Source organism: Callithrix jacchus, chromosome 5, assembly GCF_049354715.1.
Source record: "Callithrix jacchus isolate 240 chromosome 5, calJac240_pri, whole genome shotgun sequence".
Lineage (NCBI taxonomy): Eukaryota > Metazoa > Chordata > Mammalia > Primates > Cebidae > Callithrix > Callithrix jacchus.
The window spans coordinates 24608824-24848649 of record NC_133506.1 but is presented as its reverse complement, the minus strand read 5'-3'; the positions used below and the strand labels follow the sequence as shown (position 1 = coordinate 24848649).

At 47.8% G+C, this 239826-nt stretch overlaps 3 protein-coding genes and 2 long non-coding RNA genes across 14 annotated transcripts; 3 read left to right on the top strand and 2 right to left on the bottom strand.

The window, feature by feature from the left end:
* Positions 1-66342: 66342 nt before the first annotated feature.
* On the bottom strand, positions 66343-98975 carry BANF2 (BANF family member 2). Of its 2 annotated transcripts, XM_054255238.2 has the most exons (4): positions 98868-98975; positions 89862-90046; positions 78173-78301; positions 66343-66547 (listed from the first exon to the last, which is right to left on the bottom strand). In XM_054255238.2, exons 3-4 carry the CDS (start codon positions 78296-78298, stop codon positions 66401-66403), a joined length of 273 nt encoding a protein of 90 aa, XP_054111213.1. In that variant the 5' UTR covers positions 78299-78301; positions 89862-90046; positions 98868-98975; the 3' UTR covers positions 66343-66400. The 2 variants fall into 2 exon arrangements, with proteins under 2 accessions (XP_054111213.1, XP_008994046.1); XM_008995798.5 differs by lacking the exon at positions 89862-90046.
* Positions 98976-99054: 79 nt separating this feature from the next.
* On the top strand, positions 99055-103398 carry LOC118153576 (uncharacterized). Of its 2 annotated transcripts, none has more exons than XR_004742816.2 (3): positions 99055-99862; positions 100969-101096; positions 101747-103398. It is a non-coding gene; the product is annotated as an uncharacterized LOC118153576 (long non-coding RNA). The 2 variants fall into 2 exon arrangements; XR_004742815.3 differs by having other exon boundaries at positions 99055-99240; positions 101747-103395.
* Positions 103399-117761: 14363 nt separating this feature from the next.
* On the top strand, positions 117762-193424 carry RRBP1 (ribosome binding protein 1). 8 transcript variants are annotated; one of them, XM_054255236.2, is made up of 25 exons: positions 117762-117964; positions 119888-119964; positions 145405-147640; positions 163231-163379; positions 164508-164630; positions 169732-169884; positions 170852-170970; positions 173007-173160; positions 176715-176853; positions 178909-179087; positions 179210-179244; positions 180897-180987; positions 181861-181953; positions 185025-185117; positions 185198-185281; positions 185424-185513; positions 186170-186262; positions 186586-186657; positions 187233-187328; positions 188568-188651; positions 190370-190477; positions 191173-191256; positions 191666-191758; positions 192298-192447; positions 192894-193424. In XM_054255236.2, exons 3-25 carry the CDS (start codon positions 145426-145428, stop codon positions 192930-192932), a joined length of 4536 nt encoding a protein of 1511 aa, XP_054111211.2. In that variant the 5' UTR covers positions 117762-117964; positions 119888-119964; positions 145405-145425; the 3' UTR covers positions 192933-193424. The 8 variants fall into 8 exon arrangements, with proteins under 8 accessions (XP_054111211.2, XP_054111208.2, XP_078227545.1 ...); XM_054255233.2 differs by having other exon boundaries at positions 190370-190486; XM_078371419.1 differs by having other exon boundaries at positions 119888-119968.
* A 5651-nt stretch (positions 193425-199075) lies between these two features.
* Positions 199076-234011, bottom strand: DSTN (destrin, actin depolymerizing factor). Its single transcript, XM_078371421.1, has 4 exons — positions 233881-234011; positions 206532-206839; positions 202933-203009; positions 199076-200267 (listed from the first exon to the last, which is right to left on the bottom strand). Exons 1-4 carry the CDS (start codon positions 233881-233883, stop codon positions 200158-200160), a joined length of 498 nt encoding a protein of 165 aa, XP_078227547.1. The 5' UTR covers positions 233884-234011; the 3' UTR covers positions 199076-200157.
* Positions 234012-234105: 94 nt separating this feature from the next.
* Positions 234106-237912, top strand: LOC103792850 (uncharacterized). Its single transcript, XR_013535131.1, has 2 exons — positions 234106-234381; positions 235340-237912. It is a non-coding gene; the product is annotated as an uncharacterized LOC103792850 (long non-coding RNA).
* The last annotated feature ends 1914 nt before the right edge of the window (positions 237913-239826 follow it).

The window sequence follows — 239826 nt, the reverse complement described above, 5'->3', positions numbered from 1 at the left end:
GCCAGAATATCTATCAGAGCTTCCTCTTATCCCTGGACCAACCAAGGTCACTGTTGTGATGTATTTCTCAAGTCTTTAGAAGGATGCCAGGGAGGCCGGGAGTGGTGGTTCACGCCTATAATCCCAGCACTTTGGGAGGCTGAGTTGGGTGGATCACGAAGTCAAGAGATTGAGACCATCCTGGTCAACAAGGTGAAACCCCGTCTCTACTAAAAATACAAAAATTAGCTGGGCATGGTGGTGCGCACCTGTAGTCCCAGCTTCTCAGAAGGCTGAGGCAGGAGAATTGCTTGAACCCAGGAGGTGGAGGTTGAGATGAGCCGAGATCGTGCCATTGCACTCCAGTCTGGGTAACAACAGTGAAACTCCATCTCAAAAAAAAAAAAAAAAAGGATGCCAGGGAACAGAGGTGTGGTTATCAGAAACAGGTACAATGAACGACTTTGTCCCTCCAATAAATACTGGATACACATCCGCTCTGTGCCCGATGGACCATTTCCTCCTCAGAGGTAGGCATGGTGGCTGGAATCAAGGCCTAAGTTTAAAGCTGTGTCATGGAAAATAGGTTTCTGGTGTCCTGAGGGCTACTTGTACCATCAAATAGAACTTCCATTGGAATTTCAGAATAATCAATTATGTACACTTTATGAATTTAAAATTGTAGTTGGCTAAAATAGGGACCTGAAAAAGAGTTGCTTAAATCCCCAAGTATTTATTCTCTATTTGTTAAGAAGTTTGGAGGTCGGCAATGCAGGGCGGGACCCACGCTAGTCTTGTCTTTCTGCTCCATTGTCTGCAGATGTGGCTTCTACTCACCTCCAATACAGCTGCTGGACCTCCAGCCATTGGAGGAGATACAGGTTGGAAGAAGGAGGTAAGGCAAAATGGGTATTTTTCTCAATTAAGACAGGTATCTCTAAAGCAGGTGTCCTGGAAACCCCACACAACATTAAGGCTTTCAGCTCACTAGTCACATGCCCACACCAGCTCCAAGAGAGATTGGGAAATTTGGCTTTAGTTAGATGCATTGCTTCCCTGAGTAAAATCAATATTTGTTATCAAGTCTCAGAGGGAAAATAAATATTAAGGGGCAACCAGTAGTTTCTACCACATCTTCTAAGTGTGTGTGTGTGTGTGTGTTTGTGTGTGTGTGTTCCCTCAGAGGGCAGTGTCATTTGGCAGAAAGAATCCTGTATTAAACTCAAGACCCCTGAACTTATTTTCCTAGTTCTCTATTTTTGGCTACGTCAAGGGAGTGAAGTCATATAATCTCTTGGAGGCTTCAGGTTCCTCTTCTGCAACATGTACTATTGATCGTCTTTCCTTCCAGTGTTATCAAAATAACCAATAGGATCAAGAACTCTATGAATTATAATGTGATATTAAAAATTAATAATATACATAGCAAAATTAAAAATATAGTTAATACCTGTTTGGACTAAAAGGGCCCTTTGACCCATTGCTGTCCCCACCAAGCAGGCTGTGTGCTCTCACAGTGTATAACTGGAGGGCAAGACTGGGGTGGGACTAAGTATCCATGTGGATGGAGCTGGCCCTGTTGAGGTGGATAGTATCCTAGCTCCTTATGGACAGTAAGTACCTTAGGAGAATGTTTACTCATGGATGGTTAGTCTTGAGTCAGTGGTTTTCAACTGCTCCAGTTGACTATGATGTATAATAGACACTAACCCCAAAACCTACAGGCTTAAAACAATAATTTATCATGTTTCTGGTTGACTGGGCTCAGCAGGGCAGTTTTCAGTTAGAGTCTCTCATATGGTTACCATTGGATGTCACCTGAAGGCTCAATAGGGCTGGGTCTCCAGGAGGGCCTCCCAACATGGTCAGCCATCGATGCTGGGAGAGCAGCTGAGCTATCCACTCAACCCCTCTTTATGTGATCTCTGCACATGGCTTGGGCCTCATAGCATAACAGCTGGGGTCTGAGCAGGAATGTTCCCAGAGCAAATCTTTCAAGCAGAAGAGAGCAGAAACTGTCACTTCTCTTATAAGCGAGACTGGAACTGGCATGTGTCACTTCTGCCCAGATTCAAGAGGGTAAAAAACATACTCCCCTTCTTTATGGGGAAATAGCTTGCCTGTTGAGACAGATGGGAACTAATGACAACATCTTAGAGACTGGCTACCACATCTACCTTGGCTGCACATTGAAATCCCTTGAGTAGTTTCACCTGAGGGATAAAACAGAGGCCAGGTGCATTCCCAAACACTGTGGCAATTGGTGATCTGAGTGTGGTCTGGTTATTATGATATTTCAAAGCTCCAAAAATGATTCTAATGTGCAGTCAAGGTTTAGAACCATTGGCTTACTCCAACACACCCCCACCAAAAAAAGACCCAGACCCAGGAAGGGAAAGAACTAAGGCTTAGTCCATGAGACCCAGGAGGTTCATAATTAGACATTCAGTATGCTCTTCTCCACTCTGTCCCCTTGCTGGTTTGGTTCCATGGAGCTTTCTGCATCTAGTTAGCTCCTATGGTTGGGGACTAGACCAGTGTGGAAGCCAAGGAAGAAAGAGTTATTAAATGTGGTTGGGGCCAGTGGAGTTTATAAAACTGCCTGGATATCTCCTTAATTCCAGGTTTTTGATCTGGTAGTTTGACCAGTTTTTCCCAATGCCTTCACCAGGAATTTTGTGTCGGAACACAAGTTCTCACGAAAATGCCAGAAATCCCATTTTAAGAACATTTTGAGTCAATTAACCTACGAATAGTTAACATACCTTTCCCCCAAATGGGCAGTACCTAAAGGAAGGTTTCAAATACCTTTATTTCAGGAGCATGCTTCTGAATATTCATGTTCTGCCTTCTGGTGGTTTCACACATTAGAAAATGCCGTTTATTCCTAAGGCTAATGAGCTCTTAAATTTCATTTGTGCTGGGGAAAAAGGTTTTATTTTTCTGGGTAGTTTATTTTTGGTGTCTGTCCATTTTCTGGAAGGGCTCTTTCATTGAAAACTCTGGGCACATTGGACAAGCAGACTGGAATTGTAAGTAATTTTCCACACAGAGAAGCCCACCAGCCTGGCAATAACATTAACGAAGTCTGCACCAAGTGGCTGGGAGGCAAGAGGATGAGAAGTTAGCTGTGAGCCCAGTTCCCAGGGAGATTCAAGTCTAATGGGAACCACATAATCAACACCCCTGAGAAACGCGTAAAGCCATGCAACAGAAGACAGCTGCAGAAACATGAATGTGGACAGTACATACTTGGAATCTAACGCTCTCAGCATTAAAGAAGCCTTATAAGATATCTTGTCTAGTTACCTAGGATACATTGGAACGTCCCTGTTACACTTCTGCTGAAATGGCTCAGAGGAGGGAATGGTTTTCTCTTATCTTTGTCCGGTCTGGTGGTTTGATAGGCCTTCCTTACATTCATCCACATATTCTCTCTACACCTGCCACCATGCACCATGATCCACTCATTGGCTTTTGTCTCCATTCCTGTCCTCTGTGCTCTGCTCTCTGCCAAAAGGGCTGGAATCCTGCAGGTGGCATTTCCCAGGTTATCTTGCCAGCTGGCTTCTGCTTAGGCTTAGTCAATGGGAAGCACTGAAGAGATACTGGAAGTCAGAAGAAGGGGAAGGTAATCTTGTTCTCTCTGTTTCAGACTTACCCTCCAGCAGAAGCAGCGATGAATACAAGTCCCTGGGTTCCTGCTCTGGCAGCTCCAGCGGTCTAGTGAATGATGGCTCTGGGTAATCCATTTTCCCTGTTGCTCCTCTAGCCCCAGGTTGAATGTGGCTTTCTACAGTTATTAATCTTTGGGCATCGTTACCTTTCCAACTCTCTCAATACTTTCATAACCAGTTCCCTCTATTAAATTCCTTCTATTTGAGATATCTGAAGAGGTTTCTATTTCCCTGACTGGACATTGATTGACACACTGTTAGGGAATTACTAGAGTTGTATGAAGATTCATATCTCTTCCAGGTAACAGCAAATTGAGCACATGGCTATACTGTTCTCTTCCAGTTTTATCTTTAACATGTCAAATTTCCTCAGCCCTGCATCAAAATGTCTCTTCTCTTATCTTGTGGCTTCCAGGTCTGCCTGCATCCCAGCCACTCTCTTCTGAGCACATTTCATTTGGCTACTTCTTGTTTCAAGTGGCACCCACAGCTGGAGGGGCCCCAGCCAGGATCAATCCAAAACAAGGATGAGGGAACTTTCACCTTCTTCCACCTCCACACCAACCTTCATGGGACTAACCTATTGTCTTAGTTCATCTGGGACTCCATGCCATAGACTAGGTGGCTTAAACCACAGATATTTATTTTTCATGGTTCTGGAGGCTGGGAAGTCCCAGAGCAAGCTGCCAGTCAACTGGTTTGAGGGCTCCCTTAGTTTATAGAGGGAACATGTTGCTGTGTCCTCATACGGTGGAGAGAGAGCTCTCTAGTCTCCTCCTCTTTTTATAATAGTATTAATATTAATTCCACTGTGAGGGACTTACTCTCATGACCCAATCTAACCCAAATGACTTCCTAAAGGTCCCACCTCCAAGTATCATCACATTTGGGATTAGGGATCAACATATGAATTTGGGGGACACAGATATTTAGTTCACAGCACCTGTGATGCTGCTGGAGGTCAGCAGGCATACCACATTGCTGACACTTGGAACTACCTTGTATATGTTTGTCAGTGTGTTTTTGTTGGTGGTGGTGGTGGGTTTTTTTTTTGTTTTTTTTTTTTGAGACGGACTTTTGCTTTGTCACCCAGGTTGGAGTGCAGTGGCGCCATCTCGGCTCATGAGTAGTTAGGATTACGGGTGCCCGCCACCACACTTGGCTAATTTTTGTATTTTCAGCAGCATGGTTTTGCCATGTTGGCCAGACTGGTCTTGGACTCTTGACCTCAAGCCATCTGCCCACTCGGCTTTCCAAAGGACTGGGATTACAGGCATGAGCATGGGATTACCACCATGCTCAGCCCGTCAGTGTGTTCTTGATAAGCCTTCGCTTTTCCGTCTTATGCTTGTGTCTTTGTTTTTGTTTTCCTCTGGGCCTTAGCTCCAGGCTGTTGCACTAACCCGCACTGCCCTGCAGAGTTTATTGAGGCTCCTCATTCTGTCGCTCAGCACACTCGCTACTCCCCATGATTTCCAATCTACTGCACATTTGGCAAGAATGACCTTTACCTTATTATCTCAGCCACTGATTTATAACGATTGAACAGAACCTGGCATTCTGTAAGTTGCCCACTCAATGCCCATTTTGTTCACTTTGCTGACTAAACCCTGATTTGGGGGTGGGGGAGTGGTCAGTGATCTCAACTTCCGAAGACACAACCGCCCTGCTGCGCTTGGTAGGTGCTCACTGTCTCAACTCCTCCAGGGCAGCTGGAGGCAGGCGTGGGGCAGGTAACTCAGGTCTGCCCCTGGTCAAGGGGAAGTCTACTGCGGAATTTCAGGCAAGATTTTCCCTCCTTGATAAAAGGGCAAGCTGCCTTACTTTGTCCCCACCCTGAAGCCTACCACAGCATTCCCTGAAATAAGAATTACAGGGTAAGTAGTTTTCTGGGAACATAATCCCGGGAAACACTAGCAAGGGTATAGGGAAGTGAGACAGGGAAGGAAACGTATGTAACAGAGGGTGCATTATAGAGCAGGCTTTACTGTGGAGAACTAAGCTTAATCATGCAGGGACGTTTTTGGAAAAGGTATAAATCACATACCTTGGGGTTATTTCTTGGAGCAATGAGGGAACTAAGGTACTTATACAGCTACTCCCCCTCAATCATTGGTTAGGACTTTCTCTGGGGGGATATTAAGTTTTTGGCACTTCTGACCTGATACTCATGGGCAGAGCAGTCTTCTGAGGTTTTAGGGAAAAGCCTTCAGGTTAAGGCAGTTGGGAATGGACTGGAGCCTACTGAAATAATAAAATGCAGGAATAGGGGAGGCGCTCCAATAACATCTGCCATAATGCCCCTGCCCCACTACGCTTCCTGGCCTTGTATGGGGTTGTGACATCTGGGGCTGCAGCAGCCATCTTGTCACCAGAAGGTGATAGGCAAGAGGATGACAACACACTGAGGTCGGCAGAGGAGGGATGATGGAAAAACCCAGGGTCTTTTCTCGCTGGGCTTCTACTCCAAAATTTCCTTCCACGGCCTTCTGATGTTATGAAACAATTGTGTTTTCATTTTTTCAGCCACCTTTACTTGGGCATGCTGTGCTTTGTAGTTAAGTAAATTCCATCTGGAATAGCACTATGGGATGAGTGGACGAGAAGGTCCCGGGTAGAGTCTGTCTGAGCAGCTCACTGCTCTCATAATGGAATCTTTGCATCAGGGTTTGTTTTGAGGTAACACAAATCAAAACACGCGCTTCATAAGACCTTTAAAAAAGAAACGGATGGTTCACCAAACAGAAATATGGATGAGTAAAGCTTCAATCTTTCCATGCCAAGTAATTGATTAAATTCTTATCCCTTGTGGCTAATATCTATTTTGGGTTTTCCTAGATTCTCTTCTTTTACCTTCTGATTCCTCGTTAGAAAGCCACTTGACACTAATTGTTGACTTCTCAGCTCTATCGTCTGCTGTTCTGCAATTGTTCAAAGGTTGCTAATAAAGTCTGGGCTAATTTATTAATAGTTGAAGCTATTTTTGCTTTTACTAGCTGTTGCTTAGCTCTGTGCAGTGCTGGAAGTTAAATGACATTGTTTGCCTTTCATGCCAAGTCAGTAGAGAGCTGGTGCAGGAAGGAAGCAGTTATGCCAAACAGCTTGGCTTTTTCAGGAAAGGAAATAAATCCAGGTAGGCACAACTGAAATGTCTTTTTTGGTCAGGACGCTTTTGGTTGCAAGTGACAGAAATGCAACTCAAATAAACATAAAGGGAATGTGTTGACTCTAGTAACCACCACCAGATTCCAAAGTCATGGCTGGATTCTCTGGCTCTGATGATAAGGGCTCTCTCTCATCTCACCTTGCCTCTACTTACCTTTATTCTGCACAAAATCTCTGTTCACGTGGCAGACAAAACGCCAGGCATTCGCAGCCCCACCCTCCCGCTGTATAATCCAAGTGTACAAGCTTCCTTTTCGGTCTCTCCCATATCAACCTTAGAGTGTTTGATGTGGGTGGAGTTGAGTGTCATGATTTTCAAACCCACCGGGACTGCGGGTTTGAATGGATCATGAATGGGAGCTCCGCAGAGGAACCAACAGAAGAGGGATAGAAAAGCAGACTGGAAGGACAGATGCTTGAATGCCACTAGCTCTGTCAGCTTCCTGCTCATTGGCAGGGACAGTTCCTTTATTGAATTATCAGATGCCCCAGAGATGCTGGCAGCTTTAACCATCTCACCCTCTTCTATGGTGCTGGGATGGGGGGCACGCACATGTTCTCACTTCCTGTCTAGCGATTCCCTTTCCTAAATCTAAATGTATCTCTGAGCTAGATGCAGTGGTACATGCCTATGATCCCAGCAACTTGAGAGGCTGAGGCAAGATCACTGGAGGCTAGGAGTTCAAGACCAGACAGGGCAACATAGTGAGGCCCCATCTCTAAAAAATAAAAAATACAATTCAGTATATCTCAGGATGCCCCTGACACAAAGACTTGAACTCAGGTCATTTATTTGAGAGATGACCCCAGGATGCACTGGGAGGGAAGAAGTGAGGCAGGGAAGGAAAGAAAATCAAGAAAGGGGTGTGTTAGTGAGAGAAGGAAATAGGGCTCAGAAGGTCCCTCGGGACCTTCTAAGACACTGTATAAAGTTTCATCAAACCAAACTGTCCTTCAAAACTGTACACAAAGAGGCAAGGACACTAGAGTCCTTTTCACCACCTCCTAGAAGCCCTCCTTGCTTAGAGGCTGCCCTGAGATCAGTCTTGCTCTGGTTTCTCTACCCTATGCTGAGTGTCAGCTGAACACTCTGGAGTGGGAGGAACTGGGGTGGGGCATAGAGAGCACCTCAAAAGATAGATGCAGGTGCTGGAGAGAGCCCTTGGCATGTCCTGGATTGCCCACAGCAGCTGTAAGTGACCTCCAGAGTGGGCCTGGGCATGTGGACTGTCATCTGTTACTTAACTGAACGTTGCAACAGCACATGAGGTAAGCGTTATTCCATTTAAGAGCCAAGTAACTGATGCTCAAACAATTTCAAAGGTCTGCTACCAGACATGCTCTAACAGTAGACAGTCTGATTTTTAAAAATGACCTAGTTTACAGAGTCTAGGCTTTTAAAAGTTTCTTCCAAAACCTCAACCTGTATCCTGTTTTCAGAGTTGTTACTACAGTTGCTTATTAGTCAAGATTAATAAAGACCGTGGCAGTTATTATCTGATAGCACAACTGCTGAGAATCTTAGGAAATAGACACATGGGCAGGACATACCAGAGCTTAATACTTGATTGGCGTTAGCCCTGTGGGGCTCATGAGATAGCAACCTTGATGCTTGCAAACCATTTCTCGCTGAAAAGGGAAGCTACAGCTTACTACAGGGGCTACTTCACGCCTGACCATGACCAGGATCTGTCAGGCAGCGCTCTCGGGAAGCCAGCCTCCTAATTTTTCAGACATCACAAGTACATTTTTTTTTAATAATCATGAAAGCCCCCAAAACGTCAATTCTCACAAATCAAGGACTGACTGGGGTCCCGGCTTCTGGCCTTTTGCTCTCAAGGGACTGGGCCAAATTATTTGGCTTGGATGTGTGGAAATGAGGCCATGGAATAAATGCAGCTTTCCATTTTGCTGTAGAGTAACATGAAGAAGCCGGTTGACAAGCAAACTCCCTGGCCTGTTCTGTGGCCTTGGGCGAGTGGCTTAGCCTCTCTGGGACCCAGCTGTTTGTATGTAAAATGAGAATGTTTGGTTAATCAAGCAGCTAATCTGGGACACTGGTGCTGCCACTCCCCTCTCCCTGCCCAGGGCGTAGGGTGCTATTCTGGCAGTTACCCTCCAAGCCTAATGTTGGCTTCAGAATCCTCAACACAGCGCAAACCAGGGAATTATCACTGAGCACTCAGAGTTGGCAGGTGACTTTGAAACCTGTCTGCCGTCCCTGGCCTGGACGATCTCTTTGAATTCTAACTTGTTGGATTCTGGAAACATGTAAACCAGGGGTCTGCAAACTACACCCAAAGGTCAAAGCTGGCCCTCTGCCTGTTTGTGTAGACAAAGTTTTATTAGAACACTGCCATTCAAAGGCCCGTTCATTTGTGCATTGTCTTGGCTGCTTTCATGCTACAATGGGGGAGTTAGGTAATGGTGATAGAGACCATATGGCCTGCAAAGTCTAAAATATTTTCTGACAGGTCCTTAATTGAAAAAGTTTTGCCAACTTACATGTAAGCTTCCCTCCCTCCCTCCACTCTTGTCTGCTAGGTCACTAGGGAAGTTCCTCTTTGTCCCTGAGGGGCCTGTGTGGCTGAGCAATGCTCCAAGTGCTTGTGGGCCTTCTGCATCCCTAAGAGAAGAGCAGGAGAAAAGCCCGTAGGAAAATACAAGGAATGAAGACATTGTGGTAGTGGTAGAGGCTGGGGGAGGCAGATGGGTGCATAGCTGGAGTTCTCAAAAGAGAAGGTCAAGGTGCACCCAGAGGAGAGGATCGAGGCATCCTTCTGCGCTGTCACAGAATGGCCACGGTGGTACTTGGAGGCCTCGCCGGCCAGGCTAGCCTGGCATCCACTTGGTAGCAGAGCCACCTTGCTGGGTTCTGTGTTCCAAGAACCCTGGCATGCCTGGCTGCCCCCTGGCTTCCACCAGTAGTTTGGGATGAAAAGAGCTGGCTTGGGCCCTTAAATTTTTCATGAAAAAACTATTTCCTTTTCCTGGTCTGTGGGCAGCCACTGCTGCCTGCCTGGACGTTGGCAGAAATGTTGAATTACATCCCTCATGGCTGCCCTAGAAGCTGGGGTCTAGACGATGTCCCCACAGCTGTGTATGCTGAGCCACCATATCCATTTTTCTCTCTGTGTGGTCAAAACCTAGTGCCCCAGCCATGCATGCTGCAGTGTCCTATATGAATTCCTGGTGAATGTAATAAACTGTACACACTCATCTCATCTCCCACTTCCAGGTCTGCTGGGGTCTTTTTCCAAGATCTGTATGCTTTGCCATGAATGCCTCACCCCTGAGACCTGCAGGGACCTGCCGTTGGGCACTGGGGCTCCTAGGCAGCCCACAGCCATGACTGGTGGTCACGTGGACAAAAGCCCGACTCTTTTGTTGTTACCCCCACCTCCAGGGCTCCCTGCAGGGTCAGGCACTGGGACCTTGTCAAGCTCAGGTGCATAAATTCAGGGCAACACCGAGCCCTGACGGATTCAACTGACAATTCAACCAGCTGCTTTTAGAATAGATTCAGACTGTTTATTACATACACAGACAGTTAAGAGTAAGGCAAAGGTGCCAGCGCCCCAGTCCTCATTCTGCACACCAAAAACGAGGGCACTCAAACAAGAGAGGCCAGGTGACCGTCATGTGAGCTGGGGGGGTCCCCTTGGCTGAGGTGCCAATTCTAGACTGAGGCTGAGCCAAGGCGGCACAGGGAGCCCCATCACTCAGCAGAACCCAGGAGGGATGAGAAACAGACCCACAGAGGTTCTCCAGGGGCTCGGAGGCAATGGGAAGAAGGCCTGGAACTCTGCAGCCTCTTCCTCCCACCCACTTCTGTTCTAGGAGGACCACGAAGCATTCAGCCAGTGCTCGGCATGTTCAATTCCTGCTGCTGCTCCAACAAATCATCACAGAGAAGTGGCTTAACACAAAGTTATCTTACAGTGCTGAAGGTCGGAAGTCTAAAATGGGCTTCTCTGGGCTAAATCAAGGTATCAGCAAGGCTGGTTCCTTCTGAAGGCTTCAGGGGAGAATGCTTTTTCTTGCGTTTTCCAGTTTCTGGAGGGCGCCTGCATTCCTTGGCTCATGGCCCCAGCAAGCGCATCCCTCCAGCCTCTGCTTCTGTCCTCACATCTCCCTCTTGCTGCCCCTTGTGATTACTTTGGGCCCGTCTGGGTAATCCAGATAATCTTCCCATCTCAAGATCTTTAATTTACTCACATCCTTTTTTGCAAATAAAGTAACATAGTCTCAGATTCCATGGATTAAGACACGGATGTAGGAGTGCGGGGCGTTATTCCACCCACAGCACTCAGATTGGCCGTGGGTCAAGCCTTTGCCTATGTGGCCTATTGGGACACATGCAAGATCTCCAGGGCACCACTGAGGAGCCTTTCCCATGCAGACCTCAGCTGAAATGGATGCCTCTTCAACCCCTTTCCCTTTCCCTGTCCTGCTTCTCTCCTGTCTGAACTGGTTTTCCTTGAGGGCACTTCCTTCATAAATACCTGTACAGAGTCTTAGGGACCTGCCCTGAGACAGTGGGGCTCTGCATGTGCAGGGAAGGAGCACTTACTGAGCAGCGGTTGGTGCTTCCTCGGTGCTCCCTACCTAGGATCACAGGGTAGAGTCCAGCTCCTCCCTTAATTACGGAGAAGCCAGGATGGAATTTCTGAGAGTTTGGGTAGGGCTGACTCTGAGGGAGGGGAGGTTGAGTAGAAGCATCCCAGATCCCTGTGCAGTCAGCAGGGCTTTCGGGGAGCCCCATGTCTCTCCCAGAAGTGGGCCTGCCTCAGTATCCCCACCGTGTTCAGTCACTGGCAGGTACAGCCTGTGGCACAGCCTCTGTGCAAATGTGGTGTCCTTACTCTTCCTGAGATTGGAAGTCTCACGGCCCCTGCAATGGTGGGGTAACCAGGACATCGAATTTGAACGTCATTCCTGGTAGGCTGGGAAACTTGCAGGAGGATTTAAGCAGAGGGACGACATGACTCGGCTGGATTGACCATATTGAATGGTCGCTCTGGCTGCAGAGGGGAAAATGGAAGTGGTGGGGCCTGAGAGGGGCAGGGAGGCCAGAGGGGAGGTTAAGCTGTTGTCCAGGGGACAGGTGAAGCTAGTGGGCCTGCACCACTCGGGTTCTCAGGAGCCCAGAAGGAATGCTCTTGGTGAGCTGAGCAGAGACCTCAGCTCAGCTGCCTGCCTCACGTCCAGGTTCCGCCTACCTCCTTTCCCATGTCCTTCCCCCTTGACCATGCCCTTCATGCTTCACCTGAGGCACACTCTGCCCTGGCATCTCCCCACAACCCTCCACACTCTACATTTCTGCTTCCAGCTCTCCCCTCAAAGAGCAATTGCCCCTGTTTTCAGCAACTCTCCTGCATCACTTGTTAGAAGTGCAGATTCTGTTACCAGGCATGGTGGTGCGTACCTGTAGTTCCACCTACTCCAGAAGCTGAGGTGGGAGGATCGCTTAGCCCAGGAGTTGGAGGCTGCAGTGAGCTGTCATCATGCCACTACAATCCAGCCTGAGCGACAGAGTGGGACATTGTCTCTTAAAAAACACACAAAGAAACACAAAGCGTTGATTCTGGAGTCCCACCCGCAGACCTACTTTATCAGATACTCCTGGCAGAGGTGAGGAGCTGTAATTAACCAACTCCCCAGGGCCCAGGGGGTCCTGATGCAGCTCAAGTTTGAGAACTCCTGTTGTATACACCCTGCAACCATCCGGGTAATTCTTTTAAAAATCTCATGACCTGGGTTCCAACCCAGACCAGTCAAATCAGGATCTCTGGAATAGGACCCAGCTTCAGTGCCTTTTTGAGCTTCTCAGGAGATTCCGATGTGCAGCCAAGATTGAGAGCTGCTGTATCTGTTGTGAGTGACCTGTGTGTGTGGCCCACACACAATCCATTCCACAGACATTCATGAGCCCAGACAACACAGAGTCAGGTGGACCAGGTGAATGCAGACCTGTGTCTCCAGGGGTTTTGGCATGTGGACAAGGACTGCAGCTCGGTGCATGTTCCCATCTGTGTGAGGGGAGAAAGGGTGCAGGAGGAGAACAAGACCCAAGAGAGGCTTTTAAGTGAAGCTGTTAATGTTGAGGAAGGCTGGGCATGGTGGCTCACACCTGTAATCCCAGCACTTTGGGAGGCTGAGGCGGGCGAATCACAAGAGATCGAGACCATCCTGGTCAACATGGTGAAAACCCATCTCTACTAAAAATACAAAAATTAGCTAGGTGTGGTGGCGTGCACCTGTAGTTCCAGCTACTTGGGAGGCTGAGGCTGGAGAATTGCTTGAACCAGGGAGGCAGAGGTTGCAATGAGCTGAGATCGCACCACTGCACTCCAGCCTGGGTGACAGAGTGAGACTTCATCTCAAAAAAAGGTTGAGGAAGTTGCTGCTTCTGAGAGATTGGCATCCTCATATCCTGCCTCCCCACTGTCAGCCTGACCCTGAGCCCTTAGTATGGGTCCAGTAACTATCTGGATAACCCCAAATCATGAACCTGAATGTGGCTCTCTGGCTCATAACCTACAATCACACTGTTTCCTGACCCTTTGCAGACTGAGCACACTTCTAAGAGTTGGGGGTTAGGGCCTGGGAGATAGGTCAGGAATCTGCTGTCATGCCCACTAGAGGGGAAGCCCCTGTGCCCTGTCCCACTGAGCAGAGAGGGTGGGTGACCACTCACATCTCCAGGCTATCAGAAGGCTGCTTTGGGACCCTCCTGATTCCTGGAGACAGAGCTCAGAGTAGTCTCTTGGTGCAAGCCCCTCTATTAGGAAAGGTCATTTATATTTGGAAAAACTGTGGGGCAATGAAACTCTGGAACAAAGATTATGCAGGCCCTTGGACATTTGTCTTCTCACAGTTTCTTCCTAGAGGCTTCCTTCTCTCCAGGAGACCTTTCCAGGGAGGCTGCCTGGTGGAGGAATCTTGAGTGCTGAGAGCTGTGACTTCAAGGGGAAGCCCAGCTGTGCATGTGTCCTTGAAAAAAGAAGCGCCTTGAGGCAGAATTCTTGTTTGAGTTTTAGCAACATCAGCCTAAACATGATTGAACCCTTTCTTGTTAGATGACTCAGAGCTGTGGTAGAATTACTCCTTCTGGCCTCCAGGTCAGACATGGAATCAGCCAGGCCGAGGCTTGGAGTACTCTGATGGAAGGAGACTTGGCAAGGGTGGGAGACATCTTCTGCAAATTTGGGTGGGCACCTTAGTTAGATGCCTCAAAAACAGCTGAGCAAGGACTTAAGTGCAGGAGGTTTATTTGGGTGGGGATCCCAGCAGGCAAGGATGTGGTGTAGGGAAACTGAGAGAGGAGGATGCTTCACTGAGAGGCTTCATGAGGTGGGCACGGCAGCTCCATCCACAGAGGAAGCATGCAGAATTCTCCCCATGGAAGGGTGTCACTTCCCAGAATTGTGCCTGTGTGTGGATTTTGCTGCCTCTCGAGGCTTCAGGAAAACCCTCCCAGTGGGAGAGCAGAGAGATGCTGCGGCACAGCTGAGAAGGGATGTAGGCTGTACATGCGCACTGACCCCCATAGCCAGGCTGAAATCAGGGGCAAAAGGGCCAGGGCCAAGTGCCAGAGAATCAGTCCTAACGGTCAGATGTGCCAGCCCTTACTCAGGCCCAGAACCAAATCTCAGTGGTAACCATGTGCTATCTCTGTGGCTTTAGGTAGCTTTTTCACTTTGGAAAACCTCAGTTTCCCTATCTCTAAAATTGAGTTGATAACACTGCTTCTCTCATGAGGTTAATGTGGAAAGTCAAAGAGAATACTCAGACAATTGTATATCTACATGCAAAGGAACAAAGTTGCACCCCTACCTCACACCATGTGCCAAAAATTTACTCAAAATGAACCAACCATAAGACTCTTAGAAGAAAACATACGGGAAATCTCTAACCTTGGATTTAGCAATGGATTCTTAGATATGACACCAAAGCACATGTGACAAAACAAAAGCTAAACAAATTGAACTTCAAAATTAAACACTTTTGTGTATCAAAGGACATTTTCTAGAAAGTGAAAAGACAGGTTATAACATGAAAAGAGTATTTGCAAGTCTGGTACCCTTTTTGATAAGGGTCTGGTATCCAAAATATGTAAAGAACTCTTACAACTCAATAACAAAAGGACAAACAGCTTAATTTAGAAAAGGACTTGGGTAAACCAAGCAAAGAAACATTTCTCCAGAGGAGATATACAAATGGCCAGAAAGGATATGAAAAGATGCTCAAGATTATTCATTATTAGGGAAATACAAATCAAAACCACAGTAAGTTACCACCTCACACCCACTTGAATGATTTTTTTTTTTAATAACAAGTGTTGGCAAGGGTGTGGAGAAATTGGACTCTTTATATATTGCTGGGGGGAATACAGGTTAGGGCTGGCTGGAACCCAGCTTCATGGTTCATCCTCAGGGGAAAATGGTTTGATGGTTCCTCAAAAAGTTAAACATAGAATTATCATATGACCCTGAGATTCTACTGTTACTATATACTCAAAAGAATTGAAAACTGGTGCTCAAACAAATACACCCAGATGTATGCTTATAGCAGGACTGTTCACAATAGCGAAAAAGGTAGAAACACCCACATGTCCCTCAGCGGATGATTGGATAAACTCTTGGTGGTATATCTGGAACATTATTCTGCCATGAAAAAGAAATGAAGTTCTGATACATGCTAACGTGGATGAAACTTGCAAACATTATGCTCAGTGAAAGAAGCCAGTCACATAGCATACGACTTTATTTTTTAAAAAATATCCAGAATAGGCAAAATCCATAGAGACAGAAGGCAGATTGGTGGGTTCCAGGGGCTGGGAGAGACGGGATGGGGTACAGGGTTCCAACCAGCCCTAGCTTGCTGGGAAGGCACACAGAATTGCAAGTTTGCCAGCCCTTGTGAAAATGTGTGAGGTGGGAGGGGGCAGGTTGGTGGAGTTCTGGAGTCGGGGACCTTCGGAGGGCAATGTCCCAGCTGGATGGAGACCACCTGCCAGGTTGGAATTGCTGAGAGAAAAAGTGGCAGCTTGTACCATCCCAGAGCCCTGCGTTCTTCAGAAATCGGGGGAGAGTAGAAACCAGTAGGCAGCCTTCATGTGGGGTCCTAAGGGCAGTGAAAATGGTCTCCTAATGCCACCATGGATGGGCTTTTTACGGGGAAGAGAGAGGAGTGCACCTTCCTGAGCTCCTGCTTTGTGTCACACACGGCATTAGGTGACAGGCCGACAGAACATTACTTGCTCCTGCCAACAAGAAGTTTCCTAGAGGAGAAAAATGTAAAGAAATGTAAACACAGTGTGTTCTGTGCGGTGATGGAGAGAAGCCAAGGACATTGGGTGTGGCGGGACGCGGGCAGGTGTCAGTGTTGGCCCCACAAGCAGGAGCAGCCCAGGATCCTGCTGTCACAGAGGCCATGTCCAGAAGACAGGCTGGTGTCATCCTCAGGGCCACATTGGCCACAGCTGCGGTGTGGACAGTTCCTGTGCGTGCGGGTGGCTTCCCGCCTTTAGCACCCCCATGGCACCTGTTTTTCTGTCTCAGGAGTTAATATCCCTGGGAAGTGACCTTCAACTCATGGGGTCTAAACCAAAGCTCCTCCCTGGCAGCCTTGGGAGGGAAGGTTCTAGGTGCATTCAACACAGCCCCTCGGAGGGTCCCAGCAGGCTTCCAGCCCCCGGTGCCTGCAGCAGTACCCAGCCCAGTAACACACACTTTTTCCTGTGCCCGCTTTCCCGGCACCTCCCTGCTGCTTCCCGGGACCACCCCCTACATACACTGGCCGCAAGCAGGGTTTGCCTCGGGCCTCTGCTTTAGGCAAGTACACCAAAAATACAAATACACCACACGAACACACCACCAGAGTAGAGGGTTCTAAGCGAAAGGGAGTGAGCAGTTGTTTCATACGGGATGGAGCAGACAGTGAGATGAGTTCTGGAAAACGGCCATTGAATCAAATGGGGAAGAGGCCCTCTGTGGAAATTTGGTGGAGTGCTTGGGGAAGGGGGCAGCCCCAGAGGGCTGAGGTGCCAGTGCAGACCTAAGAGGTGTTTTGCGAAGCTTAGAGAAGGGGAGAGGGTCCCTTCAGCATCAGGCTGTCCTCTCCCCCATGTCCCCGTGCCAGTTCTCGCCACACTCTGCCTCTTCCTCGCCACAGAGCTCTCAAGTTGCCTTTGGGGGATGCTGCTGCTTTGTACTTTTTTCTGGGATTTTCCATGATGAGTGTTCAAGCGCCCCAGAGCCTGGCATCCTGGAAGAGGCTGGGTCTCTGCCCTTCTCACGGTGCTATGGAACCATGGGCCACGGGCCCAGCCCTGTGTTTGGAAATATTGGCCCCTTTTCGAGGCCGTCTCAGACATCCACTCAGCCATCCCCAGCAGTGAAGTTTGCAGCAGCTGATGGTGGAAAAAGAGGTACAGAAAAAAACAGAACTGTTTGTCCAAGGTCAGCCAGGAAGTCTGTGGTGGCCTCGAGTCTGGGATGCAGAAAACAGATCTCCCCAGCTAAGCCCCAGTGCGATGATCTAAGCCCACTCGTTTTCAGACAAGGAGGAGGAAAAGGAAACTCTCATTCCTTTCTGTCTGCAGAGAACTCGCCTGTGGGTGCTGGCAGGGCCACCGGAGACACCCTCGAGGAGCCAGCAGCCACTCTGTCACGAGAAGGTGGGAAGTGTCTCTGACCACGCCTGGGCTCACTGTCAAGAGCAGACCCTGAGGTCTGATTTCTTCTCACCCAATGCCCATTTCAATTCCAAGTCAGGGCGGGCCATGGGTTTGAAAGGAGACAGGGAAAGGGTAAAAGAGAGTTGGGAGAGGAGGAAGCCTTCCATCTGGAGGACCAACACCAGCCCTGACACAGGGCCATACCGACCCGAGAGGGGATGTGTGTGTGTGAGTGTGACGTAAAAATCCCCCAGAAACAACAAGATACGTCTTCCAGAAGTCACGAAAGTAAAATTTTATATTTTGAGTGTATGAGGAAGGAAGACACACAGACACATTAAGGTGTAGAAGGTTAAATTAACTGTAAATTTAAAAACTACAATAGGAGATTCTTTTTTTTTTTTGAGACAGAGTCTCGCTCTGTCGACCAGTCTGGAGTGCAGTGACCCACTCTTGGCCCACTGCAACGTCTGCCTCCCTGGTTCAGGGGATTCTCGTACGTTAGCCTCCTGAGTAGCTGAGACTACCAAGGTGCGCCACCACATCTGACTAATTTTTGTATTTTTTGTAGAGATGGGATTTCACCATGTTGGCCAGGCTGCTCTCGAACTCCTGACCTCAAGTGATCCACCTGTCTCTACTGGGATAAGAGGGGTGAATCACTGCACCTGGCCTACAATGGGAGATTCTAAGGAAAATCCTAAAATGCTAAGATCTCAGGCCTCTGGGGTTATGTATCAGCTGTCCTCTGCCACTAGGAAATACTAGCAAAAGAGTTTGAGAAGCATCCATCTAGTCCAGTGATGTGCTGGTGAATATTTAGCAACTAACTCTCAAAAAAAAAAAAAAAAAAAAAAAAATCCTGATTGGTGTAAGTGCTTCCACTTGGCCAGTTTCCACCCTCCGAGGTGACATTGCCGAATGTGGAGCTGGGAGGAGACACACACAGTCTGCTGTCACAGGCGAGTGTTTGCCAGTCCAGCCTGACATCGATTCCACTCAACCTCTTCATCCTATAGCAAGAAACACAGAGGCCCAGGGAGAGGAAACAGCCACTCCAAGGTCACTTGGGGAGCTGGCGGTAAAGTTGAGCTCCTGACTGATGTCCTGCTCTTTATTCCATGTTCTCATGTCGTTTATTTGCTCTGCTCTAGAATATGAATAGGTGCTCATGTGTGTTTGGGCCTATTAGCTTTTCATTTGGTCACCCCTCTGTCAGGAGGACTCCTTCTCAACTGCCCAAAGCTGGCATCTTTCTGTCTTTCAGGTCTCATTCACACATTCCCATGTCACCTCCTAAAGAAGACTTCCTTGGCCTCCCTATACACACCCACTTCCCATCACAGAGCCCTGTTTATACGGGCACTTAGAGTCTCAAGTCATCCGAATTGCTTGCTGATTGCTTTCTCCTCCCTAAAGAGCAATTTCCTCCCCGCCCCTCCCCACCCAACCCCACCACGAACCACCACGAACAGGAACTGTGTCTGGTTCATTGTCCTATCAGCTCCTAAGACGGGCCTGGAATTGCTTCCTTTATTTCCCAAAGATTTATTGAGCACCGCTTGTATGCCGGGCACTACCTTGACACCTGGCTCCCAGAGAGGAACTGGGTCCCACTGCTCTGGAAAGGGATGCATTTAGAGTTTCTTTCTGTAGCTGTGTGCGGGGCTTGCATCGTGCCACCTGATTCAGGAACAAGGCAGAGCAGAGAGAGGGGCCAGCCTGAGTTAGAGAAGCACATCTATCTGGCTGCAGAGATGCCGTGGGCAGGTTACCTGGTGTTCCAATTATCTATTGCTGTGCGGCAAATCATCCCCAAAACCTGGTGGCTTAAAACACTGCGTTGTCTTATTTTATTTCTTTTTAATATTATCTCTTGCTGCTCTGGAAAATATTATCTGCCACCCTGAGCCTGTCAGGTTTCAGCTTCTCCATAAAACTATTGTGAGGATTATATGTATGTGTGAAAGTGTGAATTTTAAAAGATGAGCTAAAGTGACAAGCTGTTTGTCTGACATGCAGGAGGCCCCAGAGCATGGCCAACTCTATCCCACCCTACACTCCCAAAGGCTGATAGCTTTTGCTTCCTTTTTATTTTTTTTATTTTTGAGATAGTCTCACTCTGTCACCAGGCACCAGGCTGGAGTACAGTGGCACAATCTTGGCTCACTGCAACCTCTGTCTCCCGGGTTCAAGCAGTTCTCCTGCCTCAGCCTCCCGAGTAGCCAGAACTACAGGTGCGCACCACCAAGTTCAGCTAATTTTTTGTAATTTTTAGTAGAGATGGGGTTTCACCATGTTGACCTGGATGGTCTCGATCTCTTGACCTCGGCTTCCCAAAGTGTTGGGATTACAGGCGTGAGCCACCGCGCCCAGCCTTTGCTTCCTTTTTTAACTGTTCATAAAGACCTTAGAATAAAAAATATCCAGGAAGTGATCTCTAAGCTTTTTTGCTAAGGTTGAGCGCTATTGAGTGTGATTTATATAGAGTAGGTGCATAGTTCTATGAGTTTTGACAAATGCTGACAGTCATGTAACCACTGCCACTATCAGGATATGAAACATCCCTGGTAACACAGAATGCCACGACCCGTGTGGTCAACCCTTCCCTCCCTGCTCCTGGCGACTGCTGAGCTGCTCTCTGTCCCCACAGTTTTGTCTTTGTGGGAATGTTGCGTTGATGGAATCCTACGGTATGTAGCCTTTCGGGCCTGGCGTCTTTCATTTAGCACAACCCACTTGGGATGCATCTGTGTCGTTGCTGAGGAGTCTTCCATGCATTCCAAATAATGCGTTTATCCTGTGCTTGCTTTTCAGACATAGAATTCTTCAGATGACATCCAGTGTGGAACCTGGAAACATAGAACAGATGCGGACTGAGATTCTGTGGGGCCAGGAGGGGTGGCAGTGGGGTGGGAAACACAACCCCATGTCACAGCTCCAGAAACCCCAGTAAGGCATTCAGAGGATTCCTTGGAATGTAGTTTGAAGACCTTTGCTCCAGCCACTTATGAATAAAGTGAGCTGTTCTCTAGCCTCTCTCAAGTTTGGAGGCCTGGATATGTTTTACTTTCCTGAAAGTTGTGTTCCATCCTAAGGAGACAGAGCTCAGCGAGCAACGGAGTGTGAGGCAATGGGAAGACACGGGCTTGGAGATCAGGTTGCCTTGACCTAAGCATGACGTGGGCAGGTTCTGGCTCCCTTTGGGTCTCTATCTCTCCATGTGCAAAATGAGGGGTGCATTAAACTGGACTCACGTGGGGAAACCTAGGGATGGGGTATGAAGTTGAGGAGCTGACTCTAGACTCTCATTCCATACCTCGTTTCATCCAGTCATGAGAAGGGCTCAGTCTTGTCCTCTCCAGAGCCACCATCCTGTCTAGCAATGCTGGACCAGATAAAGGACAGAGGTAATAGCAAACAGAATCCAGGTGTGGGGCGAAGGTGGGAGGAGAGGCTACTTTTGCCTTTTCCAAACGCTTCAAAATAGAACCACCTGTTGGCCTTGCCCCCTCTGGCCAGGACCGCCGGGTAGCACTGCCCTGTCCCCTGCACTTGGCAGAATCTCTCACTGTTAGGTTTCTGGTTTTGGCCCTGCTCAAGGAAGTTTGCGAATATAAAACATAGGCATCTGGTAAGGGTGATAGTGTTCTTACTGGAATAAATAATTAATAAAGACACTGTACAATTTAATATCCAGTAGTATTCTCTCTAAAGCCCGGGGACTATCAGATTTACATCCTGTTGTGTAAGGGAAGGAACATTTAATTTGATCTCAGTGTTTTCTTGTTGGGATATCTTTTAAAAATACTCCCCACATCATACATACTTGACACACTTGGGGTTAGGGCTGCCTTAAACAAACCTTCTTCTACTGTCACCCTAACCACTGATAATAATGCAATTGTCATTATACTTTCAGGTTATTCAGGTAAGAAAAATGATCCCCTCTCTCCCTGGCTCCTACCCCTGCTCAGCCCATCTTCGATTCAAGAGCTGCATTGAGTTTAACTCCATTCGGTGGGGCTGGTCCTACCCCAGGCTCGCGGGATGGGTGGGGCCAGTGCTGTCTTAGCTGTCCTTGGTGGGTGGACATCTGACCTCCTCATGCACCAGGCTGGTGACCCACCAGGGAAGCCTGGCTTGGTGGAGCCCCCAGAATCTCTGCCACAGATGAAAGATTTCCACTGCTGCTTCTGAGACATCTGCCAATGCGAGACAACCCCACATGACCCTTCTAGGGCCCTCATCTGGGAAAGGCCTTTGGTCAAGTCTCATGAAGAGACATGAAGAAAGCATTAGATGCAGCAATTCCAACAAGTGACGAAAACCCGCCTGAAAAGCTGCTTTGTTTTCCCTTGGCTGTGTCTGAGACGTCATGCTGTCATTTGGCAATGACTATTCCCTCCACCTGGGACAGTTTCCCCCCAGATTTCAGCAGAGCTCACTCCTGAGCTTCACCTCCTCATGGGGCCGACCTCGACCCTTCTATAAGTACTGCAAACTGACCACCCTTCACTCCCAATCCTTCTTACCCAGTTCTACTTATTTTCTTATAACATGGAACCTTTCTAACATACCAAAAAAAAAGTACGTATCCATTATGTTTATTTTTTAATGCCTGTCTTTTCCTGCTGTAATGTAGGCGCCACGAGGCTGGGATTTGTGTTTGTTCTATCTGTCTAACTGACATGCCGAGAGCAGTGCCTGGCAAACTGTAGGTGCTCAATAAATCATGTTAAACGAACAAATGAGCAGTGGGAATGTCACCCACACAACCAGCAGGTTCCGTTGCTTGGCAGATATCAGCCCAATGACCACAACCAAGGAGGACTTAGCAAGGAGATGGTATTACTCGTAAGAAGTAAGGAGAGCACCAGGAGAGTTCCCAAAGCAGCATCCCCCCAACCTGGGGACTGGGTAAGGTTTTATAAGCATAGGGTAATGAGGTGCGATCTGACTGGATCCTGCCATGGGGTGACGCCAGAGCTTGATCTGATTGGATCCTCTATCCCAGCACGTAGGTTCCCCTGGCCAGGAAGTTGCACACTGAAGTCATCTGGGCATGCTCATGTTATGTGACCTAAGGGTCCGTGGCTACTGAAAACACCTCATAACTCTGTTACGTAAAAGTCAGACCAGTAGGTCAGGTGTGGTTCCAGAAAGAACACTGAGGTCTGAAAGGGGCTGTCTGAAACTGTATCTGTCACCCGGGGGCTTTGACACTTTATGACACATCATTTGGCCTCTCTGAGTCTCAGCTTCCTCCTCTGGAAAGGAAACAATGGTGTGTGTAGTTCACAGGGTTCTGGTAGCCATGTTAAATAAGTAAAAGGACACAGGGTGAGTTCTTTTCCTGGGGCTGCTGTCACAATGTGCCACAAAGCGGGTGGCTTAAGACAACAGACATTTATGGTCTTGCAGTTCTGGAAAGCAGAAGGCCAACATCAGGGCGCCCGCAGAGCCGTGGCCTGTGTGATGCCTGTGGGGGAGGGTCCTTTCCTGCCCCTCCCGGCACTCGGTGCTTGTTGACAGTTGCGGAGTTCCTTGGCTGGCAGCTGCTTGTCTACAATCTCTGTCTCCATCGTCACATGGCTGTGTTTTTGCTGTGTCTCTTGTTAAAAATGTGCACTTTGAATGAAGAGACCCTACAAACAGGCTTTGTGTGAGCAACATGGCTCTTTATTCACCTGGGTGCAGGTGGGCTAAGGCTGAAAAGGGCATTAGCAAAGGGCGGTGGGATTGGAGTTGGTTTTCTAGGTTTGGGTGGGCAGTGAAAGGATAAGATTGGTTACATCTTACGTGGTCAGGGGGAAGAGAAGGTGCGACACACTTTTAAACAACCAGATCTCATGATAACTCATTCACTGTCACGAGAACAGCACCAAGGGGATGATGCTAAAGCGTTCCTAAGAAACCACCCCATGATCCAGTCCCCTCCCTCCAGGCCCAACCTCCAACACTGGGGATTCCAATTAGACAGGATATCTGGCAGGAACACAGGCCAAGCCATATCAATCTTATCTCAACGAATTACATCTGCAACAACCCTATTTTCAAATAAGGTAGCACTGTGAGGTACTAGGCTTTAGGTCTCCAGCATACCTTTTTGGGGACCACAATTCAACACATAAGAAAATGACATTAATTTTAATAATATATTTCCTTTCACCCAATCTATCCAAAGTATTATTTCAATGTGCAATTGATCTAAAACTCTTAAGAAGATATTGTGTATCTATTTTTCCTTCCAGGTCTTGAAATCAGTGTGTGCTCCACCCTCACAGAACGTGGCAGTTGGACCAGCTGCATTTCCCAGGCCCACTGGTCACGTGTGTATTGTACAGCACCGGTGCCGATGCGGTTAATGCAGCTGTGCATAAATGCGAGCTCAGACCACTTAACAGCAGCCCAAAGAGCTACCTCAAGCAGTGCTTCAAATCTCCGACCCTAGGCACCCTCTACTCGCCTCAGTAGTTTCTCTGCCCATCTCTTTCCCATACTTAGCGATTTGTTCTGGGGTCCAGGGTAGTGTAAATACCTGGCTAATTCAATGTGACTGTGGTTAGTTATTTAAATAGATATCTGGAGAGCCCAGCTAAAGGGTCAGCAGACTTATGACTTCACTAAGGACCCTGAGCCTGTGGGGTGAGCACAGATCCCACTCAGGTCTCCTAAATCCTCATTCAGGGCTTGGGCCCAAATCCCATAGCCTGTGGGTGGGGAGTTCATCCTAGAAGGGCTCATGCTTCTCAGACTCCCAGCCTCCATTCCTGGTATTCCTGGTGCTCGCCTCTTGTCCTCTTCAGCTATACATGCCCACCCATCCACCTCTGATACCAGGGGGCCCACCTTTACCTTGGGATCCCAGATGGGCAAGGTTAGACCTTGGTCCCATCTTCAATAGAGGCTGTGGCCCCCTGGCTGTCTGGGGCTTGGATTCTTCACTGGGAACTTGGGAAGGTCCACCTAGGGTCTCTTATTCCTTCGGCATCTTTATAAAGTCTCTCAGGGCTCCTAGTGCCTTCCAGGGCATTGTTTTATGCTTTACTGGCACCTTGTAAGACTCCTGGGCCTTCAGAGGCTGGAATGGAGGGCGGTACATTCAGAGGATTTCTGCTGCATTTTGCAAGTTCAGGCAGTGAGCTTCGCTCAATCTACAGAACCCAAGGCAGAAGCCCAGCCGCCTTCAGGCACACATCGAGGCTCTGTGGAAGGCGTTGCATTTCCAACCTTAATTTCTGTGTCAGCCACTCTTGACTGTATCCCTGTGGCCTCATATTTTCCTTTATCCACAGCATCCTGGCTGCTCCTCTCAGCTTGGCAGGCACTGCCTTTCCTTTCCCAAGTCCTCACTGGCCTGTATCCATCTGATCCCCACCCTGTGTGTGCTGTAGAGGGTGTCCCGGTAAGGGGCCTGGGCCAAGAGGCCTGCATGCAGCTTGGGGCCAGATAGGGAATGCACACAGAGAAGCCTTGCTATTGGATACAGGGCCCCAGAACTTAACCGATCTTACCCTTTCCACTGCCCACCCCAAACCTAGAAAACCAACTCCAATCCCACCGCCCTTTGCTAAGGCAAAGATTCAAGGGCAAGGTGTTTATCTGGGACGTGGCCCTAGGCGATATTGATAGGAGTGAGCTGAGGAAGGGAAAGAGGTGTCTTAGGAAGTAGGCGTTGGGGCTAAGAAACCAATACCCCAAAATACGGCATTTTGACATGCTCAAATGAAGAAGGCTTAAGGTCTCTCTGACCTTCCCCTGCCCCTACTGTCTTTCTCAAAGATGCTGAAGCCCCTTTATCTGCTTAAGATCTAGACTGACCAATGAGAACAATTGTTTTTTCCTTCTCCTCCCTGTAGGACTTGTTCATTCTCCCTAGAAATCCCCTCAGCAGCATTCCTCATTGCCCCTCCCACTTTAGCAGGAGCGCATATCAGCCTCTGAGCTGCCATGGGGCAGGGATCTCATTCTGAAGGCTCTTGTGCATATGCGTTAAATAATTTTGCCTTTTTTTGTTTTTTTGAACAAAGTCTCACATTGTTGACCAGTCTGGAATGCAGTAGTGCGATCTTGGTTCACTGCAGCCTCTGCCTCCCGGGTTCAAGTGATTCTCTCCCTACTAGCGGGGTTTCAGGCATGCACCACCACACCTGGCTAATTTTTTTGTAGAAACGGGGTTCTGCCATGTTGGCCAGCCTGGTCTCAGACTTCTGGCCTTAAGTGATCAGCCCTTAATTGGGATTACAGGCATGAGCCACGGCGCCTGGCCCCTGTTCTATTATTAGTCGGTCTGCCTTGTGTCAGTGATTTTTCAGTAAAAAATGTTTCAGCAAACCTTCAGGGGGCCCAGGGCTCTGGCCCTGACACAGGTTATCACTGTGGTCAAGTGGAGCTCAACTGCAGGGGAAACTCAGGGAAGCAGTGGAGCCCTCCCTCAGAATTACCCACAAGGAGAGGGAGCCAAGGTGTTTTCACACCAACTCCCATCAGTCATGGGCTGAGGGTTGTGGGAGTGGAGGTTGATTCCCCCCAGCCCTTCCAGTGTGTCCTGGGCATGCACAGAGCAGCCTTTTGAGGCTTCAGAGAAAGCTTTCTATGTAAAAAGACGCAGACCCCAGCAGATGGGCTCGGCCACACCTGCCATAGCCACCTTCCAAAGAGCTCTACACACCCAGCCATTGACCACATGTTGGGCATCTCCTTGTGTTGATCAGACAGCCCCTGCCCTCCTGGGGCTAGAGCTGGCAGGAGATGAAGACACTGGCACAGGTGATTGCACAACAGCACCATGGATGCTCTGAGGAGGGTGCTAGAGGAGCACCCAGGTGGAAGCAGGGAAGGCTTCTCAGAGGATGAGATGTTGCAGCTGAGAGCTGACGGGTGAGCTGGGAGAAGTGATGGGCAGCTTCTGCAGGAGTTGGCTGGTGCATTGGAAAGAGTACTGTTCCCATTAGGGGAAATGATCTAGCAAAGGTGAGAGAGAGCGCACGTGACCTATTTAGGGACCTGAAGTGGATTCTATAGAGGAGAGTGAGGTGGGGAAAAGAGGAGGAAGGGTGGTGAGAGAGGAGGCTGCAATCCACTCTGAAGAGGTCCTGTAAACCCTAATGAGGCATTGATATTATTTTAGCCTGAAGACACAGGTAATGTGTTGAAGAATCCACCATGGGAGTGGCTTGCCCAGATTCCTGTGCTGGAGAGATCTCGCTAACGGTTGTGTGAACACTGGGGTGCAGGGATGGGTGCAACAGGGGTAGTGGGGAGACCCAGCAGGGGCTTGGACTGGGGATGGTAGCAGAGGCTGGAGAAAAACCAACCTCGCCTCTCCATGGCGTTTAGGGGATCCCTACTAGGGTGAGAAAAGCAGCAGCTCTGGGCTACCCCTTCCCCTTTCCAGCCTTAGTTTTGTTTTTACTTTTCAATTCATTGGCTTCTTTACTGGCATATAACGTAGGGTAAAGTGCATGAATAAGTGGGCAGCTTGCTGTATTTTTGCACATTTCCAGCTTCCAGCAGGGTCTCTCGCGCTGACCCCTACACTAGCCGTCATTCTGACCTCTGTCATCACAGGGCAGTCTTGCCCGTCCTTGATCTCATACAAAGGAGCCCCATAGCAAGCGTCCAGAGGTTCCTCCATGCAACCGCGTGTGGCACTAGTTTATTCTTCTTCTCATCGCTTTGTGTTCCATTGTGTGAACACACACATTTACATCTCCTCCTGCTGATGGATGTCTGGGTTGTTTGGGGCCATGATGAGTAGTGCTGCTGTGTGTATCCTCATTCCTGCCTTAGGAAGCTTGTCTACAGCACCAGCACTGGCCTCTGGTAGCCATACACCTACGAATACAATTTCCAGGCTTCATTTTTAGAAAGGTCTCTTCCATCTTCCGCCCTTCTTAGGCAATGGGGAAGGTTTAGGGGCAGTGGGGGATGGGACATCCTTATGCTGAATGTGTTCCCACAGCTGGATAGCTGCCCACTTGTCGGGCACGGGGTCTGTCCACAGCCCAGATGCCGGCTCGCTGCCCGCAAGTGGACACAGGCATTCCACTGAACTGGAAATAGCACACTCTTGTTCTTTTAAGGCTTACCTTCTTTTTGGTTTCTCCTTTTTTCTTTTTTGGGTAACAGTCTTGAAAGAGGCTCTTACAGGGAAAATAACAGAAAGCAAAGACTTCTGTTTCTGATTCATAAAATGATTTCTCCAGGGATGAATCCACCGAAACCTCCTAATTCAATGTCGCTCAAAGGAGTCCGGGGGCATTTGTGTCCAGGAATATTAATAGCAATAACTTGAAAAAAAGCGTCTTCCATCGAGGAAGTTTGGGAAACACCCAGCTGAACAAAGTGAGTGAGGTTTCTTACTCAGGACTTGTCGGAGCCTCGGTCAGTCTCTGAAAGGCCCCCTAGAAGCCACTTTCTCTCGGCGCAGCGTTTTGTGGGCTGGTGAACCCACACTGGGAAAGTCTGTGAGGAGGAATACTTTTGAAGTATTCTTAGAACATGTATTATTGTTTTAGTCTCTGGGGCCTATTTCCTCCAAATCTGAGCCTGTGGTGTAGGTCGGGCTGGCAGGGCATCATGCTCTGCGTGAGCCATGCTGCCCCGGGTCCCTGCCTGCATTTGGCTCCACCTGATTCCAAGCATGGGGCTGACTGATCCACGTTCAGAGAAACCAAGTTCATACAAAACCAGGCCTCAGGGGAGTCCCCAAGAGCTCCCAGGCACCAAGACCCCTCTGCAAATGGTGGAGGAGCTTTGTCCCTGCACTTACTGGTCCTTCCAGCTCCTCCCCCAGATACCTCCAGAGCCGCTGCCTCCCCTCCTCAGGCCTTGACCTTCTCTGTGAGGACTCCCCTGACCACATTGAAGTCACAGCCTTGCCCCCACCCCCACCACTTCCTATTCACTTCTCCTGCTGTTTCCCCTCCTGATACCTTACCTGGATTTAACATACTTCATCTACTTAGTAAAGTATTTATTTATTTATTTATTTATTTATTCATTTAGTTTTTACTTGAGACAGGGTCTCACTCTGTCCCTCAGGGTGGCATGCAGTGGCATGATCACGGCTCACTGCGTCCTCAACCTCCCGGGCTCAGGTAATCCTCCCACTTCAGCCTCCTAAGTGGCTGGGACTATAGGTGTCCGCCATGACACCCAGCTAATTTTTGTATTTTTTTGTAGAGATGTGGTTTCACCATGTTGCCCAGGCTGGTCTCAAACTCCTAAACTCAAGACACCCACCAGCGTCAGCCTCCCAGAGTGTTAGGGTCACAGGTGGGAGCCACCATGCCCAGCCTCCATCTACTTATTTAACTTGTTGATGGTTTACAACCCCTCCTCCTCCAGCTAGAAGGCAAGAAGGGCAGGGTTTTTATTCGTCTTGCTCTGCCATACACCAGAGCCTGCAGCACACAGTAGGTGCTCACACCATGCAGCACACAGTAGGTGCTCAGCAGATGTGTCCAGAGTGAACAAAGGCGTGTCCACTGTGCTCTTGTGAGAATGTTTTCTTCTAATTTGTGATGTTTCTGCCTAAAGGAGGTCAGGTTGCCAGTCTGACTTTGGGAGAGGGGAACCACTGGTGAGGACCCCACCTGCTTCATATCAGATAGAGAGACCTATCTGATATGTATTCTGAGGCAGGCACTTTGCTGGGCGTGCACGCAGGATTCCAAAACCCACTGTGAAAACGCACATCCCTCTGAGCACATTCACACTGGAAAGCAGGCTCTTTTATCGACATTGCATTTGAAAAATACATATATTCAATTGGTAAAATATACAAAGTGAAATTCCTTTCTTGCCTTGAACCCCTGCATTCCACTTCTCCAGAAGCAACCTTTGTTAGTTCCCTTTTCAGCTTTCCCGAGGTACTTCATGCATTTATAAGCATTTTTTCTTTTTTTCACAAGTGGTAACACACCATATATGCTCTTCAGCATGTGGCTTCTTTCACTTAACAATCTGTCTGGGAGATACCTCCACCTCAGAGCATAAAGAACTGTCTTTGAAAAGGCCACAGAATATTCCATTAGGTGGATATACAGGGCTTAACTTGCTGTTGTCCATGGGCATGAAGGTTGAATCCAGTTTTTTGTCTATTACAAGCAATGACGTGAGTATACTTTTGAAAGGAAGGCAGAGGGAAGGAAAAGAGAAGAGAAGAAAGACAAGAAGGAATAAAGGAGAAGAAAGAGAAAAAGGAAGGAAGGGAAAGAAAAAAGGAAGAACAGGGAGGAGGGAAGGCGGGAGAGCAATCCACCAATATGGTTCAGGATTTGACAAATATTTACTGGCGCATATTATAAGTGCCAGGCCTGCTGTTAAACTCTAGGAAGCTCTTCCCTAGGAGCCAGTCTAACAATGAATCTCAAAGTCCTGCCACTTTTTTCTCTCCTTAGAAATTCCTTATGGCTTCTCCTGGGGAGGAGGGCGGAGTAGGGGAGAGGAGGGAAGAGGCTCTGCTTGGCTTTGAACTGCACTCAGGGCTGGGTTTTATGTGGACGCACTCAACCACAGCACCGAGGCCGACTCTCACAAATGTGCATTTGGGCAGCCTGAGGGTTATGAGTTTGTCATGATATATTTAGCGCGAGCCCTTTAGTGGTGCCCCGAGCCAGAGAGTAAATAGCTGCTTACACGGGCATTTAAAGCCAACGCAGAAAGAGGCTGTAATTGCAGTGCTCAGGAAATGCCATACTTGAGAGCTTTTCTAAAATGACATGCTATTTGACCCAATATTTTCCAGAATGCAGAGGCTTCTTTGATCTTTGCAGCACGGCGCCCTCGCACAATGACTGGTTCACAGCAGCACTCCGGATGAACATGCCCCTCTGGGGGTAGAGCTGGTAACTGGGAGAACTTGGGCTGAGGGCTGGTAGCCCGGACCTCGGATTGAATTCTCCCAGAAGTGGAGAAGGATTGCGTTCAGAAGATTGGAAACTGATTTCTGGAAGCCCCACTGGGGAGTGGGGAAGGGAGACAAAGGCTGCTCGGAGTATTGATGGGCAGTTAGCACCGTGGACAAGCAGGACTCAAGACCACGGGGGCTCTGGGAGAAACGCTTCGCAGCAGCCCACCTGAGAGGCAAGGAAGCTGGGGTATCTATTCTGACAACATCTACTCTTCATTGGCCAAGGCGCTTTGGGAAGGAATGGGGGGTTGAGTCTCCAGTCAGCTCTGCTTAAAGCTGGGGAGAGAAGCTGTTGGGTTGGCCTCCACAGGATTTTTATGGAAAAATCTCCCAATTGATAAGTATTGGCAAATGATCCCCCGTTTTCTTTTCCTTTTTCTTTTTTTTCTTGAGACTAGGTCTCACTCTCTCACCCAGGCTGGAGTGCAGTGGTGTGATCATGGCTCACTGTAGCCTCAACCTCCCAGGCCCAAGCGATCCTCCTGGCCTTCTGAGTAGCTGGGACCACAGGCATACACCACCATGCCCAGCTAATTTTTAAATGTTTTGTTGAGATGGGGTCTCTGTGTGTTTCCCAGGCTGATCTCTAACTGGTAGACTCAATCAAGCAATCCTCCTGCCTTGGTCAAGGCGAGCAGATCGCTTGAGGCCAGGAGTTCGAGCCTGGCTAACATGGCAAAGTCCCTTATCTACTAAAGATACAAAAAAATTAACCAGGTACGGTGGCGTGTGCCTGTAAGCCCAGGTACTTGGGCGGTTGAGGCACAAGAGTTGCTTGAAACCAGGAGGCAGAGGTTGCAGTGAGCTGAAATCACGCCACTGCATTCCAGCCTGGGCGATAGAGTGAGACTCTGTCTCAAACATCAAAATAAAAATGAAAATTCCATGAAGTCAGAGAAAGCTGACAATTTACTCTTCCTCACTTGCGTATACCTCAGTTTACTTTTTTGTTATACTGAAAAGTTGCAAAATACCTCAGTTTATATGAATTGTCCTGATTGAAATACTATTATTGCTTTTTACTGAAATCTTCACAGATGAAATAATATTTGAGATTTGTTTCAAGGTAATACAGGAGGTGAAAATAAGTCAAGTATAGACATGGCAAGAGTGGTCAGGAACTGATAAGAATTAAGTTGGATCACAATAGTCATATACTATTTCATTTATTTATTTTTTGAGACGGAGTCTCACTCTGTCGCCCAGGCTGGAGTGTAGTGGCACAATCTTGGCTCACTGCAACCTCTGCCTCCTGGGTTCAAGCAATTCTCATGCCCCAGCCTCCCAAGTAGCTAAGATTACAAGCGTGAGCCACCACATCCAGCTAATTTTTGTATTTTTAGTAGAGAAGGGGTTTCACCATGTTGGCTAGGCTGGTCTCGAACTCCTGACCTCAAGTTATCTACCCACCTCAGCCTCCCAAAGTGCTGGGATTACAGGCGTGAGCCACCACGCCCAGCCTAGTCGTATACTATTTTTATAAATGCGTAACATTTTCTGTAATAAAATCTGGGGGAAAGCTTTGAAAGTTGTTTTTGTCAATGAGCGGGTTGAATGTGCACAACAGAATAAGAACAGAACCGAGTGGCGTGCTGAAGGCAGACAATACCTGAGAGTAAGTTTTACAATGTCATGTGACATCTCTTCCTGCACATTTCACTCTAGAGCCTAACGTAGCATTAATCTTGATTTTGGCCGTGGCTCTAAGTTCTAGAAGAGAGTTTAGGTTTCTGTTTTGGATTGTCCGCAAGTGTTCCTGAGTGACACTGTTGGTAAAACAACCGCGAAGAAAATTCCGATGTGGTTCCAGAGTCACGTGGGAAAGACACACTGGAAGGCTATGTCATGCTGGAGCCAGCGCATGTCAGGTCTCAAGGGCTGACTGTGCACATCTCTTCTCGCTGGAGCCAGTGCATGTCAGGTCTCAAGGGCTGACTGTGCACATCTCTTCTCGACTCTGTTTTTAGCGACATCAGGGTGATAGCTTGAAACTGACCATGGTAGGAGCATGTACATCCTGGAAACTGGCAGATGCTATAAATAGCACTTTTTTTTTGAGAGCTGCTTGTTGCACATGTGTCACCACACCACACCGTGACTGTACAGTTTTCCCTGAGACTGTGAGGGCAGAGGGACAGCTAGCATCTTAAACATGTGCAAACACACTCTGGAAACAGATGCTGTCAACACTTATCAGAGCTTAGGCAAAGGTAAGATTGACAGGGAAAGGTATGCAGTGGCAGATGGCTTTCCATTAGAAAGCTGATGGTGATCAAATGTGCCCAGCACAGAGTATGGACCACGGTGGATACCTTGACCACGTCAATAAGCTTTTGTTGAGCACTGCTAGGGGACTGGGGCAGGTTCTCAGGGGAGGTGATGCATTTGAAAAGGATGGCAATTAGCTTCATCCAGAGCACTGTGTTGAGAAGGATTCTGAGGCTGGTCTGGACTCATCTCCTGGTCATGTCTGCCCTGGGCATTAGTTGCTCTCGACCTAATACCGTGTGCCAGGCCCCGGGCTAGGCCCTGGAATATGCATCCCTCCGGCTCTCAAGTAGCTTAAAATGTGGTGACCCATAAATATTTGCGCCTTTTTTCATCTGTTCATTTATTGATCCATCCATTCTTCTTAGGCTGCCTTGAATGATTTATCAGCAACTTTCCTGAAAGGAAAGCATAAGGCCACCTGATACTATTTTATGTTTTCTAGCCACCTCATTTCACTTTATTTATTTATTTATGTTTAATGTTAAAATCTGCTGTTTTGGGCTGTATATTTACCCCTTCTCCTTTGTCTGGAAACAGCACCCAGTTTCCTTTCGGGGAACCCCTCCTTCTCTCTTAGTGTGTCTTCTGACTCCCGGCTGGCACCCCAGCACGTCAGTGCCCTTGGCCACAGCGATTGGCTCTGGCTGAACGCACAACCCAGGTTAGACTAAGGGAAGCCACCCCTGGGAATTGCTTGGGAAAGAATCCCTTCTCTTTTCACTGAAATTAAGAAGCAGGCAAAACAGGTTTGTACTGTTGGTGGCCATGTCTTTTATCACATGGAGAAAAGCAGCTTGAAAGTGTAGCCAAAAGAGGGAAAAGAAGAGGTGAAAATGAGGAGAGTAGGATCTCTCTGATATTTTTGAGGACCTGGAGCCTGCTATTCCTGAAGCCGATAGCCCTGGGTTTCCTGGGTATATAAACCAACACATTTATTGTGTTGCTGTTTACATCAGTTAGAATTGGATTTCTGACCATATCATAGAAAGCCCTGGTGATACCCTGCACTGACACCTCCAGAGGACCCAAAGGATGAGAAAGAACAAAGCCATGTAGAAAGACATCACTACTACATAGTGAGCAGTAAAGGCAGTTCATTTCCAGATTGGTCCCAGCGTTAAGAGGATTTTGACCAGTCCCTAGAGGAAGCCCACATGTTGTTGGACTCCCACACTCTGTGCATTAAGGGTGGAGGAGGACTACCCTGCCCCACGCTACACCTGGCTGGGTGCCAGAAAAGAGCCCAGGAGATGGCCTTCCTCCCGGGTGTGCAGCACGTGCTCTTGGTACAGAGTGTGAACAGCCCTTAAGGAAACTATGGGTGTTTGCTGCCAGGGTCTCAACCCCAGAGAGAGCCCAGGGGCAGTCAAGGAGATGGGGCATTTTGGAAACTGAGCAGGGGCTATCAATAAAAGTGTAAAGCCAGGTATGGTGGCTCATGCCTGTAAACTCAGCACTTAAGGAGGCCGAGGCAGGTGGATCACTTGAAGTCAGAAGTTCGAGACCAGCCTGGCCAACACGGTGAAACCCTGTCACTACTAAAAATACAAAAATTAGCCAGGCATAGTGGCAGGTGCCTGTAATCCCAGCTACTCAGGAGGCTGAGGCAGGAGAATTGCTTGAACCCAGGAGGTCGAGGCTACAGTGAGCCGAGATCACATTACTGCACTCCATCCTGGGTGACAGAGCGAGACTTTGTCTCAAAAGAAAAAATGTATAAAAACAAGTGGACTATCAACTGACTTCCAGGCTTGGGAGGAAATAGAGGTTTGCTTATCTCCAGTAGATGTTTTATTCTCTCTGAAGCTTCCTATACCAGCTCTGTGAGCCCTGGAAGATGCCATCCATAGTTAAATGAGTTTTAAAGTGGAGACAGGGTCCTGAACCCAAGAGAGGGCTGTGTGGAGGAATACTGGGCTATGCTGCAATCCCTGGGTTCAAGGACTGGTTTTCTGCTCTGACTTGTGGAAAAGTCAGCTTATCCCTGTGTCCTTCCCATTGAAGGGTGGTGACATCTTTTCTTCCTTCCATTGCTACCAACCACAGCTATGTCTCTGTCATGGCTTACCCAGACCCTTTCACCACCTCCTAGCTGGTCTCCTCACCTCCACTCTGACCCCTTGCAGCATTTCTCTATAAAGCACCAAGCTGATCTACCCTAAATATAAATCAGGTCACACCAGGCTCCCACTGGGAACTCTCCATCGAATTCTCAGACCACTCTGGAATACTCTTTGGCAGAATCTACTAAGGTCGCCATACATCTCTATCACCTAGCAGTTCTTCTCCTGGCTATATACCCAACAGAGATGGCACCGTGACCACCAACAGACTTATCCAAGAATATTCATAGCTGCGTGTTTCATTATGGCCCCCAGCTGGGAGCAACCCTATCAACAGGAGATTGGATAAATACACACAACAGGATGTATACATAGCCATTAAAAGGTATGACCTGCTGCTTCATGTGGTAAAATGGGTGAATCTTACAGCTGTAATTCGAGAGGAAGAAGCCAGATGTAAGAGAGCACATAGCCACATTTCCATTTATACAAAGGACAAAAGCAGGCAGATCAAACCTTTGGTGATAGATATTGGAATAGTGGTTATTATACCAGAGGGGGTTTTTGACTAAAAGGGGGCATAGGAACCCCTTGAGGGGACTGAAGATGTTCTATGTCTTGCTCTGGTGGTGCTTTCATGGGTGCATACATGTGCAAAATATGTTGATCTGTACACTTAAGACTGGTGCACTTTATTGTGTGCTAATTAAACCAAAAAATGGAAGAAACCGAAACACATCCAGTAGGCTCCCACTTCTCTGAAAATAAAAGCTTCATTTCTCTAAGAACTGCATACTCTTCCTTGCTTGCCCCACTCTGCTCCAGCCACACTGGCCTTCTTTATATAAACTCCATTCTGCCTCAGGCTCTTGGCACCTGCCATTCCATCCTTTTGCAATCTTCTTCCTCTGGGTTTTTGTATAGCTGGCACCTACCTGGCATTTCTTCTCCCTCAGGTAGTCCCTACCCCAGTTAATATAATCACGTCTGCCATTAAAGCCATGAAGCCTACTCCCGCCCTCCTCACGGCCATTCCAGTCCCCACCAGGGAAGGGACAAATGGGGCTGATGGGAGATTTTCGCCCAGAGACCATGATCCATCTGGTCACAGCCTGGAGACCTGGGACCCTAACTCTACTCAGACCACCCGGCCCTGCCTCCAGGGCTGCACAGGGCTCTTTCCTCTGGGTCTGTTCTCCCATGGGCAGGTTGTAACACAGGCGTGTGTACCCATGGAGGGGAGAGTGGTGGGAGGTGGCTGTGTACTTGGGTTGTGTTAAAGCTCCTTCAGACACAGTTTGAAGCATAGAAGGGGTATGGCCTTTAGGCCAGTAGCCTCCATTGGAACTCTTGTCTGTCATGCACAGATATTAGAGGTGTAACTATTACTATCCTGTTAAATTGTCACAACTTGTCATTGTCTTATTTGTTCATTTGCTTTTTATGTCAGCACTGTGAGGAGAGGGGTGGATTGCCAGCATCTGGTATAGTGCCTGGGAGCTACTGGCATCTCAGGAGGCTGTGAGGACCATGGTTTGGAGAAACAGGCTGAGCTGAGCCAGTCAGAGGAGTGCCATCGGCCTCAGAGCGTGGCAGCCTGGTAACACCTGGCCTGTCTCAGCTCCTCCTCAGGGGCCTATGTCCCATATTCTGGATGGGCAGGGCTCACCCACTGAGCCTTGGCTGGGTCTTGTCTGGAGTCCAATGCAGCATGTGCCTGAGCTAGACTGTGGCTGGGGAAGTGTCTGAGTCCAGGAGACAAGAACAGTGCCCCATCGGATGTGGCTCAGCTACTCTGGTGTTGGTCAGGTCAGGGAGGTGAGCCATCTCTGAGGGCTGCCCCTGCCCTGGGGGGTGTTCAGGAGGCTCGGGGGTTGCTGCAGGGCCTGATGGACCTGCACCCTTCCCACACCTCCTCACCCCTCATGGAGTCCAAGAGGCTGTAGCTGCTATGGTTTGGATCAGTTTTGTTTGGCCCCATCAAGTCTCCTGTTGAAATGTGATCCCCAGTGTTGGAGCTGGGGCCAGGTGGAAGACGATTGGGTCATGAGGGCGGATCCCTCATGAATGGTTTGGTGAGAGTGAGTGAGTTCTCACTGTTACCTCCCGAGAGAGCTGGTTGTTAAAAAGAAGCTGGTGCCGCCTCATCCCCTCCTTTGCACCCTCTCACCGTGTGATCTGCACATGTCAGTTCCCCGTCACTTTCCACCACAATTGGAAGCAGCCCGAAGTCTTTGCCAGAGCAGATGCCAGTGCCACACGTCTTGTGTAGCCTACAAATCTGTAAGCCAAATAAACCTCTTTCCTTGATGAATTACCCAGGTATTCCTTTACAGCAACAGGAATCAACTGAGACAGTAGGTGAGGGGGTTACTTTTTGTTTTTATCTTGTTTAAACATAACAGATGTGTAGAACCATATACATGCCATAGTATACAGCTTGACAGATTCTCACCAACTGAACACACGGAAATAACCAGGACCCAGGTCAAGAACCACTGTGATCTCAGCCCCCAGAAGCCCCTCACACTTCCTTTGGTCCATGCCCTGCTGAGGCAGTGCCACTATTGGACAGCAGAGATTCACTTTGCCTTTTGCACTTTTTTTTTTCGAGACTGAGTTTCACTCTGTTGCCCAGGCTGGAGTGCAATGGCACAATCTTGGCTCACCGCAACCTCTGCCTCCCGGGTTCAAGTGATTCTCCTGCCTCAGCCTCCCAAGTGGCTGGGATTATAGGCATGTGCCACTACACCCAGCTAATTTTGTGTGGTTTTTTAGTAGAGACTGGATTTCTCCGTGTTGGTCAGGCTGGTCTTGAACTCCTGACCTCTGGTGATCTGCCTGCTTTGGCCTTCCAAAGTGCTGGGGTTGCAGGCGTGAGCCACTGCGCCTGGCAGGCCTTTTGCACTTTATAAACATGGCAGCACCCAGCAAGTGCTCTCTGTGTCTGGCTTTCTTTGCTCAACACGATGTCTTTGTGTAGAGTCGTGGGTTGTTTATTCTCATTACTGGGGAGTATTCCATCAAATGGGATTGATTGATTTATGTATTTATTTGTTATGATTATTATTTATTCAATGTATTTATCCATTTTACCATTGATGGACATTTGAGTAGTTTGTGCTTTGAGGCGATTGTGACTAATGTCACTGTGAGCCTTCTTAATTATGTCTTTTGGTGACCAACGAAATGCTTTCCTTTTAGGTATGACCAGGAGGGAATTGCAGGGGCATGGGGTGAGCATATGTGGTAGGTCAACTTCCATTAACTCATAGAACACCATTTGTTTTCTTTGGGGGAAAGGGCAGCCTGTGGTTTTCTAAGGCTTTTGGTCCTTCTCATTTGGGATACAAGGTGTATGGTTTGGTTGGAAAACGTTTTTATTTTCATATTAAAGAAAGTTGCTACTTCCTCTTCTCCCTGTGACCTTTACAGATAGGACTGCCAGAGCCTCAGGACAGCCAGCGCCTAGATCCTGCGGGACCACATTCTTTCTTCCTCCCAGCACTGGAGGGAAGGGAAGGAAATGGGGTCATGGTGGCGGGAGGAGACAGAACCCTGAGATCCGGTGCCTTGCTGTCTGCACCACCCACATCTAGCAAGAGAGATAGACAGAGAGAGTCAGAGACGGAGAGACCAAGAAAGAGCAAGAGTGAGAAAGACCAAGACAGAGATGAAAGACCGAGAAGGCGGAGAAAGACAATGGCTGATAGAAATATAGAATGAGAGAAAGAGCGGGAAGAGGGAGAAAAGGAGGGAGGGAGAAAGAAAAAGAGGGAGAGAGGAGAGAAAAGACTGGGAGAGAGATTAAGAGAGAAGGAGACAAACCGAGAGAGATGGAGACAGAAAGAGGGAAAGAGAGAGAGAACCACAAAGACAAATTCAGCTGCAAAGCATAAAGGAATGAAACCTGGGGCCTGTGAAGTGAAACCAAATAGCTCCGGTGAAAAGCCTGTATCTTCACACAGGTGACAATTTCCTACCAAATAATTTCTACCAAATAATTGTGAGATTTGGCTTCAATTTGAAAGGCTCACAGCTCAACTCAATGTAACTCCAAGGAAATGAGATAAGCAAAGCCTCTGGCTACTTCAAAGGCAGCAGGAGCCTTGGAAGGAGGAAGGAGGCCTCCTAGGAGCCAACCAGGACCTTTTCACTGCTGTCCTCAGACCGCCAAGGCCTCCTGGTCCTGCGGGCCAAGCACAGTGAAGGGACTGGGGGAAAGGAGGCTACAGGAGAGTAATGCTTCTCCGGAACAAGCCACAGGCCCACGGTGAGTTTCTCAGCAGCCTCTGCTCCAGCCCCCACTCCCAGCAGGCACCTGCCCTGCACCTGTGGCGGCCTGTGCCCTCCTCCTGCTTCTACAGCAGCAGCCTCTTCTTACCGCACCAGCCTCACTCAGACAGAGCTGGGCACATTCCCAAATGCCAGGCATTCAGCGTAGGAAACCATGACGGGAAGGTGAGGCCAGGGCTGGGTAAGGCAAGAGGCCTTGGTGAAGCATTGAAGGGGGCATCAAGAAATTCGGTAATCAAGATAAATAACATTTTTTAGAAATATTTTAAAAAATCAAAATGAATGCAAAAAATAAATCCACGATGAGCAAAATGCCAAAATTTTAAATAAAGACAGGACTGGATCTTGCACTAGCCTGATCCTACCTCACTCCACTCACCCTCATCCTTGTCCTGGTTCCAGTAAATCCTAATTTCCAAAATAAGCAGCTGGCCTGCAGGCTGGAGCTTGCCAGTTTTGTTTTTAAAAGTTATTGGGTTAGGCCAGTCATCTTCCTTCTTGAATCCATTGGCCTGCTGGGTCTCTGGGTATAACAAAAGGAAAACGCTCCAGGTGTCTTGGACATTGAGACTAGCAAGCAGGGACGGAGAGCAATGAGGCACTCATCCATGGATAGCCGACTGTGTGGGCAGGAGGCAGGGTGGCAGGCTGGCCAACAGCCCACCAAAACATACATTCCTCCTTACATGGTGTAACACCATGGCTGGGAAGCAGTTGTGTACCAGGACTACATTTCCCATCACCCCTTGTACCTGGCAGGGACATGTGACCAGTTCCCACCAATGGAATGTGAATGGGCATGAGGTGATTAAGAAAGGGATGTGTCTTCTCCACTCCTTTCCCTTTTTCCTGAATAAATGCAGAGGACTCCAAGGTGGGGAAATGTGGAGCCACAAGATCAGAGGAGAATTTCCATTCCCGGATTAACATGTGGAAGAAAGCCTGTCAACTTCAAACATACAAGTTAGACTTTTAAGTGAGTCAGGAAAATACTTGTATTGTGTTAACCCACTGCAAGGAAGGGGGTTATTTTTTTTACAGCAGATGGTGTTATCCTGACTCACAGAGGACATCATCAAGTGCTAGACCCCAGGAAGAAGGTCACAGAGGAGGCTGACCTGAATGGCCCGTTGAAGCTTGGGTAAGATTTGGGCTGGAGTCAAGCAGACCTTCCAGATTGGGAGAGTGCACTCCATGTGCCTTCCAAGGGTCTCCCTGGAACCTTCAATGTTTGCAGTAAACTTGGAGTGGACAGCTCTGGTTGAGTACACAAGGCCAGCCCACTTCGAGGACCTCTTGCTCTCCCACCCCTACAATTTGATAAACTGCCCATCATGGTGCCCCAGCCCTTCGCCACTACTGAGCCTGTCCTTGCTTTCCCCTGGACTTTAAATACTGGAACAAGGTCAGGCCCTCTGTTTCTGGGAGGCTTCAGGGCTGGTGGCACCATGTTCCTTGCACTATGGAAGTGGCAGTCTGCAGCCACAGAGCACAAAAGCTGATGAGCAGAGGACAGATATGAGAAGCAGAGAGAGTAGTGGCTGAGTTGGATTGCAGATTCCAGCTGCCCAAGACCTGGGCTTGCTCCTGTCCTTCCCACACTGACGTAACATATCTCAGAAATGACTCTTTCTGACAAATTCCCTCTCTGGACCAGGCAAGCTCCAACTGGATTTCTGTGATATGCACACCAAGAATTCCAATTCTATCCACCAAACCCAAATATTTATGGTGTACCTACTATGTGCAATATAATGGGGTCAGCTTTTATGACTTTGAGAGAGGCTGTGGGAAAGGATGCCCAAGGAAGATATTGAAGGGATGGGAACTGACAACTGGGCTAGGAGACTGTGGTTGCCATCAGAAAATGGGGAATGACAGAGAGAGAGAGAGAGAGAGAGAGAGAGAGAGAGAGAGAGAGAGAGAGATAAATCTTATTCACAGGCCTCTGCTTAAGGACACCAGAAAGTCTTCTTGCTCCTTCTTCTCTCTCTCACCATCCTCACTAACCTAAGGGTAATTTAGACTCACAATAATCTCCTGAACCCTAGGGCAAAATGTCCTGACTGTGGCAGCCTCACTGGAAGAAGAGAGACTACAAATGTGAAGGCTTGTAGGATACGTATCTATTAGAATTGTATGTGTTGTTTTCCTTTACAAAAACAAAACTCAGAAATGAACAGACCTTTAACCAAAGAGGATATACAGATGGCAAATGAGCACATGAAAAATATGCTCAATATATTTAGCTATTAGACAAATGCAAATTAAAGTCATGAGAAGATGTCATTACACACCTATCAGAAAGGCTAAACAGAAATCAGTGACAAACACCAGATGCTGGTGAAGATGCGAGAAACTGGATCACTTGTTCATGCTTAGTGGTCTTTACAATGGTACAGCCACTCTGGAAAATAATTTGGCAGTTTCTTTACAACACCAAACCTGCAACTACCATATGACTCAGCCATTGTGCTCCTAGGTATTTATTCCAGAGAAATGAAAACTTATGCTCACACAAAAACCGGGACGCGAATGTTCATGGTAGCTTTATTTATAGTGACCAAAAGCTGAAATCAGCCCAGAGAGCCTTCATACAGTGAATAAACTGTGGCACATCCATGCCATGAAATAAAGGAAAGAACCACTGATACACGCAACTTTAATGAATCTCCAGGAAATCATCATAAGAAAAAAGCAACAACAAAATTTCCCCAAAAGATGACATACTGTATGATTCCACTTATATAACATTTTTGAAATAATAAAATTTTAGAGATGGATAACAGATTAGTGGTTTCAAGAAGTTAAAGGAAGTGTAACATGCAAGGAAAGTGGGTGTGGCTGTATAAGGAAAGTGGGTGTGGCTGTATAAGGAAGGTGGGTGTGGCTGTATAAGGAAAGTGGGTGTGGCTGTATAAGGAAGGTGGGTGTGGCTGTATAAGGAAGGTGGGTGTGGCTGTATAAGGAAAGTGGGTGTGGCTGTATAAGGAAGGTGGGTGTGGCTGTATAAGGAAAGTGGGTGTGGCTGTATAAGGAAGGTGGGTGTGGCTGTATAAGGAAAGTGGGTGTGGCTATGTGAGGGCAGCCTGTGGGGTCTATGTGGAGATGAAAGTGTTCTGTATCTGAACTGTCAGTGTTAATATCCAGTGGTGATGTGTTATAGTTTGGCAAGATGTTACCATGGGGCAAGACTGAGTAAAGAGCACAGGGGCTATCTCTGCATTATGTCTTACAATTACATGTGATTATGTAATTAATTACCTCAAAACAAAAATAACAACTGCCCAAAGGCATTACAGAGTGAAGAAAAGCAGGCAGAAACGGGAAGAGACTCTGCTTTTGGAGGAAAGGAATGGCATAGAAAGAGGTTGCTGGTTTTGACCTTATGACTTTTAGCCTAAAAGCAGTTCTTTATTGGTTACAATTCCAATAGAAAACCTGCTGTCTTCGCAGCACAGTGGCTTACTTCTGTAATGCCAGCACTTTGGGATGCTGAGGCTGGCAGATCACTTGAAGTCAGGAGTTCAAGACCAGCCTGGCCAACATGGCGAAACTCCGTCTCTCCTAAAAATACAAAAATTGCCAGATGTGGTGGTGAGCACTGTAATCGCAGCTACTTGGGAGGCTGAGGCAGGAGAATAGCTTGAACCCAGGAGGTGGAGGTTGCAGTGAGCCAAGACTGCACCGTTGTACTCCAGCTTGAGCAACAAGAACAAAACTTCGTCTCAAAAAAAAGAAAAGAAAACCTGCCATCTTTCCAAAAATTAGAGTCTGGGCAACCACAGCTGCTAGAAAGTGACTGGGGCACCCCAGAAAGCTGAGGTCCAGTGAGGGAAAGCCCTGAATTCTGTTTGTTTCCCTTGTCCAAATCTCTGGGTGATCCCTCAACTGTGCATGTGTGTGGGAGACTTCCAACAGTCCAGCCAGGGCTAAGAGAACTGAGCTGAGATTCAACTTGCTGCCTGAGAGGCAGAGTTGGCAGCTGGAGTGGAGAAAGCCAAGTTTACAGCTTTATAAAACAAGTAAGCAGACAAACAAGCATCTGTGCTCTTCAGAAATATAACAGAATCCAGAATACTGAAAAATAGCATCACAATGCTTAGAATACAACCCAAAATTATTAGACATAGGAAAACCTAGGAGCTGTTCTTGATTCTTTTCCATCTCTTGCTTTATACAGTCAGTCCATTCATGAGAGCTGTTAGCTCCGCCTCAACACACAGCATCACTTCATCTTCTTTCTCTCTCTACTATGATCTTCTTGTCCCAGCCACCACTGTCTGTGACCTGGATTGCTACATGAGGCTCCTCACCAGCGTTCCTGCTTCCACCCTGACTCATCCCCCACGCATCAGTCAGGGCCATCTCTCTAAAGTACAGGCCTCCTTGCCTGGACCACAGGCCCTGCAGGGTATCCCGCCTACCTCTCTGGCTTTGTTTTATTCCACTTGGGTCATTCCTCACCACTCTCCACTTTCCCCAACTGCTGTCTGCTCCTCCAGCATCCTTAGCACCTTTGTTCTTGCTGTTTTGTCTGATCCTCCTGCTCTTGTTCAGTTTTCAGCCCAAATATCACCTCCTCAGATATATCTTCCTTGATTCTATCATTCCTCAAGGTTGTTCAACAGTCACTATCATGGTCCCTGGCTTTATTTTTCTAAAGCATTGAGTCACTGCTTCAGTGCTTATTTTCATTATCTGTCTTCCCAGGGAGAGTGTTAGCCGCCCACAGGGAGACTGTGCTACCTTGCTTATTGCTCATCTGCAGGGCCTGGAGTAGCGCCTAATGACTGTAGGTCCTTATTTCAGCCATCTTTATGCATAACAGCCTTTTCAAACTTAGAGGCCTAAAACAACAAGAATTTTATTAGGCCTGCAGATTTGCGCAGGGCCCAGGAGGAATAGCTGTTTCATGATGTCTGAGACCTCGTGAAAACCTGACTGGCTGGAGGTGACTTGAAGAGCTGGGGTGGGAGGGTCTACTTCTAAGAGGTCTACCTCCCTTTCATGGCTGGTGCTGGGCTCAAATGGTTAAGACACGGGTCTCAGCTGGGAATGTGAACTGGAACCTGCAGGTGGCCCCAGCCTGGCAACCTCAGGCCAGTGAGATGGCTTCCACGTTAGCATAACCTCTCAGGGAACTAGGCTAAAGCTGGGTAGCCCTGGGAACAAAGCAGAACTTCCGCCACCCTCTGTTGGCCGCAGTAGTTACTAGGGAATCTATACCTCAGTTATTGATGGGAAGACTGTCACATAATTTGTAGCCACTGAAAAGAGTCTGCAGTAGATCTCAACAAAGATTTGTTGGCTGAATGAATGAACCAATATCAAGCTATCCCTAGATAACTATTTCGAGTATCAGCCACTGAAGAACTGAGAACTATCCCAAAAGGATGGACTTAGATAAATTCACTTTCTCCTTATACTGGCCCGATTAGAGGATCCCACCTGTCGTTGGCTCTACTCATTTTTCCTACATGCATGAACAAAACAGCAAATGACAGGAGTTGCTGTGTTACATTTTCTAATACCTTAGCTTCCTCCTCAGGCCAATGACAGCAGCTGCTAGGTCGGGCGTGAGCAGCGCAGCAGATGGCAGCCTCTCCCGGGCCGGATGTGGAGGTGTCCTGTTGGTCTCGTGACTCGGTCTATGATGGAGGATGGCAGGCCTCCATGACTCTAGCAGGTGGGTATTGATGATCCCTACGCCTGTGCCACTCTAGATTACTTACCTGAAGGGAGAAGCAGAAAGATATCAGTCCTCCCCACTCCTCTCACCTCTAATGAAGGTTTAAAATCATCTAAGGACTCAAAGGGATCAAGAGAGGACCCTCACTTCCTGAGCAGGTGTAAGCACTTTCCAAGAGGGTAGGAAAAGAAGGAGAGAGGTGTTCTCCCAAAACTTAGCCAAGCAGGGAAGTTGTTGACACACAAACACGCATTTTCTTTTCTTTCCTTCCTTCCTTCCTTCCTTCCTTCCTTCCTTCCTTCCTTCCTTCCTTCCTTCCTTCCTTCTTCCTTCCCTCCCTCCCTCCCTCCCTCCCTCCTTCCTTCCCTCCTTCCCTCCCTCCCTCCCTCCTTCCCTCCCTCCCTCCCTCCCTCCCTCCCTCCCTCCCTCCCTCCCTCCTTCCCTCTTTCCCTCCTTCCTTCCTTCCTTCCTTCCTTCCTTCTTTCTTTTCTTCTTTCCTTCTTTCTTCCTTTTTACCTGCTGGAATTAGAAAGCAGAAACACACATGTTTCTAAATACTCATTGCACATGTGGCATTGCACGAGTGGACTGGAGGCTGAACAGCCTCTCACCTTGGAGCCTGCCCAGGTCCCTCCCTGGGTGAGGTGGCTCACCATCTCCATCCCCCGCCCTGCCTCCTGTTCATTCCTTAGCCCACCTCAGTCTGCCTCTGTCCCCGCTGAAGTAACCCTTGCTAAGGTCACCAATGGCATCCTTGTTGCCAGATCTCGTGGATACTTTCAGCCATTTTCTTGCTTGACTTCGGAAGAATTTGATGCTTCCTTTTGGGAACTCCTCTCTTTCTGTGGCTCATGGAGCTGCTCTCTTCTGGTCCCCCCTGCTTCTCTGGCTGTTACTTTCTGGTGTCCTTTGTGCATTCTTCTACATCCTTTCACCCTGAAACCATACAGCTCCCCAGGATTCTGTTTCAGCGACTTTCCGCTTCCCACTTTTTTCAATGGAAACATCACCCATAGTCAAGTCTTCTGCCTGTGTCCAAATGACTCCAAGTCTCTTCCTGCCTTCCAGACCCAAAGAACCATCTGCTTACAGAATGTTGACCCTTGGATGCTGCAGAGACACCTCCAGCTCGATGTGTCCAAAATAGAACCTATTAGCGTCCCTGCACCTGAATCTCTCTCCTTGATTTCATGCCCCAACAATGACTTAGCTGAGACTCCACCATTTCTGACTTTGATTCATGCAATCGCCCCCCCCCCCACTTCTGCCTCCCACCCTCTGCCTTCCCCCTGCTGTGGTCATAGTGACATTACCCTCCCTGCTTAAGTTCTCCAGGGTCTCCTCACCATCGTTGGAATAAAATGTGAAGATCTGAGAGTTACATGTGAGGTGTTGAATGATCTGCCCCATTCCACCTAAGCATAAGAAAGCTCTGACCCAGCCCATGTTCCACCATTGACTGACTGTGTGACCATGAGCAAATAACCTCTCTATGCCTCAGTTTCTCCATACATAAAGTGAACAGTCGTAATTCCAACTGCTGCTAGGAGGATGCAGTGGGAAAAATGCACATAAGTGCTTAATTGCATGGCAATGTAGTGGGCTGTGACTCATGTGTCTCATCTTTCTGGACAGTCCACGGTCTCTCTCCCCATTCCCCGGAGCTCCGAGCACCTTTTTTATTCTCTTCTCTGCCTGATGTTCCCTTCCTGCTCTTTCCCATTTTCTTCTCCTAGCTGTCTCCTTCTCAAGACCCCACTCAAAGAACACACCTTTCAGGAAGCTTCCCCCACTCTCCGGCTGGGCAAGCTGGGTTGGAGTCACCATGACCCCTCTAGACATCTCTACTGAGCTCACCGGGGGCAGCAAGTCTATGATCTGTACAGCACATTATAGCTGCTGAGGTCCTTTGGTCACCCTGTACAGTAGTTAAAATTGTTTGAGTTTATTATGACATTAAAACGTTGGGAGATCTCACATGAAAATCTGGATGCAACTCTTGAAAAACTGAGAGATGGCAACCGGGCCGCCACCAGCCAGGAGCTGGGTGCCAAGTGCTACATTTCAGGGAGCACAGAAGTGCCTCACAGTCCCCACCACTCCCTATTGTATGACACCAGTCTGCTTCACACTGCCTTAGTGTGAATTCCTCCCAAACCAGACCCTGAGATGAGAACTTGGGTGCAAGTAGTTTGGGAGGTGAATCCAGGAAGCACATGGGAGGGGTGGAAGAAGTGAGACAGGGAGGAGAGAAAGCCCGTAAATGGGATGCTAATGGAGCGGTTATCCCATAGCCAAGTGGGGTTCAATGCACTGGGCACCTCTGAGAAACATCATAGAGCATGCCTCAGGATGGTCCCACCAGGGGTGGGGCGGCTGGGGTATTCATCACCAGCTGCCATCTCTTGTTGGCTGCAGGCCACCCCTGGGGGGATCCATCCCTCATACTCTCAGCCATCTGTGCAAGCACAGCAAGCCCTTAGAGAAGCGGAGAGCTGCAGTGCATCTGAGGGTGTCCCCTGCATCGCCGGTGAGCCCCGAGGTGGGCGGGGGGACACGGCACCTGCCTGATCCCCGCAGACACTCAGTTTGCAACCTCTGAACCCAATATTCTATTTTTCTTTACCAACCCTAAACGTGAGTGTCTTCAGGACAGGGATTGTGAACTTTCTGTCTTTAACTCTGGCACCTAGCACTGTGCCTGGCACACATAATGACTCAAATCTCATTAAATGTCTCAATTTTTTAAAAAAGCGTGTGTGCCCCAGTTTGCTTATATCAACACCGAGGCAGTTCCAGCTCCGCAACAGACCCAGATGCATGCTGCAGGAGTGGAGCAGCTCCTTGCAATTTGCTGCCCAAATATGTGAGCAGGGATAGCTCACCTTCCTAGTACTGCTATAGCTGAGGTAGGAAAAGCCATGCACCCACATGGTGGCCTGCAAGCCGTGGATTCAACCACAAGTTGCTGGAACCAGAGAAAAAAGGAGGAGGCCATAGGATCAGCCTCTGCTGCTACTGGAAGCATGTTTGAAATCACTGAGCAAATACCTGTGGGTTTCCTGCAGAATGCTGGCCACACTTCCGGGGATATACCACCTTACATTCCGGAGATGGGGAGACAGACGTTTTAGAAGCAAATGGAGATCTTTTTAGAGGGTGATAAGCATGGTGAGGAAAATAATGAGGGTAATATGATAGAGGAACCAGAGGACTAGATGACTGGAGCCTGAGTGGTCAGGAAAGGCCTTTTTGGAGAGGCGACATTCGAATTTTATGCAGATACCAGTGGAAAAGGCATTGCAGGTGGAGAGAACAGAATGTGCAAAGACTCTGAGGCAGGAGCTAACTGGTCTATCTCAAGGATCAGAAAGAAATCTTGTTGGAGACCAGGGGAGAGGTGCACAAGACAAGGTCTGAGAAAGAGACAGGCACAGGTCACACGGGACCCAGGGAAGCCCCAGAGAGGCTGGATTTTACTCCAAGCACAATGAAAGGGCATTGCAGTTTTTGTTGTTGTTGCTGTTTGATTGTTTTTGTTTTGTTTTTGAGATGGTGTCTCGCTCTGTCACCAGGCTGGAGTGCAGTGGCATGATCTTGGCTCACTGCAACCTCTGCTTCCCGGGGTCAAGCGATTCTCCTGCTTCAGCCTCCCGAGTAGAGTAGCTGGGACAACAGGCAAATGCCACCACACCCATCTAATTTTTGTGTTTTTAGTAGAGATGGGTTTTCATCATGTTGGCCAGGATGGTCTCCATCTTTTGACCTCGTGATCCGCCCACCTCGGCCTCCCAAAGTGCTGGGATTACAGGTGTGAGCCACCACGCCCGGCCAGGACCTTGCAGTTTTAAAGATGTGACTGCATCATCTAATTCGGTTTTTAAAGAATCTTCTGGCTGCCAGGCAGTGGATCAAAGGCCTGGGGCAGGGAGGGGTCGAGAAGGGAAGGGGTGGCAAAGGGCTGCTGGAGAATCAGTTGTCATCTTCCAGCTAGGGGAAGTAGGGTGTGGCACGAGCTAAGGAAGCAGGAAGATGGCCTGTGCCTTCTGGAGTTGGAGTGGATAGGACTAATGTTGAACAGGGCATGGGTGGGAGAGGAGGGGAGACTACACCTTTAGGGTTGACAAACATGATTACTTCTGGGCTGAGCCATTGGCAATTCCCCAAAAAGGGGCTGTCAGCTGTTACCCCTTCATCCTCCATGGCCTGCCTGAGATGTTAGGACAGTGTCTTGAGACCCTCCTGAGGGAGGCAGCTCCCTCACATCAGACAGATTTTCTGGAGCAGGGGCCAAGCTTCCCTCTACCGGCACTGCAGATTCTTGAGGTTGAGGGAGAGCTAGGGAGTGTGAGATGCTATTTCTAGGGATTCCGAGTGCCTGCATGAGCATAGTTCTCCACGGTCCCTCCCCAGCCCCCAGACCCTGGAGAAGCACTTGCATTCTCTGCCCCAAGTGTCTGCAAATCCTGGGAAAGGGAACTTCAACATACCTCAGAGTTGTCCTTTCCTTGTAAGTCTCTGAACGTCCCTGGATGGTTAGAATTTTTGAAGCAAAGCTAGATGGTATAGGACTGATACATTAGTGGTGATATCATACCATTTGCTCCAGGTGAGTGGACCCCTTGGGCACTTACTGCCATAGTGCTGCCCTGATTTCAGGTGCCCCGTTACAAACCTGACATCATAAGCAATACCCCCATTTTTATAAGAGATTGCTGAAGTTTTTTTTTTTTTTTTTTTTTTCTGTGTCTTCTTTCTCGTTCCCCTAGTTCCCTATTTCCTACTTAGCCCTTAGAAATGCAAATATATCCTTTTTCCACCAGACTCCCTACCGGGCAAATTCATCTGCAAGCTCCCAGACAGAACTCTTGAGAGTTAACAATCAATCAATCAATCAAACAACAAACAATCAATATACAAACCAAAGCATGCCCCTTAGGGAGCTCTCACCCTCCAGGAGGTTGCCTCAAAACACAGCAGCCTGCCCAGTAGGGCACCAGCAGTCACCAGCTCAACCACCTGGTACTACCACCGGTTCAACCACCTGGACACCAAGCTAACACTGGGACCCCTCACCTGGCCTGCTCCCTCCTCTACCTTAAAAAAATTGGTTTAATTATTATTTTTTGGAGACAGGTCTCAGTCTGTCACCCAGGCTGGAGTGCCGTGGTGTGATCGCCGCTTACTGCAGCCTCCACCTCCTAGGCTCAAGCAGTCTTCCAACCTCAGCCTTGCAAGTAGTTGAGACTGCATGTACGCACCACCACACCCAGCTAATTTTTTGTAGAGATGGGGTTTCATCATGTTGCCCAGGCTGGTCTCAAACTCCTGAGCTCAAGCAATTCGCCTGCCTCAGCATCCTAAAGTGCCAGGATTGCAGGCATGAGCCACCACGCCCAAACCCTCCCTTGCCTTTTCAAAGTGCCCACTTTCCACTCCAAAAGTGAAGTGCTAAATTCAAAGGCAAGTGGGACGCCTGTGCTTCTTCTCGTAAGCTAGCTTTGAAAATAAATCCATTTCTTTATAGCAGAACTCCCTCTTGTTCCCTGGACTCTGCAAGCAAGCGACTTAACCCACCAGCTTTATGGCTACGATGTGGGTGTCCCTTTCCTTCCTTCACAGCCACACATCAAGATTTTTACAATGAAGGCCATATTTCTAAATGCAAATCAAAACTCAAAAATGTAGGTATAATCCCAGCTACTACGGGAGGCTGAGGTGGGAGGATCACTTGAGCCCCGGAGTTTAAAGCTGCAGTGAACCATGAACGCATCATTGAACTCCAGCTTGGGTGACAGAACAAGACTCTGTCTCTAAAAAAATTAAAATGTAACTTTAAAAACCCTGAAAAATTTGATGCTGCTCCACCTTGCTAAGAATTGATAAGACTAAAAAAACTGACCCATCAAGTGTTGGTAAGAATTTGGGGCAAGCAGACTTCTTGTACGTGGCTAGCTGGAGCATAAATTGGTCCTACCATTTTGGGCATCTGTTTGGCGTGTCGAATAAAATTACATACATATGCTTTGTTACCCAACAATTCCACTTTGAAGTATGGCCAAGGGAAATGAGAGCATACATTTACCAAAAGACACATATAAGAATATGCTTAGCAGCACTATCTGTCATAGCCAATAAGCAGTCTATTCACACAGTGGAATACTATACAGCCATGAGAAAGAATAAATGATGACTGCACCCAGTATCCGGCTGAATCACGCCAACATAACAGTGAAAGGAGCCAGACACGGAAGTGCACATATTTGACACACCCATTTATATAAAGTTCAAAAACAGACTAAATGATCTCTGCTGCGAGATGTCAGCTGTGTAAAGCTGGACCTGTCTGAGACAGGCCCAAGGGGACTGCCAGTAACATCCTCTTCTTGACCTGGATGGTACTGAGGTGGCTGTGTTCACTTCTGAAAATTCATCGCACTGTTCACGGATCATCTGTGCTCCTTGCTGTGGGTATATTACACTTCAACAGAGTTTTGTGAGAGACCACATTCCATTAGTCCCTCAAATGGATCTTCAGAAGATAGAGATTCACCGTGTTGAGAATAGTATAGGGAACAATTTGGGGCTCTAGTGGCCGTTCCAAAGGAGGAAGTCCAGAATGTTCTGAGCCAGAAATTGGTAACCTCAGCAGTGGCTGTGTCCCTCAGGGACCTGGGTGGACAATATCCTTAGAGGGAATGGGAGGAAGGCTCTTTGGCTCTAAGGAGGGGCCTGATTGCTTGTGGGTGGCCCAGAGCAGCTCTGAATTTGCTTCTTTTGCTGAGGACTCAACCCTGAGGCCATTAATCATGGGGCATTGTTTGTCCATTGACTTATGGACACTTTAAAAACATGACTGTATTAGGTTTGGGAATTTTGACCCTGTGCCTGCCCTGGAAGCTCAGGGAGCCTGGCCGGATGTGTCACACAATGGGGACGTTCCCAAGAGCTCCCCTCGGCTTTGGTGGACTCAGCCAGCCAAGGGATTTCCCTGCATCCCGTGGGTTCTTTCTCTCCCGCCCAATTGCCTGGGTCACATTGTGGCTGTTCAGGAAACTGCCTGCTTTCAGGAGTACCAGGGGGCTGCTGTCCTTGTTTGGGGATGGGAACTTGATTCCGGGCAGGTCCTGGTGAGGTCACAGCACCTGAGTCTGCCCCATGGGACAGTCAGGGTCCAGAAGCTGGGTGGGCCGCTGGGGGGCCCTGGGGGGCTCCGCTCTGTGTGAGCCCTGGGAAGCTTTGCACGCTTCCCAGAAACGAACCTTTGCTGTCCCAAGTCACATGCTGGTTTATCTGTCAGGGCCAACCTCTTCCAGGTTTCACCACAAGGCAGAACAAACAACCCTTGAGGCAGCTGACTTTCTAGTTTGTTCCAGAGCAGAGTCAAGAAAGAACAGCTGAGCAGGATTTGGTAGAAGACCAGAGCTCCCACTGATGGGGGCAGAGAGGGTCGGATGGCCGGGCAGTAGAGGCCCCTATCCCTCAGTGCCGGCCATTGGCTTCATCCAACCCTTATTTATTGTGTGCCTACTCATACTATGCACAGGGCCAGGCCCTAGTGATCAATTTGAATGGGTTGAAATAGCAAAATAAATAAAAATTTAAATTATATTAGAAGATGATAAGGGTTACTATGGAGAGAAATAAAACATCAAGCCGAGAGAGGAGAAAGAGGTGGTGTTTTTAATGAGAAGGCCTCCTGAGAAAGTGGAAGCAGAGACTTAGAGAGGTGAGTGGGCTGGGTGGAGCTGGGGAAGGCTGTTCCAGGCACAGGAGCAGCTGTGCAGAGGCTGGGAGGCCCCCCTGCTAATGAGCGGGTCTGGTGTATTTAAGGGGCCGGTATGGCTGGGGTGGAAAGGAGATGAGATAAGGAATTGGTCCAGATTGTGCAAGGTCTTCTGGGCCATCTTAAGGAACTTGGTTTTACTCTGAGATGGTGTAAGATGTCACCAGACTACCATGAGGCCAGTCAACAGGTTGGGGTAAACTTTCTAAAAAACCAGCTGTGGTAAGATAAGAATCAAGAACCTTAAAAATGTCTCTGCTTTTTTATCCAGTGAAAGCCATTCTTAGGCATCTTCCTTAAAAGAAGAATGGGAAATACTGCAAAGATTTCTATTTCAGGATTCATTCATTCATTTTTTAAAAAAACACATATATAGCTGCTCATAAAAGCTTTGATTATAATGGTGAAAAAACTGAAAGCTTAAAAGTCAGAAACAGAAGGCACAAATCAACACATTATTGCACACAGATTTGATGGATTGTTACACATAGCTGTTAAAAACCATTTTTCAGGCTGGGTGCAGTGGCTCATGCCTGTAATCTCAGCACTTTGGGAGGCTGAGGAGGGCGGATCACCTGACGTCAGGAGTTTGAGACCAGCCTGACCAACATGGTGAAACCCTGTCTCTACTAAAAAATACAAAAATAAGCCGGGTGTCGTGGTGCACACCTGTAATCGCAGCTACTCTGGAGGCTGAGGCAGGAAACTTGAATCCGGGAGGTGGAAGTTGCAGTGAGCTGGAGATTGGGCCTTTGCACTCCAGCCTGGATAACAGAACAAGACTCTGTCTCAAAACAAACAAACAAACCATTTTCCCAAAAATATTTAATGATGAGGTAAAATGTTTAAAACGTACAAATGAGACAAAATAACTTATGTTTAATATGATCATTTAAACATTTTTAAATTTTCATTTATTAATTTATTTATTTGTGGGACATCTCTCTGTCCCCCAGGCTGGGGTGCAGTGGTAAGATCTTGGCTCATCTCTGCCTCCTGGGTTCAAGTGATTCTCCTGCCTCAACCTCCTAAGTAGCTGGAACTACAGGCAGACACCACTATGCCAGGCTAATCTTTTTGCATTTTTAGTAGAGATGGCGTTTCACCATGTTGGCCAGGCTAGTCTCGAACTCCCAGCCTCAAGTGATCCGCCCGCCTTGGCCTCCCAAAGTATTGGGATTACAGGCATGAGCTACCATGCCTGGCCTGTCAATTTGTTTTTGAAAATAGACAGCATCCATGAGACATTGATTTGCTTTGAAAACATGATACTAAGTGAAAGAAGCCAGTCACAAAAGACTCCACAGTGTGTGATTCCATTTACACAAAAGGTCCAGAACAGACAAATCCACAGAAACAGAAACAGGCCATTTGTGATTGCCAGGGGGGGCTGGGCGGGAGGAGGGGAGCAACTGCTAGGGAGATACCTTTTTGGGGTGATGAAAATATTCTGAAATTAAACAGCAATGAGGGTTGTACCAACTCTGCGAATATACCAAAGACCACCAAGTTGTACACTTTAAAAGGATAGATTTTATGGTATGCACATTTTACTGAGATAAACCTGTTATTTTAAATTCTATATGCAATTGAAAAAAGACTGGAAAGAAATCCAATAAAATATTAGATGGTAGGGTTTTTTCCTAACTTATTCAATTTTTTCTATACATTCCTCTATGTTTTCAAAAGTTTTCACAATGTAAATCCACTATTTTTTCATCATACCCACATATGTTGGTTAAGAAACTCAGTCATTGTTGTAACTCTATAAAAGACAAAGAAAAGGGGTAATCACTGCCTATAACAGAGCCTTCCTGTGAATCTCACCCCCACGCCCAAGATAGATTGGCATGCTAGTGATTTGTGATGTTCACCCCAGTTTTCCATTCTCTCCTCTCCTAGCCGACAGCACTACCTGGTCCTCTTGGGGTTGGGTGGGGCCATGTAACTGGTGCTGACCAGTCGTTTGTTAGTGAAAGTGACACGTCACTTCTGAGCCAGAGCATTTAAAGCATCCTGCATACATTCAAGATGAGGCTGCTGTATCAGCTCAGGTCCTGGAGGCAGCAGACCTGAGATGGGCACGGAATGGGCATGAGATAGCTTTGCTGTGCTAGGCCACTGAGCTCCTGTGGGTGGTGGCTGTTGTCACAGCACAGCATAGCCTGCACTGACTCGTGCACACAGGCAGTGAGGTCTGAGGAGCTGCCAGCAACGTCAGTCAGCTGCAGCTGCTGGTCAAAGTAAAATATACCAATAACCGTGTGTTCCATTGCTGCACCGCAGCTCACTTCCTTCTTTTCTTTTCTTTTTTTTGAGACAGACTCTTGCTCTGTCACCCAGGCTGGAGTGCGGTGGTGTGATCTTGGCTCACTGCAAACTCCACCTCCTGGGTTCAAGCAATTCTCCTGCCTCGGCCTCCTGAATAGTTGGGATTACAGGTGTGTGCCACCATACCCAGCTAATTTTTGTATTTTTAGTAGAGATGGGATTTCACCGTGTTGGCCAAGCTGGTTTTGAACTCCTAACCTTGTGATCTGCCCACCTCAGCCTTCCAAAATGCTGGAATTACAGGCGTGAGCCACTGCACGCCGCCACCTCACCTCCTTTTCTATTTAAAATGCTTTCATGTCTACGTTTGAGCTGTCTTCAAAACAAAGCTAGGAGTTAAGAAAATCAGATTTTTTTCACATTTCACAGTCTAAAAAACAGCAACTCCGACAAAGTGAGTGTTTTGTTAGTGATCCCCCACCCACTTAGTGGCTTTATCTGGCCCTCTCTCTGCCCAGTGGCCTGGCTACAGTGGCTTCTCAATCTGGTCCAGGAAGAATCAATCACCAGGCCAAGCACTAAAGCATCATAGTTTGTGCAACTGAAGATTATTCTTAAAGTAAACCAGAGACTTTACGATCCAGGGGGCACCAATGCACAGCTATGAAGAATCTGCTAGAAACAGGCACGAAGAAATGAGTCAGGAAAGACAACGACCCTGCATTTCTCCAAGGTTGACCTTGGCTTCGGGAAAGTAAGCAGAGAGTTCAAATCGGGATGTGTAAGGAGATCCAAAAGTGGCCAAGATGGAGAATTGTTGGAGGAGTTCTCCTCTGCTTAGACAGAGAGCTCCTGATGTGGGACAGCGACACAGAGCCAGAAGGATGGGCGTGCACCCACAGAAGGCTTCCCCGGGGCATTGTCCCCTTGCTCGCGACAGCTCTAATGCTTTGTGTTCCAAAATGGAAATGCCTCTCTTGCTTTTTTCTGATTTGTGAAAGTAATACTTATTGCAAAAATGTAAATGCTGGACTACCGTATAAAGTGGAGCGTGAAAGGGCCTTTTAATCACATCCCTCGAGGATAAGCACTGCCGAGAGCTCAGCATCTCTCTTTCCACACTTTCTTCTATGCATGCCTCATAGAACGGCCAGGATCTATGCTATAGGTAATGGATATGTATCTATCCATCCAACTATCATCCAATCCATCTGTATCTATCATTCCTCTATCTATCTGTCTATCTATCTACTTGGCTAATCTATATCATTTACACTATATTGTTATAGTATATGTATGTCTATATGGTTATACTTTCTCTCTACAAAATGCATCCACCTTTTCCTTGTCCTAGACAATTGACTCACACTTCATCTTTACCCACATTCGCATTCATAGCCTGCCATCTTGCTTCCTGTTGCACTGAGAAAACAGAAGCCACCAGAAGAGAAATTCCTTAAACTCCCACTACCACAACGCCGCCTTTTCTGCATCAGGGCTGCCTCTGCCTTCCCTCCTGGGGCCACTGTGGGTACCCTCCTAGCCAAGGCCAGTCTTTCCTTCTGTGTCCTGAATCCCAAAACCTATTGTCTACTCAAGGACATGCTACAGCAGCTCTTCCCTCTCTCTCCTGCATCACCGAAGATTTCCCCCACCCCAGGATCTTTTGCTCAGCATGCAAAAACACTGTCCTTCGTCAATTCCCAGTCCTCACCTCATCTGACCTATCGCAGCGTTTGACACAGTTGCTCACTCCCTCCTCCTGGAAACACCTTCTTCGCATGGCATTTAGAAGCCCACGCTCCTCCTCGGTCATCTCTCTGCCTTCTAAACATTGGCAAGTCCTGGGCTTAGGCCTTGACCTCTGCTTTTTTTCTTCCCACACTCACTCCAGGGGCTCTACCTTCAAAGCAGTTGCAGAATCTGATCGCTTTCAGTAGGGCATCACTCCCATCCTGGTCTGACCCACCATCACCTCTCCCCTGGGCTCATGCCACAGCCTCCTAACCAGTCTCTCTTCTCATGCTTGTTCCTCCAGAGTGTTCTAAACACCGTAGAGTTACCCTTCAAAAACCCATGTCTGATCTTGTGGCCCTCCAGTGAATTTTGGTCTCAAATGGAATAAAAGCCAATGTCTTGTCAATGCCCCATGCAATCTGATCCCAGCCATTTTCTCTCCGACTGGCTCACTCCACTCCTTGGGCCCATCCTACCCCAGAGCCTTTGCGTGGGCTGTTCCCTCCGCCTGGAACGGTCTTCTCCCAGCTACCCAACTGCTCTCAGCCTCGCTGCCTACCTGGCTAATTAACCTTTACAGTGAGGCCTTCTGTGACCGCCCTGCTTAAAATCCCCACTCTCCTCAGCCTCCCCGACCTCCTCGCTTTGCTTTGTTTTCCTCATGGCACCCATCATGAAACTAACACAGTATCATTTTGAACCGTATGAAATTGCCTATATTCGGCTACTTTCAACCAAAAAAGTTACAATTTCACGATTTATATTAATATCTATTTTATTTAACCTTTCTTTTCTGCCTCATCCGTAGAATGTCAGCTCCTAAGGAATGATGGTTTTGTCTGCCTTGTTCTCTGTTGCCCCTAGAACTGTGCCAGGCACATGGTAGGTGCTCAGCAAACACGTGTGGAGTGATGTTTAGTACACTGCTTCCTCATTAATGCATCATGGTCCTCCTTCCATGAGCACTCAAACGAGTCTTTCTCACTCCTTGCAATGCTTGCCCGTCCTTGGTCGGCGCTGCCTTCGAGATCCCGAGAGAATCTCAAAATCACCAGATCCGCTCCCTCAGAGGGGGCTCTGCAGACAGCAGGCACAGCTTTAACGCCAAGCAGTCCTGAGTGAAATCATCAGCCAAATCATCGTGGCTGTGTTACTTAACCTCTTCAAGTTTCTCTGTCTCGAGACAGAGAAAATACCCCTCATCTCAGCCCTGGGAGGCTTTGGGGTGTTAGTAAAGTGTTAGCACTCCCCAAACCTCCCAAGATTAAGGTGAATAACCATGGAGCTGAATAAAGCATTCACATTTCTGCTTGTAATCATGTAGAACACCAAACATTTAATACTTATATATATATATTTCCAGACACACTTGCTAAAGGTTTATCTCCATGACTCAGCTTTCTTTCCGAGATTTCCAGGAATAAATCACCCAGGCCACCCACAGCTGGTCACACCATCAATAACTCTCGTTTCACCCTCTGAGATTCAGTCACGGTTTTGTCCTACCTCCTTCTTCTCGGAGCCGTGCTTTTAAAAAATGACTCTGTTCAGTGCTTAGCTTCCATTGCTCCCCCGACTCCATGCTCATCACAATCACTTGGTTTCTGCATGTGAGTGGTGGTGATCCTTCTATTATCATATACCTGGATACCACTCAGGGTGCTCCCTAAAATATAAAATAGGAGGTTCCCATTGATTCCAGGAGATACTCCACACTCTAAGGCTTCACATGGGGCTTGTATCAGTTAGCTCTAGCTGTGTAACAAAACACCCCCCAAAATGTACTGGCTTAAAGCATTGGTTCATGTATATGAGTGTGTGGGTTAGTTAGATGATTTTTCTGATCTGCACCAGGTATGGCTGATCTTGGCTGGGTTCTCTCATGGATCTGAGGTCAGCTGATGTGTTGGCTGTTCTAGAATGTCCTTGCTCACATATCTGGAGGTTGGCTAACTGCTGGCCTAGGCCATGGAGACAACTGGGCTACATGTCTCCCATACTCCAGCAAGTTGGCCTCAGCTTGATGGTGGTCACAGGTAAAAGAGCACGAGCAGGAGCCCAGGCTGACAACTGGCATAGCATCTCACCCACCATATTCTTTTTGGCTAAAATAAGTTGCAAGATTAGTCCAGATTCAATAATAGGGAGTTAGACTCCACTTGTTGGCTCAAGGAGCTGTAAAGTTGGGTAAAGGGTGTGGACACAAGGAGAAGGGAAGGATCGTGGGTATTTTTAGGATCCATTACTAACAGGATCTTTCTCAGGCACAGGGACATGTCTGCCATATTCTGGGATGTCAGTGCAGATGGAGTCCCGGTCCCCACTGACAGCTGCAGAACGTGAACTTTTTCCTGGGCTGTCAAGCCTGCAATGACTGGCTTCTCAGACCGGGGCAGCTACCAGCTCACTTGTCACTTCTGTCTGGGGGAAATGGGAGAAAGCCTCCTGCTCCTACAGGATTCAATCCCAACCCTAATCTGCTCCTCAGTTCCCACAACTCACTCCCTCTAGGCCAATTGGGTACATCTTCCCTGTCACAGACCCTTCTCTGTCCTTTCTCCCCCTCCCTATTCTCCATCCTCAGCTTATTCAACCCTGACCTCCCTGTACTATGTTGCCTAGGCTGGTCTCAAACCCCTGACCTTAAGCAATAACCCTGCCTTGGCCTCCCAAAGTGCTGGGATTACAGGCATGAGCCGGCACTCAGCCCCTGAACTCCCCTTTTAGAAGCAAGATTAAATGTCATTTCCAACAAGGAGCCTCCCCTGACCACTCAGGTCTGCACCAAACTCTCTTTTCTTTAAATAACAATCAGTGTCGCACAATTTTAAAGACTTTTTTCTTATTGACACATAATAGATATACATACTTTCAGGGCATGTGTGATATTTTGATACATTCATATAATGTATAATAATCAAATCCCCTGGTTGATTATCCTTAATTGCAATATTAATCACCTTAAACATCTGTCTTTTTTTTTTTTTTTTTTGAGAAAAATTCTCGCTCTGTCGCCAGGCTAGAGTGCAGTGGTACAATTTCAGCTCACTGCAACCACCACCTCCTGAGTTTGAGCAATTCTGCTGTCCCAGCCTCCAGAATGTTTGGGATTACAGGTGTCTGCCACCACACCCGGCTAAGTTTTGCATTTTTAGTAGAGACGGGGTTTCATCACGTTGGCCAGGATGGTCTCGATCTTCTGACCTTGTGATCCGCCCACCTTGGCCTCCCAACTTGAGGGGATTTACAGGCGTGAGCCACCGCGCCTGGCCACATTTGTCTTTTTTTATTCTGGGAATATTTGAATTATTCACTACAAACTACTTTGAAATATACAGCAGATTGTTCTTTACTGCATTCACTCTACCAACTTAGGTCTCATTCCTTTTAACTGTATTTTGGTTCCCATGCATCAGCCTCTTTTCATCCCCACCTCCCCCAACCCCTTTCCAGCCTCTGGTAACCATCGTTCTACCCCAACCCCGCCTCCATGAGATCCATGTTCTTAGCTCCCACATAGGAGTGAGAATGTGCAATATTTGTCATTACGTGCTTGGTTCATTCTACTTAACGTAATGACCTGTGTTTCCATCCAAGTTGCTGCAGTAACAGGATTTCATTCTTTTTGATGGCTGAATAATATTTCACTGTGTATCTATACCATGTTTTCCGTATTCATTCATCCACTACTGGGCACTAAGGTTGATCGCATAATTTGGCTATTGTGAATCATAGTGCTGCACCTTTTAATACATAACTGTGCATATAGCTTTTACCTGGTCAAGGATTTTAATCTCATAACAATTGAGCAGATACTAATATCACTGTCCTACAGCTGGACAGCTAGGCCGAGAGGGTGGCTTTCCAAAGGCCTTATAATGGAAGGGAAGGGGTGGATTCTGTTTTCAAAGCCAGGCCTGTCCTATTCCAAAGCCCACCTGTGGCAGGGGCTGGCAGTGCCTGCCCTGTCTCTCAGAGCTCCTTGCTACTTCAGGACTGGGGCTGGCCCACTTCCACAGCTAGGGCCTGCATTTCTTTTCCTGAGCACTTGCTCACAGGTTCATTTCCTGGGTGGCAGGCTCAGGAGCTGAGGAATGAACTTCCCGAGGGAGCAGCCTTCCACAAACAATGGATGGGAGTGGTGCTTAGACACCCGAGGTGGGGTAGCTTCAAATGCTTGTTCTACACTGGCTCCCAGGACGGCTGGCAGGACTGGGCGCCACTTGCCTCCCGTGACGAGCGGTGATAGAACCTTTCTTGGCTGCCTTCCCCTCTGCACGCCCCCCTGCCTGCTCTTTCCTAGGAGCACCTCCCAAATCAACCACCTTCACTCAGACCTTTGTCTCAGGGTCTGCTTCTGGGAGAGCCCAAAAGAAGACACACCTCTCAACACCTTTGCCATGTGGGCATGCCTTCTCACAGTCAATCACCCCTGCAGGCCAGAGACTCATACTTATTACCCCTCCCTCTCCCAGAGCGCCCGTGGATCCTTACCCACTCCATAAATCCTAATCAAAATCATTTACTGATTCACGGATACCTCCAAACAAACTACAGATATCAGGCCAGGAGTAGGGGTCCGACCCCTATTCCTTGCAGACATTTCATCAGTAGTTTAAGAAGCTGGTCAAATCTGTGACAACCAAGAAATGTTCTCAGCCACTAACCCTTTCCCAAATAATCAATGGCCCTGAGAAGCAGAGAGGCATCACCAGCAGAACCCGGGATGTACGTGCCAGGCCATTCCTGTTGTGCAATTTTAAAATGTATTTGGGGATCAGCGAGCTAATGGGACCCTACAAGATCATAGTCAAAATCTGCAATAACTTGATTTTCATCTGTTGTTCTTTCTTACCCACCGCCCCATTAAAGAGTGTATAGTCTCTAAGTTATACAGTGTCCAGTACTCACATGGTGGGACAAAATTGGACTAGTTTGGATAAGTTGATATCTGGGCTCCCTTTCAACTCGCAGCTGTGAATTCTCTCCCAAGGGCCATGAAAGGACCAAGAGCACAGGAGGCAAGGACTGGAAGGAGAGCTCTAAGAAAACGGCCGTCAGTGGCCATTCTTCCTGTCCCTATTCACCGCATCCTTTACACATAGTTTTTTATTTTTCTGAGACAGAGTCTCACCCGCAAAGTGTGAGGATTACAGATGTGAGTAACTGTGCCCGGCCTATATGTGCGTTTTCAATAATCCACCCTGCAAGTCAGGGTTGTTACCTTCTTGACCCATTTTACAGATGAGGAGATAGAGGCTCAGCAAGGTTGCAGTAGTTCGCCCGGGATAAGGTAGGGGTTGGCAGAGTTGGAATTCACACCCATGGCTGGCTGGCTCCAGAAGCAGTTTTTTACCCCACCCTAGGCTGCTTCTCCATCTGAAGGTGGGGTGGACTTCAGTGTGGCACACTTTGGCAGGGTAAGGACATTTTAGACTGCAAAGAATGTATCAGTTACATAGTGCTGCATAGACAGCTGTCCCAAACATCAGTGGCTTTAAATAGCAATCCTTTTTTCCTCCTTCACACATCTATGAGTTGGCTGAGGGTTGGCTGATTTAGGCTGGACTCAGAGGGGCAGCTTTGCATCAAGCTGCAGGGCAGGCTGGCCTTGGGTCCTGGCAGCAGGTCGGCTCAGGTCAGTTTCACCTGGTTTCATTCTGGGGCCCAGGCTGAAGGGGCAGCAATTATACAAGGGAGTAGCTCTCCCCTTGGAGGCACAAGAGAGCAAGTAGAAATGAGTGATGGGCTCAGAATCGGCACACTTTCACTTTGGCCGTGTATCATTGGCCAAAGCATGTTAGATGGCCAAGTCTAAGTCAAGGAGCTGGGAATTATACTCCGCCTCTAGTGGGAGGAACCACAAAGTCACATGACAAACTTGGGGAATGAAGGGAGAAGGGAAGAATCTAGGTCAATAAACTCTACAAGGGTGACCAAAATCAACACAAGGGAATGAATGACTGATGGGGAAAGTTCCTAGTGTCTTTGGGAAGATTTTTACACTAAATAGGGAACAGCTACTCTTGTCTTCAGTATCTGTTCTAGGGTCCCTCTTATAAAGGCTTTTCAGTCCTGGGGCCCCATCTCTTCCAGGTTTCTCAGCTCCCTGGCCCTCCCACATGATCCTGGACATCAACCTGGCTACAAGGATGAATTTCAGCAATGTTGGAGGCATGCGGAAATCGACTGAGAGATGAAGGAACCATTCTCTTTCCTTCCCCTAGAGCCATCCAGCTCCTGTCTTAGAAAAGTAGTGACCTCTAAATACTATGATTATTTTAGTGAAAAATTAGTCCAAGGACAGGCCATGCAAGATGGAGCAAGGGAAAGCCTCTGGCTGATGAGATCTGGAGCTCCCAGGAAATGGAGATATTTAAATCTTTGGGCTCTCCAAGGAGAAACCAAAGAATCAACAATTCCAGGAGCGCCAGTGTGTTGGTTCTTTGGTTTCTCCTTGGAGAGAGCAACAAAATCAGAGCTAGAAAGAGCTAACAGACTCCAGTAGAACTATTCCAATCACTTTATGAATTTAGGAAATATCCATCACCTTAAACATAATACCTGCAAGGCTTTCAGGGGAAAATAATAAACTTTGGTTGGTTTTTGTTTTTTTCAAGAAAACATTAGCAAGTAAAAAAGTAATAAACTCAATTGATTACAATGATCTTGATTAGTGCTATCACTAAATGTTCCCACTTCTGCATTCAGAAGGGACCTTGCCCCTTTGGAGTTAGGTGTGGCCATATGATTCCCTTTGGCCAATGAAATATAAACGCAAATAGAATGTATCACTTCTAGACAGAGGCTTTTAGAGACAGTGTGTAATTCAGCATGGTTCCTTCCCACCACTGTGGGCATAATCATGGAAGTGTGTGTTGAGAGGGGAATCTCCATTAACCAAAGTTTCAGAATGACTACAACAGGCAGAGCTCCCTGATGACATGTATTGGACATATAGCATGACAGAGAAGTTAACCTGTGTTGGTAAATCACTGAAATGTGGGGGGGATGCTTGTTACAGCAGCAGAACCTGGCCTATTCTGACTGATAGATAAATACACTGATGCAAGTCAGCCAACAAAGACATTATCAAAATAAATAATTTAGGAGTGGCAATGCGATGATCTTTAAAATAATGATACTAACAAGGATTGGTGATAAGCTCTTAGATACAACTAAGACTAAACAATTGTGGGAAGAATTTAAATGCCATAAACCTTGACAAATTAAAAGTAATAATAAAGCCAATAAAAGTGGGAGGGAAGTAGAGAAGCATGAATATCAATTTCTTTTTACTTTTATAGCAGGAATTCATACCATCTGTATTAATCAGTGTTCTCTAGAGTGACAGAACTAACAGGATATATATATCATATATATGATCTATAATATATATGATCTATAATATATATGATCTCTATATATATGAGTTCATTAAGCATTAACTCATACCATCACAAGGTCCCATAATAGGCCATCTGCAAGCTGAGGAGCAAGGAGAGCCAGTCAGAGTCCCAAATTTGAAGAACTTGGAGTCTGATGTTTGAGGGCAGGAAGCCAGTATGGGAGAAAAATGTAGGCTGGGAGTCTAGGCCAGTCTAGTCTCTTCACATTTTTCTGCCTGCTTTATATTCTATTCATGCTGGCAGCTGATTAGATGGTGCTCACCCAGACTGAGGATGGGTCTGCCTCCCCAGCCCACTGACTCAAGTGTTAATCTCCTTCAGCAGACACACCCAGGATCAATACTTTGCATCCTTCAGTCCAATCATGTAGACACTCAGTATTATCCATCACACCATCTTTCACTGAAAACATTAGGTTTAAAATAAACCTAATGATATTAACCTCTTACTGTTTTCCTCCGTATTATTCCTAACTTCAGAGGAAATTGATTGAATAATTTATGACTATATTTAGAGATGAAGAAAACATTCATCAAATTTCAGCAATTCTTTCAGTTTCAATTTTTTTTTTTATTAAAATAAAACTAAATTCTAACACTTTTGTCTTAGGTTGAAAAATCGAAGCCATGAGGATGGAAAACAGATTCATGGTTTCAGGGGCTGGGAAGGGAGCAGTGATGACTACAGAAAGGCACAAGGGACCTCCTTGGGGTGATGAAAGTGTCTTACATCTTGATGATGGTGGCGAATTTGTCAAAATTTATAGAATGCACACCTGAACAAGGTAAGTTTTATTATATGTAAATCATGCCTCAAGAACCTGATTATCTTTTAAAATATGTATGCATATTAGTTCTCCCAGAAGCAGAATCTGAATCTAAAATTTGACTATTTTCTAGGGAGTAGGATTAGGGCATGGTCCCAGGAAACACTGGTAGTGGAGTGGGGAAACAAGACAAGGAAGGGAAGATGTATGAGCTGTTCGAGAGCAGGTAACCACTGTGGCAACTGGGGCTCAGCACCGCTGGGGAGCTCAAACAGACTGTCTCAGAGTTCGTCTGATCTGCAGGGTAAGTAAGCTAGGGTATTTATCCATCACTGTTCACGCATCACTGTGGGCTCTCCTGGGTGTTAACTGCTTGCTACTTTCCCTTTGCCCTATGTGTGGGCTGACCCCACTCTTGTAGCCTGAGAGACTTGCAGGCAGAGGACATTCAGGTGTTTGTTAGGGGAAGTCACTGGACTCTTCTAGAAGAGCAAATACAGAAAGGTTGTGGACTGGGCTCTGATAGCATCTAATAAACATTTTTTGAGTCTAAAAAGCCTGTATAATAGACTAATCTCAGATGAATTATGCTAAGTGAAAGAAGCCCATCTGAAAAGGCTACATAATATATAATTCAGTTTATATAGCTTTCTGGAGAAATCGAAGCCACAAGGATGGAAAACAGATTCATGGTTGCAGGGGCTGGGAAGGGAGCAGTGATGACTACAGAAAGGCACAAGGGACCTCCTTGGGGTGATGAAAGTGTCTTACATCTTGATGATGGTGGTGAACTTGTCAAAATTTACAGAATGCACACCTGAACAAGGTAAGTTTTATTATATGTAAATCATGCCTCAAGAACCTGACTGTGATCTTTTAAAATATGTATGCATATTACTTCAAAATGTTTCATTATCCTCCCTTGAGGACTTAGTGACTTGCTTCTAACAAGTAAAATAAGGCAGAAGTGATATTGCATGTGTCAGAGAGGAGGTCATAAAAGGCACATGGCTTCCTGCTTGCTCTCTCACTCTCTCTTGGGTCACCAGCTTTGGGGGAAGCCAGATGCCATGCCAGGAGCAGCCCTATGGGAAGGCCCGCATGGTGAAGAATTGTGTCTTGCCAGCCGCCATGAGAGGGAGCCATCTTGGAGGTGGGTCCTCCAGCCCTAGTCCAGCCTTCAGATTACTGCTGCTGGGCCAACAGTGAGTAACCTCATGAGAGAGCCTGAGACAGAACCAGCCCACTAAACTGGCTCTCCTTGCTGAGGAGCAAGGAGAGCCAGTCAGAGTCCCAAATTTGAAGAACTTGGAGTGAGGCAGTATCACTGTTTTGAGAAGCTGCTACATGTTGGGATTATTTGTTATGCAGCAGCAGATCACTAATATACTGACTTAAAATTCAATTCCCGTTTTTACATAAACGTATCCATTCTTTCATATAAACTTTTTGCTAAGGCATATCTGACATGACCTTTATCTAAGGGGAGTGACTGTGGTTTCTGGGTGGTGGGTTTGAGAGTCATTTTTCTTGTGTTTGTCCTTTTTCATGTTCTTGAACTACTACTTATAATGGGTGTGTATCATTAAAATTAAAAACATAAATGAGGACTCAGAGCCTGGGCATAGGTGGAGAGGGCATCATTTTCTCCTGAGGGTGGGGGACAGCGGCGAGGTTTGTGTCTACAGGAAGCAGGCGCACCACTCCTTGAGGCAGTTAGAACTCTGCTGGGCCTCACACTCAGTGGCACCACAACAGCAAATGAGCCACCTCTGAAACTCAGCTTCATTCTTGTGCATCAGAAGGAATTGTCCCAACAGGATGTAAGCCTGGAGAGGGGATGAGGCAGGGCGGAAAGCAGGAAAGGGTATTATAAGCCAGCTCAGATGCGCTCTTCCTTCCCAATCACCGGGGCTCATGTGACAGTCGAAGGACAGGGAACAAGGCAGATTCGGGGGAGACTGTCAGCCCTGGAAGCCCTGACGTGGGTCTTAGCCCTGGTGAGAGCTAAGGCCAAGTTAAATGCCCATCTCTCAGGGCTGGTTTGCAGGCCGTCCAGCATGGAATGAATCAGACCCTGCCCTCCTCGAACTTTAACAAGCACATGAATCACTTGGGAGCTTGTTAAAATGCAGGCTCTGAAAGTTTAAGTCCAGGGTGAGGTCTGAGTTTCTAACAGGCTCCCAGCTGCTGCTGATCTAGGGACAACATTTTGAGTAGCCAGGGCCTAGCACAGTGCTGAAGCTCCCTTCAGACCTCCAATGAAGCATTTCTCTTGGAAACACACACGTAGCCCAGAGTAAGAGACGTTCCCGCCCCACTAGTTCTGCAATTGTTGTAGCACGGGTTTTTCTGTTTGTTTTTGAGACGGAGTCTTGCTCTCTTAGGCTGGAGTGCAGTGGTGCCATCTCGGCTCATTGCAACTACCGCCTTCGGGGTTCAAGTGATTCTCCTGCCTCAGCCTCCCAGGTAGCTGGGATTACAAGTATCTGCCACCACACCCAGCTAATTTTTGTATTTTTGGTAGAGACAGGGTTTTGCCATGTTGACCAGGCCGGTCTTGAACTCCTGACCTCCAGTGATCCACCCGCCTCAGCCTCTCAACGTGCTGGGATTACAGGCAGGAGCCACCGCACCCATAGCATGCATGGGGTTTCTAAACCTTGGCACTATTGATATTTTGGACAATGCTCAAAATGTTCTGGGGGTCTGTCCTGTGCACTGCAGGACATTCAGCAGCACCCCGATATCTACCCACGCCACTGGCACCCTCCCTCCCCCACCCAAGCAGTGACAGTCATAACCATCTCCAAACATTGCCAAAGTGTCCCCTTGGGGCAGAACCTCCCTGGGCTGGGACGATTTGTTTTTGCAAACCACCTGTGTGATCTCAGGCAACTCATGTAACCTGAAGAAAGAACTAGCAGAACCTGGATCTCAGTTTCTGCACCTTCCTAAGGCTCACGGTGTGCTCTGCAAACTAAATTAAGTGAACTAAATGGGAAGGCATTCGAAAAATGTGAATTCCTCTCTCATACTGGGAGCTGTAGCCCCGCGGGAGGAGCATAAGAAGGTTGAAAACATGCTAACCCTTGCCCACCTTCCCCTTCCTGAGTCTCTGTGGATGAAAAATACATGGAAGGTAAACACTCGGTACACCATGATTCCTGTTTCTATGGCATTCTCGAGCTTTCTAGCTATTAATACTTGCCCCCGAGGCTTCTAATTCATCTTCACAGTTTTATTACACCATTATTGACAAGACGGAAGGACCACATGGAGGAAGGGAATTCCCAAGGCCACGTGGCCAGAAACTAGCCAAGCCACTAAGTGGTGGAGGCTGGAGACCTCAGGTCACATCAAACACCCATCTCTCAGGGCTGATTTGGAGGCTCTCCAGCCTGGAACCAACGAGAACCAGCGTCCACCCATGCCTCGAGTTCTGGGCCCTTTCCCACTGGTGTCTGTTTACTTTCAGTTATGTAAAATAAAGCAAACTTCATCTTAACCAAAGCGAGCATATTTTTTGAGAAGAGAAATCAAATAAAAGCTGAATCCCAGTCATAAAATACACCCAGGCATTGAATTTTGGGGGTTTTATTTTTAGTCTTGGTCCAGTTGTTCATAAGAGAAAAAAGCCAGGATTTTATGGGGAGCTTGAACTGCTACTTTAATCTTTACAAAAAGCAGTTTAGTTGCTTGGCATGATATCATGTTCCTTTATCAGTACCCTCCCGTTTTTGAGTGGTGGATTTTACTGAGATGTATTTAAATTAATGTTTTTGAAAAATAACATTTATTAGGTGTTCATTGAGCCAGTTGCTGTAGGTGTGGGAGGTGCCAAGGTGAAAGTAACAGAAAAAAGAGACACAGAGCTGTGTCCAAGGAGAGAGAACATTAATAATAATTAACAAAAATTAATAGTAAGTGGCTTACACAAACCTTTCTCCATAGAGAGAAATGTTCATGATAATAATAATGATTAATGCTAAGTACACTTTTTAGCAATTCTGTGGGCCTCGTGCTGCTAGAGACACCTGACACGTTTTAACCCACCTGATCCTCACGCGTACCCACCCCTCCCATTCCCCAGGCGGAGGCGCTAAGGCTCCTGCTTTCCTCTGCACTGTTCCTGCACATCGCAACTGTCTGCGGTCTGGCCTGGAGGCTAACACATCCCCTGCCCATTTCAGAAGTGGCACTGCCGGCATCAGCTGGCCTGGTAGTGAGATCGTACCCACAGGCTCAGCAGCCAGGATGCCTGGGAATGCGTGGACCCCGGGCAAACTTTTCAGGAACGCCACAGGAAGGAGGGCCCTGTCTTTCTTGCAGCCTCGGGAGCCAAGTGGTAACCTGACACTCCCTCCTTGGTTTTCCCTCCTGTCTCCCTGTGGCATCTTCCAGGAGGGAAAGTTAGCTTCTTTTCTCCCTTCATCCCTGGGCACTTTGCCCTGCCCCCCAGGGAAGCTGGAGTCGTGGGCGCCCATTATGGCCCTGCCAGATGCTCCCGGCTCCAGAAAGCCCCCAACCAAGGAGAAAAGACACTGCCCCTTTCCCTCCTTGAACCAAAGCTCCCCAGAATTCAGCCAGGGTGGGAGGGGTGACACAGAAACACAGAGGTCCTGGGAAGATATCCCCATTCTACCACCCTGAACAGTGGCCATGGCCGAACCAGGGCATTACATTCCTTTCTGCACCAGTAAGATAGGGAGCTCAGCCAGGTGCACTGGCTCTCGCCTATAATCTCAGCACTTTGGGAGGCTGGGCAGGCAGATCACCTGAGGTCAGGAGTTTGAGACCAGCCTGGCCAACATGGTGAAACTCCGTTCCTACTAAAAATACAAAAATTAGCCAGGTTTGGTGGCAGGCACCTGTAATCCCAGCTATTCGGGAGGCTGAGGCCGAAGAGCCGAGAATGTGCCACTGCACTCCAGCCTGGGCGACAGTGAGACTGTCTCAAAAAAAAAAAATGAGAAAGGAATAGGGGATAGAGTGCAGAATCTCCCTCAATTCCAAACAGTGAGGCAAACAGTGAGGCTTTTCCAGAGGATGGCCCCCAAGCAGCGGGGGAGCCGCCCTCAGTTTGCTGTGCCCACTCCTTGCCAAATGTACAGCAGCACTTTGAGCCTATGCCGGGGTTGGGTTCCCTTGCATCTGAGCTGTGTTTTCACACAGGGCCTGGTGCCAAGAGTCCCCCCTCCCCAGCTGGTGTGACACTCTGCTCTTGTCATCTTTAAATTCTGAATACATTTCTTTTTTTAAATTAATTACTTTTTTTCCTAAGAGACAGGATCTCATTCTGTCACCCAGGCCAGAGTGCAGTAGCTCTTTGCAACTATAAATTCCTGGGCTCAAATGATCCTCCCACCTCAGCCTCCTGAGTAGTTGGGACTACAAGCACGCACCACCACACCCCTAATAGATTTGAACTAGAGGCTTCACATTTTCATTTTACAGTGAGACCTGAAAACTAGACAACTGGCCGAGGTCCACCCTCATTAAAATGTTCAGTCCTCTCCATATGCCGGGCTTTGTCAAGCAGAGATAAGCCGTCTCGGGCCTCTCCTGCTCTCCAGCTGCTTACAATGCCCTCTGCCCAAGTCCACAGGTCCTAAGCGCCTGTGCTGAATGGACTTCAATCACCACAGGACTCCGAGGTGCAGTGACACAACTTTCTCTGATTCTTTTTCGCTGGTCACTTAAGTCTTCATGTCATTTCAGGTTTAAACTCTTGTGTCTTTTTTTTTTGAGACGGAGTCTTGCTCTGTTGCCCAAGCTGGAGTGCAGTGGCACAATCACGGCTGACTGCAACCTCTGCTTCAGGTTCAAGTGATTCTCCTGCCTCAGCCTCCCGAGTAGCTGGGATTACAGGCACACGACAGCATGCCTGGTTAAGTTTTGTATTATTTGTAAAGACAGGGTTTCACCATGTTGGCCAGGCTGGTCTCGAACTCCTGACCTCAAGCGATCCTCCCAAAGTGCTGGGATTACAGGCATGAACCACCACGCCAGGCTTAAACTTTGTGTCTTTAGTGTGAATGCTCACTCCAGGGAATGTTCACCCCTTCTTCCTCCTCCCTTTTAATTGTATACTAAAAAAGTGTTTGCTTATCTGATATTTAAATTTAACTGCACCCCTTGTATTTGATCTGGCAACCCTAGGGAGAAAAACTCCAAACTTACGGGACTGGCTCCTTGTGGGGCTCAGACATCAGGTAGTGAAGTGCAGCACCTCCCGCCCACCCAGCAGAGTGGACAGGAAGGAGCTGGGACCTTCAGAGGCTTTGCTGTGGGGACCTGGGGACATGATCTCCATTATGTCAGGCAGGCTCTGGCCACACTGGGGCCTTCTGGTCCTGAACTCAGCCTCGCTTTGAAGTAACGAGGAGGCAGGAGATGGGAAGCCCCTGAACATGGAGAGTCTAGAGATGGGGCTATGGGTGGCTGCAGGCAGACATGCGAGAGAGAGCAGAGCCTTGCCGGTCAGGAGGTGAAGGCGAGAGAACAGAGCCTCACAGGAAGGACGTAGAGCTGCCGTGTGAGAAGCACCTTCCTCCCAGCTTCAGTTTTAGGGGCAGAAGGCACAATGGCTTAGTCTCAAGACCCTGCAGCCTATGCCTATCAGCCCAGATTCAAATTTCATCTCTGTCATCCCATGTGATCTTGAGCAAGCCACTTGTGGTCTCTGTATGCCTCCACTTTCCAATCAGGAAAATGGAGATGAAATAGTGTACTTTGTGGATTTAGTTTTGCAATTAAATGAGATGAGTACATGTAGATTTGGTTTTACAATTAAATGAGTATATGTAGATTTTGTTTTACAATTAAATGAGATGAGTATATGTAGATTTGGTTTACAATTAAATGAGATGAGTATATGTAGATTTTGGTTTTACAATTAAATGAGATGAGTATATGTAGATTTTGTTTTACAATTAAATGATATGAGTATATGTAGATTTGCTTTACAATTAGATGAGTATATGTAGATTTAGGTTTTACAATTAAATGAGATGAGTATACGTAGATTTGGTTTACAGTTAAATGAGATGAGTATATGTAGATTTTGTTTTACAGTTAAATGAGATGAGTATACGTAGATTTTGTTTTACAGTTAAATGAGATGAGTATATGTAGATTTTGTTTTACAGTTAAATGAGATGAGTATACGTGGATTTGGTTTACAGTTAAATGAGATGAGTATACGTGGATTTGGTTTACAGTTAAATGAGATGAGTATACGTGGATTTGGTTTACAGTTAAATGAGATGAGTATACGTGGATTTGGTTTACAGTTAAATGAGATGAGTATACGTGGATTTGGTTTACAGTTAAATGAGATGAGTATACGTGGATTTGGTTTACAGTTAAATGAGATGAGTATACGTGGATTTGGTTTACAGTTAAATGAGATGAGTATACGTGGATTTGGTTTACAGTTAAATGAGATGAGTATATGTGGATTTGGTTTACAGTTAAATGAGATGAGTATACGTGGATTTGGTTTACAGTTAAATGAGATGAGTATACGTAATACACTTAGAGGTGCTTGATATGATGCAACTGCCCATCGCCGCTTCTGTTTCCTCCAGTCTCATCCTCCAAGCAGCTCAGGAGGAAGAGTTAGGCTCAAGGATATGGCTTTATAGCATCTGCAAAGAGCATTGAATCAAACCAGGTTCTCTGCAATGGTAAACTTGCTTCTGCACTGTGGGAGAACTCAAACCACCCGCCCCACAGGCCCTGCCCCACACGGCTCCCCATTCGGTGGATGTCTGGAAATTCACCTTCCCCTAGGGGGGGTTTTCACAGGAAGAAGAGATAGAGAAGTACAAAGAACACAGACCCATCCCCTACCTCCGAGGAACTTAGGGAGAAAGCCGAGGCTAGCTGTGCCTCTAACACTGTGAGTCTGGGCTCTTGGGCTACGTGCAGAAAACCTAAAGTTGACCTTTTTTTTTTTTTTTTTAATTGAGACAGAGTCTCCCTCTTTGCCCAGGCTGGAGTTCAATCTCAGCTCATTGCAACTTCTACCTCCTGGGTTCAAGTGATACTCCCACCTTCGCCTCCCAAGTTGCTGGAACTACAGGTGCACACCACCATGCTGGCTTAATTTTTGTATTTTTAGTAGAGACGGCGTCAGAGAGACGGGATAGGCTAGTAGGCATGGGCCAGGCTAATCTCGAATTCCTAACCTCAAGTGATCTGCCTAACTTGGCCTCCCAAAGAGCTAGGATTACAGGCATGAACCACCATGCCTGGGTAGTCAACCTTTTGTGAGATGCCACAGTCTGGGGCTCCCACCAAAAACCCAAACTGCTCAGAAAAAGGAGCCTGTTGGTGGTGTGGCAGAAAGATGTCTCCCCAGGGGAGGTGAACTGTGAACTGGGTCTTGAAGGGGATCAAAGCCCATTTCAAAAGAGGCTCCAGGTTTGCAGGAGAGTGGGTGACGGAAAGTCTGGCTGTAGTATAGGGGTCAGGGATGGGGCAGAGGACAAACACGAGACAGAGCTAGAGCCAAGCACAGAGAGCCTCACTGCCACATACACGATGGATTTTCTTTTTTTCTTTTTGAGACAGAGTCTCACTCTACTGCCAGGTGCCAGGCTGGAGTACAATGGCGCGATCTCGGCTCACTGCAACCTCCGCGTCCCGGGTTCAAGCAATGCTCCTGCCTCAGCTGCCCGAGTAGCTGGGACTACAGACGCGCGCCACCATGCCCAGCTAATTTTTATGTTTTAGTAGAGACAGGGTTTCACTATGTTGGCCAGGATGGTCTTCATCTCTTGACCTCGTGATCTGCCTGCCTCGGCCTCCCAAAGTGCTGGAATTGCAGGCGTGAGCCACCACGCCCCACCTACCACGGATTCCCTGTTCCCGTAGTTCCTTTCTCCCTTAAAACTCTTTCTCCAGGCCGGGCGCCATGGCTCAAGCCTGTAATCCCAGCACTTTGGGAGGCCAAGGCGGGTGGATCACGAGGTCAAGAGATCGAGACCATCCTGGTCAACAAGGTGAAACCCCATCTCTACTAAAAATACAAAAAATTAGCTGAGCACGGTGGCACGTGCCTGTAATCCCAGCTACTCAGGAGGCTGAGGCAGGAGAATTGCCTGAACCCAGGAGGCGGAGGTTGCGGTGAGCTGAGATCGCGCCATTGCACTCCAGCCTGGGTAACAAGAGCGAAACTCCGTCTCAAACAAACAAACAAACAAACAAACAAAAACTCTTTCTCCCTTACATCTAGAGCAGTGCTGCCCAGCAGAAATAAGTGAGCCAGCCACATATGTGATGTTGATTTTCCTAGTAGCTACAGTAAAAGGGGGGAAGGAAACAGGTGAAATTCATTCCAATAATGTATTTTCTCCCATGTTTCCAAAATATTATCATTTCAACATGTAATCAATTAAAAAATTACAGATGAGCTGTTTTACATTCTTTTTTGGGCTAAGTCTTTAACATTGCAGGGTGTGTTTTATATTTCTAGTACATCTCGGTTCGGACAAGGGCACAGGCACCTGTGGCTGCTGTCTGAATCTAGATGCTCAGGCCACAAATGACTGCCCCCCAGAAGGGCAGATACAAAAAAAAAGAAAAAAAAAAAAAAAAAAAAAAAACACAGAAAAAGGCCAACACATATGGCTTTTAAGCTTCTGAAGAGGCTTAGGTAGATCCATGGCAGAATCAATAGTTTTGAAAGTTGTGACTTAAACTGGGAGCCAGAGACCAGTTCATGCCATAAGCCAAAGCTCTGGGGAAAATGGGGACAGGCAGTAAGAACAGTCCCCTCTCAGCACCCCACGTCTTCTATTAAAAAAAAAAAAAGGTGAAAGAGGTCGGGCACGGTGGCTCACACTGGTAATCCCAGCACTTTGGTAGTCCCAGGTGGGTGGATCACAAGGTCAGGAGTTCAAGACCAGCCTGGCCAAGATGCTGAAACACTGTCTCTACTAAAAACACAAAAATGAGCCAGGCAAGGTGGCACTCGCCTGTAGTCTCAGCTACTCAGTAGGCTGAAGCAGGAGAATCACTTGAACCCAGGAGGTGGAGGTTGCAGTGAGCCCAGATTGCACCACTGCACTCCAGCCTGGGTGACAGAGAGAGACTGCATCTCAAAAAACAAAAAACAAAACAAAAAACGCTGAAAGACCTGTGCAAGAGGAGGAATGGAGGAGAAGGTACCCGATGTAGGGGCTGGTGAGAGTTTGAGAAGGGGCCTCCCAGAGAGGTAATAGGACACCCAGATAAATCAGAGAGGGGAGGGCGCTGGTATCTCATCTCCCCCAGGGCATCCGGCACACTGGGGTCTTTGGAGAGAGCCGATGGCTGAGTGAGGAGCCCAGGGAGGTAGGTGTGAGCGTGGCCCATGGGCCTGCATCCCAGCAGGTGCTCAGGGAGGGTGCAGAAAGTGCTCAATGAATGGAGCCCATAAAACCAGGCCAGGTATGCTGTCACAAGCAAGAGTGGAACCCAAGGTGGCTTTGTGCACAGCAAGGAAACTGAGGCTGAGCCCCAGCCTGGTGTGGGACGGGGAGCAGGGGAGGGTGATGGCTGCACTTTGGCAGAAGCCAGCAAGGCAGGAGGTCGCTTGAGCCCCAGAAAGATGTTCTTCCCTCTGCCAGGATTAGGCCCCCTGCCAGCAAAGTATGAAAATATAAGAGGCTGGGTGTGGTGGCTCACGCCTGTAATCCCAGCACTTTGTTTTGGGAAGATCACTTGAGCCCAGGAGCTGAGACCAGCCTGGACAATGTGGCAAAATCCTGTCTCTACAAAAACACACAAAATTTAGTGGGCATGGTGGCCTCTAGTCCTAGCTACTTGGGAGGCTGAGGTGGGAGACTGAGCCCAGGATGAGGAGGTTGCAGTGAGCTGGGATCACATCACTGCACTCCAGCCTGGGTGATACACTGAGACTCTGTCTCAAAACAAAACCAAAATCAAAACAAAATGAAAACCACCAAGAGCCAGCATCTTTATCTCAGTCTGAGACCCCTGTCCTGCCACGATATCCCTGCCCGGGATACTGTCATTGTTGGCCCTGACTTCAGATGGGTCCTCACCCTGAAGCATTTGCCCATCTTGGAGGAGCCACAACTGGGTCTCCTCCTGGGTCTCACTACAGACCCTGATGCAGGGTCTCACCACCAAATTTAGTCTAAGTCTCCTTCCTGCCGGGTGTAACCACCTGACCATGGATCTTCGTGTGCAATTTGTGACAGTACAATCCACGGCTGCTCCAGTCCTCAGCTGGGACCGGACAAGGCACTACTCCCTGGAGCCCTTGTCTCCTCATTGGTAAAGTGGAGAGAGCGACCCTCATCTCAATCACAGGTGTGGGTAGCTCAAAGCAAAGGATACAGGTGAGAGCCCCAGTGCCAATGCCTGGAATTAGCAGCTCCAGGAAAGTGCTCACTGCACAGGAGGTCATGGACACAAGAGGGGCACGTCTCCAGGGACCCGGCTGCACACAGACAAACCATCCCCACAGCCCTGACTCTGCAGACAAGTTCTCAGATGCCTGACATTTTCCCATTATTCATTCATTTTTTCTTCTAAAACCCACCCACCTATAATCCTCATTTAAAACACAGTTGAGCTATTCACACACACACAGACTTAAACTGGAAAAGGCAACACCACAGAGACAGAAAATAAATCAGTGGTTGCCAGGGACTGAGGCTGGTGAATATGAAGAGCACAAGGAAGTGCATATTTTGAGTAATGGGATTGCTCTGTGCCTTGACGATGGCAGCAGCTGCATGAGTGCACGCATTTGTCGAAACTCTAGAACAAGGGACTAAAAAGGGTGAAATTTACAGAATGTATGTCAATTATACCTTAATGCAAATATTTTTTAAATAATGAGTAGAACTGAGCAACAACAACAAAACCCCACAATTAGGGACACATTTAATCAATGGTGTTCTATACCAGAAGAGTGGTTCCGTCTAAGGACAGGGGATGGCCTTGGCCAAGAAGAGGCACAAGAGAATCATCTGGAATTTTGGAGACATCTGATCACTGGATCTGGGTAGTGGGCACAGGGGTGTGCATATATGTGTAAAAATGCATTGATCTGAGCCTTTATAGCAACACGTAATCCCCTAGGTACGTTACATCACAATAGAAAAGTAATAGGAACAGTGATTTCTTTTTTAAAAAGAATTTTTTGCCAGGCATGGTGGTTCCCAGTGCTTTGGGAGGTCGGGGTAGGTGGATCACTTGAGTCCAGGAGTTTGAGATCAACCTGAGCAACATGCCAAAACCCTGTCTCTACAACAAAATAGAAAAAATTAGCCAGGAGTGCTGGCATACACCTGTAGTCCCAGCTACTCGGGAGGCTGAGGTGAGAGGATCACTTGAGCCTGGGAGGCGGAGGTTGCAGTGAGCCGAGATGGCACCACTGCACTCAGCCTGAGCAATAGAGTGAGACCCTGTCTTAAATAAATTAATTAATAATAAAAGCAAAACATTTTTTCTCTTAAAATATGTTTTCCAGGGAATGGTTCTGCCTCCTTCATCTGGGAAGAAAGAATCCAATCTACCCAATAGGGGAGCTTCCGTTTCTGATGATACCATCTGCTGGACATTAAGCTGGCTCTCAGATTGGGGTGTTATTCCGAATATTTAGTGCAAAGCAGTGGGGTAATCAGAAAACCACGGGTCACACGGTTCAGATTTAGATGCAAACCAAGCTAGTCATCAGCCGTACGTGCAGCAGTTCCCAGCCTCTTTGCATGTTTCTGTAACACTGTCCTACCTGGTGGAGTGGGTTGACTTGGGGCACCAAGGGGCGTAGCTCTACTTGGTGCCTCTGCTGAGCGAGCGTGCCATGTTCTGAGAGTTCACAGCCTGCCTCATCTGTGCTCACTGTCTTCGAGTTGTCTTTGGGACTGGCTTCAAGTCGCTTTTTAAAAGCCCCATAAAAACAAACAATGACATAGAAAAGAATATTCCAATTCCACTGGCTACCTTGTGGTCATTCTTGGGCTGGGAATGACTTGATAGATAAACTCACTCTGGTGTAGACCCCAGGCTGCTGTTTCTCCACCTGCCATTGCCAGGCTGGTGCCCTGGCAGGGGCAAGTGAGACACCATGGGTTCCTTCAGGGGGGTGTGGAGTGCACCTAAATCACGCATTCTGACAGCGCTGTCTCAGACCCTGGCTGCTGACCTGCTTCTGATGACCCCTGAGTGTTTGAACACCAAGTGAATCATGTCCAGCCCAGCTGCTCTGAACTGAAGCCATTCTACGGTGTGTGCCCATCATCTGCAGGCCCTTGAGGCTGCTCAACCATGTGGGGTCAGTAGCATGAAAGAATGTGGCATCCTGCCAAGTGGCAGCTTTCCTCTCTAATGGCCCTTCATAGGGACACATGGCAGGAACTGCCATCTCTCAGGACTGGGGAAAAAGAGGTAGGGAAGAGAAGTTAGAGAAGTAAGAAAAAATGAATTACCTTGTTGATACCTTTGTTGACCAAATTGATTGCAAGCTCATGGCTGATGCCATCCACCCAGGAGACATCCTTTTCTCCCATGGGTTCAGAGAGGAAGACTCTCAGCCTGGGAGACGTGTGGTCCATCTCCTGTGACAGCAGTGAGGAGAGAGGAGGATTAGCAGATACCTGACTGCTCCCAGTGTGCGTGGACACTGGGGAACCCCCTCAGCCCACCAAAGGACTGGGGCAACAGATGGCAGAATTCCTTCCATCACCCAGCATTTCCTGGGCTCTGCTAAATGTAGGTGCACTGGGCTTCACTAAGGCCTTCACACATCCATTTCTACCTGGATGGACAAAGTGAAGCATAATGATGGCCACAGATGAATCGAATACATTTCCACGAAAAGGGTGTGCTTCATATTAAGAACTGCAGCGGGATCTTTCCCACTCACCCTACCCTAAATACCTGAAGCAACAACTTGCCTCTCTCTGCTAATTAATCCACCTTCTCTCTTAACCCCCCAACTTGCCGTCATGCTTTTCAGTGTTTATCACATTCTATATAGCGAAAACTCTCTAGAAACTTCAAACCGGCTCAAATCGTAAAGAACACGTTCTAGAAATCCAAAGCCCAGAGATGGGAATGGGTCGCGGCTCCACTCCTCGGGGATTCTCCGGCTTTTCCTCCTCGTGTTGGCTTTATTCCTGCTTGGCTCCCCTCATGGTGGTGAAAGGGGTGCTCCAGCGCTTGTCGGCCTCACCAACTCCACCTCGAAAGAAGGAAGAGAAGGTGGCTTTTGCTTCCATCACCTCCTTTGCTGCTTATGCTCCAACTTCAGCCAGATAAAGCAGGTTTCCCAACCAGCAGGACCTGCTCATCGATTTCCAGCAACTTGGGATTGCAGGCCCCAGGCGAAAAGACTCTCTCTTAGCAAAGCTATTTTCATTCCTCTGCACTTTCAAATGGACCACTATCTCCCAGGAGCGGAGTCTCCTAGGACCTTAATGAAGACTGCCAGAGGTAGCCAACATCCTGAATATTTCCTGGAAGATCTCGAAATATTATAGGCTCCATAAGTATTAGGTCTGCGTCCCAGCACGACTGGCCGTCCATTTTGTTAAGTGAGGGTTGCCGTCTTCCTAGTTGTTTTTTGTTTGTTTTGTTTTGTTTTCGAGATGAAGTTTCGCTCTTGTTCCCCAGGCTGGAGTACAATGGCATGATCTCGGCTCACTGCACCCTCTGCCTCCTGGGTTAAAGCGATTCTCCTTTTTCAGCCTCGCAAGTAGCTGAGATTACAGGCACGTGCCACCACGCCCAGCTAATGTTTGTATTTTTAGTAGAGATGAGGTTTCACCATGTTGACCAGGCTGGTCTCGAACTCCTGCCCTCAAATGATCTGCCCACCTCAGTCTCCCAAAGTGCTGGGATTATAGGTGTGATCCGTCGTGCCCACTGCTGTCTCCCTATTTTCACAGCGCCATCTTTGCTTCGGTCCGCCTGAATATCGCTTCTCAACTAATCCGTATTTAAGGTCTGTCTCTTCTCAACCAACCCACATTTAAGGTTTGTTCCTTGTAGCATTCCCTTCCTGGCACAAAATTCTGTGACAGTTTGGACAGTTTACGAAGAAAGTAACAGAAAACCCAGTGTAAATCAGTTTACACGATAAGGAGGTGTTATTAGCACATGCTACTGAAAAGTCCAGAGGTCGATCAGACGTGACTTAAGCAAGGCTCCAGCCTGATTTCCCAGCAGCTCTCTCGACTCAGCCTTCCTCTGTGAATCGGCTCAGTCCTCAGCTTAATTCCTTTGTGGAAGTAACAGGGCTGCAACATCACTTTTGCAAGGCACAACCCTTTCCCCCAAAGAAACACAAAGCTGTCTTTTCCTAGAGGCCCCCAACAAATGTGCTCTCTGGTTCAAATTGTAATGTGCCAACCCCTAAAACAAAAACTATGGTCTGATATGTGTGTTCGACCTCTGGGTTCAGCAAGGGAGTCAGTGTGCCTAAAAGCTCATGGTCTGCAGGTGTGGGGATGGGGGAATCAAAATTGAGACAGTTATCCTGTTCTTGGGGACAGGTACCCCATACCATAATATGGGACTATGTTACAGGAATGACCCAAAGTCCTCCACACATTCCCCAGTAGATCATGAAGCCCTCAGGGGCTGTAGCAGCCTCCTGATGGCCTTTGTTCCTACCTCTCACAAACAGCCCCACTGCTGAGGGCGTGGCAAGCATTTGATGACATAAACAATCGGTGCACCCAGCACCTCCCTTTCACAGCCCTGTCCCCTCTCCAGTCCCACTCTCCCAATTCTCCTCCATCTTTCTATAAGGTTGAGCTCCTTGTATATGCCTTCTTGCTGCTGGACAGAAGGACATTTTATAACCCTTCAGAAGACACTGAACTCTCCCAGAAGAGATAAATCCGAAGGCACTAATTTTGGAAGTAAGGGGGCTCCTGAGAAAAGTGGCCGTGAGCCAGATGCAGTGGCTCATGTCTGTAATCCCTGCACTTTGGAAGGCCCAGGCAGGCAGATTACGAGGTCAGGAGATGGAGACCATCCTAGCTAACATGGCAAAACCCTGTCTCTACTAAAAATAGGAAAAATTAGCCAGGCATAGTGGCACCCGCCTGTAATCCCAGCTACTCAGGAGGCTGAGTCAGGAGAATCACTTGAAATCAGGAGGTGGAGATTGCAGTGATCTGAGATCGCTCCATTGCACTCCAGCCTGGGTGACAGAGTCAGACTCTGTCTCAAAAAAAAAAGACAAGAAAAGAAAAGTGGCCTAGGAAGGAGAGCAAAAGACATGAGAGGTTGTTCAGGGTCCTCTGACTCTGTGGGTCTTGAATCCACAGATGTGTGAGCTGAGGGCATCAACCTCTCTTCAGCAGGTAAATAGGAAGCTCTCTCTTCATCTGTGAAAATGTGTTTCATAAATACAGTGTTTCATACAGATGGTGTGTATCTCAGGTGTGAACAGGGGAACACCTCAGCATCCATGGCTTTATGGGACCATGAATTTGGGATTGAGAATTAGCATTGATGAATTGAGCGGGAATCCAGAATTTCTGAGCAAGGAAAAGCCTGAAATTCTCATGAGCTGCTCCGCCTTTGCTGAGGGAAAATTCCATTCACTATCCATGCTGGCCATCTGTTAAGTTAAACATCTCTGCCTATGAAATCTTCTAAGAATAAATGGAAACTACAACATTGCTATCAATGCACCAGCAGCATCAAAGACGGGTAATGGTTAGTAACACCTTGAAGGTGTTTGCTTTTCTCACACACCTGATCTCACTTTGATCCTTGCAACACATCTGGGGCGGGGACACAGGCAGCAATTTTTGCCTTCCTGAGGCTCCCCAGCAACATCGGGGGTCAGAATAAAAAGGTCTTCACATTCTTTCCAACCCCTTTGGCTGCAACAGTGGTGCTCAACAGGGGTCATTGCCCCCACCTCCCCAGGCAACATTGGCAATGTCCAGAGGCACCTGAGTTGTCACACCTGGGAGAGGTGGAAGGACTAGTTGCTCTAAAGGGCAGAGGCCAAGGACACGGCTAAGAATTCTGCCATGCACTCAACTGCCTCACAACAAAGAATTATCTGGCCCTGGATGTCAATAGCGTGGACCCTGCGTTAATAGCATAGAAACCCTGGGCTATAAGTAATGGAAAATCCTGCCTCACGTGGTCTGAAACAGTAAATACATTTCTAATCTCACATAACAAGAAACCCTTTGATGAGGCGGATCCAGGATCTTATCAGACAATGACTCTGTGTGAACAAGGGCCAGGCTAGCTGCTCCAAAGGTCCCAAGATTTTGCTGGGGTCCCATTCCAATGTGCAGACTTCCAAAGGGGCCGGGTGTGGTGTTTCACGCTTGTAATCCCAGCACTTTGGGAGGCCAAGGCGGTTGGATCACTGGAGGTCAGGAGTTCAAGACCAGCCTGGCCAACATGGTAAAACCCTATCTCCACTAAAAACAGAAAACTTAGCTGGGCGTGGTGGCATTCACCTGTAATCCCAGCTACTCGAAAGGCTGAGGCAGGAGAATCACTTGAACCTGGGAGGTGGAGGTTGCAGTGAGCCAAGATCATGCCACTCACTCCAGCCTGGGCAATGGAGAGAGACTCCATCTCAAAAAAAAAAAAAAAAAAAGGAAGAAAAAGAAGAAGAAAAAAACTTCCAAAGGAAGAAGAAGCCTTTTCCTTCTTGGGTATCCTTAAGGGGAGGCAACCTCTCCCAGAAACTCTCCAGCAGAACTTCCTTCAGTTTCATTGGCCAGAACCAGGCAATATGTCCACCTGTAAAGCAATCACTGGCCGGGGGAGTGGGACTGCTATGGGGTTATGGGGGTGTGGATGAGGTGAGACCCCTCTGAAACATGAGGCTACTCACAGAATGTCAGTTTCTCTAAGAAGGAAGGAAGAAGAGAAGAAATGAATGCTGGGTAGGCAAACAACGTCTGCTCCGTCTTCTAATCTTCTAAACCCTGGTCTAATATTCGGTTTTTTACAACTAGCACTTCTCAAAACTGAGTGAGTACACGAACCACCTGGGGTTTTTTGGTTAAAAAATGCAGGTGCTGACTCAGCGGGTCTGGGCCGGGCCTCAGATGCTGCGTGTGTGACCATCTCCAAGGAGATGTGATGCTGCTGGCCCACAGACCTCAGTTTCCCTAGCAAGACATTCATGATGCCACTTACTCTTTTCAGGTTATTGTAGTAACTGTGGTAAAATACACCTAACACAGAATGTCCCATTTCAACCGTTCTGAAGTGCGCCCTTCAGTGGTGTTCAGTGCGTTCACGTTGCTGTGCAACCAGTCTCCAGAACGCTTTCCAGCTTGCAGAACTGAAACTCCAAACCCACTAAACAGCAAGTCTCCGCCGGCAGCCAGTATCCTGCCTTTCTGTTTCTATGAAGTTCACTACTCTAGATACCTCCTCTAAGTGGAACTGTGTGTGACTTGCCCTGCGGAGAACTTAAAAAGAAGAAATGTTTAAGTGGTATTTTACAGTATCTGTCCTTCTGTGTCTGGCTTATTTCACAAATCCTTTGTCTTGGAGCGAATTTTTCTTTGCAGCACTGAGTATTCATCTCCAACACATACTGCTCTCAAGGTTCATCCATGCTGCAGCACGTCTCAGAGTGTCCTGCCTTTTTAAGGCTGAGCAATATTCTATTGTATGTACACAACACAGTTTTGTCTATTCTTCATCTATTGATAGACGTTTGGGTGGCTCCCACCTTATGGCTGCTGTGAATAATACTGCTATGAACATGGATACACAAATATCTCTTTGAGAACCTGCATTCAATTCTTTTGGGTATATACCCAGGGGTGAAATTGCTGGATCTTATGGTAATTCTATTTTAATTGTTTGAGGGATTGCCATACTGTTTTCCAGCGGCACTTATTCTTAAACTTGACAGCACATTAGGCCTCACATGGGGAGAGTTACAAATTCCTCATGCTTGGATCCCACCTCCAGAGTTTGATTTGATTAGCACAGGGTATGGCCTGGACATCAGAAGTCTTAAAAACTCCCCAAGTGACTCAAGTATGTTGCAACATTGGAGAACCACATCTTGTCCTTCGCTTCTATCTGATAAAATTCCAAGCAGCTTTGCTGGGATGAGGGGCTTCCAGCTAAACGGCCCTTTATGGTGGGATCTGCAGCATCTGTGCTGCCATATGGCGCAGCTCACAGCTCCCAGGCAGTGTCTACCCCCAAATCACCAGGTGCATCATGTCCTCATTAGCCATCAATACGAAGACAACTATGACCCCAATGGCTTTGAAGTCAGAGAACTTCAGAGCATGCAGACCTCAATGACAACCTGCTCCTTCTTTTTTTTTTTTTAATTAAAAAAAAAGGGATCTTTACTTCAAAGGAAATGTTACCTGGAATTCCTTTATATAAAGTAGATCAAAGCAGAATTATATTCTGTTGACTTGGGAATGAGAAGAGGGCACTAAAGCACCCCAGTACATGATGCCATCCCCATGTCCCTGTTGTGCTCCCCAAAATCCTTCTCTAATTTAGCCTAAACTCCTCTTTTCTCCTATAAGAAAAACAAGGCCCAAGGAAGTAAATGACCTGTTCAAAACCATGCACCTGGGTCGGGCGCGGTGGCTCACACCTGTAATCCCAACACTCTGGGAGCCCAAGGCAGCAGGATCACCTGAGGTCAGGAGTTCAAGACCAGTCTGGCCAACATGGAGAAACCCTGTCTCTACTAAAAATACAAAGATTAGCTGGACATGGTGGCGGGCGCCTGTAATCTGAGCTACCTGGGAGGCTGAGGCAGGAGAATCGCTTGAACGAGGAAGGCAGAGGTTGCAATGAGCCAAGATCGAGCCATTGCATTCCAACCTGGGTGACAAGAATGAAACTCCATCTCAAAAAAAAAAAAAAGAACAGATCATGCACCTGGCAAAGCACTCAGTTCGCTGTCTCCCCAGGGGAGCACCCCTCTTCTAAGGCATCCCTTTTCTAACCTGGGTGAGCTGCAGGATTGGGTGCATTATGGACAGCTTAAGCACTTGGCCATCTAAAAGGGCCCCCACCTAGGCTGTTAAGAGTTCACGGAGACCCCGCGGGCTGCACTCACACATTGGAAAGAGAAACGGTCCCCACTTTGGCTGGAAGCTCATGCCCTCAAGAGCTTCCACAGGGCTCCATGTTGTACAGTCCACCCAGGAACTACCTTTCACGATGCACCACACTCACCACATGTCCGGGCGTGGGCATGTGATCACCTGTCACCTTCTCGGGCCATATGAGTTACTTTCTCGTGAGCCTGCTGCGGCCGTGGTCGCCACACTTGCGGAGCTCACCTCGGAAAGAAGCCAGCATGGAGGAGAGCAGCTCTGAGAGAAGGGAAGGGACAGACTCCCCAGTCATCATTTGCAAACCTGGATTTAGACATGCCTCAAGGCATCTACCCTTGGACTTTTCAATTGTATCAGGCAAAATAAGCCAAATAGGCATTTTTGCTTACTTCATTTTCAGCTGGCATTGCACCTTTTATAACAGAATTCTAACGAATGACTCCTCATACTCATGGACACACTCACTCATCCAACAAGTACCGAGAGGGCTGGGGCGGGGTCGGGCCCGTGGCTTAGGCATCATTTCCTGATGACCATTAATGCTCATTGTTCAAAAATAAAGTAGCGTTTGCCTTCCTTGCCATTAGCTCAGATTCTGCAATGGGGAGCAAGATCTTTTCTTTCTCTGCTCCTTGTGGCTGTCTTACATATAGCCCTTTGATTACCATCCTTATCTTGATGGGTCTACAGCTGATAAATAACCAAATGCATTTAGCAGTTCCTCGAACATTCACTGAGCGCCATCTGTATGCAAGGCCTTGAGCTAAGTGCATGAACCCTTGGGACAATATGTTCTGCAGACGCCTCTCCCAGGGACAACAGAACCAGCCCATCGTAGGGCACACCACACAGCGTACTAGCCGTAAGGGGGAATTCCCAAAGGCAGGGCTCACTTTTTCAGGGAACTAGGAAGGAAAGGGCAGTTCAGCTTCATGGACTCTGGGTCTGGAGGTTCCTGTTTCCTCCTGCTGGAGGAGCTAGGCTGAGGGCCGGAGACCCTGTCTGACCTTAGCTCCACCAATGATCAGCAGAGCGACCGGGGGCCAGTCACCTCCACTTTTTTGAAAAATAAAATTAGTTCACCTCATCCTTCTGGTTCCTTCCTACATTCTGTCTCTGTTCATTTACAGTCTCTAGATGGTACAAAATTCATACAAGTCCACAATCCCTAAGCTACCATTTTCATTTCCAGAAGGCTCTGAAATCCAGAAATTTTTTGGGGGGCGCAGGGCGGGGAGACTTACTTGGCAGCAAACCCTGGCCGGAACTGCCATGATGCTATTTATAGTCTTTATTATCTCAGTTAGTGTGAATATTTACACACTCCGCCACAGGAATATTAATGGGTTTACCGGGTGCTGAGCCAGGCCCAACTAGGAATGTTCTGTAATATACAAAAGAGGCATCACATTGACCATTAAAAAAAATTTTTTTTTAATTCCCTAGGACTTCTGGCCTATTACTTGGCAATTCCAAGTAAGCTTTACGGATGAGTACGAAGATCACCGTGCCTACAACCAAGACCAACTGCAGCCAGCCACGGAGAAGCCAGCTTGTCCAGCCTCCACCTTTCTTGCCCCATGACTCTGTCTCCCAACCTTTGTGAATAGAATTGTCCCCTGTCTATAAAATCCTATCTAGGGTGGACATACTTGTCTGATAGTGGTTCTAGATGGGACTATTTCTGGTTGCATTTTTCCTTCATGAAAATATTCTCTTCCCTTTTGGGGTCCTGTTCTCTGCAAAGGAACAGGAGCTGATGAAGTAGAATAATTCATAGAAAGAATGGACAGATGTATTAGTTCACCCTCCATGAACCAGACATCTGCACTTGTAACCGATGAATTTTTTTTTTCACTTTTTTTTTCTTTTGAGATGGAGTCTTGCTCTGTCACCCAGTCCGGAGAGCAGTGGTATGATCTCGGCTCACTGCAATCTCTGCCTCTCGGGTTCAAGCAATTCTCATGCCCAAGCCTCCAGAGTACCTGGGATTATAGGCGCCTACCACCATGCTGGCTAATTTTTCTATGTTTAGTAGAGGCCAGGCTTATCTCAAACTCCTGATCTCAGGGGATCTGCCCACCTCGGCCTCCCAAAGTGCTAGGATTATAAACGTGAGCCACTGTACCCAGCCCACTTTTTATTTTTAATTGTGGTAAAATATACGACTTAAACTTTTGCCACCTTAACCCTTTTTATTTTTATGTTTTTTTTAGAGACAGGGTCCCACTCTGTCACCTTGGCTGGAGTGCAATGGCCTGATCATAGCTCACTGTGGTCTCGAACTCCTGTGTTCAAGCAATCCTCTGGCTTCAACCTGGTAAGTAGCTGGGACTACAGGCATGAGCCACCATGCTTGTTAATTTTTTAATTTTTTTGTAAGGATGGGGTCTTGCTATATCACCCAGGCTGGTCTCAAACTCCTGGCCTTAAGTAATCCTCCTGCCTCTGCCTCCCAAAGTGTTGGGATTATAGGCATGAGCCACTGTCCCTGGACTATCTCTGTCATCTTCAAGTGTACCATGCAGTCATGTTCAATATATTCATGTTGTTGTGCCAATCTTCAGAACATATTCCCTCCTCCTAGCCCCTGACAAACATCATTCTACTTTCTGTCTTTATGAAGCTGACTACTCTACATGCCTTATGGAAGTGGAATAACACAGGAGTTGTCTTTTGGTGACTGGCCTATTGTACTAGGTATGATATCCTCAAGGTACATCCATGTGACAGGATTTCTCTCTCTCTCTCTCTGTGTCTCTCTTTTTAAAACGGACTTTTGCTCTGCCACCACGCTGGAGTGCAATCATAGCTCACTGCAGCCTTGAACTCCAGGGTCAAGTGATCCTCCATCCTCCCACCTCAGCCTCCCGAGTAGCTGGGACTACAGATGTGCACCACCACGCTCAGCTAATTTTTAAAATTTTTTGTAGAGCTCTGGTCTCCCTAAGTTGCCATGGCTGGTCTTGAACTCCTGGTCTGAAGCAATCCTCCCTCCTTGATCTCTCAAAATATTTAGGATTACAGGCATGAGCCACCATGCCCAGCCAGGATTGTTCCTCTTTCCAAGGCTAAACAACATTCTGCTGTATATACCACATGTTGCTCCTCCATTCATCCGTCGTGGGCACCTGGGCTGCTACTACCTTTGGCTTTTGTGACTAATGCTGCTATACATAGGGGCACTGTAACTACCTCTCAATGTACACCCCCTTGTGAGTTAAGCATTTTCATCCCACCTCTCTCTGCCATTATAACCCCACAGAGAAGGGGAAAGCAATGTCATCTGGGGAGGGAGGAGTTTCCCCAGAAGAGAGGAAGGGGGAGTCTACCTTTTGTGCCCCATGGATTCTAGAAAGAGGAAGAAGGCTCACCTCAGTATCCACGCTACCTTCCCAGGGAAGGTGGAAGAGAAAAGAAAGATGAATGTTCATGGGCACGGGGCTTGAACTTTCCTACCTGAACAAAAACCCAGAAGTGGGCAGACTCTTCAGATTCCAGAGGGTAGAGTCGGGAAGGTGGTTGGGCTGTGGGAATGGTGCATGGGACTTGGTGGCTTGCCTTCCAGGACGTGGCAGGAGATGACAACAATGGTCACTTCGGAAGTGTCGTGGGCAACAGGGTAGCAGCAGTAAACAGTGTCTGGGAAGATAAGCTTGAGGCAGTGCCCTTGGCTTTTGGCACCAAGAAGCCCAGGGCAAGATAGGGCAGAAGATGCTTTAAGGTCTGATGGGTGAACTGAAGCCTGGAGTCAGGATGAAGAAGTCCCATGCATAGGGACCTCACAACCATGGGCAAATGACCAGGCCACAGGCTGCAGCAGTGTGTACTAAAGATAGCCCTAAAAAACAAAAAGGGCTGCTCGCCCCTCCACGGCAGGGAACAGATTCCAGTGGCCACATAAGCTCAGGCCATTGTCATCCTGCAGATTCCATGGGTATTCAAAATCCCCTCTTCCACTGCCCTGAAGACACAGCACCTGTCTCCACACCCCCACCTGGCAGCCACCACCCTTTAGGAAGGACGGCAAGGGGCAGAACAGTCCCTAAGGAGAGCGCACCTCCTAATAGGGACCCTTGAATGCAGCCCGGAGAGAATCTGACTATCACATTGCATGGAGACAGAGCATAGTGGGTGCTGCTGGTGCCATGCCCAGGTCTCCTTGACCAGCGGGTACACCCAGCTGATACAAGTGTTTCAGGGAACCTCAATGCGTGGCCGTGGCTTTCTCTGGACTGTCGCCTCTGCCGTGGAAGCTGCCACACCTGGAGACACCTGGGAGGTTGCAAGGCCCAGCCCTCTGCCTGAAGGCAGCTAATGGCCTGCAGATGTGGAAGCACAAAACCCTAACCCCCTTGTCTCAAGGTGGAGCCAACTCCCTGGTACCATCCCGGCTCCCGAGCCCCGAGAGGGTCAGGCAGAAGTTGAGTGCCCCTGGTCCACACCTCTCAGCCCCTCCCCTGCTCTCTCCTGCTTCCTTCACCAGGTCAGGGGCACTGGAGCCTGGGTCTCAGGCTCTACTTCCAGGGAACCCAACCCAACACATGCACAGTTTGCTGCTGCTCTGTTTTTACCACATCGTGTGGAGGCGCCTAAGAATAAAGAATCGTGTTTTCTTTACACAGGTGAGTGTGGTGAGAGTGAATCTGTAACTGACCCTGCTGTGTAGTTAAACAATCTTTTCAGGCAAAAATGACTCCCATGAGGGCTTTAACGGGCCCTGGAGGGGGATCCCAGGGGAGGCCACGTAGGGGCAGGCAGTAGCTCCACACTGGCCTTTGCCTGCCGGCGAGTGGGAGGTTGCTGTGCTGGTTTGTAACCCAGACCTCCCAGGAGGTTTGTTCTCTGTTCCCACCAGAGTAGGGTTGCCAGATTTAGGTAATAAAAATGTCAGAGGCCCAGTGAAATTTGAATTTCAGATTAACACTATATAACTTTTTAGTATAAGCACGGCCCAAGTATTTCACAGACTGTACAGAAGAGGTTTTTTTCTTGTTTATCTGAAATGTAAATTTCACTGGGCATCCTGATGTCGTCCGGTGCCCCCCACCCCCTCCCCAGTCCCAACACTCACACATAGCCTGACTCAGCAGAAGCCCCCAGATCTGCCCACACGCCACTGCCTGCCAGGGAAGCTGCAAGGGTCTGAAGTTCTTCCCGCTGGGATTCCACTCCCGGCTGGCTCCGCCACCGTCAGGCCAGGCAGTTATTCTACCCTGCCTGGATCTGATGAAAGCCACAGACTGACGACGCTCGAAGCTAAAGGGGAAATAGGATGATAATACACAGCATGTGAGATCACTGCAGCAGCCTGTCACTCAGAAGTCACCTCGGAGGCAAGCACTAGTGTGGATGTCAGCTTGTCCCTGCTCACGTGGAAAGAAGGTCTGGTGCCTGCCTGGTCTCACCCTGGGACTAGAAACAGAGTAAGGATCACAGGCAAGTGGGAGAGCCGGAACTGATTCGAACTGGTGAGTAAGGTGGCTCACAGTGGCCAAGCACCTACTATGTGCCTGCTTCTGTATGGCCACTGTCGCACATAGTCCTCAAAACGAATTCTGCTGCATTAGAGAATTGTTTCTATTTTAAGAGATGTGGAAACAGAGGCCCAAAGAGGCAAAGGGGCCACCTAGCTATAAAAGGCAGTGATGAGCAGCTATAGGCTAAGATCTGGGTGGTTCCAAAGCCCAGCTCTTGTCTCTCCAGGACAGGAGTCAGAAAAACAAGGACAGTTGTAGCAGATGCTGTCCCTGTCCTGCCCATGTCCCCCAGAGGCTCACGGTTCCCATGGTGGCTCTTTGCCCTGCAGGTGGGTAGGGCTGGGGACGGGACACCCTGGGAGCAGCCCCTGGCCAGGATGTGAGCAGGTGGATAAGTATCCAACTCCACAGCCCTCAGGTGGGACTGCTCTGGGGCCTGTCTCACATTAGGTGACATTCAGAAATCCCCAGTGGGAGGCAGCCCCAGTGCTCATGGTGGTAAGTGCTGAAAGCCACCTTCCCTTCCCTGCCTCACTTCCTCACTCTCTTCCTCATGGGACCAGCATCCCTTTCCATATCAACTACTTGCGCTGCAATTATGTTCTCAGGTCAGTGACTGGGAAACCCAACCTAAGAGAGCAGCTCATGCTTATCCAGGCTTACCAGGGCACAGTGCTAAGCTCTGCACCAAGATCATCTCATTCCATCCACCCACCCACCCTTGGGATGAGATATGTTCTATGATTACCCCATTTCACAGATAAGATAAATTAACTGAGCTATGGCATTGCCAGGCCTCAAACTGAGTGGGCCTCCGCCTATTATCTGTGTTCGCAACCACTGAGGCATTAAGAAAGGCTTCCATTGAATTTCTGGGCAATCATTTTCTTTCCTTCTAGCATTGGGGTGGCTTCCTCTGCTTGGGTGCAAATATAAGCAGGGGATCCAGCAGTTGGCTGCCCAGTGACAAGGGGGCATCTTGTGTACAGGCGGAGCTGCGCGGTGGTGTGGTATCTTAAGCGTTGCCTTCACTCCACTCACAGGATACTGAAGGCCCACGTGTCTTGTATTTACCTCCTGTTCTTTGCCGGACAGAATGCCCTGCCCAAGATTTAACTTTCCTTTAATCCTCTGCTCTCACATTGTGTGTGTGTGTGTGTGTGTGTGTGTGTGTGTGTGTGTGTGTCCTGCCCTCGCCAGCTGGGCCTCAGCACGGCGGTTCTGAAACCTCCTAAGGACCAAGGCAGCTGAGTCCCTCCAGCCCTCCAGGTCCACATGTCTCTGGCTGCGAGGGTGTGACTATGTGCGTCTGTGAGTCTCCGTTCAGAAATCGGCTCTAAGAGACTTGCCTGACCTTCCCAAATGCGAAGACCTACTTAAGACCCTTTCCAAAGAAAAGCACTAGCCTTGTTGGCTCTGGCTTCAGCAAAGGGATCTGAGCAAGAGTTCTACCTGTCGCATTTGTTTCCATTCAAAGCCAAATTATCAAGGTTGTAAAGCAAGGATTTCCCAGATTGTCATTGCTTTCAGTGATTGCATTATCACCTGAGCAGTATCTTGCAGAGACTACAGATAGGAGTTCCAGTAATTTCTACACAGCTTTTGGTGTTTTATGGCATCAGAAGATAAGCTTGCCATTTGTAAATGTGCCCTTGGACAAAAGCATACACACATTCCTTTGGAGGAAAAGCATCTGTGCTTCCAGGCCTGAGCAGGGTGGTGTTCTGCCTCTACTAAGGGTCAGTTTCTTTTTTTTTTATTTGAGATGGGAGTTTCGCTCGTTACCCAGGCTGGAGTGCAATGGCGCGATCTCAGCTCACCGCAACCTCCGCCTCCTGGGTTCAGGCAATTCTCCTGCCTCAGCCTCCTGAGTAGCCGGGATTACAGGCACGCGCCACCATGCCCAGCTAATTTTTTGTATTTTTAGTAGAGACGGGGTTTCACCGTGTTGACCAGGATGGTCTCGATCTCTTGACCTTGTGATCCACCTGCCTCGGCCTCCCAAAGTGCTGGGATTACAGGCTTGAGCCACTGCGCCAGGCCTAAGGGTCAGTTTCAACTCTGGATTGTTGGAAAAGAGTTTAAGCTGGAAAAAAAGATCTGTTTCAATGACCTTCTTGAAATCAGCCACCCTTTAAGCATCAATTAAAAGTTCAAATCATGGGTTGCAAATGAAAATTAAGGACCAGGCAAATTTAAAAAATAAAACAGTGAGGAAAACAGGGCAAGAGTGTGAATAAATAAGGATTAACATTGGACATCCACCGGGGAGGTCACAAAAGTGCTGCGGACCATGTAGCTGACTGAGCTCCCACACCCCATCTAAAGGAGGCCACCTCTTTCTGGAATGTGGGTCCCATGTGACCGGACCTTGTGAGTCTTTTCAAGAGAAGCCCAACATTTAGATTTTTCCATACTGGTACCCAATTTTTAAATGTTGGGAAGTCATTCAAATATTTATAATGCTATGTGGCCCCAACAAACAAAGCCATTCCACAGTTCGCCTCTCCTGCTACAGACTTTCCTTCAAGAAAAATGCCCCCTTGCACATATAAATACAATTGGACATCATACTTCAGGTTTTGGGGATTGGGGATCTCAGGTTACCAGGCTCTGTAGTTAAGGGTTTGTTTGTTTGTTTGTTTGTTTTTGTTTTGAGATGCATCACTCTGTCGCCCAGGCTGGAGGGAAGTGTCATGATCTCAGCTCACTGCAACCTCCACATCCTGGGTTCAGATGAGTCTCCTGACTCAGCCTCCTGAGTAGCTGGGATCACAGGCATGTGCCACAACAGCTGCCTAATGCTTTTCATTATTATTATTATTATTATTATTATTTTTAGTAGAGACGGGGTTTTGCCAAGTTGACCAAGCTGGTCTCAAACTCCTGACCTCAAGTCATCTACCTGCCTCAGCCTCCCAAAGTGCTGGGATTACAGGCATGAGCCACCCGACTCAGCCTGTAGTCAAGTTTTGATTCTTAGGAAACAATCTTGGCTGGGGTGGGCTCAGTGGTACATGCCAGTAATCCCAGCACTTTGGGAGGCCAAGGTGGGCAGATCAGCTAAGGTCAGAAGTTTGAGACCAGCCTGACTAACATGATGAAACCCCATCTCTACTAAATACAAAAAAAAAAAAAACAGCTGGGCATGGTGGCACATGCCTGTAATCCCAGCTACTCGGGAAGCTGAGTCAGAATAGCTTGAACCTGGGAGGCAGAAGTTGCAATGAGCCAAGATCATGCCACTGCACTCCAGCCTGGGCAACAAGAGCAAAACTCAGACTCAAAAAAAAAAAAAATGCGTCAGGTGGTTCTCATCTTGAACCTTGGATGTGGTTTCCCTGGGACATGTTCTGACCTTCCCCATGAAAAACGTCTACAAACAGGGACTGCTATTCTGCTGTGCTTCCACCTTCCTGCCGAGGGGCCACACGCTACTCCCAGCATCTTCCCTGAAATCTCTGCTGGGATTTTCATCTCAAAAGCATATCCCGGTGAAGGTTTGATTTCCAGTGCTTGCAAACCCATCTGAAAGTGCCAAAATGTAGTCTCTGGTCTCTTCCCACTGTGTGGCCCTTGAGTGTTGGTGGCATTTAGATGTTGATCAGTCATGTCTGGGGCCCTGGCTCTTCTCTAGACCTTTCGATATGCATATTCCATCTTGCTCACAGCATCTATTTTCCTGCATGGACTTTGGATAGAGTCACCTGGAAATGACCAAAGACACACATATGCCATCCCTCCTCCTTTGCAGAGAAGACTTGAGAGAGCCCTTTGCACTGATCTGCACTCTGAGCCACTGCCATCTGCTCATTGAATGCCACCCCTCTCTTAGTGGCAGTGAAGAGGCAAGAGGAGCCACTGTGCAGCCGGCTGGACCCATGTTTGATCTTGGTCTTGCCCTTTACTTGGTGGATCTGTTCCCACCTCTCCATTCCCACCTTCACATAAGGATCCCCTGCTACGGATGGGCTGCGTGTCTTCTAATTCACAGATATCCTATTTAATCCTCATAACAAAGCTATGCTGTGGGAACGTATCTGAGCCCCATTTGCCAGATGAGGAAATGGAGACTTAGACAGTTTAGTAACATGCCCAAGATTATATACTTGGCCAGGAAAAGAGCCAGAGCTTAAATCCTTCGTGTTTAGCTCATACCTGTGAGTTCGGCCAACTAACCAACAGCTACTTTTCTCTTCTTGATCTGTATGGGTCATGATCATTTCTGAGCCGGATCACTGAGTGGCTTAGAATGAGCTCAAATGAAATGCCCAGACTAATGAGGGTCTCAAAGGTAATGCTGCTGTAATGATCACCCTCATGTCAGCACGCCCCAGCTCTGACCCACAATCTCTCCTTGGATTTAAAGTGTGTACTTGGCTCCAGGGACCTTCCTTTCCCTTCACCCTTCAGCCTGGCACTCTTGGTGTCTGTCTGTGCTGACTCTCTGGATTTGGCCAATCTTTGAGCCCCTTCAACCTCAACAATGCCACCACCTTGCCAGTTGGGTGGCTGTGTTTTCCTAAGTACAGACCCATGTGGCTTTCTGTACCTCTCAATTGTTCCCTCAGGCATGCAGCAGTGAGAGGCATGTCCCAGGCAGGGCTCGGGCACTCTAGGTGCCCATGGGCCCTCACAGGAGTAGTGCTGCAGAGGACCACAAACCCTTATCCAGGGATATATGGGAGAAAGGAAAACACATCCCATCCAGCCCAGCCCTCAGCCGAGTAACCCTCACTGACACAATGTGGAACTGAGTTCTGCTCACATTTCAGACCCAGAGAATTGGGAGAAAGCACAAATCTTTGCTGTTCTAGGCCGCTGTGCTCACATTATTTTGTCAAACAGCAGAAAGTACTGGGGCTGCGACTGCCTTTCCTCCTCACTGAAGTGGGGGCTGTCCTGCAGGGTGTTCACATGCCCTGCGCACCGTGCTGAGCATTTCCTGCCTGTCAGGCGCTGTTCCAGACACAGAGCTGGAATGGGAGAGGACAGATCGCATCCCTGCTCTGGTGAAACTGGTATCCTTACCCAGGGAGAGGGCAGTAGACAAGAAAAGCCACAAACATGATAACTTCAGAGACATAAGGAGCAATTGGAGTGGGGCTGGGGGCGCTATTCGATAAAATAGGGACGGTCTTTCTAAAGATATGCACTTGATCCAAGGCCCTCCTGCTGAACAAGGGCAAACCATAAAATGATCAGAGGAAAAAGTGATGCCAGCAGAGGGAACAGCAAATGCAAAAATCGAGACATGCAGGAGGTCTGGGAGTGAAGGCAGAGGGAAGGAGAAAGCCAGGGGAGGGGAATGAGATCAGAGATGAAGTCACAAAAGTCAGCAGGGGCCAGAGCGGCAGCGTCCAGCACACCAGCCACCGGCCACCCACGGCTGTGTAATCTAAGCTGCTATTGAAACAACAAGGGCAGCTCCTCAGTCCCACTGGCCATATTCCAAGTGCCCAGTGGCCTTGTGTGGCTCGTGGTATCATATTGTACAACACAGAGATAGAATATTCCCCTGACAGAAGAAACTTCTGTTGGCTGAGATGGCTATAGAATAAATCAGAAGCAGGTCAGAACCAGAGTTCAAGGTCAGATCATGTGCTCTTGGGCTTAGTACTCCATTAAATTTCTGAAGCCTCCAGTTCTCCCCAGGGTTAACTGAGGCTCTTCCAGCCCAACAGCGAGTCCAAATTATCCACAGCAAGAAGCCAAGTCCACAGACAGTTGCATACAGGTCTTATCCAAGGAGCATCAGCAAGGCCTCACCCATGGAAACTGGCAGCAGAGGTCTGTGTAACTGACTTCTTTGCAACATCATTTAAATTGCCAATTGGGGCTCCCTGTTGTGAAAAAGGAACAGAGCGTGGCTACTATTTCAGGGCACCACGCGGAAGGGAGGATGCCACAATTAGCTGAAGCTGCTTTCGATTAGCAGATTTTCTTCCTCGGTGCATAACATCTGTCTGTGTATAGACATCGCTCCATCTCGTCCCGTCAGAGCGAGGGGCCAGGCCAGCAAACCAAGCGGGCCCACAGGGAGTTCAGCATCTGTCAGGGCAGTGTCCAGGAGGGGCTGGAAACAGCCACCATGGAGCTTGGCATGTTGATGGCAGTTTGTCTTAGGGAGAAGATAAGAAAGGAAAGTGACTCCTCACGCAAGCTGGGAGGTGGCAGATGGAGACATAAGTTTTCCTTGGGATTAGCAAGACCTGCTTTGTCATTTAGTATTTGTGACATCTCCACAAGTACCTGAACCTCTGGGGCGGTTACCTAACCATGCTCATCTGAGAAACATGGCAGAGGGCACCCACCTGGTGGAGTTGGGGAGGAGTAAGTGAAATCATCTCTAGAAACACACTCGGCGTGCAGTAGGAGCTCCATAAATGGTGGCTGAATCATAATCTTGATAGGAGAGAGCCAGGTGAACAAGAGAGATGGGCACAGGGACGTTTGATCAGCACTCAGGCCTGGCTCCTCCATTTGTTCAGTCAACACAGGTGGACTCTGCAAATTGGCTCTGCAGACTCGGAAAAATCCCTCGACCAGCCTGGGTCCGTCTTTCCCACCCCGGGCCCATAGCCGATCTCTATGGTTCCTTCTAACTCTCCCTGCCTAATAGAAAGTTTGCAGCCCCCTTAAAGGCGTGACCATCTGGGTTCAATTGCAGATGGCGGGCAAACTATTAATACCCAGAATCCTACAATCATGGATTTGGAAACAGCCTTTAAAGATCTTTTGGTCCAGCTCCCAAGCTGATCACAAGAATCCTGTTCCTTTCTATGCTGACGGAAGAGCCCTGGCCTGCATACTCTCGCTGCCTTGCAAAGCAGCCCATTCTCTTTTCAGAGAGCTCTAATTTTGGAGACCGTCAATAGAGAGCGAATGTATGTTCCAGGTTAATGTCCCTCTTTAATGTGGAGCCCAGCACAGAACAGTCTTCAGTTTCCATGTCTGTAGAATGAATCTGAGAACACCTACTTCACAGAGGTCAGAATTAAGAGCAATAATGGCCAGGTGCAGTGGCTCACGCCTGTAATCCCAGCACTTTGGGAAGCTGAGGCGGTAGGATCATGAGGTTAAGAGATCGAGACCATCCTGGCCGACATGGTGAAACCCCGTCACTACTAAAAATACAAAAATTAGCAGGGTGTGGTGGCACACACCTGTAGTTCCACCTACTCAGGAGGCTAAAGCAGGAGAATCGCTTGAACCCCGGAGGTGGAGGTTGCAGTGAGCCTAGATCATACCACTGCACTCCAGCCTGGCAACAGAGTGAGACTCTGTCTCAAAATAAATAAATAAATAAAAATAAAAACCAGCAATCACGCAGGTGGCGGGTCTGGCCCAGGAAGTGCAGCATTTGCTCTCTTTCTCCTCTCCAAATTGAACCTGCTGCAGGTCGGAGACCACAGGTTGCTCTCACACTTCCCCTCTACTGTTTTTTTTTTTTCCTTTTCCAGTGATGCCTAAGATGGGCTAAAATGTTCTTACCATGCTTGATAAACCACTGGTGTCTTGGACTTGTGTGTGAAGCAGAGGTTAGCTTCAGCCCATCATATTTAAGACTAAGGAGGGTTGGCAAAGCCTAAGGGTAAGAGATTTCTCTTATCACCCACCCCCGCCTCTCTTTCTACCTTACAGTCAGGGTGAGCCAGGAGCCTTCTCAAAATCAAAGGGTCCCTACAGAAGCCACTCCTGTGTGAGAGAAGGGACGTTGCTGCACTGTGTGGACGTGTTGGCACTCACAGATGGTGAATGGACCAGGGACAGACCACAGGGAACAGGAACAGGTGGAGAGGTGGCTGTGCCTCCTGGGGCCCAGAGTGGGTCCCCACTATTTGATGTAGAAGGCCTTGGGCCTCAAAGCACCCTCAACTGAGTGCGGGTGGCCCAGCTGGGAAGAGCCAGCATCCTCTTTGAGAGATGGCTGTAGCCCCTGTCCCAGGCCCCTCCATCTTAGATTTTGCCCACTTTCCTGGTGTCCTAATCCATCTACTCATTTCCTGTCACCATCCCAAAGCTCTCTTACTGTCCCAGAGGAAAGGAACCAATCATATATATACCAGAGGGTCATCAGGAGGTAGATTTAAAAACACCCAAAGCAGGAAGGCCTTTTACAGAAAGCAAGGACCGTCGTACACATTTTGGACGGGAGGTGGCTGCGCCAGTAGCTGCGCCAGCGACCTCTGGTCTTGCTACTATGTGGTGTGTCATTTGGCCAGTGGCTGTCCCTGACCCCAGTTAGGGCTAGAAGTGGTGCTCCAGTGAAATTGCTATCTGAGAGCCTGGCCTCTCTGCCCTGTCTATTAAGAACACAGGTGACCCTTGCCCAGGGAGCTGGCACAGGTGGTAAGCTGAGTCTAGGGAAGACTAGAGCACCGTCTCCCGCAGATGGTGACCCAGCAGGAGTCTCGGGAGGGGTGTGTCCATCCAGTGAGTCAGCTTTCCTAGAAAGAGTCTGGGGTTTGTCCTGGCAAACCCCTGGCCACCAGTTTGGCCCATCTAAACCTGTGTGAGAATGAGATCCCAAAGTGCTAAGCCAGCCAGCTACTGGCTGTATCTCCTTCCACCTGCTTGGGGAAGTTCCGAATACTCACCAGGTACTCCTGATAAGCCAGTGGCGGCTGGCAGTTTGTCCTGGTCACCTTGGAACTGGAACTGCAGGCAAGAGGTTGAGCTTAGGTCCTAGGCCCACAGGGCAAATCAGTCTGGAGATCCTGAATGGACTACATTGTGATGTCACAGCACACGTTGGGGGTGGGAACAAGAAGGGCTGCTGTGGCTGCTGGCATCAGGGCACAGGGCAGAGCAGGAGCGAGAAGAGCCTCTCCAGAAGAAATGGGCCTGTCTAGGTGCTGTTCTCAGCTGGGGTTGCTGGAAGGAGTGAGGGGTGTCTGCTGTAGGAACGCATCAGTCTGGAAGACTGCTGGATTCATCTGCTGCTGCGGTTCCTATTCTCCCCGGGCCTGGGTCAGTTCAGTTAAACCAAGCACATCCTTCATAGTTTCCCACACACAGTGACTTCCGCGGGTACCCCCAGCTCCCTGTACATCTTCTGTGATAGACTTAAAATCCCAGGGCAGGTTTTTCTTCTACTGATACACCCGTGACTTCCCCCCTACTGCCCATCTGGTAGGGACTCAAGCCAAGAGAATTAACTTAAATATTAGCTTAGGAAAACAAGCAGAAATATAAATCCTCCCACCTTCAAGTTAAATTCAACACAGGTGTCTTTTGGGTTATCTTCTATAGTATATATGCCTGGGCTACTTTCCATTATTGGTAATTGATAACTTGGTACAATGTATATTTACTAAGCCTAAAAAGAAAAGAGAAACTCAAAAAAGGGGGCAAAGTATTACATGTTTCTGGAGGCCCCATCCACTTTTGCCGTTGGTGCTTGGGATTGTGGGTGGAGGAGTTCTAACCGACAGCAAATGGCTTCACTTTGGAAACTGCTGGGTTGCCCTAAGTTTTAGAGCCCAAAACAGTGGCTCTTAAACTTCAGGTTGCATTAGAATGACCTGGAAGACTTGTTAAAATACAGATTCCTGGGCCCCACTGCCAGAGTTTCTGATTCAGTAGGTCTCAGGTAGGACCCAATAATTCACATTTCTTACAAGTTCCCAGGTGACATTGAGGCTGCTTGCTCTGGGACTATACACTTTAAGAACATGTAAGGGTGCTGGTCACTTAGGTTCGACCCTGCAATAATATTGCCAGCTGACAGCAGTATTCAGGGGTTGCTGGAGAATAAACAGGAGCTGTAGCTTCGGGGCCAAAGCTGGCTGAGCTCTCGGGGTTCAGTGGCATGCTTTACTGAGGATCTGTTCACTGGGGAAGCACAGCTGACATTGTCAGCACCCTGCCCATACCCTCTTAGCCTTGCAACTTCATTGTACAAAGGTAGCCTGACTCCCAGCTGTCAGCACCTGCATATCTTTGCTTGGGGGCTTTCTCCAGCTGCTGGAGTCCACCCTGCCTACAAGAAGGGCAGCTGCAAGTTCCAGAAATTAAAACCTCCCAGGAATGTCCTCATTCAGTGACTATTAGCAGTTGGTGGATAAATACCCCAGCTCCCTCCCTGCTCAGGTGGAATAACTTGGAGGCATGTTCTGCACTGTGTCCCAGAGGACCCACAGGACCGAGCCTTACATGCCTAGGCTAGGCCATTCTTCTGTTGCTATAAATAAATACCCAAGGCTTGGTAATTTCCAAAGAAAAGAGGTTTAATTGGCTCACAGTTCTGCAGGCTGTTCAGGAAGCATCATGCCAGCATCTGCTCCGCTTCCAGTGAGGCCTCAAGGAGCTGACAGTTACAGCAGAAGGCAAACAGGGAGCCAGTGCATCACATGGCAAGAGTGGGAATGAGGTGGAGGAGGTACCATACACTTTTAAACAACCAGATTTCACAATAACTCACTATCATGAAGACAGCACCAAGACAGTCACAAGAGATCTGCTCCCAGGACCCAAACACCGCCCACCAGGCCCCACCTCCAAAATTGCAATCACTTTTCAACATGAGATTTGGAGGGGACAAATATTCAAACCATATCAGTGTCCATAGTGGCAACTGGCTTGCTAATACACCTCATATTGCTGCCCCCATCCCCTGCCTCACCTCCCCACTCCACTACCTATGTTTCCTGGGATCAACTTGCAAATAAACTACTTCCACTCAAATCCTTGTTTCAGGTTTGCTTCAGCGGGAACCCAAACTAAGACTCTATAAATAAGAAATGGCGACTGTTCTTTATAAGTTCGCATTCAGACGGAGAAAGTATGTAAACTGGCTTGGTACAATTCAGAACATCTGGGAACTGGTGAGTGTCAGGTCTCAGGGCAGATGGAGGTGTTCTGCTGGTTGGCCTTTGGAGTATCATCAAGAATCTCTTGAGGAAGCACATGAGCTGATAGGCTCAGGGGGAGGCCTGGCAACCTGGCCCAAAGGCCTTTTCTTCTGCACAGGGAAGCCTGAATGTGCTACCCCCAGGGGACTGATTTGTTACACAGATTCTTTCCATCTCCCTGGACAGTTCCTCCTGGAATAAGCATGTGGAGGTGGAGCTAGCACCACATAAAATATGGCTCTTGTTCCTGCTCTTGGGGGAGTTTTGGATGCATGAAGGCTCGCTAGGGATATCTGTTGGCCTCTTAGGATTAATATGCTATCCTAGGTGCTCTGCTCAGTACTGTGCTATGCCCAACCTCACCCCTGCACTATGGTAGGATTAATATGCTATCCTAGGTGCTCTGCTCAGTACTGTGCTATGCCCAGCCTCACCCCTGCACTATGGTAGGATTAAGATGCTGTCCTAGGTGCTCTGCTCGGTGCTGTGCTATGCCCAGCCTCACCCCTGCACTATGGTAGGATTAAGATGCTGTCCTAGGTGCTCTGCTCAGTTCTGTGCTATGCCCAGCCTCACATCTGCACTACAGTAGGATTAATCCAACTCTGCTGTTGCCTTTGCAGTGGCCTTAATTTCTACCCTAACCCCTTCCACGATCTCCACCTTATCATCATCATCATCATCATCATCATCATCACCATCAGACCTCCTGGAGAGATCCAAATGAAAACACCCTATGGTGAGAAAGTCCTCTTCAAGTCCAGTTCCAGCCTTCCAGTCAGACACAGCATGTACTGAAATTCTGCTGTTGCCACCGAAAAGATCCACTCTCTGCTTGGCTGGTCATTCACACAAATCACTCTTGGGCAGTATGGCACCCAGAGTTGTTTCCCTCCACTGTTCAACTTGGTTAGAGGAAGAATGAAGTCTACTGTACCAGAGCATTGCATCAACAACAGTATCAACATTTGCAGCATTACCCAGGACTCAAAAATTGGCCTCAAACAGCCTTTAGTTCTGCCTCTAGAAAAAGAATTACAACTATAAAAACACTTACCTGGCCAGGTGTGGTGGCTCACACCTGTAATCCTAGCACTTTGGGAGGCTGAGGCAGGTGGATCACATGAGGTCAGGAGTTCAAAACCAGCCTGGCCAACATGGCAAAACCCCATCTCTACTAAAAATATTGAAAATTAGTCATGTGGTGTCGCATGACTGTAATCCCAGCTACTTGGAAGACTGAGGTGGGAGAATAGCTTGAACCTGGGAGGCAGAGCTTGCAGTGAGCTGAGATCATGCCACTGTACCCCAGCCTGGGTGACAGAGCAAGACTCCATCTCAAACAAAACAAACCAGCAAACCAAAAAAAACACTTACCTGTGAAAAAAATGTTTGACATCATTAGTGATAAGGGAAATGCAAATTAAAACCTCTGCATGCTCACCAGAATGGCTAATATTAAAAAGAGCAACAACACTAAGTGTTGAAAAAGGTGCAGGGTAACTGGAATGCTCACATAATGTAACATAATATAACCACTTTGAAAAATTGTCTAGTAGTTTCCTGTAAAACTAAACATAAAGACCTACCCTATGACCCAGCTTTCTACTCCTGGGTAGTTACCCAAGACAAATGAAAACATGTCTACAGGCTGGGGGTGGGGGCTAATGACTGTAATCTCAGTACTTTGGGAGGCAAAAGGATCACTTGAGGCCAGGAGCTCAAGACCAGCCTGGGCAATATAGCAAGACCCAATCTCTACAATAAATAAATAAGAAAAAAGAAAACATGTCCAAAAAAAGATTTGTGCAGGAATGGTCATAACAACTTTATTTGTTATAGCCCCAAGCCAAAAACACCCAAACATCCATTAACAGGCGAATGTACATTCTTATAATGAAATATTAATCAGCAACAAAAGGAACAAACTATTGATGCATATATAATAACATGATAAACTTCAAAAACATTATGCTGAGCAACAGAGGCCAGACATAACAGAGCAAACACATGGTTCCATTTACATGAAGTCCCGGAATAGGCAAAACCGATCTGAGGCTACAGAAATAAGGGCAATGACTGCCTGGAGTCGGGGATCAGAGAACAGGCTAAACAGCACAGGTGACTCTGTGGGACGAAGGGAATATTCTAGATCTCCATCATGGTGATGATTACTGAGGTGCATACATTTGTCAAAATTCATTGACTTGTACACTTAATGTGTGAATTTTAAAGCATGTAAATTACATCTCAATAAAGTTGATTACATACACATATATGGATATGTGATGTGTATATGTGTAATGTGTAATACACACACACACACACACACACACACACACACACCCTAGGTTTTTCTAGGGGAAAAAAACTAGAAAGAATGCACTAAAATGTGCAAGTGGTTGTGTTTTGCAGATGAGATTATAGATATTTTTTTTCTCTTCTTAAATTCATCAAAATTTTACCTATGTGATTCTACTTTTTTTTTTTTTGAGACAGGGTTTCACTCTGTAGCCCAGGCTGGAGTGCAGGGTTGCGAACATGGCTCCCTACAGCCTTGACCTCCCAGGCTCAAGCAATCCTCCGGCTTCAACCTCCTGAGTCACTGTAGGCGTGCACCACCATGCCCAGCTAATTTTTTTTTATTATTGTTTGTAGAGACGGGGCCTTCCCTATGTTGACCAGACTGGTCTCAAACTCCTGGGCTCAAGTAATCATCCAGTCTCAGCCTCCCAAAGTGCTGGGATTACAACACCACATCCAGACTTACTTTTTAAATGATAGAATGAAAAATGTTCTTTTTTTTTTTTATTATGAGCTGCTAAAGGCAAGTGCTTATGGTGGTCTACAGCAACTCTGGAGCTGTGCAAACGGAGTCCTTGGTCAAAGTCCCTGTCCCACTACTTCCTCCTTTTGTGACCTAAAATAAGTTATTTCCTGAGCCTCAGTTTCCTTATCTATATAATCAGTTTGCTGGGATGAGTGAATTAGGATAGTGTATGTTCAAAGCCCTCTGCAGGTAGGTTGCGGTGGCTCACACCTATAAGCACGACACTTTGGGAGGCTGAGGCAGGAAGATTGCTTGATTCCAGGAGTTCAATACCAGCCTAACTACAGAGTGAGATCCTGTCTCTACAGAAAAAATTTTTAAAAATTATTCGGACATGGTGGCATGAACCTCTATTTCTAGATACTTGGGAGGCTAAGGGAGGAGAATCACTTGAGCCTGGGAGGTAGAGGCTGCAGTGAGATGTGATGGCACCCCTGTACTCCAGCCTGGGCAACAGAGCAGGACCCGGTCTCAAAAAAAAAAAAAAAAAGAAAAGAAAAAAGCCCTCTGCAAACTATAAAACACTACAATGTTAGCTGTAATGCTTCACATAATAAATTATAAATCCAGCCCTTGCCTTTGCTTCTGACCTCTTAACCCCTTGCTCATGAGCACTACTTCCTCACTAGCTTGCACTCAGTTCCTAAGATTGTCAAATCCATTCCTGCCTCAGGGCCTTTGCACGTGCCGATCCCTGCGCCTAGAAGACCTCTGCTCCTGCATCTTCTCACAGCTGGTTCCCTCGGTGACTCAGATTTCAGCTCCCCTGTCTCTTGGAGCTTTTCCTAAGCATCCCAAAATAGCCTCCTCCCACTCAGTCCTATCACCCTGTTTTATGAGTACTCGAAATGGTCTTGATTTTGTGCTGACTGTCCACCCCAGCCCACACCTTCTTGTGGAGAGGCTTTGTGTCTGTTTTGTTCACTGCTGTATGCCCAGACCCTGGAGCACAGTAGGTGCTCAAAAATCATTAACTGAATGAATGAACAAGCACTTATTGACAATCAGGCCACACGTTGTATGTATTTAGTTCAATCTGCCAGTTCATCACAACAAGGAGAGATTGTAAGGCGAGTGCCGCTTGTTCCCACCCCAGTGGCTGAAGGAATCCGTCCAAGATGTGCCCGTCGGCCACAGATCTGAAAGCTTGCCACTGCCCGTCAGGCTCCAAGTCGGCCACCGTGGTGTGAGGATGGGGGAATAAGGAGGGCATTGTGCTGCCTGTGGAGACACGTTCTGAAAAGAAGTCAGGAAAGCACCTCCTCCGACTGGACACACCTCTCCTAGCCAGGTGATTTGTTCTTGCCTCCTTTCCCCCGTCTCTTCCCCACTGTGGGCGAGGAAATCAGACAAATCTGCCTTACCTTTGTTCCACGCAGCGTTCAGCGCGGGCGGGGTTCCTTTAAAGTTCTGATGCTGCATAAACCCTGCCAATGCCACAGTGGAATTTTCTAAGCCATGCCAAAGATGGAGCTCATTAATTTTCGTGCCTGAAAGAAAGAAAACACTTCTTTGGAAATTGGCGTGTTTAGCGCTTTGCTGAAGGAGGGTGAAACTTCCCGGCAAGGAAGATGAATCTAGGTTTGTAGGTAGGTCATTCAGGGAAACACCAGCACACTGCAAAAGACATCATCCACGCTGATGGCTGCCTGCTGCCTGTGGGTGACTTGAGCAAAGGCAGGAAAGCACCCCACTCCTCCCTAAAGTGCCCATGCAGTACATTTCCAGAAAGTTCTTCTGCCCTGTCTCTTCCCTCCTCTTCTGAAATGGCCATGGTTCCTGGAGAGGTTACACCTGAATGCCAGCTTTTCAAAGTGGAAATCAGGCTGGGCCAATTCCCCAGGGCCTGGACCTGATGCTACCACAAAAATAAGCCAGAATCTTTTTATGCAGTGGTAAGTAATTTCAAACTTGTTTTTGTTACATTAAAACAAGGAATATGTCTTAGAAAATAGTGTAGAAGGGGAAAACATTTAAAATATCACATCAGGGGTTGGGATTTCTGGTAGTTTTTACATTATTCTTGATATCTTGTCCTGCATTATCTGTATTATGCATTCAAATGTATTACTATTGTCATAACAATGATATTTTTCCATTTTTAGAAAATCAGCTTATGTAGAAATAGCTTGGAGAAGAATAAAAAGCACATGGGGCCGGGTGTGGTGTCACACCTGTAATCACAGCACTTTGGGAGGCTGAGGCAGGCAGATCGCTTGAGGTTGGGAGTTTGAGACCGGCCTGGTTAACATGGTGAAACACTGCCTATACTAATGATACAAAAATTAGCTGGGCATAGTGGCGCATGCCTATAATCCCAGCTGCTCAGGAGGCTGAGGCACAAGAATTGCTTGAACCCAGGAAGCAGAGGTTACAGTGAGCTGAGATCGCACCACCACATTCCAGCCTGGGCAACAGTGAAACTGTGTCTCAAAAAAAGAAAGAAAGAAATCATCTGAGTGTTTAATGATAACTTCAATGTCTTCTTGGACAGATGGCTTAAAGGCCACACCCCTCCTTGGTGTCCACCTTCTCTCTTGTATGACATTAGAGGTATGTGGCAAAAGTGCTTGAAAGGCATTGCATGGTAAGTCAGTAACACTTTAGTGCAAATTAGTGTATCTGAGGTCATCTCTCTCTCTTTCTCTTTCACACACACACACACACCCCCACACACACACACACGCTCACACGGCACCTAAAATTTCCTGAAAATCTGCAGACTCACTAGGAAATGGCACTGGAAGGAAGAATGAAAAGTTGCCTAAATTCAGCCACCCAACCAAATTTTGCGCTGGTCTGGAGTTTTCTGACCACAGTGACTAGCAGCATTTTGGAGAAGGGTACTGACGGGGCCGCAGGCTATGCGCTTATCCCTCCAAATCTAGTTTTTCTGCAGTGCGCATTCAGATCAGAGGATAGGACGACTGTGCCGAGCTGGGGCAGCTGGGCTGATTTATTAGCTGGCAGAAGGGCCTGCCGGACCAAAGACAGGAAGCTGAACTCAATCGCCCTGGCACAACCTTTCTGAATTTTCTATTTTCTTTTTTTGCTTCTGGTTTAAGGGCCTTCTTTAAAACTCTCACCAATCATTTAAAAATAAAGAAAAAAAAAAAGCTGATTACCAGAATTTGAGAAGTGTCACATGATGATTAAGTGGCTGGAGAAGAAAGGTTTAAGGAGCCGCAGTTTTAAGTCTGGAGGGAAGAACCTGGAGGAGGGAATCAAATAATGATTTTTAAGTACCAGGCACTTACTAATCAAGTGACAGGCACTTCGTGAACACTTAGCAGAGACCCAGCGTTGAGCAGGGTGCTGAAGCTCTGCCCTAAAGCCATGAAGAATAAGATTCTAATAAATAAGTGCACAGTGATGTAGACGTGATTTAAGAGAGACATAAGAAAGGACTTCCTGAAGCTAAAAGCAACTAATTGCAGAACTGAAGTCACAGGGAGTTCAGAAGGAAAAGCACAGGATGACTCAGGCCTTTTATAAGCTTTTTTTGTTGAAGAGTCAGGATTGGTAGGTACAGAATCCAGCAGTGAACTCAGGTGCCCAGGTGTGTTGTCGTGGTCTCCAAAGGGAGTTGGTGGGGCAGAGGAAAAGGGTCGTAGCTATGTATTCAGGGGTTCTGTGGAAGAATCAGCTCCATTGGCTCTTCAAGGGCAGAGAGTAACCAAGTCCAATCCAACTTTGCACCCCTATCAACAAGAGGGTGTCTGGCAAACTTAGCACCAACGACAGGATGAATGACCAATGACAGCTCTTGAAAAATGCAAGGGCAAGAATGGCACAGAAGGCTGTGGGGAGTGTGCTTTGGGCTGAGGCACATAGGGTACGAACGGGAAGAGGAGGAGCTTGGTGAATGTGGGGGGCGCTGGTATCTGGAGGCCCACAGAAGTCAGGCAGAGAAAGAGACTTGACATGGCGGGTACCATTTTAGGCTCCTGAAGGGGAGACGAGAAAAGATAGAAGTAGTGGTTTTGGGATGTTAAGTTTGCTAAATGTGAGCAGGATGGCTTGGAAAGAGAAGGCAGGGGAGAAAAAAGACAGCTTGATCCTTCACAGTTTCTGTATACCACTTCACTCTGTGAATTTACTTTGGAGCACTGACTACAAATTAAGTGTCTGTCTAGTAAATTACCGATTGCCTTCCCCATCTCCTATTACCATCAGACTATCAACTCCCTGAGGGCAGGGATCCTATTTGTCTTGTTCTCTGCTGAATTCTTAGCAACTAGTATAGACTACAGTGTGCTGTAGTGCTCTATAAATATTTATTGAATGAATGAGTATACTAAACGAGGAATGGGAGATGAAGTTCTAGACTCCAGGTCAAAGTCCTGAGCTCTTCATCGCTGGTACTCTTAGTGAGGAGCCAAGTTGTCTAACTAGCTGGACTAGTTAAGAATGCCTTCTGCTCAGGGATGGAAAGATGAAGCCCAGTTGTGCCTTCCAACCCAGTGAACCTTGGATTTTGTTCCAAGATGTCCAATGTGAGGCACCTAGTCACGCCAGGCACACCTCAGGGCCATAAAATGTTTCCTCCGACTGGTACTTCCCATCTGAGATAGGGAGTTGTGATTCCAAAATTCTTAGGACACCAGAGCTGGACAGCACAGCTAGACGGTGTCTTTGGTTCAATTAAAACATTTTTGACAGCTTACCAAGTGCTTGCTACTGTCTAATGAGTTCACAAAAGGAAAGATGCATGGCATCCTAGAAGGACGACAGAAAAGAGAAGCATTTCATTAACTCATGTAGGGTCTGTTATACCTGCTCATTTCTCCATTGGCATTTCTGTGGGAGAGGCAAAGAGATGTATCCTAGAAAGATGCCATTTCTGGAGTCTTCCAGGCTTATTTAACTTTGTTATCTATAAATGTGAAGGCTTCAGCAAGCAACTGGACTTCTCTAAACCTCAGCTCCTCACCTGCGAACTGAGAATAATAATAATAATGGTTACAGTAAGAATTATTACAAAGCACTTTACAAAGAGAAAAGTGTCAGATAAATATCACTTATCTATTATTTTGGTTTTTCTTATTTTCTTTGGGGACTCACCACGACCCACTAAGTCAATCATTGTCATTTTTGCAAAAACTCCTATCTCTGAGCCCAAAGCTAACATCACCCAAAGAACAAATTAAATATTATTTTCCCAAGTTCTTTTTTACTAGCACTTGCAGCCACAATAATTGGCAACTTGGGTTCACACTTACATCTATTTCCTTTGTGTATATTTTATTTGAGTTTGATAATTACTACAGTCTCTAGAGATGTTTCTTGTCTAACAGCATTGATCTGGCTTTGAGTAAAACTATTGCAGAATTTAAATTGTCCAGGATATAACATAAATCCTCTGATCTAAATTTTGCAAAAGTGCATGATACATGTGCTGATTATGGAATGGAAGGCTCTCCATTCTATTTTTTCTTTCTCTTTTTTTTTTTTGAGATGGAGTCTCACTGTGTCACCCAGGCTGGAGTGCAATGGTGTGAGCTCAGATCACTGCAACCTCTGCCTCCCAGGTTCAAGCAATTCTCCTGCCTCAGCCTCCTGAGTAGCTAGGATTACAGGTGCCTACCACCAAGCCAGCTAACTTTTCATATCTTTAGTAGAGATGGGGTTTTACTATGTTGGCCAGGCTTGTCTTGAACTCCTAACTTCAGGTGATCTATCCACCTCAGTCTTCCAAAGTGCTGGGATTGCAGGTGTGAGCCACCATGCCCGAGCTCCATTCTGTGAAAAAAAAATTTTTTTTTGAGATGGAGTTTTGCTCTTGTTACCCAGGCTGGAGTGCAATGGCGCGATCGTGGCTCACCACAACCTCCGCCTCCGGGGTTCAGGCAATTCTCCTGCCTCAGCCTCCTGAGTAGCTGAGATTACAGGCATGCGCCACCATGCCCAGCTAATTTTTTGTATTTTTAGTAGAGATGGGGTTTCACCGTATTGACCAGGATGGTCTTGATCTCTTGACCTTGTGATCCACCCGCCTCGGCCTCCCAAAGTGCTGGGATTACAGATGAGAGCCACCGCGCCCGGCCTGTTTTAAAACTTTTAAACCCTAAGTCTGTGTTTAAAGAAGCTCAAAAGGCCCTACACTCATTCATTCATTTGTTCATTTATTAAATAAATATTTATGAGTTTTGGAGTAGATAACTGTTGGCACCCTGCCCACATCCTCTCTGCCATTCCTGTGCATATCAACAGCCTGTGATTACAAATGAACCTTCTTCCTAAATGTTTTCTCTGAGGTGTGGGCTGGAAATACCACATTTACACCACAGAAATTGACAGCTAATGCCTCCAGGAGCAGCCTTTAACAAGTGATGGATAGAAATTGGTGAATAAGTACTCCACTTCCTTGTTCTCAGTTTGGAAGCAAGAGAATTCCTCAATGGGATTACACATCAGCTGCCCACAGTGGTAACTTGCTGATGATGCACTGTTCACTGACTTTCTCACATTCCCTGTCTTACTTCCCCACCCCCCTACTGGTGATTCCTGGGATCAGCCTCCAATGGCTTTCACTCCAACCCTTTTTCTTAGGGTCTGCTTCTTGGGAGATGTAACCTACGGAAAATTCTTACCAGAACAAAGGCATTGGACTAAGTGTCCATAATTAAACATTGGGTAGAGCCACTGATTCTAATGAATCCACAGCTCAGAGAGGGAGAAATTCATGTGTGCAGAAATGCCAACATGAACATACCTATCTAATTTTTCTAACATGTAAAAATCCTGCTTGGGCTCTCTCTCGCTCTTTCTCAAGCACTCAGGAGTGCATGCACAGACACACACACACACAGACAGACACACACACAACCACTCTCTACTCTGATCCACGTGACTATTGTATTCAGTGGCATGGTAGAGCCGGCTTGCTCATGAGAGCTGACTGTTACATTTATAAGAATTTTTCGAGCAGTCTGTTAAACACAGCCATTATTAAAAATTAAATTATATAAATTTACAATGAAATAGATCACATGAAAAACGAAGGTAATATACACTTAAAATCATCACTTCCTAATTACTACATTTTAGCATTATTTATACTCTTGGAAAGATTTGTGTCTCTCATGCTTTTATGGTAGAAATAGTAGACAGTGGTGTGCTACAGCAAATTTCTTCCCATCTTTGTCTTCAGTGACTCCATGGCTTGAAATGGATTGGCTCTGATGGGAATATTTACACCACAGAAATTGGCAGATGCTGTAAATCAGGGAGTGCCCCCATCCCCATCTGCACCTCTGAGAGTCAGTTGTTAAATATTTACCAGCACATCATCAACCATGTCTTACCTAGAATCTTGCCGCAGTCTTCTAACTTGAGTCCTGAATCCTTCATTACACCATCCGATCTATCTTGCATATCACTGCTAAAGTGACCTTTGAAAATGCACGTCAGATTGCATCATTATTCTGCTGAAAGCTCCCACTCAACCTCAGCTTCCCATGGTATCCTCAGGCCTCCCTGGTCTGTGAACTTCCTGCCTGCAGACCATCTTCCTTTCTCTCTCTTCCACATGCCTGTGAGCTCCAGCTACACAGCCTTCTTTCTGTTCCCGGAACCAGCTGCTGAGCTCTTCCCTGCCCCAGGATTTTTGTACTTATCCTTCCTTTTCCTAAGACAAGATCAGCTTCTTCTCATCATTTAAGTCTCAACTCAACCATCAGAGATGTTTTCTCTGACCATCTTCCCATCCACTGCATTCCCAATCTCCAAATCCCTGTCCCTCTCTATCACCTAAATCCATTCTCATTTCCTCTTAGCCCTTTGCACAACTCAATTCTTCTTACTTATGTATTGGTTGCTTTGTCTACTGTCTCTCTTCCCAGTAGAATGTGAGCTCCATGAGAGAAGATCCTTTGTTTGTTCATGGCTGTCTCCCCAGCACCTAGAACAGTGACTGACACATAGTGGGTCCTCAGCTGCATTCATCTATTGGATGAATGGATGTACATTCTTTTTACCTTTTCCATTTCTATTCATTTCTCAGCCTTCTATGATCTGCTCATCTCCTTACCAACCTCCCCTCCTCTAAAGCTATTTCTCCAAGGTCCCTGGTGACTCCAGAGTTGCCATGCACCCTGGTCTTTGTCTTGCTGGATTTCCAGATTACATTTAACATCCCCCAATTCTTGAAAATCTCTTCCCTCCCTGAGGCCATCCTTGCCTGATTTACCTTTTCCAACTTTTCTTCTTGGACTCAGCAGTTGATTGCATCACTGGTGCCATTGCTTTACTCCTGCCTGTATTTCTTCACCCCTTGAATCTGGGCTCACCTATCCGAATACACCTTTCTCACATGTGTATCTGCTTGTTTTCTTTTCCTTCAACCATCACCATGAGAAGGGAATGCCCCTTCTAGCTTGCTGGTCACAACAAGACGGGGTGAGCCAGGTGGAGCAGAGCTTGCAAGGTCCCCAGCCAAGCCCAGGCTGGAGGTGAGCTCCCAGGCCACCCAGAGACCTATGAGAGAGCCAGCCAAGATCAGCCAAGCCACAGCTGACCCACAGTTGTGTGAGCTCTAATAAGAAACCATATTTGTTTTAAGCCACTGAGTTTGGGAGTGGTTTGTTACCTAGCAAAAGCTTATTGATACAGACTCTTTTCTGGATTTTCCTTTCTCTGTTCAGGACTCAAGCATTTTCTTCTGTTCCCATCCATATGCAACTCCCACCCTATCCAGGGAGTATGGTCATTGCTGTCTTTGGGGTTTGAACCTCCATGGGTATGCTTAGGTTTCCAAATTGCATTACTGCCCCTGACATCCAACCCTGAGCCTCAGACCTACGGAAACACTGTCTCCACCTGGACTTTCCTCAGGCTCCTGAAGTCCAGCATGTCAAAATACATTTCCCCCAGCCTCTGCCCCCGACCTGTTCATCCTTTTGTGTGCCCTGCTCCAGCAGTGACACCACCATGCTCCCTGTCCCTGAGGCCAAAAACAGGGGCTCACAGGTAACCCCTCTCTCTCCTTCACACCTGCTGGTCCCCAAGCCTCACTTTCTACTACTTCATGTCCTAATACTCCTCATGAAGGACCTTGCCTACCCCTGCCACTGCCCCATTCCAGCCCTCATTGCCTCTCACTTGAGATACTGTGATGGATGGGTCTCCCAACCCTGTGGGCCCCAAACCTAGTTGAGCATCCACCCAAAATATAGACTATCAAAGAAGTCATCGCAGCTGTCATCAATCACAAACCTTTCCTTGAGTTGCCACTCCCAGAGGGTTAGGCTCAAGCCCTGCCCCCTTCTATTTTATTTTTATTTATTTATTTTTTGAGACAGAGTCTTGCTCTGTCGCCAGGTGCCAGGCTGGAGTGCAGTGGCACAGTCTCGGCTCGCTGCAACCTCTGCCTCCCAGATTCAAGCAACTCTCCTGCCTCAGCCTCCCGAGTAGCTGGGACTACAGGCATGTGGCACCACGCCCGGCTAACTTTTGTGTTTTTAGTAGAGACAGGGTTTCACCATGTTGGCCAGGTTGGTCTCAATCTCTCGACCTGATGATCCTCCCGCCCCGGGCTTCCAAAGTGCCGTGATTACAGGCTTGAGCCACCGTGCCCGGCCTCCTGCCCCCTTCTATAGGCTTAGCACACCTTCTGCAACCTGGTGCTGAAGGCAGGGGTTATGCCATGGGCCCTGGGGCCCAATGTTCCTCCTCCAACAAGCCCTGTGACATGGGCAGGTTCCTCAATCTCTCTGTGCCTCAGTTTCCTCATCTCTAAAATGGAGATAACTCTACCTCCCTTATAGGGTTGTTCTGAGAGTTACATAACTTTACATATCTGTTGCATGTCTCAACTGGTACCTGGCGCCAAAGACCTAAACATGTTCTATATTATCACAGTGGCTTTATTTTCACGTGATATTTTACTGTACTTGTCATCTGTCATCCTTTCATAGTTGTTGACAAAGCAAAATCTCTTTTTAAACTATAATGTATAGGCCGGGTGCGGTGGCTCACACATGTAATCCCAGAACTTTGGGAGGCTGAGGCGAGCAGATCTCAAGATCAGGAGTTTGAGACCAAGCTGGCAAACATGATGAAATGTTGTCTCTACTAAAAATACAAATATTAGCTGGATTACAGGCAGGTGCCTGTAATCCCAGCTACTCAGGAGACTGAGGCAAGAGAATCATTTGCACCTGGGAGGTGGAGGTTGCAGTGAGCCGAGATCATGCCACTGCACTCCAGCCTGGGCGATAGAGAGGGACTCCATCTCAATAAATAAACAAATGAACTGTAAGATATAGTATATTCTCATCTTTTTGTCTACTCTTTCAGATAATATTTGCAATTTAGTAATAGAAAGCAAAGCATTGTCATGAGTTAATGGACCATATTAGGTAATTATTCTTGTTTGTTTAATTTTTTCTAATAAGAATGCTTTATTTGTTTTTAATACGCACCTAAAACCAAATGCATCTTTTTTTTTGTCAGGTTGGTTGAAGCAAAAATTGCTTCTGAACCAGATGTATCCTTTTTAAGAGTGTACAATCTGATGAGTTTTACCACAGCCATGTAACGGCTATAATCAAGTTATGAAACATCTGCACCACCCTACGAAAGTTCCCTATTTCCCTTATAATCACCTGTGGAGAATCAGCTCTTCCCAGCCTCTCCCTCATCCTTCAGCCTTTACCAACAACTGCATTGTTCAACAGATCAACTGAGATGATGTGATCTCAGATCACCATGCCTCTCTCTCCCCCTTTCCTTCTCCCTTTCTCTCTCCCTCTCCCTTTCTTTCTCTCCCTCTCCCTCTTCCTCTCCGTCTCCCTCTTCCCACTCTCCTTCTTCCAACCTCCAACTCCTGGGCTCCAACAACCCTGCTGCTAGCTGGAACTGCAGAAGCACACCACCATGCCTGGCTAGTATCATACCTTACTTTGCCCATGCTGTTCCTTGCCACTGTGCCCTTTTTGGCCTGGCTACCTGCCATTCCTTCAAGCCTCTGCTGTCACCCTCTGCTCCCCTCAGGGTGAGATAACTCCCCTGCCCGGGGGCTCCCAGACTGCTGTCGGTTTGAAATGACCTGTTCCCATCTGAGAGCCCCTCGCTGCACTGCCATCGGGGGATAGCAGGGACCTGGGGCAGCTACAGCCTGGAGGCCAGACAGTGGGATGGGCTCTCTCAAGCTGCTGGAGGGCTGCATGATTTGACAGAAGACTTGAGCCTGGGAGGATGTCTCTCACTCCCCCCACAGGCGACCCCTGTCCGTCTAGTCCTGAGGATGGGTCTGTTTTTTCCCAGATATGGCTTGGGAGAGCTGAGGAGGCTGCAGGGGGCTAAGGATGGGTGTCCACAGGCACAGCAGTGGCTGTGAGAGTAAGGCCACCCCGTGGGTGGGCAGACTAGCTCTGACAGAGCTGGGCGCAGTGAGACTGATTTATTTGCTCAAAGGGCATGAGGATGATGATGCTGGAAGTCTTCACAGCACACTGGGGTTGGCTGTGGGTGAACAAGGGACAGGGATGGAGAAATGCAAAGGTTTAGACAGGGCTGCTCTTCCTTCCTGAAACAAATGTTGTGTTGAGGCCAAATCAAACATTAAGTTATGGGAGGGAACTGACAGGGAGCCCCTTTTCTGCAAAGACTCCTCACTTCTAAGGACTTTGTACTGTTATTGCTCATGTGACAATATTTACAGAACACATATATTCATAGAGCCTCTATTCTGTGCAGGTGCTGTGTAGGATGCTGGCTAAGTGTGGGAGACACTGCTGTGGCCCCCCCAACATGCCTTCGGGTGCTCACCATTCTGCCAAGGGCTTCTTGCTACAAGGCTTTCTCCAGCTTGATCAGGCACAAGTGTTAAAGCCCCCCAGAAGGAGCCGTTAACCTTCTGGGAGTGGGTGAATAAATAACCAGGTCCTCACCTCTCAGCTGGGACTTCTCTGGATGCGTTCTACACAGTTCACAGCATCCCCGGAGACACTGAGCTCTGTGTGCCCACAGCAGTCACTGGCTTGTTGGTCCATTTACTGGTTCTTTCTCATCCCACTTCTCCACCAATTTTTCTTATGATAATCCCCCAAATGAATGACTGAACAAACCCTACTGCCAGGATCTGCTTCTGAGAAAAGACAAACAGTGAACTGGATAAAGGAGGTCCCTGCCTCTGGACAGGCCCTTAAGGGCAGCTGCATCTTCCCTTGACCCATGTTCACTCCAGGCTGCTTGTCCAGCTTAGCATGGTATACCAGGCACTCAACAAACACCAGTGAATGAATGAATGAATTTCCTTCCTAAAACCAAGAGGAGGGAGTGATAGTCCTAAAGGAGTATACCCATGTTCAGAAAGGTTAGATGGCCCAGTCCTGGTCAAGTAGGACTCATTGGTAGCAATTGCCAGCCAGAAGCTGGGATTCTTGACTTTCATTTGAAGCCGGGTCTCACTGCTGGAAAATGACTGAGTGTTTGAGAGCTAATCCAGGTTAATTCCCATTGATTAATCATTAATGGGCTAAGGAACTGCCAAGATTAAAAATAGGAATGAATGGTTTAATTTCAACCGAATCCCTCTTTATTCCCCATAAAAGCTTGTATTTTTCACATCTTTCTAACAACATGTAGTACAGTACCAGTGACAAATGGGGGAGGGGAAGATTGAAAATTGTCCAATAAATAGATGTTAGGCATGGGATTCTGCAGCAAAGGGGGCTGGGGAAGTGGTGTGGGCAGTCTAGGCAGCCTTTGGTCTCTCAGAATCCAAAATTCCAAAGAGGCTGGCTTTGGTTCAAGTTCAGAGGGTTGGCTTCAAGAGACGCTGACATAATGGTGAAAAATCAAGTCTAAAATTGTTTTAATTGAAAGACTTGATTGATTATGAAGACTGAGTGTTGGCTGATATTGGGGGGAAAGTCAGGGAATGAGGAAGTACCAGTTGCTCCTTTTTCTGGGACACGGGTGAGTTTTCTTAGGTCGGAACCTCTCACCTTCCCCATCGCATAGAATAAAACGCCACAGAGTGGAATCTAATTATTGCTCTGCCGGCTGTGGTTTGGATGAGTATCTTAAATAGACCACGCCTCAGTTGTACCCTCCCTAACAACGAGGGCAATGACATCCGCTTCAATTCCTTGTGCACCTTCTGGCTCTTCCACCCCAATTCCTCCATTTACTCAAGGAAATTCCTTCTGGTGCTGATTTCCATTTCTTTGAAAATAACTTGTCGTCCCTGGGCTGACCCCCAGCAGAGCTTGTCCTCACATCCGGCGGCCGGAGGGGGCGCTGCTTCGGGGGAAGTCAGTTGAGTTTAAAGAAAGCAGCTTCCTTGGCTGTTCGCGGTTGCGCAACCCTGTTCAGGGTGACAGCCATCGCCATGTCAGTCCAGCGGTATCCAGAAGCGCAGGCCCCGGGCCGCCGGGACTCGAACCTTCTGCTTCCCGCCTAAGCAGAGCCGGCTCCAAGTCAGCGACTGCTGGGAGCGCCGCTGGCCCAGAGTGGGCGGAGCTGGCCGGAGAACCACCCCCCTAGGTGGGCGGGGCGTTCCTGCTCCGCCCCGCCCCGCGCACAGCCGAGCGCCGCGCCGCTCGGCCCCGCCCCTCTTTGGTCCCGCCTCCTCACCTCCCCGCAGCTCCTCCCCTCTCCCATTGGCCGAGGTGGAGACCCTCCTCTCTGCCCAATGGCCGCCGCCGCGGCTCGGCCACCCGCGTCTTGACTGGCCAGCGACCGGCAGAGTGGCGGGGTGCGGACCAATGGGAAGAGGTGGCTCGATGAATGGCTGGCCCGGGTGGGGAAGGCAGGAGGCGGCGATCCCGGCGGAGGGGGCCGTTCGCCAGCTCCGAGGCAGAAAGTGCCACGACTCCACACGCGCGCACGCAGCCAGCGAGCGGCCGGAGCGGACGGCGGACGGGGCGGGCGGCGTCGGGGTCGCGGCGCCTGCAGCTGCTCGGGGGCGGTTTCTCGGCGGAGGCGCGGCCGGCTCCTCTCTCCCGGCTCCGCGGCGGCTGCTAAGGCAGCGGCTTCTGCCCTCTCGCGTCTCCGGCTGCAGGTAAGAAACTTGGCCGGGCCCTGCAGCGGCAGCGCGCGGGCCGGGCCGTCGGGGAGCCAGGGCCGACCGCGCTGCGCCGCGAGTGACACGTCTCCTGGGCGGCCCCTCCCCCGGCCCGCCAGCCCGCCCGCCGCCGCCGCCGCGACCGCGGCCGTGCACCCTCGGGGTCGGGGTCAGACTCGGGGCGGGGGTGCTAGGCGAGCGCCGTGCAGGGGCGTAGGCAGGACGCGCCCCGCCGAGTGGACCCCGCGGCCCTCGTCGTCGGGGTACCTGCGGCGACCGGAGAGCGCGACGCGGCGACCCCTCCCTGCCTCCCTCCCTCCCGGCTGGGCCGTCGGGCCGGCCGGCGCGCTCCGAAGTTGGGCGAAGAAAGTTGGCGGCGGGGCGGGGCGGCGCACAGCTGGCGGAGGAAGGGGTTAAGTTTCGGGAAGCCGCCGGATGACGTTGCCCGGCTGGAGTCCGGGCCGGAGGGGTGGGGGTGCGGGCGGAAGGCGGCGGAGGCCGGCTGAAGGGAGGAGGGCGGTATTGAATGGGGGCCCGCGGGCCCAGCGCGCCGGTCCCGGGACACGGCCAGCTGGCGCTTCGCAGGGCTGGGATGGCCTCCGACGGGGCGGGCCGGGGCCGCGGGGCTCGCAGCGCCGGGAGCCGGGGTCTGTCCAGGGCATGGACGCCGGGCGGCCGCGGTGGCAACTTCCCGGAGTGCGGGAGGCGGCTCCCTGCTCCCCCTGGCGGCGGGGCCGGGGCCACAGTTTCCCGGCGGGGCTGCGTGGAGCCTGGCTCGAGGGCGTCCGGCGGGGGGACGAGGGCGCCCGGGGCCCGGCCCGGCTTGGCCAGCTCCGCCCGAGGCCACGATGAATGGGCCGGCGGTGCCAGCCCCGGGCGGAAGTGGACACCTCCGGGCTGGCCAAGCGCGCTGGCACCCGGCCTAGCGCCCGCCCCAGCCCGCCCGGCTCCCCCTCTGCGCCCTGGGCAGGGAAGGGAGGCCGGAGTCTGCGCTTCCATTGGGGCGCCCGCGATGCTTCAGGGACCCCTCCCCGGTTGATAAGTCTCGAGTTTTAGCTCGAGTGTCCCGGCACCGGCGAGGGTGATCCCGGCTAAATTGTTTCGCTCGGGGTCTCCATTTTACCGTCTGCAAACCGGGCTCCTCTTAGGTTCGATTTGCGAGAAAAGCTGTAGAGACCCAGCACTTGCAGTAAGGAGCCACAAGTGTTGGCTGTTTCAGTTGGGATGCGTTTGTAGGGCCGCGCGGGACACAGGAGGAAAGTGGGGCCTGTCTCCGTCCAGGCCATGTATTGGCCACCTCCTCGCAGGTCCCTTAGCCCCTCTGAACCCAAGTTTCCTTGTCTGTGGCCTGGAGACAGCGCCACCCACTCACAGAGTCGGGAACCACGCCGGGAAGTGCTGGGACCTTGTACAAACAGAAGGCAATTTGGCAATTACTCTGGGAGGTCAGAGGTTAGGAGAGACTGGGAAGCACCAAGGAAATGAAACTCTGAGGTCCCTGAGGAGCCTCCCACGCCAATGCTCAGCTATTCACTGTGCGTGCTGGAACCTTCAGGGTAGGGGCCATCTGGATGGCATTTTAAGGAATGTGGAGAAATGAGTCTGGTAGGGCCTCACATCTTACGTTATATACCTCTTCGGAACTGGGTGTCCCCAGAGAGCCAGGACATTTGTCCAGCACTCCCAGAACAACTGTGAATATTAACACCCCCCGCTCCGCCACACTGCCGGTGCAGCTGGGGGCATTCTCCCACTGCCCCTGCCTCTCTCCTCACTCTCCTTATTTAACTTCCTGTTAATCCGACACCTAGAGAAATCTGTGATCCTGCAACATGCCACTTACTATGTGATGTCTTGACTCGTTTATGGACTTACCAAAGGTCACTCCCACTATGATCTGCCAACCTCTTTCCCTTCCAGAAAGAAGCTTCCGGTTCTGAGGTCCCGGAGGTGCCACTTCCCTCTCGGTTGAAGCAAAGACGGGGGCAGACCTCCTAGTAGGTGAAGTTTTCCTTTTGCATGGAGCACCACCGCAAAGCCGGTTTGCAGGGTTCCTAGGCCAGCGGAGGCCTGGAGGAGACTAAGGTTGGGGGAGGGGAGACCAGAAAGGGATCTTGGGGTTTAGAAGCAGAGGGTTTAGAGTTCTAGGTACTGTAACAACTCTTACCTTTCATAGTTAGGAATCTGCCTCTGAACATTTAAAGAGATTAAGAAGTTACAGTGGTATCATGGTGTATGAATATTTTTTGGTGATAGGAGAGTTTTAAATAAATCTTAAATCAAGTCACATTTGAGCAATTATGCTCTTTGCTGAAATGAGCCCTAACTCAACAGGCTGCAATAATTACATAGCACCAAAGTCAGTTTAAATGGTTGAAGGCCAGTGATTGAATTGGAGTATTGGTTTATTACGTAGCGGGGACACCTTTTAAAAGTGTCAGGACCCCAGACTCTTCTTGCCCTTTAACTCTGGGAATTTTAACTAATGACAGATGACACTTAGAGGATCAACAGATCTGTTAAGACAGCGAGTTTTTCTTTGCTAAAATCTTGTTTCAGGGGAAACAAAAATAATGGTCAAGTCAGAATGATGAAGGCAGGGACTGTGCTGTTCATCTGTGCATGCTGGGCCTGCAGTGGTTAAGGCCAGGCCTATAAACATCAAAAATACTGGTTTTTTAGCTGTATTTTATTTTATGGTTTTTAAGCTCTTCCCAGCTGTCTCATTGGATAAATGAAGCTGAGCCCAACTTGATTTTTAAGGTTCACTTTCTAGAATCAGATTCCACAACTTTGGTTTACGTTTAGGCCTTACAGTAACTCTGTTCTAGTGGGTGGGAATGGTTGTCACCATTCAGTGGATGAGAACATGGAGGCCCAGCTGGTCAGGAGGTTGTCCGCCAGGTCCTGTTGTCCAGTTCCTATGTGGTGCGGCCCGACCTTCCGAACATTCCCTCCTGGCCATATATCTTCACCTTCCTGGGACAGTAATTATCCAAGGGAGGATACAGAACTTGAAGATCAAAATTCAGAGTTTCAGTGGCAGGAAGGTGGGGAGGCATTTGAAAATCTGACAGTGTAGAAAGTGTTTTTCATTTCATTTTTTTCACCAAGCGTCTCCTGTGTAGTGGGCCGTCAAACACTGCAAGTGAGACCTAGTTTTTGCCTGAAAAAGCCACTGTCTAGAACTGTGTTCAATACAGTGACCACAAGTGGCAATTTAAGTTTAAAACAATTCAAATTAAGTAAAATTTAAAATTTAATCTCTTAGTCAAGTTAGCCACCTTTCAGGTGCTCAGTAGTCACAAGTCGGTCCATGTGGGTGTAGATGGTTTCAAGTTCTGGACAGTCTCTGTCCCTCTCGATCATGTGGAAATAGGTTGGACCGCAGGAAATTGCCCATTCTGTAGGTCAAAACCAGTTGACTAGTGGCAGTTGATACACTTTAACCTGATAAGATCTCATCGTGAGAAAGCATGAGTCCCGCCTCTGCCTCTTCGTGTGCATTGTCAACTGCATTCCTAGAAAAAGGAGTGGGGGGAAGGGGCTGCACAGATAGTGGCCTTGTCCTGGAACGATTTTTACCCAATGCCCTCAGCGTTGAAATGGAAACTTGTAACAAAGACAGAAAATAGATAGATGTTAGGTAGAAGGCGATGGCTTACAAGGGAAGGTAAATATTTCATTCTGCCTGAGAGTGTCTAGGCAAGGAGACCTCCCCAAACCCAGACGTATGTGTGTCCTTTATGTGCATTCAGTAACATGTCTTCTGCCTGTCACAAATGGCCAGCAACTTGAACTTACCAAGAATGTTTTGTCATTTCTAACTTAGATGTTTTGGCAAGACTAGAATACCTGCCCAGTCCCGAAAGCTTTTGAGTTCCTAACTATTAGAGTCTTAGTGTTCTCGGGTGGCAGAAATTGTTTCCTACATTGGTGACTATTTCCAAGGCTCTGTTATTCTCCGTATAACTTAACTTATTTTTTTAGATGGAGTTTTGCTCTCGTTGCCCAGGCTGGAATGCAATGGCACAATCTCGGCTCACTGCAACTTCCACCTCCCGGGTTCAAGTGATTCTCCTGCCTCAGCCTCCTGAGTAGCTGGGATTATAGGCATGTGGTGATTATAGTCACCACACCCAGCTAATTTTGTGTCTTTACGGGGTTTCATCATGTTGGTCAAGCTGATCTTGAACTCCAACCTCAGGTGATCTACCCTCCTCGGCCTCCCAAGTGCTGGGATTACAGGTGTGAGCCACCACGCCTGGCCTCCATATAACTGAAAGGCTCGTTGCACAGTATTGGGAAAGATTTTCCAAATTCTGGGTTGTACTTACGGGCTCATCTTAGTATTAGTACTCTGTAAAGAATAACATAAAACCAAAGTTTAACTTTAAAGGAAGAAGCTGAATGATGGACAGCTACTTGATCTCTTTCTGGTCCGAAAGGAGGCCCACTGAGACTGCTGGAAGTTACTGACTATTTATAGTGATAATGAATATCATCTGCTGACGCAAACGTTGAAATAAAAGACCATCCTGAATTCAAATCTTGATTCTGTACCCTAACCCTGGGCAAACTGTAAGCAAACAAGGCCTGTGAGGCTGTCGTGAGAGAAATTCCAAAGCGGTTTCCAAACTGGCGCCCTGTGTGAAGTGAACTCGGTCTGCACATGCAGCTCCTTTCACTGACCTCATGTTACTAAGCAATTGAGTCACCTTTTAAAAATGGATTTTTTTTTTTTTTCATTAAAATCTAGATCTTTGGGCTTGGTACGGTGCCTCATCCCTATAATCCCAGCACTTTGGGAGATTGAGGTGGGTAGATTGCTTGAGCCCGGGAATTTGAGACCAGCCTGGGCAACATGGCAAAACTCCATCTCTACAAAAAATAGGTAGGCATTGGTGGTGGCATGTGCCTGTATTCCCAGCTACTCAGGAGGCTGAGGTGGGAGGATTGTTTGAACCTGGAATGTGGAGGCTGCAGTGAGCCAGGATCACACTACTGTACTCTAGCCTAGGCAACAGAGTGAGACTCTCTCAAAATAAAAAACAAAATCAAAATCTAGATTTTGGGTTCTCTAGGGGAAAATGGGAATTTCTGCCACACCAGGTTCTTCTTGTGTGGCAGCTGTGGACCGTGGGTGTCCTCTCTGGGCGAGGCCTGTGTGCTCAGTACCCAGCATCTTACCCTAATTTACATGACGCACTTGAGTATTGGCAGTCCCTTGGGGCTGGGGGCTGTCTGGCGTGACCGGGCTGGTCACCATCATGTCCGTGGAGCTGCTGCGTAGAGCAGTGGAGAAGCACTTGCTGGGTGTTCTAATCCCTGGAATAAGTGTGTGACTTTGGACACGACCTCTCCTCCCTGGGCTTCAGTTTCCTCCTCCTGTAAAATGAAACTAGGCCAGCTAGCTCCACCTTTTAGGCCACAAACCTCAGTTTCTCCTTAACTCCTCACTGTCTCATACCTGTACCCTATACGCAGCAGGTCCCATCAGCTCTACCCTCCAGATAGTTAGAGTGACTCTCACCACTTCTGTCTTCTCCCTGGTCCAAACAGCTCTTACCTTTTTATTTTTATATTTTACTTCTGAGAGGGTCTTGTTCTATTGCCCAGGCTGGAGTACAGTGGCACAGTCACGGCTTGCTACAGTTTCAACTTTGTGGGCTCAGTTAATCCTCCTGCCTCAGCCCCTGGATAGCTGGTACCACAAGTGCACGCTACCATACCCAGTGAATTTTAAAGTTTTTTGTAGAGGTGGTATCAGGCCACGTTGCCTGGGCTAGTCCTGAACTCCTGGGTGAAAGCAGTTCTCCTGCCTTGGCCTCCCAAAGTGCTGAGATCCTAGGCCTGAGCCAGCACACATGGCCTGCCCTCACCTCTGCCCTGTGTTGTTTCACAAGCCTCCAGGGGGCTCCCTGCCTTTGCCTACACCCCCTGCCTTCTAGTCTGTTGCCAGAGCAGACCATGTCACTCCTCTGTTCAAGACCCTCCTTGATCAAGGTCTCTAGTGGCCTCTGAGGGCCCCTTTTTGCTCCGGCTTTACTCCTGCCATCTCCCTGTCCTCTGCTCCAGCCACAGTGGTGGCTGTGTTCCTCAGGCATGCTTCTGCCTTAAGGCCTTTGTGCCTGCTTTGGCCTCTCCCTGCAGAGCTTTCCCTTAGATGGCACAGGGCTGGCTCCCTCGCCTCCTCCCGGCCTGTTGGCCACCCTGTGTGGAGTGACACAGCCTCTGCTGCTTCCCCCACCCCCACTCCGGGTCCCCTTTTCCTGCATGGCTCTCTCTCCGTCACCACCTGACATTTCCCGTATTTGACTGACTTTGTCATCTCCCCCTCTGGAGCGTAAGCTCTACCGGTGCAGGGATGTAGCTTTTGTCTCCTGAGGTACACCCAGTGTCAACGGCAGTGACCAGCACACAGTAGGGCCTGTTCTTGCTGAACTAATGGAGATTCTCTAGCGCTGGTGTTCTGTGAGTATATCATGTAGCTCGAAGTAGTCCAGATTCCTAGAGCATCAACTGTAAACACAAAAACATACTCTAGAGCCAAATGCAAGTGAAGTTTGGATTACCTCCAGCCTGGCTCCAGTGGAGAAATTGACAGTCGCATGCAGAGGGCACTGTTAAATGTGGACATCCTGCTCTGCCAGTGGAGGCGGGGATTTGAAGCGAGCCCTAGGAGAAGATGTGGATGTTGGCTCTCTCTTGGGAGCCCTCAGTCTCCAGCTTTGTTAGGTTGAGCTCAGTGCTGCCTGTCTCTGGGAGTCCATTATGAATGACACCTCAGCAGGGCTGGGCCCTTCCCAGGTGCATGCACCAGTTCTGGGGAGGAGACTTGGCTGTGAGCATCCTTTAACTCCTTGTATAACCAACGAGTGTGAGGTGGGCCTTGCAGAGTAACTGGGCATCTCAGTGACAACACACTCACCAGGAAACAGAACGTTTGTTTTGGGTGTGAACAGTGTGCCGGCTTGCTCTGAAAAGAGGCAGACTGTGTTCAGTGGGCCCAAGTGTTCCTTAGGGGGAGAAGGGAGAATTCTCATAGTTTGCATGACATATTTTTTTTCTTTTGGTCAGTCCTCATCATGCTAGGAAGTGAAGGAGGGGACAAGGTTCTCCTGCCTCACCTCATGGTGGTTTTCTTTTCTCAGAGGAATACCGCGTGGCAGCCCGCTGAGTGGGAGGAGCGATGGTTGAGGCGGGGTGGTCTGGTTGGGAGGAGGTGATGCCAGGTCCAGCCCCATCCTTTGTTTCTCCTCTTCTCTCCACTGTTGATTTTAGGTGAAGAAGAGTAGATCCTCCATTCCTAGCCCTTTCTCGAGGGAACATATGACCTACTCATTTTACTTGGAAAGGTGAAAAGACCCTTGTTCAAATCCAGGTGGGGCGTGTTTGAAGTTCAGTGATTAAAGTGTACAACTCAACTGCATCAAACTGGTTTTTGATTAAGACTGATCCTGAATAGGAATTAGATGTATCTTTACTTTTATGAATACATTTTCATTTCCTTGGTAGTTCTAGGTATTTGTAGTAATTAGAAAGGAAAGTCTTAATTTTCAGACTAGTAATCACAGTGATTGAAGGCGGTCATTGCTGGAGAATAAATGAATTATTGAAACCCTTAATGAAAAGTCTTATTGCTGATATGTCAGAGGACTCTGAAAAGGTCAACTTGAGCCACTACCCTGAAGCTGAGCTAGTCTTTTCCATCTTAAATCACATCCCTCTTAAGTTGGAAGATCTGGAGACTTATTCTGTACAGTTTGATTTTAAAAAGACTGCAGGTAGGCCGGGTGTGATGGCTCACGCCTGTAATCCCAGCACTTTGGGAGGCTGAAGGAGGCGGATCACCTGAGGTAAGGAGTTTGAGACCAGCCTGACCAACATGGTGAAACCCCATCTCTAAAAATACAAAAACTAACTGGGCATGGTGGCGCATGCCTGTAATCCCAGCTACTCGGGAGGCTAGGGCAGGAGAATCAGGAGCTGGAGGTTGCAGTGAGTTGAGATCATGCCACTGCATTCTGGCCTGGGCCACAGAGTGAGACTCCATCTCAAAAAAAAAAAAAAAAAAAAGACTTCAGCATGGTGGCATGGCAACAGGACCATAAAGGGCTGTGAGTCCTGCTGAGTCACTGCCCTGTCAGGTCAGGAGGTGACTGCCTGCCTTGGCCCCAGTTACTTCCTGTCTGTGGAAGGAGCGATCTTGTGTGCGGGTGAGCGCTGGGAAGTGGCAGTAGTAACAGGGCTCTGTAACAGATTCTTCAGGCCTTGAAGATGCTCCTTCTCCAGGATCTGGGGGGGCGCATTTTCCAAGGAAATATGACACACATTTTAAACTCTTTACTAAAGTAAAATATATACAGAATAATGCGCTGTCATGAGTCTACACAATAAGTATCCACAAACTAAACACGCTTGTTTAACCAGCAGATCAAGAAATAGGTGATTCCCGATCTCCCCAGACTCTTTTTGTGCCCCCTTTCCAGCTGCTGCCCATCCCTGGGCAGGGAATCCGTGCTGTCTTAGTAATACCAGTGATTGATTTCACTTGTGTTTGAACTTGATGTAAATGGACTCACGTGGCATATGCTCTTTTGTGTCTTTCACTCAGTGTTACGTGTAAGATCGTCAGATTGTTGGGGTAATTGTAGTGTGTTCATTCGTTCTCATTGTTCACTATTCCAGCATGTGAATATATGAGTTCATTCATGTTACTGTAGGTGGGTACTTGGAGAGTTTCCAGTTTGGGGCTATTATAAATAATATTCATGTGAACAGTCATGCAGCAGACTTTTGGTGAATGTCTATACACATTTCCATTGGGTCTGTATACCTAGGAGTGGAATTGCAGGACCAGAAGGAGGTATGGGCTCAGCTTTAAAAGAAAGTGCCAGACTTTTTATCTGAAGTGCTTGTACTTATATATATTCCCACCAACAGTATATGAATGAAACCTTGGAATGTAATAAAGTGGCTGATTATTTAAAGAGGAACCAAAATGAATTTTGAGTTACCACTGATAATAAATAAGAAATGACTCACTCATTCTGAAGTTCTCTGCTGTCAGAGAGAGAGGATGTTTGGCCAGCAGAGTTCGTTAATCAGAGGTGGGCCTTTGCAAAGGGCTTGTTAGAGGGTCAGATTTTATTGCCTGTGAGCAGGTGCTATTTCCTGATATAAATCTTAGTGGAAATACATCTCTTCTCGAAGGAGTTAATGGAAGTGAGTTCAGCTCTTGAGATTGAATTCTTCATCAGAACTCTGCCCCCACAAAGTGAATTTCTTAAAAACAAGGGAACCAACAGTTGGCTACCAGACCTGATGTTTGGTTTCTGGCCCACATGTTTCTAATTAGAAGCTCCACCCACTTCCAGGGGTTGGCTGTCAGGATATTCCTGCAGGAGGAACCCTTCCTCCCTGGCCCACCTGGTACTGAAGGATGGTATATCCTGGTCCAGAGTTGGAAGTAGTCTCCCTGGCACAGCCAGCCTCCTGGCCATGGCAGCCACATGCTCTCTTTTCTTCGAAGAGCATGGTTGGTTGGGATTTTGGCTGTTGGGGGCAAGAACAGTGGGTTTCTGGTGATCGGTTAGGCTGGGTGGCCTGAACGAGTCTTCTAACTTGCTGAACAGCCTGGGCAAGAGGTAAATGACATTAAAATAACTTTAGACAGTCCTAGAATGGAAGATACTGAGGCAGGTGGTGAAAGGAGTAACCCAAGAGGATAAGGAAAACCCTGAGGGCCTTCAGTGAAATGGGCAAACTCTTTTTTTTTTTCTTTCCTTCTCTTTTCTTTTTTTTTTAAATTTTTTATTGGATTTTAGGTTTTGGGGTACATGAGCAGAGCATGCAAGACAGTTGCGTAGGTACACACATGGCAGTGTGCTTTGCTTCCCTTCTCCCCTTCACCCACATTTGGCATTTCTCCCCAGGCTATCCCTCCCCACCTCCCCCTCCCACTGGCCTTCCCCTTTTCCCCCCAATAGACCCCAGTGTTTAGTACTCCCCTTTCTGTGTCCATGTGTTCTCATTTTTCATCACCCGCCTATGAGTGAGAATATGCGGTGTTTCATTTTCTGTTCTTGTGTCAGTTTGCTGAGAATGATGTTCTCCAGATTCATCCATGTCCCTACAAACGACACAAACTCATCATTTCCGATTGCTGCATAATATTCCATGGTGTATATGTGCCACATTTTTCCAATCCAGTCTATTATCAATGGGCATTTGGGTTGATTCCAGGTCTTTGCTATTGTAAACAGTGCTGCAATGAACATTCGTGTACATGTGTCCTTATAGTAGAACGATTTATAGTCTTTTGGATATATACCCAGTAATGGGATTGCTGGGTCAAATGGAATTTGTATTTCTAAGGCCTTGAGGAATCGCCACACCGTCTTCCACAATGGTTGAACTAATTTACACTCCCACCAACAGTGTAAAAGTGTTCCTTTTTCTCCACATCCTCTCCAGCATCTGTTGTCTCCAGATTTTTTAATGATCGCCATTCTAACTGGCGTGAGATGGTATCTCAATGTGGTTTTGATTTGCATCTCTCTGATGACCAGTGACGATGAGCATTTTTTCATATGATTGTTGGCCTCATATATGTCTTCTTTCGTAAAGTGTCTGTTCATATCCTTTGCCCACTTTTGAATGGGCTTGTTTGTTTTTTTCCTGTAAATCTGTTTGAGTTCTTTGTAAATTCTGGATATCAGCCCTTTGTCAGATGGGTAAACTGCAAAAATTTTTTCCCATTCTGTTGGTTGCCGATTCACTCTAGTGACTGTTTCTTTTGCCATGCAGAAGCTGTGGAGTTTCATTAGGTCCCAAACTCTTAAGTTCTGAGAGCATCTCCAGGCACCGGGGGCAGAGATTAATGCTGGCTCCCTGAGTTGGAACCACAGGGGGCCATGACGCTTTCAGGAAGAAGGGGAGTTAGAAGGAAGTTCATTCTCACCCCACAGGCAGGATAGGGAGAGGCACATTCTGAGAAGTGGGTATCACAAGTTGTCCCTCATGCAGGTCCCATGACCTGAGTATTGGGAATCTGATTTTAGGATTCTTTATTTGAGAGTGGACCTGCACAGCTAGTGCTCCTGGGCCAGTCCAGGGGCGAGCAGATCTTTGAAGGACTGCACCTTTATCCTCGGCTCACCGAATCCCCAGGTGTAATTAGCAAATGAAAGAGAACAGTCCATAGTTAGGAACAACTAAATGCAAAGGATGGAAGCACTGAATGAGGACCAGCAGGATTAGATCTCAGAAAGCATAAGATGTTAGACTTGTCAACACAGATTTTAAAGGCCTTGCTTAAAATAATAGGCAAGATCAAAAATACGAGGAAGAGGAAACTATACAATGGCTAGCAAATTTGAAAAAAGGAACCAGGAACAACTTGTAGACATGAAAAGTTCACGTCTTTCTAATTGTAATAAAAATCCAACAGATAGGTTTACCAGCAGATTAGATACAACTGAAGAGAGTCAATGAACTGGAAAGTAGAAAAGAAGAAAATACGCAGAATTTATCTTAGAGAACCACATAGACGAATAATTTGTAAGATCAATTAAGATTCAGGAAGAGTAGATTCAGAAGTGTGTCTAATTGGGGTTCCAGGAGAGAAGCAAGGACAAAGCCAATACTTGAAGAGCTCATGACTGAGAATTTTACGGAATGCATAAGACACGCATTCAAAACCGAAACACAAGCAGGATAAATAAGAATAAATCTACATGTAGACAGTTCAGTGATACAGCAACTTGAGGGAAAAATTCAACAGAGTTCAATTTTTCACTCTGAGAGTGAAAAGATCGTTTTAAGACAAAAACCCAAGATAGCTGCTGACAGATCTCTGCTGAAGGAACTTCTCAAGGATATTCTTGGAAGGAAGGTGATGGCAAGTGGGAAAAGTGGGATATGACAAGCAGTGGCGAGTAAAGAATGGTGAATATTTGGACAATTCTAAATACATATAAAGGAATAATGTCGGAGAGGCTGGAAGAAGGATAAGATTAAATACGGGAAAACAGTAGCATCTAAGTTGGAAGGGGTAATAGAATTAACGGGGCAGGTAAAGATTTCTTTAACTTTGAATTTTGTGAATGCTGCGTGTTACTGCTTTCTTAAAGGTTATTGCTGAATTGTAGAAACAATGAAAAAAAAAAAAAAAGGAATCCTACACTACTCATTTTGATGCCAGCCAACCTTGTTACAAAACTTGACAATAGTAGGAGGAAAGAAAACCATCAGTCAAATCTCATTCCTGGAAAGACAAACCAAATCCAGCAGTATGTATGACTAAATCGCGTTTATCCTAGGAATTCAAACTTGGTTTAACGTTTAAAAATAAGTTTATATTCACCCTCCACACCTACAGATTATAGGAGTAGAATAGTATGATTATCTTAATAGATACACATAAAGTATTTGATAAAATTCAGCATCCATTTACGTAAACTAGGAATAAGAAAGCAACCTCTTCAACCTGATAAAGGTGTCTGCAAAAAGGCTTTAGCAAACATCACACTGAAGAGAGACACCTAAATCTTCCCCTTTGATCAGAGAAAACAGAATACTTGCTGTCATTCCTTCTCTCAAGCACTGTGTTGAAGGTCCTACCCTGTGTAAAAATTCAAGAAAAATTAAGCAGAGGATAGGAAACTGGGAAGAAAGGAACAAAACTGTGACTCATATGCTTATATATGTAGAATTTTTTTTTTTTAATCGACAGATGTGTTACTAGAATTAGGCAAGTTGCTGGGGGAAAAAAACCACCCTACTGGAATCGGTTACGTTTCCATATACCAGCAAGAAGCAGAAAATGAAACTTGAGAGCTACCATTTGTAAGTGTGAAAACTGTGAAGCACTAAGAAGTAACTCTGAAAACGTGTGAGACTCCGTGGTGTGTATTATTTTCCATCTGGATACTTGGGTTATTCTGTTTCGATCTGATCCTTATAACCATATACATTAGCACATATGATCCTGATATGATATTGAGTAGACGATTGATTCATCACGTACTGTATTTGATGTGGTGAGGTTTGATTGGATGCAGTACAGGTGAGACTGACCCCTGCTTTGGGGAGACAAATGTTTACTGCAGTAAGAACTTCGTTGTGGGACTGTTTGTGTCCATTTTTTTGAGACATCAGTTCTTGATTCCCACCTCATAGGCATGTTTTCTTCCTTAATAAGGTGAAGCCTTTGGCTTCTCGGAAGTTAGCAGACGAGTTAGGTCTGTTTTAAGTGCCTGCTTTCCAAAGACTGTTATTTGGAGAAACACCAAAACTTTTCAGTTCTTTTTTTTTTTAGACAAGTCTCTCCCTGTTGCTCAGGCTGGAGTGCAGTGGCGCGACCTCCGCTCACTGCAACCTCCGTGTGAGCCTCCTGAGTGGCTGGGATTACAGGCGCCTGCCACCATACCAAGCTAATTTTTGTGTTTTTAGGAGAGACGGGTTTCACCATCTTGGCCAGGTCTTGAACTCCTTACTCTCGTGATCTGCCCACCTCGGCCTTCCAGAGTGCTGGGGTTACAGGCATGAGCCACTGTGCCAGACCCAATTTGTCAATTCTATACTTTTTTCCCCCACAGGCAGAGAAATTGAATCTGAAATGGCTGATGAATAAGCAAAGGCTTATAATAGAATACATTTCTATTTTTAGTGTTTCAACTCTTCTTTGAAATGAGTAACATTGTTTCTTTAAAATAGGAAGTCCATTATATGTATCCTCCTAGAAATGAAATACAATTTTCCAGACTCTCTTAGTTACTGCATTTTCTCTTAGTTTCTTTGGGTTAAAAAAAATCAGAGATTACACTTAAAATCTTAGATCAGCTGATCTGACACCCACTTCTCCAAACACTTAGAAATGTTACATTGTTAGTAAGCACTCTTTAAAATGGTAGTGCATTCACAAGGTAGGGAAAGAGATGACCAGAGTTTATAAGCCAAGGTTACGGGGAGTGGCTGGGGCCTGCAGTGAGCTGACCATAGGACAGGGTAAGGGTGCTGTATTATCAGTCGGAGTCATCTGAGTCTTTGGCTTTAATGTCCAGGGGGAATGGGATTTTATTTTTTTTTTTTTTTTTTTTTTTTTTTTTTTTTTTTTTTTTTTTTTTAATTTTTTATTGGATTATAGGTTTTGGGGTACATGAACAGAGCATGCAAGACAGTTGCGTAGGTACACACATGGCAGTGTGCTTTGCTTTTCTTCTCCCCTTCACCCACATTTGGCATTTCTCCCCAGGCTATCCCTCCCCACCTCCCCCTCCCACTGGCCCTCCCCTTTTCCCCCCAATAGACCCCAGTGTTTAGTACTCCCCTTTCTGTGTCCATGTGTTCTCATTTTTCATCACCCACCTATGAGTGAGAATATGCGGTGTTTCATTTTCTGTTCTTGTGTCAGTTTGCTGAGGATGATGTTTTCCAGATTCATCCATGTCCCTACAAACGACACGAACTCATCATTTCTGATTGCTGCATAATATTCCATGGTGTATATGTGCCACATTTTTCCAATCCAGTCTATTATCAATGGGCATTTGGGTTGATTCCAGGTCTTTGCTATTGTAAACAGTGCTGCAATGAACATTCGTGTACATGTGTCCTTATAGTAGAACGATTTATAGTCTTTTGGATATATACCCAGTAATGGGATTGCTGGGTCAAATGGAATTTCTATTTCTAAGGCCTTGAGGAATCGCCACACTGTCTTCCACAATGGTTGAACTAATTTACACTCCCACCAACAGTGTAAAAGCGTTCCTTTTTCTCCACATCCTCTCCAGCATCTGTTGTCTCCAGATTTTTTAATGATCGCCATTCTAACTGGCGTGAGATGGTATCTCAATGTGGTTTTGATTTGCATCTCTCTGATGACCAGTGACGATGAGCATTTTTTCATGTGACGGTTGGCCTCATATATGTCTTCTTTCGTAAAGTATCTGTTCATATCCTTTGCCCACTTTTGAATGGGCTTGTTTGTTTTTTTCCTGTAAATCTGCTTGAGTTCTTTGTAAATTCTGGATATCAGCCCTTTGTCAGATGGGTAGACTGCGAAAATTTTTTCCCATTCTGTTGGTTGCCGATCCACTCTAGTGACTGATTCTTTTGCCGTGCAGAAGCTGTGGAGTTTCATTAGGTCCCATTTGTCTATTTTGGCTTTTGTTGCCAATGCTCTTGGTGTTTTGTTCATGAAGTCCTTGCCTACTCCTATGTCCTGGATAGTTTTGCCTAGATTTCCTTCTAGGGTTTTTATGGTGCCAGGTCTTATGTTTAAGTCTTTAATCCATCTGGAGTTAATTTTAGTGTAAGGTGTCAGGAAGGGGTCCAGTTTCTGCTTTCTGCACATGGCTAGCCAGTTTTCCCAACACCATTTGTTAAACATGGAATCCTTGCCCCATTGCTTGTTTTTGTCAGGTTTATCAAAGATTGTATAGTTGTATGTATGTTGTGTTGCCTCCGGTGCCTCTGTTTTGTTCCATTGGTCTATATCTCTGTTTTGGTACCAGTACCATGCTGTTTTGATTACTGTAGCCTTGTAGTATAGTTTGAAATCTGGTAGTGTGATGCCCCCTGCTGTGTTCTTTTTGCTTAGAATTGACTTGGCTATGCGGGCTCTCTTTTGGTTCCATATGAAGTTCATGGTGGTTTTTTCCAGTTCTTTGAAGAAAGTCAATGGTAGCTTGATGGGGATAGCGTTGATTCTGTAAATTACTTTGGGCAGTATAGCCATTTTCACGATATTAATTCTTCCTAACCATGAACATGGAATGTTTCTCCATCTGTTTGTGTCCTCTCTGATTTCGTTGAGCAGTGGTTTGTAGTTCTCCTTGAAGAGGTCCCTTACGTTCCTTGTGAGTTGTATTCCAAGGTATTTTATTCTTTTTGTAGCAATTGCGAATGGCAGTTCGCTCTTGATTTGGCTTTCTTTAAGTCTGTTATTGGTGTAGACGAATGCTTGTGATTTTTGCACATTGATTTTATATCCTGAGACTTTGCTGAAGTTGTTTATCAGTTTCAGGAGTTTTTGGGCTGAGGCGATGGGGTCTTCTAGGTATACTATCATGTCGTCTGCAAATAGAGACAATTTGGCTTCCACCTTTCCTATTTGAATACCCTTTATTTCTTTTTCTTGCCTGATTGCTCTGGCTAGAACTTCCAGTACTATATTGAATAGGAGTGGTGAGAGAGGGCATCCTTGTCTAGTACCAGATTTCAAAGGTAATGCTTCCAGTTTTTGCCCATTCAGTATGATATTGGCTGTTGGTTTGTCATAAATAGCTTTTATTACTTTGAGATACGTTCCATCAATACCGAGTTTATTGAGGGTTTTTAGCATAAAGGGCTGTTGAATTTTGTCGAATGCCTTCTCTGCGTCAATTGAGATAATCATGTGGTTTTTGTTTTTGGTTCTGTTTATGTGGTGAATTACGTTGATAGACTTGCGTATGTTGAACCAGCCTTGCATCCCTGGGATGAATCCTACTTGATCATGATGAATAAGTTTTTTGATTTGCTGTTGCAATCGGCTTGCCAATATTTTATTGAAGATTTTTGCATCTATGTTCATCATGGATATTGGCCTGAAGTTTTCTTTTCTCGTTGGGTCTCTGCCGGGTTTTGGTATCAGGATGATGTTGGTCTCATAAAATGATTTGGGAAGGATTCCCTCTTTTTGGATTGTTTGAAATAGTTTTAGAAGGAATGGTACCAGCTCCTCCTTGTGTGTCTGGTAGAATTCGGCTGTGAACCCATCTGGACCTGGGCTTTTTTTGTGAGGTAGGCTCTTAATTGCTGCCTCAACTTCAGACCTTGTTATTGGTCTATTCATAGTTTCAGCTTCCTCCTGGTTTAGGCTTGGGAGGACACAGGAGTCCAGGAATTTATCCATTTCTTCCAGGTTTACTAGTTTATGTGCATAGAGTTGTTTGTAATATTCTCTGATGATGGTTTGAATTTCTGTGGAATCTGTGGTGATTTCCCCTTTATCATTTTTTATTGCATCTATTTGGTTGTTCTCTCTTTTATTTTTAATCAATCTGGCTAGTGGTCTGTCTATTTTGTTGATCTTTTCAAAAAACCAGCTCTTGGATTTATTGATTTTTTGAAGGGTTTTTCGTGTCTCAATCTCCTTCAGCTCAGCTCTGATCTTAGTAATTTCTTGTCTTCTGCTGGGTTTTGAGTTTTTTTGATCTTGCTCCTCTAGCTCTTTCAATTTTGACGATAGGGTGTCAATTTTGGATCTCTCCATTCTCCTCATGTGGGCACTTATTGCTATATACTTTCCTCTAGAGACTGCTTTAAATGTGTCCCAGAGGTTCTGGCACGTTGTGTCTTCATTCTCATTGGTTTCGAAGAACTTCTTTATTTCTGCCTTCATTTCGTTGTTTACCCAGTCAACATTCAAGAGCCAGTTGTTCAGTTTCCATGAAGCTGTGCGGTTCTGGGTCGGTTTCTGAATTCTGAGTTCTAACTTGATTGCACTATGGTCTGAGAGGCTGTTTGTTATGATTTCAGTTGTTTTGCATTTGTTGAGCAGTGCTTTACTTCCAATTATGTGGTCAATTTTAGAGTAGGTGTGATGTGGTGCTGAGAAGAATGTGTATTCTGTGGATTTGGGGTAGAGAGTTCTGTAAATGTCCACCAGGTTTGCTTGTTCCAGGTCTGAGTTCAAGCCCTGGGTATCCTTGTTGATTTTCTGTCTGGTTGATCTGTCTAGTATTGACAGTGGAGTGTTAAAGTCTCCCACTATTATTGTGTGGGAGTCTAAGTCCTTCTGTAAGTCATTAAGAACTTGCCTTATGTATCTGGGTGCTCCTGTGTTGGGTCCATATATGTTTAGGATCGTTAGCTCTTCTTGTTGTATCGATCCTTTTACCATTATGTAATGGCCTTCTTTGTCTCTTTTGATCTTTGTTGCTTTAAAGTCTATTTTATCAGAGATGAGAATTGCAACTCCTGCTTTTTTTTGCTTTCCATTAGCTTGGTAAATCTTCCTCCATCCCTTTATTTTGAGCCTTTGTGTATCCTTGCATGTGAGATGGGTTTCCTGGATACAGCACACTGATGGGTTTTGGATTTTTATCCAATTTGCCAGTCTGTGTCTTTTGATTGGTGCATTTAGTCCATTTACGTTTAGGGTTAATATTGTTATGTGTGAATTTGATACTGCCATTTTGATTCTAAGTGGCTGTTTTGCCTGTTAGTTGTTGTAGATTCTTCATTATGTTGAAGCTCTTTAGCATTCAGTGTGATTTTGGAATGGCTGGTACTGATTGATCCTTTCTATGTGTAGTGCCTCTTTTAGGAGCTCTTGTAAAGCAGGCCTGGTGGTGACAAAATCTCTGAGTACTTGCTTGTTCGCAAAGGATTTTATTCTTCCTTCACTTCTGAAGCTCAGTTTGGCTGGATATGAAATTCTGGGTTGAAAGTTCTTTTCTTTAAGAATGTTGAATATTGGCCCCCACTCTCTTCTGGCTTGTAGTGTTTCTGCCGAGAGATCTGCTGTGAGTCTGATGGGCTTCCCTTTGTGGGTGACCCGACCTTTCTCTCTGGCTGCCCTTAGTATTCTCTCCTTTATTTCAACCCTGTTGAATCTGACGATTATGTGCCTTGGGGTTGCTCTTCTTGCAGAATATCTTTGTGGTGTTCTCTGTATTTCCTGCAATTGAGTGTTGGCTTGTCTTGCTAGGTGGGGGAAATTTTCCTGGATGATGTCCTGAAGAGTATTTTCCAGCTGGGATTCATTCTCTTCGTCACATTCTGGTACACCTATCAAACGTAGGTTAGGTCTTTTCACATAGTCCCACATTTCTTGGAGACTTTGTTCATTCCTTTTTGTGCTTTTTTCTCTGATCTTGGTTTCTCGTTTTATTTCATTGAGTTGGTCTTCGACTTCAGATATTCTTTCTTCAGCTTGGTCAATTCGGCTATTGAAACTTGCGTTTGCTTCGCGAAGTTCTCGTATTGTGTTTTTCAGCTCCTTTAACTCATTCATATTCCTCTCTAAGGTATCCATTCTTGTTATCATTTCCTCGAATCTTTTTTCAAATCTTTTTTCTAGGTTCTTAGTTTCTTTGCATTGATTTAATACATGATCTTTTAGCTCACAAAAGTTTCTCATTATCCATCTTCTGAAGTCTAATTCCGTCATTTCGTCACAGTCATTCTCCGTCCAGCTTTGTTCCCTTGCTGGTGAGGAGTTTTGGTCCTTTCTAGGAGGCGATGTGTTCTGGTTTCGGGTGTTTTCCTCCTTTTTGCGCTGGTTTCTTCCCATCTTTGTGGATTTGTCCGCTGGTCGTCTGCGTAGTTGCTGACTTTTCGTTTGGGTCTCTGAGTGGACACCCAGAATGTTGATGATGAAGTATTTCTGTTGCTTGGTTTTCCTTCTACCAGTCTAGCCCCTTCGCTGTATGACTGTTGAGGTCCGCTGCAGACCCTGCTTGTCTGGGGTGCACCTCTAGTAGCCGTGGCACAGCGAGGGATGCTACCAGTTTCTTTTTCTGCTCTCTTTGTCCCAGGATGATGCCTGCCTAATGACAGTCGTTTGCGAATTCAACGCGGGCTCCAATCCTGGGTTGTTCTCACAGCGCCATCTTCGGGAATGGGATTTTATATGAGATTGGGAATGGAAACTGAACCTTCCCTTACATCTCTCCATAAGACTTGAACCTTGAAGGGCTGTACCCTCAATGGAAGGACAGATTAGAGAGAACATCTGTTACGTAGTAGCAAGGGGAGATGACACGTAAGAATTTATCTGTTTTGTCCTGGGCAAGGGAGGCAAAGTCTCCTGAGAATTTGTAAGGGGAAACCATGCCTCTTGTAAAAGTTAGTCCCTCGCTGCTCTTCCTTGAGGTCCTAGTTGAAGCAAAGTTAAAACAGCTCGTTAGAGGCAGGCCCACAACTCAGCCCATTAAGGGTTGCCAGCGATAAAGCCCCACCAAGGATATAATACAAAATCACTGTTAAAGATAGAAAAGAAGATAATGAAAAATAAAAAAGCCAGTCAGACTTAAAAAAAATCAGATAACTCAAAGGACTGATTATAAAGCTGGTTAGATTCAGCTGAAGAGTGGAGTGTAGGTCTAACGAGTTTTCCAAATGGTAGCGCAGAGAGATTGAGGTCTAATTAGGAGCTCTGCAGGAAGGAATAGGGATAAGACCATTTTCAAAGAACTGAGTGGCCAAGGATTTTCCAGAATTGATGAAAAACGTAACTCCTCACACTCAGCACAGCGAGCCTGAATAAGTTAAATGCACACTTAAAAACATTTTGCTGAACCCTTAGAACCCCAGAAATGGATCTTAAAAGTAATGAGAGATTAAAAAGAAACTATAGCGGAATGACAGTTTGACTGGCAGTGTGTTTCTTATCCCATCAAGAAAAGGCCAGAAGGCAAATGAAATAATATCTTTAATGTGGTGAGAGAAAACTGTCAGCATGGAATTCTGTACTCAGTTAATCCTTGAAGGTGAAGTGAATTTCCTTGGGGTTTTAAGGACTGAGAAAGTTTATGACGGAGCGATCCTTGCTGAAAGAACTACTCAAGGATGTACTTTGGCAAGATCCTCAAAAAAGGAATGAGATCCCAGAAGCATGATGAGCAGATGGCCCGCATTTGGGTAATTTAAACAAGCAAGTATCCACTGTCCAGAACAAACAACACGGACTAGCCCAGATGTGTGTGTGATAGGGGCTCATGTCACGGGGAAGGGCACCAGACCTAAGACCTTTTAGGTGGTTCCACCACTGGGGAGGCAGCTGGAGGCATTCATGAAGTTCAGTCGTGAATGGATATTAGGAAGGTGTGTTAGCATCACAGCTTGTAGGATGAAGTTAAAGCAGTACTTGGGAAATCTATTGCCTTAAATATTTGCAGCAAGAAAAGAGAAAGGACTGAAAGTTGATCAATGGCCATGTCAGGAAGTTGGAAAAGACAGAATAAACCAATGGAAGATGGAGGAGGGAATAATGAATATTAAGTTTACAGATTGGATCACAAATCCAGCAGCTGGTCCTAGAATCATCATTGAAATTGAATTAAAGGTTAAAAATCAGCACTCGAGCCACCCTTCCCCCTTTAAGAAAAGATCTCAGAACACTAATCTTGACGGTTTTATGGGCAGGTTCTTACAGATCTACAAACAACAGATAACCCTAATTTTACACAAACTGTCCTAAAGAATAGGGGAAAGCGAATGATCATTAGCTCCTTCTGTGAGACTCAAGCGACCATAATACCAAGATCAGAGAGCAGTCTGAGAATGACCTCTGATTTTTCTCACTTTAAAACACACATAGAAATCGCACATAAAAATGTCAACAAGCCATACCTAGTGATGTGTTAAAAAAGAGAAATATCTCCATCAAGAAACATTTAAACCATAGAAACTTCCTGTGAACTGGCATTCGACTGTGTATTACTGTAATTCCGCATACTTCAGATTAAATGAGAAAAATGTCATCTGGTAAAGAAAAAGCAATTGGTAAAATCCGATACTCAATTATATTAAAAAGATAACTAGGAATATAAGATATGCTATTTAACCTGATGAGGAAAGATTTCTGCCGGAAACCGACAGTTGGTACAAACAACGCTGCTAGTACACTGTTCGAGGCAGTAACTTGGAGCGCCACAGGCAGCTTCCTGCACAAACTTTGCTCAGCACTGCGTCAGAGTTCTCAGCCAGCTCTGTTAAGCCAAGAAAAAGAAATGAGATCATATGGTTTGGAAAGCAAGAAACAATACTGTCTTTTTTTTTCACAGCTGACTTTTAATAAAGAAAACTGAAAAGAATCTACAAACTCCTAGATTTGACAAGAGCATAGATGATAGCTGGGTAAATGACACTTACACAGAAATGAATAACTTCGCTGGTTGTCTGTAGCTGGGGAATAGAAAAAGTAATTCACAAAAGATATTCTAACCCCATCAATAAAATGACATGTAAGACTTTTATTGGAGAAAATCATTGAAATTTTATAGAAGTATGGAAGAAAACTTTTTTTTTAAGAAATAGGGTCTTGCTATGTTGCCCAGGCTGGTGTTCAACTCCAAGGCTCAAGTGATTCTCCTGTCTCAGCCTCCCAAGTAGCTCGGACTACAGACATGAACGCCTCAAAGAAAACATTTACAATGGAGTGCTCTGGCATACCATATTCATTGACAGAAAGCTTCTATACTTGGAAATATCAGTCCTTCCTACGTTCATGTATAAACTCAGTGTGATTCAAATACAAATTCCAGTAGAAATTTTGTAGGGGATGCTTAAGCTGAAAGTGGGGTGTTGATGCAGGGCATAAATAGAACAGTAGCACAAAGTGTAGAGTCTAGAGACAGATCCACCGAATGCCATGGAGACGGCCATCTGAGTCTATAGGGGAAGGAAAAGACCAGTCAGGAAATGGTGCTGGGTAATTAAACTGATGGGGAAAGTTTTATCACTGTTTCCTGCCACATGCCAAAGTAAATTCCCGGTTATTGAACACCTGACTTTGAATGCATTGCCAAAGTTTTTCGAAGAAAATAACTTCTACAGTAAAATGACTTCTGTCGCAACAGTTGCCTTCAGGAAGGGACCCTGGGTGGCTGGCATCAGGGGTATAAAGGAGATTTTCTGCTCTGTGGTAGACATGTCACAGTACAGTTTTGTGTGATAGCATGAATTTTTAAAACCTGAAAGCATAGGCATGTGTATAATTTGTGGTTCAGCTATGTAATGTAGTCAAATAAACCCCATCCTGGCTAACACGGCGAAACCCTGTCTCTACTAAAAACTACAAAAATTAGCTGGGCGTGGTGGCGCACGCCTGGAATCCCAGCTACTCAGGAGGCTGAGGCACAAGAAGGACTTGAACCTGGGAGGCAGAAGTTGCAGTGAGCCAAGATTGTGCCACTGCACTCCAGCCTTGGTGACAGAGAGACTTTTTCTCAAAAAAACGAAAAGAATAAACCAAAGCTGTTTGTATCTATATGAATAAATTTCACAAAGTTTAGTCAAAAAACGTTGCCAAATAGCACCCAGAACAGTATCATTTACACAGCAATCACTAGCACTTGTAGAGATACATGTAATAGAAGCATAAGCATGTGGAAGTGGTAAGTGACGCATTCAGGGTGTTGTCCCCTCTGGGAAGGAGATGACATATAAATATACATACATGTGTGTCCACACACACATGTATATACACATGCACATATATGTATATATAAATATCCGAGGTGCATATGACAGAATGTTAGGGTTTGGTAAACCTGGGTAGCAGGCTAATGGATGTTCATATTTTTCTTCTTAGTCTTTTGTATGAGTTGTTTCATAATATTTTTAAAAATGAGGAGCTGTTGATTCAGATGTAGCCATGTATGCTTGAGTCTCTGATTGACTGTCATTCTGTAGTAGTTCCGTACCTTCCTAGCAGGTCACTTTATGCCCAGGAAATGGATATGGGGCTTTTCTTTGACCACCCCTACCCCACGGCTTCTGCGAGCATTGACACAGGGTGCCCCATGGAGCTGCTGCTTAGTGCTGAGACAGATCTCCGGGATTTGTTGAGGGTCCTTTCACAAAACCTACCGAAATCCCCGCTGCCAAATTGGACCCAGCCTGGCCTAGGTGGGCCGTGTGAGTTAGCAGATACCTTCCGCATCTAAAGAGTTTGGGGCTTCCTTTTACTTTTGTTCCCTGAATCTTAAGAACAGAAGAGCCATTCTCTTGAGACCTTAGAGGTGGGCCAGTGAGTTCAGTCTGTTGAGGCTCCGGGCAGCCTCCTACATCCTTCCCCGTGGGGGCCTTTGTCTCCTTGTCTTACAGTCTGAGTATGTTAATAATATTGTAGTCCCCCCTTATCTATGGTTTCACTCTCTGTGGTTTCAGTTACCAGCAGAGAGCTGTGGTCTGAAAATATTAAATGGAAAATTTCAGAAAGAAACTCTTCCTGGGTTTTAAGTTGCATGCCATTCTGAGTAGCGCCTCACCTGGGATGTGAACCATCTGTGTGTGGTGGATTCACGCCGTCTCTGTTACCTGCCTGTGCATCATGTGGTGGCCCTCTCTGCTTTCAGATGCACTGTCTGGTATCACAGTGCATGTGTTTGAGTCACTCTTATTTTACTTAATCGTGGCCCCAAAGTGCAAGAGTGGCGATGTTAGCATATGGTCATAATTGTTCTATTTTTTTATGTTGTTACTCTCATATTGTGCCTGATTTCCAAATTAAATGTTATCATAGATATGTAGGTATAGGAAAAAAAAAAACAGTGCATATAGGGTTCAGTATTACGGCAATGTCAGACCCACTGGGGGTGTTGGGACATATTCCCAGAGGATAAGGGGGACCACTGCCAAATAAGTAAAAGTACTGCCAAATCTGTCAAATAAGTAAAAGTACTTATTTGACAGAAGTTTCTGGAATCAACAGAATATAGATTTCCCGCGGTCAGACCCTGCAAGGTGTGGGTGGGCACACATCTGCCCTGACTCTCTGGTGCAGCGGAGAAAGCACTAGAGAAGGTGCCTGCTGGGGGCCTCTTACCACGATGCAGATTTCAGGAGTGAAGCTCCTGGAATGCTGATCTTGATAACCAAATTGGAGAGGCATCCCTGGCTTCCTCATTTCTGTGACTCAAGGATCTCCCAGCGTGATGTTTATGCCCCACTGAAGCTGACTCGGCAAAGCAGCAGAAAGGTTGTTTTTCATTTCGATTTCTTTGCTGTCTGTGGTGGTATTGCCTTAGCCTTAAATGTTTCAGTGTATTACTGCTTTAGACTAGGGCTTTTCATTTTCTTGTGAAAGATTTCTTTTAAACTTGGGAATTACTGGTGGGGATGTAATTTCTTTTTCTGCAGAAGTTGGGAAGACACATTTGTGCTGCTATAAAACATACATTTGTGTGCGTTGCAAAGGAAAAATATTCTCCCAAGTTTGCTTTTCTCGATTCTGGATCCCAACAGAGAATATATTTTTGTATTCTGTGTTTGCCTATGTTGAGTAAGATTAAAAGCTCACTTTCCAGCCTTAGCTTTTCTGCCGGAGTTTAGAAGTTGGAAACCACAAGGCTGCACAGAGCCCCACAGTCCTCAGCTGTGAACAGGCCTCGCTTTGTGTATGGCCGTTCACTGTGTGACGGTCTGCAGCCAGTGCCAACCGCGGCTCCGTGGAGCCTACCCCTCGAGCACATGGTTGTTGGGAAACCATTCGGGGCTTATACAGAGCCTCGGCCAGGGTGACCCAGGCCCCTAATGTTGGTCTCTCTAGAGACCGTCTATTTTTTTTTTTTTAAATAGAGATGAGGTCTCACTGTGTTGCTCAGGTTGATCTTGGACTCAAGTGATCCTCCTGCCTCAGCCTCCCAAAGTGCAAAGATCACAGGCTCGTGCCACCATGCCTAGACTTAGGATTTTTGAATGTAGTGATTATAGTGTGCCTGAACGTGTCCATTTTGGCAGAGTTCTGAGAAACTCTTGGAAGTACCCAGAGGAGTTTTGGGTACTGCCAGAAGGTGAGGGTTGACTGTACCGTGTTCCAAATCTTCTTGTCCCCATCTTCTTACCCACTGAATCCATCCACGGCTGACCAGGGTGTGATTTCCTTTTTCATACCCAGCTTATGAGTGTGTTCTTGGAAGGCCAATTCCTGGCACCCTCCCTCAGTGATCGAACGTGAGAGTGTGCTGGCTGTGGGTCACACTGTCACTGCCCATGGCCAGAGGTCAGAATCCACTTGGAAACATAAATGCTCCCTTACCCAGGATTCAGAGGCCTCCACGAGCTCTGCTTTGTTTGCAGAGGTTTAGTCTGGAATGAACAGTTCTGACTTGGTCCCCCCACAATGCAGAGTGACAGTGTGGGAGAAGTGAGTGTTGCCACAGCAGCTGATAGAGTTGTCCCCAGGGAGAGCACATGCTGGAAAGTTTTTGTCATAGGTGTTTTAAACCCGCTTCCTGCAACGGTCTTAGAAAGGCCGAAGTCACGTGTTCATTCTGTGATGAGAGTGATTTTTCTTAGAACACAATGCCAAGACATTGAAAACAGTCTCCCTTCTCAGCCCCTTCCTTAAAATGCCCTAATCTCAAAATTTGGATTTCATGATTGTTGATTAGACATTCCTACTCTATTTCCCTCCCCTTATATTCACTCAAGAGGAGTGCGAATCTCAATTTCTTAGAAGAATCTCAATGTCTAAGCCACTAACCAGCCTGGACCCAGCCTCCCACACCATCTGGAGGTTTTGCAGGGCAGTGTTGGGGTAGGCCTGTCCACTTTCCGTCCTCGCCCACCTCTTTCTACCTCCCCTTACCCATCCCTTCTTACCATTGTGTTCTCTTTGCTCATTCCATTGATCTTCTTTAGGGGGACTTGGGATGGGTTGAATGCATCCCAGTAAATGAACCTCTTACAGTTCCTCAGTGAAGTTGAACTTAGCCTGGCCTGTGGCAGGAAGGTGTATGAACCTGGTTGCCTCTGACCATTGGACTTTTGTCTATCGGTGGTGAGAATGGTGTTACTCATCCTCATGGTTTGGGGTGTGTTGTCTGAAAGAGCCTGGTGACACTGTCTCCTCATCCTCCGTGCAGCCTCTGCATGTGAAATTCCAAACCTGGCATCTTCTGGGCCTCCCAAGACTCATTCTTCCTGTTTCCCAACATGCATATTGCAGGTTCCATAACAACAGGCTGTTTTCCCTCACTGATTTCTTGATCATGTTTTAGGATTGTAACGCAAAAGTTTTTATCTCTGACCCTGGGTAGCGGCATTTATTGGCACTGGGGAAAAGGCAAGCAACAGAGTGGAGATGGCACACTGTGGGCCTGCTGGCTAAAATGCATGTGGCTGAAAGCCTGAAGATGTGTTCGTTCGGTTCCCGTATTTTTTAAATCAGTCAACTTAACGTTGTGAGAAAAATTTTTTAAAAGATGTCTGGCCCAACATGAAAAATCAAAAGATCTCTCAACTCAGCAATCACATTTCTAGGGCAGTCAGCCCTGACAGAGTGTCACTGCCTAGTTTTAGGGGCGGGTGTTTTTGCTGCAGTCTCCACCGCTCCCCATGGTCTCACACCTGGCCTGCGTTTGTGCTCCTGTGTGCCTTAGACCTTGTGATGGGGAGCATCGTGAATCAGGGTCATGGCTGCCGAGGCTCCTGGGCGTGTGTGCTCCAGAGACAGACCTGCACTCTGCTCTGACTGTACTGTTGCTTTGTACCTCCCAGCATTGATGGGGACTGCTCATGCCTTGGGTACAAATCGCTCACTTCTAAAGAGGAGAATATATGAGATCAGAGAGTGCCTGGGTTTGCTTCTCAGAATTTATTAGTCTGAAGAAAGAATTAGTGAAACCTGAAGTTTGGTGGTCGGGTAGGGATGGAAACTGTTGACTGCCTCAATTTCTACAAATAGTAACCTCTGTGTATGTGTTTGGCAGGTGAAAGGAAAGCAAGCCAAGATGGATATTTATGACACTCAAACCTTGGGGGTTGTGGTCTTTGGCGGATTCATGGTTGTTTCTGCCATTGGCATCTTCCTGGTGTCGACCTTCTCCATGAAGGAAACGTCATATGAAGAAGCCCTAGCCAACCAGCGCAAGGAGATGGCAAAAACTAACCACCAGAAAGTAGAGAAGAAAAAGAAGGAGAAAACAGTGGAGAAGAAAGGAAAGACCAAGAAAAAGGAAGAGAAACCTAATGGGAAGATACCTGATCACGATCTGGCCCCCAACGTGACTGTCCTCCTCCGAGAACCAGTGCGGGCTCCTGCTGTGGCTGTGGCTCCAACCCCAGTCCAGCCCCCCATTACTGTTGCTCCTGTCGCCACGGTTCCAGCCATGCCCCAGGAGAAGCTGGCCTCCTCCCCCAAGGACAAAAAGAAGAAGGAGAAAAAAGTGGCAAAAGTAGAACCAGCTGTCAGTTCTGTAGTGAATTCCATCCAGGTTCTTGCTTCAAAGGCTGCCATCTTGGAAACTGCACCCAAGGAGGTGCCGATGGTGGTGGTGCCCCCAGTGGGCGCCAGGGGCAACACACCAGCCACTGGCACTGCTCAGGGCAAAAAGGGGGAAGGGGCTCAGAACCAAAGCAAAAAGGCGGAAGGAGCCCCAAACCAGGGCAGAAAGGCAGAAGGAACCCCAAACCAAGGGAAAAAGGCAGAGGGAACCCCAAACCAGGGCAAGAAGGCAGAAGGAACCCCAAACCAAGGCAAAAAGGCAGAGGGGGCCCAGAATCAGGGTAAAAAGGTAGATATGACCCCAAACCAGGGGAAAAAGGTGGAGGGGTCCCCAACCCAGGGCAAGAAGGCAGAGGGGGCTCAGAACCAGGGCAAAAGGGCAGAGGGGGCCCAGAATCAGGGCAGAAAGGCTGAGGGGGCCCAGAACCAGGGTAAGAAGGCCGAGAGTGCCCAGAATCAGGGCAAAAAGGCAGAGGGAGCCCAGAACCAGGGCAAAAAGGCTGAGGGGGCCCAGAACCAGGGCAAGAAAGCAGAAGGGGCCCAGAACCAGGGCAAGAAGGCAGAGGGGGCCCAGAACCAGGGCAAAAAAGCAGAGGGGGCCCAGAATCAGAGCAAAAAGGCAGAGGGAGCCCAGAACCAGGGCAAAAAAGCAGAGGGGGCCCAGAATCAGGGCAAGAAGGCTGAGGGTGCCCAGAATCAGGGCAAGAAGGCTGAGGGGAGCCAGAACCAGGGCAAAAAGACTGAGGAGGCCCAGAACCAGGGAAAGAAAGAGGGGGCCCAGAACCAGGGCAAGAAGAACGAGGGGGCCCAGAACCAGGGCAAGAAAGCAGAGGGGGCCCAGAACCAGGGCAAGAAGAACGAGGGGGCCCAGAACCAGGGCAAGAAGAACGAGGGGGCCCAGAACCAGGGCAAGAAAGCAGAGGGGGCCCAGAACCAGGGCAAAAAGACTGAGGGGGCCCAGAACCAGGGCAAGAAAGCAGAAGGGGCCCAGAATCAGGGCAAAAAGGCTGAGGGGGCCCAGAACCAGGGCAAAAAAGCAGAGGGGGCTCAGAACCAGGGCAAAAAAGTAGAAGGGGCCCAGAACCAGGGCAAGAAGGCCGAGGGGGCCCAGAACCAGGGCAAGAAGGCCGAGGGGGGCCAGAACCAGGGCAAGAAGGCCGAGGGGGGCCAGAACCAGGGCAAGAAGGCCGAGGGGGGCCAGAACCAGGGCAAGAAGGCCGAGGGGGGCCAGAACCAGGGCAAGAAGGCCGAGGGGGGCCAGAACCAGGGCAAGAAGGCCGAGGGGGGTCAGAACCAGGGCAAGAAGGTTGAGGGGGCCCAGAACCAGGGTAAGAAGGCAGAGGGCACCCAGAACCAGGGCAAGAAGGCAGAGGGGGCCCAGAACCAGGGCCAAAAAGGAGAGGGAGGCCAGAATCAGGGTAAAAAGACAGAAGGGGCTCAGGGCAAAAAGGCAGAGGGGAGTCCCAACCAGGGCAAAAAGGCAGATTCGGTTGCTAATCAGGGCAAAAAGGCAGAGGGAAAAAAAGCAGAAGGGTCCCCTAGTCAAGGCAAAAAGGCAGAAGGGTCCCCCAATCAGGGCAAAAAGGCAGATGCAGCTGCCAGTCAGGGTAAAACGACAGAGGCAGCTCCTGTCCAGGGCAGAAATGCAGATGTGGCTCAGAGTCCAGAGGCACCAAAGCAAGAGGCTCCTGCCAAGAAGAAGTCTGGTTCGAAGAAAAAAGGTGAGCCTGGCAAGTAACTGATTTCTTTCTGAACTTAGAAGGAAAGGCTGTCTTAATGACTTGTGGATTCCCTCTGGGGAATTTGTATTAGTCAGATATTGCCATAATAAGACTGTGTAACAAATATTCCAAAAATTCAGTGGCTTTTAGCAGCGGTCTTTTATTGTTGCTCACGCTGCTGGAGGTTGGCTGATGTGAGTTTTCTCGGATGGTGGCTCTGCCTCAATCTGGTTTTAACTGGGTTGGCAACTCCTTGCTGCAGGTTGAGCTAGGTCAATTCCACGTGTGGTCCTTCTGGGGCCCTCCAGGGCAGAGGCCCTTCATGGTTACAGTAGAGGCACAAAAGGCATTTCAAGCCAGCATTTCATTGGCCAGAACAAGTGATGTGTCTGAGCCTGAGTCAAGGGGCAGGGAGTCTACTGTGTCTCCAGGGAGAAGGGACTACAGGGTGGTGTGAGAAAGGAGAGGTGAGGAGTGAACAATAGGTCCATGTCTTGGCATGTCTTAAACATACAGGAGCACAAGGAGAGGTGAGGAATTAGGAGCAGTCATTCTGTCCACCACAGTCTGGAAGAGTTCTGCTTGTTGGCAGGTCTTTCTTACCTATCCGGCTGTGTTCCGTCAGCCTGTTTGGTGTTCTTGCCTCTCCTGATGCTTTTGTGTAGCCTGAGTTGTGTATCTGTGCTTGTTGAATGGAGTATGTTAAGAAGATGTTTTTGTTTTTCTTTTTTAGAGATGGGGTTTCACCAGGTAGGTCAGGAGGCTGGTCTCAAACTCCTGACCTTGTGCTCCACCCACCTTGGCCTCCCAAAGTGCCGGGATTACGGGCATGAGCCACCATGCCCATCCAGAAGGTGTTTTTAAGGAGCAGTTTTGTTCTTTCCCCCTCTGCCTTCCCCTGCCCCAGCCTGGTCATGTAGTAAAGCGTTATATATAGATACTGGATTACATAGATACGTGATCATATAGCGCACTGGTTTACCTTTATTTTTTTAGTGTATATTACTGTAGAAATTGGGCCAAGGAGTTCCTGTTTCATGTTTATCATTCATTCAGTTTCACTTATCTTTCTTTCTTTTTTTCTTTTAAAGTTTTTGAACAGCCATTAGCTGATTTGGAAAAATAATTGCATTTGTGTTGATAAATGGTATCTTAGAGATGTGAAATATTTGGAGCAGTGTTGGGTTGCACAGGCTCTGTGTCTGTAGCTGGGCTTCCTGTCTTGCATCTGTTAGGCTATTACCTTAGTCGGGTTTTCTCCTCCTCCGACTGTTTGTGATGGGCCATTTGCTAGGACAGCGGCCCCCTGCTCCACGTGAGAGGCGCTGTCCCCTGTGAGTGGCTGTTGGCTCCTGTGGGAAGCCAGGGATCAGCTGCCCGACCCCACCAGGTCAGGTGGCCTTGCAACCCCTTTGAAAACCCAGACGCCCAGCCTCAGCCCCACTTGCAGAGGCCGATTGGCAACATGCTGCCCTTTCTTTAACGTAACCTTCCACTTGACCCAAAGCTGGGGATGGAGCTGAGAACTGGCTGCTCCTAGGTTCTTCCACATCAGGCATGTCCAGAGCGTCCCACATCCCGTGGTCATTGTTACCTTGTGTGGGTTTAGACATTTGAAACAAGGTACGAAACAGAAGTGTGATGATGATATTGGACAGGAAGACAAAATTGTTCAAATTTGCAGGTAATAAAGAACCTTGTTAGGGATGAGACCTATGCATGACATCTGTAAACCGGACACAGCAGCTTGAGTGAGGTGATACAGTTGGAAAGAAAGGAAACCCCGTATTCTAGGAGAAGATTAAATATTATCGACGGAAGGAGGACAATTTTCACGTTAATTTAGTGGCCTACGATTATTCTAGCTAAACTTTCTTGGCAAGATTTTCCCTGTAACTTGACAGATGATTCCAAAAGTCCCATCTGAGGGAAAAATAGGTAAGACTAATTGAACAGATTTTTTTTAAATGGCTTTTAGAAGGCCAGTCCTGTCTGATGTGGGAACATCTCTCAACTGTTGTAATTACAAGTAGGGGAATAGAAGGCCCTGAGAACTTGAATGAGATAAGTGTCATATTGCAGCAGGGAAAGGAAACGTTCAGCAAATAATCTAGGGCAGCGTGTTTATATTATTCATAATTTGGAAAAGTCTCCTTAGACCTGCCAGGCACTTGCCTCTATAAAAATGTAAGGTTTGAATGAAATAGATTTAATTTGGAAAGAAATGAATATGGGTTAGCCCGGATGGTGGAAGATGGCCACCCTGACATTGTCATGAGAAGACACCAGCAAGGCTGACTTTGGGGAGCTTGGCAGACAGCCACGCAGGGCTGCCTGACCACAAGGAGGAGGCAGAGGCAGGCCCACACGTGCCACCAACACGCTGTCCGCAAGGCGGTTTCTTTCTTCTTCAGTGTTGGGAGTCTGGAAGACATGGGGAAGGTTCTTTCTTGGACTTAGGTTTTTGTTTCTTGAATTTGCACTGAGGAATCTCAGGCCTGTTTTCCCGTGGCTGATGTACAAGGGCATCTTCAGGGCCCACTGCGGTGGATTTGGGCTGCTCCTTAGACTCCGATGAGGATCCTGGAGATGTACCCTCCTGAAGTGCTTCTTAAACTTTGGCATGCAGATGAATCACCCAGGATCTTGTGGTGGCTCAGCAGCTCCCAAGAGGGGCCTGAGATTCTACATTTCTGAGCAGCTCCCAGGAGCTGCTCATGCTGTGGGTCCCAGTTCCATACATGGGGTCAATCAGGATCCAGGAGACATTGTCATTTAACTGGGAATTTTGAAAACTCACATTAAAGCGAATAAGCTTTATTAAAAACTGTTACTATAATAAATATATAATATTTTTTAAAATGCTGGCACAGCAAATTGTGTGACCATTTTGAAAAGCAATTTCATAAAATGTATCAAGAGCCTTAAAGGAGCTAGTAGTTTTTCATCTTCTCTCAGACTTCCCCCAGGAAACGCTATAAACCGTGGTAGCCAGGTCTGCGGGTGAGTGGCTGGCGTGTTTCTCGGACCACCCCGAGGGCCTCATTCGGCTCCCGGAGACACAGTGCAGCCACTAACAGTGACACCTGTGGAGCTCCCATAGGAACCTGCAAAGACTTAGTCACGTGTGACTTTTAGTTGAAAAAGTCGGATGCCAAATTCTTTAGATGCTGTGAGAACAGTGGAGGGCAGAGACGTTAGATAAGTGATAGCAAGATAAACAAGGACTATAGGAAATACACTACAGTGTGAGCGCCAGTTCCTTTCTGGTTTTTTTCTTCAATGTAATAGTTTTCTCTTCAAAAGTCAAAAAGCACCTGGGCGTGTGGCTCACTCCTGTAATCCTCACACTCTGGGAGACCAAGGCGGGAAGATCATTGGAGCTCAGGAGTTCGAGACCAGCCTGGGCAACATAGCGAGACCTGGTTTCTACAAGAAATTTAAAAAAGAAAGAAAAAATAAAAGTCAAAAAGGTATGCTGAAGGATCTTGTGGCTGTGACAGCGTCCCCTGGAGCTGGGAACACTGTTTGGAAAGCTTTCAGTAACGCTCCTGGGACAGGAATTCCAGTGAGCTGATGAAGCAGAGAATTTCCTATTAAAACCTTTCTGATATAATGCCTTTTAGAAATTATTTTAGGGAGATTAATTGGGTCTTGATATATTATCTTAAATACTCTGTTTACCATTCCAAAAAATAAAGGAATAATGATACTTCCTTAATTCCAGATGTTAAAACAACTGAAAAAGATTCCCAGAAACTCTTGCTCCTGCGTGCTGTCTCTGGACATAGCTCAGCACCCCAGGCCCCTCCCTGCCTGTGGGTTCATCTTAGTAGTTCTGGGGTGAAGTGCAGAGAAGAACCTGAGAGCCACAGCGGACAGACCTTAGGGCCTGAGGGTGCTTTGTATGCTATAGAGTCACCCAGGATTGTCGATAGGGGAGCGTGGACTTAGTGATCAGGTCCAGGGCTCCAGCCACAGTGAAGAGACCCTCCATGATTCCATGATGCTCAAGGGACAAAAGCCCAGGACAGATGAAAGGAGGCATTTATGAACATGGAAGGGACTCACTAGCAAACACATGTGATTGGGTGACAGGGCCTGAAATTCAAGGTATTTGAAATCCAGTTAACAAGCATATGTATGCAGTCTACTTCTTTTCCCTAGAATCGGTAGTGCCTATTGATAAGGCTCCAAGTTTATCAACAGAAAACCCTTAACTCCTTAATGTATCTGGAGTTCCACGGTCCCAGGTGGAGACCTTCTCACTGGGGGAGCAGCATCTGTACAAGAAGCAGCATTCAGGATTCCGGCTTAAGATGCTTCACACTCAGCTCCTGCTGCCACCAGTTCTGTGATGGGGTCACATTCAGGATGTGGGGAACCATGGAGTCCCTGGAATGACAAAAGCTGGGTGCCTCGTGCATGGAGACTATGCAGGGAGGGTGCTGGCCCTGGGATGTGAAGAGGTCAGGTATGTGTTTCATGGAGGGGCCCACACCAGTCTGTGTGGGTAGTGATTGGGATGGAGAATACTGTCCTTTTGCCGTGTCCTTTAATACAGCAGTCAGAGCCTGCATGGCTATTGTCAAACCAAAACAGGAGTGGGTTCGTGCATTATGGTTTCGCTGAGTGTGTGCTTCTCTCTGGTCTGTGCTGCTGGGTATCTAATGTTAATGTCCCAATCAGCGTAGGTCTTTGGTGGCTGAGGGTTGTGAGGCGCGCGCGCATGCGCGTCTGTGTGGCTCTTTCTATCTTGGGACCAGGCTATTTTTTTTTTTTTTTTTAGACAGAGTCTTGCTCTGTTGCCCAGGCTAGAGTGTAATGGCACGATCTGAGCTCACTGCAACCTCCGTTCCCCGGGTTCAAGCGATTCTCCTGCGTTAGCCTCCCCAGTAGCTGGGATTACAGGCGCCCTCTACCACACCCAGCTGATTTTTGTATTTTTAGTAGAGATGGGGTTTCACCATGTGGGCCAGGCTAGTCTTGAACTCCTGACCTCAGATGGTCTGCCCGCTTTGGCCTCCCAAAGTGCTGGGATTACAGGCGTGAGCCACCGTGTCTGGCCAGGGCTGGGCTGTCACCTGTATGGATTGGCCTTATTTGGACTCTGTCATAATCTGCTTATTCTTTGGCACACATGTGTTTTCCACCCTTTGCAGCCAATGGCTTCAGGGACATTTCTTGATTTATTTGTGACTGCCATCTTCCTGCTAACAGCATGGGTGGGGGGCCCAGTCCCTGAGCCACTGCTGGGTGGCATGTACAACAGGGGCTGTCTGCAAAGCAACCAGCTCCCAGCTGCTTTGCAGCTGTCTGTAAAGGACAGAGGCTCTGGGTGGGCTCAGTGAAGTGTCTGTCTCTCCTCACAGTTAGTCTGCTGTTGCCACACACAATGCAAATGCCGGGGAGATGCCAAGGGCGCGCCAGGCATGGTGGGTACGTGGCTGCAGATGGCAGAGTTCCCAGCCACTTCGGAGTCAGTTGTCAGTGGCACTTTCTGGATGCTTGGCTATTTCACCTCTCGAAGGCCTTTCTCTGCTCCGGGCACTCTCCATCACTCGCCGTCATTTCCCACCTTGCCTCTGTGCCCTCAGACGATTTTCTTAGTTTTCAGTTAGCCATGAGCTGTGGTGCCCGAGGGTATGAAGCAGAAATCTGTGAGTCCACAACATAGGTTTTTGCCAGTGGCTTATGGAATTGGTTTCACCCTTGCAGCTACATCTTATATGTGGAGTTCTGTGTTCCAGAATTAATTGGATTCCCACTTAACCATTGGCAACTGTCACCATGTTGCCAGGTGAGCAGGCCTGATGAGATCCATTAGACCATGTGTTCCTCCCTTTGTTGGAAAGGCTGTGGTGGCCCCAACTGGCCACCCTGGGCCTCCTCGCCCCTCAGCTGGGGCTGAGCTTCCTGTCGGTATGGGGCTGGCCCACTCCAGCTTCTCTGGGACCATGTATGCCCAACCTGAGGCAACCGTAGGCAGAACTCCAGGTGGGCTGTCTGGCCCTAGGCATCTAGGAACACAAAGACCTGTGGATGTGTATTGGGTGGAAGGAGTAAGATGGCCTGGTGGCTTTGCTGAGGGGATCTGGGAGGTGCGTGGGACCATATAAATTATCACCTAAATCAGTGAGAAGTAAATAAATTTAAAGATTCCATTCCTCAGTCACACTAGCCACATTCCAAGTGCCTCCTAGTCACATGTGGCCAGCAGCTCCCTTACATGGTGCAGAGACAGATCACCTCTGCCAGAGCAGAAAGTTCTGCACGGCACTGCTCTAGACAGGACCATTTGAAAGGAGGTGGCCTCTTGGGTCGCTGGCAGGTCTGTGCAGCCCTGTGTTGGTGTTGCAGTCCGCCCCTTCCTGCTTTGTTCTGGCTGCTGTGTCCTGAGTACAGGGTGGGGTGAGCTGTCTGACCTCCATATCACAGTGGGGTGCTGCGAGGGGTCACAGAGGCTGTCGCTGGCCCATAGCACATGACAGATCAGCAGCAAAACCAGTGCTGGAGCTGGGCTCCACTGGAGACTTGAATTGCTTCTTTAGTCTTCCTGGCCTTACCCGTTACCTGGTTGGTCCCGCAGGGCCCCGCTGACAGGTGCCCCAGAGGGAGACCTGGCAGGAGTGGTAGGCCCAGGACACGTTGTTGTAGACCCGGGCTGGAGCTCATTCAGAACATCAGCTTTGATTTTCCTCCAAGAGCAGACTGGGGCCGTGCAGCAGGTTTTTACCACTTGTCCATGGCTCTGTTTGACAGAGAACACCTGCCTTCCTAATCCTTGCCTTTTACAATTTATTATTATATAAATATGTGTTTCCAGCAAACAAAATTTACAGTGTGGAAGCATGGAAGGTGAAAATAGAAAGTCTTTTTGCTCTATTCCAGTTACCACCCACGTCCCGGGGCGGGGGGACCTGAAATTCACCGTTCTCTTACCTGGGCACCCACAAACGGGAGCTGCCACGCACACTGCTGTCTGCTTAACACCGTATTGGACATCTTTCCATATTGCACCTGCGAAGCTGCCACATTCAGCTGCATGATACTCCCTAGCATGAATGTATCCTAATTTATTTAAATGTTATTTAAGTAGTGGTGCAGCTATTTTGCAGCTAAAATGAATGCCGCAGTGGTGTACATACACTGTTGTGTGTCTCTACAAGGTAAATTCCTAGGTAAGTAAGTGCTGAGTCAAAAGGTGCCTACATTTTAAATTTAGGAAGACAGTGCTGAGTTGCTCTCCAGAAATGTTTCACAGTTTATGATGAGAGGTCCACGTGATTGTTTTCTGACTCAGCATTGCTCACACGATGCTGCTGGGCCGCCCTGGAAATGTTTCTAACTTCAGGAAGTTTGGGGTGGGAGAAGCATTATAAACCCAGACGTGGGATAAGAAGGAAAACCTCTTCCTTCGGAAATGAAAGGCACAAATTCTTTAATAAATGTTTGGAGAGGAGGGAACTGATGGCATCCTCTGGAAGTGGAACTTCTCCGGAACCGAAGCGTCCCCGTGTTCGGGGTACTGTCAGCTGGATGCACGTGTCCAGGCCTTAGCTGGTTCGTTCTCTGATAGTTAACTGAGCACGTGTGCACAGTGTCTACTAGGAAAGCCAAGTTTTTTGCACAGGATGCATGCGTATGCAGTGGTGTTGGTTTTTAAATCTATTTTTATCCTCAGATTGAGTCTTTGCAGGATTATGCTGTTTGCCTCCCACCCTGGGCTGCAGTGATCTCGTACTAATTGCCATCTGGGTGTTACATTGACAGGAGAGCTGTCCCACCAGCACCTGGAATTGAGTCTAGATCCTATAGTGTGGGCGTAGACTGAGGAAGGACGTAGGTACATTCTAGAGACCCCACAGTTAGCGTGTGTGCCAGAGCAGCGTGCTTCTAACTGGAGTGTGCTTCACTCACTGTTGCTGCTGGGTGGAAACAGGTGTTTCCTCCTTGCCTCTGCCAGCACGTCACTCAGGGAGATGCAGGCATGCAGGGTCCTTGTCACACTGATGGGGAGTCTAAAGCCTACCCAAGGACCTGTGACCTTTCAGCCTAATGGACGGGGGTGGGTACCCCTGGGGTCATGGCACTTCTCTCTCGGCTGTGGGCCAGCTTTCTATGGGGCCCTCTTTCCCCAGCCTGCTGATGCAAGCCAGTTTTACTCTGTGGCCAGAGGGGCCATTGTGTCAAGGCGCAGGAGAGCCCAACTAGGTGAGGTGGTAAACACGCAGAAACAGGCATTTTAGAGGCCCATCCTGGCCACGTAGCCAAATAACTCCATGTGGGAAAAAGAGGCCACCTTTTGGAGGTAGGATTATGGGTAAATGTTAGTATCTCCCTTTCACCCTTCTGCATTTACAGTTTTTCTCTAACTTTTTTCTTTTTTTATGGAGAAGAAACAACAACTCCATTATTTGTCTCTAAGTTAAATAAACGGGCCCTACTTGTACCAAAGCTGGTGGAACTCTCATCCTCTGGGTGCTTTGAGATAGCTCTGCGTCCTCTGAGGAGCAGCGCAGAGTGCCTTGCTCCTTCTGGGGCCTGGGGTGAGGAAAGGTAGTGCCAGCTCTTCTGAGGCCTCCAGGAGGCCAGTGCCTGCCCCAGCCCTGGCACACAGGTGCCGGGGAAGCATTCATGAACTGGGCAAGGTGGGAAGTTAAAGGCAGGTCCCACATCCTGGAGCCAGGCAGTGCCCTGATGGGAGGGTCTAGGAGCTCCCAGTGGTGTGCAGTCTTGCTGAGCCCCCATTCTACCCCCACAATAGGAAATACAACCAAAAATCCAGAGTCATGTTCTGCAATCTAATGGGGCTAGAGTCACCACACAGGTCAGTGGGTGTGGGAAAGAGTTTTCAAGCCTTGAGGAAACAGTCTTCAAGGTCTAGCATAGCAGAGCCCTCATCTTAAACGGTTTGACTTGGTGATGGGAATACCCCTTGCTCCCGGCTCCTCACCCGCCCACCCCTGCCTGTCCTCCCAGCGTGTGGCTTGCTGTGCTCCAGGCCCAGCACTGCATAACGCGGCGGGTGTGATGCCACCATGCTCCCAACCCAGTGTTTGTTCAGATGTACAGTGTAGGAGACTGCTTTCCATGCCTTTTTCCCCTGTGCAATTCTCTAAGGTGGATTTGAATTTTTGCCTGTTGGACAAAAGCAGAAATCAGAGCTCAGACTGCCCAGAAGTCATGAAGTAACCAGCAGATGGCAGAGCGGCATGTGTGGGCAGCCGCTCCCGAGCCCCCCCCCCCCCCCCCCCCGCCGCCGGCAGAGCACAGAGAGGTTTGCGCAGAGATCAAGTCAGATACTTTTTTTTTTTTTAAATCTAACTCTGTTTTTCAGGGTCTGAAGCTCTGAAGAAAACTCTCTGGGGCTTCTGAGCCTTTATTCACTTTCTGTGTGAGTTCTACAAAACCAACTTTTTCTTTTCTTCTTCTTTTTTTAAAGAAGAACAAAAATGTCCCCTAGGGAAGTGAGCCAAGTATCAGTGTGAGAAGCTGCTAGATGACACTCTTCCAGGAATCTCTTTTCAACCACTTGAAAACATGGCGAGGCTGGGACTCCAGTCACTGCCCCCAGACAGCTGTGGTCAGACAGCCCAGGATTAAACATTCCCGCTGTTTTCTGCAGGCATTGGGTAGAGTCCTAATTGCCATTAGACCGGATCCTCCTGGGCCAGCCTGTGTGCCCTGGGAAAGCCCTTGCCCAGAGGTCCTCCAGGGAGTGTCTTTCTTTTAAAAATACTGTAATGTGGGTTTTAACTCCAGGTATAAAATTGGTTTTGTTGAAATTCGGAAGGAAAACCAAAACTTGAAAGAGGAAAACAGTCCTTCAATCTATAGGATATTTTTAATTCCATTAGATATCATTAAATGTCCAACTCCCCAAGTTGGTAGCTGACTGCTTTTTTTCTCTAACCAAAGGAAAAGGACTAATTAAAAGGCCCCAAATCAGGTTGTTCTTGACATTATTTGTACTTAGCTCCATTGCCCTTAAAGCGGCGGATGTGACCGTTCGTGGCATTTGGGCTCAGGAGCAGCCGACCAGCGCCTAGGCAAGGCTGGGCTCTGTGGTCTGAGCTGGGCCTGGGGTCCAGCATTCATATGCTGCCCAGGGCCCGCCTCAGCTGTGGGCAGATGAGCAGTGAGTGAGAGCAGGAGTCACAGTTTGCCTCTGGGAGCATTCTGTAGATCTTCATTTCCTCGAGGGTCTCATGAAGCTCACTTCACCTGCCGGCTCAGGACTCATGTCCACAGTCCAGGAACAAGTGGTTAGGGAGAGGCCAGCAGTGCTGTTGGCCGGAGCTCCTCTCTAAAGAGCGTCCTGCGTCCCACCTTGGGGCAGGACCCTGAAGGGAGCCGGCTCCTTAGGTTGAGAGAGAGACGCCCTCTGGACTTCGGGTCATCAGGAATGGGGAGCTTCTCCTCGGCCTCTGAATCTTGGTGTGCAGAGGCTGATGACTGCTTGTGGGGTGCTGGGCTTCCAGGAGGCATGGGAGATCCCCTTCCTGGGCCCCTTCTTAGAGCGGACCTGAGTGTGGCTGGGGTGACTGGTGCAGGGCATGGAAGGCAGTCCAAGATTGCAATCTGGCTTTCTTCCCACAGGGGCAGCCATGCTGGGTCCCCTGGTCTGCACAGTCTGGAGTTCCCCCATGCAGGCCTAGAGGCAGCAAATATTCAGACTGAGATCTGTGCGTCTGAGGGAGGGGTCCTCAGAACTGATCTGCACAGTCCCTTAGGAAATGAGGTTTTGCTGGTGGAGTTCTTCCCCCAGCCCTTAAGTCCACGCCGTTTCAGGTTCCACCATCAGAGTCCCCGGGTCGACACCTGGGCGTCCTCCCACCAGTCTAGCTTCGTGAATACTCGGGCCTGGACCCTGGTCCTGGGCTCTTCGAGCCCAGTGGGGATTCGGGCTCTCAGGACCAGGGTCCAGGCCTGCTGGTCTTCCTGCTTCCAGCCTTATACCCCTGAGCATCCTGAAATCATTTTCTCAAACTCAAACGTTCCTTTCTAGGTGTCAGGTGTCACTTGTTGCCTGCAGGATAAAATCCAGATTCCCAGGGCCTATGAAGACTTGGACCTACTCCAACCTTGGGTGCAAATCTGACACGCTAGGGCCCAAAGCCCTTCACCATCTCTGTACCCAGCTGTGCTTCACCCAAGCACCCTGGCGTAAAGCCTTTCTCGGCATTGCTGCCACAGTCGCTCCCTGGGTCCCCCTTGTGTCACTCTGCTGCCTTATGGTGCTGCGTCCTCTGCCTCTCTTGGCCACAGCCCAACCTAGAAATTACTTTTCCAAGCCCAGCATTTCACGGACTGCTAGGTGCACAGGTGGTACATACTTTGTGTCTAGAGACCACCTGGCTCTGCCTACCCTGGGCAGGGCTGCTGGGCACCTGTAGTGGCAGCTGGAGCTGAGCTGGAGCCTTTTATGGGGCCCATCCCAGGGCTGAGGCGAAAATCCCTTTCTGTTAACCACAGCTGCTGCCGGGGCTCAAGCAGCAGTTCCTGGAGTGGTTCCGACACCCTCCCCTGGGCTGAGACAGCCAGGTGTGCGCAGTGCAGGGGTGTTCCAGCAGCTGATGTGCAGGGCTGGCCATTGAATCTTGTGAGGCTGCTTATGGCTGAAGTCCTCCTTCTATGGTTGAGCCCTGGCCATGGGGGATCCTGGAAATTATACAGAGAGAAAAGCCTCATGTGAGGATGCCACAGTTGACAGAGAGATCCCTAAGTGCTTTGCCAGATGAGTTTAATTTTAGGTGCCTGAGCCTCCCAGCGTGGTTGCAGAAGGGAGTCGTTTTGAAATTTGGGGTGCAAGGTGCGTTATCTGAGCTGCTGTGAGCTGCTTGAAGGCTGGCCATGCTGATTTATTTTGCCATGTGTTACCCTGCGCCACGCATGGTTCCAAGCATACTGCAACTTAATCTTTGTAGCCAAACTGGGGGAAGGGAACAGTGATCATCCCATTTCATAGGCGAGGAAACAGAGGCAGAGAGAGGAAGGTTAAGCCGCTTGTCCAAGGACACAGGAAGAAGCTAAGCTGTGATTTGACCCCAGGCCACCTGGTCCCAGAGGCCTTGCTCTGACCTTGATGCCCCACTGCTCAAGGACAGAAGTGGCTTGCAGACTGGCTGTGGCCCAGGGGTGTGTTTCTTCATCTGGTCAGTGGTTTTATTCATTTGTTTATTTTTGATTGAGTTAGCTGTCAAGAGTAAAGGTGAGAAGATGGCCCTTTGAAATCTTGCTTCCAGGCTCTTGGGCAGATCTGTGGGTCTGAGGGTTCTGGCCCAGGTTCCCCCATGGGAGCTGCCACCTGGAGGTGAAGCACCCAGCCCAGGCCTGGGTGATTGTTTGTCACAGTGCCTGTCGCATTCATGCAGGGCCTGGCCCCTGGGGTGTTTCTGTGTCCCCATCAGACAAAGGTCTCAATTATGCCATCAAAGTGAGACACTGGCCTTCGTCTCTACTCTTGGCTCTCCTACTCGTACCTGGTCACTCCCCAGGCCTCCTGGCCTGTCCCTTCCTGGTATTTCAGATCTACCAAGATGGGCAAAGCATTGGCCACAGGAGCAAGCTCTCAGTGAGCAGACCTGTTCCAGAATTCACTGCACCCTGGGCCTTTCGAATTCTGTGATTTCACAGGCTAGGTGTTGAGTCTGACCGACTCCGAAGATTACTGGCGTCTTCCAGTATTCGCTGGAGCCCTGAGTGATGTGCCGGACACGCCTTAGGCTCTCGTTAGGACATTATTTGAATGCAGCTCACTGAGAGGCCCAGAAACTCTGCCTCTGCTTCTGCGTGCCTTCCTTTTTTCTTTCAGTTGTGCTGCCCTTGATCTGGGGACAATTGAGACAGCACAGTTTTTACCTAAAAGATTTAATGAAAAATGCTTTGTAAAGTTACAGCTCTCTAATTTCAAAGGTGGTGTTTGTATGAGTGTGGCAAAGGCTGTGGAAGTTTCTGGGGGCCGTGAGGAGGGAGGGCATAGGAAAGCCTTCAGTTGTGCTGCATGAGGCTTTGCATTTGTTTCCCTTGTTACAAGTTTTTATTTTTATGTTAAAGTACCTAATAAAATGGAATTGCGTTAGAAAGTTTTAATAAAGATTTATGAGGCTGGCACTCTGAGAATGCTCTCGGGAGCACTCTCTGGACCGCGCCTGCAGGGGTGAGCATGTGGCCATGACCCCCGTGCCGGAAGCGGTGTCGCAGAGCGAGTGCTCTCCAGCTGTCACATCCAGATGTTCCCCACCCAGCAGTGCAGTAGGGGCAGTGGGCCCTGGAAGGGTAGTCTTTAAGGAGAGAGTTCAAGAGAGGCCAGAGCTCTTGGGTCACTCTGGAACCTCTGTAGGACCAGGGGCTGCCAGGAATTCAGCAGTGGGCGCTTTGGGGGTCCCTGGTTCTGAAGATTGACCAGCCAGTCCAGGAGAAAGTGTGAACCACACACATGTGAGCCATGGATGTGATGTAAATATTAGTAGTTGGTGACGTTTAAAAAGGCAAGCAAGAAATGAATGGACTGAATGTTAATGATACGTTTTAACTCAGTTTATCTGAAATGTTATTTCAACATACGATCAGTATATAAAATTATTACAGATACTACTTTCTTTTTTTTTATATCAAATCTTCTAAATCCTGTGTGTGCTTTCTACTCATAGCACATCCTGAGTCACACCAGCCACGTTGCAGGAGCCCAGGAGCCACACATGGCTGGCACCCTGCACATCAGACAGCGCAGGAGGAGACCTTTCTGAGTCAGGAGGGGAAAATGTCTGTGCAGCCAGCAGCTAGATGCAGGCTGAAGCAGCTGCCCTACCCGTCTGTAACTACAGAGGTGCCTTTGAAACAAGTGGCCTCCGTCTCCTGGGAAGCGCTGGCAGTAGACATGCACTTGCAGGCTGAGCGGGGGAAGGCAGAAAGGCTGGGAACCGAAATGTGAACTCACATGGCGGTTTCTCCTGAGAGTGAGCCGTGTGTGGTTTTCTTTTTCTTTCTCTTTTTTTTTTTTTTAAGACAGTCTCACTCTGTCACCAGGGTGGAATGTAGTGGTGCAATCTCTGCTCACTGCAACCCCCGACTCCCAGGTTCAGGTAATTCTCCTGCCTCAGCCTCCTGAGTAGCTGGGACCACAGGCACACGCCACCATGGCTGGCTAATTTTTGTATTTTTAGTAGCAACAAGGTGTCACCACGTTGGCCACTATGGTCTTGATCTCTGACTTCGTGATCTACCCGCCTCGGCCTCCCAAATTGCTGGGATTACAGGCATGAGCCACCGGACCCGGCCACATGTTTTTATTTTCTTTTGGCTTTTGGGTTAGAATTTTCTCTTGTGTGTGCATTAAAATTACTTAATATGCATACACCTGTTTCAGTAAAAAGAAGGTTGAAGGGGCGTGCTTCTGCCGGGACCCATTTTCGTGGCACCCATGAGCTCTTAGGCCTTTGGTGTCAACGTGGTTATTTTTAATCTCCTGAGCCTCACCAGGATAAGAATTTATGAAATAAAAGTGTTCATAGCAACCAGCTCGCTCACATCCCACATTCCCCGTATTAAGGTATGGTGCCAAATGCTTTGACTTGTAATGAAAATATTGTGACTAGTAAGTGAAAATATTGTGACAAGCCAGAGAATTGAGGGTTGCTATGGAAACCAGCCCTCTCCATTGTCCTCCCAAGGTGGGCTCAGCTGAGGGGGCTGCTGTAGGCTGGTCTGCTCTCTGATTTGGCTCCTTTTTGGTGCTGTCATTCAGCTGTGAAAGAGTCCCGGCACTCAGGCCGGTTCACCCTTTCTTGCTTCCAAGGCTGTGTTCAAGCCTCAGTGAGAGCAAAACTGGGAGGTGGGGGGCGGGTGTCTCCAGTTTTAGTTTCTCAGAAGTGACGGTTGGTGGTTGGTTGTTGGCAGATGGCTCCCTGTCCTCCAGGCAGTCACTCATGGACTGGCGAGTGGACAAGCTCATTCTACGAGAACCCAGCCAGCTTTTCCTCTCCCAAAACCTGTCATTGCCTAAGCTTCATCCAGGGAGCTGGAAATAGAGGGTTTGCACTGATGTGTGGAAGGAAGCAGCCTCTCCTACATTCTGTGCTCCTCCCATGGCCGCAGGAGTGTGGCTCTGGGTGTCTGTGTGTGGTGGACAGTGGATTTGCTGCTTATTCAGGTTCCATAAAGCCACGGGGCTCAGCCACGGCCACTGGGGAGAACCTTGCTGAGCCATGCAGGCTGAGAATGGGATCAGTGCATTTGCGGGAAAAGAAGGAAGAGAGAAAAGCCTTTGGGAAAGGTACACCTTGTCTAATTTTATTCTAGGTCATCTTGATGGTTAAAAAAAAAAAAAAGGTGCTGCTTCCACTCTAGATCAGGACTTCCTATGGGCAAGTTAGGACGGTGCAGGGACCCATCGTTGAGTCAGTTCCTCAGTGTCCTGAAAGAGCAGGAGACACCAGAGCAGACTCACCGTGCTCAGCTTGCCCACCCGGGCAGTCGGAGAGCTCTTCTTGGCTGTGACCAGAACCGTCTTGGTGTGACAGGCTTCATGGCTGTGTGTGTCATGGCATATGGGCCTGAGTCTCTGCTCCTTCCCTTTCACTGCACAGGGCCCCCAGATGCCGACGGCCCTCTCTACCTCCCCTACAAGACGCTGGTCTCCACAGTTGGGAGCATGGTGTTCAACGAGGGCGAGGCCCAGCGGCTCATCGAGATCCTGTCTGAGAAGGCTGGCATCATTCAGGACACCTGGCACAAGGTAGGCCCACCCTCCCGCTGGCCACACTGAGAGGCCACTGCAGCTGGCCAGGGCAGTTTTGCCCTTCCCACTGCCTCTCCCCCTCAGGGTCCAGTGAGTTGCAATGGTTACCTGGGTTCTGGGGCCCCGTGCCTCCCCCTACCCCCAGATGCCCATCAGGATGGCCACATACCGCCTGCCCCGCTGCAGAGAGAACATTCATAAAACACCCTCCACTTCTCTTTCCTGGCAGAATTCTACCACCTCGAGGGATTGCTTGCAGGTGCTTTGGCTTCTGTCAAGCCGCCCGTGGCCCGGCTACTGAGATGGTCAGGGCTGGGGTAGGGCTCGGCATTGCAGGGAATCTGGGGAGCTGGGACCTAGCCAGTTTGTGGCCAGCGCTCAGGGTGCAGAAAGGAAGGTGTAGGGACACACTGTGTAGGGCCCTGTGAGATTCTCCAGCCCCTAAGCACCCCTGGTTTCCCTCGTGCTGCCAGGGGCAAGTTCAGAGGCTGAGAGCTTCGAGCTGTCCCCAAGAAGTGCTGCATGGCACATTCCTTCAGAGGAGTCAGAGTTCACAATAACTTTGCTGCAGAATTTAGTGGTTAGAGGTGTTCGGGTGTGCCCTGAGGCCAGTGGGTCACTCCTTTCCTGGCCATACACATCACGTACAGTCTCAGTGGTGCTGGGAGCTGGTCACTCATCACTGGGGGCTTTCCTGGGTATGAGTGGCCATAGGAAATCAAGATGACCAGGGAGAGGCCCAGCCCTGCTCAGGCCCTGTCTCCAGAGTATGCGGCCCCCATGCTGCAGCCAGAGGCCTATGGGCTGCACACCTGGCTGGGTTAGGCTCCAGGCCAGAAATGCTGGCCAGCTGCCCCTCAGAGGAGCTGGCAACACCATACTCCCAAACGCCACTCCAGGGATCCAAAGCCTTTGGCCTTGACAGTCCCGATGCACACACTGGGCCTGGGGTCCCAGCCAGGCTACCTTTCCCCACAGGTATCTGGAGTCCCAGTGGAACCCTTGACTCAAAGCCCCTGCTCCACTTCATCAAGCACTCGGGCCTCTGCTCTTATCCGGGGTCGGGGGATGAGCCAAGTCCCATCTGTCTGTCCCCTCTGTTAACATGTCTCTGGGTACTTCTAGGCCACTCAGAAGGGTGACCCTGTGGCGATTCTGAAACGCCAGCTGGAAGAGAAGGAAAAGCTGCTGGCCACAGAGCAGGAAGACGCGGCAGTCGCCAAGAGCAAACTGAGAGAGCTCAACAAGGTACAGCCTGAGTGGGCTCAGGCATGGCTCATCCTACCCCGTCCTCTGAGGACCCCCACCCCATCCACGGTGGATCCCAGGCTCTGAGATGCTCTGGCCTGCCTGGAACGTAGCGGGCTGTCAGGCCACTGAGTAGGGACTGCTGCTTATTTGCTGCCTGAAGAGCCGAGGGCTGGCGACTTACCTTTGGCAGTGCTCGTGGCTCTGCTGGCTGGTGGCTTCCTTCGTGGCTATAAGAACGCAGGGAGGGGTTGGAAGTTAAGCAGCATCAGTTTGTGATGGGGGTGGACCAGACCTAGCTTTCATGAGACAGGTCCCACAGTCACGGGCCAGCTGTCTAGGGGCTGTGCCTGGAAAGGAAGGTGGGCCACAGTAGATTCAAGGTTGTTTTCTCAAGAACTGTGCAAAACCTTGTGGGGAGGGGGCTGGAGGGGCTGCTCTTCTCCCTTTTCTGATGTCACAGGAGGGATGTGCAGGGAAATCTGGCTCCGTGCTTCAGTGGCTGGCGTGACAGGTAGCATTTGCGATCTAAACAGCAGTCTGCGGTGGGTCAGTGCTGCCGTAGGACGGGGCTGATGGCGTCGTGGAGATTGTGTTGGGATGCACCGCGGAGGGGCTGCTCTTCCCCCTGCAGAATTCCTCAGGGTCTCTCCCTTCCTCTCTGCTTCTGAGGGTGGGTCCTGTGGCTGGTCAGGCCTTGTCAAAAGCTGTTTTTGCCTCATGCAGAACTGCAGGCTTGCTCTCACCCTCTCCCCGCCTCCCTGTCTTCTCCATCCTGGGCAGCGGGCACAGGGAGACAGCTTGGATGGACTCTCCAGCAGTGTCTGGGCTGCAGCCCTTCCCCTGGTGCCTCCGTGTGCTCAAGCACAAAGAATTGGAAGTAAGGCAGCCTTACTTTTTGTCGCAAATTCAGTGTCACAGCTCTGAGCCAGTTCCCTGGGTAGGGTTCGGGCAGGACCAGAAGACACAACTTAGATGGCTGCTCTTTGATGCTGTCCCCCACCCTGCTGGGGTGACAGAATATCTCCCTGGCCGCATGCTCAAGGCAGCCTGTGGTCCTCATTCAGTACCCAGCCTCTTCGGAGACTACCATCCTTGGCTCTCAGGTGAGGGGAAGGTTAACAGCACGTGGCCTCCCACCCATCCACACTCTCCCCCCTAAGCCTGAGGAGGTCGTCTTGGGTTCCCAAATGCTGATCTGTGAGGACCCCCTTCAAGCTCTGCCAGTGGCCCCTAATCTTCAGACCTAAGCTGCCCCCTGAGCCCCAGCTCAGCCCCCCCACCCTCTTCCTTTTCCCCACCTGTGCCCAGACACCCCACCCCCTTTCTTGCCTCCTCTGGGGCCCTTTTGCTCTTCCCTTGGCCTCTAATCCCTTTCCTGCTTGGATGTCTGGACATTTTCTTCTTACTCTGGAAGACTCAATTTGGTCTCCCTCCCTCAGGAAGCTTCTGGAACTCCCGTGGTCCTGTTCTGCACAGAGTTCATTGGTACAGTTAGGCATCACCCAACTGCATCTGGCTCCTGTCAGACTTCGCGCCTGGCAGGGCAGATGCGCTCTGGCGGCCTTGCCTGGCTCAGCCTAGCAGGCCGCCAGTGAGCAAGTGGCCACTGAGGGCCGAGGCCACCTCACAGCTGAGGGGAAGCCTGGAAGCGTTCCTGAGCGTTTTCTGTGTTCCTCTTGCAAATAGTTAAATGTGTGTAGTCAATGCTTTTGGCTATTTTTCTTCCCTGTGCTCATGCTCTCTGTTGAGGGTCCTGAGGTGAGGAGAGCTGATGTGTTTACCTCTCTCTCTCTCTCTCTCTCTCTCTCTCTCTCTCTCTCTCTCTCTTTCTCTTTCTTTTTCCTTCCTTCCTCCCTCCCTCCCTCCCTCCCTCTCTCCCTCCCTCCCTCCTTCTCTCCCTCCCTCCATCCCTCTCTCCCTCCCTCCCTTTTTCTCTTTTTCTCTCTATTTTCTTTTCCTTTTTATTTTATTTTCTTTCTTTCTTTCAATGGAGTTTCGCTCTTGTCACCCAGGCTGGAGTACAGTGGTGTGATCTCAGCTCACTGTAACCTCTGCCTCCCAGGTTCAAGTGATTCTCCTGTCTCAGTCTCCCAAGTAGCTGGGATTACAGGCCTATGCCACTATGCCTGGCTAATTTTGTATTTTTAGTGGAGACGGGAGTTTCTCCTGTCTGGTCAGGCTGGTCTTGAATTCTAGGCCTCCCAAAGTGCTGGGATTACCAGCGTGAGCCACCGCGCCCGGCTTGTTTACCTCATTCTTACAGCAGTGCCCAGCACTGCTGAGGGAAATGTTACAAGACAGTAAATTCCTGGGAGTCTGGCAGTTCCTCCCACCTTAATCCCCGACAGGAGCTGGGGAGATGGACAGAACTGACGTTTCTTTTTCTAGTTCCTTTGACATGTTTTCTTTGTCCTTGTAAAGATGTTTTTACAGTTGAAAAGCATTTTTCTTAATTCTCTTTGTTGGGGTTCGATGCTGAAGGCATGATCCGGGCACACTGAGAAAGAATATTTGGATCATCTGCCGTCTCCAGGCCTCCCAAATGTGCGAAGTCCCAGCAGAACTGGGATCAAGGACCAGACCAGGCACGGTCTTCAGGGGTTGATGGGCTCAGATGCCCCTGAGAACTCTGTCCTGGCTGTGTGAGAATCTTTGGGTGGGGAGTTGAGGAATCCAGACAGAGCTCCAGTGATGTAGCCAAGAAGGCACAACTTTTTGGAAAAACGTTCCAGCTGTCATCTTCCTGGGCACCAGAACCTCTGTCCTGAAGCCACGCCTTGGACTGGCCCCATCTTGGGCTTTGTCCCGTGTTCTGGTTTTAGGACCCAGAAGGAGATGGCGCTGTGAATCAGAATGCAGCTAAGGAGCCCCAATGCCCCCTGGGACCCTCAGAGGGTGACCTGGGGGTGGGGGCATGGGAGGAGATCGTTACCATGCCTTCTTGGTGGAGGCTGCTTCCTTGCTTGGCTGGGGAAGCAGGTTGGAGGGCTCTCCCCAGTCCTTAAAGCTTACACCATGAAGGGTCCCACTACTCCTGGGGAACAGCACCCGGAAGAAAGAAGGGACAGAGAGTCACTTCTGAGCCAGTGCTAGTGACGGTGCCAAACCTTCTTTTCTTGTGCACCAGAACCCTCCACCACTATTGGGAATGCTTTTCAAGAAAATAAATCTGCTTCTTGCAGCTGAATTAAGAATTTGACAAGCAGGAGGAATCTTGGGACTCTGAGCTCTTTGAAGTAAAAGAAACCACAGGGAGCTAACAGCTGCACCTAGGATGAGTTGACTTTTCTCTGCCCTTTAAAAAGCCCAGAAGCAAAGGAGGAGGAAAATCCCATTGAATTCCAGTAGCCTTGGGACCCTGACCCCGAGGAGATAGGGGTCTGTAGACCCTGAGCCGGGTGGACCCTGGCACTGCACGAGGGCTGCCCAGGGCTGGGAAGGATGTCTGCAGGTGGCAGAGGTAGGCTGAGGACGACCCAAGTGTGGCCCTCCAACCTGCCATCCATGTGGCTGTGGGAATGCCTGGCCTCTGGGAGCTTTGGTTTCTTCTTCGCAAGCCTGGACCATCTTCTTGGAAGGACTGTTGTGTGGGAAACCCAGCAAAGAGAGTGGCCTCCTGCTCTGCTGGTGTTTGGAGGCTTCCAGCCATCCCCACCACACCCATCTGCCACCAGTGGGCCGGTGGGACAGCGTGTGTTAGAGGAGGAAGCATGGAGGGGTCCTGGAATCACCGCTGAGCCATCCTCCCTTTCCCCCAGAGGCTTCCTGGCCCGCACAGAGGGGCAGGCGACCTCAATTCTGCCCCTCTGGGAACCCTTTGGGTTTGTAGAGTCCTAGGTTCAGGCCCCACCCCTGCCTCCTAAGAGGCTGGAGTGGATCCTCAGCCTCGGACAAGTGTGTCCTTTCCAAGGCTGTGTGACCTCAGCTTGGATGGTGATTGTCTCCTCATCTTACAGAGAGAATTAAATGGGACAGCGCTTGGGCACAGTGTCAGCTGCTCCTGCCCCCCAACTTCTATAGCTAATCGGTGAAGTGGACCTGCAGGCTTCTCTGGGCCTCTTACCCCGGACACAGCCAGAAAGATGACTGTCTTTGAAAAGTGAGGCCAAGGGTCCCAGGAGGTCCCAGAGAGTGCCAGGAGCACAGACAGCTGGCACCCAGTGGCTCCTCAGGGTTCTCTCCCATCTCAAGCAAGAGGGACACTCGGGCCTTCGGGACAGGGCTCCCTGGCAGCCCTGGTCTAGGGAAGGGGTGGATTCCTCACTTCTGGCCCACTGCCCAGGACGGAGCAGTCTTGACTCTCATAGGACACTGTCACCCGGGGCTGCTGTGTTCATGATATGTATTCACACCACATCAGGGCTGGTCTGTCCAGGCCTGCTAGACGGGGACACACCCACCCCAGGGGCTCATGATGTCAGCCTTCCCTGAATTGTCACCCTGCCTCCCTGTGGCTTCTGGCCGACACTGTGGCCAGCTTTCCCATCCTGTTGTGTCCCTGCTTGAGATGCCAGGCCTCCAGACTTGGCATCCGTGTTCAGCTGTGGGCATCTGGCACTGACCGAAGCTGCCGTTCCCCTGGGTGGAGGACAGAGCAACAGCCTGTGGAAACCCATGCCCTACCCCCAGCCATGACGGGGCAGTCAGCCGGCCCCATCCCCACCCTAGCCATCAGGTCTCGCCGCCTTTCCATCCTGGCAAAGGCACTTGAGTAGGGTAGGCGTCCGAGGGGCCTGGATGTTAGTGACTGAGTCAAGCCAGGGTGTTGTCGTCACAGCAGGATCGAGCCAGTGCCCTGGAGAGCCAGGGACAGCACCGCGTGTCTCTACCATTCCTGCTGCGTCTGCCACCTCTGCTGTGGCCAAGTCCTGACACTGAGCCCACAACCAGCTGGGGCCAGCAGGGTTTCCAGGGATCCCTTGTTGTCTGTCAGTGCTCCTGCTGCCACTGGCTTGGGTTTGTCTGAGAACTCGGCCAGCAGGAGGGGTCTGTGCTCTGCTCTCAAGCCTCCCAGCCCTGGCGATGCTCTTGGTCCCTTCTGATAGGCTCCTGCCCCTGCAAGCCTCACTGACTCCTCTCTCGGCTACTTTGCCCCCAGGAGATGGCAGCGGAAAAGGCCAAAGCGGCAGCTGGGGAGGCCAAGGTGAAAAAGCAGCTGGTGGCCCGGGAGCAGGAGATCACGGCCGTGCAGGCGCGGATGCAGGCCAGCTACCGGGAGCACGTGAAGGAGGTGCAGCAGCTGCAGGGCAAGGTGGGCAGTGGCTGGCGGGGGCACGGGAAGGGACAGGGCCCAGTCCCAGACAAGCATGGAGAAAGCCAGAAAGGCCCAAAGGGCGAGGCATAAGGAGGGTGTTGAGGATGCCCACGAGGGTCTGCAAGGTCTGGTCAGGGTTAGGGGTCCAGGGGCTGTTGTGTTTGGCCGGACAGTATCTGGCAGCCCACTGTGTGTGTATCCTGTTAATAGCCAGGGAGGTATGAAATACATTTTAAAGAGGTCTTTTCAAAAGAACCCACCCTCAAATGGCCAGCCCTGTTTCCCTACCTCCTGTGGGTCTGAGGGTCAAGTTCTCACCCTTGACATGAACCCGGAGAAATGCTGGGTCTATCTTCTTTCCACATGGTTGGGAGGATCCCATAATACCAGAGGCCTGAACATTGCACAGCTCCAGTGTGGGGCTCCAGGCCAGCACTGGGCGACTGTCCAAACTGGCCCTGTAGTCAGAGGCTGATCCCTGCCTTCTGAAACCTGCACCCTTCTCATAGTGGGCTGCAGCCTCCTCCCTGCCTCAGGAGGTGCTGGAGGTCAGAGGGCAGGAAACTAGGCTTCCTCAGGGGGGTCAGAGGCTGTGGCCATGTGCTTTGTCTTAGAACAGTCAAGCATGTGACCTTGGGGGCAGATGTTCATGGAGCCTGTCAGACTCTGGGCTGAGTGTTCAGTTTTGGGCAGGCCAGGAGCAGTGAGGAGGGAGAGAGGAGTGTTGCTGGGTATGGGCAGAGGTTGGGGGGCGGGGGTCATGCTTGGCCCCAAGCCCCTGATGATGGAGCCTTGCAATGTTCAGGCCTCTTGTTTTATGGGATCCTCTCAGCTTCCACGTGGAAAAGGTGGAGGCTTCTGGGGGTTTTCTCTTGTGGGCTGTGTCCTTGCTAACCCTGACTCAGAACTCAGTTTTATGTGTGAGGCCAAGCTGCCTCTGATGCCCTCACCCATGACTTTTCAGATCCGGACTCTTCAGGAGCAGCTGGAGAATGGCCCCAACACGCAGCTGGCCCGCCTGCAGCAGGAGAACTCCATCCTTCGGGATGCCTTGAACCAGGCCACGAGCCAGGTGGAGAGCAAGTAAGCTGAGCATTCCCCCCTCGGCACCTCCCCAAGGGCTCTGGAGCCAGGAAGGCTTCACAAGGCTGCGGCCGGGGCAGTTGACGTGAGAGCCAGTCACGGGCCCACCATGTATGCCGGTGGCTGCCTGTGCAGCTCCACTTTCTCCCCACATGGAGCCGCTCCAGCCCTCCATCTCCTGTCTGAGTCTTCCAAAAGGTGGCCCAGCGTCCCTGCGGTGGCCGGGGGTGGGCCTCGACTGTGCCCTGGAGCATGGCCTCCTGTTCTGCGGCACTCTTGCTTCAGATGCGCTGGTGCTAGGGAGGGTTTCCAGCACACAGGCCCCACCCGCCTAGCGGGGCTCTCATCTCAGTGTTGTCGCTGAGTCTCTGAAGCACTGGAGCCCACAGCGAGGGGGCCGGAGGGTGCACTTTCCCTCTGGAGGGACGTACAGGAAGTGCACTTCCGCTTCCTGACTGGAGCATTTCACCCTCAGCAGTGGCCCTCGAGAAACCCTTTGGTAGGCCTGGGCCTGCGCATGACTTTGCCTTCTCTGGGCTTGAAGTGTCCTGCAGGGACTTGGCAGACCTCTGTGTTGCTCCAGAGCCTCTGCTCTCACCAAGAGAAAGGTTGACGTCAGAGCATGCCAGCACCCTCAGTCCTTGTGCTGGGAGTTGGGTCGGGGGAAGCCCAGCATGGGAGCGGGACAGGGAGGGGAGCCAGGCTGTGTGTCTGTTTTGCCTGTGGCTCCCTCTGGCGTGGAGTGAGAGATCCAGCGGCCGCTTCCCCTCTACCGGTCCCCTGTGGGTGTGCGTGTGCACACATCTTCCCTTTCCTGACCCATTGGCTGCTTGGAGGTTTGTGGCTGCTGTTTCCTCAGAAGCCACAGCAGAAGGCAAATGTGGGGACTGAGAAATGCTCTGGTATCATAGGGTCTGCTGTGGCCTCCTTACTGGGGAAGTCTCTGAAGCCAGGAGACTTGTCATGCTGAGGCAGTGGCCCTGTCAGTCCAGAAGGTCTGGCTGGTGGGTGGCTCTCACCAGCGGGATGTGTTTTGCCAGGCCCACTTCAGAGCTTCCAGTCCATCTCGAGTGCGCCACCTGGCCTGCCACCTCCCTCCTAGGCCGCTTGAATCCTGGCCATGTGAAGCATGGAGCTGATGGCCCTGCATTGGGCTTTGGTGCTGCCTCCCCAGTACAGATGAGGCAGCCCCTGAGTCAGAGAGGTGGGACCCACCACCCGCCAGGCAGCAGAGCGACGCTAGCCTCAGCCAGATGTCCCAGCTCTGCCTGGCCTGGTGCTGCGTCCCAGGGTTTGGGACAGTCTTGTCTGGTGGTGTCCCTCAGGTGTCCCAGCTCCGCCTGGCCTGGTGCTGCATCCCAGGGTTTGGGACAGTCTTGTCTGGTGGTGTCCCTTGGCTGGACAGTCAGTCCTTGGCCTTGAGGCAGTGTCTGCTAGTGAGGGAGTGGCATCCTGATCACACGCCTCACACTGGAAAGGCAGGCCTCCAGCTGCCTCCTTTTCCTTTAAGTCTCCTGTAACTCTGGAACATTCCTCCCAGCTCCTGAGACCCAGCTTTTGAAGTGCAGTCCGAAGGGTTTGTTTTGTAAGCACCTCAGGCTCTGGCTTCGGGCAGCCTCCCCAGCCTGGCCCTGGTCCAGTTGGCCAGTGAGGGGCCGCGTGGACTCTGGGCTGCTGCCTGCAGGCCTACAGAGGGTCAAGGCGGGTGGATCTTCATCTCAGGCCTGGTTTGCACCCAGAACAGTGTGTTGCCTTTTTCTGTGAATTTCTGGCTGTTTCTGGGAGGGGCTCCCCTGGACGCTTTAGTGCACGTTTGCTCTATGCTGTCTCTAGTTCATGTGCTATGTGGGTAAAACAATGTCTTTAACAAAACAGATGCCAAAACCCTACAGCTGATAATGCAAAAGTATCTTTGGTAATGGCTTCAGGACTTGGGTAACTATTGACAAGAGAGCTGGAGTCCTGCGGGGAAGGCTCAGACCACAGATCTGATCACCTTTTGCTTTCTGTCAGTCGGGCTGGTGACTGTCTTACAGGCAGAACGCGGAGCTGGCCAAGCTCCGGCAGGAGCTCAGCAAGGCCAGCAAAGAGCTGGCGGAGAAGTCGGAGGCTGCACGGCAAGATGAGCAGCAGCGGAAAGCTCTGGAAGCCAAGGCAGCTGCCATCGAAAAGCAGGTCCTGCAGCTGCAGGTGAGTTGGGGTGGTGGCCACCTCAGTGCCCCGTTTGCTGCCCAGCAAGCCTGTCTGCATAGTGGGGTTGGGCCCAGGCTGGCCCTGCCATACTGGGCACCCACCTCTAGCCTTGACTGGGACAGGTGGTGGTTTCTGCAGGCTTGAACTCCTCACCTTGGTCTCGTTGGTAGTAGTGATAGCTGGCATCAAGTGGGTGCTTTCTGTGCACTAAGCGCTGTTCTGAGCATTTTACAAGTATTAACTCAGCCATTTCTCCTTGTAACTCTACGAGGTAGGCAGTGGTAGTGTCTGCGTTTTTACCCATAAGGGAGTTTGAGACACGGAGAAGTTCAGCACCTATCTCAAGTTCACACAGCCAGGACATGGCAGAGGCAGGATTTGAACCCCGAGTCTTACTCTGGAGCCGTGTTTTTCTTCCCATATTTGCCCTCACTGTGGTCCTGCAGCTCTGGAGCAGCCAGCTGAGCCCACAGTCTATGGACGCAGCCTCTGGCTTCAAGGCCAGGTGGGATTTCTTCTTTCTCAGCTCTGGGTGTGGCCTGGAGGCCTGTTTTCCCGGGAGGGTGCCTGTTCTCCTTCAGAGGGAGGAAGATTGTCCCCAGAGAGCACTGGGCAGCATGCAGTTTGTTTTCCTAGCCCAGAGGCCTTGCCTGATGACTTCCCACCTAGCCTGTGTTGGGCAGGTGGACCCTGAGTAGGGCTGTTACCCTAGGCATGAGGCACCTTGAGGTCATGCCCACTTTGGGTTTAACTTTCCAGGATAATGAAGATACCCCAGTGACCCCAGGAGCTTTGGGCCTTTTTTCTGCCCCACCATTGAAACCAGGCTGTAGTGTGTGGGGGCATTAGTGCTGCCTCTTGGAAGGAACTAGAACAGACACGAAATTTTAAGAGTGATATTTGAATGTGTACAAGGACTAAAAGAGAACATGGACAAAGAAACAGAGTTTGAATTGGGGTGGAATTGAGATGGATAATTTGGTGCTTTCTGATGGCCATATAAACCAGACCCACTCAGAACAGTGAGAAGATGAGAAGCTGTGGGGTAGGCCTGCCTATGGTTAAGTTTTAAAGGCTCCCGGATGATTGTGGCTTATCTGGGCCTGGGCCTGCGCTCAGTTTGTCACCATCACGTGTCATTCTATGAAGGATCCAGCCAGGGCCCACAGCCTCCCAGTTTCTCCTGCCCTCTCTGGCCTCAGGGCGCTTGTCCACAGCCTGGGGCTGGGCACAGGATTCTCTGCTCTCCAGCCTGACACCAAAGATTCTGTGCCTGTCACTTCTCTGATTGACAGTGAAGCCCTTGGTGCCAGCTGCTGGGTTCAAGTCCCAGCTCTGCCACCACCTAGCAAGTTATTTCGGAGCCTCAGTGTCCCCATCTATACTGTGGGCAGGACAATAGGTACTGTCCTGCAGGGTGACTGTGGGATATGCTGTTTCCCACAGAGTGCCTAGGACGTAGATCAGTGCCTTGCAGAAAAAGAGCTCAGTGGACGTGAACTTTGCAAAATTTTATTGAAGAAATCTCCAGGTTAGACTGGTGGTTGAGGTTGTAGAAAATGTCTCTGTTTTTTGCTATTGTGAAAATGGGGCTCTTCCCATACTGTGACTGTCCTTCACCTGAGGCCCTTTCACTGCCAGCCAGCTCTGCAGGGATGAGGGCGGGGATGGCCTGTGCTGACCTTGGGTCCTGGAGCGTGGGCATCTCCCTGATGCCAGCACTGGCATCAGGCAGTGGGGGGCAGGGCATCTCACTGATGCCAGTGCTCCAGGCCTGTCTCGCCCCTGACAGCCTCTTGGGACCTACTTGGAAGAAAGTACCCATTGAAGGTGCTGATGACACCCCTCTGGAAGTACTGAGTTTTAGAAATCTAGGAGGGTCTTATAAAAGTCCTCAGCTGGCCTGCCCAGCCAGGGGACCCCCCCTCTGAAATCGTTCAGCGTGACTGGTTGTGCTAATGACATTCTCTTCAAGGCAAAGACAGTTGTTATCTCAGGTCTTAAGGAGGCACATGGATTCCGTGACAGATTTTGTTTTGGGTTCCTAAAGGTGGGTGGGTTTTTGTTTGCTTGTTGCTGGAACCAGTGTTCTAACTAATGTTGGTAACAAACAGAGGAACATGTGTGGTCAGTCTCCCTGCGGTCTGAGCTGGAGTTTCTTTTCTTAACAAAAAAAAGCAGCAGCAGCTGGAGTGTTTTCTCCCAGTTGTGCAATGACCCTGCTCTAAGTGTCTTGGTCAAGGCACTTGAGGGTGTTGGAGCCAATGGGTGCAAGGCAGGCAGGCTCCTGCCAAAGATACTTGGCAGAGGAGGAGCAGGTGTGAGTTCTGGGAGCAGCTTGCAGTCATTCCTTTCTTTCCTTTCTTCCCTTGGAGCTTGAACTGAGTGATCCCCTGCTACATTCCAACGTGGAAGCACTGCCCATCCTAAAGCCAGCCCCAGTGTTCACTGCACAGCACACGTGAACCACGGCCTCGTGGCCGCGTCCTTGGCGATGGCTTCACTGGCTCCAGCTGCGCCTCTGCCTAGATGGCGCTCACCTGAGCAGTAACCAGGGTGTGCAGCCGTTGCCCTAAAAGAAAATGAGAGCGGATATGGATGGGATCAGCTTGGTAAAGGCGCTGATGAGGGTAACACAGAGCCTCCTCATCAATAGCGGTCATCTGTGGGTGCCCCCCCTACCTGGTTCTGCTCCAAGACAAGCTTGTTAGTGAATAATCAGTGGTCGGATTTTTTGAAGAACTGAGCTCTAGAGGGCTGGTTAAATGGAGACCTTGACTAGCACTTCCGCCCAGTGTGTGGAATCCTTTACAGGTGGATGAGGGTGTCCTGGGGCGCATCGATTGGGACTGCCAGGGTTGACAGCAGCCGGCCTGGCGCTGAGCTGGTAACTGGGCAAACATCAAAGCTCTGTGTGGCTCCTAAACAAGGGCGCAGTGGACCTGTCTGCCCTGAATGAGGAAATGACTCAGATACTTTAGAACCATGTGAAATTGCCATTCTTGTAGGTAAAAATGGTCGAATGCTGACGGTTTCATGGGGTTCAACCTAATATTAACTGAAGAACTAAGAGTGCTGCCCTGGAGCGTGAACGCAGTGGTGCACTGTGCGTGCGTGCATGTGTGTGTGTGTGTATGTGCGTGTGTGCATGCATGCATGTGTGTGTGTTTGTGTGAGATGCGTGGAGCTGCAGCGGGGAGACCCACCAAGCTGCCTGCCTCTGGGAGAAGAATTGAGGACTGCATTGGGAAGTGTCACTGGTTTACTCTGAATCGGTATCTTTGGACTCTTGCAGTAAGCACGTCTTTATGAATCCCTTGAGAATGTGAAAATGGGGACTCAGAAAAGAAGTAGGAAGTGAGTGTGGGTCCGTGGCAGCTGCTGGCTGAGGTGAAACCTGTGCACATTCTGGGATGCATTTCCTTCCTGCATGAACCAGAGACCGCACAGGGCTTTGGTGGGGTAAAGATCTCTGTCCGCCTCCACCACAGAGCTGATGAGAGCCTGGTCCTTCCACGTCCTCACCACCCCACTCCCCTGCCTGTCCCCAGGCATCCCACAGGGAGAGCGAGGAGGCCCTGCAGAAGCGCCTGGACGAGGTCAGCTGGGAGCTGTGCCGCGCGCAGGACAGCCATGCCAGCCTCCGGGCGGACGCTGAGAAGGCCCAGGAGCAGCAGCAGCAGATGGCCGGTGAGGGTGGCGGCAGGGGGGCCCAGGGTCAGTGCAGGGTGCAGGGTGCAGGGTCTGCCCACTGGCCCAGCCCCACTGCCAGTGCCAAAGTGGGTTAGACCTGTTGGAGTGAGGGCAGCACAGATTCCCTGACTGCCCCTCAGAAAGTCAAAAAGCAGGAGATTATTCCTGGTCAGGGGACCAGTGGGAGTTGGGGGGGATGCAGCCAACCTTTAGGTGCTGCCAGGGATGCGGGGGTGGAGCCTGTGAGGGCGGGGCCTACAGGGCCTAGAAGTGGAGGCAAGGCCTTGTAAGGGCCTGGTGTGGTGGGCAGGGCCTATGGGGGTGGAAGGCACCACCTCCTTCCCAAGCCTGGGTCCCCACTGGCTGTGGGTGAGCCAAGGAGGTACTGAGGCGTCTCATCTAAACGTGTGTTCTGGGCCTTTCTCCTCTCCCAGCTCAGTCAACCCAAGAGGCCAGGCAGGATTTACAAGCCTGTGGTTCCCTTGCACCACAGTTGATCATGGAAAGGGTGACAGGGATGGGGGGCCAAGAGCCCCTGGAGAAAGGGGGCCAAAGGTGCCAGTGAGAGGCTTGAAGCCCTTGGCTCACCAGTGCTTCCTGAGTTACTCCCCAGGCCAAGCATCGCCATGGATGCCCGGGCTGGGCTGGGCTGGGCTGGGCTGAGGGGTGCACGGCAGAGTCACCTGCAAGGACAGGGTTACACTGCAGGACCCTCACAGGGACTGTGTTCAGAGCAGGGTCAGCAGATGTTTCTGTGAAGGGATGGATGGTGAATGCTTCTGGCCAGTCTCTACCACAGTGGGTAAAATTGCCCATTAACCAGTGAACAGAGGGGCCTGGTTGAGTTCAAAGAAAGCTTCACTGATGTCACTTAGAAAAACGGAGGTTGGAAGGCACAGCCCTAGCTTACCGGCCCCTGCTCCTGAGAGCTAGGTGTAGCTTTAGATTGGGTGGTCCTGGAGGCCTCTCTGAGGCAGGAGGGGGATGCATGGTGGAGGCCAGCACAGGGCCCAGGGGTGAGGATGAACGGACTCGGCCTGTGTGAGAAATGGGCTAACAAGCGTGGCTGGAGGGAGAAGGCTGGTGGTGGGCAGGGCCAGGTCACCCTCCCTCTCAGGATCTTGAGTACTGTGGAAAGTGTGACAGAGCACTGGGGACAGGGAAGGAAATTGTCTCATGTGCTTCTGGACACATGGTGGAGAACAGACCAGAGGGGCAGGAGTGGCCCAGGAAGACCAGGACTGAGGCCTTGCAGCTGTCGAGGCCCCAGGCAACAGGGCAGGGCCCAGGCAGCTGCAGAGCTGCTGGTGAGGGCGACTTGGCAGATGGCTGGTGTGGCCTCATAGGCTTCGGCAGTGGGTGAGAAAGGAAGATGAGGAGTCTGGGAGGTCAGGATGCTGGGTTTGCCTTGTCTAAGTAGAGCTTCATTTAGAAGTGGCAGGTGGGAGAGCCTGGGGTTGGGGAGAGTGCAGTGTCACAGGCACGAGGATGACAGACCCACGGGACTGTCTGAGGGTGTCTCCGAGGCACAGGACTGTCTGAGGGTGTCACCTAGGGAGGAGGGCACCTCAAGGGGAGAAAGGGCCCCAGGGCAGAAAAGTCACCCCCTGGCCTTTCTTGACAACACTGAGAAGAGGTTTGGGGGTGTGGGGGGCACCCAGTCAGGGAGTTGAGGGAGGTATGGCCAGTGGTGTCCACTTAGTCACTTTCTAAAAAACTTCTGGTCTTAGCAAGTATGAGTCAGAGTCTTCTAGAAGATGAATCTTTAAAAGCCCCAGCTGGAGTCCATTTCCAGTCTCCATTGTCTTCCATGAGTGGCTGAGAGCATTTTATTCTACCCTGACGGTTCTCAGGAATGAGGCCAGAGTGGCACTTCCCTGAACAGCTAACAAGAGGCCCTGGTGGTCAGTATGATGTCTTAAGAGCCCCAGGCACACAGAGGAGGCAGAGGAAGCCACCGGTGCCCACGAGTGTAAGAGGGCAGCAGTCAGCGCATGCCCCAGCAGGGTTTCTAGCCTCTTCACTTAGCTCCTTTTTCTTCCTCCACACCAGAGCTGCACAGCAAGTTACAGTCCTCCGAGGCGGAGGTGCGCAGCAAATGCGAGGAGCTGAATGGCCTCCACGGGCAGCTCCAGGAGGCCAGGACGGAGAACTCCCAGCTCACAGAGAGAATTCGGTCCATCGAGGCCCTGCTGGAGGCGGGCCAGACGCGGGACGCCCAGGACACCCAGGTCAGCCTCCTTCCTGGGGCCACAGGGAGGAAAGGGAACTCGATCCAGCAGGTAATGGGTGGACTAGCCCCGCTGCATGAGGTGAGTCTCCTGGAGACCAAGGACTTTTTCTCTCATTCCAGGCCAGCCAGGTGGAGACTGACCAGCAGCAGACCCGGTAAGCTGGGGAGCAGCAGGAGCACCCAAAGATACTTGGGGGCTGGAGTTTTCAGAAGGGTGCTCGGGTCCTCTGCAGAAGAGCCCCTTTCAAGATCCCTTCCCTCTCCCACCCTCCCAGTGATTTAGAGGACAGGGGACAGGCCTGGGCAGAAAAGAGCTCCATGATCACACTCAAGGAGACTCAGCTCGGGTGGGAGCACCCCCTCCCACCTACCATCTGTCCGTCCATCCACCCTTCCATCTCTCTGTGGGGAGGGACTGACTGGTCAGAGTTTCTGTGTCCACAAGCAAGGAATTTAGGGGCTGAGATCAGTAAGTCTAACAGGAAAAATGGTTGCACAATGCAGCAGCGAACCCAGGCCTGCTGCTGGAGCACAGGTTTGAGGCGTTGGGGCGGAGCTGGCAGTGTCTCGGGGTGATTTTCCTCCATCTGTGAGGTGGCTTCACTGCTGGCCAAACCTTGTTTTCCCTCCATGTCAGCAGCACCAGTGCCAGGCCGTGCTCGGGGAGTGCTGGTTTGCTGTTGCTAAGGCCGGAACCAACACCTGGGTGGGGTGGCTTGAGTCAGGGGCTGGAGTCCTTGTGACAGTCACTTCTGGGGCTTGCATCCGTAGCACATGCCCACAGGCCCGGGAGGCAGGTCCTGGCCACCGTGAGGTCCACGCCACAGCATGTGGGGGACGCACGGAGGGTGTCGTGCATTCCGTCACACACTGTCAGATGGGTCCTAGGCCACCAGCTCAGAAGGCTCTCTTGTCCTGGTCCTCGTCATCAAAGAAGCACCTCACTATGTGCTTCTCAGCAGAGACAGCTCCCCAGGCCACAGTCCATGTTCTGCGGCTTGGGGACTGGGAAAGGTAGCCAGCCACCCTGAGGGCCCAGAATGACCCACAACCATATATTGTCCACCTTCCTTTCCCAGTCCCGGTGGTGGTGGTTGGGGTAGAGGTGGTTTTGTCCTTGAATTTTAAGATCAGATCTTGGGGCACAGAGCATATTACTGGGATAATCAACTCATGCTGCAAATAGCATCAGTTTGAATTTTTTCATCATGGAGATGTGTTCGCAGAAATTGGTTGTCGTATTTCCTTCTCAGCTGATCTGAAAGTTGGGTGAGGGCTGGGCCACCCTGCTCTGGAGTAGAGAGGAGCAGTTCAGTCCCAGATATTCTGGAACTCGGGCAGTGGCCACCAAGGGTGTGATTGTCGGTGTGTCCTTGCCAGTGGTCTGCTGATGCCTCTTCCTCAGGGTCTCATTCTGTTGGGCATGCTCTTGGGGCGGTTTGCTGGAGGTGGCTGTCACATGATGCGGGGAGTGGCGGGAAAAGCTGTGAGGGTCCCAGGAGAGCTTTGAGGACAGGGTCATGCTTCTGCTTCTCCTGAAAACCCAACTCTCCAGGGTCTCCAAGTGGGACTCTGGTGATAGCTCTGGGGTCAGTGCTCTGGATGGGTGGGAGGAGAGGGGGTTTGGGAGCTGCTCAGGCTTCCCTGGGAGCTTGCGCTGGGTGAGGTGGGGGCAGCCAGAGGGGGACTGTCCCTGGCCAGATGGCTTGGCCTCAAAGGTGCTTTTCCTTAGGTGGGGCCTCAGGTGGGATCTGTGGGGACTGTAGCCCCTTGGAGCCTGGACAGTGACCTCACTGTGTTCCCTCAGCCTGAAGGAGCTGGAGTCCCAGGTGTCGGGTCTGGAGAAGGAGGCCATCGAGCTCAGGGAGGCTGTCGAGCAGCAGAAAGTGAAGAACAATGTGAGTGCAGTAGGCACAGGCAGGGGACGGCCCAGCCAGGGCAGCACGGGTGGGACCGGGAAAGGTTCGCTGTGTGGCACCCACCCCAGACTCAGGGGAGGGCCGAGCTTGTGTCTCTACACCCCATTGTGCTGTGGAGGTCCAGGGTGTGAGGAGTGCTTCTGCTAACCCCTGAGTTCCACCAAAGACCCAGGGCTGACTGCCTGTGGATCAGCCTGCGCCTCTTGCTCAAGTGTGGAGTCATCCCTGGGGTGGGGAGAGTGTGCTGTTGGCTTGGCCTGAGTCACGTGGTCGTCCGAAGTGGGGATCCTGGACCCAGAGACGGGGTGTAGAAGCTGGGCAGGTGGTGTGCCCGCTGTCCTGGTGTGGCCTCGGCCATACCCTCCTGCTCCCTTCTCACAAGCCAGGCTTGCCGGCTGGCCCAGTTGCTCCCTGCAGAGGCTGCAGCTTCCCAAGGAAGGCCCCAGCTTAGGCCTCCCTGTGCCAGGCTTCGCCAGAGCGGGCCCAAGGATCAGCACTAGCCGTTTGGTGGCAGGAAACTCTTCCCTCTGAGGACACAGGCTGGCCCTCCCTCTTCCCACTGGCTGGTGGTGTCTTCATTGAAAGGGTGGTACTTCTTCACCTGTGCCACACCGCCCACCTGTTCCACACCGCCCACCTCAGGCTGCGGCACCCGGGCCTTGTGTTCAGGCACCATGGTCATGGGCCAAGTAAAGGGCATTTTGTCCTGTGGCAGGTCCTTTCTGGGTCAGGGTGGCATCAGGGAGGGTCTCTGGGCCCTGCTCTGGCTGAGACCAGCTTAGGCAGCTTGTGAGGGATGTGTCAGTAACTGACCAGCACGGGCTGATGAGCTTTCCCCTGTGTCCCCTCCAGGACCTCCGGGAGAAGAACTGGAAGGCCATGGAGGCGCTGGCGACGGCCGAGCAGGCCTGCAAGGAGAAGCTGCACTCCCTGACCCAGGCCAAGGTCAGAGCCTGCCACACTCAGACCCCCGCCGCTCAGAGTGCACCAGGATGCACAAATGCACTAAGACATATAGACTCACTAGGACACACAGATGCACTAAGACGTACAGACACACTAGGACGCACAGACACACTAGGACGCACGGGCACAACGGGACACACAGATGCACCAGGACGCACGGACGCACCAGGATGCGCAGAGTGCACTACGTGCTCACAGAGTGGCTTTGGCCTCAGAGCCCCTGAGTCCACACCAGACCCTGGCTCTACATCTGCCTCGCCCACTACGTCTTTCCCTGCCCTCCCCCGCTTGATTGTTTGCGCCTTTCCCTAAGAGAGGGATGGGGGTGCCTCCTTGATGAGCTTCTTTGTGCTGGTCCCTCTGGCTGAGCGTGCAGAGCTGCTGGAGTGGGACTGGAGGTGAGTGAGCCTGAGGCTGCACTGCCTCTGTGACCTTTCTCAGTGTTATTTCTGTTGTGTGGCCTTTTGTCAAGGTAATCCTGCTGTTTTGGCCACTGAGGTCATGGCCCAGGGGGTTCCGTGAGGAGACTTTTTTTTTTTGAGAGGAGGTCTTGTTCTGTCACCCATGCTGGAGTGCAGTGGCACGATCTCGGCTCACTACAGTCTCCACCTCTGGGTTCAAGTGATTCTCCTGCCTCAGCCTCCCAAGTAGCTGGGACTACAGGTGTGCACTACCATGCCCAGCTAATTTTTGTATTTTCAGTAGAGATGGAGTTTCACTATGTTGGCCAGGCTGGTCTTGAACTCCTGACCTCATGATCCACTCACCTCAGTGGTGGGATTACAGGCACGAGCCACTGCGCCTGGCCGTTTTTGTTTTTGTTTTTGTGAGACTGAGTTTCACTCTTGTTGCCCAGGCCGGAGTGCAGTGGCGCGATCTCAGCTCACCACAGCCTCTACCTCCCGGGTCCAAGCGATTCTTCTGCATCAGCCTCCTGAGTAGCTGGGATTACAGACATGTGCTACCATGCCCGGTTAATTTTGTATTTTTAGTAGAGACAGGGTTTTACCATGTTGGTCACGGTGGTCTCGAACTCCCAACCTCAGGTGATCCACCCACCTCGGGCTTCCAAAGTGCTGGGATTACAGGCGTGAGCCACTGTGCGCAGCCTTTGTTGTGTTGTTTTTGAGATGGAGTCTTGCTCTGTCATCCAGGCTAGAGTGCAGTGGCATGATCTCGAGTCACTGCAGCCTCTGCTTCCTGGGTTCAAGCAATTCTCCTGCCTCAGCCTCCCGAATCGCTGGGACTATAGGCATGCCCCACCCTCCCAGCTAATTTTTGCATTTTTTATAGAGACAGAGTTTTGCCATGTTGGCCAAGTTGGTTTTCAACTCCTGACCTCAAGTGATCCGCCTGCCTTGGCCTCCGAAAGTGTTGGGATTACAGATGTGAGCCACTATGCCCAGTCCCATGAGGAGTCTTTAAGTCACCAAGGGGAGGACATTGTTTGCAGCGACCATTCAGGGAACAGAGGCTGAGTTGGCCGCATGCTCCATGATGTCCAGGTGGCGTGTAAAGGCATCCCCCAGTGTCTGAGGCCCACGGTTGCCTCTGGGGCACTGGGCTGTCCAGGAGCCAGTGAGGAGGCTCTGACCAGGGAAACTGGCCAGCAGCAGCCGCAGCTAAAGGCCTCGTCCACGCTTTTAGGTCACACGCATTTTCCTACCTTATGAAACGCCCTCTCCCCACCTCCCTCTCGGACATGTCTGTCCCTACAGCAGGGGCTTTTGCAGTGACTCCCAGGAAGCCTGAGGGTTGTATCCGATGAGAACCACTAGGCAGGAGGTGAAGTGAGAGCTACAGTTAGACTCCTGGAATCTTGGACTTGTAGCCCCAGTGACCTCATAGATTGTCTGGCTACCATGTGGTAAATGAAGCTGTGACCAGAAATGTCACCTGACTTGATTATGTTCACACAGCCAGATAAAGATAGCAGGTGGCCTCTGGGTCTCCGGCTTCCCCTGACTCACAATTAGAGGCCTGAGTGGTGGTCACGAGGTCATGGGCCTACCTGTGGATAACCTGGCCATCCAGGAAGGGCCTGCTTCTCAGTTGTGTGTCAGACCAGAGGCACTGTGCTCAGGTTGGGTGTCGAGTGGTCAGCAGCATCCGTGCACATTCCAGGACTCTGCTCAGGGGAGTTATACTCTGATCCAGGTAGAGTACCTGGGGTCGCCCTGGGTCTCAGGCCAGACGCAGGCTGTTACCCCAGCAGCCACCCTCTCAGGTTGTGGGAGGGCCCGGCTCTCTCCCAAGGGGCGCTGTCATCCTAGGCTTTGCTTCATGGCTCCTTCAAGCCCCTTTGTTTCCTTTTCTTTGCTGTGCTCTGGATGGAGCCTGCTGGCTCTTCCTCCAGGAGGACCAAGGGGGTGTCTGGCCCAGCTTGACACAGGGTACAGAGTCAAGCTTCAGGAGAGATGTGACCCCAAGCAAAGGTCCTGTCTCCTCTGAGTGGGCTTCTCCCTCTGCAGAGGGAGAAGGCTGATGCTCCCTCTCCAGGGTGGCTGGCAAGGAGCCTCTCTGGGTCGCCCCTTCTAGCTGGCACTAGCCCCTAACTGTGGTGCTGCCAGTAGATGCGCTGCTTCCCTGCCTTCACCCCCATCGCCATCACAGCTCCAGATTCCAAAAAATTGGGGGCCACGAGTGTCCTCCCATCCCCTCTTCCTGCCCTGGCTCCCACACGACCTCCCCCACCCAAATTCCCTCCCACACATATACACACCCAGAGAGCTTGGGAAATGAGAGCTGGTGGAGGCTCTGTACCTGCTGGGGAAGGTGTCCCAGGAGCTGGCGCTGGCCATCTTGGGCTGGTCCAGTATTCGCCTTTCGTCAGAGCTTAGTCTGTTTGAAATGGACCTGGCACAGTCCAGGTAACCCCTCTGCTTATGGTTGGCCCATGGAGCCTCATCTTCTTCTTTGATTCTTGTCACTTCCTGAAGAGCTGAGGCTGTCCCCTTCCTGGGGCAGAGATGTGGGCGTATCATTAAAGACCTGGGAGGTGTCCCCCACCTCTGAAGCCAAACCTCTGCTCTCTCCTGCCTGCCCCCCAGGAGGAATCAGAGAAGCAGCTCCGCCTGACTGAGGTGCAGACCAGGGAGGCCCTGCTGGCTCTGCTTCCAGAACTCTCCATCTTGGCACAACAGGTAGGAGGGAGGGTGGTTCCCAGGGACCTCACAGATCCCAGGGAACATCACCAACTTTCACCTTATGTGTTTCATTGCAGAATTACACCGAGTGGCTGCAGGAGCTCAAAGAGAAAGGCCCCACGCTGCTGAAGCAGCCGCCAGCTCCCATGGAGCCCTCCTCAGTAAGTGTGACTGCCTGGCAAGGGCCCTCTGTCGGGCTCCCCTGTCCCCAAGAAGGGGGACTGCCCCAAGTCATTTCAATGGGAAGCCAAGAGAAAAACCTTTATGTGTGGCTAACCAAACACCTATTCTTGCCTCTCTCAGGACCTGGCCTCCAAGTTGAGGGAGGCTGAGGAGACGCAGAGCACGCTACAGGCTGAGTGTGACCAGTATCGCAGCATCCTGGCGGAGACGGTGAGCACTGGGAACCTGTGAGCCCCGGGCATCCTGGGAGGCTGTGGGAAGGAGAGCTTCCGGTCCACCAGGGCAGGAGGGGGCTTGGTGTTTTGGAAAAGCCCGCTGGCTGTGTGACTCGGCCCCATTCTTTGGCTGCATGCTAAAGGGGATGGATGGCGCCCTCTGAGGTCGTCATTTTCTCTTAAGCTGAGGATAGGGCCTAGGTGAAGGTTTTGGGCCTGGTCTGTAAGCGGGGGAAGGGGAAGGACAGGGTAGGGGGCTGGTGACTGCTGGGTTGAACCCCCTTTCTTCGTGACTCTAAGAGCAACGCCAGGTCCAGCCCTGCTACTCTCTGGCTGGCCCATTATGTGTTCCTCTTTCTGGGCCACTGACATGCTTGGTGCTTGTGGCAAAGCCCAGCAGTGACAAGCATCCTAGTGGTCTTGTGCAGGTCCAAGACCTCATCTCCCTGAGTGGCACTGCAGCCACACTGGCGCACTGGCCTGAGGACCTCCCTCCCAGGACAGTGGCTGCCTTCCCTTCCCACCTAATGCTGGTGCTCATGAAATTGCAGCAGAGGAAGCAAGGCAGGTCACAGGGCTGCACGGACAGGAAGATGCACTGTGTGGTTTGGGTCCCGGGAGGGAGGGGGCCTCACCTCGGTTTCCCCCCAGGAGGGCATGCTCAGAGACCTGCAGAAGAGTGTGGAGGAGGAGGAGCAGGTGTGGAGGGCCAAGGTGGGCGCCGCGGAGGAGGAGCTCCAGAAGGTACGCAGCCGCACCTGCCTCCAGGCGCTGTGGAGTTCACGAAGCTCAGAGTAGAGCTGACAGCATTGTCTGTGTCACCCGTGAGACCTGCGTGTTTTGGTGGGGCTTTTCCATGGCACCCTTTGAAGCACAGTTGCAGGATGACAGCTCAGCCCCTCCTAGGAAGACACTGCCAGATGGCGCCAGGGTGATCGTCCCAGCTGGGTGGGGTGGGCATCCCTGGTGCTTCGAGTTGGGTCACTGCTGCTCAGGTCCCAAGATGGCCTCGGAAGGAGACACCCCCAGGTGCTCGTGTCTCACGGGGCCTTTCCCTTGCTTTGTAGTCACGGGCCACAGTGAAACATCTCGAAGAGATCATAGAGAAGCTAAAAGGAGAACTTGAAAGTTCAGACCAGGTAGGTGGGGGCTCTGCTCGGAGAGCTCTTTCTCTTCTCCCGGGACCCTCTTTGGAAGTGACATTATTGCAGAGGCCACTTCAGTTCTTTCTTCCTCATGGATCATGTGCCTTAAGGGAAGGCATTCTCTCCCAAGCCGAGGGATCTTGTCTGTCCTGTTTTTTCTCAATGAGAGAACATTTACTACCTCAGAGGAGCCTGAGACACAGCCTTGGTCCCTGTGCAGACCTGCTCAGCCCTGGTGGACAGGGCTTCTGCCATGGCCTTCACAGTCAAAGTGGCCCCTCTGTCCCCTTCAGATGCCACAGGCAGTCCTGGAGAAGGTACCCCTGGTGGCTACCTTTGCAAGTCAATCCAAGAGCATGTCAGCTCCCAGGAGTGCGGGGTGCAGCCTGCGTCTTTCAGGAAGGGGTTCTCTGGCCGAGGACTAGTTTCTCGTTTCCTTGGTAGCTGATGGGCCTCAGGGGTCTCCCGACAGCCCCTGCCTAACCCAGGGCCAGTGTGCTCGCTGGGGTTAGTGCCCTTTGAGCAGAGGCTGCTGGCGCATGTGTAGGTGTGTCCGTGTATCTGTCTAGGTGAGGGAGCACACCTCGCATTTGGAGGCGGAGCTGGAAAAGCACATGGCAGCTGCCAGTGCTGAGTGCCAGAACTACGCCAAGGAGGTGGCGGGGGTAAGTCTGCCACCCAGGGAGCGCGGCCCCTGCCTGCAGAGCTTCGGTCCTCCCTGAGCTGCTTCTCCGCAGCCCTTTGGGAGCAGCTCTCGTTGCCATGTCCTCAGGCATTTGCCTGAAGGCTTACAGGCTCCTCAGTGGGCTGTCAGACTTGAGGTGGGTCTCAGGGTGGGTTTCAAAAGGCAGCCTCCCAGCCAGTGCAGGGACAGAGCCAGGCAAGCCCCTCCCCCGGGGAGGCATTTGACATTCTAATTACCCCTCCACAAGGGGATTCTCTGCGTGTCTTGCTGATGTCATATCTGGTGGGGAATGGATTTAGTTCTAATACTGTTTTCTGCTTTCAGAAGCAGAAAGCACAAACCCAGTACCCCAATTCTGGTTTAATCTCAAACTTTCGGGCCACATACAGTGGCTTATGCCTGTAATCCTAGCACTTTGAAAGGCTAAGGTGGATCACTTGAGGCCAGAAATTTGAGACCAGCCTGGGCAACATAGCAAGACCCCATCTCTACCCAAAAAAAAAAAAATAATTAGCCCGGCATGGTGGTGGGCACCTCTAGTCCCAGCTGCTCAAGAGGCTGAGGCAGGAGGATTGCCTGAGCCCAGGACTTCAAGACTGTGGATGACAGAATGAGAGCATCTCTAAAACAAAAAAATCTCCAAGTTTTGGCCCTTTTTTACAAGAGATAATCAGTAAATATTTGTGAAGGCCTGAAACAGGTATGTAGTAAACACCATTCTTCCTAAGTTTTACTTTTTTTCGGAGATGGAGTTTCACTCTTGTTGCCCAGGCTGGAGTGCAATGGCACGATCTCAGCTCACCACAACCTCTGCCTCCCAGGTTCAAGCGATTCTCCTGCATCAGCCTACCAAGTAGCTGAGATTGCAGGCGTGCACTACCATGCCCGGCTAATTTTTTGTATTTTTAATAAAGATGGAGTTTCACCATGTTGGTCAGGCTGGTCTTGAACTCCCGACCTCAGGTGATCCGCCTGCCTCAGCCTCCCAAAGTGCTGGAATTACAGGCGTGAGCCACCGTGCCCAGCCCTCCTAAGTTCTGAAAAAGGAAATTGTGGCTGTAGGAAGCCTGGTGAGCCCTGCACTGGCCTGGTGCTGTGACCCTCCTCAGGGCGTTGGTTCAGTGGATCTATTAGGTTTTATGTTTAGGCGCTAACGCACGGAGAATAGTTTCCTCTTCTCTCCTTTTTTCCCATCACCTGCCTCTATTTTCTCCCCAAGTTGAGGCAGCTTCTCCTGGAGTCTCAATCTCAGCTGGATGCAGCCAAGAGTGAAGCCCAGAAACAGAGCGATGAGCTTGCCCTGGTAGGTGGCCTCTGTGTTCCCATGCCAGGAGTGTGATCTGGGTGTTTTGCGTGTGAGATGCATTTGCCAGTCATGTGTTTGCGTCCACTCAAAGATAAAGTCTGGGGAAGGGACAGTGTCACCCGTAGAGCAGCATGGGGCCAGCTTCAGGGGGCCTTCCTGCACATTTGTCCAAAACTCTGAGCTGGGCCTGTGGCTGTCGGGACCAAGGTGCTCCCACGCCATTTTCCGTCCCCTGGCTCCCTGGTCCCTGGTTCAAGGCAGTAGGAGTTCTGGGCATCTACACTCCCCGTGAGCCCACTGTAGTCACCTGGGGGCCTCAGGGACATTGTAGCCCCTAGCATCACAAGACCAGGAGGCCTAGGGGTTCCTCCTGGCCTGGCCACCCATCTCACTGGGGCTCTCAGCAAGTCCTGTGCCTTCTCTGGGTTTTTCTCACCTAAGTGACAGCTCAGATCAGTTCAGTCAAAGCCACAGGCATGCAGGGAGGACCCGCTCCACACCGGCCCTGTACCAGGTGCCCAGTGCAGAGAGCAGCCACGTTGGCAGACCACAGGAGCTCCACCTGTGCAGGCGGCCTCTTGAGTGCCTCCTGGTGTTCAGCTCTGGTATCTGATGCCAAGTCCCAGCTTCTTGGCAGGTTCCACCCAGCCTCACCAGATCTGGTCCCGCCCTAAGGCTAGTGCTATGAGCAGGCATGTTCTGTTTGATCTGTAGCATTTTTTAAAATTCTTAAATTAGTTGTCAATAGGGAGAAATTGGGAGATTTTAAATAAAAATGGCTGGCACTCCCCCTGCAGTCAGTGAGTCCAGCATGCACTTCCAACACTTGGATCCCCCTTGTCATTTGGGTCTTACCCGGCCCAAAACCCCAGAGGCTGTGCTGTCCAGGCCACATCCCCTCCTGGGTCTCGGTGCCACTCACCGAAGCCTTAGCTGAGCGAGGTCGGGGTGACAGGCCCAGGGGACATGGCCCAGGCCGGGCGTGTGCAGAGAAAATCCCCCATAGTTTCTGTAGTCTTCCAACTGTGCAGTTTGGCATTTGCCTTGGGAGGGGCTGTTCAGAGGGAGGGAAGGATGTGTGGGGGTCCCACGTACCTGGAGTGGCCTCTCAGAGCCAGGGCCTGAGACCACTCATATTCCCTGGGGAGCTTATGCCAAGGGCCCCACCTAGGTCTCCGATTAGAACTTCTACCCGAGCTTCTCGAGTGACACTGCCCTTCAGTTTGCAGGCCCGGTGGTTTGGGGGCAACCAGATATGTCACCCACCCCCAGTGATGGAGCTCAGGGGTGGGGACCTTGTTAGGCAAGAATGTCATCTCATCATCTTTTCTAGACCCCAGAAGGGGCTCTGAGCAGTGGACTGTGAGGGGAAATGGGGGATGGAGACAGGGTTGCAGCCACCCCTCTGTTTCATTCAGATTCATTAGCTCTGTGGGCCATGCCATCAGGGGTCACCTCACTCCCAGGGAGGCCTCCTCTCCGGTTAACCTTGGAGCAGAGCACATGGGTCTCATTAGCCCAGAGGCTTGGTGGCCTTGATTTGGCTCAGATTTGGGGGGTTGGGGACCCAGACATAGGTCACAGTTACCAAGCCAGGTCCCCTAAAGGGGGTTTGGCTGTTGAAAACAGCCACGGTCCTCCAAGTGGGTCCTTGCAAGAATGCGCATGGTGGGTGTGCAACTGGCCATGGATTTGCAAACCCTTCCCTGTTCCAGGTCAGGCAGCAGTTGAGTGAAATGAAGAGCCATGTAGAGGATGGTGACATAGCTGGGGCACCAGCTTCCTCCCCGGAGGCATCCCCAGCCGAGCAGGACACCGTTCAGGTTAGGGTGGTAAGCCGGTCCCCAGACACATCACTAACCCCAGGAAGAGTGCAGGGCCTGCTGCCTTTGTTCTGACCAAACCTACACTAGCTGCCCCGGCCTCCGCTGCTTCCCCTCCTCACCCCGCCTCACCCCACACGGTCACTCAGGTTCTGAGAAAGACACAGAGCACAGGACAGGAAGGCGGCCAGGTAGAGAGGCTGGAGGAGTGCGGGGAGGTGGGACTCAAGGAGGGAGTCCACAATTTGGGGTCTGTACCTACAAGGCTAGGGGAGCAGTCCTGGGCAGGGTCTGCAGCTGCCAAAGGGGACTGTCGCCCACTGCAGCCCCAGCTGGGACACCACTAGCAGGACATCCGCTCTCCAGAGTTTGGAGCCAGCGATAGCCACCAAGCGGCAGGGCCTGTGCCCGGGTGGTTGTAGTGTGGCTGCTAAGGGGCTGTCGTTGTTGGGCCAGAGCTCAGGCATCTTTCTTGTCCTGGGAGTCTCATTAAAGGCCCCTGAGGTTGCAGAGGCCTCATCAGCTGCTCCTTAGCCACACCCGAGTCTGTACCAGGGGCTGAGGTGCCCTCTCCCCATTGAGGGGAGTGTTGGGATATGGAAAGGGGGAGCTAGAAGCAGCTAGAGAGCGGGGCCTGCACTGGAACCCTGGGCCCCCAGAGGGTTCCTCACGGGTTATGTGTGGTGTTTGCACAGCTGAAGATGCAGCTGGAGCGGACAGAAGCCATCCTGGAGGATGAGCAGACACAGCGACAGAAGCTCACAGCCGAGTTTGAGGAGGTCAGGCCCTGCTGGGTGGCTCTCAGCCCCCGTCTGCCCTTGGGCCCTGGGTCTCCAGGGAATGAGTGGGTTGGCCCTGCCCCCCTTGGCTATGCCCAGCAGCACCTGGGCTGGGCCTGGGCCTTCTGGGCAGCAGTGGGTGGGGCCTGGTCAGTTCGGACACAGGCTGGAGGTGCTTTGGGAGCCCTGTGGGTGGTCTGCATCCCTAAGGAGTCTTGGCCTGGGGCTGGGGTCAGTCCTGGCTTCCTTGAACTTGAGGGTCCAGCCCACTCACTCCAGCTACAGGATAGAGCTGTTGCCCCATCAGGCTGGGGGGTGCTCCCTGGTCCCTAGTCATGCTTGGTGGGGTCTTGACAGCTCGGCAGTTTATAAGGTGTCTCACCCAGACCCCACTTCCTTATCTGGCAAGGCTCAGACCTCAGCATGTCGGTTACAAGAAGAGTTGGAGAAGCTCCGCACAGCCGGCCCCCTGGAATCTTCAGAAACAGAGGAGGCCTCACAGCTGAAGGCAGGCAGGGGCTGGGGCGGGGTCACACCTGTGGGTTCTACCCTGGGGCTGGGGCCACTCTTGGCCTCAGGAAGGGGACAGCCGACCGAGGGCACTGGCTTCCCCTTGTCACTACTCGGGGCTGGCGCGGGGGGCTTCTGGCCCTGCAGTGTCACAGGGTCGGTCACATGGCAAGCCATTGGTCTGGGTGACCTTTGAAATGCAAATCATGTAGAACTGAAGTGCATTCCTCAGCCGCGTGTCCTGCGCTCGGTGGTCAGGCGCGTCTCCTGTGCTGCCTTGGACGGTACAGAGTAGACTGCTCCTGCCCCAGGAAGTTCTCCTGGCAGTGCAGAGAGCGACAGGACCCAGCCCTGATGGTCAGCATGGGCAGTTTCCTCCCTGTCATCAGCACCTGTCTCTGGGTGACCAGGAGTTGCCTTCCCTGTGCCCCTAGAGGGTTCCAGCCCCCTGGTGTCCAGGTCCTGTGGGCATAGCTGGGGTGGCCTTCCTGTTGGTGCCACTCACAGGCTGATCCCTGTCAACCTTCTGACCATCAGGAGAGACTAGAAAAAGAGAAAAAGTTAACTAGTGACCTGGGGCGTGCCGCCGCCAAACTGCAGGAGCTTCTGAAGATGACCCAGGAGCAGCTGGCAAGAGAGAAGGACACCGTGAAGACGCTGCAGGAACAGCTGGAAAAGACAGTGCGTGCCCAACTGCGAAGCAGGGCGGGAGGAGGCGGACCTCCTGGAAGCGCGGGGCCGGGAGCCCTGGGGAGGCGGGACCAGGAGAGGCAGAGCTGGGTGGAGGTTCGGGGGACAGAGACTTGCTAACGAGGGCCTCAGCCCACCAGGTCCAGCACCCACCCTTCTGGGGTTCCCTCGCTGGGAAGCGAGTGTCTGAGCCCACTGCTGGCCCAGGTCCTCACTTTGCACTGGCTCGGGCCCCTTAGCCAGCACCTCAGCCCTCAGTTCCACCAACTCCCCCCTGTCCCCCAGCCCCAGGGGTCTGAGGCTCCTGTTCTCAGAGGGACTGGAGTAGCTTGAGAGGGTCAGTCCAGGGAGGCACCGAAGGCCCAGGGAGGGAGGCAGGTGGTCCCACCGTGCTCCTGGCCCAGCCTCCCACTCACGCCGCCTGCCTTCGTTCACAGGAGGGCGGCAGCAGCTCAAAGGAGGGCACCTCTGTCTGAGTCTCCTCTGTGGAAAAAGAAGTTACTGTTCAACTTACCAAAATGCCTTACACATTCCTTACACATCGACCAACAACCTACAGCGTCATCCAGGCCCAACTTCCGGTAGCTCCGCGAGAAGCCATTAGAGACGAGAGTCTCTTAGAACCACAGAAGTAGACCTTCCAGAGCCCCAGTTTGTAAACGAACCTGTGTCACATTTGATAAACACTATCCCGGGCATGGCCCCGGGCCACCGCTGAGTGACGCCAAAGCCGTCGCTGACTCTGACAGCCCGGGGGTGTGTGGGAGGCCGGGCGCTCTGGGGTCTGTTAGTGCAATTGTTTTGTCTGTTTTCAGTGGGGCGGGAGGCAGGGAGACTGGGCAGTGAGTTCTCGAAGGCTGTGGGGCCGACCGGAGGCCGCAGCCCCTCACCCCTAGACATTGCCAACCAGAACTGATGTGCAGCCTCCTGGGTGTTGATGCCATTAAAACCAACGTTGGTGCCCGGTGCTGCAGTCTCTTCTGGTCTTCTGCTGGGGCTCCCCCACCTGCTGTTGGGCTCAAACTGAAGAACCCAGAGGGGCTGCCCTCAGGGAGAAAGCAGGTGTGGGCCTCGGCTGCTTTGAATGCAGGGCCTCTGCAGCTCTGTGTAGTGTGGGGCTGAGATCGCTGCTTCCGGAGCCCCCCACACTTTTCCCCATCACCTCCAGGACCTCAGTGCCCACCGGGCAGGATAAGGGAGCAGGGCTTGCGACACCTGAGAGCCATACGTGTTGACTGCTGCCCCCCTACCCTGGAGGGTCTGAGGTTTGTGAGTGTGGCTGGTGGCCTGTGCCGCTGTGCGGCAGAGCTCCGGGAATGAACGCATGGTCTCTGTCCTTGCTGGGGCTTGAACAAACACCCACACCCCAGCAGGGTGAGCCAGGGCTGCAGCAGCCCACTGCCTGCCCTCGGGAGGTGGAGTTTCACCCGCCAAAGCCAGCTTAGACTTGCCATGACCCTCAGACCCAGTGTCCTCAGTGGCCCCTGAAATGTGTCTCTGAGTGTAAACAATAGGAACCTGCAGCTTAGGCCACAAAAAGAGGTTCAGAGTCGGAGGAGAGCCCTAACCAAGCCTGGAATGGAAGGCAGGTCTGTCTTGACGAAGGACTGTTACACTTTTACCTCCCTGCCAAGCCTCGGAATTTGGGGAGAGGGTCTGCTTGGCTGAACTTGGCTGGGGGACAGACAGCTGGGCTGAACTTGGCTGGGGGACAGACCTCGGGAAGCCCTGCCTCCCTCAACCCCCCACACGACCTCTGCCTGCAGTCTTGAACTGCTCAGCCCAGCTCTGTTTGCTGCTCTCAGGAAGTTCCTATGGGCCACCCAGCCGTGATGTGCAGTGCTGTGTGTCTTGGCTGTTCTAGGTGCAGGGAATCCTGGGAGGGTCCCTGAAGAAGTGGGCGTAAGCTGAGCTCCCAGGAAGGGCAGATGTGTGTCAGGTGAGAAAGGCTGGCACCCAGGCAGCATCAGCACAGAGGCATGGAGGGCAGGGTGAGGCGCAGCCCACTGTGGAGCCAGGTCACGAAGGCCAGTGGGGCTGGCCGGGGAAGGCAGTGCAGCTACTAAGGTTTCTGAGCAGGGAGAGCCAAGCCTGCCTGTTGCAGAACAACTTCTAGAGGCTGACGTGGAAAGGGAGCCCATGGTCTTGGGACATTGACACCCTGGTTTCTGGCTGGGAGACTGAGTAGCAGGAAGCGCCTGCAAGGACACCTGATGACTGCCCGTTCCCAGCTCTGTGCCTGGCGCTCAGTGAACCCTTGGTCCTCCCGGTGAGGTGAGCCCTGCCGCATGGAAGTGAAGAACCTCCCTGGACTAAAGGCAGGGTGGGTTCAAACCCACCTCTGACACGTGGCCAGGCCCTGGAGGTGCCACTGCCGGGCCTAAGGGCTGCTCTGGCCCTGCTGGGGCAGGCAGGGATAACAGATGATGAGCCCTTAGAACTGGAGCTGCAGGAGAAAAGCTCCCAAGTGGCATTTCCCTGAACTCTCATGAGGCCAGCTACACAGGAGTCCTACACCCTGCACTGCCTGCCTTTGGCTTCCTTTCTTCTGCACGAACAGACCCAGAGCTTCCAGCAGGTGGCCTGAGGGAGAGTCCAGGAGGAGGCCACTGCCCCTCAGAACCCAGAGGCGGCAGCGTGGCACCCCAGCATCCCTTGTCTCTTTCCCCAAGGTCTCCCTTTTCCTCTGCTCACAATGGGTACCCCTGCCCCATTCCTGTGTCTTCAGATGGCATCACCCCAGCATGGGGCACTCAGTCCCGCAGTGTGGTAGGACGAGGGGGTGATTTGGTGGCAGCATCGGTGCAGGGCACCGGTCAGCCCGTTCCCCACGCCACTGACCTGACCTACAGCCACCCATGTGCAGAGTTCTGCCTCCTGCAGGCGGCCTCCCTCACCCAGAATCTAGGCTTCCACTCAGCCCCCTGCCCCAGATGCACGGGGTGTGGACACAGGGGGCCCAGTGGCTGCTGCAGGGGGTCCAGTGTACACAGAGGGCCCAGTGGCGCTTGGCTCAGGGTGCTTTCCACTGGACTCCCCACATTCCAGAGCCCAGCCCTGCCCCGCAAGCACTGACCTCCTAAGCTGCAGGGCCTGCCACGTGTCAGAGGTGGGTTTGAACCCACCCTGCCTTTAGTCCAGGGAGGTTCTTCACTTCCATGCGGCAGGGCTCACCTCACCGGGAGGACCAAGGGTTCACTGAGCGCCAGGCACAGAGCTGGGAACGGGCAGTCATCAGGTGTCCTTGCAGGCGCTTCCTGCTACTCAGTCTCCCAGCCAGAAGCCAGGGTGTCAATGTCCCAAGACCATGGGCTCCCTTTCCACGTCAGCCTCTAGAAGTTGTTCTGCAACAGGCAGGCTTGGCTCTCCCTGCTCAGAAACCTTAGTAGCTGCACTGCCTTCCCCGGCCAGCCCCACTGGCCTTCGTGACCTGGCTCCACAGTGGGCTGCGCCTCACCCTGCCCTCCATGCCTCTGTGCTGATGCTGCCTGGGTGCCAGCCTTCCTCACCTGACACACATCTGCCCTTCCTGGGAGTTCTGCCTCCTGGAGAGGTGCACCTCCAGGCTGGGCCCTGCCTCAGGTGGGCCAGGCCTCCTCAGCTGTTCCAGGACAGGTTCCAGGTCCGGCTCTGGGGAAGCCAGCTGAGGCACAGCCCTTGCAGACTTCCTGCAGGAGGAGCTAGTAGCCCTCCCCAGCCCCATGGCATTCCCCAGCGTGGCACAGGTCTCTGGCCTGGTCATTCGCAGCCTCCTGTCCTGCAGCTGTATCCGAGCTTAGGCAGCACCGGGGGACTGGCTTGTGCTGTTCTTGGAATGAGGTTCACTATGGAGGCAGGACTCACCCAGCTGCCGCCTGACAGAGGAACCCAGCTGCTGCTCTTCCCGGGCCTGGCTCCACAAAGCCAGACCCTGGGTTTGGGTCCTTAGGTGAAGATGACCAGAGCCCACAGAGTAGATGTGAAGTTCCAGGTTCAAAGGGCCCACAGACAGCATGAGACTCAAAGCCCCTTGCAGACAGCTGTACCTGGCGAGTTTCCTCAGGTCGTCTCTGCCTGGTACTCTGGAACACGTGGGCCCCAGATGCTGTGCCTGCACCTAGGGCACCTGGAGAAGGAAGCGGTGCAGCGAAAGCAGGAAGCCAGCGAGGCCTGAGGGACGGTGGGGAAAGTGAGGTTTTGTTATATAAGCCACTCCATGCCTTTCACAGATGTCATCACTGCGCTTTCTTCAGGGCTGGGTCTAACAGGAGCTCAGAGCCCAAAAGAAATGCTTTCCTTCTTGAACCTTTGAAATCTCACCCCTAGGTGAGATGTCTAATCTTTGAATTTCAGATGTTAGAAATGTTGTGGGAAAATGATCCAATTATAGTAAGAGAAATGAAGTTCTCCTGAGGTGGTGGGAATAGCTCAGGAGCAGAAATCAAGAGGTCTGAGGTTTTGTCCTAGTTCTGCCACTTGTGAGTCAATTAACCTTGGCCAAGTTACCTCACCTCTGGCCTGGCTACTGAGGGTACTGGCCAGAAGCTCTGTAAGTCCTTTTCCCAGCGCCCTTTTGGGACTGCGCAGAACCCCGAGAGCCCTCAGGAACAAAACACAGTACTCAAACCTTCCTTCCACTGAAACTGACTCCTGGAATATTCCTGTCGCCGGACATAATGCAATTAAGAGCCTGTTCTAAATTTCAGAAATGCCCCAAATCACAAAGTGACATGTGTTAGGCATATACAGTCTCTGGTGGTCCGGAGGGCAATGAACCAGTCAAGAAATAAACAAGTTGCACTTGCCGTGCCTGGAGCAGCCAGTACTCAGGCAGTTCTGCAGAAAGCAAACCACCAAACTAAGCCTTATCCAAGTCACTGTGTCCACTGTGTTTGCAGAGTAATATTCTCTGAGGTGACTTCACAGTCAAGCTCTGACTGAATTATTAGCAGAGGCTTTATTTGCTGCTTTGTCAGGGCAAGAGAGTAACCACTGGATGAAACTCAGCTTTCCACATTTTTGCAATGTGTTAGCATTTGTGCAGAGGTAAATGTATTTTCTGGAAGCAGAGTATACCTGAGTTTTGTTCCTGACCAACAGCAGACCAATCAGCTGTGGTCTGAACCCTAATTTTGTACCAGAATCACCCTGAGTGCTTATTAGCACAATTCTTGGGCCTCAGGAATCCACTAAAACTTTCTCAAAAGTTCCTGTAGAGACTACTAGCATCTTACTGTTTCTGGAATGAGTTCTAGATGTTTGCAATCACATCCCTTTATGCTCTTCAAAATCCTTCCCACAGAATGCACCTTACACACACACAATAGTGCCACACTTAAGCAAACACTGCAGGAAAAATTTCCTCCTTCTAAAACTCCCTGACCAAATATCTGGCTTTACCCACACGGCTGACTTTTGAGTAAAGCAGCCTTGGGCTTACAGCACTTACCTGGAGGCCTGTTAATCACAGTCATTAGCAGGACACAGTGGCGCACACCTGTAGTCACAGCACTTTAGGAGGCCGAGTGAGGAGGCATGCTTGAGCCCAAGAGTTCAAGGACATAGTGAGCTATGATTGATTGCACCCCTGCACTCTAGCCTGGGAAAGAGTGAGACCCTGTCTCAAAAAAACAAAACCACACTAAAGCACTGCTACACAGTAGAGAAACAAGAAATTCAGGATGAATGACAAGCAGCCAGCACTATTTTCTAGACAATTCTGAAATAAGCATTTTTACTAAAACATAACCTTATTTGTCTCACAAAAGCCTGGCATGTGGATCAACATTAAAATGTTCCCCATCCTAGCCTGCACTTATGCGAACCTAGATAGCAGAGCCTACCACACACCTAGGCTGTAAGGCAGAGCCTACTGCCCCTAAGCTACAAAGCTGGACAGCATGAGATTATGCTGAATACCGTAGGCAACCATAACACAATGGTGTTTATGTATCAAATTACAGAAAGTACAACAGAAAATACAGTATTATAATTGTATGGGACCACCACGGTATATGCAGTCTTTGACATGTAATAAATGCACAGCTGTGTATCAAAATGCTAACCATGCGATGGTGTGTGGTAAGACAATGTAGAATTAATCCCTTTTATTTTCTAAATTTTAAATGTGAATTACCTTTATAAATTGTGTAATATTTATTACACTTACAAGATTAAGTGTAATAAACATTAAAAAGGTTCCCAACTTTTACACCAACTTTCTTATTCACCAAAGGGAGTTGTAACCTTTTGGTCTGAGACAAGGTCTTGCTCTGTTTTCCAGGTTGGAGTATATAGTGGCACAATCTCGACTCATTGTAGCCTTGACCTCCTGGATTCAAGTGATCCTCCCACCTGAGCCTCCAAAGTAGCTGGGACTTCTGATGTGCACCACCACACCCGGCTAATTTTGTTTACTTTTAGTAGATGAGATACCACTATGTTGTCCAGGCCGATTCTCAAACTTAGGGTTTCAAACTATCCTCCTGCCTTGGCCTCCCAAAGTGCTGTGATTACAGGAGTGAGCCACCACCCTTGGCCAACCTTAATTACTGGAAATACCCAAACCTCAACATGACTTACCCAACATGGAAGGCAAAATCCTTATTCCCAATTCACACATGAATAATTACACAAGAGATAAGTCAAAAATGCTTCCTTTATTACATAAAGCCAATACTGCTACTTCTAAGTTCAACTGTTTGTGCATCTCTCTATTGTTGAAAGTGTTATGCCTGTGATGTTAACAATGACCACTTCCAAGTGGCAGTGAACAGGGCTCCCTGCGAGTGTCTTCACGGTACCTTCTCCCCATTGCACACAGCCAACAAACTGCTCTAGAAAATTAAGTTCTCCCAGGCCCAGAGTAAACATATACTCAATATTCTTCCACACTTTATTATACCATAAGAAGCAAACTTCTGAAGGAGATACAATTAAAGATACCACAGGTGTCCTAGCTTGTCAATATTATCATTTTCATTAACAAAGCAGATTACAGTGTAGCCTTAATTTGCATTATAATTAGTTGTTACAAGACACTGTACATTCTTCTGAAGAAACACCATGATTTCCAAGATGCCAGGTCACTTCCAACCAGTGAACGTTGAGCTCACAGCAGGTACAGAGCTACTTGTATTCCAGTGATGTGCTTGAAATAGTGCTTTGCAATATCAGCATGGATTATGTGGACACAATTTTGAGACAATCTCCATTACACATTTGGTAGAAGTAAAACTGCCTGACTAAATCTTACTAGTAGTGTATTAGTGCTGTTATATTATGAAGACACACTATATTCCATTATTCTGCTTAGCTCACGGAAGAATAGAATTTGAGCCAAAATTATAACCAGATTATGAGCAATTTTCTAAGCAAAAGAAAGTAAGTGCTGAGGTTAATAAAGATATAGTAATTCTCTTCACATGGCCTTGTCCTGTTTTGTGAACTGCATAATTAAAAATCCTGAGCTTAACAAAAATCTTTATAAATCAACTCATCAAAACAGGCATTTGGCCAATAAGGATTTAATTTCACACCAATAAAACTTTAGATTTATTTAGGGCTGTTTGCATATGTTGATAGAATATTTAGTTTACTCTAAAAGATGACAAGACAGCCCCCTCTCAGTGAGACCCTGGCCTAAATATATTTGCTTTATTTATACAGCAAGAGGATAACGTTAAACATGGAAGCTTTCAATTTGTGGCACTGAATGATCATCTACACAGGGCATCCTTCAAAGGCTACAATTAAGGATCCACCTAACTTTTCTGCAATACAAGCCCGATTGAGATCTTCTGGTCCATTTGCTTGACATTCATGTTTTATGCCTAGAGAGGAAAAACAATTCTATTTAGAATTATGCCAGCAGTTTACCTCTTTCTCTAAGATATCAAACTTTTTTTTTTTTTTGAGACGGAGTTTCGCTCTGGTTACCCAGGCTGGAGTGCAATGGCATGATCTCGGCTCACCGCAACCTCCGCCTCCTGGGTTCAGGCAATTCTCCTGCCTCAGCCTCCTGAGTAGCTGGGACTACAGGCACGCACCACCATGCCCAGCTAATTTTTTGTATTTTTAGTAGAGACGGGGTTTCACCATGTTGACCAGGATGGTCGCGATCTCTTGATCTCGTGATCCACCCGCCTCGGCCTCCCAAAGTGCTGGGATTACAGGCTTGAGCCACCGCGCCCAGCCAGATATCAAACTTTTAAAAGACCAGTTATAATCTGGATAAACTGTGGTATATACAAACATGGAATACTACACAGTAATGAGAATAAATAATTATAACTACAAAACTACATGCATCAAGATAGATGGCCCTCACAAACACATTCATTGAAAGAATCCGGATTAAAAATGCATATATTCTATTATATGTATAGGTATAGCATACAAAAATCAGCCCACACTAACTTATGCTGTTAGAAGCCGGGGTGCTGGCTACCTTGAGGAGGAAGGGGCAGGCAGAAGTGCTATGAATTGAAGCCATCCCAGGGAGGCTTCTGGGGTGCTGGTCATTAGATTATAAAATAACCATTATATTCATTCTGAAAAATTCATCACATTCTACAATAATCTGTGACATATGCTTTTCTATAGATATGTTGTACTTTGCTAAAAAAGCAGGTCTAGTAGAAAAAATTTCTTGGTTTTTAAAATGTAAGTAAAAATACAAATGATTTTAGTGCACGGTTGATTTCGTCAACTGTATTGAAAAGTAAACAGCTGGCTCTTCAATATTACACATTTATGAAATCAATCACAATGAAAACTAAGTGAAATATGTTTCTGATTCCTTTCTTAGAAAAATTACATCACCACACTGCAAAAATGAGCTCAATTATGGATTACATACAGTAGCTTCTCTGTAAACAGCCACTGTCTTTTAAATTGCTGCATGGTTATTGCCATCATTTAAAGACCATTTATTTCTCAAGCTACTGAAAGCACAGTAGGTCAGCTTTTAAACTACTCAGCTACTCAGGACTGAGCTGAGAAAGCCAGTAGATGGTTTCATTAGAAAAAAGGTAGCATGGTCACCATCTTTTTTCTTTTGGAGACAGAGTTTCGCTCTTATTGCCCAGGCTGGAGTGCAATGGTGTGATCTCGGCTTACTGCAACCTCTGCCTCTTGGGTTCAAACATTCTTCTGCCTCAGCCTCCCAAGCAGCTGGGATTACAGGCATGTGCCACCACACCGGGTTAATTTTTATTTTATTTTTAGTAGAGACAGGGTTTTACCATGCTGGTCAAGCTGGTTTCAAACTCCTGACCTCAGGTGATCCACCTGCCTTCAGCCTCCCAATGTGCTGGGATTACAGGCGTAAGCCACCGTGCCTGGCCGGTCACTGTCTTTTAGTATCACCAAATCAAGTGTGCAAAGCAATTCCCTTTACTGAAAGGCAATGTATAATAAGAATAATAAGGAATCCACTCCGAAACTTTTGGATGGGCTGAAAAAGTGCTGAAGCTAAGGAATCATTTAAAAGCACCAGTTAGTCCAGTGACACACTTCTGGGGATGCCAGGCATTAACCCAAATGCACAAAAACCTGACCCAGCAATAAACTATGCAGCAGCAAGGCTTGGGAAAGGAGGCAAGAATTTTGTTTCCCTAAGTAAAGCAGGCTACAAACCTGTTCTACCATGAGAATATAAAAACCAGTGACAATAAAACAAACAAAACAAAACCAACATCAGGCCAAGCCCTTGTGACCTTGGCTCACTCAGCTGTTTGGAAATAGCCATGGCAGGAAGGTAGCAAGGCAAACTCTTAAACTAAAGCGCACACATGAGACCACGTCTCCCCTTCTACAGCTGAGAGAATCAAGGCCCATGGAGGTTAAGCAGTTAGACAGGCTTCGCCCGCAGTGCAGGCCTTTGGGCACTTGCCCCATGCATGCTCTTTCAATCATACCAACATTTTCTCCTGGCTGGAGTCTCGCCAGGCCATCTCATCAGGATCCCAATCACCCAGTCAAATAGAACTGACCAGCTCAGGAGTGGGTGTACTTTCCTTGGGACACAGATCAATCAATTACCTAAAATCATGCCATTCAACAGTAAAGCTGGAGAAAAGAGCATCCTTTCTCATTTAGGAACACTTCCTTTTTGCAACTTTATTATAACAACTACATTCAAAGGCAAGAGCAAATTTACTATTATGTCCAATGTAAAACAATTAATCTCCACCTCCTATGTGAGAAAATTGGCAGCACCTCAAACTAGTTTAAAATCAGCCTGAATAAACAATATATATAGACAATGTGAAGGGAGTCTAGTTATTAAACACAGGCTGGGCAGACCCAGAGCAACCAACACAAAGTAGAAGATACATGGAAAGCCAGGTTCAACCTTGGCTTTTCTCAAAACAAGCAGCACTTCTCTCCTGTGCCCGAAGCTCTGCAAGAAAATGAGGTACTTCTCAGAAGAGCTGCTGCCCGTTCTGGACGGTCACCACACCTCCACATATTCGCAAGTCATTGAGACCATACCTTGAAATTTCTTTTTGATTGCATCCTTGGAGCTTGCATAGATCATTTTACTTTTCAGAGGTGCTAGTTCTGGTGCCCTAGATAGAAAGATGTCAAAAATGAAAAAAAGTGATTTAGAGAAAGCACAACGTACATCTTGTTAAACATTTACTTCAGTGTCAAGGTGAGAATCCTCAGAATCTCCTCAGAGATTCTATTTGTAACTACATAACTTTTCTACCTCCCCAGCAGCTTGGGGGGAAATGCTACAGACAGGTGAACACAGAATCAATTAGATCAACCAGGATGGGAAAAAAGAGAACTAGTGGTGGAAAAACACAAGCACCAATTAAAAATCAGATTAAAGTGGCCATAATGAAAGAACCAACCCTGAGTACTTCACTGTATAAACCAATTCTTTTTCTTTAGAATAATTTTTCATTTTTTTTATTAATAACAGCTTAGGTTCAGGCTGATAATCATATTTACACAAGGTTTTTAACAGTTTTTCTAGTTGGAAAAAGGTTTTAAAATACAGAAAAGAACAGAATAATCTGTAAGTATGTGTGACCCAGAATTAAATGCTAATATTTTTGCATCTTTGCTTCAGATTGTTTTCTAAAAAATAAAACAACACAAATAATAATAATAATAATAAACTACAAATAAAATTCCTCTTCTTCTTAGACTTCTCCAGTCTGTCATCTATTCCAATAGCAGGTTTTGATCTCACAGCTACCTGTTCTCCATCTTAGTCTAACACAACAGTACATGTTCAATTATAGATCTGGGAGTCCAAGTTTCAATAATTCTCTTGAAAAAATATTAAATCCACTTGTATAATGTCATGATTCTAAATAAAGCTTTCACGAAGATTTCTAAATGGCAGCTCACCAATAATCACGTCTTAACTGTCAATATTATTATTGTCTTGTATTTATAAAATTTGAGTGCCTTCCCCCTCAGAAAATGGAAGCGTGTTGGAAGCACAGCATGTGTCACAACACCTTCTTCAACAGTGATACTTAAGAATATTAGTAATGGACAGAAACCCTTGTCCCACAGACTGCTTGCATGCGAGTCCTTCTTTCCTCTGTACACCAACCCGCAGGCCCACTTTCACGCCACACTGCTAAACTATCACCGAGAAGATGCAGTATGGTAAGTCCTCACTTAACGTTATCAATCGGTTCTTGGAGCCTGTGACTTAAAACAAAATGACATATACCAAAACCTTTCTCAGTGCCATAACAAACATACATGGAAGGAAATGATGTTATTTGAGGACCTGGTGTATGTTATTTTGCTTACAGTTGCAGTTTCACAGAACCTACTGATGGTCATTAAGTGAGACATTACTGTATAGTTAAATACTTCTGAGCATTTAATAATTCCATTTAGCTGCCATATTTCCAGAACATTCAACAATCATGAGCCCTGGCATGTGGCCCTTGCCTACTATACTCCTTACCCTAGTGAACAGAGATTCTATTCTTAGGAAACAAAAAATGGGCAGTCTCTGTCTCTCAGAGGCTTATTCCTCCCAATCCTAAGGGCCAGTGAAGGAAGCAAAGCCATTACAACCTCAGGACTGGCATATGCCAGGACTGGCATATGTTGAGCTACAGAGTGGGTACTTGTCTTAGGAAAACAGGTCAGAAACAAAAAAGTATCAGCTGTTCTGATTTTGTTTTAACCAAACTGTTACACTACTTTAAGAGCTGCTCTCTGGGCCTTGGGCAGAGCTTGTTACAGAAAATGCCTTTAAATAAGGTTCCACCTTTTCTTAAAACAAGTAATAGTGCAACATAAACCATTGCACTAACACTAAATTTCCTTTTCTATTATTTTCCAAATGTTTTTAATAAGAATGTATAATTTTCATAATTACAAAATACATAAAAAGCAGGAAAAAAACTCCTGCAAATTAAGAAAATACTGGCCAATTTAAAAGCCTAAACCATTAGCTGGACTATCTGCCACTGAGCCGTGAATGCCAGAAAAGCAGGGACTTTACCTGTTTTATTCACAGCTGTTTTCGCAGGCCCTAACACAAAGCTGGCATGTAGTAGAAATAAAGTTTAATAAATGCACCTGCATTCAAATCAGTGTTAATTTTCAGTCTTATGTACCAGCCTCAATGGACTCTAAGCTGCCTGCCTGAATATGTGCACCCTGATCTTGTATTTTCATTCCTCACAGCAACTTGGTTGAATCAAGTGCATGCAGTAAAGGCTTACTAAAACAGAAGTGAGGTGTGACCTCGAGTTATCATTTTTTTTTTTTTTTTGTGAGATGGAGTCTTGCTCTGTTGTGCCCAGGCTCGAGTGCAGTGGCGTGATCTCGGCTGTAAGCAACCTCCACCTCTTGGGTTCAAGTAATTCTCCTGCCTCAGCATCCTGAGTAGCTGGGATTACAGGCACCTACCACCATGCCCAGCTAATTTTTTGTATTTTTAATAGAGATGGGATTTCACCATGTTGGTCAGGCTGGTGTCAAAGTCCTGACCTCAGGTAATCTGCCTGTCTTGGCCTCCCAAAGTGCTGGGATTACAGGTGTGAGCCATTGCGCCTGGCCCAGTTATCTTCCTTTTAAACCTCAATCCTCTGCATCTCCTACTCCAAGCTATTGATGGCACCCAGCTAAAAGTATGTCCCTCTTGCCTTGCCCTGACTCAGGCCAATGTATCAAGAGAATCCTTGCCCCTCTCCAAAAAAAAAAAAAAATCAGATGATGTTACCATTTCTCCCTCCCCTTGGAAACTACAGAGTATTCTATTCCTGACCATTCAAGGAATATAGCATAATATTCAATAAATGAGGGATTCAGGTGTAACTTTTCTCTAAAGCTTCGTCTCAAATACTGACTTACCTGAAAAGACAAGAATAACTAAACAACATTTCGAGAAAAAGTCTACAAAAATAACTTTATAGCACTTTTTTCCACTATCTAGAGTAGCACTGCCCAATGGAATTTTCTGCAGTGATGGAAATTCTCTGTATCTATGCTACTCAATAAGGTATCCGCTAGTCAGATGTGGCTACTGAGCATCTGAAATGTGGTAATTCATTCTGCAAACAAACTGAATTTTTAATTTTAAATAATTTAAATAGCCACATACGGCTAGGGACTACACTACTAGACAGTGCAAATGTACAGTAAATTATAGCAGGGAGGGAATGGTGCTAGCTTCTTCAAAAGTAGCAGACTAGAGACACAAGTAAAGGGTGTATATTTAAAAGAGTAGAAGGCTGGCTCCTGGCATGGCTTGTTGGAAAAGTAGAGTTTTGGTTTATAAGTAAGAAATTTAAAAGCAGCAGGAAATTTTAGCTTATAAAAGGAGTATATTCAGAGGATGCCTCCTGTCCCTTCCCCACCAAAACAACAGCAAAAAAAAAAATCAATTACTGAGAGTCCATAAAGAGGTAGACAGAAAGTAGTGAAAATTTAGTTTTGGTCCCATAAACATCAACCCAGGTAACATTATGAAACCTGTAAACACAAATTAAACGACAACAACTGCAAATAGCTTGAATAAAAATTACTTTGGTGCTGAAACTGGTTTTCCAAGTGCTCACAAAATGAGTTTTAGAGAGTCTCAATATTTCTAACATGCTTACCACAAAAAAAACATTAACTCTTCTTTTCTGGATTCTTTTGTTTCAAAGCTTGCATCATATAAAGCATAGCGACAATCTTTTTCAGGAAGCATTCCCACAAAATGCTTGAAAGGATCAGTTATGGTTACACCAACATCTCCAACCAAGATCTCTTTGCCTTCTTCTACAATGATGCACTTTTTGTCTGCACTGAGACAAAAAATGACAGCCTTCTTTCTTTTCTTGATTTCTTCTGGTGTGGAGCATTTACGAACTTTCATGTCATAAAAAATACGACATACTTCATCAGCAACTTGCACTCCTGAGGCCTATGGTTAGAAAATACATGAGAAAATGACTTACAATTTTTATTGTGCTAATTGTAAAATACTAACTTCTGCTTATAGATTGGCATATATTTCAAATTTTAAAGGTATATAATCTAATTAAAAAACTAGAAATTTGAGTTGTAATCACTACTAATTTTAGGCATCAAACTTTTTAAAAGATCACAAATATATGCCATTCACCACTATTGCACAGGGTTAAGGAAAGATTCAACTATAGCAGCCTCTCGTACCCTAGAACCTTAGTAGAAGTGTCTCCTAAGGTGCTGGATTATTTTCTTCTTACACAGGTTGCTTAGAGCCTTGACCAGAGGCAGATCATCTTCCCATACTGTATACTGATGATAATTAAAATTCCTTTCATAGTACACAGTATTACTGATGGTCATAGCTGCTAGATTGGAAAATTTTCATCCACACAGCATCTCTTTCTCTAATTAAAAAAAAAAAAGATCAAGAGGTCTTTGCTCTACTCACATTTCAAAATTATGTGATCAATATTCAATATTTGTAACTTGCCATTAAAATTTTACTTAAAAATTCCAAATTTTAAATGAAGACTAAAATAAATTTTAAAATGTCTACTGCTATAATAAAGAGAGTAGCTTTATTTGGGATTATACTGACCAGAAAAGTAACTTTCCACTATGTTATACTTGCTATTCTGAGATAAAGGACAATTAAACAAGATCTTGATAGCACAAGATCTTAAACCAGTTCTTAGTTTTTTTCACCTTGAGGAATGTGCTATTTACATTAACTTTTCTATATCCATAATTTTTTATGCCTCATTAACTACTTTGTTTTGCCTGTTAGCTTTTCTAAAGCAATAATTATAAAGCCCAACAAGAGATGCCCAGGAGGCTCTGGCAGTCGTGGCTGAATGGCACTGGAGGATGATCAGACTAAGGGAGGAAAGCAGACAATCAAATGTGTGGTTGTAGAAGATGTGACTGTAGGCAAAAGCTGCCTCCCCATCAGTTATACAACAAATGCCTTTCCTAAGGAGTATATCCCCAATGTCTTTGGTAACTACAGTGCCCAGACTATCTGTGGATGGCCAAATTATCAGCCTGAACCTGTGGGACACCACTGGCCAAGAGGAGGAGTATGACCAACTGCAAATGTTCTCCTATCCCTAGACCAATATCTTCGTCATTTGTTTTTCCATTGGCAAACCATCCTCTTATGCCAATGAGAGGCATAAGTGGTACCCAGAGGTCTCCCATCATTGCCTCAATGTATCTGTTCTGCTGGTAGGCGCCAAAAGGGACCTGTGGAGTGACCTTGAGACAGTGAAGAAGCTGAAGGAGCAGAGTGCCAATGACACCTCGGCAAAGCCCTTCCCTGGCTAAGCAGGTAGGAGCTGTTAAGTATCTGGAATGTTCAGCCCTGATGCAGGATGGGGTACATGAGAGATGGGGCCTCATTATAATTGCCTAGGCTGGAGCCTAGTGGCTATTGACAGGCACGATCATAGTGCATTACAACCCTGAACTCCTGGAATTGGGCAGTCTTCCTGCCTTGGCCTCCCAGGTAGCAAGGGCTGCAGATGTGTGACAGAGCGCCTGGTTACTTCATTTCTTTTTACTGCTGAATAATATTCCATTGTTTGGATATCCCACATTTTCCTTATCTATTCATCAGTTGATAGACATTTGGGTTGTTTCCATTTTTTGGCTATTAACACTGCTAAGAACACGCATGTACAAGGGTTTGTGTGGACATGTTTTTAATTCTCTTGGGTAGAAAACTAGTAGAATTGTTGGGTCATATGGTCAATTTATGTAAAACCATGCTCTGAGTCAAGAATGGTATCTTTAAGCTGGGCGTAGCAGCTTTGCCTATAGTCTCAGCACTTTGCAGGGAGAGGGCAAGACGATCACTTGAGTGAGTTCAGACCTTTGAGACCAGCGAGGGTACATAGGGAGACCACACCTCTAAAATTTTAATTAAAAAAAGAGAAAAACAAATCATAAACAATAGAATTTAAATACTAAACAACGAGAAAATATTAATGATACCAAAAATTAATGTCAAACATTTAAGAAATAAAAATGCACATAAGATGAAGAAAACGAACAGAATGAGAGAAAACATCCAAAAATCCTACATGGACTTGTTAGAATAAAGAACCCTTAAAACTCAACAATTTATGAAAAGGCAAATACTTCAACTGAAAACAGTTAAAGGATTTAAAAAGACAGTTCTACAAAGATGATGTATAAATGGCCAAAAAGGACATGGAAAAAATGCTCAATGTCAATAGTGATTAGGGAAAAGCACATCAAAACCATAATGAGATACCTCTTCACTTCAAAACCATAATGAGCCACCCACTAGGAGGGTTAAAATTAAAAAGATAGACAATAACAAATATTTGTGGGGCCATGGAGAACCTGGAACCCCCACATGCTACTGTGTAATTATAAAATGGTATAGCTGCTTTGGCAAACAGTTTGGCAGTTCCTCAAAAAGTTAAACATGAAGTTAACACTTGACCTAGGAATTCCACTTTTAGGTATATATACTCAGAAATGAAAACGTGTCCACACCAACACCTGTACACAAATGTTCACAGCAGCATTATTCAAAATAGACCAAAAGTGGAAACAATCCTAAAGTACATTTAGCGATAAATTGATTTTTAAGATGTAGTATATCTATAAAATGGAATATTTCTTGGCCATTAAAAAAATGAGGTACTGATAACACGCTATGACAAGGATGAACCTTGAAAAACATTGTGCTAAGTGAAAGAAGCCAGAAAGAAAAGGCCACCTACTGCATGATTCTATTTATATGAAATGTTCAAACTGGGTAAAATCTATAGACAGATTAGTGGTTTCCAGGGATCGAGAAAAAAAAGGAATGGGGAGTGACTGCTAATGAGTATGGGGTTTCTTTTTGGAGTGATGAAAATGTTCTGGAAGTTGACTGGGGTGATGCATACACAACTGTGAATATACTGAAAAACCACTGAATGGAACTGCATTTTGCAGTATGTGAATTACACCTCAATAAAGTTGTTAACAACAAATACCTCACGTTCTCACTTGTAAGTGGGAACTAACCAATGTGTACACATGGACATAGCATGTGAAATGACAGATAGTGGAGGGCCAGGGGAAGATAAGAAATTAACTAATGGGTAGAATGTATGTTATTTAGGTGATGGATACTCCAAAAGATCTGGCTTCACCACTACAGCATCCGTGTATGTAGCAAAATGACATTGGTACCCCCATAAATTTGTAGAAACAAATAAAAATAAATCTGTTACTTTAAAATGCATGCAAGAATTCTGGGAGAAAGATACACTAAGATCCTAGCATTTACTTAATGTTAAGGTAACTGGGCCATTTCATCATCTCATTCATTAAAGATCTCTAAGTAATATACTCCAATGCCATCTAATCCACACATTCTGTTTATGAATGAACATTCACTCTAATAAAGTGGCAGAAACAGAATTAAGACTAGGAAACTAACTCAAACTACACAATATCACATTCCTACTTTAAAAGAGCACTTTTCTTAAACCTTTTACAGCTTTAGTGGTAGTATATTTTTGATTGTTATAATGTATCTTATGTTAAGCAAGAATCATTTTGCAACAAATAAAATATTCAAAGCAACAAAAACTGAAGAACTAGAAACAGACTCCAACGCCTCTAATGCCCTAGTCCATAATGTTAATTAATAAGTCACATTTGACCCAACAACCAATTTCTAAAAGCATGACGGCAACATTTAAAGCCTTATATTGAATCAACCAATATTTGAATACATCTATCAATATCTAAGCATCTCAAACATTCTAAATTGATGTGTAGATTAAATCAATCATGTCCCAGTAACTGAAAACAAAGTAAATGTGTATTCTGCAATTATAAAACAAATCTCAGCCAAATCTGGCTGTAACTTACAAGCTCTTTAAAAGCCTCAGTAAGGAAGAATTTTGTCTTTTTTTCTATCAGAAATGATGTCTGTGGAGGTTTCTTATATCATTAAGACACTTGTGCTTGAGAAAATTAACACTGAATATTATGAAGGAGAAAGTGGCACAAAAACTGGAAGCAGAAAACTACTTTTGAGACAATTACAAATATTCAGAGAAGCAAGTTTTGAACTACAGTAGTGAGGCTGAAAACAGAAACATTCAAGGACATGTCAAAGTCCAAACAATATGGCTGAATGAGACATGAAAGAGTGGTGTCAGAGAAGCCCCGGGGTTAGTAACTAGACTGCGATATATGAACAGAAAAGGAAATGTGGCACAGTATGACACTTTAACTCTGAAGACTGTACAAGACATCTAGGTGGAGATGACCAGACAGTGGCGGAAATATGGGCATGGATCTTACAGGAAGGCTTTACCTAATACATATCTTGGACTAGCCCACACCATGGGGGCACCAATATTAAGCAGCAAAAGAGAAACCAATCTAGTTTCTCAACACTGAGTATGTAAAAACTGAAAAGAGAAATAAAAACAAAGAAACCAATCAAGGACACTAAAAAGAAGTAATCAGAAAACTAAGAAGAAAAAGTAAGAAGGAAGAAAGCAGCATCTTAGAAGCAACAGAGACTATTTTGAGGAGGAAGGTCATTAACATCCAATTGTGCAGTATTTGAGAGAATGAAACAGACTGCTGGGCTTGGCAACCGGGCCTCTGAACATTTCAACATAATTGGAGGAATGGGACAGCAGTCAACCATAACGGACTGAGGATTCACAGGGAATTGAAGAGGTAAAGACAGAAAACTCAAGACGGTTAACAACGAAGGAAAAAGGGAAGACTGAATGCTACTTCATGAAAGTTGTCTTATGACTGGGGAGATGTAACTGTATTAGATGTTTAAGAACTTGAAGGAACAAGAGAGGAAGAGCCGAAACATTAAAAAAAAATACTGAGTACTTACTACTGCCAGACACTTCTAAATCACAACAATTCTATGAGACAGCTACTATCACTATTTGCATCTTAAAGATGCAAATTTTTCTACTGAGGCATAAGTTGCCCAGGGTCACAGAGGAAATATAGCAGAGCTGGAATTTGAATTCTGGCAAATTTGGCTCCAGAGGAGGTATCTTTTTTTTTTCCGGGGGTGGGGGGGATGGGGGAGGGAATGGAGTTTTGCTCCTGTCACCCAGGATGGAGTGCAACAGCGCCATCTTGGCTCACTGTAACCTCTGCCTCCCGGATTAGAGCAATTCCAGAGTAGATATCACTCACTCAATTAACAATGTCAGAGATCTAAAAGAAGCAGAGATCCAGAGCACAGATGGGAGAGTTAGTCTAAGAAAAAGATATACATTTTTTTTCTCTAAAATAGGGAGGAAGGAAAAATGACAGTTTTGAGGTGGAAGGAAGATATACTGCCAAAAATTGTCTGAAAGATTCTATTTTCTCTGTGAAGTATAAGGCAGGAGAAGTAGGATGGGTCTGAGGCCACTCCTCCAATCTACTACTACTAAGTAACAATTCAGAACAGCTATTACAGGGAGTTCCAAGGGGACAAGAAAAAGGGCTCTGGGGACCTCTAAAAGGTCAGCTAAGGTCAAGGGGTGGGGGTGGCAGGGCAATGTGGCAGAAAGCAGAGGCTGATGGCAGTGTGAAGGAAAGAAGAAACTCTGCATTCTTCCTTAGAGTTTACTCAAGCTCAAGCTTTCAACCAGCTAAGCCAAATGACTTACATGTTCTTCTGACTTCTGCTCTTCTGAGCTTCCAGTCTTTACATTCACTTTCCTATCTCACATCTCCAGTTGTATGTCTCAAAGACATCGGATACATAACATGCCTAAAATAAAAAACAAGCTAGTCCATTTCTAATCAGTCTTCCTTTCTCAGTAGCATCACCACTCTTGTCACATAAGGCTCCAAGCCTAACAGATGTGAACAACTCCTTCTCCATTACCTTACTCTTTGGATTTTTATCTTTCTCTAAGACATTCATCTCATTTCACCCTCAGTCCAAGCTCCCACTGCCTCTTACTGAGACTGTTGTAAATTCTCAACTGGTTGCAGAGGAGGGAGATTAGAATATGTGTATCATACTGTTTTCTCTTTCTGAATGAACAGGAAAGGCTGCATCCCCAGAGTTCCCAGAAAGCTGAGTCAGGGCTATATGACTGAGTTCTGCACAGCCAAGGTGGGCACAGTTACATAAGCCACTCCTAATCCTGGCTTTTTAAAAGTGATCTTTAAATATACTAAATACATACCACTTTCTACATGTGAATCCTCCCTCAATAAATTGGTTTTTTTTTTTTTTCTTTTTTTTTTTTTTTTTTTTTTGAGACGGAGTTTCGTTCTTGTTACCCACGCTGGAGAACAATGGCGTGATCTCGGCTCACCGAAACCTCCGCCTCCTGGGTTCAGGCAATTCTGCCGCAGCCTCCTGAGTAGCTGGGATTACAGGCACGCACCACCATGCCCAGCTAATTTTTTGTACTTTTAGTAGAGATGGGGTTTCACCATGTTGACCAGAATGGTCTCGATCTCTTGACCTCGTGATCCACCCGCCCCAGCCTCCCAAAGTGCTGGGATTCCAGGCATGAGTCACCGCACCTGGCAATAAAATGGTTTTTAAAACATCAAAACTTAAACTTAAAAGTGATCTTAAAGCTCTGTTTTCTCCCACCAAGATGACCTTGGTAGGCATACTTCATGATGGAAGAAGGCTGCCCAACCCTTCTGGACTCCGTGTGACAGAGACAAATCTTTACTGTGTTAAGTCACTAAGATTTTGAATTTGCTATTGCAGTTATAATACAATAAGACTGCCCATACCAAGTACCCATCACGTCTACCCTCCAAATCATCCTCTACATAAACATGAACCTCATCAACATACTTAAAACAGTCCAGTGGCTTTCCATTGAAATGAAGATTAAAAAAATAGCAATTTTTTTTTTTTGAAGATAGGGTTTCACTTCATCACCCAGGCTGGACTGCAGAAGCATGATCATAGCAAACTGCAGCCTTGCACTCTGGGGCTCAAGTGATCCTCCCACCTTGCTTCCTGAGTAGTACTGGGACTATAAGCACATACCACATGCCCAGTTAATTTAAAAAATTTTTTTGTAGAGACAAGGTCCCATTATGTTGTCCAGGCTGGTCTCAAACTTCTGGCCTCAAACTATCCTCCTGCCTTGGCCTCCCAAAGTGTTGAGATTACAGGCATGAGCCACCATGCCCAGCTCAATAATTAATATGCTCCATCTGGCTGTGCCTACCTCTTTAGCCTTATCTTATAGTCCGCACACACTGCAATTTCATTACCCTAGCCTTCCTTCAGTCATCTGTATTTGCCATGCTCCCACCCACTTCAGGGCATTTGCTCACCTTTGCTCATACTATACATTCTGTCTGGAAAGCATGTCCCTATAGTTCTTAGCTAATACTCTTCATATGTCAGATCAATTCTCACTATGCAGAAGAGTCTTCAGTCTTCTGGGTCAAAACCAGTATCACATGGTCCCGTAAGATCACATATCTCTACCACACAGCACCTCCCACCATTTCAATGCTCTGTCTTTAAAATTATGTAATTAATATCATCTCCTTAAAAAGGCTGCAAGTTCTTAAAGACTGTAAGTTCCTTAAGATAAGCTGTGTCTGTCTTATTCATTATTGTGTTACCCTGATAAAAATCAAAGATGAGTCAGATGAATCATTAGTTTGACTAATGGAGAAGATAAAGATAGCATATATAAAGCTTGATAAACTCCCATGGAAGGAAATTTAAAGAAAGTAGCTTAAACAGGAAGACAGGTCATTAGGTAGAGTTTGATGCCGACTTAAAAGCACTCTAAAACAAGGGGACTGAAAGGATGAAAAGACTGTTCCTGAGAAAGAAAACTCAGCAAATACAACATGAAAGGAGGATATGGCAGAAGGAAACTGGAGACTTGCATCGAGTTGAGATGAAAAAGGCCTCCAATAGAAGGCTCAGGAGTTTGGAGACTGGATAGTTTTAAAAAGAATAAGAGAAACAGAGTTTTGCTTTGGGAAAATATATGAAGCTATGCATAAGAGAACAAGAAGCCTATATAGCAATCAGCTACGAATTTATTGTATTTTATGAAATTTCGGAGCAATCTTAGTAATCATCACCTGGAGCTTACTGTAAATACAGACTCTCAGACTCTACCCCAGATATTCTGAATACTAGTAGGCCCAAAGTCAAAGCATTTTTTGGGTGTGCCATGGACTCCTGGCAAAGCCTATGGACCCTTTCTGGAAATAGTGTTTCAAATAAAATAAAATATACAGGATTACAAATTTTTTTTAAAAAGGCAATTATACTGAATCATAGTTTATCTATGATAATAGTTAAGAGTTCCTGTACTAATTTTGGATTATTTGTTATCACAAAACAACAACACGTTGAATTTTAAACAAAAGTGGCTGTAACACCAATACACAGAATCATCTGCTTTACACTATTCATTATTTATTTTACTTAAAAGATCCTTTCCCATCAGACCCATTCTTTTAGTATTTCTGTTTTTGTTCTGTTATTGGGGGTGGGAAGACAGGGTCTTGCTCTGCTGTGCAAGCTGAAGTGCAGTGGCACGATCATAGTTTACTGCAGCCTCGACCTCCTGGGCTTAAGCAATCCTCTTAGCCTCCAGAGTAGCTGGGACTACAGGCACACACTACCACACCTGGCTAATTTTTTATTTTTATTTTTCTTGTAGAAACAGGGTCTTGTTATGTTGCCCAGGCTGGTTTTGAACTCCTGGCCTCAAGTGATCCCCCTGCCTCAGCTTCCCAAAGTGCTGGGATTACAAGAGTGAGCCACCATGCCCAACCCTAGTATTTCTCTAAAATGTTAGGTTATTAGATTTAACTGCTAATTTGTCAAGAAAGCTAAACTTTATTTTTATTTTTAAAAGCAAAATCAAATTTAGTTTTTACTTACAAAATTTTCTAAGAGTTACTGATATTCAAGTACACGGTTTTAACAATAAAGACCATTAAAGGATCCTCTGAACATAAGCACCAAGTTTGCTGCACAAATGGGAAGGAAAATCTTGAGAGCAAAAATAGATTGCTATCATAACAAGAGCTTTGTGATTACCTTAAAAAGATATGTTATCCACAACTGCAGTTTCTCTGTATACCAGTGATCACCGGAGAACAATTGTTCTTAGAGCTCCACCCCCATGTCAAAAGTAGCTGTTAAAAGTATACTTCACTGCATTTTCTCTCTTGACTACCAGTTTTTAACTTGTTCTCAAACCTGTCTGAATCTACTCTGGCAGAGCTTTTGTAAAATAATGGTTCAGAAATTAAATCAATACATCTGAGGCCCTGCCTGACTGCTCAAGAATCACTCAGTGTAAGCTTCTTTAAAAATGATACTACTCACACACAGAAGGAAGTAAATGTGACAAAGAATATGGAACACTGGGTATTTTCAGTTGCAAAGGACAGAACATAACTTAAAATAACGATTCTCTCAATTCTAGCATAAGGATAGTAACCTTTGAAACTTGAGCATTAAATTTTTCTAATTTGATTTTCATAAACAACTGAACAAGTCCAAAAACTAAATGCAATGACAACTTACAGCAGTCCCTCCTAAACCAAAATATTAGAAATGGTGGTCTTTCTCTATACTACTAAACTGAAGGAAGACACCTGACGTTGACTACATCATTAACACCAACTAAACTTTACATAATCCTTATTGTTAATAGAGAAAACAGGATGAAAGCTATTTTAATTACCTCAGAAAATTATTTAAAAAAATATTTTTCTAAGCTAAAGTCTGAAATATTTGAATGTAGGATACTGGAGACAAATACAAATTTTCAAACTGGCAAAAAAGTCATTAACTTCTTTCTCAATCTACCTACTTCTACCAACTTCTCAAAGGAGTTGGGGAGTTAAAAACTGGGTTCCCGATTCTACTTTATTTATACCATGCCTTGCATAAGGGCCAACAGGAACAGAATGATGACAAAGTATTTGGGCTTCTGGCTATTTTAATTGATGCCTCTGGGCAATAATGCTCAGACAACAAATAAAATGAGAGTGACAAGTTCCTCAGCACATTTCTACTTCACAGCAGTGTTCAGGGCCTCACAGGTCCTGTATTAAGACAGGGGAGCTAGGCCAGGTACGGTGGCTCACGCCTGTAATCCCAGCACTTTGGGAGGCCAAGGTGGGTGGATCATGAGGTCAGGAGTTCAAGATGAGCCTGGCCAACAGGCCAACACAGTGAAACCCCATCTCTACTAAAAATACAAAAAATTAGCCGGGCATGGTGGCGCACGCCTGTAGTCCCAGCTACTCGGGAGATTGAGGCAGGAGAATCACTTGAACCCGGGAGGCAGAGGTTGTGTTGAGCTGAGATCGTGTCACTCCAGCCTGGGCAACAGAGCGAGCCTTTGTCTCAAAAAAAAAAAAAAAAAAAAAAAGATGGGGAGCTTGGCTGGGCGCTGTGGCTCAGGTCTATAATCCCAGAACTTTGGGGAGGCTGAGGCAGGCAGACTGCTTGAGGTCCGTAGTTTGAGAGCAGCCTGACCAACATGGTAAAACCCTGTCTCTACTAAAAATACAAATATCAGCCAGGCATGGTGGTGTGTGCCTATAATCCCAGCTACTCACAAGCGTGCAGCAGGACAATCACTTGAACCTGGGGGGCAAAAAGATTGCAGTGAGCCAAGATCATGCCACTGCACTCCAGCCTGGTTGACAGAGAATGACTCAAAAAAAAAAAAAAAAGTAGGTGGAGGTTGAATATATACATCTCCCTACCAAAACTCCACTGAAAGTATAAAAATTGGATTAAAAAGAAAAAGAACATATATCCACCAGGACAAGAAGAGACGAAATAATATGGAAGTTCAAATAAGGAAAAATGAGTGAAATTAGTCCGAGAAGCACCGAGATCCCTAACCTCCCTCCTGAACACCATCCTGCTGCCAGCCCCTTCCCCCTGGAATTCTGGTGTTTATTCTCTGGAGAGGGTAAACAGTAGTTCTTTCTGGACTAGTCATCATACTAGAAAAGAGGATATAGGTGACCATATGTAAATGAGTGCTGACACTCTCCCCACCCCCACCATCACTTTGAAGTCGTAACTTACTAAATCCTTAGTCCCGCTCTTGCAGAGAGTTGTGCCATGCAATAGAACTTTCTGTGATGATACAAATGTTCCTTTTTATTCCCTTCAATTTAGAAGTTTATTTTGCCAAGGTTAAGGACACGCTGATGACATACTCTCAGGAGGTTCTGAGAACATGTGCCCAAGGTGGTTGTGTGACACATTGATTTTACACATTTTAGAAGGGGCAGAAGTTACAAGCAGACATCAATTAATACATGTAAAATATACACTGGTTAAGTCTGAAAAGGTGGGATAACTTCAAACCAGGGCTTCCAGGACATAGGTGAATTCTGTAAACCAAAAGTATCTGAGACAGGTCTCCAACAATTTAGAAATTTATTTTGCCAAGGTTAAGGATATGCCCGAAAGAACAGAACCCAGAAGCACAGAAACAGTCTGTGGCCTATGCCTTTCTCCAAAGATGATTTTGAGGTCTTCAATATTTAAAGGGGAAAGGTGGGTGGAGGAGAAAGAAGGAGGGTATGGTAATCCACACTGTGCAAGAAAAAAGGAACAGGTAGGGAACAAGTACATCATGTACTGGTCTCGTGCTCAGTAAATCAGCACATACATAAGGTGAAAATGTTCCTTTTCTGCATTTCTAATATGGTAACCACTACCAAGTGTGGCTACTGAATACTTGATGTGTGGCTAATAAAGCTGAAAAAATTTTAAATGTTATTTTAAATAGTTTGATATAAAGTAACACATAAAATTAACCCTCTTAATACCAAAGTAGTATGTCTGGAGTAAACAAATTTATTGACTGTATTTCATAGTTTTCTGTCTCAGAAAACAATATATTTAGCTTTATTGATGATCGCTGTCAACAGGAAAATGAGTTATCATGTACACAATGACAGACTAATGCCTCTAATATCAAAACCACTCAAAGAGAAAAAAGAAAAAAAAAAAGGATGCCTCCAAAGGTAAAGACGTCAATTCTAACTTACTACCGTAACTATGGTTAACAATTTCTGAAGGCAAGGGGGAATGTTGGAGGAAATTTAGATGAACTTTTCTTTTAAAGTACATATTCTGAGTGTCATGTTGGAAAGAGTCAAAATAACTAAAATGAAGGATCATCATAAAGTTTGATACAAGAGGGCTTGACTCAGCCAGGGGTGGTGGTACATGCCTATAGTCCCTGCTACCCAGGATGATGGGGGAGGATCACTTGGGCCCAGGAGGTGGAGAATGCAGTGAGCTAAGATCACACCACTGCACTCCAGCCTGGGCAACAGGCCAAGACCCTGTCTTAAAAAAAAAAAGAGGCGGGGGCTTGACTTGAAGCAAACTCCCCATCATCTTAATTCTTACAGATGGCGTAAACGAGGTTTTTTTATTCCTTGAGAAACAAAAGCCTAAGTTATTGGAGAAGAAGTGAAATAATGGATTTAAAATACTGTTTCCATAACAGCAATAAAGATAATTTCATTTTATGTAAGAATACTACACACAGGCTATTTCTGATTTTACAATTAACTGGAATAATTGAGAAAGTCAAATACTGAATATATATATATATATATATTTTAAACTGGTTGTGTTCTTCTCAAAAACAGAATTTGGAACATTTAACCTTAGAAACCTTTTTAAGCAGAGGATAAAGTGTACCACAGGGTTGAATCAGATTTACTAAAATCTTGTAACTTAGGCAAGTCAGCTAACTTTTTTAATCCTCAGCTTCATCATCTGTAAAATGTGAATTATGATACTGCTAACTCAAGAGGATTGATGAAATAAAACAACACACATAAGACCTTCCAGGCACTAAGTGAAGACTCATACATTATTAACCAGAAAATCTGGTTAGAGCTTCTTCGACTCTTTCTAGTTACCAATGTGGTCAATTTTTATTGAAATCTTTGGGTAACAGAATGCTATAGATAAAGAAACCAGACAGCTTAAAACTGATTTGAAACAGTAGTTTCAATTTGTTCTCTGATAATCAAAACTATGAATTAAAAACAAAGCTAACATTTAACGTATATCTCTTCCTTCTCCACATGACTATTAAGTGGTTAAATAGCAAAGACATGCCAACAGCAAAGAGAAGGTAACAGTCCTCTTAACACCGTAAGATTCAATTACACTACCTCCTACCATTCTCCCTAGGCACAACCATCACCTGCAGCTATAAATCAAAATCTGCAATGATGAAACTAGGACCTATGAGGTAAGTCATAGGTTTTGTCCTAAAATATGCCCATTTTCCTGGCATATACAGGCACCCCTTGGAGACACTGCACATTCAATTCCAGACCATAGTAATAAAGCAAGTCACACAAATTTTTTGGTTTCCCAGTGCATATAAAAGTTATGTGTATACTATACTGTAGTCTATCAAGTGTGCAATAGTAAGCTATAACTATTAGCAGTTTTACCTAAGATAGAAAGAATGACTGTTTCAAGGATTTACCAGCATTAGAAAAAGAAAAAAAACTTTATAATATTCTGACTCATCCTTCACTAAGACAAGAAAAATTAAAATATACCTTCCCAGGGAGACCCTCTCTTGGGCAACCTGTTTTCTTGGCATGAGGAAGCTTTCTCTCTCTCCTTTTACTTTCTGCTCCTTAGCCCACAAATATAAATAATTAAACTAAATACACCTCTTCACTGGGGAATTGAATAAAATTCAATAATAATATAGAATTGCTGATGTGCAAATGCCTTATGCTAAGTGAAAAGAAGTCAGACACTTCCACTTTTGTGGCAAAGGTAAAACTACAGGGACAAATAACAGATCCGTTGTTACTGGCAACAGGAGGAGGGATTAATGAGGAATTTTTTGGTGTGAAGGAATTATATATTTTGACTGTGGTTGTACAGTTACACAACTGTGTGTGTGTGTGTATACGCCAAAACTTCCAGAACTTATACTAAAAAGGGTGAATTTCACTTTAATGTATATTATACTAAATGGAAAAATTATAATCCAATTTTTATTTCAAGGTGAAGAATATTTTTAGTATTCTATTTGAGAAACCATGTATTAACCAAACAGGAAACTAAAAGGGAAAAAGTTCTCCTCAGTTTAACAAGTTGCCTTAGTTCTCTCTGGATGGATGGCTAGCATGTCAATGACTATGAAACAGATTTGATATTGCTGGTAAACAGATCTACCTGTTTCCCAGTAAACCTAGTTTTCTAAGCCCTGCCAATTTCTCCTGAAATATGTATTTTAAATCTATTCCCTTTCATTTACTCTTGAAATCTCCTATCACTCCCAAGATTGAGTATTTAACAATTCCCAAGCACCTACGAAAAGTCCGTATTTATTAATAGAGCAGAAAAAGCCCTTCATTGTCTAAACCAATCTACTTTTCCAGATTCGTCTTCCACCACAGGCAACCCTATTACTCACTAATACCTTTTAGAAAGCAATTTGGCCATTTATATCATAGAGCCTTAAAATAATCCATACCCATTGATCCTTTAACCCAGTAACCTCACTTCTAGGAATTTATTATAGGAAAATAAATTTCTGTCTCAGAAAATATTATTTAGGAAATAATATATTAACACTAAAAAACCGGGCAGCCCAAATAAATAAAAACAGAAAAACTGCAAAGTAAATGATAGTATATTCACAAGAGACTTCCTGATTCAGCTGTTAAAATCATATTTATGCAAAGTTTTTAATAGCATGAGGGAAATACTTATGATTTACCTTCAGTGAATAAAGAAGCTGGATATAAAGTTGCATGTACAGTATAATCTCAATTACAGAAAACAGTACAGAGGAAAAAGAAGTTCCACAATTTTATCTCTAAGACTGGGACTATAATTTTTATCTTCTCTCTAGTTTTTTTTTTATTTTCTAAGTTTTCTCTGGTAAGCATATTTTTTTATATTAGAAATACACACATCCTTTTAATTCAGTGATTTCATACCTAGGACTCTCTTTTGAAGAAATGCAAGATTTATGCACTAGATGAGAGTATTTCTTATAAAAATAAATTTAACATGAAGGTGATGTACATGCATGACACCATTAAACAATTTAAGTAGTTTTTACAGACATTTTATATACCATGAAATTTACCCATTTAAAATGTAGTAAAATCAAAGGGTTTTCAGTATAGTCACAAAGTTGTGCATCCATCACCACTTCCTAATCTTAAGACCATTGTGAACCCCGCAAAAAGAAACCACGGACTGGGTGTGATGGCTGATGTTTGTAATCTCAGCACTTAGGCAGGTTGACGCAGGAGGATCACTTGAGTCCAGGAGTTTGAGACCAGCCTCAGCAAAATAGTGAGACTTCATCTCGACAAAAAAAACTTTTTAAAACTGCCAGGGATGGTGGTGTGGGACTGCAGTTCCAGTTACTCAGGAGGCTGAAGTGGGAGGATTTCTTCAGTCAGGGAGGTGGAGATTACAGTGAACACGTTCACGCCACTGCACTCCAACCTGGGAGACAGAATAAGACCTTTACTGTGTGGCTGTAGTTACACAAAGATAAAATTATATATACATATATACACACACACACACACATATGTGTAACTACAAATTATGTGTATAATTATATATATATAATTACAGACACCCACACATGATATAAAGAAATATATATTTGGAATAATATATATACCAAAACTCTTGTATATATACAACATCTGAAACATCTACTCAAATCCTTTGCCCAAAAAAGAAAAAAAAATCTCCAAACCCATTAGCAATCATTCCTCATTCCCACTCCCACCCACCCCAGCCCTTGCCAACCACTAGTTTACTTTCCTATGGATCTGTGTATTCTGGACATTTTGTATAAATGGAATCATACAATTTGTCATCTTTTGGAAGTGGCTTCTTTCACTTAGCATATTTTCAACGTTCATCAACATTGTAGCATGTATCAGTATTTCATTTCTTTCTGTTGCCAAATAATATTCCCTTGTATGGATATACTACATTTATCCATCTATCCATCAACTGATGAATACTGGGTTTTTACTTTTGGCAACTATGAATAATGCTGCTATGCAGATTTGTGTACAAGTTTTTGGGTGCACATACATTTTCATTTTGCTTGGATATGTGAGGAGGAGTGAAAATGCTGAGTCATATGGTAGCTCCCAAGTTTCACTTTTTCAGGCACTGTCAAACTATTTTCCAAAATTACTGCACCTTTTTACATTCCCACTAGCAATGTATGGGTGTTTCAAATTCATAGCCTAGCCAACATTTGCTACAATAATCTTTTCATTTTAGCTGGCTTGGCAGGTATGAAGCAGTGTATCACTGAAGTTTTGATTTGCATTTCCCTAATAGCTAACAATGTTCTGCATTTTTTTCCATTGGCTTATCAGTCATTTGTACATCTTTAGAGAAACATCTATTCAAATCCTTTGCCCAAACGAGTGGGTTTTTTTATTGTTGAGTTGTAAGAGTCCTTTAATATATTCTACATACAAGTTCATTGTCAGGTATATGATTTGCAAACATTTTTTCCTATTCTGTGGGCTGTGTTTTCATTTCCTTGATGGTGTTCTTTGATGCACATTTTTGAATCCAATGAAGTCCAATTTATCTATTTTTGTCACTTGTGCTTTTGGTGTCATTGCCTAGAAATGCCAGGTAATCTACCAACAAAAATTGCCTAACGTAAGTTCACAGAGATTTACACCTATATATTCTTCTAGGAGTTCATAGCTATATTGCTTACATTAGATTTATTAACCATTTTAAGTTAAATACAACATACAACATGAAGCAGGGATCCAAATTCATTCTTTTGCATGAGGATATCCAATTGTCCCAACAGCGTTTGTTGAAAACACTTCCCTCCAACCCACCCTGCACTGAATTATCCTGGCACTCATGTCACACTGGGAAATGGGAAATACAGGGGTTTTTCTTTGTTTTTGTTTTTTTGAGATGTAGTCTCCCTCTGTTGCCCAGGCTAGAGTACAGTTGTGTGATCTCAGCTCACTGCAACATCCACCTCTCAGGTTCAAGCAATTCTCCTGCCTCAGCCTCCAGAGTAGCTGGGATTACAGGTGCACACCACCACACCAGGCTAATTTTTGTATTTTAGTAGAGACAGGATTTTGCTGTGCTGTTCAGGCTGGTCTCAAACTCCTGACCTTGTGATCTGCCCACCTCAGCCTCCCAAAGTGCTGGGATTACAGGTGTGGGCCACCGTGTTCGGCTGGGAAACAGAGATTTATCCTTTATAGATTAACTCAAGTGTGTGAGAAAAATCTGTATTGGCCGTCTCCAGACACTCTCTCTTTCATTCCCTATTTCCATTATAATGTATATAAACTCTGTAATTACCTTGTTTACTTCTTAACTGTCTCCCCCATTAGAATGTTTACTTCATAGGGACAGAGACTTTTTCTTGTATATTACTGAATCTCTAGAGCCTACAACAACACAACAGTGCCAGGTTCCTAGAAAGTACCTAATAATTACTTTTCAAAAAACTGAGAATATATAGTAAATGGCTTTAAAGAAAATGTCCCAAATGTTAATACTTTGGTTGGAGCCATCATTACAGCTAATTTTTCTTAATGTTCTACAATGAACATATACTCCTCTTATAATCAACTATGAAATTATGGTATTTTAAAGATTTATAATACTTCTGGATCAATTTTTTATTCCTCAAAATTCTAAGAACCTCAATTTTGCCAAACTATTTTGTTTTAGCTTCTTTTATAGGTCCCAAGCATAATGACAACATCAAATATGTGGTAGCTCAGGTCTAAGCCTTAGGAGCCATCTGTGATAGTCTTTCTTTCCCTTATGCCAAATTACCATTAAGTCCTGCCAGCTCTATCCCCAAAATATATATCCAATCTTACCACCTCTCATTAACTCCACTAATAACAAATTTTAATTCAAGCTACCACCATCTACTGTCTGAGTAACAGCAGTAGTTGGTTGTGTTGTTGTTTGTTTACGGACGGGGTCTTGCTCTGTCACCCAGGCTGGAGTGCAACGGCATGATCTTGGTTTACCACAGCCTCAACCTCCTGGGGTCAAGTAATCTTCCTGCCTCAGCTTCCTAAGTAGCTAGGACTACAGGTACATGCCACCATGACTGGTTATTTTTTATTCTTTGGTAGAGACAGGGTCTCTCTGCGTTGCCCAGGGTAGTCTTGAAATCCTGACCTCAGTGATCCTCTCACCTCAGCCAGCTTCCCAAAGCAATGGGATTATAACTTCTGACCTCAAGTGATCCCCTCACCTCAGCCTCCCAAAGCACTGGGATTGTAAGTGTCGGTCACCATACCCAGCCAGCAATAGTTTCTTAATTGGTCTTTGTCCCCATTTGTACATCTCTACACATCAACCACAGGGATAAATCATATCTCACTCCACTATACTACTTAACACCTCCCCACCATCACACACCCAATGGCTTCCTGGCACCATCAGAAACACACCTTTGACCTAACGGCCCTTTCTGGTCTAGTTCTTTCTTGCCTATAACCTATTTCCTACTTATTTCCCCCTTGTTGACTGAATTCTAACTAAGAAAACCTTTTTTTTTTTTTTTTGTCCCTGGCAAATGTCAAGCTCCTTCTCTTTTATAGGCTTTTCTATTTAGAGTTCTTCTGCCCTAAATGCTCTCCACACAGCTAGCTCTTTCTTGCCATGTAAGTCCTATCTCAAAAGAGACCTTCCCTAAATTCTAGCTAATGCAGCCCAACTCTTCTAGTACTTCCCTATTTTTTTTGAGACGGAGTTTCACTCTTGTCACCAAGGCTGGAGTGCAATAGTGCAATCTTGGCTCACTGCAACCTCCGCCTCACTCTTGTCACCCAGGCTGGAGTGCAATAGGGCAATCTTAGCTCACTGCAACCTCCGCCTCCTGGGTTCAAGTGATTCTCCTGCCTCAGCCTCCCAGAGTAGTCAGGATCGAGGTGCCCACCACCACACTTGGCCAATTTTTGTGTTTTTAGTAGAGATGAGCTTTCACCATGTTGGCTAGACTGGTCTCAAACTACTGACCTCAGGCAATCCACCCGCCTTCAAAAAGTGCTGCAATTAAAGGTATGAGCCACCTTGCCCAGCCTTAGTACTCCCTATTGATTACCTTATTTTCTTCATACCACTTATCACCAGCTGAAATGATCCTTTTTGTCTCTTCCTCCATATTAGAAGTAACTTGTTTCTCTAGTGCTTGGACCAGTTCTTGGCATACAACCATCTCTCAAATATTTGTTGAATAAATGATTGTTATTCTAAACATTGAGAGCAACGCAAAACTGTTTATTAATTACTTAAGGAAAAATATAAGAGTATAAAATGGTATTTTTACATCAAGAATCAAGTCATCTAAAAAATCAAATTAAAAAGTTGATTGATATTATATAATGATTCCAAGGAAAATAATATTAAAGAAATAATAAAACTATTGAAACACATTCTAATGCACTCCTCCAACTCTTTTCATTTGCTCTGCAATTAGAGGAGCACACACTGATGTCATCAGAATGTAAAGATGAATAGAGGATATAAAGATGAGTAAGAACTTCGAACTATTCTAAAGATAGATCCAGTTGGGTAGAGATAACAGATATAAGCAAGAATCCTATATATGATTAATGCTGAACCAGCAGCAAGATCTCCATGCTTTGACAGCCCAGGAAATGAGTGATTCTATATGCAACGTGATGACTAGTGGGAGGTCCCATGTCAGGCAGGCCTTCCTAGAGCTGGCCCTTGAAGGATAAGCCACCTTTTGATCAGTCAGGCAAGAATCCCTTTGTAATTAGTTAAATAAATGATTCTGGCTTCTTCCACTTGGATAGCAAGTAATGAAAGACTATTAACATAATTAGAAGCTAAGGTTGCCACTATTTATTATTTTAGCTAATGATAAATTGATAGGCACTTTACTATGTGCCACCGCTTTTTTTTATTTTGAGACGGCGTCTCACTCTGTCGCCCAGGCTAGAGTGCAGTGGCACAATCTTGATTCAATGCAACCTCTACCTCCTGGGTTCAAGCGACTCTCCTGCCTCAGCCTCCCAAGTAGCTAGGATTACAGGTGCCCACCACCATACCCGACTAATTTTTGTATTTTTAGTAGAGACGGGGTTTCACTGTGTTGGCTAGGCTGATACTGAACTCCTGACCTTGTGATCTGCCTGCCTTGGCCTCCCAAAGTGCTGGGATTACAAGCGTGAGCCACCACGCACAAGCTTTTTTTTTTTTAAATCAGGTTTTCGCTCTGTTGCCCAGGCTGAAGTTCAGTGGTGCAGTCTTGGTTCACTGCAGCCTGAAGCTCCTGGGCTCAAGCAATCCTCTCACCTCAGCCTCCTAAGTAGCCGGGACCACAGAAATAACAACCTATGAAGCAATATAAAAATGTTCAAGGGAGTAAACAATCTTTCTTTGATGTGATCCAAAAGCACAAACACAATGACAAATGACCTTCCAGCTGTAGATTGAACTTAAGTTTCTACTTTCAAGCACTCATCTATGCCTTGCTGCAACAGACGTTCTCAGTCTTTTCACACCTTTAACTAGAAATTAAATTGTTAATTTTTAAACTTTAATTCCATTTTTTTACTGAAATCAATTGCTTTTAAAATCTGCATAGGACATGAGGGTGATCTAGCTGCAAAATCTGTCACCCCACTGATCACTAGGGTTTATTCAGCTGATCTGGCTGGTTAGGCGGGTATACCCTTCTTCCCTCACTGCTCCATGTGCGTCCCTCCTGAAGCTGCATGCTCGGTTGAAGAGGATGACCATCCCCAACAGAGGAGGTCAAGGGTATACAAGAGCTGAGCTCCCCTGCTATAAACTCCAAACAAAACATCTATGTAAAATTGACTCTTCAATTGTAATGTAACAACGCAAAACACAGAGTTGGCAACATGTAAGCATTACAGTATAAGCTAATCGAAGACTAATCTTGGAGCTAAGAATCACTCTAGGCCGGGTGCGGTGGCTCACGCCTGTAATCCCAGCACTTTGGGAGGCTGAGGCGGGTGGATCACTAGGTCAAGTGATGGAGACCATCCCCATCAACATGGTGAAACCCCGTCTCTACTAAAAATACAAAAAATTAGCTGGGCATGGTGGCGCATGCCTGTAATCCCAGCTACTCGGGAGGCTAAGGCAAGAGAATTGCCTGCCGGGAGGCGGAGGTTGCGGTGAGCCAAGATCGTGCCATTGCACTTAACAAGAGCGAAACTCCGTCTCCAAAAAAAAAAAAAAAGAATCACTCTAGATTAAAAATCATTCAAATCAATGGGGGTCTTGGTACAGCAATGATGAATATAACAATTTTGTCAAAAGTATTACTAAGATGAAAAAGCTTGATGTTTATTTGTCTAAGTCTATGCCTCTCCCAATTGTAAAATTTCAAGAAAAATGAGCAGGAGATAATTCAGAAGCACAATTCCAAGTGAAAACTTCTCACTGCTAACATCAATGAGAGGAGGCAGGGACAGAAGTAGTTGTGGTTACAATATTGCTGAAGTATTAAGTGTAAATCTTTGTGTATGACTTTCATGAACAATCTAGAGAGAGAAGTTATGCCACAAGGGAAGTAAGCGCAAGACACTATCACGGCTGGGTGCAGTGGCTCACGCCTGTAATCTCAGCACTCGGGGAGGCCAAAGTGGGTGGACTGCTTGAGCCCAGGAGTTCACCGCAACCTTTACTGCAACCAGGAGTTCAAGACCAGCCTGGGCAACATGGTGAAACCCCATCTTTTTAAAAAATACAAAAATTAGCTGGGTGTGGTGGCACATGCCTGTAGTCTCAACTACTCAGGAGGCTGAGGTAAAGGACTGACTCAGGCTGAGGGTGGATGATGCAGTGAGTTGTGTTCATTCACGCCCCTGCACTCCAGCCTGCGTGACAGAATGAGACCCTGCCTCTAAAAAAAAAATTTTTTTCACAATATTCTACTTATTTATTATGCTCTATGGTTTACATATGCAAATGACAGTACAATGAAGAGACTAGCTCTTGTTACTCAGAGACTAGAGTGTTGTTCTGTGGGCCAAAACAAGGCATATATATGTTAAATTCAATTTTTAAAGAGTTGCAAGATTTTTTTTCAAATTTCAAACACAGTGTGCTTCATCTCAAAGTATTTAATTACTGAAAGAAAATATAAAGTTACATTAACATGAAAACCCAGAAGTTTGATGTCTTCCTATATACTAAGTTAAACACAATTTTGATTTAAACAAATTCTGTTTATGAAAAATAGTCACTGGGCACGATGGCTCAGGCCTGTAATCCCAACACTATGGGAGGCTGAAGTGGGAAGACTGAGCTCAGGAGTTCAAGACCAGTCTGGGCAATGTGGTGAAACCTCATTTCTACAAAAAATATTTAAGTTAGCTGGGTGTTGTGGTGCACATCTGTAGTCCCAGCTACTCCACAGGCTGAGGTGAGAGGATCATTTGAGCCCAGGAGATCAAGGCTGCAGTGAGCTTCAGCCTGAGTGGCTGAAAGAGAGCCTATCTCAAAAAAAAAAAAAAAAAAAGAAAGAAAGAAAGAAAGGAAAAGAAAAAAAAGGAAAGGAGAAAGAAGTCATGGTTACTTGTTTTGCATATTTATTTTTAAGACGTAATTTTTTAGAGACGTTTTAGGTATGCAGTGTGTGTGTTTACGTTTTGGCTAGATGAACTGCCAGGAAAGAAAGGAGTAAGTATGAAGTGAAGGATGTTAATCTCCACAGCCCTTGGCAAACAAGGAAAGAACTCTATCCTAAGTCACTCTACATTCTACCACTATCAGGGGCCTAAAAATGGCAAGTGGCTAGAAGTGAGAGACTACTGAACTTCTGTTAATTAGCTGCTTAAGGGGCTGGAAAGAAACTTATGTGCCAGAAGACAGAAAGATTAGTCCTCAGTATGAGGTTCTGGTATTGATAATCATGTTGTTGTTGTTTTTTGAGATAGGGTCCCCCTCTGTGGCCAGGCTGGAGTTCAGTAGTGCAATCACAGTTCACAGAAGCCTCTCACACTCAGGCATAAGCTATTCTCCCACCTCAGCCTCCCGAGTAGACAGGACTACAGGCATATGCCAGCATGCCCAGCTAATTTTTATTGAATTTTTTTGTACAGATAAGGTTTCACTATATTGCCCAGGCTGGTCTCCAATTCTTGGCTTCAAGCAGCCTCTTGCCTTGGCCTCCCAAAGTGCTGGGGTGACAGGTATGGGCCTCTGTGTCTGGCTGATTTTTTTTTTAACTGCTGTATTTACTTTATGGCTCCACAAATAAGCTAAGGTGAAGATGATAAGTATTTACAGAATGGTCAGTTTTGCAGGATACAGCATGTGTGTAAAAACCTAAGATGCAATAAACATACGAAAAGAGTCACTCACTATTAAGGGGCTGGAAAGAAACTTATGCGCCAGAGGACAGAAAGATTAGTCCTCACTCACTATTAATCAGAGAAATGCAAAATAAAATGAGAAACCATTTCACAACCATCACACTGGCAAAGGTTTTAAGTCTTTTATTAAGTGGTGAAAAGCAATGGAGAAACATGCTGTTGGTGATAAGATACAACCAGCACAAACCAGTAGTAGAGTAGAAAATAGGCATGCATGTCCTCCAACCCAGGGCTTCCACTTCTAGATATACACCAGCGAGAGATATATGCTAGGGCTAGAGAAGCAATATATAGTGATATATGACATGGAAATTGCCTATTATAAAAAGTTTAAATAGACCAAAAAAAAAAAAAAAAGCAAAAAATTAGGAAATGGCCAAATGTCCACCAACAGAGGAATGGATAAACTTGCAGTCACACAAAAGAATGCAATTCAGCAGTTAAAGAACCAAAACTACAAATAAATCCAAAAGTCATCCTCCCATGCAAACAAAACAAAACACCCACTAAGTTTAATTCTTTCTCAAAGAGCTGCACATGAGATAATATTCACTAAGTTTTAAAAGCACACCAAAGCAATACATATGATTAAGTAGCTAAAGGTATGGAACTATCAATGAGAATTAAATATATCAATTTCAGGTGACTATTGTGAACTTTACCCGAGTCCTGTGTTCTCTGAAAGCAGTGATGGTTAATCAACCCCATCGTTTTGTGTTCTGGGAAACAGATACTGCAAAGAACTGGCCTGTTGCATATTTTCAGATTAAGGCAATTAGGAATGCTCTCCTAATTGCAATAGCCTGAAAAAATTCATCTCCTTCACCAGCCAGTATATTATGTCTTTGACACAGGAATGGTTATCTCTGGGGAGGGAAGGGAATGTGATGAAGAAGATGATGCATATTTAGCTGTAAGGGTAACTTGAAATACGGCAATAAGATAGCCTTTTCTGTACAAAGGGATCTGTTATTCTGTGTATTTTTCTGCTTAAAATGTTTCAAAATTATTTTTAAAGCTTGGAGTTGGAAAAGGTGATTTCTCTCCAGTCCATCCTTTACAATCTGTTTTCTTGTATGTTAAATAGGCACATGAACACGTGAAACCTATTTCACTGGGTGGTTTGTTTTTGCTAACCACCATGTATGAGAATACCTGAATACTGAGCCAATTCTCTCACTTTATGAGAACACAGTAAGGGTTAGATTATCATGGAGACATTTTAACTCTACTTCGAGGGCAAGACTACACTCTTAATTTCCAAGAAGCTATATAGATATCTACGCTGTAAAGGTACTCCTTGGTTACAAAAGGAGCTAGGCAAGTTTATGTGTCGATGTCTCAATCCACATCCAGTAGAACCACTGAGCAAATATCCCTCGGAACTTGATGGTGGGCTGCTAAACAATCTGTTTAAGGAGACTGGCACACCCAGTACACAAACACACACACGTACGTTTTGTTTGGGGTCTGTAATTGTGGTTCATGTGCAGGCAGACATGGTTTTTTTTTTTTTTTTTTGGAGGGGGGAAGCACTATACAGTGAGATATCTGAAAACACATAATCTCATCCTGAAGTGCCCAGGTGGTTTCAAACTGCTTTATTTCAGGTGCTTCTAGAAGACTTGGTTAACACAAAGAAGGGATTCTGCTAATTTGGAACAAACCTGTGGTAGTTAAGAAACTTGGAACCAAGCATCTAATCAAAAGAGCTAAAGGAAAGTGCTAGACTCTGGGATAATACCCACAATATTCTCTAATCGCTGGACTGAACAAAGATGTTCCTGTACTCATAAGGCTAAAAACAAAAATAACCTTTAAAAATGGGGGGGGGTCTATATTCTGAATTCTCATGCTTCACAAAAATCCACACGGGAGTAACTTGTAAGGTCTTCTTGACTTCCCCAAAGCCAACAATTTTGAAACATATTTGGAAACTGCTCATCTCTAATTTTTATTTCTCCCACTCCTCATAAGAACCGGGAAATATAACAGACTCGTTCTTTCTAGAATTTAGTTAAGCTTTAACTAAAACTAAGCATTTAACTTAAGTATTTAACTAAAGATAAAATATTTGGTCTCTTATTTTCAAACACAAAAATAAAGTCTGTACTAGTCACTCAATAAAAAGGATAATGTCAAATCAAGTCTCTAGAGCAGACTCCAGTCAACTTCAAAGCACTTTCACAGACTGAATGGTCTTAAACGTTCCATAACTCAAAGCCTTTAGATTAAGTCTTTTAGTATAAAGTAGTGTATACATTAAAGTTATTATTAATTTTTTAATAATTAAATATTTAAAAGACTTAAGATGCTACTTTGTAGCTTAAAGAACCAAAACTGAACAGTATCAAATCCCTATTACTTAGTCATCAAGAAACTACCGATTAATTTTTGTGTTTTACTGAGGGGCCACCTGCATGTTCACGAAAATTGCAGTAACTTAAGAAAATCAAAACTGTTACACAATGAAAACACTTTATATGCAGATAAGCGAGTACCAACTCTTTCCAGACAGACAGATGTGATTACAGCGTAATATTTCTAGCAAAGTCTGGTAAGGCTATGCCTGCAAATCATTGACCAAAAATGGTAACAGTGTGTGCAGACTACAGAAAATGACAAAATGTTCCTTCCACCTGATAGTTCAATTGAGACTACGTTTGTTTTCAAATAACTAAAGTGATAGTTTAAAGGGGGAAATATGTAAATTAAGCAAAATGTACATCATACAGAATATACTAATGAGCACCTTTTGGTGACTCCAATATTTTAATGGTCTTTTTTAAAGCTCTGAAATTTGCTTTTATCAGCATCCCAGCATCATGCCCACACGTTGCGCACCAAGTTCTGGCACAGTTCAACTGTCTACAGGTCAGAAAAAAATACTCTAACTATACACGGACAAATCGGGCAGGGAAGGGTTAAAAGAGACACTGCCAAGCTTGACAAGCACTTCGAGAGTGCTGCTGGAAGCCGATTGCCAGATAAAAAAGCAAACAAAGCGGCTGCAAGGCCACCCCGTTCTAAACCATGCCAGGATCATGCTTGTTAGCGACCATTCCGAGCTCTAGGACTGTTCCACAAAGGCTTTATCTTCCTTACCGAGACAGACAGATCTCACGGGGCGGAACGCGCGCAAGTCACCCAGCGCCTCAGCGCCAGCTCTGGGGAAACCCACGCCAACACGGACGGTCACCGGATTCCGACGCCGCCCCCTCCCCGGGCCTCGGTCTGCAGACCCCCGACGGATTTCACGGAGTGGGTGGGGGCGCTCGACCCCAGCCAGCTGTAGCAAGGCCAAGGCTGGAGGCAACGCAGAGGCCACGCTCGGGAGCGGCGGCCTCGCCCCAGCTGGCAGCTGCGCAGCGGCCGGGGGATCCGTCCCGGGGTGCGGGGGCCCAGCCAAGACGGCGGGCGACTGAGGCCCGGAGAACCCCCGTGGCCCAGAGTCTGCAGCCGGGTCGGGTCCCTCCCCGGACTGGGGCGCGGCTCATTCCCCAGAGACCCGCCGCTCCCGGCCTCCTCGGCCCACGCCTCGGCCTACCTCCCACTCACCATTTTCGCCGCGGCGGTCGCAGGGACGCGAGGGAGGGAGCCGGAGGGCAGCGAGTCTACGGAGCGTCCTCCTCACGGATGCGGCACCGAGAGACCCAGCGCTGAGCTGACGCGGCGGCGTGAGCCTACTCTGGAGAGGGCGCGCCAAGGGACTGAACGCGGCTGCGCACGTCACGCACCGCCCGTCGTTGCTGAGCAACGAGCCAGCCCGGCAACGCCCAGCCCGGGGGCTGTCCAGACTCCCGACGGGAGGGGAGCTTCCCCTACCTGCTCCAGGCTGTTGGGAGGGCCCCCGCCTCACCAGAAAGTGTTTAGGGGTGGAGGTGCGTTCTTCCCCGTCTGCGCGGAACTAGAAGGCGGACTGGACTGGCGCCTGCTGGCGAGAAACGAGCACAGGATGACGGGGGAGGGGTGGCTTTTCTTCGCCGCCTTGGGTGGGGCCACCTGACGCCCCGCCCACTGTGCGGCCACGGACCGCAGGGGAGGCAGCCACCTGGCCAGGTGTGCCAGCCACAGGGGAGAGGGTGGGGCTGGGGAAGAGAAGGGGAGGGGAGAGGCGGGGGAGAGGGGGACAGAATGGGGGAAGGAGGGGGATGTGGGAGGAGGGGCGAGGGGCACGTAGCGGGGGGAGGAGGAGGGGGAGAAGAGAAGGAGGAGGGACATTGGGCAAAGGAAGGAGATGTGGGGGGAGGAGAGGACAGGGGCGAGGGGCACATGGTGGGAGGAGAGGGTGGGAAGAGGGGAGGTGAGGGAGGAAACAGTGGGGGGAGGAGGGGGGATGTGGGGGCAGGAGGGGGAGTGGCTAGGGGTGGGGAGGAGGGGAGAGGTGAGGGAGAGGGACGCAGAGTGGTGAGAGGAGGGGGATGTTGGGGATGGGGAGGGCAGGGCCCTAGGAGGGGCACGCGCGGGGGGAGGTCCCGCGGGAGGGGAGTAGCGGGCCGCGGCGGCAGGGACGCCTCCCGCATTTTTTACCTACTTTGGTGCGATTTCCGCCGCCCTCCCCTGATTGGCCCAGCCTGTTCGTTCGGCCCTCGCGTGAGGGGGGAAAAAATCTGCACATTTTTCCTCCTTCCTGAGGCGACCGTGGCCGTGCAGAGTGCTCTGTGAGTCACCGCTAATTTCAGGTCTGGAAAAACAAGGAGGATTTATTTATCTTTGGGAACTGCCGGGGAAGGAGGCCGGCGGCGCGCAGGGGTGTGGCTGGGAAAGGCCGCGCTGTCCCGGGACGGTGGCGCCAGCCCCGCCGCTCAGTTCTTCGGGCTTTTAATTTGGGATGTGTTTTTCTAATGGGCGGTTGCATCGGAAACACGGTTTTCAGAGGCCCAGAGGAATCCCAGCGTTTTTGCTGCGGGTGTTTTTGTGGGAAATAAAGGGAATAGAAAGAATTTGATGAATTAATTTAGGTTACAGAGAATATCATGGCCTCGACCAAAAAAATTTTTTTTTTTTTATTTTCCAGATACGAGGCTTTTGGACAAGATGGTCACTACTTTTGGGGGGCACTATATAAAATATAGGTTTTATGTGGCTTTTGTTCTGCCCCACTCAACATAGAAACCCATTTCTTATTACCCTCGCTCTTTTCAAAAAAAGACAGCAAGTTGTGCAGTTTTAAGCCTGTACCACCACTTGATTTTTGGCGGGCTAGAGCAGTCGTTCTTAACTTTAGTATGCATCAGAATCACCTGGAAAAGTTCAAATCTAAATTTGTGTGCCCCATCCCCAGAGTTCCCTCACTGCTTCTAAGATGTTGCCTGAGAATGTGCATTCCTAACAACTAGGTGATGCTGCTGATGCCAGTCCGAGACCACACTCCTGGGCTGAGAAGGAACCCCATTGTATCCTACTGCAGCGGGAACCTTCTGCTTTTCTGTCGGCCTAGACCTCTGTGACCCCTCCACTTCTTAGTATTCAGACTTCCTTACTAGTCCAAACGTGAATGGTGCTCATTTAAGGATACATGCCTGCCTGCTCCAGCCTCTGTCTCCTGCATTTTGTCCTCCACTGTGCCACCAGAGTTATGGCCAAACATAAGACTGGCCTTGTTACATTTTTGCTTAAAATTTTCTGTGGCTTCCTCCAGAACCCTCACTGGGTCAGTCTGGCCGTTCTGCTTCTGGCCTCAGCCTACTTTTTCTGCCATATCTCTCCTATCTTCCTGAGTGCCCACTGCCCCTCCCAGACGATACTTCTCATTCCAGAACACCTCTTACTAGTTCTAACTACCTTGATCGTGGCCTGTTTATTTTTTCAGCCTGGAATGTTCTACCACTCTTCCCATCTGAAGACTTCTCTTACCGCTTCCCAAGAATCAATAGTTCCTCCTTTATTTTTTCCTTTTTTTTTAACTTCCGGTCCCCCACCCTTTCCAACTCCTTCACTCCAGTAGTTCTGTAATGCCTGAGTTCATCACTTAATTCTTAATAAAGATCCAAATCACCTGGGATCCTCGTTAAACTGAAGATTGAGGAGTTGAGGGGTGGAGTCTTGGATGGCCCCAGTAGATGCAGCTGGTATACTTTTGAGTTTGCAGGTTTTATGGTTTTTCCCTACAATTACAGTAGCTCTGTAATTATTTTTGTTTGTTTGCTGATACTACCACATTACGCTGGGAGTTCCTTGAGGTCATGGGATATTTAGGATGCATGTGTGTGAACTGGCATAGCCCCGATACATAGTGTTTAATAAATGTTCAGTAAGTGAACCAGTATCTGAAGATGTTTTAAAATGTATCAAACTTCAATATCGGTTTATTACAATCTAAATGAGCCCCCATTTTTTTAGGTCCTACTGAACTTCAGCCTCTGCATTTAACACCCAGGTTTTTTTTTTCCTAGACATTGACATTCCTCCTCTCCACATAGAGGGAACAAGTTTTCATACAATGCTATAGACTAATAAAGATTTATGCCCTCCCAAAGTTGAAAGGTAATCCCCAGTGTGATGGTAGTTGAAGTAGGGGCCTGTGGAGTGTGGTTAGGTCATGAGGGCACAGCCCCCTTTAATAGAATTAGTGGCCTTAGAAGAGGTCCCAGACTGCTACTTGCCCCTTCCACCATTGTAAGAACACAGCAAAAAGGTGCCATCTGTGAACCAGGAAGTGGACTCTCACCAGACCCTGAATCTGCTGGTGACTTGGTCTTAGACTTCACAGTCTCCAGAACTATGAGAAGTAAATTTCTATTGTTTGTAAGCCACCCAGTTTATGATATTCTATTATAGCAGCCTGAACAGACACATCAGGTCTCTCCTCAAATACGAGATTGTGTATTAATAGATGGAGCAGGCTAGAAAAAGCTCCTTTTGCTAGGAGACACTATTGTTATACAGCATAGAAAAAAATTTTAGTTTCTCTCCTCCCTCCCCACAAATTCACCTGTTTCCTATCTCCTATCCCTATTTATGTCAGTCTTTTTTTTTTTTTTTTTTTTAAGGTGGAATCTTGCACTGTTGCCCAGGCTAAAGTGCAGTAGCACTGTCTCAGCTCACTGCAACCTTCACTTGCAGGATCAAACAGTTCTCCTGCCTCAACCTCTCGAGTAGCTGGGATTACAGGCGCACGCCACCATGCCCAGCTGATTTTTGTACTTTTAGTTGAGATAGGGTTTTACCATATTAGCCAGGCTGATCTGAAACTCCTGACCTCAAGTGATCCACCCACCTCAGCCTCCTATAGTGCTGGGATTACAGGTGTGAGACACCATGCCCGTCTGTGTGTAGTCTTTTTAAAAAATAATTTAATCCTCTAAGACACGATGTAGTTTTATTGTAAAAGTCAAATAATACAATAAAGGAAAAACCCCTTGAGCACCTACTCTCCTTTCCCATAATCCCAGTCCTCTCCTCAGAGGTAACCACTGGTGTCAATTTGGACTAACAGAAATACACCTTGGGCATGTGTTTTGTGTTTGGTTTGGTTTGGTGTTCTGCGTAATGGTTTTGTGTAGCGTCTTGTAACCTGCTTTTGTGCGCTTAACGATTGTCCTGGCAATCTTACCATATCAATAAATCATTTCTTACAGTTGCTGCAAAGTGTGACTGTTCATTCATTTACTTTTCCCCTACTGATGGGCATTTAGGTTATTTCCAGTTCTTCCGTGTCCCAAGCAATGCTTCAGTGAACAGCCTTGGGACTGGCTTCCTTGCATACATGAGCTGGCAGTCCTCTCAGAAAATTCCTCACATAAAATACTAAGTCAAGAGGAATGCATAAATTTTATTTAACTAATTACATACTGCCAGATAGCCTTCTAAAAAGGATATACCAATTTATAATGCCTCCCACAGTAGTTGAGAATATCTGTTTTCTCTCCACTGACCGTTTATTTAAAGTTTGAGGAATTTTAAAACAAGCAAAATTAAGTATAATAAAAAAAGTCAGAATAGTTAAGTAGGGTGGGAGTGGAGATTGACTGCAGAGGGGCCTGACAGAACTTTAGGGATGATGGTTTTTAATTTTTTTAACTTTGTTGGGGTTTAAGTTACATGGCTTTACAGGAGGCAGAGGTTGCAGTGAGCCGAGATCGCCACTGCACTCCAGCCTGGGCAACAGAGCAAGACTCCATCTCAAAAAAAAAAAAAAAAAGTTACACGGGCATATACATCTGTCAAAATTCATCTTAAGATTTGTACATTTTACCATATATAAATTTTACCTGGGAAAGAAGAAAGAATGCTTGCCTAAAAAAATACTGAACTCTAATTAATGATATGCATGCTGAAATATTTAGAGGTCAAGTCTACTGATGTATCCAAGCTGGGCCCAGCCACTGGAGAGGCTGAAGTGAGAGGATTGCTTGAGTCCAGGAGTTCAAGACTAGCCTGGGCATTGTAGTGAGACCCCCATCTCTAAAACTAAAAAAATATAATGTATCCAAAAAATAAGATGGACAGCTAGATTGTTACATGGGTAAGCCTATGATAATACTAGCATATCATCATTATTTTTGAGATGGAGCGTCTCACTGTTACCCAGGTTGGAGTGCAGTGGCGTGATCTCAGCTCACTTACGCCTCATGGGTTTAACCAATTCTGCCTCAGCCTCCTGAGTAGGTTGGATTATAGGTGCCCACCACCACACCCAGCTAATTTTTGTATTTTTAGTAGAGATGAAGTTTCACCATGTTGGCCAGGCTGATCTTGAACACCTGACCTCAAGTGATCTGCCCACCTTGTCCCAAAGTTCCGGTGTTTACAGGTGCATTCCACCACCCCCAGCATAGCATATCAATGTTAAATGTAGAATCTAAGTGGTAGGCATGTGGGTGTTCACTGTTCTTTCAACTTTGAAAATTTTAAAATTGGGAGGGGGCAGTGTGAAGGAAAAGAAAACATTTACTGGGCATATACGATATGTCACTGTTTGAAGAATTGCATATTTATCGTTTCATTTAGTTTTCCCAGGCATTCTGTGAAGGCCACTACTCTGATTTCAGGTTCTCCTGCTCCACCTGGCTAACTTTATCCCAGCCACATGAGCTTCCTGCTGCTCTTCAGATAAACAGGTCTGTCCCTACCTCAACTGTTTCATGAGTAGTATCTCTACCTAGAACACTCCTTTCCCAGTATTCACAAGCTTCGTTCAGTCACTTCCTTGAGAGTCTTACAGAAACACCGTCTTCTCATGAGGCCTTCTTTTTCAGTCCCTTTAAAATGGAAACTACTCTCCCGAGCACCCTCTGTGTCCCTCTTCCCATTTTATTCTGATCATTCTATTATTACTATGATGTAACTCTTAGCTTATTTTTCCATTTTGTTTATTGTCCATCTCCCTTACTAAAAAGTGACTGTCGAGACTGGAATAGTTTCTACGTTGTGTTCACTGCTTTGTCCCAAATGCTGAGAACAGTGATTTTCACAGGGTGTATGTGCAATAAATATTTGTTAAATGTATCAAAGAAGTGGTAGTTTAGTGGTTTAAAAGAAGTAGTAGTTTAAATGAGTTAA

Excerpts from the sequence above, each read along its gene's own strand:
- RRBP1 (XM_054255232.2), top strand. The coding sequence starts at position 145,426 with ATGGATATTTATGACACTCAAACCTTGGGGGTTGTGGTCTTTGGCGGA. Across the intron at positions 179,245-180,896 it reads ACTGACCAGCAGCAGACCCG|CCTGAAGGAGCTGGAGTCCC; the intron begins GTAAGCTGGGGA and ends GTGTTCCCTCAG. Across the intron at positions 190,487-191,172 it reads ACACCGTTCAGGTTAGGGTG|CTGAAGATGCAGCTGGAGCG; the intron begins GTAAGCCGGTCC and ends GTGTTTGCACAG.
- DSTN (XM_078371421.1), bottom strand. Across the intron at positions 203,010-206,531 it reads GAGTTAATGTTTTTTTTGTG|GGCACCAGAACTAGCACCTC; the intron begins GTAAGCATGTTA and ends CTTTCTATCTAG. Across the intron at positions 200,268-202,932 it reads AATCAAAAAGAAATTTCAAG|GCATAAAACATGAATGTCAA; the intron begins GTATGGTCTCAA and ends TTTCCTCTCTAG.
- BANF2 (XM_054255238.2), bottom strand. The coding sequence starts at position 78,298 with ATGGACCACACGTCTCCCAGGCTGAGAGTCTTCCTCTCTGAACCCATG. Across the intron at positions 66,548-78,172 it reads TCAACAAAGGTATCAACAAG|GCTTACATCCTGTTGGGACA; the intron begins GTAATTCATTTT and ends TCCCCTCTCCAG.